Below are 262,112 nucleotides of genomic sequence, written 5' to 3'. Positions count from 1 at the left end.
ATCAAATAAAAGTCAAAGTAAATGTAAGGAACACTGCATTTTTATTTTATTTGTATTTTCCATGCTGTCCCAACTTTTTCTGATTTGGGGTTGTAACTTGGTTAGGTGTTGAAGGGACATTCTATCTCTGGGTTTTAACAAAGTGATAAAGGAGGGTTTCAACCTCTCATATGAACACAGGGTGCGGTGACAGTTGTCCATTGACAACTGTCCAGATGCACAAGTTCAGGAGCTTCTGTTGCTGAGACAAGAGTTGACGCTGCGTCTGGCCTCCGCTCCTGTGTACCTGTAGATAATCTCTCCAGTCAGATGGCACAGCTGAGACTTGAATTTAGGGCCTTTGTAGTGGTAAGATTAGTGCATTAGGCATCTGCACCTTCTGAGCACTCCAGATATGGCATTTTTATTTTGCTGTGTCATTACGTTGATGTGTGGCTGCAGAAATATGTAAACTCTGTTGAGAAGTGTACAGAACACTGTACACAACGACAAAGACTGAAAGGTATGTGTACTTTGCATATACTGAATAACTGTAACAAATAGCAATGCCATGAAGACACATAAATGGAGACACTCAAGTCACACACAAGTCTCAACAGTGCAGTTATGAATGAAAAATGAATGAATAAATGAATAGAAGAATGTGCAGGGAGGTGCTATGTCAAATACATATATATATATATACTGATCAGCCATAACATTAAAACCACCTTGTTTTTACACTCTGTCCATTTTTATAAGATCCACTGTAGTCCATCTGTTTCTCTACATACCTTTTTAGCCTGCTTTCACCCTGTTCTTCAATGGTCAGGACCCCCACAGAACCACCACAGAGTAGATATTATTTAGGTGGTGGATCATTCTCAGCACTGCAGTGACACTGACATGGTGGTGGTGTGTTAGTGTGTGTTGTACTGGTATGAGTGGATCAGACACAGCAATGCTGCTGGAGATTTTAAATACTGTGTCCACTCACTGTCCACTCTATTAGACACTCCTACCTAGTTGGTCCCCCTTGTAGATGTAAAGTCAGAGACAAATGCTCATCTAATGCTGCTGTTTGAGTTGGTCATCTTCTAGACTTCATCAGTGGTCACAGGACGCTGCCCATGGGGCGCTGTTGGCTGGATATTTTTGGTTGGTGAACTGTTCTCAGTCCAGCAGTGACAGTGAGGTGTTTTAAAACTCCATTAGCGCTGCTGTGTCTGATCCACTTATACCAGCACAACACACACTAACACACCACCACCATGTCAGTGTCACTGCAGTGCTCTGAATGATCCACCACCCAAATAATACCTGCTCTGTAGTGGTCCGGTGGGGGTCGTATTGCCTGTCTATTGCTGTGTAAATAAAAGCATATTAATTTAAATCTAGCTCTGTGCAGGTCTGTCCATCTGTACTTCATTCCAAACTACTTAGTTCACTCTTCACAATCTGGCATTTCATTACAGCCCATATGGACATGCAAACTTCTAAATGTCAGCTGTTTTTAAGCATGTGAATTTATAATGCAGTAGTATAAAAGGGATTAATGAGGCAATTTGTTCCAGGTCTGCATTTTAACACGCTCAACTGCCAGTTAAAAGTTTAATTTAATGTTAAAAACATGTTTTTTTTTTTTAATTCATGTGAATGTAAACATGAATGTTCATTTATTGATGACTTGAACTTGAACTTTAATTTGTTCAGGTCTGTGATGATGATTCTAAAACACACAAAATAGGAATACTCCCTGGACAGGCACCCACAGTACCTGGGAAAGACTACTACCATTAGTATCTTGAGTCAAGAATCAACCACATGTTCGTAAGATGCCTAGTGGGTAAGATGACCCTAAAACACTGGGCACAAAATAGGAATACTCCCTGGACAGGCACCCACAGTACCTGGGAAAGACTACTACCATTAGTATCTTGAGTCAAGAATCAACCACAGGTTTGTAAGACGCCTAGTGGGTAGAGCGTTGGGCTATCAACTGAATGGTTGAGAGTTCGTATCCCAGCTCTGCTATGCAGCCACTGTTGGGCACTTGAGCAAGGCCCTTAACCCTCTCTGCTCCAGGGGCGCCGTACAATGGCTGACTCTGCGCTCTGAGCCCAGCTTTCAAACAAGCTGGGATACACGAAGAAAGAATTACATTGTACTCTTCATCTGTATATGTATATATGACAAATAAAGGCTGTATGTCGGCTGCAATGTAGCCACATACATAGCAAGTTGCAATTCACTGTGTATTCTGACAGTGTTCTATCATAGACAGCATTAACATCTTCAGCAATTTGTGCTACTAAGTGGAGCTGATAAAATGAACAGTGAGGTGGTTTTAATGTTATGGCTGATCGGTGTATAATTTATTATTATTTTTTAAGTCATATGGCATTATTATTTATTATAATTTAAGTGAAATGTGAATGCAACATTTATTAAAATTTGTAAAGTAAAGCACCTTTGTAAAATTGACCAAGTCAATTATTTTGTATAAAATGTCAGATTTCCCTGAATCTCAGCCATTCTATTGAAGCTCATGCACAGACAACTCTTAGGATTTTATCAGAAACTTATTTAAGTTCATTTATAAGTTAATAAATTCAGTGCTTCGGATTAGCGAAACATTTCATACTAAGTAGCATTGTGACAGTAGTGAAAAATGGCATCAGAATTAAGTGAATGTATCAGAAGTCAAACAGTTCAACTTAGCATAGAGGGTCTTTCTCAGGGTCAAATCATGGCTAAACTAAAGAGTGTAATAAAGTGCCATGCACTACCCTCTAAATCTTCAGCTGGCAGTGCATAGCATTTTAAAATGTATTGCCAAAATCGGATCATTTGTATTCTAATCACAACTGGCTTACCAATGGTGACCTCACCATCCAAAGAACAATACATAAAGCTTTGTTCACTGAGAAAAGAACAGCAACTTCTATACAGATACAAATTGTGCCAAATAAAGAGCAAGTAACTACGTAGTAGTGGTCTCAAACAAGTTTTCTAAACCACTTCTTAGGAAGGTAAAAAAGCTTGGCATGGGCTAAGACATACAAACATTTTACAGCAGACTGAAAAGGTCTTATTTACTTATTAATCCAAGTTTGACATTTATGACAGTGACAGAAGGGATAGTGTAAGTAGACAGGCGAGGGATTAATATCACTGTGTATTAATACAGTAAAGATCAGTAGTAGGAATATTCAAGGCTGAGAGTTGGGGTTGGGCAACCTTAAGAAGTACCACTCCATTCTTTAGAGACATGCTGTACCCTCTAGTTTGTATCTGTGGAGAAGGATTCATATCTTCCAAGAGTGTTGACTGCCATGGCCTATCCTCCACAGTCTTCTACTTCTTTTGAGGGTTCCATTAGGGGTCGCCACAGTGGATCATTTATCTCAAACTCCATCTCCACTGATGTCCTGTCCTGAGCAACCTCCTTTCTCACCACATCCATAAGCCTCCCCTTTGGCTCTTTTCCATCCTCAGGACCCTTCACCTAATATAACTCTCACTGATAACTATCCTTATAGCCTCCCACACATCAGTGTGGCCATGACCACTTTTGGTAGGTAACTACTATATGCCAGAGACACCCAACAAGACCTGCTGTTTTGGAGATGCCCTGAACCAGTAATCTAGACATCCCAATAAAGCTTTTGTCAGTAAGGTCCTTACACTTGCTCATTTTTCCTGCTTCCAACACATTGCCTCAAAGAACTGACTGTTCAGTTGCTGACTAATACAGTTGCCACTGTAACAAGATACTGTTACATACGTACATTGTGACGGATTGGTGTATTTAATATGCCAAACCTAATTAAGAAGCAAATAAGGTCAAAGGGTGGTGACTGCCATGGCCTTTCCTCCACAGTCTTCTACTTCTTTTGAGTGTTTCCATTAGGGGTCGCCACAGTAGATCATTTATCTCGATCTCCATCTCCACTGATGTTCTGTCCTGAGCAACCTCTTCTCTCACCGCATCCATAAACCTCCCCTTCTTCTTTTTCTGACAGTTGGTTCCATCCTCAGAACCTTTACCCAATATAACTCTTGCTGATAACTCTCTTTATAGTCTCCCACACACATCAGTGTGACCATGACCACTTTTGGTAGGTAACCACTATATGCCAGAGACACACAACAAGACCTGCTGTTTTGAAGATGCCCTGAGCCAGTAATCTAGCCATCCCAATTAAGCTTTTGCCAGTAAGATCCTTACACTTGCTCATTTCTCCTGCTTCCAACACATTGCTGCAAAGAACTGACTGTTCACTTGATGCCTGATATAGCCTAATACTTGCTGCCTAATACAGTTGCCACTGTAACATTGCCACTGTACTGTTATATACATTGTGACTGGTGTATTTAATATGCCAAACCTAATTAAGAACCACAGAAGGTCAAAGGGTTCTGACTGTCATGGCCTTTCCTTCACAGTCTTCTACTTCTTTTGGATGTTTCTATTAGGGGTCGCAACAGTAGATCATTTATCTCGATCTTCATCTCCACTGATGTTCTGTCCTGAACAACCTCTTTTCTCACCACATCCATAAACATCCCCTTTGGCTCTCTTCTTCTTTTTCTGCCAGTTGGTTCCATCCTCAGGACCTTTACCCAACATAACTGTAATTGATATAACTGTCTTCATAGCTTCCCTCACTACTCCCTGGCTTACTATCTCTACATCATACAACCTTTATTTAATCACTTCTTGAAGTCTCTTTCCACCTTCTCAGTACACTCTCCTTATTTGTCAGCACCTTCCCTATCTGCTCTGTTCCTCCATCTGGCCAATCGGTACAAGTCATTGTCATATGCCTTTTCTTTTCTTTGACTTTGCCATGTCTTTCTTTGCATTATGCTGCATCTCCTCATACTTCTGTTTACTATCTTCATCTCTTTGGAGATCTGTTATTTTTGCTGATCTTTTCCTTCTTAAACTTTCCTGCTCTTTTTCATTCCACAACCAAGTCTCTTGTCCTTTTATCCTCTGTCCAGATGTCACTCCAAGTACCCTCCTAGCTAGTGTCTAGCGCCCCTTCACCACCACCCAGTGCCTGTCTCACATTTTCTCTGAATTTCACAATTTCTCCACTATCTAATCCTTGGTTCCACCCTCACTGTTTCTCATCATCACCTCCAAAGAGATTCTACAGATCATTCTCCGATGCTGTGTAACTACTCTTCCTTGTCACCACCTTACAGTCTCCAATCACTTTCAGGTTGTGTCTTTTGCATATAATATAGTCACCTTGGAGCCACCGTCCCCCACTCTTATGTGTCATCCTGTGTTCCTCTTTCCTCTTAAAATGTGTTCACAACATCTGCCTTTTATTATTTCTATCCTTAACACCATATCTATCCAACACCTCCTCACATCCTCTATTTCCTTTACAAACATGCCCACTGATGTCAGGTCCAACCATAACTCTCAGATCTTTGAGTACCATCTCCACCAGTTCATCCAACTTCAGAAATCTTCTTTCTCCTTCATCTAAAACCCATTTGTGGGACATATGAACATGACATTCAACAGCACTCCATCAATTTTCAGCTTAACACCTTTCACCTTCACTACATTCTTGATGTTCATGTCTGATGCTGCTAGCCTTATTCCTCTTCAGTATATCAACTTTTCTTCTTTCCATCATATCAGCTAGCTCTCTCTCTTTACCAGTCACAGTGCCCACATTCAGCTCTCAAGTTAGTCACCTTCCTATCCTTCTCTCTCTCTCTCTCTCTCTCTCTAGAACATTCTTTCCCCTGCTCCTTCTCCACCTTGGTCCAACAGCAGCATAATTTCCACCAGTGCGCTGCTGACCAGCAGTACTAGGGCATTCATTGTTACATTGTTAACCTGGGCCACAACTGATCCAGTATGTAAAGGACAATTCTCCACAGTCACCTGACCTAAACCTAATTTAGTTTTTAGGAGAGCACTCGAAGACAGAGACATGCAGTAACATAACAAGAAATCATTATGGATCATCAGATTACAACATGTAGACAGGTAGAGCTGTGTCTTACCAACTAGAAGGTTGTGGGTTCAAATTTCTGCCATGCAGCCACTGTTGGGCCCTTGAGCAAGACCCTTAAACCTCATGGCTCCAGGGACATGGAACTGTCCTGACCCTGTGCTCTGACACCAACTTTCAAAGAAGCTGGGATATGAGAATAAAGAATTTCATTTTACTGTACATGAAGATATAACAAAAGTAAAGGCATTCCATCTGCCCTAGATTATACTTATTCTATATCCACAAAGTTGAATCAGTTCATCTGGACACAAGTTTGTTGTAGCGATACGTTTCGCCACTCAATCCAAGTGACTTCTTCACTGGATTTGTGTACCTGGATTATTGAGCATGCATCAAGGAATACTTATTCTATACATACAGTCAAGCCGGAAAGTCTGCACACCCCTTTCACTTTCTCCACGTTTTATTACTCAAGTGAAAACAGAAATTAGAAAATATGCAATTTTATTTTACTGACAAAAATGGTTTATATAGGGTTTACATACCCTGTACACACCCTTAGCCTAATACTTGGTTAATGCTCCAAGTATTAGGCATCTTGGGAAAGAAGCTACGAGCTTGACACACTTGTTTCTGGTAATTTTTGCCCATTCCTCTTGACATATCCTTGAAAGCTCCGTCAGTTGGATGGGGAGCGTCGGTACACAGCCATTTTCAGCTCCTTCCACAGATGTTGGATTGGATTTAGGTCTGGGTTCTGGCTGGGCCACTCAAGGACATTCAGAGACTTTCTCTGAAGCCACTCCTTTGTTCTCTTGGCTGTGTGCTTCGGGTCACTGTCATGTTGGAAGGTAAACCTTCACCCCAGTCTGAGGTCCAAAGCGCTCTGGAGCAGGTTTTCTTCAAGGATCTCAGTGTACTTAGCTGCAGTCATCTTTCCCTCTATTAGGACTAGTCACCCTGGTCCTGCTGCTGAAAAACATCCCCACATCATGAAGCTACCACTGCCATGCTTCACTGTAGAGATGGCATTAGCCAGGTGATGAGCGGTGCCTGGTATTCAGGCCAAAAAGTTACATTTTGGTTTCATCAGACCAGAGAATCTTGTTTCTCATGGTTTGAGAGTCCTCTAGGTGCCTTTTGGCAAACTCCAAGTGGGCTGTCATGTGTCTTTTACTAAGGAGTGGCTTCCGTCTGGCCACTCTACCATAAAGGCGTGAATTGTGGAGTGCTGCCTGGATGGTTGATCTTCTGATAGGTTCTCCCATCTCCACAACGATACGCTGGAGCTCTGTCAGAGTGACCCTCGGGTTCCTGCTCACCTCCCTGTCCTCAGTTTGACCGGACGGCCAGGTCTAGGAAGATTTTTGGTGGTTCTAAACGTCTTCCATTTATGAATGATGGTGGCCACTGTGCTCTTTGGGACCTGTAAAGCTGCAGCAATTTTTCTGTACCCTTCTCCAGATCTATGCCTTGACACAATCCTGTATCTGAGGTCTGCAGATAATTCCTTTGACCCCATGGCTTGGAGTTTGCTCTGATATGCACTGTCAACTGTGGGAACTTATACTGTATAAGCACGTGTTGGCAATCCCCAATCATGTCCAATCAATTGAATTTATCACAGGTGGAATCCAATGAAATTGTAGAAACATCTAAAGCAGTATCAGTGAAAACAAAATGCACCTCAGCTGACTTTTGGGTGTCATATCAAATGGTGTGCACACTTGTGTACATATGATATTTTACATTTAGATTTTTAATAAATTAGCACAAATGTCTTAAAACCTGCTTTCACTTTGTCATTGTGGGCTATTTTGTGTAGAATTTCGTGACAAAAGAATGAACTCAATCTATTATAGAATGAGTCTGTAATGTAATAAAACGTGGAGAAGGTGACAGGGGTGTGCAGACTTTCTGGCTTGACTGTATGTTCCCATGGCCACGCAAGTTGCTGCTGCCTTTTTGTATTTACTAGCAACATCACTATTTTTTTACTCCTATTTTTACCCCCTGACCTCTGCACAAATGTGCCCTGGCAGGCAGAGGCAGAAGAGCATAATGCCACATTCTGTTCTGATCCTGGGTCTTTATCCCCATGCATCAAAACACACATACACACCCGTCAACCCACCTGACTTCCTTCCCAAATCTCTCTTGATCACACCAGCCATCACAACCATTTCGCCCCCTCCTACCACCACACCTGCTCAGCTCTGCATCCTGCTGCTGAGCACACACATCACCGCATCTGATTCCCTGTGTGGGATGATTATCAAGCCATCATGGCAAAATATTGTGTGCACAGGGAGTGTGCCAGCTCCCTGAGAAATGCCAACCAGACTGTATATGCCAAGCCCCCCAGGCAGAGCCATTAAGCGCAGGTGGATGGGAGCCTGGCTCACTTACTGACATTTTAGCTAGAAACCTCCAGCCTATATACACACAGACACAAAGACACGCTTTTTACTACCAACTTCATTGGCCATGCAGTAAGAATAGATGCTTTTTAGCCTCATCATTTTTTAAACTCTCTATTTTTAGAAACCTTCTATACCTTCTAACTCTGTTGCTTTGTTTAGTTTGTTTAAAAGGTCACTTTTGAGAGGTGAATTTTGGGTCTTGACTCCTGGTGGGAGTTCCTGAATCAAGTTGTTTAGAAATGTCTCTGCTAGCCTCTTTAAGAGTTACTTACACACATACAATTCCTCAAGAGATCTTTGCACACTGCTCATGGAAACACTTTACCTATCAAAAACACTTAAACACTTATCAAACACATCACTTTTTTAGATGCACTTCACTCATACAATTGAAACCCACAGGAACATGTTTAACTATTGTAACTATTAACTATTGTTCCCCAAATACTTTGACTTTTATTTGATTGCAGACAGTTTGAACCCAAGCTATTTCATGTTTTTTCTGCTCGACTTTATTTCATTTATCAATAAATCTCCATTCCTGCATTTCAGGCCTGCAACACATTCCAAAAAAAGTTGGGACGGGGGCAATTTAGGGCTAGTAATGAGGTGAAAAAACAAAATAATGATGTGATTCCAAACAGGTGATGTCAACAGGTGATTGTAATCATGGTTTGGTACCAGCATCCAGGAAAGGCTGAGTCTTTGATGAGCAAAGATGATCAGAGGATCTCCAGTTTGTCAACAAATGTGTGAGAAAATGATTGAAATGTTTAAAAACAATGTAACTTAAAGAAAGATTGGAAGGGATTTGCATATTTCTCCCTCTACAGTGCATAATATCATTAAACGATTCAAGAAATCTGGAGGAATTTCAGTGCATAAAGGCCAAGAGCGCAAGCTTAAGCTGAACGCCTGTGATCTTCGATCCCTCAGATGGCACTGCATCAAGAACCGCCACTCAACTATACCTGATATAACCACATGGGTGAGGGATTACTTTGGCAAACCTTTGTCAAGCACTACAATACAGAGTTACATGCACAAATGCCACTTAAAACTTTACTGTGCAAAAAAGAAGCTTTGTGTTAACCATGTCCAGAAGCGGTGTTGACTTCTCTGGGCTCGGAGGCATCTAGGATGGACCATCACACAGTGGAAACGTGTATTGTCGTTAGATGAATCAGCATTCAAGGTCTTTTTTGGAAAAGTCTCAGTGTACCAAAGAGGAAAAGGACCATCTAGACCATTATCAGCAACAAGTCCCAAAGCCAGGGTCTGTCATGTTATGGGGCTGTGTCAGTGCCCTTGGCAAAGGTCATTAGTTCATGCAAACTCCACACAGAATGGACCCGGACCACCCCGTCTGGGGATCGAACCCAGGACCTTCTTGCTGTGAGGCGACAGTGCTACACACCGAGCCACTGTGCCGCTGTAGTAAATACAAAATGAATTATTTAAATACTGTACAGAAAGCTTCTTACTACTCACAAATGAAATAATGGTGGACATTCATGCTAAATAGCTAGCATTTCAGAATACTGTGCTTGTCTGATATTAAAATTCACCTTGTAATCATTACACATCAAATTTGACTCCATGCATCTTTAATTAAATTATTCTATGATGGCAGTGGTACAGCTTGTACAGCAGGGCTGCATGGTAACTTGAGTCCTGGGCATCTGGGTTTCATTCTAGCCTTGGGAAGGAGTTTGGCTAGTTCTCTCTGTGTCTGTGTTTAGTCTTCTTTGAGCACTCCCACCTATGCAAACAATACAGAGGGTTCATTTGCTGCTCAAAATTGCCTTATTGCATGGGTGTGTAATGTCCTGTGATGAACTGCCATTCTTTTCCTGGGAGTTTTCTGACCCGCCACAACCCTGAACAAGACAAAACGATTAAGGGGAAAAAATGAATAAATGAATGCGTGTGTGTGAGCAGGAAAGTTAATCCGGATCCACAGCGCTGGAGACCGGAGAAATCCTGTGGTCCATACTCCAGTGTTGCTCAGCTTGCACTGCTCTCTGGCTGGGAACATTAGCATCTATTAATATTAATGCATTAAACAGCAGCCATGCAAAAGTACACACATTTACACATTTCTCTCTTGCTTTCTCTTTCACACTCAGTCACTCACACACACACACATGTGAAGGATTAAAATCTTTAACAACTTTAGTGGCACATCACTGTCCTGCAGAACAACACATTTACCATTCACATCAGCATTAACATTGCAGATGTTCTTACATGTGTCTATCAACACATTCTCCCACTGACACTGACCTGATAACTTTTGTCTCTTATAAAAACCCATTAAAGAGGTTTCCCTCCATCCCACACACACTTATTAATCCATTCAGCCACTTATTCTAATGCAGATCCAACTGAGTGAATTCCAATTAGAGACTTCCAGCCCTGAGTCCAAGAGAGACCAGCCGTTGCCAGGGTGACAGCTCGGAGACTGCTGCCTGTCAGTCAGCTGGTAGGACCCAGCTGGGCTTCTGGGGGATGCAATATGAAATATTAAGGAGTGCTTGCTACTCATTAGGGTATTGCTAACTAGGTGATGTACCGTTTTCTGCAATTATTGATGAGAGAGACAGCTGAGCAGGCAAATAATAATCTGTGCAGAAAACCTGAAATGTGGTCATTTACTTTCTAGAAATGTTAATCAAATGTTGAGGTTACACACTTTCCTGATCTTAACACTGAGGTCTGTTCTCTGCTTAACAAAGGGTGTCCCATTGAGCTATACAAATCTATTTAAAAATGCTCAGTATATTCTTACATTTATTTTGACTTTTATTTGATTGCAGACAGGATGAACCTGAGCTATTTCATGTTTTATCTGCTCAACTTCATTTCATTTATTAATAAACATCCATTCCTGCATTTCAGACCTGCAACACATTCCAAAAAAAGTTGGGACAGTAAAGCATTTACCACTTTGTAATGTTGCCATTCCTTTTCACCACACTTAAAAGACGTTTTGGCACCGAGTATTCAGCTTTTATTTTGTCCCATTCTTCCTGTAAACATGTCTTAAAATGTTATTTTTGTTTCAAAATTTTCCACACATTCTCTATTGGGGACAGGTCAGGACTGCAGGCAGGCCAGTTCAGTACCCGTACCCTCTTCTTCCGCAGCCATGCCTTTGTAATGTGTGCAGAATGTGGTTTTGCATTGTCTTGTTGAAAAATGCATGGACGTCCCTGGAAGAGATGACGTTCTGAAGGTAGCACATGTTGCTCTAAGATCTAAGATCTTTCTGCATTAATGCTGCCATCACAGAAGTGTAAATTACCTTTTCCAAGGGCACCGACACAACTTCATACCATGACAGACCCTGGCTTTTGGACTTGTTGCTGACAACAGTCTAAATGGTCATTTTCGTCTTTGGTTCAGAGCACACCGTGTTCATTTTATCCAAAAAAGATGTGGAATGCTGATTCATCTGACCACAATACACAATGTGTGATGGTCCATCCTAGATGCCTCAGAGCCCAGAGAAGTCGACGCCGCTTCTGGACATGGTTAACATAAGACTTCTTTTTTTGCACAGTAAAGTTTTAAGTGGCATTTGTGCATGTAACTCTGTATTGTAGTGCTTGACAAAGGTTTGCCAAAGTAATCCCTCACCCATGTGGTTATATCAGCTATTGTTGAGTGGCGGTTCTTGATGCAGTGTCGTCTGAGGGATCAAAGGTCATGGGCGTTCAGCTTTAGCTTGTTCCGTTGGCCTTTATGCACTGAAATTCCTCCAGATTCCTTGAATCGTTTAATGATATTATGCACTGTAGAGGGAGAAATATGCAAATCCCTTCCAATCTTTCTTTGAGGTACATTGTTTTTAAACATTTCAATCATCTTCTCATGCATTTGTTGACAAACTAGAGATCCTCTGATCATCTTTGCTCATCAAAGACTCAGCCTTTCCTGGATGCTGCTTTTGTACCAAACCATGATTACCATCACCTGTTTAAAATCACATCATTATTTAGTTTTTTCACCTTATTACTAGCCCTAAATTGCCCCCGTCCCAACAAGCAGGAATGGAGGTATATTAACAAATGAAATACTGTTTCTTGCATTGTTATTTTATTGGCATTTTCCATACTGTCCCAACTTTTTCTGATTGGGGGTTGTAATTAATATCTTACCATCCTTGTTTGCATCCATAACAATGCTGAGCAGGACAAAATTATAGACAGGGGTCTATAAAAATATCCATGTTTTTTTGCAAGTGCATCTGCAGAATACACCAAGAGAATGGTACAGGAGTAAATACTCTACTAAGATCAGAGGACTGATGAGTTTGTTATGCTTTGGGGGGCATTTTGCTGTCATGGTTTGGGTCTTTATAAAAAGAAGGGTCACTGCAAAATTACACTATAATAATTGATAAATAATTGATAAATATATAATAAAGCATTCCTTTAAGGGGTGGTCTCTTTTATCATGATTATGATCCAATCCAGAGGACAAAAGGTGTCAGTCTGTAGAGTATATAAATAATGTAAATCAGACATTTCCTAGTGGAAATCCATAACATATTTTATCACTAGGGCATAAATATTATAACACATTATATACCATTATTAGGACAGTTATTAGGAAGTGTAAAACATGAGCTCTAATAAAACATGACATTACTATTTTACAGATAATACAGTACAGTAGATAGACAAATAGATACAATTATTGCTAAGCACATACTATTGAGGACCTGCCTTCCTCTCTCTCTCTCTTTCTCTCTCACTTTTGCTCTCTCTCCTCAGTAGCTCTTTGAGGGCCGGAGACAAATACCGCTCTTTGATTAAGACTTTATTACTTTCTCGTAATTTCCTGGGTAAATGTCACAGCCGCCCCACGTAGGAGGATTACTGCCCACCCTGTAGAAGTGCTAAGGGACGGGGCCCCGGTGCTCAAGGGGAACTGTGGGATATTACACAATCAATGCAGGCGAGCCCTGGGGGCCTCAGGAGGCACAATGACATGAGCAAAAAAATGTGATAGCAGGAGTGTATACAAATTGTACTCCAGGTGCATATTGACCTGTCTTGGGACTCTTATATATGCCCTTGCCTGTATCGTCCAGTTCTGACTGGTAGTTTGTCTTATATATGCAGTGTTATCTATCTGTGGAACAGACACATTTTCAAAGTGGTTGTGGAAAAGGTCAGAGATCAGCAGCTCCAGGAAATTATCTGAAAACATGCATTAGATAATAATTACCTCTTGTGCTTTATCAAGCATTAGCACAGATCTGAGCAATACAAACAGGGTGGGAAAACCATTAAAACAGCATAACAAGCCTTAAATGTATTAGAGGATGTAATTTCCAGATGTTGCACTTATACTGCTCTGCTTTGAGAGCTGATTGCTGAACAGAATAATGCAGGATAAGAATATTGCCTTGAGATCTCGTAGCATTAATAATTTTGCAGACTGCCTGGAGCACATTTATTTGCTAAAGTTATGTAGTTGCTGGGTAAAGTAAAGCAGAATAAAGGTTTTTAGTGCACATGCTATGGTTTTTAAAAGGGCTGTTATTTAAAGTACTCACAAACTGGGCTTTTTAAGACATTAAATTAGGGCAGCACAGTGGCTAAGTGGGTAGCACTGTCGCCTCACAGCAATTAGGTCCTGGGTTCGATCCCCCGGTGGGGTGGTCCGGGTCCTTTCTGTGTGGAACTTGCATATTCTCCCCGTGTCTGCGTGGAGCTCTGGTTTCGTCCCACAGTCCACAGACATGCAAGTGAGGTGAATTGGAGATCCTAATCCTAATAAAACATAAAACATTAAAAGCACTAGTCTGCATGGAACTGAAACCCCTGTCTAGGGAGCATTTTTGCCTCCCACCCAGTGTTTCTGAATGCCAATGAAGCCCTCATAAGCTTGACCAAAATAAAACAGTTAGTAAAAATAAACAGATAAGTAAATCAAAAAAATTTTTTGTCATGCCCAAGAAAGTACTAAATATGCTAACTTAGGTGACTAGGAACATCTTGAACATCTTGACTTAGCTAAAATGACAGTAGCTATGAATATTTATGAATATGCAAATTGAGTGAGTAATCTTGGCATTACATAAGAGAAGGGCTAGTGTTAATATTAACCTACATTAGCTTGCATTTGCAATTTAAAGAGTACAAATGCACCTAAATGTGGAAGATAAGGGATTTTTTTTAAATGCTACCTGTTTTTAGCTGACACATTTTCTAACGAACAATAAAATTTAGACAATTTCTTTAGAGTGTTCTTCAAAGAATGTCCACAACACATGCATCTATACAGTGATGACTGGCAGGCAAGTAGAATGCCAGTGCTGATGGATTCAATATTGCATTGCATTGACACCCCCATTGTTTTTTTTTCTCTGGACCAGCCACAGAGGCCATTTTTACTAAACATGTATTTTCAGGAATGTAAAAACGACTACACCCAACAGTAATAAATTATTCACTCAGTAAACAAATAAATCAATAAACACTAAACAATTACATTTTAATAATTTAAACATTTAGTTTATTGATTGTGGTACCTAATTTAAAGAAAAAATACAAGAAATGCAAGAAAATAAAAATGCAGTGTTCCTTACATTTACTTTGACTTTTATTTGATTGCAGACAGTGTGAACCTGAGATATTTCATGTTTTATCTGCTCGATTTCATTTCATTTGTTAATATACCTTTATTCCTGCATTTCAGGCCTGCAACACATTCCAAAAAAAGTTGGGACGGGGGCAATTTAGGGCAAGGAATGAGGTGAAAAAACTAAATAATGATGTGATTCCAAACAGGTGATGTCAACAGGTGATTGTAATCATGATTTGGTACAAAAGCAGCATCCAGGAAAGCCTGAGTCTTTGATGAATTCAAGGAATCAGGAGGCATTTCAGGGTGTAAAGGTCAAAGGCGCAAGCTTAAGCTGAACGCCCGTGACATTCGGTCCCTCAGATGGCACTGCATCAAGAACCTCCACTCAACAATAGCTGATATAACCACATGGGTGAGGGATTACTTTGGAAAACCTTTGTCAAGCACTACAATACAGAGTTACATGCACAAATGCCACTTAAAACTTTACTGTGCAACAAAGAAGAAGAGGGTACGGGTACTGGACTGGCCTGCCTGCAGTCCTGACCTGTCCCCAACAGAGAATGTGTGGAGGATTTTAAAATGAAAAATGCGACGACGACCCCGTACTGTTGCACATCTTAAGACGTGTTTGCAGGAAGAATGGGACAAAATAAAAGCTGAAACACTAAATCACTTGGTCTCCTCAGTGCCAAAAAGTCTTTTAAGTGTGGTGAAAAGGAATGGCAACATTACAAAGTGGTAAATGCTTTACTGTCCCAACTTTTTTTGAAATGTGTTGCAGGCCTGAAATGCAGGAATGGATGTTTATTAATAAATGAAATGAAGTTGAGCAGATAAAACATTAAATATTTTAGGTTCATCCTGTCTGCAATCAAAAAAAAGTTTTTCATTATTTGCATTTTCCATGCTGTCCCAACTTTTTCTAAATTGGGGTTGTACAACTAAAATAAATGAATAAAAATTAGCCATGCAAGAGGTTATGTTTTATGTAAGTTCAGGAGCACTTTAAGTCGTGTGTGTACAGTCTTGAATGTCTTCACTTTTGTTTAACTGTTTTCAGTAAGGATAAAAACAAATTCATTATTACCTTCTTTTCGGTATGTGGGCGTAAAACTGTTAAATACGATTATTTACTGTGGTAATCAGATGCTGCATCGACAAGTTCCTCGATGTTATATTAGCCTTGCACTTAAATGTTAAGTCTCAAGTGTTGGTGGAACATCGTGCACTTTTTGTGTGACAGAACTGGAGTATGAATAAAAGTGCAGTTGTTGTTTGCATAGAAAAGTGCATATTTGAGTTGAAAAGCTGTCGTGTGTCGCCTCCTAGTGGCAATAATTACGTTTACATTTAATTATTAGGATTTTAACATCATGTTTTACACTTTGGTTACATTTATGACAGGAACAGTAATTACTCATTACACAAGATTCATCAGTTCACAAGTTTAATGTCAATCACAGTCATGGACAATTTTGTATCTCCAGTTCACCTCACTTGCATGTTTTTGGACTGTGGGAGGAAACCTGAGCTCCCAGAAAGGACCCAGACCGCCCCACCTTGGGATCAAACCCAGGACCTTCTTGCTGTGAGGCGAAAGTGCTACCCACTGAGCCACCGTAGAACCCAATGTGAAAGCATGATGGGGCTCAAACTCTAAACCATTTCATTCAGTTTCTAAGCTTTTGCTATATAACATTTAAACTAGCTTTTTTAAACATTTTAACTAACATTTACATTAACATTTGACTTTACATCTACAAGGTGAACCAACTAGGTAGGAGTGTCTAATAGAGTGGACAGTGAGTGGACACGGTATTTAAAAACTCCAGCACTTCTGTCTGATCCACTCATACCAGCACAACACACACTAACACACCACCACCATGTTAGTGTCACTGCAGTGCTGAGAATGATCCACCACCCAAATAATACCTACTCTGTAGTGGTCCTGGAAGAGTTCTGACCATTGAAGAACAGCATGAAAGGGGGCTAACAAAGCATGCAGAGAAACAGATGGACTACAGTCAGTAATTGTAGAACTACAAAGTGCTTCTATATGGTAAGTGGAGCTGATAAAATGGACAGTGAGTGTAAAAACAAGGAGGTGGTTTTATTGTTATGGCTGATCAGTGTAAATAATACATTCAAAATGTAGGTAACAACTACACTACCATATTTACTACTAATCACGCCTCACAGAAAGAAGGTCCTGGGTTTGATTTCCAAGTGTAGAGATCTGGGTTCCTTCTGTGTGGGTTTGCATGGTTGTCTGTGTGGGTTTGCTCCTTTCCACAGTTAAAAGAAGGGTGAGGTGAATTGGAGATACAAAATCGCATGTGATTTGTTTAACACTGAACTTGCAGTGATGAATCATGTGTAAACTGTCATGAACATAACCAATGTGTAAACATGATGTTAAAGTCCTCCATAGTATATAAATAAATAAGGGATGCTATATACATTATTTTATTTATAACCATTACTGGTAGGTGCATTAACAACAGGCAACAGCCATTCATCTCCATGGACAGATATAGGTAGTAGAATTGTTAATACTGCAGAGTTCAGTGATTTTTAACATGGCATTAAAATAAGGTGATACCTTTCCAATAAATCAGTTCATTAAATGTCCATCCTGCTATAGTTGCCCTGACTAAATATAAAAGTTTGACATAGAAGCTACACACATAAATATTAAGCTTAAAAACCTCACAGAACCGGACAGCTAAGTGCTGAAGGTTGTAAAAAATCTCCTCTGCTCATTTCCAGCACTCCCTACTGACCTCCAAACGTCCTCTGCAAAGTTAGCAAAAAACTTACCAAGTACAATGCCAAGCTTCTGCAGGAGAGGTATTTCAGCACACTTTTACTAGAATTTGGAGCAGTGGAAACACAAATTCTCCATAATGAATAGAAATAATAGTCTGGAATTGTTTTTCTTGATTCACAGTGGAATGCCTAAATCCAGCAATTTTACTGTAACAATGACATCTTAGAAAATCAGGTGCCTCCAACTTTGTTTCGTGTTTGAGCATGAAATTTCCCTGTTTAATAAGCAAGATAGATAAACAAATGGTTTGGTAAGTTTGCTTTCAACAAACTTACTTGGCCTTCACATAGCCTATTTGAGATGAACTGGAATACCTACTTATCACACCAACAGTCTGTGCACAATCCCATTAATGTTAATAAAGCTGAATGAAAGTATATTTTAGTAGTAATATTCCAAAAGGTAAAAAAAAAAAAAAAAAAAAGCAGAGTGAAGGCTTCATATTCATGAGTTAGAGTTCAGGTTGGTTTCCTCTTTGTGCTGGGCAGCCGAACCCCCAAAAAAGGTCCAGTTGAATTTGTACTGGCTGCTGGCAGTTAACTATCTGAGTTTAGCCCCAAATAAAGGCCTTGCTGTATGAGTCTTGACTGTGAATGGGTGGACTTAATAGCATTGTTGGGTTTATTTTGAGTCTGATTGTGAGCCTTTGGATACTTGCTGGTATTTGGAGTGCTGAAAGTGAGGTCATGTGGCAGGTAGCTAGTGAATGGGTGGTTAAGATGGTTGGTGAAGTCGGCTGATAGGGCAGAAATATTTACAGTTTTTCTCAATTGCTTTGGTGCATTTCTCTGATCAGAATTAAAATTCTCATAACTGTTAGTTCAACTTCCACAAGATTTAGTCATTTGTGCACATCATAGTCGCAGTTTCTCATTCCTTCCAACAAATTGCAAATGCTTTTGGACATGCATCAATTGCTTCCATACAATTCTCTGCTGTTTTATAACATTATCATTTCCTTATGTCATGTCAGTCAAAATGAACTATACTTATGAATGCTGAATAGTCATTCCCTATGAAACTAATAGTCCTTATTTCATTGCTTGAATCATTACATACAAAAATGTTGAACTAGTTGTCAAAATCAGTACGTTGTATGTTCCAATTCAGTTCCAATATGTACTGCAATATTGTTTACAGTTGTGCACAGCTCTACCCAAAGGGTGTTTCTTATGTTTGTTGTAAATAAGTTTGTACTTTGCTTTAGCACAATGCTGTGACCAAATTAGAATTGTAAAGAGCATATGCAGTAAAAATGTGAAACATACGTATTGAGTGTCTTGTACTCATTTACCTCACTAAATACAGTAATGTGTAACTTAACTGTAGATTTCAAATGGCATGCTAATAGTGTATAGTGCTGCCTTGAGCATTTTCAGGTAGTGTCACCATGATCTGACTTTTTTGCATTGGAAAACACTTACAGAGTGAACTGTCATAATGAAAACATGACAAAGCCATTTGACTATCTTGTTCATAAACAATGGTCAGGACTTTTTATTTTGATGACACTGACACTTTCATTCACATGAATACTTGCTTTTGAGGAATGAACTATCCATTTTGAGCAAGTGACACGCTTTTGCAGGATATCAACTAGGTTTTGCAGTTTGTATTAATTGTTTTGAGAAATGCACTTACTGTTGTGCAAATGTTAATAGTGATGTGAGAAATGCACCAAAGCGACTGAGAAAAACTGTATTTACAGTAGATTGCTCTTTAGATTGCCTTTTAGAGTTTTGCAGGGTGTTGAATGGCATGCATGAAGAAGTTTGTATAATAATGCAAAACATCTAGCATGATAGGAGTTATTGCATGTTGTGTAGTTACCTACAGGGGTTGGACAATGAAACTGAAACACCTGGTTTTAGACCACAATAATTTATTAGTATGGTGTAGGGCCTCCTTTTGCGGCCAATACAGCGTCAGTTCGTCTTGGAAATGACATATACAAGTCCTGCACAGTGGTCAGAGGGATTTTAAGCCATTCTTCTTGCAGGATAGTGGCCAGGTCACTACGTGATGCTGGTGGAGGAAAACGTTTCCTGACTCGCTTCTCCAAAACACCCCAAAGTGGCTCAATAATATTTAGATCTGGTGACTGTGCAGGCCATGGGAGATGTTCAACTTCACTTTCATGTTCATCAAACCAATCTTTCACCAGTCTTGCTGTGTGTATTGGTGCATTGTCATCCTGATACACGGCACCGCCTTCAGGATACAATGTTTGAACCATTGGATGCACATGGTCCTCCAGAATGGTTCGGTAGTCCTTGGCAGTGACGCGCCCATCTAGCACATGTATTGGGCCAAGGGAATGCCATGATATGGCAGCCCAAACCATCACTGATCCACCCCCATGCTTCACTCTGGGCATGCAACAGTCTGGGTGGTACGCTTCTTTGGGGCTTCTCCACACCGTAACTCTCCCGGATGTGGGGAAAACAGTAAAGGTGGACTCATCAGAGAACAATACATGTTTCACATTGTCCACAGCCCAAGATTTGCGCTCCTTGCACCATTGAAACCGACGTTTGGCATTGGCACGAGTGACCAAAGGTTTGGCTATAGCAGCCCGGCCGTGTATATCGACCCTGTGGAGCTCCCGACGGACAGTTCTGGTGGAAACAGGAGAGTTGAGGTGCACATTTAATTCTGCCGTGATTTGGGCAGCCGTGGTTTTATGTTTTTTGGATACAATCCGGGTTAGCACCCGAACATCCCTTTCAGACAGCTTCCTCTTGCGTCCACAGTTAATCCTGTTGGATGTGGTTTGTCCTTCTTGGTGGTATGCTGACATTACCCTGGATACCATGGCTCTTGATACATCACAAAGACTTGCTGTCTTGGTCACAGATGCGCCAGCAAGACATGCACCAACAATTTGTCCTCTTTTGAACTCTGGTATGTCACCCATAATGTTGTGTGCATTGCAATATTTTGAGCAAAACTGTGCTCTTACCCTGCTAATTGAACCTTCACACTCTGCTCTTACTGGTGCAATGTGCAATTAATAAAGATTGGCCACCAGACTGGTCCAATTTAGCCATGAAACCTCCCACACTAAAATGACAGGCGTTTCAGTTTCATTGGCCAACCCCTGTAGATGATAAAGTACTACTGTAGGTTCCAGGGTTAAAGCGAGATTGAAGAACTACATTACCCATAAGCGCGAGCATGACATGCGCGTTAACGTCACTCCTACGCTGTTCGAGGTTTGTAACGCCGGAAGAACGAAACTGCGAAGTTTCAGATAAAAACAAACAGTAACTCAGTTTCCTCTCCTCACTTTTTCATGTCAGCGCTGAGAAGTTAGTTATTGAAGTTTTATATAAACCGAGCGGTGCTGTTTGAAAAGATATGGAGGCAGTTCCGCGAATGCCGATGATATGGCTGGAAGTGAAGGAAGCTGGAGAGTTCCACTTCAGTTCTGGAGTTCGACAGGTGAGCGATAACATTTAATAAAACTTCGTGTTTTCACTGGTACTGCAGTGTGTTTTTGGTTATAAGCTGTGTTAACTTAAAATATAAACATTCATAACGGCTAAAGTAAAGAAAACTGCAAGTAATAAACACTTGACTGCCTGTATAAAGCTCACCTGGATTAACATAAAGCAAGGGCGTCTGCCTGCCATATTTAGTCTCATCCACAATGACAGAAGACCACTGTTCTGCATAGTATTTCTCTTGTTCTACTCCAAATACACCTGATCCCGCGTATGAAGTTTTGATAATCAGTTTATACATTAAATCAGGTGTGCTAAGACTAGTGGAAGCTTAAAAAACCCTGGCCGTATTACATAGTATGTAAAAATAGTGCGTCTGTACTGGTGACGCACTACTTTAATGGAACCTGAGTTAACTCACAATCCAGTGTCATTATGTCACTAAGGCGTGATTGACAGATAAGTAAAACATCCTGTTGTTCTTGTTGGTTCAATATTGCCAGCCACATTATAACAGAAGTTAATGATTTAAAATAGTGTTTGGTATACAGTAGTTATTTATAATTTATGTATAAAGAAAGGCACTCGGTTACTATATTAAAGCATATACACGTTTCACTGATCAGCCATAACATTAAAACCACCTCCTTGTTTCTACACTCACTGTCCATCTTATCTGCTCCACTTACCATATAGAAGCACTTTGTAGTTCTACAATTACTGACTGTAGTCCATCTGTTTCTCTGCAAGCTTTGTTAGCCCCCTTTCATGCTGTTTTTCAATGGTCAGGACTCTCCCAGGACCACTACAGACCAGGTATTATTTGGGTAATAGATCATTCCCAGCACTGCAGTGACACTGACATGGTGGTGTTGTGTTAGTGTGTGTTGTGCTGGTATGAGTGGATCAGACACAGCAGCACTGATGGAGTTTTTAAACACCTCACTGTCACTGCTGGACTGAGATTAGTCCACCAACCAAAAATATCGAGCCAACAGAGCCCCTTGGGCAGCGTCCCGTGACCACTGATGAAGGTCTAGAAGATGACCAACTCAAACAGCAGAAACAGATGAGCGATCATCTCTGACTTTACATCTACGAGGTGGACTAACTAGGTAGAAGTGTCTAATAGAGTGGACAGTGAGTGGACACGGTATTTAAAAACTCCAGCAGCACTACCAGCACAACATACACTAACACACCGCCACCATGTCAGTGTCACTGCAGTGCTGAGAATCATCCACCACCTAAATAATACCTGCTCTGTGGTGGTCCTATGGTCCTGACCACTGAAGAACAGGGTGAAAGCAGGCTAAAAAGGTATGTAGAGAAACAGATGGACTACAGTCAGTAATTGTAGAACTACAAAGTGCTTCTATATGGTAAGTGGAGCTGATAAAATGGACAGTGTGTGTAGAAACAAGGAGGTGGTTTTAATGTTATGGCTGATCAGTGTATATGTGAATTTTTCCACCCAAAAGGTAGTTTTAGATAGCAGTGTTGCACACAACATAAAATCTCAAAATGCACCCAAATTCAAAAAGGAATTGCCACTTGGTCTGAAAGCGGAAGGTTAATAGAACCACAACACTGTCGCCTCATAGCAAGAAGGTTCTGGGTTCGATCCCCAGGTGGAGCAGTTCGGGTCCTTTCTGTGTTGAGTTTTCATGTTCTCTCCGTGTCTGCGTGGGTTTTCTCTCACAGTCCAAAGACAAGCATGCAAGTGAGGTGAACTGGAGATACAAGATTGTCCATGACCGTGTTTGATATTAAACGAGTAACTACCTGTCCTGTCATGAATGTAACCAAAGTGTGTAAAACATTTAAAATCTTAATAAATGATGGAACCACAAATTATTACCGGACAGGTGCGCCATTCATACTTTTACAACATGCTCATATTTCAGATAAATAAAGGTACAGAAAAATAACTTTTTTTTCCTCTTTTGTGTCATTTAGGTTTATGTAGGTAAGGTCAAATTCCATAAATTGGAGCAAAGAGTGGATTTTTCATTAGCCATAATTTAGTGTATTTTGCACAAATATTCTATTACTAAAATTGAAGATGTTTACATACAGTTAGTCACTGGAAGCATACCCCTTTATGAAAAAAACACAGTAAAACAGGAATCTGTGATTTGTTCATTTTCATAAATCTTTATTTAACTGACAAAAGTACAAAGAAAAGATATTTTCAACAATTTCACTGTCCAGCTTAATTGTATTTTGTAAATATAGACATATTGAACATTTCATGCCTGCAACACACGCAATCATTTGGGAAAGAGGGATGTTTACCACTGTGCAAGTGAAATTTTTGCCAAATAAAAGACTTCAGCTGTTCAACAATCTGTGATTACCATTACCAACTTTTTTTACTCATATTGGTACCTGTGTGTGTGTGTGTGTGTGTGTGTGTGTGTGTGTGTGTGTGTGTGTGTGTGTGTGTGTGTGTGTGTGTGTGTGTGTGTGTGTGTGTGTGTGTGCGCGCGTGCGTGTACATGCTTTGTAGAGATGTTTTTAATCGTACCAATGTATAACGTTGATTATGAATTTTGTCTGTCCTCAGTACATTCATCTGCATTATGGTGAAAACCCAGAGAACTACAATGAAGCGTTGAAAAAACTGGAACAGCTCAGACAGGTGGGTTTGTAAATGTAAAATGTTTTGTTTTGTTTTTTGCTACATATGTTCAGAAGACCCACTAGAGTATTGTGGTTGAAAAAGCTTTAATAAAATACCTCAAATACTAAGAGTAAGTAAAGAGTTTTATTCTTGTCTGCAGAAAAGGATCACACAGAGTCTCACACAAAAACACACGTGAGAAGTGACGAGAAGTTTAATGATACCACGTCCAAAAATGCACGTCAACAAGTAGCGAGTGATCAAAGTGTTTGTGCGCTGATGTGATGAAATCAAGGAGGAAAAATAAATGAATCTGAGTGGATTTGGCAACACGAATAGCATGGATTGTTCTGTAGTGAGTTGGAGGTTAATAAATATTTTTGCAATGTTGGTGTTTTGTTGTTATGTTTTGTAGAGAACGATCAGGTCAGAAATACTGTAAAACGTGTGTGTGCCGGTGTATTCTGATATAAACTATATTAATTAAGCCCCTGTCCCACCTGTTTACACTCCTCTCCTGCGTTTCCCTTCACACCGTATCCTGTGTTCTCATTGGCTGTTCGACATGTCACTCATTCCCAGTCGCACATTTCACATCAGATATCTGACGCTCGGCGAGCCGGTCGGATCGAGTTGTTGGATAGTTCACACTTCGTGATCGAGAGCCTAGTTTTGATCGCCGAGTGAACGCCGAGTTGCTCCCGAGCTCGGCGCTAGATTTGCCGGCTCGGGAGCAACTCTGTGTTCGCTCGGCTCTCAAGAACGCAGGATACAGTGTGAGGGGAAACGCAGGAGAGGAGTGTAAACAGGTTGGACAGGGGCTTAATATAGTTTATATCAGAATACACCGGCACACACACGTTTCACAGTATTTCTGATCTGATCCTCTACAAAACATAACACCAACACTGCATTGCAAAATTATTTATTAACCTCCAACTCACTACAGAACATCCATACTGTTCGTGTTGCCAAATCCACTCAGCTTCATTTATTTTCCTCTTTGATTCGACGCTGCACTGATATCAGCGCACAAACACTTTGATCACTCGCTACTTGTTGACGTGCATTTTTGGACGTGGTATCATTAAACCCCTCGTCACTTCTCATGAATGTTTTTGTAAAAAAACAAAAAAAACAACATAGTTTGGGAGATCAGAGAAGCTCGCCTGAGATTTCAGTTGGTGATCGCCGATCAGTCGTGTAGTGTGAAATATACACCGACTGAAAGACTCCAGAGTGCAAAAGATTCAGTAGTATAGTGTGAACTGTACAGCGACCCGACAAATCAGAAAATCGTGTAGTGTGAACCAGGCATAACGCAGCAACGTGCACTAGGCACACAGTATCGGATGTTTAGTATCGGAGCCTCGTTTGCGAGTACGAGTACAAGTTAATGAGCGCGGTATCGGGCAAATACCCGATACCAGTATCGGTACTCATGCATCTCTACTATTTATACTAATGTTAGTGACCTTGTAGGACACTGGAAGATTCCACCGTTAACAGAGATTTCTTAGCTCGAATATAGGAACTGATCTAAACCAGCTAGAACTGGGTTTTGGAGGTCATACAATTCAATCGACACACTTCTTATTAAGTACACATTCAGTAACGTTCTACTGTAGCAGTATTCTTCTAATATTGCAATATGACTACTGGATCTACATTTTCTCTCACAGTATGATGAAAAGAAATATCTTTACAAAAGAATACATTTGTAGCTTTTGTAAATAGGCTAATATTTTTTGTCACAGATTTTCATTAACATGTATGCATGTTTTTATTGGTGGGGGGTGTCTATCTTCTTTCCCCTACTCACTCATTCATTCACTTACAGAGTGTTGTAAATTCCCCGAGGGATTATGAGGGCTGCAAAAGTCTCAGAAAATACTTGGGTCAGCTGCACTATCTGCAGAGTCGCATTCCCATGGCGAAAGGCCAGGAAGTAGCCACACCAGTCACATGGTGAGTATCATTACAATTGCAGTTCTTTACCTTCAATTAGAAATCTAAAGGCACTTTCTGATATGATACTTATTTTATTTATTTATTTTATTCTGTTTTTCCCTTCTGTTGTTGGTCATGCTGTTATTCATTACAGGATTGACATCCACTCAGGGAAGCATGTTACTCATGATGACATCAGCTTTGAGCAGGCCTGTGTCCTTTATAACTTGGGTGAGAGACCAACATATTAAATATTAATAAAAAAGTACAGTCAGCTTCTGAATTATTGCCATTCTTAGTAAAGATGGTTAAAACAAGATAATAAAAATGTGTTTTTGTGCTTAAAATCGATTGTTTTAACAAAACCATGTTAAATTTGTTAGCACCCCTATATTGAGTACTTATTTAGTATTTAGTGCTGCTATGTTGTCAAAGGAAGGATTAACTGTGTCTTCTCTAGTAACAGCTGATGGTATAGTATGGAATCTGAAAGCACACCTGAAAACAGAACCTTTGCAGAATATATTGGCTCTCATGTCCCACTCTGTGTACTGTTGAGTTCAGTTTTTCCCTCTGAGGTGTAGGTCAGGGGACTAGGATGCCCATGGCTAAAGCTTAGTTCAGTGTTTTTAAGTAGACGATTTTGCTGTATTTACTGCTTAAATGAGCAATGAGGGCAGTGATAGCTCAGTGGTTAAGTGAACAGGTAATCAGAAGGTTGCCGGTTCAAGCCCCACTACCGCCAAGTTGCCACTGTTGGCCCCCTGAGCTAGACCCTTAACCCTCAATTGCTCAAAATCGTGTTGTCATAACTAAGTTGCTTTGGATAAAAGTGTCTTCTAAATGCCGAAAATGTAAAGTTAATCCCGGTATTAACGGGCCGTCGTAGCCTAGTGGTTAAGGTACTGGTCCAGTAATCAGAAGATTGCCAGTTCAAGCCTCACCACTGCCAGGTTGCCACTGTTGGTCCCTTGAGCAAGGCCCTTAACCCTTAAATGCTTAGATTGTATACTGCCACAGTTCTGTAAGTTCTGTAAAAATCTATTTATGTAGCACTTCTATGTAACATTTTCAGTATCTATAAAATAAAACAAATGTTAATAATGCCTTTAAAAGATGGTGTTAACCTGTATTATTTATGGTGTTACCATATTATTTAACTGATCAGTTATTGATCAGAAGAGACAATTTTGTAATTCAAATATTAAAATAATTTTTAAAAAGTACATGCTTCACTTTGAAAATTTCACATGTAGGTGTTTTTAAATAATTTTGTTTCAGAATAAACATGCTGCAATTAAAGCTTAGATTAAAATTTTATGACAATTTATCACTAATACATTTTATAATGTCATTTTTTAACTGACTAACAAAAAGAGAATAGGCTTTTGTAAATTTTATTACAAGCTGTTATTTACTAAACTTACTTTTCTTATTTTTGCAGGTGCTTTACACTCTTACTTAGGAGCCATGGATAACAGAGTGTCTGAGGAGGTGAGAACACAGCTTATTCACACTTGGCTTGTTGCTTAGTCTACAGTCCTACGCAAAAGTGAAATTCCATTTTTATGATAAACAATGAAAACCACATGGAAATGGACCGGAGTGAAATGGACTGCATATTGCAAGGGTTTTAAGATGTGAATTCTTATTTTAAGTCTGCTTTTGGATCTTTCCAAGAGAATCTGTATGTGTAAATATAACTCTACAGATGAAATAGATAAAGCGACACAATTCCAGTCCTGATTTTAAGTCTGTGTGTTTTCTCCTGTGCTTGTGTGGATTTCTATGTGCATGTTTGTGTTTTGTAGGGGATGAAAACCTCCTGCACCCATTTCCAGAGCTCTGCTGGAGCATTTACATATATCAGAGATAACTACAACTGTAGCTACAGCTCAGACATAAGCCACCAGGCGCTCAGCATTAACATCAGTCTGATGATGGTGAGCAACACTTCTCCATAAAAAATCAAACTCTACTATGGAATGTACAAAAACATATCAATTTTGATATAAATATTTTATAGCCATCACACTGTCATTTACATTTACGGCATTTAGCAGACGCTTTTATCCAAAGCGACTTACACTTGCAAACAGATAATGTCTAAATACTGTTTAATTGCTCTAGGTGATTGTGGGACTTGAGCCAGCAACCTTCCTCTTGTTAATCCAGTACTTTATCTGCTTAACCACTGCCCCATTTTTGTTTGTTAAAATAAACATATGTTCTTTTGTGTGGATGAAAGCCTAATGCAATGAGTACAGAAGTCATAACTTTGCCTACTTCAAGTTCAAGTTATTGTCATTTTATCTATATACACGTGCAAACTATACAGTATACACAGTGCGGTAAATACAGAAGACAATAAATATGAGGGACAGAGCAAATGAACACACAGTATGTCCAGAATGGACCTAAAATAAGTAAAGGAACTGGGCTACAGGACAGTGTTGTGTTGTACATGGTACTGAGTCTATGTAAAGTGAGGTTGTGCTAAAACAAAAGCATGCTATGACATACAGCCCTGACATATTTTTATATACAAACATACTTTCATATATGAACAACAGCCTGCACATTGCCACTGGGCAGATTAACAGATGTTAAGAATGGTGCCACCAGCCTCATTTTGTGCCATGTTGGCAGTAAAACAAACGTTAACATTTCAGCTACACTTAATGATCCATAATGACGAATCAAGTTTAATTTAGTTTTTTTCAAAAAATATTTAGAAATCAACTGAAATCTCTTATTCAGACCCTTTATCCAATACTTTGTCAAAGTTTCTATGGTAAGTCTTCTTCAATATATCTCTGAAAACTTTGTACGTTTATCTCATTCTTCATGGAAGTTCCTCTCAAACTTCATCAGGTCTGAGAACTATCAGGTTTAGCTCTTTCCACAGATATTTGATGGGGTTAGTCTAGGCTTTGGCAGGGCCACTCAAGGACTTGCCTTAAAGCCACTGTACTGAAAATGTATCACTTTATTATGATTGATTGATTATGATTGATGGGCAAAAATTACATTTACATTTTTTGCATTTAGCAGATGCATTTATCCAAAGTGACCTACAGTCATGACAGTATATAATCTAAGCAATTGAGGGTTACAACAGTGGCAACCTGGCAGTGGTGGGGCTTGAACCAGCAACCTTCTGATTACTAATCCAGTACTTTAACCACTAGGCTACAGCTTCCCTAATGACAGTAATGACACTCAAACTCAAATCCACAACACAATAATTTGTGCAAATGGGTTCACTTTCTAAATCCACTGTACATACTTAGACGGTTGTAAAACTCTCAATACAAAATGCTCGGTTTATGTTATTATTAAATTGTACCATAATTTATGTCTGAATGTTTTTTTTTCCTGTTGTTTAGGCTCAGGCTCAGGAGTGCCTTCTAGAAAAAACTCTACTGGACAACCGGAAGAGCTCTTTGATTGCACGCATCTGTGCCCAAGTAAGGTATTTTTCTTAATACTGTATTACACACACAAACACACACATTGTTAATATAGGAACATTTTTCTGTTGTCAGGTGTGTGACTACTACAGGGACTGTGTAAGAGCACTGGATAGCTCAGAGTGGACATCAGGGAAAAAGGATTGGAGAAAACTCATTCAAATGAAGATTAGTTATTTCAGTGCAGTTAAACATGTAAGTGCTGAAAACAGATAAAACATCACAAAGTTATGCTGTTTCTTTTTATAAGAGATTGCCTGATCCGTTCATATCATTGTTTTAAAGTTACACATGGGCAAGCAGTCTGAGGAGCAGCAGAAGTTTGGAGAGGCTGTAAGTATCTATGATCACACCACACCTGAATACATAAGCTTATTTTTAATTGAGCTTGAGCACTAGTCAAATGTTTTGGGTGCTTTTGTGTATATACTGGATTTAATCTGGGTGCACGTATCCTCCCTGAATAGTTAAGATCTAAATGTGACAGGGTTTATTTTAAATATGGACCCATTATTCTCCAAGTGTTTATTAGCTATATCAATGTCTTGTTAAAATATTTTTGTCACAGGTTGCATACTTCCAGCACTCTCTCAACAGACTAAATGAGGCCATTAAGCTAAGCAAGGTACAATGCCATGATCGTACACATCTTAATATTCTGCACCGTAGTTATCAATCTGTTGAATACAACTGCTGTATGTTACATTCTACAGGGTCAACCTGACTCGGTACAAGATGCTCTCAGATTCACCATGGATGTCATCGGTGGAAAGTAAGTCCAGTGCATAAACGATTTGTCATAATGAAATTAATAATAAAGACTTAACCACTGAACTGCATGTGACATAATGGCCAGAATATATATGGACACCCCTCCTAACGATCGAGGTCACTTGTATGAAATAATTTATATAATGATATGCTTTCAACTTTGTGGCAACAGCTTGGAGAATGTGCCCCGTACACAAGGGAGTTCCATAAAGACATGGTTTGAATAGTTTAGTTTGGAAGAACTCCAGTGGTCTGGACAGATTCCTGACCTTAATCCCATTGAAACCTGTGGGGATTAATTAAAATGCTGGCTGTGTGCTAGACCATCTCGTCCAACTTCATTGCCTGACCTCACAAATGCCATTTTGACTAAATAAGCACGAACACCCACAGAGACACTTATTTTGGGGAAAAAGCATTTCCACAAGAGTGGAGACTATTATACTGGCAAGGTGGGGGTCAATTGTAATGACCATGGTTTAGGGGTAATGACATATTTAGGTGTGTACACGATTTTGCTTATATAATGTATGTTGCATTTCATTCTTTTGTTCTGGTTGTCATAGGTTTAACTCTGCTAAGAAGGACAATGACTTTATCTACCATGAGTCGGTTCCTGCTATAGACTCTCTGGCTGCAGTTAAAGGTAGGTTGTGTGTGTGTGTACTGTGTAAAAAAAATATGTCACATTTAACTCCTGTGTGAACATTTGACTAACACATTTGATGTGTAGGTGTCTCTCTGGTGAAGCCTGTCCCTGTCACTCTGACAGACCCCAGCATCACAGGTCCTGACCTGTTCTCCAAACTGGTTCCTATGGCATCTCATGAAGCTTCTTCACTCTACAGGTCAACTTTCTTAAAGCACCTTATCTGTTTAAAAAAACCCTTAAACTTTAAGTAAGTGGGTGTGCAACTGGAAAGTGTATGCTTTATTACACTGGAATTGTAAGTTCCCAACATTTTTAGAGCAGTAGTCCAAGTGAGCAAAATTGGACAAACTCTCTGGATAGAAGAAATGTCTTTCATATCAAGGCAAAATAAGCTCATCTTCGGCATCTATGAGCACTTGTTAGCACTTACGGGGGATGGCAGAATGTAATGTCCTGCGAGCTGATGTAATAATGTAATAATACGAGGGAGTGATTGACTATCAGAAGTAGCACATGCTAGTCCTTACACTTAGCACATAGTTGGTTCAGTAAAAACTGGTTATTAAATTGGGAGTGTGGACTTGTTAGATTTGTAAGGACTGCAGCTGTGTATTGGATGGAGTGTTATTTTAAATATCAGGATAAATATCAGGATTTGATCAAATAATTACTGCATACAATTTAAATATGGTGTTATTGCTTCAGATTGCAAGTAAGTTAACATACTCTCTTGACTTTATTGGGGTTTGGGTTATCATAAAATAACAAAAATGTATTTACATTTGTCTATCATTAAAAGTTATACCACATTAAATAGAGCTCTAAAACAGTTAGAATAATTAAAAGGTTCTTTTAATGCTTAATCTTGCATTTATGTATTGAAAACTGAGCAAAAATTAAATAAATGATTGCCCTAAAATGCAAGATTAATTTTCTTAATCAAGTCCTGAATCTGTTTAGTTTCTTGCTGAGTGCTGCTTAAATGACTGCTTCAAGCAGACTGACCATTGTCTTAAAACTCTTTTATTTTTTATTTTTATTTTTTTTTTTTTAGTGAAGAGAAAGCCAAGTTGCTCCGTGAAGTTATGGCAAAGAGTGATGACAAAAACCATATCCTAGAGTAAGACACACATACACACACACACAGTAACCCTACACCTTATGGCCTGATGTATGTGGACACTTGTTGGACATCCCATTCATTTCAAAGTGGTATTTATATTCTGATGTTGGATGAGAAGGCCTGACCCACAATCAACTTTTAAATTCACCCTAGCAGTCTTTAATGGGGGTGTTCGCCACTAGATTTTCACCAAACCAAACTAAGGAATCCATATTCTTATGAATCTTGCTTTGTGCACATAGGCACAGTCATGCTGAAGCCGAAAAGGGCCTTTCCCCAAACTCTTTCTATAAAGATGTTAGGATATTTTGTAATTGTCCATGTTTTTTCCTATACTGTAGTGTTAACATGGCCCTTTCCAGCAGCCCCAGATTTCAAAACATCACTGTTGGCTATATGGATTTTCTGGTATCTGCTAAACCAAGTTTTTAATCCATAGAGTAGATAGATAAAGTAGGATTTGTTACTCTGGAGAACATGTTTCCACTGCTCTGGAGACCAGTGGTGACGTGCTGTACACCACACAAGCCAATGCTTGCATTGTATGTAGTGATCCTAGGCTTGTGTAAAGCTGCTATTTAACTATGAAAACTAATTTAAAGACGTTTCTGAGACAAAGTTCTCTTGAGTGAGGGAGACAGCAAAAGGGATAGTCAGTTTCATCACACATGCATTGAAAGGCTTTGTAGCTGAGCCGTTGTTGCTTTTAGCTGCTTCCATTTTGCAATAATAGTGCTTACTGTTGACCAGAGCTTATTTAGAAGCTGACTTGTGGCAAATTTGTCGATCTGGGATAGTCACTGAGCTCTGTAGTATGACCCATTGTACTGCCAATCTGTGGCTTTGAAGATTGCATGGATATGTGATTGGTTTTACAACCTGAACACATAGAATTGATGTATCACTTTCTCTTTGTACAAAAGAGTTTCATTTGCAGGTTTTGCATTGTGTTCAATAATGGTTTTTGAAAGTACTATATTTGTCTGAAGTAGCATGACAATTTCTCCTGCTATGTCGTCTGAGGGCTCGAAGGCCATTTACACTTGCCCTACACAGACTGATATTTATCCAGATTCCCTGAATCTTTAGGCTATAACTAAATTCCAAACTTTGTTTTTGACTGTTGCAGGCATGAAATTCAAAATGTAATTAGCCAAAACATTAAATGTCATTTATTTGTACTTTTGTCAATTAAATAATGATTAAAGAGATTTTACAAACCATCCCAACGTTTCCAAAAATAGAGATTGTAATACAAATGCATAAAAACATTTTTCAGTTTGGGTTAAAACTGCAGCCCAAAATGCCTTTGTACACAGAACCATTGCATGCACACTGAGGGTGTGTGATTAAAATGCTTTTTTTGTTGTTTTTAGGAGGTTTATGGATTCTTTGAATTGTGATTCGGTGAATAGTTTGGACATGTTCAACACAATGCCTCCTGCACTGCTGGAAAAATGTGCAGCACTCAGCGTTCGACCAGATGCAGTGAAAAACTTGGCGCAAGCAATGCAGGGTGCGTTTTAAAACGTATCATGTATTTTGTACGTTCTTTGCTATAATGGGATTATACTCAGAAGTGCTTCTATTCAGGTCATGTGACCTTTCTGTGTTTGTTGCACAGCTCTGTCCGGTGTGTACACTGATGTAAGCTCTTATCTGGAGGACATCCGTAATGCTTTGGAGGAAGATGAGGCTGGGGAAAAGTCTTTGCTAAACGTGGTTGAACAGAAAGCATTGCCACCCAGAACTTCTGCCCTACAGGAGCTCCAGACAGAGTTTAAAAAATATATGACGGCCCATCAAGCAGCCAGCCAATCCAACACTGAGCTCCACAAAGCCATGAACCAGCACATTCCCAACCTGCGCCTGCTCCAAGGACCTCTGGAGGAACTCAGGAAGAGCCTCCCACGACCACAGCTGAGTGAAGGTGAGAATGTGTGTGTGCTTTCTTTGTTAAAGGTGTATTTATTTTATCAGCCATAGCAGGAAACTAAAAAGCTTATGAAGAAGTAATTGCCCCCTTAACTGATTGCACCACATTTAGCAACAATGACTACAACTGAACACAGTCTTTCACATATTTGCTGAGGACTTTCAGAAATAGTTCTTTGCATAATTGCTACAAGTTATTCCTGCGTTTTCAAACAGGAAATGCTACAGCATCTTTGTTGGCTTCAAGTGAGTTCTCTGACTAGGCCATGCTAACACATCTGATATTGCTGGTTTATTTTATTGCACCTCAGTGTAAGCTAATGGACAGATGACCTTACATTTACTCCATGAATTTATATACATTGTGTGAAATTTATAGTTTTAACAGTTAATTTTCTTTATTTAGCTCCTGATGCAGCAATCATCAAGCAATCACTACCAAGTTTTACTGTTGGTATAATGATCTTAATAACAAAACTTGCATTTGCTTTCCTTCCCACACAATGAAACCCTGGTTGTCTTAAGCACTATCCTTACATGCTGAGTATGATTCAGGTGCTTTTTTATTTATTTTAGTCTAACTGTGAGTTCTTACTTGCTTTACCTCCACAAATCCCATTTTGGCTCATCTTTTTTATTGTGGAGTCATAAAGCTGGGGTTACATTTTTCTGACATTTAGTTTTCACTGATCTCTTGGAAAAACAGTGGGCTTTTCATTCCTGGGTAGATTTACCACTGTTCACCATTTCATTCATTTAAGAGAATGGCTCTACTGCTTTTTGGTGCAGTTCTAGAGCATCAGACATGACTTGTTAACCCTTTACAGGCTGTTATATTTTACATCTCAGCTCTTCCGGAATTTCCTTTAATCAGTGTCCCTTGAACCTTTCCACATTTTGTAGTTTTACAACTTTAATTGAATTAAATTCAACTCCTGAGATTTTTACAGCATGACACAATATGTCTAACACTTTGAATGTGCCAAATATTTTTATTTTGATACATGTAACATAGTGCAGAAACGTGTCTTTTTGCTCTAAGTAGTTTTATGGTAATGCAGGAAGATACCAAATGTTTGTTTTTATTTATTTATTCTTCACATTTTGCAAACTGTACTGAGTGTCTTACTTTAATATTATTGACAGTTTGTATAGATTTATGACATATAATCTGATTTAAGTTCATTTTAAGTGGAAACAGGTGGAAATCTTAATGGGGTGGACTTAGGCATTGTATTTATGGGTGTTTATGAGACTTAATTATTGTCTGCATTTTTACCCCTTAGATGACATGGCATCGTTGCAGACCATGAAACGGCTTCTTGCTAAAGTTGATGACATGCGTAATCAGCGGATCTTGTTGGAGAAGCAGCTCCGTGATCTCATTCAAAAAGATGACATCACATCTGTTCTGGTGACCACTGAGCGTTTTGAGATAAAGGTGATCTACAGTACCTAGTACCCGAACACACATCACACACACTTTTATACTGCAGGGTTATATGTGCAGTAAACAGTGAACACATTAAGGTAGTGACATGAATAAACATGTTTAGCACTGTGGTCTTGCTCAAGTTCTCAACCTCCCACCCCAGTTCATTCATGTCCCCATCCCTGCCCCAGTAGTAATTACATTCCAGACCCATATTCTTCTTTTTCTCATACTTTTCAAACTCTTTTTAATAGGTACGTTATATGGCCAAAAGTATGTGAACACCCTTTATTATATGACAGTTTTCTTAGGTTTAGGTGTTTTGGGCCTGTCCATTGCTAACAGGTATATTAAATTAATTCTGTACAATGAATTTTATACTTCCAACTTAACAACTTTACCTTAACCATTTAAGGAAAGCTCTATTTCAGTATGACTGTGCCCTGTGTTCAATGCAATGTTTATAAAGGTATGGTTAGACAGACTAGACAGAGCCCTGATCTCAGCCCCATTGAACACCATTGGGATGAATAGAAATGATAATTGTGAGCCACACCACACCACCATGACTGCCTAACCTCTTAAAAACTCTTTTGTCTGAATGGTGTTTTGTTTTGCATACACTTTATATCTTGTGTACAGACTTTCCAGAAGAGTAGTAGCTGTTATAGCCACAAATCAGGCTGTACATTACAGCCTTTGCAGTTAATTTATTAAAGTGAGGTGTTTGTAAGATCAAACCCGGTTTGTTTTAGTGCCACACTATGTGAGCATCACTGAATGTTAATTGGTGCTATGTAGTACTGCTACCTTCACTATTAATCAAAACTCACTGTAATTTTAGGATAATTTTTACTGTAATTAAGAGCCAATAAAATATAAAAGTAGCCTTAACACAAATAGACAAAGTTGACTTTGATTTAAACAGTTTATCTGTACATGTATTTTCATCAAAAAGCACTAAATAAAAAAAAGTATAATTAAAAACAGTAATTGACCATTGATTTTTTTCTGTTCTCTTAGGCCTTGTTTGAGGAGCAGCTTAAAAAGTATGATCAGCTGAAGGGATACATTGATCAGAACTTGGCAGCCCAGGACAACATTCTCAAAGCTTTGACAGAAGCCAATGTGAAGTACGCCATCGTTCGCAAGACAGTCATTGATGCAGAGCAAAAGTAAGAGTTTGTGCTTTCAGTTTAACAGTCTCTGGCAAAAAATCCAGTGTTAGAAATTATTGTTATAATAATCTTATAGTTATTATACTCTTAAAAAAAATATTTACCCTATGATTTAATCACCTATGAAGACACGTAATTAAAGTCTAACTTCATTTCTTTTGGAATATGTGATTAGTCCTTATTCTCCAATTCGATATATTAAGATCTGGGTTGAATCCAACCTTTGTAGTAAAACCTAGGGTTGAGCAACATGTTAAATGCTAATAAAAAAAATTCTTGTTGATCTGTTTTAAATGAAAATTTAGTCATTTACACTCCAAATACAGTATAATGCTTGCAACATGTTTCCAAAAAGTTGTTAAAGAAGCATGTTTACCTGTCCTTTTAATGAACCTTACTAGATTGTTTGGGGGCGGAATGCAACCAACAGATCCAGGTTATATATCAAAATGTGTGTGTGCGTGCGCACATGAGAGAAAGAGTTTATGGTTGTAGAAGGAGATATTTTTACATATAAAGTGGTTTGGAACCGTGTGTTGGATCTCAGTATATCAGATTTTCTTGTGAGATTAATTTGGTGAGACGATTACTGTTGTATAAAGTTATTGACTGGTGTCTAGGTTAAGTCGTATTGAGAGTTTGTGTTTTTTAGTGAGATGGTAATATTTTTTTTTACTTCCAATTCATTAGTTGATAGTTAGAGCTGTGAGTAGTACAGTTGAGGTTTCCTTTGTCACATTGATTGCTGATGTGTCTCCTACCAAACAAATGGGGGAATAGTGATATTTAGGCTGATAATAGTGAGTACATATGGCATGTTTTATTCCACAGGTGGAACAGCTCTGTGCAGTCGTTTGTGGCTTCATATGAAGCAAATGAGGATTTGGTGAAAAAAGCTGAGGAAGGTAGAACCTTCTATCAGGATCTGGAGAAAAAGATCTGCAGTCTGCTGGACCAAGTTAAGACCATCTGCCAGAGCAGAGAGGAGGAAAGAAAAGCACTGTTGGACAGGTAAGAATAATGTGTTAATGGTCAAATAAAAATGTTAATGTTTTCAAATAACAAAGAAAGGCATGTGATAAGCAGAACAACTTGAGAAACCTGTTGCATATATTAAATGATCCTGGAACAAAGTTATTTTTACACAATTACCTATTGGTGGGGGAAAAGCTTTGTTTGAAAAGGTTGTTCAATTTAATTCAAATTAATAATAATATTGTATTTATTAATATTACATATGAATATACATTAATGAACCAAAACATTAGGACCCCCCCCTTCCTAAAAATGGGCAAGGGAGTGCCTATTGTGCTGTCATCGCCAGTTGGGCTTATGGTAGTTGCTTGTAGTTCACGTGTTAGATGCAGCAGGTATGATCAGCATAAATAACTGATTGGCCAAATGAATTGGTTAAACCATCTCCAAAACAGCTGCTCACAGACAATTGTGGTGAGTTCCTACCAACAGTGTTCCAAAGAGGAAAAGATCGTCATATGGCCAAGGCTTATTGATGCCAGAAGACATGAAGGCTAAATCATCTGGTACAGACCAAATAAAGAGCTATTGTGGCTCAGAATTGAAGATCATTTTAATACTGGTGGTGAGGTGAATGTGTCACAACACACAGTGCATCAAACACCTCTTTTGACAGGGCTTCATAGTTGCATGCCAAAGTGCCAATGCTAACCCCTGTCTGATGTCAAAAGCACCTACAATGGACACGCAGGCATCAGGACTGGACATCGGCACAATAGAAAAAGGCTGACTGGTGAATTTGAAACACATGCCAGTATTGGTATTGGTACCAAATACCACAGGACTCTTTCAGAAGTCTTGCAGAGTCTCATCGTGTCATTCTATTTTCCCATGTTCCTCCCAACCTACTTGTTTCCAGTTCCCAATTAACTTGCTGCAGACCCCTTAACCTGGCTGAGGACAGCCACAGACATGAGCTGACCGCTTGTGTTCACCTACCAGAGAAGGGTCTCACATAGAGCAGTATTGTGCCTGGAGAATCACTCTCCCACCTCTCTAAACAATGCTACCTGTGGCATTGATTTTACTTAATACTCTTCATTTGTGTATTTTTCAACAATTACATGATTTCTATGTTCGATGGTGACGTATTTTACATAATAATGTCATAATACATTAATGGGTTTAAATAATAAACCTTTATATTATTAAAGATTAGGGGTGGGTTTATAAAATCGATTTTTCGATTCGAATCGATCTTTATTTGAACGATCCGATATCGATTCATATAAACGCGAGATCGATCTTTTAAATACACCCCTTTTTACGGTGCACACGGAAATCTGTTACCTCCTTTAATTTCGCGTGACCAGCCAGTGTTTTTTCATGCAACGAGATCTGACCTGCACATCAGTTTAGCATGGCAGAAGCTCAAGTTATGACCACTACACAACTTCTTGCACTGATTTTCGCTCGGCGACGGGTCGGTGCTGGATTCGGGAGGAACTCTGTGTTCGCTCTGCAATCAAAACTCGGCTCTCAATCAATGTGTGAAACAGCGAGGGGAAACACAGGGGGGAGGTTGTAAACAGGTGGTACAGGGGCGTAATATAGTTTCTATCAGAATACATCAGCACACGAGTTTTACAGTATTTCTGACCTGATCGTTCTCTACAAAACAAAATATTTATTAACCTCCAACTCACTATAGAACAAGCCATGCTGCTCGTGTTGCCAAATCCACTCAGATTCATTTATTTCATCAGCGCACAAACTTTCATCTCTCGCTACTTGTTGATGTGCATGTTTGGACGTGGTATCATTAAACCTTTCATCACTTCTCACGTGTGTTTTCGTGACAAAACGTAGCTTTGGAGAGCAGAGAAGCTCGCCTGTGATTCCCCCTGGTGATGGATGGTGTAGATGTAAAACCCCCCATCGCCGATCAGTCGTGTAGTGTGAACATTACAGCGACCAGGTGTTAATCAGAGTGTCGTGTAGTGTAAACTTGGCATAAGCTGTTCAACAGCCAGGTGTATGTTTACATTACATTTACAATGTTGTAGCGTGTCAGACATATCAAATAATAATAAAAAATGAATGTTACTGTTTTCTGTTTTGGATTAATTATTTATGTAAACAAAATACACAAATATTTTTAATAATGAGTGTTCTTTGTACAATTATCACATTCGTTCTCTGAACATCTGTACATATTTAAACAAAACCTGTTAATGTAACTCAAATATGCCTAAATGTGTTGAATCGAAATTGAATCGAAAATCAAATCGAATCGGGACCTTGTGAATCGGAATCGAATCGATCCAGGAAATTAGTGGCGATACCCAGCCCTATTAAAGATGTTTAAAAAAAATTATAGATGTTGACACAAAATTGCATGTAACTGGCTGTTATAACTATTGACTGACTATGTTTCTGGCTTTTTCCTGTAGGGATGTAGCAAAAGGGCCTCCTCCCAGACCTACAGCCCAGAAGCCTGTGCTCGGAAATAAAGCATCAGCTCCTCCTGCTGCCTCCATTACATATAGAGAGGATCTACCACAGGAACTGCGCAGTCTTCCCCCAGACATGGCCCATGCTAGAGGTTCAACTTTTCCAAATATTACTCCCCATGGCACAGCCCCCCTCGCCTGGCCCCCAGGCACAGCCCCTACTCCATTTCCGAACCAGAGAATGCCACAGTTGGCACACTTACCAACTGCACCTCTACAGCCTCTTGTATCAGGTTTTGGTGTACCACAACAGTTTCAGTCTGCTCCACCCGGAAACATCACACCTGTTCCTCATCAAATGAATCCAAACAATCCTTCACAAATGACTCCCCAGACCTATATCCCAGCACCCTGGCAGGGCCCTCCGAGTGTGCCCTTTCCTGTTTCTGCAGGTTATCCTGTGCCACCACAGGTAGGACTCCAGTCTGCAACCAGACCTACTGTTCCTGGACAGCCCATTCCTGTACCTGGTGGACAATTTACTAATCAACATATTCCTCCGGGTACCCAGTACCAAAGTTTTCCACCACAGATTGGACAAGGCATGATGTTTCAGAGACCTGGGTTTCCATTTCCTGTGTCTAACCAGCCTGTTGTCCGTCCTGGACAGATCCAACCTCCAGTGTCACTTCAGAGCCAATTACTGCCAGGTCCACCTTTAGCTCAATACACTCAATCCCAGCCTGGCTTACCATCTCAACAAGTCCCCCTTCCAGGTCAAGAAAGGACACAACCTCCTCCAAACCAGTTCCATCCTGGACAGTTTCCACAGAACCTGCCTCATGCGTATATGGGACCTGTTCTTCCCTCAGTTCCATCCTCTCAGCCTCAACCAAAGCCACGATCCTCTTGGAATCAAACTACTCCTCAGGTATCTTTCAGCCAAAACCCCCAAGTGCCTTTAGCTCAGCACTCAACTAATTATCCTCAGATGCTACCAGGAGCTGCAGTTCCACAAGGTTCTATGTACTTTCAACCAGGAGCAGCTCAAACCCAGGTACTGCATCCCGCTACTCAAAATGGCATGGCTCAGCAACAAACTACTGCTCAGACCAATCCCATGATTCCACCAGGAAATCCACCTCAAAATATCCATTCCTCATCTTCTGGATTAGGGCATGTCCCAGTCATGGACAATCCAAATCCCCTCACACTTACTGGCATTCTTACACCTTCCCCTGCTGGTGATTTGCTAAAGTCTTCATCCACAGAGAATGCTCCTGGTGTTACACAATCTGAAGAAACACTGAAGCAGATGTCTCAGCAGGACGCCAGTCATCTGCTCCGTGATCAACTGGATCAACTCAGCATTGCTTCCAATGAGACACTGAAGTGTGAGAGTGGAGAGAAAAACAGCACCAAACAAAATGGTCAGGAGTCACAAACGGGAGATTCAGTGATCAGTGATTTTGACCCTTTTTGGACCTGAGATATGCTTAATCATTACTGTACATTCTCAGTAGAAGATGACAAGATACTGCTGTTGCTCCTGTTTTGTCTCAGTCAGGTTTATGGTGGGGGTGTCTGCTGTTGCTTATGACTATGTCACACTTCTCAATAGTATATGAATGTTTTGTTTCTTGCTAGTGTGAAGGTAAGGGCAGGGTGGTTAGATCACTAGTAGGGGGGCCCAAATGGAGCAGATCAAAGTTCCAGGCTTTTTTAGGAATTGTTCAGTAGGCTGATTTACTAAGGGCACCTAAAAACAAACCATTTCAGTGAATATTAAATATTCTTCATAAATATAATATATAGACATTCAACAAATAAGAAAAGAAAAAAGCAATATAACTGGGGTTTCCACACTTGCACATTTGTACCAAAGCACCAAAGCCAGATTGTGTTTGGTATGTTTGGGCATGTTTTTTTTTTTTCTATTTTAGTTATGCATTTTCTCCTTATTTCTCCCAATTTAGCATAGTCAATTTGTCTTCCACTGCTGGGGGATCCCTGACTGCAGCCGAGGTGGGTATATTGCTGCTCACGCCTTCTCAGACCCGCATGCAGCCCTTAGCGGAACCCTTTTTCACCCATGCATTTTGCACAGGCGCCTCTCTATCTGCCAATCAGGGTCCTTACACAGCATTTAAAGACCCCATCCACATAGTCCGGTCAACCCGCCCTAGCATAGACGTGTCTGCTGCAGGAACTGCCAACTATGCCTGCTAGATGGTGCCCAGCCAATCGGTGGCAAGGGCGAGTTTCGAACCGAGGAGTTCAGAATGTCGGCGCTGGTGTGCTAGCGGAATATCCCGCTGCGCCACCTGGGCGTGGACATGTTTTTAAAGTAGTTTCTAACCTCAGCTGCACTTCCACAAGTCTTGGGTTCACTTCACATTTGGTCAGGTACAGAGATGCTTATAGTATAGTATGCTACCCCACCACTAGTCAGACCAGGCAGCAGTGTCACTGGTCTGTTTGGTTACCAACAGACAAAATTGGCCATATCTGATCTAGAGAAGGTCAGATGGGAAATCACCTGTTGCTGCTGCTTCTAGTCAGTTTGAAGCATCTGCTACAGTGGTTGAAGCACTAATGTGGCCCTCTGTTGACCAGCAAAGATGTTGTGCAACAGGCAGAGGTCACCAGAGTTCGCAAAATGAATCAAAAATATTTGGGGAAAAAAGAAAGTTCAGAGTGTCCCAAAAGGTTGCAATCAGAACCTGTTTTCCAAAAGTAGATGATCCTTCAAGTTAGGTTCAACTTAGTCTGAAGTCTTACCACTTGCCTACATTGCCACACACCTCGTCGCCTCACATCAGTACCATACAGCAATCATCGTCAAACAGACTTTTATTTTCTTGTCATTATTATAAACAGTACAGTATACCAACTATTTATGTAGCATTTACATTTTATTATGTATTATAAGTAAAATAGAGATGATTTAAAGTCTGAGGACACACAAACTATGGCGTTCAAATAAGGGACCTCAGCATTAGAAGATTTTGCTATCCTCTGGGGGGTCTATTTTTATATATATATATATATATATATATATATATAATTTTTTTTTTTTTTTTTTTTTTTTTTTTTTTTTTAAATGCATTTTCTCCCCTTTTTCTCCCTTTCACCTACACTTTCGACAAGTGCAGTGCAGCTCAGCGTTGTGTACGGCGCCATCAATCAGCCAGCAGAGGTCCCGCCCGCCCATATCTGAACAACAGGCCAATCGTTGTTCATGTGGCCGCTCAGCCTTAGACGGTAGGCAGAGCTGAGATTCGATAAGATGTATTCGAGATCCCAGCTCTTGTTCCAGCGTGTGTTTTTACTGCTGCGCCACCTGAGCGGCCTCAGGGGGTTTCTTAGAACCATCCCTACAGATATAGAGGGACAATATTAACCAAATTGGCACGATATAAAAAGGGAAAATTAGTTTACTGTACTTTATTGATAAAAATGGATCAAGGAGAAAACACTACTAACATGTACAAGTGTTTAAATTGTTTTGTTTTTCAGGAAGCAGTTTTGACTAAGCAAACACATTAGTGCATTTACTGTTATGTGGGTTTGCTAATGGATTTATGATTCTTCCATCTTTGGTGTAGCTCTGGTTTAGGTGTATAATGTGAAGGTAAAGGTAAGGTAATAATCTAATCTAGGTAAAGTAGTACAGCAATACATATTTTATGCATTACTTTTTCAGGGCTTACAAATAATTACATTGACTCTATTAACTTATCATATTAGGAGAAGCTATTTCCGTACTGCAACTGTGCTTTCAGTTTTTTTCTGAACTTGTAAGATTACTCTGTATAATACTACTGATTATGCTAATTTTACAGTGCTAACATCATAGTAAGTAAACCAGGTTTATGAGATGCCTCACTGTTAAGCTGAGCATTGTTTGGTAGTTTCGAAACTAATATGTTAACTCTTCTCTGCCCTGTTATATTTTGACTTGTATTGTTTTTTTAAATTGTGTTAGCTACCATTTCATGTTATTAAAAAGTCAGACAATTTAATGAAAGATGGTAATCACACTTGTGTTTTTATTTTTGCAGAATTAGTCAAATGACCATGGATGTATTATTAAAACTGGAGTGATAGGTTAGCATTGGCATTGGGATAAGATGCCAGCCCACTACCATTGTGATCCGGGGCTTGACTTCCCAATTGTGCTATCAGCTGGTCGGGCTTCTACGTACAGACATGATTGATTATGTCTGAGGGTGGGAATGGTGTCCTGTTTAGGGTGTGTTACTACGTTGCGCCCAGTGATTCTGGGAAACCGTTTTTTCTAATGAATTGGCTTGACTGCTGTTATACTACATCTAAAATATGAAATATAATGTCTTTAGGAAGTTTAAATATTTAACTTAACTATTAATGTTGAACATGAGGAAGCAAGAAGATGAACCACCAGTTGAACTTACTCCCAGGGATCTGGGTCATTTTATCTCACAGCCACTATTTTGGAAAAACTGCTTAGTCTAGCAACCCATAGCAAAACTCTTGCTAATTCACTCAAGTGTTTTACAAAACAGTTCATGAAAATATACACCGATCAGCCATAACATTAAAACCATCTTCTTGTTTCTACACTCACTGTCCATTTTATCAGCTCCACTTACCATATAGAAGCACTTTGTAGTTGTGTTTCTCTGCATACCTTTTTAGTCTCCTTTTATGCTGTTCTTCAATGATCAGGACCACCACAGAGCAGGTATTATTTAGGTGGTGGATCATTCTCAGCACTGCAGTGACACTGACATGGTGGTGGTGTGTTAGTGTGTGTTCGCTGGTATGAATGGCTCAGACACAGCAGCGTGTGTGTGGTTGCCCAGATGCAAGTGGTGGGTGAACTTACCTACTGGTTTATCTTAACCCACTCTCTCCTACTTGAAGTTTGGTTAATGTGTGTAAATAGACACATACAAACCTGAATTTCAGAATTGTTGGGACAATGTTTAGTGTTAAAAAACATAAAGCAGTGACTTGTAGATTTTTTTATATGTAATTAATTGAAAACTACAAAGACATTTTACGTTTTGACATATATGACTAAGTTAAATATATTTGAGGTAATGTAACTCATATTTATCTGTTGTAAATTTGGGTTGCAATTGATGTCTTCAACAAAAACTAATCTGGGTCAGGATCATGTGTACCACACTTTTTCTTTTAACAATATAATTAAATGGGGACTGAAGAAACGATCTGATCTAGTTTTAAACTTGTGTTCGTACTGTGCAGACATATGTGGATTGTTGTATTGTGCTACTTTGCACTTCATAAAGCACACAGGTTTGCAGGCAGGCCAGTCTAGCACATGCACTTGTTACATAACCATGCTGTTGCAACACATGCAGAGTGTGGCATAACATGGTCATTTTAAAATTCACAGTGGAATCAATGAAAAAATATGTATACTCTATGATCATTTTATTAGGTGCATTCATCTGCTATGTTCTTGCATTGATTACTTAATAAGCTATACCTACCATACAGCTAAACTTTCTGCATATACAATTACTGACGAAGAACAGCACATTGGCTTTGTCAAGCCAACATAATTAGAGGCTAATGGGTGCTAAAACCATTAACATTTCACTTAGCTTTTAACGCTTTAGTGTATCAATTAATACACCATTTAAAATTTAGAGTGAATTATCATTTGAAGCTCTTTAGTCTCCCATTAGGTATAAATTGCTCCTAGCATCAAGGATTAACAACGCAACAATGCCATGCTTATTTATAATTGGTGGAGCAATTGGTGGAGGGTAAAAAGATGAGAAGCTTAATTTGGTTGTTGTATTACCTCATAAAGTCTTACCATTGTGGAATTTGTTACTCAAAGTTGTGTTGTCCAGGGTGTATTCTGATTAATAAATAATAAATGCTGATTTATAAAAGCTGATTGATACCAGGAAAAATAAAATACATTGCATTTTACATTGCAATTTTATTATTCTGTTTTTAATAACTGGTTCGTCTGATGTGTCACGATGTCTGCTGCCACCTGAGCGCAAAGGCAGGAATACATCCTGGAAAGGTCACAAATCTATTATAAGAAAACACACATTTATTCACTTACAGTTTGAGGGCTTACTGGGGGAAAACCTAGAAAATGTCAAGCAGTCATGCAAAACTGCTAACAAACGTATCAATGGCCCATTATTTTGCAGTATTTCATAAACAAATTAGTTTCAATTGACAAAATACATTTAACCTAATCTGCAAAACATACATATGCAAAGAGCTTGATTTATTTAAAAAGACTGAGCTGATGAGGACTAATGCTATAAAACAATTTTTGAATAAATAAATTAGTGTACAGTGGTAATGGCGTTAAATTTCCAGGTATTTTTTTCCATAAGGATGTATGGGGAAACCTGTTTATGCTTTCCATGGCCCCGTGGATCTTCATATATTTTAAGGTTGAAGTCAAAGTTGAATTGGCTGTGGGGTAGTTGAGGCTGAGGGGGTATTAAACTATGGGGGTAGTTTTGGTTAAAGGTTATTATGCGAATAAGGAAAGTTTTAGTTGAAAGTTATTAGGCTAATGGGGTAGCTGTGTGCAATTTAGCTGGTGGGGTAGTTGTTGAAGCTGAGCATATATTTGGTGGGGGGGGTGTATATTTTTATATGTGATTGTGCAAGCATGTATAAGGTGGGATTGTGAATACTTTTGCTCATACAGGTGGGCGGCACGGTGGCTCGGTGGGTAGCACTGTCGTCTCACAGCAAGAAGGTCCTGGGTTCTATCCCCAGGTGGGGAGGTCCAGGTCCTTTCTGTGTGGAGTTTGCATGTTCTCCCCGTGTCTGCGTGGGTTTCCTCCGAGAGCTCCGGTTTCCTCCCACAGTCCAAAAACATGCAGGTGAGGTGAATTAGAGATACTAAATTGTCCATGACTGTGTTCGATATAACCTTGTGTACTGAAGAACCTTGTGTGAAGATAAACTACCTTTTCTGTCATGAATGTAACCAAAGTGTAAAACATGACATTAAAATCCTAATAAACAAACAAACTCATACAGGTGATTGTGTGTGTGCAAGCATGTATAAGGTGGCATTGTGAGTACTTTTGCTCATACAGGTGATTGGATTGGGGTAGTTCAGACTGTGTTGGAGTAGTTTTGGTTGAAATGTATTAGGCAAATAGGGTGGTTGTTGTGAACAATTTAGCTAATTGCAAGGGGGTAATTTGGCCTGTGGGCTGGGGTTATTTTGATAATTAATAATTGTTTTTTGGGTAGTTGAGGATGAGGGCTTATTCATCTGTTGGGGTACCAGTTGTTGAAAATAGCTGGCTGTTGCATGGTTGAGGGTATTTAGCTAAATTTGCCCGGCAGTCCCGCAGAAACCAATTTTCCCAAAAGCACAAAAAGACAAACAGCATGTTGACTTTGTCAAGCCAGCATAATAATAATAATAATAATAATAATAATAATAATAATAATATTAATATTAATAAGAGGAGGAGAAAAACAAGAAGAACAACAAGAAGAGCATGTTCCCAATGATGAAGGTATGTGCGTACCAGGTAGATAGATGTATTCATTAGTCTTACTAGGGCCTTATAGATGTGCAAGTTACCTACATCTCCACATGGCGGCGCTGTTAGCGTAACAGGGTCACACATGCCCTTGTTTACTTATCCTGTCCGGATTAATTTGGTGTGTTTCTGACAAAGACCAAGATAACAAGTTTACATTTACACACAATGAGGCTCTCACACACTTACTCCCTAAAACCTGAAGTTTAGGGAGGTTCTGAGGTTACTGGGTACATGCAGCAGAGAGAACCATACACACCCACTGGCTCTTGCTTTCTGTAAAGAGGGATTTAGACTACACCCAGTGAAGTAAGACCCAAGGGTAATGAGGTAAAGTAAGATCAGTCAGTTGAGGTTCTAAACAAAAGCAGCATCATCACATTAGTATGTACCTAAATGTGCAGCTTTATGAGTAATTCTTACAAAGATGTAAACATAATCATGAAGCATGGCTGGATGTTTATACATGGGTATTGGTCAGTTTGTTTATTATAGCCAACTGTAGAAGTGGCTAAACTCTAGTAGGGAGACTACTGTATAATTATAATGGACACTGTGTCACTGTCAAAGTAAACATGCTGTTTTCCTTTTTTGTAATCCACTCACATCTCTGGTGCTTTTCTTGTATTATGATGGGCACAGTGGGAGAGTCAGTGACCCAGTTTTTCCTCATGAGAGATTTTAAGGTTTCCACTACACAACAACATGATGGAGCTGATGTTCATAATAATGACACAATGTCTTGAAAATGTATTCATTACCCAAAATGTTTTTATATTTAGTTTTAATTGCTTCAGAAAACACATATGAAATTTATTAAATCACACACACACACACACACACACACAGCCTCAGCTAATCTGCTTCTCTAAGCATAGCTTACAAACTAGATGAGTTGTTACAATGTATCACCAACTATCACTCTGAGCTTAACACTTATTAAATGTCATTTACATTTTCGTCATTTAGCAGTTGCTTTAGTCCACAGCGACTTACAGTCTAAGCAACTGAGGGTTAAGGGCCTTGCTCAAGGGCCCAGTGGCAACCTGGCAGTGGTGGGGTTTGAACCAGCGACCTTCTGCTTAATAGTCCAGTACATTTACATTTTCAGCATTTAGCAGACGCTTTAATCCAAAGCGACTTACACACAATGAGCGGAACACAATGAGCAATTGAGGGTTAAGGGCCTTGCTCAGGGACCCAACAGTGGCAACTTGGTGGTGGCGGGGCTTGAACCGGCAATCTTCTGTTTACTAGTCCAGTACCTTAACCACTGAGCCATCACTGTCCCAGCCATCCAGTACCTTAACCGTTAAGCCACAACTGCCCTACATCAGTGGCAAGACCTCGAAATAATTATAGATTTCCCAACTAACTAATTAGTTGAGGCCTGCTCATGTTGGCTTCTTGACCAAATAATAGACACACACCATTGCAGCAACAAAAAGTTTGACCTCAAATCTGAATCCCCTGCTCAAAAACTGCAAATTGTGTCTGTAAAGCTGTGGCAGCACAAAGACAAACTATGGTCTGTGTGGTAATGGTAAAAAACGCTAGCACACCAGAGCTGACATTTCGAAGTCATCGGTTCAAAACTCAGCTCTGCCATCAGGCTGGGCTGGGTGCCTACATGAACAACGATTGGCTGTTGTTCATACAGAGTGGGAGCTGAATAGGGACTCCCCATAACAGAGGCAATTATGACCTCTGCTGGCTGATTGATGGCATCTGCACAGAGTCGAGAAATAATGTGTTGATTAGGGTGTGGCTCTGTACACAAAGCTGCTCCACATATGAACTCGCCTCGTGCAGGTGAAAAGTTTTGCTCTCCTCAATCAGGGTGGGAATCGGTGTCAGTAGAGAGGAAGCATAATGCAATTGGGTAATTGGATGTGCTTAAAAGTTGGGAGAAAAATAGGGGAAAAATGCATAAACAAAAATATATATTAAACAAAACTGGTGTAAAAGCTGCCATATTTGGCTTTACCATTTGCAGTTTTGGGTGCAAAAGAATTTGAATACCAAATATTATGTATGTGCATCTTGAGCGCTAGTATTTATTTAGATAATTACACCTGGTATTGCTTTCTATGCTTTTTTTGAGTTTTTCCAGAATGTTGTTACAAATACCCACCCATTAAGGCTCAATTTCTACATTACAGCTTTTAGAGGGGAAGACTTAACATGCTTTTTGTGAGACATGAAGCCAGTTAAACAGCAGTTTAAATGTCATTGAAAAGGTTAGTGTGCTTGGAGTCTTGGCTCTTTCCATATATTTGAGTACAGAGATGTCCACAGATAAAGGTTGTCTAGAATGACTTTGGTTGACATGACACCCAGAGAGCAGGACCAGTTATACAGCATTGGACTCCAGGATTTCCTGATGATATAGTAAATTATTGTCTGTTGAATTATTTGGAAGCCCTGTATTTTTTCAACCGTAGACATCAACCAAAAAAACAGCCAGTCTTATTAGGTAATGAAGTAATTGTAATAGACTTTATTCTACATGAAGTATTAATCAAATTAAAAACATTAAAAGCACCTCATTACATAATTAGTCATCTTCATGAGTATTTGCTACCCTGAATTTTACACTCAGCCCTCTATGTCTTAATGCTTAACAGGCTCAGGTTCATAGAATGTCTCTTTAAAATAGACAGGTGACAAATTAAAGAAAACAACTTTGCAATTTAGTAAGACTGGGCCATCAAGAACTGCCTTGGCATGGATTTTACAAGTCATTGGAACTATACTAAAGAGATGGAACACCATTCTTCCCAAAAATATTTCATACACCAACTAGGCATAACATTATGACCACTGATAGGTGAAGTGAATAACACTGATTATCTCTTCATCACAACACCTGTTAGTGGGTGGGATATATTAGGCAGCAAGTGAACATTTTATCCTCAAAGTTGATGTGTTAGAAGCAGGAGAAATGTACAAGCATAAGGATTTGGGTCAGAGCATCTCCAAAACTGCAGCTCTTGTGGGATGTTCCCGGTCTGCAGTGGTCAGTATCTATCAAAAGTTGTCCAAGGAAGGAACAGTGGTAAACCGGTGACAGGGACAGGGGTGGCCAAAGCTCACTGATGCACGTGGGGAGCGAAGGCTGGCCCGTGTGGTCCTATCCAACAGACGAGCTAATGTAGCTACAATAGCTGAAGAAGTTAATGCTGGTTCTGATAGAAAGGTGTCAGATTACACAGTGCATCACAGTTTGTTGCGTATGGGGCTGCGTAGCCGCAGATCAATCAGGTTGCCCATGCTGACCCCTGTCCACCGCCAAAAGCGCCAACAATGGGCACGTGAGCATCGGAACTGGACAACAGAGCAATGGAAGAAGGTGGCCTGGTCTGATGAATCACGTTTTCTTTTACATCACGTGGATGGCCGGGTGCGTGTGTGTCACTTACCTAGGGAACACATGGCACCAGGATGCACTATGGGAAGAAGGCAAGCCGGCGCAGGCAGTGTAATGCTTTGGGCAATGTTCTGCTGGAAAACCCTGGGTCCTGCCATCCATGTGGATGTTACATTATCACATACCTAAGCATTTTATGGAAACAGTATTCCCTGATGGCTGTGGCCTCTTTCAGCAGGATAATGCTCCCTGCCACAAAGCAGAAATGGTTTAGGAATGGTTTGAGGAACACAACAATGAGTTTGAGGTGTTGACTTGGCCTCCAAATTCCCCAAATCTCAATCCAATCAAGCATCTGTGGGATGTGCCGGACAAACAAGTCCGATCCATAGAGGCCCCACATCACAACTTACAGGAGTTAAAGGATCTGCTGCTGACATCTTGGTGCCAGATACCACAGCACACCTTCAGGGGTCTAGTGGAGTCCATGCCTTGACGGGTCAGGGCTGTTTTGGCAGCAAAAGAGGGACCAACACAATATTAGGAAGGTGGAAACAATGTTATGCCTCATTCGTGTACACAGTATTTTGATTATGGTAGAGAGGAGTTTAACAATAGTACTAAATCTAACATGTGTGTTTAATAATGGTTGAGACTGTGTGACCTTAAAGGCCATATCTCATGATTTACATATTCTTCATAATAATAAACAATATTCTGTGGCCCATTAAGCCCTGTGGATGAGGGCATTGTCATCATGCTACAGGTACGTAACTGGAGTACCCTTGTATTTAATTATTGATTGACTCCATAGCAACCAGGGTTTTTTTCTTACATACTTCACTTATTAAATGTGCAAGTTTCACTTCAGTGTTCAGGGAAAATTGCTAGCTACTACACACCTCCTCCAGCATGCGTGTAGCCATAGAATACTATTTTCACCAGACAGTGGTGGATTTCCATAGAGGGCACTGAGAGCCACACACAATGCAGAACATGCTAGTATTACTATGCTCTTCTGTATTCCTTCTGTTGATGTTGGCTCCTTGACCAAATAAGTGACCCTAAATCTGGCCTCAAACACTGCAAATTGCATCTGTAGAGCCATGGCACTGCTACACATAAAGCCTCTTCAGAAGAGATTTTCATCTTTTCTATTGTAATCTTGTTCTAAAATCAAGATAATTTACTCATTAAGAATTTAGGACACATTTGTCACCCATCTATACTTTTACTGGATTACAGTTGGACTAATGTTGCAGGTTTGTTCATTCCAGTCATCCATATGTATTACATTACATATTGTGATATTGTACCACAAATAAAGTTCACATTAGCATTTCATAATCTTACAGATGTCTGTGGATAGAATTTCCAAACACTTTGTGTGCTGTGTTGCCCTGCAGCTACATATGCAATATGTACCTTAGTAGTAAAATATGAGTGATTGTAGAAAGTTGTTTGGCCAGATCACAGTGGACACAAGGGTCATTTTGGCAGCTGTCAGTTTGTGTTGTTCACAGAGGTTGAGGTGGCAGCATCATAACCACCGCTGAACTTCTACAAAGAGTTACGGCGTGCAGGCTTTGCCAACGCGGGGGTTTGGATTCCTGGAAGGCATTGGGGGAAGGGAGCGGGCACTGATGGGGCTGTAGCCAGGCTCGGAGCCTCGTCTAGGCCGCATCTGTTGGAAAGCATTCCCTTTTCCGTGTCGTCCTTGGGATATTTTGGGTGATTTAGGAAGCTTGTAAAGAAAAACATTATAGTGAAGTGGAGGGCTCGTCTCTGGATGCTCCTTCGCTTCCTTAGGGAGGAGCAGCTCCAGATCAATAGTCACACCATTCTAGATACACACACAAGGATGGATAGACATAGAGGTAGAGGCACAAGAACACCAAACATATACAGTTGAGGTCAATGTTATTGGTACCCCTTAATATTAAGTACACCATGTAAAATGTTTACTAAATAAAGTGTTTAAACAAACTGCTTAAAAAATGTGATGTAAAAAATCAGATCAAGATAAATTCTTTATGTGACCTATAATCTGTGCAATTCAAAATTCAATTGGGGGTAAAACACCTTCAATAATGTGGTTGCATAAATGTACACACTATGAAACTAATACTTTGTTGATCATAGTCCATCAGAATGGCACATCTTGGCAATCTTTGCCCACTCTTTCTTGCAAAAGTGCTTTGAATCTGTCAGATTATCTCCAGTGCACAGCCCTTTTCAGATCACCCCAAAGATTTACTATTGGTTTCAGGACTGGGCTCTGGCTAGGCCACTCCAAACATTTGATATTTTTCTGGTGAAGTCAGTCTTTTGTTGATGTGGAGGTATGCTTTGGGTTGTTTTGTGCTGAAATGTTTTTTTTTTTTTTTTTTATGCATTTTCTCCCCTTTTTTCTCCCTTTTTTAGCGCGTCCAATTGCCCGATTGCATCATGCTTCCTCTCCACCAATGCTGATCCCTGCTCTGATTGAGGAGAACGAAGCGAACCCACGCCCCCTCCGGCACGTGGGCAGCATGCCGTATACATCTCGTCACCTACACTTTGACGAGTGCAGTGCAGCTCAGTGTTGTGTACGGAGAGACACACCCTGACAGCACTCTTTCCTCATCTCTGTGCAGGCGCCATCAAGCAGCCAGCAGAGGTTGTAATTGCACCAGTCATGAGAGAGAGAGACCCCATCTGGCTTAGTCCCGCTCATTTCTGAACAACAGGCCAATCGTTGTTCATGTGGCCTTTCAGCCTTAGCCGGCAGGCAGAGCTGAGATTCGATACAATGTATTCGAGATCCCAGCTCTGGTTCCAGCGTGTGATTTAACCGCTGCACCACCTGAGCGGCTTTTTTTTCATAATTGATACTTAGAACTGTTCATAATTGCCTACACCTTAATAGTAGGTTCCAGTTCCAGTGGAGTATGTTTGCTCCAAACATACCTTTTGGAATTATGGCCAAAACAGCAGTCTACAAACAGTCTCCTAGAATACAGGAGATCATGTACACAACCAGTACTTGCCAGTAATTCCTGCAACTCCTTTGATTTAGCTGTTGTGCCATATTTTATTCAGTTGTTGATGACAGTATTCACTGTGTTTCATTGTGTATGTAATGCCTCAATGTTTTTTGCACCCTTTTCCTCACCGATTCCTTTCAACAACGAGATTCTTTTAATGCTTTGTAATCTCTTTGCGGACCATGGTTTTTGCTGTAAAATAGAACTAAGTAAATGTCAGGACCATCCTACTAGAAGAGCTGAACTTTATATGGGGCTAACCAGGGTCACTTTAATTGATGGCTGGTACTGACTACTGTTTAACATCAGTTTGAATGTGATTGGTTCCTTCTGAAAACAGCCACATCCCAAACTATACACATTTCTGCAACCATATTATTTTTGTGTTTCCCCTTTAAAAGATTTCAGTGGAATTTAACAGATTATAGGTCACATTAAAGGTGAAAATAAATCTAAAATGAAGTTTCTTGGTCTGATTAAAACAATATATAAAAACTGATTTCTACAAGAAAAGCAATTGAATGATCTAAATGAAATCCTATTAAAAATTTATATATAATTTAACAATGGCAAAACCTGTTTCTAAATACACCGACCAGGCATAACATTATGACCACTGACAGGTGAAGTGAATAACACTGATTATCTCTTCATCTATTCAGACCTGTCAATTTGTGGGATATATTAGGCAGCAAGTGAACATTTCATCCTCAAAGTTGATGTGTCAGAAGCAGGAAAAATGGGCAAGCATAAGGATTTGTGCAAGTTTGACAAGGGCCAAATTGTGAGGGCTAAACGACTGGGTCAGAGCATCTCCAAAACTGCAGCTCTTGTGGGGTGTTCTCAGTCTGCAGTGGTCAGTATCTATCAAAAGTGGTCCAAGGAAGTAACAGTGGTAAACCGGTGACAGGGTCATGGGCGGCCAAGGCTCACTGATGCACGTGGGGAACGAAGGCTGGCCCGTGTTGTCTGATCCAACAGACGAGCTACTGTAGCTCAAATTGCTGAAGAAGTTAATGATGGTTCTGATAGAAAGGTGTCAGAATACACAGTGCATCTCAGTTTGTTGCGTATGGGGCTGCATAGCTGCAGATCAGTCAGGGTGCCCATGCTGACCCCTGTCCACCACCGGAAGCGCCAACAATTGGCACGTGAGCATCAGAACTGGACCACGGAGCAATGGAAGAAGACACGTAGCATTGTTGCAGACCATGTACATCCTTCCATGGAAACGGTATTCCCTGATGGCTGTGGCCTCTTTCAGCAGGATAATGCGCCCTGCCACAAAGCAAAAATGGTTTAGGAATGGTTTGAGGAGCACAACAACAAGTTTGAGGTGTTGACTTGGTCTCCAAATTCCCCAGATCTCAATCCAATCAAGCATTTGTGGGATGTGCCGGACAAACAAGTCTGGTCCTTGGAGGCCCCACCTCACAACTTACAGGAGTTAAAAGATCTGCTGCTAACATCTTGGTGCCAGATACCACAGGACACCTTCAGGGGTCTAGTGGAGTCCATGCCTTGACGGGTCAGGGCTGTTTTGGCAGCAAAAGAGGGACCAACACAATATTAGGAAGGTGGTCATAATGTTATACCTTATACATTTTAATGTCAAAAGCATTTAATGTAAATGGTAATTGGGTATATGATATAATATAATAATATAATTATTATTATATTAAACAACAAAAACAAACATGGATTAGAACTTGTTTTTCTTAAATATACTTGGATATGTAAAATGGAAATTCTGCATGGCTTATCAGAAGGAAATGATTCACCTTTAAAATATGATGTTGCTCTTACATGAAGTTTGAAGGAGTCGTGGTTATAAAGCAATTGGTTAAATAATGTCTGCTTGCTTATGTTCACATCTTAACCCCCCCAGGATGGTTTAAACAGCTCAGGCATGTTTAAGCCATGCACAAGACCCAAGAAATGAATTGTATAGGTGAAGGTTAGATGGAATGAGAAGAACAAGCAAAAGAGCAGGAGGAGCGGAGTGCAGGAATACACTGGGACCAGCTCAGTCTGTCAAACTGTTTTTATTCCAACAAACTAAGATTTTATAATATACGTCACAGTCTGGGTTTAAAAAATCTCAAAATCTCAAGTACATTAAAATGATAAAAAAAAGATTTTACATTACATTAATGGAAAACAAACAATGTACTCTTATACTCAACACTGTATATTTAAATTGATCAAATATTCACTGAATTAGTACGAACATAATTAATCACTTTTATTTCAACATGAATCGTTTGTTTGTACATGAGAACACCAATGCATGCCAACTCCGAACAAAACACAGAGGAGGAAGAAGGGGATTCACAGCAGTCAGGGCTAAAGTTAAATTCAGAAGGTGAGAGGCTAAAGCATGGGCGGTGTTCTGGAAGCATGACACAGTGTGGAGTAGCACAGCTTAGCATGACATAGCAGGACAGTGGCAGCAAGCAAGAAGGAAAAAATCAGCAAAAGCACCAGTGTACATCTCTTGGGTTTTAATAGGTACAAGCTCATACTGAAATAGTCTGACACATTTGAAATATTAAAAAACTGAGTGGGATGTGTTTAAAATAATAATACATTCTGAGAGTGTACTTTAATACCTTCTTAGTTTTTAAAATCTACACAAGCCAGTAAAAGAAAATTCCAGGATGCTCGGTTTATACTACTGTGTGTTTGTATGTAAGCTCCTGTCACTTGCACAGATACAGTGTATCACAAAAGTGAGTACACCCCTCACATTTCTGCAAATATTTCATTATATCTTTTCATGGGACAACACTATAGACATGAAACTTGGATATAACTTAGAGTAGTCAGTGTACAGCTTGTATAGCAGTGTAGATTTACTGTCTTCTGAAAATAACTCAACACACAGCCATTAATGTCTAAATAGCTGGCAACATAAGTGAGTACACCCCACAGTGAACATGTCCAAATTGTGCCCAAATGTGTCGTTGTCCCTCCCTGGTGTCATGTGTCAAGGTCCCAGGTGTAAATGGGGAGCAGGGCTGTTAAATTTGGTGTTTTGGGTACAATTCTCTCATACTGGCCACTGGATATTCAACATGGCACCTCATGGCAAAGAACTCTCTGAGGATGTGAGAAATAGAATTGTTGCTCTCCACAAAGATGGCCTGGGCTATAAGAAGATTGCTAACACCCTGAAACTGAGCTACAGCATGGTGGCCAAGGTCATACAGCGGTTTTCCAGGACAGGTTCCACTCGGAACAGGCTTCGCCAGGGTCGACCAAAGAAGTTGAGTCCACGTGTTCGGCGTCATATCCAGAGGTTGGCTTTAAAAAATAGACACATGAGTGCTGCCAGCATTGCTGCAGAGGTTGAAGACGTGGGAGGTCAGCCTGTCAGTGCTCAGACCATACGCCGCACACTGCATCAACTCGGTCTGCATGGTCGTCATCCCAGAAGGAAGCTGACGCACAAGAAAGCCCGCAAACAGTTTGCTGAAGACAAGCAGTCCAAGAACATGGATTACTGGAATGTCCTCTGGTCTGACGAGACCAAGATAAACTTGTTTGGCTCAGATGGTGTCCAGCATGTGTGGCGGCGCCCTGGTGAGAAGTACCAAGACAACTGTATCTTGCCTACAGTCAAGCATGGTGGTGGTAGCATCATGGTCTTGGCTGCATGAGTGTTGCTGGCACTGGGGAGCTGCAGTTCATTGAGGGAAACATGAATTCCAACATGTACTGTGACATTCTGAAACAGAGCATGATCCCCTCCCTTCGGTGATGGACTAAACCCAATTGAGCACCTGTGGCGCATCCTCAAGTGGAAGGTGGAGGAGTTCAAGGTGTCTAACATCCACCAGCTCCGTGATGTCATCATGGAGGAGTGGAAGAGGATTCCAGTAGCAACCTGTGCAGCTCTGGTGAATTCCATGCCCAGGAGGGTTAAGGCAGTGCTGGATAATAATGGTGGTCACACAAAATATTGACACTTTGGGCACAATTTGGACATGTTCACTGTGGGGTGTACTCACTTATGTTGCCAGCCATTTAGACATTAATGGCTGTGTGTTGAGTTATTTTCAGAAGACAGTAAATCTACACTGCTATACAAGTTGTACACTGACTACTCTAAGTTATATCCAAGTTTTATTTCTATAGTGTTGTCCCATGAAAAGATATAATAAAATATTTGCAGAAATGTGAGGGGTGTACTCACTTTTGTGATACACTGTATATTGTACATATAAGAGACCTAAAATTGCTATACCAGTTATTAAGATCATTGCTAATCTAATTAAACTCACACAGATTTTTCACCTACACTAAATCAGGTCTAATGTCAAAGTCACCAACTAGTTAGATTAGTGGTTGTTTACTTACCTAAGCTGATTAGGTGGTGCTGTGGCAAGGTGCTAGTGTGAGTAAATGTTCATTAAAGCCCTGTTCAGAATTAGATTTACATGTCTTCTTTGTGGAGCAGTGGGTAGCCCTGTCACATCAGAGCAAGAAGGGCCTGGGTTTGATTTTCCGGATGAGAGGCTAGGGTTCTTTTTGTGTAGAGTTTGCATGTCCTTGTTTATTTAGTGGTCAAGTCAAGAACATTTTATCCTCAAAGTTGATGTGTTAGACACAGGAAAAATGCAAGTCTGACAAGGGCCAAATTGTGATGGTTAGACGACTGGATCTGAGCATCTCCAAAAATGCAGCTCTTGTGGGGTGTTCCCGGTCTGCAGTAGTCAGTATCTATCAAAAGTGGTCCAAGGAAGGAACAGTGGTAAACCGGCGACAGGGTCATGGGCGGCCAAGTCTCATTGATGCACGTGGGGACCGAAGGCTGGCGAGCTACTGTAGCTCAAATTGCTGAAGAAGTTAATGCTGGTTCTGATAGAAAGGTGTCAGAATACACAGTGCATTACAGTTTGTTGTGTATGGGGCTGCATAGCCGCAGACCAGCTGGGTGCCCATGCTGACCCCTGTCCACCTCCAAAAGCGCCAACAATGGGCACGTGAGCATCGGAACTGCAGGATGCACTATGGGAAGAAGGCAAATTGTCTGATGCTTTGGGCAATGTTCTGATGGAAAACCTTGGGTCCTGCCATCCACATGGATGTTACTTTGACACGTACCACCTACCTAAGCATTGTTGCAGACCATGTACACTCTTTCATGGAAACGGTATTCCCTGATGGCTGTGGCCTCTTTCAGCAGGATAATGCTCCCTGCCACAAAGCAGAAATGCTTCAGGAATGGTTTGAGGAGCACAACAACGAGTTTGAGGTGTTGACTTGGCCTCCAAATTCCCCAGATCTCAATCCAATCGAGCATCTGTGGGATGTGCTGGACAAACAAGTCCGATCCATGGAGGCCCCACCTCACAACTTACAGGAGTTAAAGGATCTGCTGCTAACATCTTGGTGCCAGATACCACAGTACACCTTCAGCGGTCTAGTGGAGTCCATGCCTTGACGGGTCAGGGCTGTTTTGGCAGCAAAAGGGGGACCAACACAGTATTAGGAAGGTGGTCATAATGTTATGCCTAATCTGTGTATATTTGCTTATATTTATAAATTACAAGTTGGTCAGTGAAATCAGATCCAAATCTTTTCTCTGTATTTGTCAGTTATATAAAGGTTCAACTGAACTAACAAATCACATATTTTTCTTTTTATGGCATTTTACAAATTGTTCCAACTGTTCTGGAGGAACGGTTTGTGCATAACTTCTATCTCAGTCTCTCCAGTGTATTGTTTGTCTGTCCTGGACTGTTTGTCTCTGCTCTAAACTTCAGTTTTTTTGTCAAACATTCATTACATTTATTACATTTTTCTTCATTGCTTTAGGGGTGACATTGACCATTACATTATATGCTTCAGTGTTGTGACCACAGCTAATTTACAAGTATATGAGAAACATGTCACAGTATATTATGATTTAGATTAACTAAAAATATTTTGTTTATTGTTGTATAAAGTCTGTAAATGACACTCTCCCTCAGGAAGAATGTCAAAGTGATGGCTATAGCTTAGTGCATCCTGTTAGGTCTCTTATATGTGCATCTATGGTTATTTAAATGACTTTTACTGTAATGAATAAAATCAGTTATGCTGTCAGCATGTGTTGTGTTTTCATCACAGTGACAGCATGTGACTGGAGGCTGCTACTACATCATGTTGCTCTTCACAGAGTTTACCTCTTCTGCGTTCTCCTCACCACTGGTCATGTTGTCCTCATGTTTGGTAGTATGGGAGTTCTGAATGTTCAAAGACTCATCTTCTTTAGTAGGGGTTTTGGCGGGCTCCTCGGGTTTGGAAGTGACATCCTGCCAGGACCACACACACATACGCACAGATGGGAATAAACACTGTCCTCAATCAAGTGATATACAGGTTACCCAGTCACATCCTATTATATATTATTATACAGTCAATCCAATTTACCAAAAGTTTCAAAGTATAAAAATATCAATTTATTCAGGAAACTCATTCATGGTCCACATATGACACGCATGTTCTGGTGGCAAGCTGCAGTTTATGATGTTTTGTAGAGGAGTTTAACATTACAGTTTGTATTAAAGTTATACAGCAATATCTGTATACAAATGTTGCTAGACTCTAAATGCATAGTGTTAAGATTCTTACGCGTATGAACCAAAAATTTCAGACTGAAGACTCAATTGTGTTCAGGAACTCATGTCAAACAGACCTTATTCATACAACTCTGAGGTGCTTTGCATTGATCACTACACTCACTGATATTGGTGTTTTAATGCCACATTAGAAGTTTCCATAAGCAGCCACTGAGGTGGTGCAGCGGTAAAATATACAAGCACACCAGAGCTGGGATTTTGAATACATCGTATTGAATCTCAGCTCTGCCATCTGGCTGGGATGGGCGGCTAAATGAACAACATTTGGCTGTTGTTCATCCAGGGAAGGGAGCCAGATAGGAACCTCATAACTGATGCAATTACAACCTCTGCTAGCTTAATGAAGGTGTCTGCACAAAGTAGAGGAATAATGCTGATCAGGGTGTGGCTCTCCGTACACAAGGTTGATCGCATATGAACTCGCCTCATGTGGGTGAAAAGATGGAGTTGGCTACTGCTCACATGCCGGAGGGGGCATGTGTCAGTTTGCTCTCCTCAATCGGGGCAGGGGTCAGCAGTAAGACAACTGGGTAAAAATTGGACGTGCTAAAAATAGGGAGAAAAAGGGAGAAAATGCATTAAAAAAAGTTCCATAAGGCAAATCATTAATAGCATGTGCTAAGCACAAATCAGCCATTGCCTATTTCGAAAATGTAACCAACCATGTAATGAATTTCATTTTGAATGTGCCTAGTCGAGTGGGAAAGGCCTAGTACACCTAGCTCTAAGTGTTAAAAAAGAGTTTTAGAACAAGAACTACAGTGTCAAAAAAAAGGATTTGCCCCTTCTTTTTTGCATATTTTAGCATTTGTCTCAAATCTTCCAGCCTACCAAAATTTGATATAATTAACTAATCCAGGTAGTCACAAAAGAACCCCAAAATATTTAGGGAACTAAAGGAAATTTAAAATAACACTGAAAATAGTCAAAAAATAGTCAAAAGTGTAACTTGGAAGAAATTGGTCCTATTACATCTAGCGTGAGGCTAACAAAGCAATTCACAATACTAACATTATTCTAACAGTTCAAAATAGTTGGGCTAGTGTGACAGTGAGCAGGTGCTTTGCAGCTTCAGAGCCTGTGACATAATTAGAGGAACAGTTTGTAATCTGAAGTTTAAGCATTATTGGGTTCTGCAACAAGGCAATAATCTGAAACAAGAACAAGTCCACTTTTAATTAGCACAAAATAAACTAAATTAAGGTGCTGGAGTGAGCAGGTCTTAAGACATGCTTCAAAATTCTGCAAAAAAATATTAAGCCCGAAATTTCTGCACAGCATTGTGAAAGACTGACCTCCAGTTAGTGAACGTTTTCAGTTGCAGTTCTTGTTTTTATAGGTGGCAACTAGTTATTGAGTTCATGGGGCAATTACATTTTTTTACATTGGTCATTTCAGGTGGTGTACAATTCTTAAATAAATGAAAGGCTTCCTGTCTTAAATGACATTTCGTATACAGGTTTAAAAAAATGTAGTTTGACAAATGCAAAAATAGAGGAAATCAGGAAGGGGCAAATACATTTTTACTGAGATACTGAGTAACTGAGTTTAAATGTTAGTGAGGTTATTGCAAAAAGGAAAATAGTTTTTTTCTATGTTAGATGGAGTGTTTCAGAAGGCTAGCAAGAGTCTAAGGCAAATTGCAGCTCATCTTACCTCACCGTAGGTCTCTTCAGTGGGTTTATACTCCCATGAGTATTTGCTCATAGTTTTCTATAGAGTAAGTTGGTAAGCATTGGTCAAACCATTTGGGTAATGCAATAAATTTAGTATTTTTATTCTAAACCCATGACATTTTACAAACAAAGCAACAGCAATGGAATTGCATCATGCAGCCTGCAGTACCTCACATATCCAGTTTTGCCCCCCTCTCTAATAACATGATATAAAAGTTGCAAGTTTTTATTACTTGTGTTGTATGGAACAGTACAAATGATGAAGTTTATGTTATGAACAGAGTTATAGGTCATAGCTATAATGACTTTATTTACAGTATATGGCCAAAATTATGTGGACCATGGCCAATAAAGTCCATACAAACATAGTTTGATGACTTTAGCATGGAGGAATTTCAGTGACCTGCATTTGCATTTACATTTTCAGCATTTAGCAGACACTTTTATCCAAAGCGACTTACAGTTGTGACAGTATACAATCTAAGCAATTGAGGATTAAGGGCCTTGCTCAAGGGCCCAACAGTGGCAACCTAGCAGTGGTGAGGCTTGAACCGGCAACCTTCTGATTACTGGACCAGTACCTTAACCAATAGGCTACAACTGAATTAACCTGCAGTTAACTTTGGGCTGAACTGGAATGTCAGTCGTGAGCCTTTTCGTCCAACCTAACTGAGTGACTTCACAAATGCTCTTTTGACTTGAGTGAGAACAAATTCTTCACAGACACACTGCAAAAATGTGTATAACAAGCTCATGGTCAGGTGTCCACATACTTTTGGCTATACAGTACATGTATTAATACAATGATTCTTAACATTTTCATAAATTATATTTGGTTGAGTTTCACAGAGGTACCCAGAGCATGCAGTCACATGTAAGACATGCAGAAATGAGCAGGTCAGAAGGAAGGGGGAAGGAGAAGATGTGAAGTGAAGGCAGAATGTCTATTTTATTTTTCTCATCATTATACAAAAAGAAAACAATTAATTTAATTTTTTACATTAATTTAATATGTAAATTAAAAGTAAAAAAAGTAAATAATAGAAGTAAAGTGATTAAGCAAAAAAGATCGATAGAGCATCCCTATCTAACAAATAGTAAGAACGGTCTGCATAAGAAATATCTATGGTCATGTGCATCTACTGCCACCTCATTATAGCACTACTGCTACCCAAATGCTAATAAACTATATTAGCTTGCATTTGTCACATATTGAAATGAGTTGGAGTTAAAATACCATTAATTTATTTAACCTGTCAAATATATTTACATTGAAACCATTTTTGAAAGCCACACTTATTTTTTTATATCTCAGTAAACATAAAATAATTATTAAATTCTTTTTTAAGAAAAACGTTAACAGAAGTTTCTTGAAGAATCAAGGTTAAGGTATCCTTTATTTGTCATATATACATATACAGATGTACAGTACAATGAAATTCTTTCTTCACATATCCCAGCTTGTTTGGAAGTTGGGGTCAGAGCGCAGGGTCAGCCGTCGTACGGCGCAGACAGGGTTAAGGGCCTTGCTCAAGGACCCAACAGTGGCTGCATAGCAGAGCCTGGATTTGAACCGTCAATCTTCCGGTTGATAGCCCAAAGCTCTACCCACTAGGCTACCACTGTCCCATTGTCAATTACAATCAGCCACACTGAATCTATTAGGACATAGCAGTGGTTTGATAACACCCCACAGCTTTAGAAGTGGCTTTGTAAGTCTTAGCAGGCTGATATTTTTATATTTTGTAAAATGTAATAAAAACAAGAATATGTCATTTGTCAATTCTCTTTAATTCACAAAAATGGAGAACAGATGGCCAATGTTTTACTAATCAACTTATTTGTTTTTGTAAATCTAAACTTTCAGAATTTAATTTCTGCAACCCATTGAAAACGTTGGAACAGAGGCATGTTAATTCCACTTTTTAACGGGAACGGATGATACTAGTTGTTGCTGTTCTGCAAGTGAAAATTTTTGCCCATTCTTGCTTGATACAAGACTTCAGCTGCTCAACAGTCCATGGTCCGTGTTGTCTGATTCTTTATGAGACAGATCTGGAGAGCAGGCAGGCCAATCAAGCACATGCACTCTGTGTATACAAAACCATTCTGTTGTAGCACATGCAGAATGAGTACTAGCAATGTCTTGCTGACTTCCCTGCCTCTGTCCTAGACTCGGACACAGTCTCAATGTTCAAGTCTAAATTGAAAACATATTTATTTACTCAGGCTTTTGATTAGTCTTTTCAAACTAAACAAGCAAACTTAGTTATGCTGTATTAATTAGTGGTGCTGGAGTCTAAAGCTACTCTCTGTAAAACTGACATTTTACTCTTAACGATTTCACATTGTAACTACATCTTCTGTTGTTTTACCCCGAGGTGGTTCTGACGGAAACCTGTTCACCCTCTCGAGGTTAAAGACTGCAAGTCGAGACTGCAGTGCCAACAATGCTGCTTCTACTAGATGTGACGGAAACCTGGCATGTTTGCACCAAAAATGTCCAGAACTTACAACGGACTTTATCACAGACTGGACTGAATAATGAAGAACTCCAATTATTTTTTTGCTAGTTATAACTTTCAGTTCAATTTAATTTTGTGTTTGTATGATTTGTGTAAATCCTATTTATTCAAAGTATCCTCCAGGCCACACAAGAAGGATGGGGGTCCCTGCTGAGTCTGGTTCCTCTCAAGGTTTCTTCCTGTAATTTTAAGGGAGTTTTTCCTTGCCACTGTCACCCTCGGCTTCTCATTAGGGGTTTTTGGTCTGTTGGTCCTGGATTCTGTAAAGTTGCTTTGAGACAATGTCCATTGTAAAAAGCGCTATATAAATAAATTTGACTTGACTTCTTAGGAAAATATGTCTAAGTTTCAAAGGAATTTAAGCCTCACAGATTCTTGTTACTATTGCATTTTAAAATAGGGTTTGTATTTAAGTGACGTTAGGTTTAACACGGTACTAATTCAGTATGTTAAAATAGTGCAGATGCAATGGGGTCTTCAGTATTCTAACACACTATTTATTAAAAATGACAAAGTATCATTTTTGTAAATACTGCTAAAAGTACCCAGTGTTATTACATTTAAAAATTACATTTTTCCACAAGATTCTAGTTTACAGTAAACCACAAAAAGGTTAAAGGGGAAAAGGCATTCTATGCCTGTGCAGGTGTCAGTTTGGCTGTTTTAATTTCTTTTTAATGTGGTACTCAAGTGGAATAAAAAGGGTTTCTAGTTACTAAAACTTTGCATTAAATAAAAAACGATAATTTTTATACCCAAAGAAGTGCACAATGTAGTCCTAGGGATTAACCCTGCCGTAAAAGTTACCTATCAATATACTTATCAATAACTAGTTACACCAAAGTTTATGTATTTGTTTATTCGTTTGTTTTTGTTGTTGGATTGCTGTTGGATTGAGTCCTAGCAGTGATGGTTGAGTTTCTTTGCTCAAGGGTACCTTAACAGATAGATGAAATGGAAATAAACAGAAAATGGCAATGGACAGTGATGAAGTAAGAGGAAAGAAGGAGAGGAAAAGTTACCTGACAAATAATGTTATCATAGTAAGCCAAAGTATGGGCATGGGGAAGGTTAGTCGGAGAGTCACACAGTTTCCTTACGTTTGCCTGTGAGCCTTCAGCGATGGTGGAGAGCGAGAAGTTATCATTGTGCAGCTCAGACTGAGGCCTGGACTTACTGAGGAGAGAGAAGGACAGAGTATATTACTAAATAAGGCTTGCAGAGAACATGAAGCTCATAGGTGCAGCAGATGGTGCTGACAGGTGATGAATATACTTATTTAAATGTGCAAACACACACAGAATAATAATGACCACATGGACGCTCAAGTGGTGCAGTGGTCTAGAGGACAAAAGTATTGGGGCACCTTTTCTAATGATTGAATTCATGTGTTTCAGCCATAACAATTGTTAACAGGTCAATTATGTAACTTTGCAGCAACAGTTTAGGGAAGGTCCTTTCCAGTTTTAGCATTACTGAGCCCCTGTGCACAAAGCAAGGTCTATAATGACATGAAAAAGCTGGGTTTAAAGAAACTCCAGTGGTCTGCACGAAGCCCTCACCTACATCTATTGAGGCTTTCTTGACCAACATCATTGCACTTCCAAACAGATGCTCTTTTGACTGAATAGACACAAATTCCCACAGACATACTAAAAGAAGACTTGTAAGAAGACTTCTAAGAAGAGTGGCTGCTGTTACAGCTGACAAGATAACGTACAGGTCACTCCATTTCAATATCATTTGTTTTTTAAATAGGATGTCCAACAAGCTCATGGTACGGTGTCCAAATACTTTTGGCCATATAGCGTATAAACATTATGTCATTCTCTTTTTGTCCTTATTGTGTCCGCCCCTCTCTTTCCCCTCCTCTCCTCTCCATCTGTTTCTCTGACTGTGCTTAAATGTTTCCGTCTGCACAGCTGTATGTAGGTCACCCTCTCCCTCCCGCTCTCTCTTTCTCACACACATACACACACACACACACACACACACACACTGATTTACTGCTCTGCTGCATTTGGCCTACTTTCAAAATATGAAGTGATGTACACTTATAAACAAATGCACATGTGTAAACATTCCTTCTGTGTGATCATAAGAATGTGTGTGTGTGTGTGCATTGCCAAAACTAAAAACTATAATTGTCATAGCAACTGTAATTGTCTACAAGCAAGTCGGCCCTCTCATATGGCAGTTGTAGACTAGTTGTTAAGGTACTAGACTAGTAATAGGAAGATCGGTGGTTCAAACCCCACCACTGCCAGGTTGCTGCTGCTGGGCCCCTGAACAAGGTCCTTACCCTCAAATGCTCAGACTGTATTCTGTCTCCTATGTATATAAACCAGTCATATCAGTACATTAATTTACCATGTTCTAAACAACGCACAAACTAACCTGCGTTTGCGTAGCTTCCTATTTTCAATCTTTAGGAGATGGAGTTGTTTGGAGAAGAACACAGTTACCATAAAGAGGATGAGCAACGTGATTGACACTCCGGCCACCACAATGCACATCACTTGGAACTCTGTAATGACAGACTCACATCTGGTACCTTTATTCCAGATGTAGTCCTGCATGTTACACCTACAAAAAAGAGCAGAGATATAATATATCAGTTTGTGATATAAAGCACTGCAAAGCATTGTATTACCTTTGTCTTATCCTGGTCAGGATCGCTGTGGCTCCAATTTATTGGTTGAAAGGCAAAGACATCACGAACAGCTCAACAGTTCATCACGTTGCAGACACACACACACTCACATTTAGTAGTGCCAATTAACTTGACTGCATGTCTTTGTATTTGTGGGAGTAAAGCGACACGGACACAGAGAGAACATGAAAACTCCACACATAAAGGACCCTGGCCACCCAGACGGGGAATCGAACACAGGCCCTTTTTGCTGTGAGGTGACAGAGCTACCCACTGCGCCAACTGTGCCGCCAAAAAATCTTTGATGCCAATACGGACAATAAAGATTTACCAAAGCTTTATCCTGGTCAGGGTCACTGTGGGTCTGGACTCCTTGGAATCACTGGGCACAATGCAGTAACACCCCCCAGACTGGACAACAATCTATCATGGGAACACATTTTCCCTTAGGCATAGCCAATCATGTTTGGATATAGACGCCGGACTGGCTGATAATACTGCTGGGGATTCGAACACTGGATCCCAGCAATAGTGGGTTTGTGTAATTCGCTGCTGCAACACAAATTTGTGCACATATACATACTTTACATTTTAATTATTTATCATGTTCTTTATATAACTCTTTTTGTTAGGATCCTTGTAGGTCACACACACACATATGTACATATGTGCAAAGACCTTAGGGGTTCCACTGACACACAATCTATTAAAGGTCGATCGATAGCTCACAGGAAATCATTGTTGACTCTGTTCAGGGACAGACCCAGACTGCTGGGTAAAAGCAGCAATCAATTTGTGGATTTGCTGTTAAGTGCTGAAATATATTTTAATACTCACAGTCACAGAAGCACACAGCATAAGCTATAACCATAGTTTGAATGTGTAAGTCACTGTTATTTGTCTGAATTAGTTCATGTTGTATGTAACCTTGCCATTAACAGAAAAAAAATATTTGTGTTTGCATTCATGTTTTACAGCACCACAATGTATCGTTGTCAAGAATTCAGCCTGTCTGTGCTCCTGGAGTGCTCATATGTGCCACGCCCCTCTCTCTGGGAGCACATGTTAGAGGAGTGTTTGCTCAAGCCAATGCCCCTTTTGTGATTGCTAATTGTCCACAGCTGCACCTTGTTGTAGATAATGCTAAGAGGATTTAAGCAAGCAGCTTGTTCTTTTGTGTTTAGATTAGTGTTAGCTTAGCGATTACCATTGGCATTTAGGTTAACGTTAGCATGTTTTGTTTCTTGTCTACTGTCTAAAATAAATCTTAGAAACATCTCTGCATGTGTGTCCGCCCCTCTTGTCACGTCTTTGCCCAATTTGTTACAATCATAACATTAATTCAAAATTGTTTACACCATGAAGCTTTAAAGCACCACTCAAAAATTTGAGGAATATACAGAATGTAAATAAAAATAGACGGCCTGTAATTTAATAAATAAAAAGAAACATTTTAAGACAATGTATTATATATTTTAACTAATCAACGTTATTGCGTTTGTACATATTGCTTCCCATTGCCTACATAGGCAGCTGCCTAAGTAGGGCAGATTCTAACAGACATCAAACTTTAAAAGGCAGATTATTTAGACACACTACCTAAACAGCGATTACGTCATCTGCTGGCCCCACATACCTCCACAGTGTTAGCTTACTAAGCTAACAGAGTTAGTTTCAGGCCATTCAATCCAGTAGGCTGAGGCGACACAACCCACTAGCATGACAGCCGACAACTCTCATTGTGTACCGAAAACTTGTCACTGACAAACCGAAATTTGCTAATAAATTACACCCGTACACATTTATGAAAATTTAAAATGATTAAGATTGTGAGAAAAGTAGTGCTGCACTGAATGCTGATATTGCCTTTGCAGGTAAGGAAGTGCATGAAGCTCCCTTTTTAAGATATCTAAGAATTCAGACAGCCTTTTTCTCTGGACCACATGTAGAATGACATAAAACATGCTGTCTATGTAGAGAGTTCACTAGGTTTCCAGACAAACCCACAATCTCATTTAAAATTTGGTTTCAAAAAAGTTGGGACAGGGGCATATTAACCACTGTGTTACACCACCTTTCTGTATTTGGTTATTGTAGTTGTGAAACTGAATTATTTTTCTTCATTCTTGTTTGATTTAAGACTTCAGCTGTTCAACAGCCCTGATTCACTGTCGTATATTGTTCTTTATAATGTGCAACATGTTTTTAATGACACAGTCTAGCACTTATTGCTGTTGGGACATGTGCAAAATGTGGATTGGTATTGTCTTGCTCATTTAAGCAGGGACTTCTTTAAAAAGATCTTTTTGATCTTGGCATTTGTAACATTTGTGATAGTCCTTTTTTCTCAATGGCCCAAAGAACAAAACATTGATTAATTATAAAAACAATTTGTACAGTACATGTTTTCACTTTGCATCAGTCCAGAGAAGTCCGCTGTGTCCACTTTGTGAACTTGAGTCCTAACTTGCATAAGCAGAAGCAGTAAAGTATTCCCAATTACAGAAGCATGTCGTTTTCAAGCAGAAGGTGACAGACACATAATATAGGTTTTTGGCCTTGCTTCTTATGCACACAGATTTTTCTGGATTCTCTGAATATTTGTAATTATGTTATGGACTGTAGATGGTAAAACCCCCAAATTACTTGCAATTTTGCATTAGGAATTGCTGTTCACAAACTGTCCATAAACTATATGCTTGCACAGTTTTTTCATCAATTGGCAAACTTTGACCCATCCACAACCGGGCCTTTTGTTTGTTTATTTTACAATGCACTGCATTCCTGCACCTAATATTCTCTTATCACACCATTTTAGAATGTATTTCAGGCATCACATTTGTAATTAGCATACATTTACAATAATCAATAAAGTTGATACGATAAACATTAAATATTTCATATTTTTTTAATTGTTTACCTTAAAAACAGCTTACAAAACACCACTTTCTGCTTTTTGGAATTAGGTTTGTAGCACTGATTTAATTTTGCTGCAAATGTTACATTTTTAGATTTTTTTAACTTAATTTCTAAATGAATTGATTATTGATTCTTTTTTTGGGTGTAACTACTAGTGGGGCAGCACACTAAGTTGGTAAACCATCCCTGTCAACACTTATTTTGTTCTTAAATAACTAGTAACACAATATTTGTGACTCTTCAAATCAGTACATGCATTTTTTAATTACAGTACTTTGGTCAGGTTTTGGCGTCTGTGCCCACCTCCTGATTACATAAGCAGGAGTCAAATGCCAAATCAAGTATAAAATACTAGGATTCTTTTGTATCTTCATTGGTTAGTAAAGGAAGCTAGAAAACATGCTTGTTTCATTCATCATTCACGCAAGGCAGAAAAAACAAGCCAAAAGAGTTTCTTCTCACCTGCAAAATGCTCCAATCCCATTCACCACATAGCACTGACCCCCATTAAAGCAGTAACTGGTGTAGATGTCACATACTGATTGGCATGTGCCATTTTTGTAAACAAATCCCAAAGGACAGAACATCTTCAGACCATCTACAGCTCCTCGAGGTCCTGCCTGAAACCCTCCAGAGGTATCATCATCAGGGATCGAAGTTTGTAATTTAGAGGGCACCGCTTTTGTAACCAGTCGCAAATCTTCATCCTCCATATCTACTGGCCCCCAGGAAGTTAAATCTCCACCCTGTAGCTCCTGAGGCTGATGTGATGATGTAGGTAAAATTTTGTCTGGTTCAGAGAAATCCACTTTTATAGCATGGCTGTCATCATCTGGCTCACTAAATGTTAGAGATAGATCATGTGAAGAACGGGTGATTGGGTCACGTCTGTCAAGACCAAGGACACTTCCGTCAGGCTGAAGAATCTCAATGTGTCTGAGGGGGGTCATTTCCTCAGAGCTTTCCTCTTTAAAATCCAGCTCGGTTCTGCCATGGGACAGAGTAGGAAGACCTGCACCCATACCACCTACAGCCATATCAATCGGGCGATCCTGTTCAGCCGAGTCAGAATTGATTGTAGAAGGCCAGTTTTCACTCAGTCCACTAATGCCAGGCTTGCCTGCTGAACGTGGTTTACGGGCCAAAGCAATGCGTGCAGTTTCACCAGAAACCACAGGTTTCAAACCTACCCCATAGGTGGCAGACTTAGTGGCATAAAACTCCAAAATACTGCCTGCAAAACACAGAGACAGAATTTGGTTAAATTAAGGTGATAGTGTCAATACACAAACTCCATTTCCAGAAAAGTTGGGACATTGTGTAAAAAGATTTGAATGCCTGTAACACACTCAAAAAGTTGGACAGAAGCAGAATAAAAGGAAAAAGTTAAAGTTAGTGTTTTAAATGATTGAGTATTAAATGAGGATCCACCAAAGGCTCAGCCGTTAAAAGCAATAATGGGTTGTGACTCACCACTTTGTGCCAAACGTAATGAAAGAAATTATCAATCAGTTCAAAAAGAACACGTCTTAATGCAAATTTTCTAATAATCAATTTTCAAATATTAATAAAAATATTCAGGGAATCCAGAAAAATCTCAGTCTGTGTAAGGCAATGCCAGAAACCACTGTAGAAAGTGTGTGCCTACTAAAACTCTAAACTGCCATGCTACTGTACTAAATATAGCCAGGAACACTTCAGAAAACTATTGTCACTCAACACAGTCTGCTGCTGCAACAAGAGAACATAAAGAAAAAAAGCCATTCTTCAATCCTATTCAGAAGCGCCTTCTGAGTTCTCTGGGCCTGGGCTCATTTCAGATGGACCGAAAGACAGTGGAAACGTGTGTTGTGGTCAAATGAGTCCCCATTTCAGCTTGTTTTTAGAAACAACACATATAGGGTGTGTTCGAAAACCTAGGGAGCTCTCTACATAAACAGCATTTTACGTCATCCTATGCACGCTCCAGAGGAGTAGGCTGTTCGAAATCCTAGGTGCATTAAAATGCTCCCTGGTAAGATATCTTAAAATTTCAACGGTATTTTGAGTGAATAATGAGGGAGCATCTGATGCTTCCTTAGTGGTAAAGGCAATCCCAGCATTCAGTGCGGCACGACTTTTCTCACAAAAAATTAACAAATATGGTGCGGAGCAACAAACTGAGTTATTTTCAAATGTGAATAAATTATCATTGGTTTTTAATTTGTATAAACATGTACAAGTGTCATTTATTTGCAGGAACAGTTTAACCGTTTTTGGTACACGGAGGGAGAGAGTGAGTTGTCCCTCTCCTCATCCTATTGGTTTGAATGGCATGATGCTAACTGTGTTAGCTTAGTAAGCGAAAACTGATGTAATCGCTGTCTAAGTAGTGCATTCAAATAACCTGCCTTATAAGTCAATGACGTAATAGAATCCTCTCTACTTAAAAAGCTCCCTGTGTAGACAGTAAGACAGCAAGGCAGCTCACTAGGTTTTCGAACACACCCATTGAGTTCTCTTTGCCAAAGACAAAAAGGACCATCCAGACTTTTATTAGAAAGATGCAAAAGCCAACATCTGTCACGGTATGGGGTTGTACCAGTGCCCACGGCATGAGTGACGTGCATATGTGTGACGGTACCATTGACGTGGAGGGGTACATTGAGATTTCAGAGAGGCAACGTGCTTCCATGAAGGTAACATATTGTTTGGGGAAGTTATTTTTTTGAGCAAGCACAAGCTGTAGCACAGGCTACAACAGCAGGCTGCCATAGACACAGTTTGTGTGTGCTTGTGTTTGTGTGGCCTGCCTGCAGTCCATATCTTTTTTGTATTAGAAATGTATATAGGATCATGAAAAACATTCCACTGCAAAACAGCAACAAGTGTCATTAACAGGAAAAGTGATGGTACACAGAGCTTACAATAATGCAATCAAGTTGAAGACTTGGGAACACTGGGAATACTTTCTTTGTACTTTCGTCAGTTAAATAAAAATTCAAGAGAATTAACAAACCACAGATTTTTCTTTTTACTGCATTTTACAAAATGTCCCAGCTTTTCTGGAAATGGGGTTTGTATAATCGTGATGCTCCACAGTCCCAACCAGTATCAAATTTAAATACTGTTGAAAATTATAGTCAAAATCATTTCATTTTTTTTTTGGTTGTACAGGGTGAGTCAAAAGTTTCAGGACACTCTTTTATTTCAGAAACGAAAGGGAAAATGACATATCTGAATACCCCAGCAAGTAATGGGTGAGGGGGCCTATCTTTTAGGCTAGGTCCGGAACATGGCCGCCATCTTGAAAGCCGCCATATTGGATCAAGGGCAAGTTTTTCAAATGGGAAGGTGGTCGTGTAGCATATCAAAGAAGACCAGAATTTACTCAGAAATCGATTGCCGCAATCAGATTTGCAATATCTCTTGTGGTTCAAAAGTTATCAACACAGAAATTTGCAACAACAATCGGGAACGTTCCCTGTGATGCACAGCTATTTGACATTGATCCAATATGCCGGCTTTCAAGATGGCGGCCATGTTCCGGACCTAGCCTAAAAGATAGGCCCCCTCACCCATTACTTGCTGGGGTATTCAGATATGTCATTTTCCCTTTCATTTCTGAAATAAAAGAGTGTCCTGAGACTTTTGACTCACCCTGTATTTATTTTTTTTCCCATTATTTTCTCCCAATGTAGTAGCCTCCAATCCCCCTCCCTTGGAATTCAGCCAAAAGTACCACTTACCCCATGCTGGCCAAGGAGGACTGAGACTATTGCACGTCCCCTCACAGTTGCATCTTTTCACACGCCCACAATGGAGTCCCACAGAGATTCAAACCCTAGATCCCCAGATCTCAGCAGTAGTGTGCTTTAAACTGACTTTCTGTGAGTTTATGTTAGCAATAAAAATAGATTGTTATGTAGCTAGAGTGAATTTGTCAGACATCATGCTCAGATTAACAAATGTTCAGTATTACACACTTCATAACAAAGCCTTCTGTCAGACAATCTGCCAGTGTAATATGTAAAATTTCCTTTTTTTATTTCTCCATCCTTTTTCATACTGGCTTAGGAAAACAATTTAGTCACATTTTAAAGTTAAATGCTGTCTGCTTTGAATGCAGTATACAAGACAACACAACACAACACAACATGTAGTTTTGAGTAGAAAGAACAATGGGATTGCGTTTGAGATAAATCCAGGTCATGTGAGTGCAATCCTCTATCCATCACTGATCTCATTACTATTACTGCACATTCAGCAAGTCTGCTGAAGCCCAGATAAAGCAACAAAGAAAACAAAAAATGAAGCTTATTTAAACACGCCTGCACGCCTGTTTTGTTTACCTTGCTTCTTTATGTCTTGATCTTTGACGTTTACACATACACCAATCAGCCCTAACATTAAAACCACCTCCTTGTTTCTACACTCACTGTCCATTTTATCAGCTCCACTTACCATATAGAAGCACTTTGTAGTTCTACAATTACTGACTGTAGTCCATCTGTTTCTCTGCATGCTTTGTTAGCCCCCTTTCATGCTGTTCTTCAATGGTTAGGACCCCCGCATGACCACTACAGAGTAGGTATTATTTGGGTGGTGGATGATTCTCAGCACTGCAGTGACACTGACATGGTGGTGGTGTGTTAGTGTGTGCTGTGCTGGTATGAGTGGATCAGACACAGCAGCGCAGATGGTCTGTCCTGCTGGACTGAAAATAGTCCACCAACCAAAAATATATCCAGCCAACAGCGCCCCATGGGCAGAGTCAGTGACCACTGATGAAGGTCTAGAAGATGACCAACTCAAACAGCAGCAATAGATGAGCGATCGTCTTTACTTCTACAAGGTGGACCAACTAGGTATGAGTGTCTAATAGAGTGGACAGTGAGTGGACACGATATTTAAAAACTCCAGCGGCGCTGCTGTGTCTGATCCACTCATACCAGCACAGCACACACTAACACACCACCACCATGTCAGTGTTACTGCAGTACTGAAAATGATCCACCACCCAAATAATACCTACTCTGTGGTGGTCCTGTGGCGGTCCTGATCATTGAAGAACAGAGTAAAAGCAGGCTAAAAAGGTATGTAGAGAAACAGATGGACGACAGTCAGTAATTGTAGAACTTTAAAGTGCTCCTATATGGTAAGTGGAGCTGATAAAATAGACAGTGATTGTAGAAACAAGGAGGCGGTTATAATGTTGGAAGCATACACACATTTACCCGTCCACCCACAAATCTGCTTAATTAAGGCTTGCTGGCTTGTGTGAAGTCCCTGCTATCTTTCTAAAGCGGCTTGTGCCAGTGTTATTAGGAGTTTTGATTTACTAATGTACTCTGCTAAGCTTTTGCTGGAATCAGAGTGGGATTATCGGCTCTAGTCCAAGATTTGAGATGGTCAATCTGGGAGAGACAAATAAGGGAATCCCTCAGTCACACAATGACCTGATTGTTTCTTTTCTCTGTGACCTGTCCTCTATTTTGGAGCTGGAGGACAGCTTCACATCAATGCCCTGTTGTGTTGTCTTACTTACAGATGCCATTTCATAACCACTATGATAACTATTTTCTGTTTTTTACACACATCACCTACAGAAAATGCCAAGGACCAACAAACCCCAACGTGTACAGTTTGCCAGACGGTACTGGGACTTTCTGTGGGACCATGTTTATGGTTAGATGGGAATAAAATAAAGCATTTTAGCAATAAGCACCCACTGTGAAGCACATGAGGGATCTGTGATATTAAGAGACCTGGACAACTTGTTCGAATACGTAATATCATGGACAAGTACCAGCAGATTAAATCAGAACCTGACTGCTTAAACCAGGGAGTTTAAACTGTGCCAAGGTTTATCCAGCATGAGAATGAATGAAAAGATTCATAATAAACTTTTTCACTAACGGCAGCTCTGGAACACTTTGTTTTACAACCCCAAATCAGAAAAAGTTGGAACAGTATGGAAAATGCAAATAATAAAAAAAAACACTGAGTTTCTTACATTTACTTTGACTTTTATTTGATTGCAGACAGGATGAACCTGAGATATTTCATGTTTTATCTGCTCAACTTCATTGCATTTATTAATAAACATCCATTCCTGCATTTCAGGCCTGCAACACATTCCAAGAAAGTTGGGACAGTAAAGCATTTACCACTTTGTAATGTTGCCATTCCTTTTCACCACACTTAAAAGATGTTTTGGCACCGAGGAGACCAAGTGATTTAGTGTTTTAGCTTTTATTTTGTTCCATTCTTCCTGCAAACACATCTTAAAATGTGCAACAGTACGGGGTTGTCGTTGTCTCATTTTTCCTTTCAAACTTCTCCACACATTCTCTATTGCAGACAGGCCAGTCCAGTACCCGTACCCTCTTCTTCCGCAGACATGCCTTTGTAATGTGTGCAGCATGTGGTTTTGCATTGTCTTGTTGAAAAATGCATGAACGTCCCTGGAAAAGATGACGTCTTGAAGGCAGCATATGTTGCTCTAAGATCTCAATGTACTTTTCTGCAATAATGTTGCATCACAGAAGTGTAAATGACCTTTGCCAAGGGCACTAACACAGCTCCATACCATGACAGACCCTGGCTTTTGGACTTGTTGCTGATAACAGTCTGGATGGTCCTTTTTGTCTTTGGTCCAGAGCACACGGAATCCATTTTTTCCAAAAAAAAAAGACCTGAAATGCTGATTCATCTGACCACAAAACACATTTCCACTGTGTGATGGTCCATCCTAGATGCCTCCGAGCCCAGAGAAGTCGACGCCGCTTCTGGACATGGTTAACATAAGGCTTCTTTTTTGCACAGTAAAGTTTAAAGTGGCATTTGTGCATGTAACTCTGTATTGTAGTGCTTGATAAAGGTTTGCCAAAGTAATCCCTTGCCCATGTGGTTATATCAGCTATTGTTGAGTGGCGGTTCTTGATGCAGTGCCGCCTGAAGGATCGAAGATCACAGGCGTTCAGCTTAAGCTTGCACCCTTGACCATTTATGCACTGAAATTCCTTATGATTCCCTGAATGGTTTAATGATATTATACACTGTAGAGGGAGAAATATGCAAATCCCTTCCAATCTTTCTTTGAGGTACAATGTTTTTAAACATTTTAATAATTTTCTCACGCATCTGTTGACAAACTGAAGATCCTCTGATCATCAGTCTTTCCTGTAAAGAAAATGTGTTTTCCATACTGTCCCAACTTTTTCTGATTTGGGGTTGTAGATGAAGGGTTTTCAACATTTAACAATTCTGTATGTTTTACCAATTAATAAAGTTAAGTTTGAGACAAAATGACACAGCTGAAACTCATCCTAAATCCCAACAGACTGCCTGTATATTTACCATCATTCTCTTCTCTCCTTCTTGATAATTCCCCATTCCCACTTCATCCCCATTTCCACCACATCTCCTCACATTTTTGTTCATCAAAATTTAAGCTAAATAGAAGGGGGGCTGGCCAGCACAAAAAGGAACCCCTCACATAGGAACCCCTCAGGGTTCTCCCTGCTTTCCTCACAGTCTCATAATCACTCTGCATTCACTAAGGTGTGGCCTGCATTCTTAAACTACTCCTTAATACATTCAAGCAGCCAGCTGGATCAGTTTTTGTCCACTGTTGCTGTCAACTGCCCAACAGTGTAAGAACCTCTGTTTTACACCATTACATTATATTCTGAATAAACAGTGCAACTTATACATTTTAATGAAGTGTATGTTTCAGTACCTTTCTTTTCATCAGTGTGACTGGCAGTTTGAAACACTGCTGCTGTAAAAAAAACGTGGTTTCATTCAGTCCTATTGTGAAATTAGATGTGAGAGTCTGCTGGCTAATCAGAGAAACACACACACACACACACACACACACACACACACACACACTGGTTGCCAAGGAGCCGTATAAAGTGGCTGCCATCTGAAAAGCCATGTGGAACAGAGCTTTCTCTGTCCTAACCTCTCGCTTCATGGCCTCTCTTTCACATGTCTGCTTCAGCATCTTGCCTTGGACTGCAATATGAATGTGGATAAGCATATCAAACATTTCTTTCAGTCATACAAATGTAAGCATTTTTAAGTAAAATTCCACAAAAATGTGACACAAAATGTAACTGGATCAAAGGAACGTTATGGGGGAGTGCCATTTGCCATAGCTAATAATAAAGCTTAGCTAAATACACACTATATGACCAATGGTACACTATAAAGTATTCGCTCGTCTGCTTTCACAACCATATGAACTTGAGTGACATCCCATTCTTAATCCATGGGGTTTAATATGATGTCGGCCCACCCTTAACTATGCTATAACAGCTTCAACTCTTCTGTGGAGGCTTTCCACAAGGTTTAAGAGTGTGTTTATGGGAATTCTTGAGGTCAGACACTGATGTTGGACTATCGGGTTGACATCAGGACTCTCAGGACCACAAAGTTGGGAGCATGAAGTTGTCCAAAATCTCTTGGTATGCTGAAGTATTAAGAGTTCCTTTCACTGGAACTAAGGGGCCGAGCCCAACTCCTGAAAAACAACCCCACACCATAATCCCCCCTCCACCAAACTTTACACTTGGCACAATGCAGTCAGACAAGTACCGTTCTCCTGGCAACCTCCAAACCCAGACTCGTCCATCGGATTGCCAGACGGAGAAGCGTGATTCGTCACTCCAGAGAACACATCTCCACTGCTCTAGAGTCCAGTGGCGGCATGCTTTACACCACTGCATCTGACACTTTGCATTGAACTTGATGATGTAAGGCTTGAATGCAGCTGCTCGGCCATGGAAACCCATTCCATGAAGCTCTCTACACACTGTTCTTGAGCTAATCTGAAGGCCAAATGAAGATTGGAGGTCTGTAGTGATTGACTCTGCAGAAAGTTGGCATCCGCTGACCCCGCTCTGTCATTTTACGTCAGTACCACTTTGTGGCCGAGTTGCAGTCGTTCCCAATCGCTTCCACTTTGTTATAATGCCACTGACAGTCAACTGTGGAATATTTAGTAGTGAGAAAACTTCACGACTGGACTTGTTGCACAGGTGGCATCCTATCATGGTACCACGTTGGAATTCACTGAGCTCCTGAGAGCGACCCATTCTTTCACAAATGTTTGTAGAAGCAGTCTGCATGCCTAGGTGCTTGGTTTTATACACCTATGGCCATGGAGGTGATTGGAACACCTGAATTCAATTATTTGGATGGGTGAGTGAATACTTTTGGCAATATAGTGTATGTGGCCAAACCTCCTGATTACTGAGTTCATGAGTCATAGCCCCACCTCTTGCTAACAGGTGTAGAAAATCTAATAAATAAAATACATTATACACGTCTGACTTGGGGCAACAGTTTTGGAAAAGGAACCCCCAGTGAACACTTTTGGGGCTCTGATTTGAGTAATTTGTGAACCAAAACTGAATGGACAAAATCCCACAGAAACACTAATATCTAGAAAATAAAGTTCCATAATAGTGAAGTATGTTAAGGCTGCAGGAAGGGGGACTTAATCCAAAATGCCAACCTAAAGTTTAGCACAGACTGATTAGTCAATTACCACTTAAATTTCCACTGTTCTATTAAAAATGCCCCAACATCCCATCACAAACATTTCAGAACATGTAATATACCACTGCAAAAAGGATTTTGCTGTCCTGGACCCCAAGAGGGACCCAATGTCTTCTATGTTTCTTTTGTATTACTTATGACAATTTTTTGTATTTTATATCTTATAAAAGCTGTAATAATTGTAACATATTTAGCACAGAAAATATATTAACCTGAAACACGTACTTTACATTTTACTTGTCTGTTTGTGTGTGTGTGTGGTGTGTGAGAAAGTGACTTGAGTGAATATTACACACACTTAAACTCTTTCCCTCAGGGAGTGATGGAGAAGAAGAGTGAGAAAGTGCACATCTCTGTTTTCACTTTTTACAAATCAAGGCCAAATACAAAGAGAGGGATTTTTCTTCCCTGTTTAGTAAGCATGTCATGATATTGAAGAAAAGAAAGCTGGGGAATGCTGGGAAGTAGCTGGGAGGTAGGGTTTTAGGCACAAGAGGAGAGTGAGAATGAGGGAAATACCATGTCAATGTTCTCTGAATATCTTATTAATTAAATATTGGTGATTTTTTATGCATACTGTATTTAAAAATCATAGAAATCCCAAGGCTGCCGGGACATACAAAATGGAACAGAGTCTTTTAGATTTCTAAAAACTACACCCAATATTTTTAATAAATTTTTAATTTAACATTTCCTCCCTTTTTTACTCAGTCCAGTCAAGCTTATTTCTCTCTTGTTGCTGCAACCACCCCCACCTCCGATCAAGTCATCAATCGCTTCTTTTCACTTTAGTCTCACAAACCACAGCATCGCCTGCATAGAGCCATGCGATTCGTGATCAGTGTAGGCACCCAGCCAGCTGATAGTAAAACTACTTTTATTAAACTATAAGAGACCAAAAGTTTTCAGCTAACTGTGCATTATATGGAAGAAAAGTATGTAGACAGCTGGTAACAGGTGTATACAATAAACTGAAATAAAAAAGATACTTCCAAATTAGCAACAGTCTGGGAAAAGGCCTTTTCTGTTCCAGCATGATCGTACTGCTGTGCTGTGCTGGACCTCAGTCCCACTGAAGACCTATAAAATGAACTGTTTTGTTAGTTGCAAGCCAGACCTCCTTATCCAACACAAGTGCCTGATCTCACAAATGCTCTATTCCCACACTTCAAAATGTGTTTTCACTAGAGTAGTGGAGGCTAGCTCAGTCCCCTCCACAATTACTGGCACTCCTTGTTATGATAAGTAAAAAATTAAACAAAATTCACCAATGGATTATATAACTTAATCTTACACTGAAAGAAAATTCACCCTTTAACTGGAGTAAATTAAATTAGAAAAAAAATCCATTATTAAGAAATAATTATTTTACCAAAACCACATGTGCTACACATATTGGCACCCTTGCATTCAATACTTTCTACAACCTCTATATGCCAGTAAAACAGCACTTAGTCTTTGTAACATTTAATATGGCTGGATGATACAGGATAGTAAATTTGAGACCATTTCTCTTTGACTGTAGCTGCCAAGAAGGAGCCACTTTTATAGCTAGAGGCCATTATTTCTATAAAATGTATAATGTAAATGTATAATATATACACTGATTAGCCATAACATTAAAACCACCTCCTTGTTTCTACACTCACTTTCTATTTTATCAGCTCCACTTACCATATAGGAGCACTTTGAAGTTCTACAGTTACTGACTGTAGTCCATCTGTTTCTCTACATACCTTTTTAGCCTGCTTTTACCCTGTTCCTCAATGGTCAGGACCCCCACAGGACCACCACAGAGCAGGTATTATTTAGGTGGTGGATCATTCTCAGCACTGCAGTGACAATGACATGGTGGTGGTGTGTTAGTGTGTGTTGTGCTGGTATGAGTGGATCAGACACAGCAGCGCTGCTGGAGTTTTTAAATACCGTGTCCACTCACAGTCCACTCTATTAGACACTCCTACCTAGTTGGTCCACCTTGTAATTGTAAAGTCAGAGACGATCGCTCATCTATTGCAGCTGTTTGAGTTGGTCATCTTCTAGACCTTCATCAGTGGTCACAGGACACTGCCCACGGGGCGCTGTTGGCTGGATATATTTTTGGTTGGTGGACTATTCTCAGTCCAGCAGTGACAGTGAGGTGTTTACAAACTCCATCAGCATTGCTGTGTTTTATCCACTCATACCAGCACAACACACACTAACACACCACCACCATGTCAGTGTCACTGCAGTGCTGAGCATGATCCACCACCCAAATAATACCTACTCTGTGGTGGTCCTGGGACAGTCCTGACCATTGAAGAACAGCATGAAAGGGGGCTAACAAAGCATGCAGAGAAACAGATGGACTACAGTCAGTAATTGTAAAACTACAAAGTGCTTCTATATGGTAAGTGGAGCTGGTAAAATGGACAGTGTGTGTAGAAACAAGGAGGTGGTTTTAACGTTATAGCTGATCGGTGTATATAATACAGTAACTATGATATGTGAAGTCTTCAACTCCAAACCAGTTTTAACAGCATGCATGCATTCAATCAAATCCTTTTCATTCTATGCTTAATGGTACAAATTCATAATTACATCTAACTTGCATCACTAAAGCTTTCTAACACTTTTACTGTGATACTCAACGATGCTTAAGAATGTCCACACAGTATATTCATGAGGTTTGTTATAAATAGAGTACTGAGAGTCCTAAGCAGGGGGCTGGCACAGCAATGTTCGGCATCACTGATGGCATGCAGATACTCAGTGGTACCAGAGTAAAGCCGGACAGACCTATTGTGATGCCAGACCTGCTGTTAAAATAGTGCCAAATTTTCTAATTCTTTTATTTAGAGTTTCTTCTGTGCTTAGCTAATTATTGTGCATTTTAATGATATTTTAAAATAGTACTTTTTTTCTATTTTTGCATATTTCCAACACCTTCTAGGTTTGAATCAACACTTTTAATATTAGACAAATAACCCAAGAACCACAATGTTACCCTGAACCCTAAAACACATAATGTTTTTTAACATTCTCATTTATTGATGGAAAATGCTGTTCAGCCCTACCTGACCCTATCTGAAAAAGTCATCTACTACATTAACCAATGAACCAAATTCAATTTATAAGTTTATTCAGTTTCCCCTAGCAACACCCAGGCATGATTACGGTCAGACCTGTTAAATCTAAACAATATTCAAATAGAACCTGGCAATGTGAAGCAGGCTAGAAGGTCTAAATAGATTCAAACATAGGTGCGAAAAGAAAAAAAAAACTCATTAAAATCTACCTTTATGTTAAGGGTTACAAAACCATCGCTAAGGCTCTGGGTCTACAGTGAACCACACGGAGATAACTAGATGATCCCAGGATCTTTGGGATAATAGTTCGTAGACTGATGAGTAAAGATGAAACTTTTTGGAAGACATGGGTTTCATTACATCTGGTGTAAATCTAACACTACTTTACACCATAAAGTGACATGGAAGTGTGATGGACCCAGGTGACATAAGTTATGAAACCATGAATTACAGTTTGTGACCTATGTAGCAGGACAAGGATCCGAAGCACACCAGCACAAAAGAAACAAAATTAAGGTTTTGAAGTGGCCACGTCCTGACTTGAATCAAATGAATAAGCTGTGGCCAAATTTTAAACATGCGGTTTAGGCTCAAAAACCCTCCAACTTAGCCAAATGAAAACAATTCTACAAAGAGGAGTGATTCAAAATTCTTTCACAATGATGTAAAAGACTTATTGCAAACGGCTGATTGCAGCTGTTACTCCCGAGGGTGAAACAATCAGTTTTTACTTTTGTGTAACATTTTGTGTTTTGTGTAAATACTTTTTCACAGCACTGTAAGTGTACTGATTAGTAAATGACACCAGATGTACAGTTCCTAAAGCATTTATGCAAAATTACAAAGGTAAATTACAAACCTAATTTCCAGAAAAATTGGGACATTTTGTGAAATGCAATAAAAATATGTATCTGTGATTTGTAAATTCTGTTAAATCTTTATTTAACTGACTAAAGCTGAAAGGAAAAATTTCCATGTTTTCCCTGATCAACTTTATTGTATTTTGTAAATATAAACACATTTAGGATTTAATGACTGCAACACACTCCAAAAAGTTGAGACAGAGGCATGATTACCCCTATGCTCCATCAGCTTTCCTATTAATACGATTTTTAATGGTTTGGGAACTTAGGACACTAATTCTTGAAGTTTTGCAATTGGAAATTTACTCCATTATTGCCTATGAGAATTCAGCTGCTTAATAGTCCATGGTCACGGTTATTTGATTCTTCTCTTCATGCTGCACAATACATTTTTAATAAAAGACAGATCTGGACAGCAGACAGGTCAGTCAAGCACACCGTTTCTGTGTCTGTGAAGCCACACTGTTGTAATGCATATAGAAGGAGGCCTGCCATCATCTTGCTAAAATAATCATGCTGAAATAGTGATGAACTAGGAGGAGAGGACGTTACCTTAATGGTAGCATGTGTCTTTCTAAAGTCTCAATATACACATCAGAGATATGGTATCTTCACACATATGCAATTTACCCATTCCATGGGCACTGATACACCGCCATACTATGACAGATTCTTGACAGTTGGCTTTTGCACCTTTCACTAATAACAGTCTGGATGGTCCTCTTCATTGTTGGAAAGAAAACTTTCTATTAACAAGCTGAACCGTGGATTTATCTGACCTCAGCACATGTTTCCACTGTCTTTCAGACCATCTTGGGCACAGAGGTGTTTCTAAATAAAATTGATGTATTGGCTTTCTCTTGGTGTAACAAAGTGTCAGGTTGCATTTCTTGATGCAGCGTTGACTGTGTAAAGTGACAATGGTTTTCTGAAGTACTCCTGAGCCCAGGTGGCTAAAATTATCACAGTAGCATGATGGTTTCTCATGCAATGTAGTCAGGGAGTTCAAAGAGTCACACACATTTAACACTGGTTTCTGGCTTTGCCTTACATGGACTGAGATCTCTCCAGATTCCCTGAATGTTTTCACAATATTATACGGTAAAAGACTAAATATTTGCAATATTGCATTGAAGATGTTCTTTTTGAACTGACTGGCATTTTATCTTTGCCACAAAGTAGTGAGCCATGATGTATGATTGCTTGTTAAGACTGATCCTTTGGTGGTTCCTTGTTTTACCTAATCATGATTCTCTCACCTGTTATCAATGTAGCTGCTTATTGTGGACTTCTATTTTGGAGAGGCATTACACAAGATTCTGGTGTGTTGCTATTTGTACTTTGTTTGATGCCCAGTATCTTCACATTTCACCAAACTCCAAGCTACATGTAACACTGAATTGTGTCTAACAGGTTGTGCAGCTCTAGTGTTAACATTCCATAAGATATTTTCACCCTATATTTACAGTTCCAGACGGCCAGGCTAGGCAGGGTGCTACCTCTAACGTTCTGACACTAATGCCCACTGACAACCTCTGCTGTCAGGAGACCTCAGTGGCAGATGGTTGTTTAAACCATGCCAGGCACATTCAGAGCCAGAATGTTGCAGTCTTGAGGCAAACCACAACCCACCTGCCACATTCAACTACCGTACACATGAACTTTGTGGGTATACAACTGACTGACAACTGACTAACTTTAGCCCACCTGATGCTCTCCACTCATTTTCACCCCTCACTCCCAAACCTCATTTATCAATTAAAATGGTTGAGGCTGTGCAGCAGGTAGCTAGTGATGAAATGATTGGAACAGCTAATGAGGTAAAGAGATGGGGCATTAATGTTGGTGGTGGAAGAAAACTTAAAGATCAGGCATTGTCAGATGGTACAGGTTGAAGTGTCTTAGCCAAGTAAAGCTGGTTGGTTGTAGGTAAGGTTGATATTTGGGTGGTTTGAATACTTGACTGGATTTGATCAAACTGAGAAGAATGAATAGTGGGGGTGTTGGATGAACGCAGTAGGGGTGGAATGTTAGCCTCTATGGCTATTTACATGACAGACACATGATTTCCTAAAAATCAAATGTTTCTTTTATAGTTATGGGCGTATGCACACTCTATGGGCAAAAGTATTGGGACATCCCTTCCAATTTTTGATTCATGTTTAAATGCTCAAAAGAGTGGCTGTTGTTTATACTTACTTAGTACTAAATAGTACTTTATACTATTAATTTGGCCATATAGGGTATCGCAGTTCATAGTGTGTTACTATTATATATCAGTGTGTTTTGGAAAGTGCCACTCTGGAGATTTGAGGACTGGTAGTTGTGGGTGGGATAAAATAGGCTCTCGGGAAAGGGATGGAGAGGGGGCTGGGGGGATGAGATGAAAAGGGGGCCAGGGTATGGGATAAGTGAGTCATTGCTAAGATGGCAAAATAATAAAAAGTGGCTTGCCTGGGTCATGCAGCACCCCAGAAAGACTACTGATGGCTGAAAGAAGTTGTTATGGAACAATGAATCAAAATGTGAAATCTTTGAGTAGGAAAAAGGATAAATCCTCAGTTTATCGGGTGTAGGAGTGTTGTTAGGATTTATACCTTATACAGTGTCAATGCTAGAAAGAGAATAGTGTTCCAAGCAAAAATATAAGACTTAAGGGAGGACTTAAGGAAGATTAACACACATCGTTCATGAATAAAACAAACTGCTCTAGTTCATGTCTATCACAAAATGAATGTGCTGGAACAAGTTAACCCAAGCAGAATTATTTTGCACACACTTCTCTGACAAATACAAAGAAAAGGAATACATTTTCATAAAACAAAGGGAAGAGGTATTGAAAATCTGTCCCATTAACTGACATATAAAACTGCTGCACCCAGAAGGCATATAATATTTAATAGTAATTCATTAATTAACTTTAGCCAGAATTCATTATTTTTGCATCACTGAAACAAAATTTGCAACATTATCTACATATTAACCCCAATTTTTACCTGTGTATTAGGGGTAAGCAATATACCCATAATCTTCTACCACAGTATATGTGTTTATATTTTGATTATGGTATATAATACAATATAGTACTATTTAATTAAAAATTTGAAAAATCATTTCTGAGGTACTGGATATATAACAAAAAACATACTCTTTTTCACCATGCTTACTCATTTGTCTCAATTGTAAATAGAGTAAATAATTTATCTTTAGATAAATTTGTTGTGTGACATGTCTGCAGTATAACACTGATGATGATAATAAACTGCCAAAACCAGTTATTTAAAAAAAAATGATATGCTCTAACACTGCCATCAATTTGTTTCAGCATGACTGTGCCTCCGTGCACAAAGCAAAGGGTTGATGAGTTTGCTGTGGATAAATTCCACTTGTCTGCACATCGCCCTGAAATGTTGATTATGAGACAGGCAGTCTTGTCCATTGTGAGTTCACAAATGCTTTTCTGACTTATCGGGTACATATTTTCATAAAATGTCAAAACATTCAGCCTGCACTGAAAAGTGAAGTGAGACAGTTAAAGCTGCAAATTGCAACTCTATTTAAATGTCCATGGTTTAATAATGAGATTTCCAACTCATACTTTTGGTCAAATACAGTATATTACAGGAAAAAATACTTCCAAATATCTTTAGTGAAAACCTTTATACAGTCAGATTGCAGATATGTATTATATTCTTTATATATAAAAATATATCATATTTTTTAATATTGTACCTGGTATGTGTGAAGTGTAAAAGCACGCCTAAGCCAACATACCATGCTGAGTAAACCGACAGTTAAGTTTAGCAACTCAATACCTAGCACAATGTGAAGAAACATTTAAGTCAACTTTTTAACAGATGTAAAAGTTTTATGGACGTGTCTGCTCTGAAACTGAATGTATGTCATGATAACAAAGCTGAAACTTATGGTTAATAATAAATGCACATAATATCTATAAGAAACTTCATGGACCTTTACATCTCCAGAGAGGGCCTACTTTAGGAGAAAACAGTAAACTAGACTGTTTTTGGTCTAATTCCCAGGTGGAGCGGTCTGGGTCTCTTCTTTGAGGAGTTTGCATTCAGGTTAATTGAAACTACTGAAAAGTGTCATTATGTATGTGAATGTGTGTGTGTGTGTGTGTGTGTGTTGCCCCGTGATGGACTGGCGACTTGTCTGGGGTGTTTCCTACCTTTTGCCCAGTGAATCAGACCCACCACGATCCTGAATAGGATAAAGGGTATAGTACAACAGGCAAAGAATGATAAATTAATTAATGTGTACCAGGTAAGTCTTATGTTAAAGGTTTTAACCTGGTAAGGTGGTATTTTGGAAACAGAATGTATGTAGTGTCATTACCCAGTATTTAGACTATTTTTAGTGTTTTAGTGTTAACAAGATTTTAGTGTGTATTTTCCCACCACTTTTGCTTTCCTGAAATATCACCTGACTCTCAAGAACGTATTTCTGACATTCCAGGAGCTAAAAGCAAAATCCAGTCACAAACCACTCTAATAGGTAAAGCCGCAATCAGAACTAGCAGTCTTGACTTTGTGGGACAGGGACATTTGTCAAGAGACCTAGATGTTTATGATGTCAACTTATGTTAGCAAAATTGATTAATCAATAAATATTTTTCTTGTTGTATATTTTCATTCAACTCTGTACACATCACCATAATATTTATTGAGGTTGAATTTTGCTTGCAGTCTTTGTTGTAGGCACATTCCTTGGACATTTTAGTAAAGTATACAATAGACACAATTTGTTTTTCTCTTGCATAGCTTGCATATTTTCACCCATGGGCTTTGCAAATCATTTAAATGTATGAATAATTTTAAAATGGCAAATCTATTTAAAAAAAAGGCCTGTTACCTTAGAAAACTAAAGATAATTAACCATAAGGATTTTAACGTCATGTTTTACACACTTTGGTTACATTCAAGACAGGAGAGGTATTTACTAGTTACACAGAACTCGTCAGTTCAATGTCAAACACAGTCATAGACAATTTTGTATCTCCAATTCACCTCACTTACATGTCTTTGGACTGTGGGAGGAAACTGGAGCTCTAGGAGGAAACCCACGCAAACTCCACACAAAAAGGACCCACATTGCCCCACCTGGGAATCAAACCCAGGACCTTCTTGCTGTGAGGCTGTGCTGTGTGTGCTGTGTGACTGTTAATGGGGGAATTATTTTTTTAACTGGACATTTAGTTGAGGTGGTGACAGAGAGTAAATGGAACATTTCTAGACTAAGACAAAAGATTGTTGTCAATCTAGTTTCAAAGCAAGATTAACTGTGAACACAATGTCAAATTCCACAATCTGTCAATGTGTATAGAAAATGCTTACATTAAGTGTTCTACTTTTTTCAGGTAAATATAGATTTATGAGAACTAACAAATCAGTTTCTTCTTTTTATTGCATTTTACAGCTTTCAATGGGCACAAGGCACACAGAAACACCCTGGACAGGGTGCCAGTCCAATACACACAAACACATTTACACACACCTAAAGGCAATTTTAGTATCTCCAATTAACCTGTATGTCTTTGAAGTGTTGGAGGAAACCCACGCCGACACGGGGAGAACATGCAAACTCCACACAGAAAGGACCGAGACAGCTCCACCTGGGAATCAAACCCAAGACCTTCTTGCTATGAGGTGACAGTGCAACCCACTGAGCCACCGTGTCGCCCCTGTTAATGGGGGGAAAATGTTTTTTTTTTAACTGGACATTGGTTTGAGGTGGTGACAAAGAGTGAATGGAACATTTCTAGACTAAGAAAAAAAATCTTTGTCAGTCTAGTTTCAAAGCAGGCTTAACTGTGAACACAACGTGAAATTCCAGAATGTCAATGTGTATAAAACGGCTTACAATTAGTGTTTAGAAAAAAAGATCAATAGGAAGCCAATCATTTTCAGTTTCTACCAGTTAAGCTGCTTATTATGGAATGCTGTAACTTAAATATTCTAGAAACTTTTCACTCTTATTTTGTCTCTGCCTCAACATTATGGAGTATGTTGCAGGCATTAAATTGTAAATGTGCTTGTATCTACAAAACACAATAATAAATGAAAACAGTGGAAACCTTTTTTTCTACTTTTGTCAGGTAAATAAAGATTTAAGAGAATTAATAAATCACGATTTCTTCTTTTTATTGCATTTTACAGCTTTCAATTGGGGTGTTAGTCCAATGCAGGGCAGATAATACACACAAACACATTCACACCTCAGCGCACACATCTGAAGGCAATATTAGTATCTCCAATTAACCTGCATGTCTTTGAACTGTTGGAGGAAACCGGATCTCTGGGTAGCACTGACGCCTCACAGCAAGAAGGTCCTGGGTTCGATCCCCAGGTGGAGCGGTCCGGTTCCTTTCCATGTGGAGTTTGCATGTTCTCCCCGGCAGTGGCGTTTCTAGACCATGTGAGGTGGGGGGTCCAGGCAGGGGCCAGAGGCTATGTTAGAGGGGCCAGTTACTTTCTGCCCAAATGTGCATTGTGGGCATTAAGTGGAAACAGTCGATATTCAATAGATTTTATTTATGCAGTTTTCAGTCTACATTTTCTTGAGTTTCTTTTTCATATTCAATTTGAGTTACATATACTATATTCCTAGGGGGGCCACCACTGTCTGCGTGGGTTTCCTCTGGGAGCTCCGGTTTCCTCCCACAGTCCAAAGACATGCAAGTGAGGTGAATTGGAGATTCAAAATTGTCCATGACTGTGTCTGACATTAAACTTAAACTGATCCTACTAAATAAAGGAAACCGGAGCTCCCAGTGGAAACCCACGCCACACGGGGAGAACATACAAACTCCACACAGTTGGGAATCGAACCCAGGACTTTTGCTATGAGGCGACAGTGCTACACACCGAACCATGCGATGCGTAGGCTGTGTCAGATAATGTAATGACAGCTGAATGTATGTTGTATCTTGTGACCTATTTAACATCACACATCATTTTAAAGTGACTATGTATAAAGAAATTATAGAAAGTGTGAGGTGAATAAACAATACTAATCATTTCTTACCGTGTGCACACAAAGGAACCGTGTACAGAAGAAGGATGCTGGACAGCAGGGTTGGAGTGAACAGCGTCCACCTGTAGTTCATTTTATAACAAATAAAACGAGTTCCAAAAGTGTGAAATGTAATTTATAAAATTCAAACCAAAATAAAATACAAAAAATCCTAATTTTAACCGAAGCTAATTTCCTCCCGTGTTGGTTCAGGTTTTTTCGTTTTTCCCCATGACATCTCCGGACGTTTGTTTGTCAGTCCTTCAGTTTTTCATCTGTTTGTTACTCCTACATTGACATTCTTCCCACATTACAAATTCCGCCCACTTTAAGGTAACAAAAACGCCTGAAGGACAGAAACGTCTCCGTTTGAACTGAGCTCACACTAACCCTGAACTAGGACTGAACGAGCTCTGCGTTTGAATATGTTAATCTAGTTCCAAAAGAATCCTAAATGGCTACCACTCACTATAGTGGCGCACTACATTGTGTACACAAATAACGGTGTGTACGGCCTATAATGTGCACTATTTAATCTGTTCACTATACAGTCACTAAATTAACCGCCTGAGCGCACTTGTTTTCACGCGTGTAAGAGTGGTGTAGGCAGTTCGGCTCTTTTTAGTGAATCATATCAACTGACTCAACTCAATAATGTAGGCAGTTCGGCTCTTTTTAGTGAATCATATCAACTAACTCAACTCAATACTAAGAGTCGACTCTTTGAAGCCGCAAACGACTTTTTATACAGTTTATTTATTTATTAGGATTTTAACATCATGTTTTACACACTTTGATTATATTCATGACCGGACAGGTAATTACTGGTTACACAAGATTTATCAGTTCAAATTTTAATATCAAACACAGTCATGGACAATTTAGTATCTCCAATTCACCTCACTTGCATGTCTTTGACCTGTGAGAGAAAACCGGAGCTCCCGGAGGACACCCACGCAGACACAGGGAGAACATGCCAGTGGCGGTTCTAGGGGGAAGCCAGCGGGGCCAGTTTGACAACCAGCTAGAATCAATGGAAGCTACAATACATAGCACAGCCTAACTTAACGGATAAGTAAATACTCCGTAAATCCGTGTTTTCACACCCCCCTTCTCTGCATCCACAGAATCAGTTGGGAGTTTTCCAAACTAAATTTCGTCTAACCGACTGCTCGTGTAACCAAGCGTCTTTAGAGTTTATAAAGAAAGAAAGAAACTGTACATAGACAAACTATCGGGAGCATAATACTTTACTGGCTTGCGTTTTGAGCACAGACTACGGAGAGATGATCATGTGTGTAGAGAAGCACACTTTTTCATTGACTGTGAAATCCTAAAAGGGACAGAATGCACTTAAAACATAAACAAATACATCAAACATTGTCAGCACACTACACATAAAAGTCTGTTACACTAACGTTATTATGATGCCATATAATGCCATATGATTGCTAGGACTGCCTCATTTCATACGCTACATGAATGAAAAATGTTAAATCGCTAAACACAAATCTTACATTTTGAATTTTACAGCAAATAGCATATTTGGGATTTTCACAGCCTATATTTTGGGGCAAATGTATAGCTCAAATTGTTAAACAACACATGTTAAATAACATGTTACATTGTGTGTGTTTTGGGCGGCACAGTGGGTAGCACTGTCGCCTCACAGTAAGAAGGTCCTGCGTTCAATCCCCAGGTGGGGCGGTCCGGGTCCTTGTGTGGAGTTTGCATGTTCTCCCCGTGTCTGCGTAAGTTTACTCCGGGTGCTCCAGTTTCCTCCCACAGTCCAAAGACACGCAAGTGAGGTAAATTGGAGATACTAAATTGTCCATGACTGTGTTCGATATAACCTTGTGAACTGATCCTAATAAACAAACAAACAAATACATTGTGTTTTATAGGCTATATAAAAAGAAATAAATTAGATCACAAGATGCGTTAGTACATACAACCCCTAACAATATATAACATTTAACATGGTTGGTCAGTTATTACACCATAGCACTTCAATGTGTATTGTTTATTACAAATTTAAGAATGTAAATGTTTGAATTGTTACTGAATGACATGCATTAGGATTTTTATTTTATTTATTAATTTGTTTTGCATCATAATGTGAGGTTAGAATATATTAAACTCAATTTTAGTTCATCAATAAATCTTTGATGCCATTGTCTTGCGATCTTTGACTTATAACGGCTCTTTAACGCGACTCAGCTTCTGATAGTGAATTAAGAGTCGACTCAAAGAATTCACTCGTTCGCGATCCGTTTAGCCTTTTGTGTTTGCGTGCAGTGCGCTTTCTCTCTGTTCAGCGCAAATATTAACGCTGTTACAAATTATAGATAAGCCTTGTATAGATAAGATCTTTAAGGACGAAAAAAAATCTGAATATGGTTTACAGTAGCTTTTAAGCCTCACAGACAAAAGAAGAAAGCAAAGCTTAAGCTTTAATTATAGACAATGTTAACAGCACAGCACTGAGGACCATGTTCAATAAGGTTTTATTCAGCACTATTTTTAGAACAAATGCTATCCCATTTTTGCTTCAAAAACGAACAGTTAGGTTTGACTCTTGTTTAAATGTGTAAATAAATTAAAAAATGCAAAATTCCTTAGTGTAGCTCCAAAATTAACACCAACTTTCTACACCAAATATGTTTTGGCTGATCAGATGTATTGGAATTTGGCAGAAAACAATGAAAACATGGGGAAAATATATCACCAGTATACAGCACCAGTGGAAGATAAGGTGCCCCCACTACTGTCACAAATTGGAAGTTAAATCTAAAATAATAGATTAATGAAACTGAGTTAATAGATAACAAAGTTAAGTTTATCTGCATGGCCAGGGTCAGCTCACTGATTAGTTCTGACTAGACTTGATGAATTCCACTGTAAATAAGAGATAAACACACAGTTTTCATCAAGGTTTAAAACTGAGGATGTTTTAATTGATCTTAAATAAAAAATAATCAGTTAGCCTATCAGCTACTAAATACTATCAGTAACACTATCACAGAATAAAGAATAGGACCACCCTTGTTTAAAAAGAAGGATCAGACCACCAGGCATAAAAGATCTTGGAATAAAAGACATATACATATATTTTTATATTTACTGTATGTTAACATAATAGACAATCTTTTATTCAAACTGGGATCATTACTGAACTATACTCAATAAAGTCACATAATCATGTAAAATCATCGGTACTGAACCATGACTCGCTGATGACATGTCCTCTGATGTGTAGAGTACACTGCGCTTGACTTTGAGTATAGTGTATAGTATAAAGTATAGTAATACTTGTCATTAAGTAAGCAATAACAAAGCCCATCCATTTAGAAGATATAATTGGTCAATTTTACTGCCATTTAAAATTGGTCTCTCATTGAATTTCTATTGCTTTCTATTGCTTGACCCTTGATTTATAGCTAGACCACCAATCAATCACTAATTCTATCTTTTGTTATAATTATTAAAGTGGATCAGAATACTTTAACACTGTTGATGGTGCTTACACTGACAGTTCTGTTTTACTGGGCAAAGGATCCTTCTTATATAAATACAACAAAAATACAGTGTTGTTAAAGCGCTCCCACTTGTGGAGAAACTTCTACCTGCTTAACAGCACGTTTGTGAGCAAGTATGTGTAATGAAAACCTTGAATTTTGAGTAAAGAGCAGGCACATGCACAAACACACACACTAAAATAAACTGAAACAAACTGCATAAACAGTCATCTTAAGGCAGCAAAGTTAGCAGCAACATATTTAATTAATTAACCTTCTGTTACAGCTGCTGGTCAGCAAGAAGGTCCTGGGTTCGATCCCCAGGTGGGATGGTTTCTGTGTGGAGTTTGCATGTTCTCCCCGTGTCTGTGTGGGTTTACGCCGGGTGCTCCGGTTTCCTCCCACAGTCCAAAGACATGCAAGTGAGGTAAATTGGAGATGCAAAATTGTCCATGACTGTGTTTGATATAAACTTGTGAACTGATGAACCTTGTGTAATGAGTAACTACCGTTCCTGTCATGAATGTAACCAAAGTGTAAAACACATGACGTTAAAATCCTAATAAACAAACAAACTAACAAACAGCTGCTGGTCAAACTTTTACTGCATGACAGGAGTGCTATCAGTAGTTACTGAGTTGTTCTGCTGTGTAAAGAAAGCTTCCAAAAGGGTTCTTTTATCTTTTGTAGAATGTTTAGGGTGCAATTGCATTACAGCTAGATGTGACAGCTAGAAGGTGTACCTTTTGGATGACTGTGCTTTACAACCATACAAATCACTGTATAAAGCTTAGCACAAGCAAGGTCTGAGCTGTGGATGCAACACTGTATTAATAACTGGCAACCATCTGGGCAATTTAAACATAATGTGCTTTTTTAACAAATACTTAATCAATACATAATAAAACCGCCAATAATAAAAACACTGACGCAAACAAAAAATACAGATTATAGGGAGATGTTGAAAAAAGAATACACAGTGCTGTGAAACAGTAATTGCCCTCTACACTTAATAACTTGTTGTAACAATTGCAATTAAACATTTTTGATAACCTGCAATGAGTCTTTTACATCACTGCAGAAGAATTTTGGCCCACTCATCTTTGCAGAATTGTTTATACCACTGGATGGTTTTTGAGCATAAACCTCCCAAATAAGTTTTTTCTCAACGGGATTCAAACTAGACTTTGACACTGCCACTACAAAACCTTACTTTTTCTGTTGAGCAGTTTAAAAAAAAGACTTGTGCATTGTCCTGCCGTATAACCCAACCAGGCTTGACCTTTACGTCACAAACTAACTGGCGGACATTTTCCAGGATCTATTGAAAGAGAGCAGAATTCATGGTTGCATCAATTATGACAAGTTCCACCTTTAAATCATTAGGCTACAGAATATAATAACACAGGTCTTAGAAGTAATCCAGATGTTTTTTCTTTGGCAAATAAGCCTTTTTTTTTTAATTAGCAGTGGTTTGCACTTTGCAATTCTCTTTGATGCTGTTTCTACCCAGTATCTTTTTTTATTGTAAAATTGTGATTATATCTAATGCAAGTGAGGTCTACACTTCATTAGATGTTCTTCTTTTGTGACCTCCTGGTGGAGTCGTCAATGCATTCCTGGTAAAATTCTGGTCAGCTGACCACTTTAGAACATGGCATAATGTACTACTCTGTGAGACCTTCTAGCCTGCCTTCTTTGCACCAAAAATGTCCAGAACTTACAATGGACTTTATCACAGACTGGACTGAATAATGAAGAACTCCAATTATTTTTTTGTTAGTTATAACTTTCAGTTCAATTTAATTTTGTTTGTGTATGATTTGTGTAAATTCTATTTATTCAAAGTATCCTCCAAGCCACCCAAGAAGGATGGGGGTCCCTGCTGAGTCTGGTTCCTCTCAAGGTTTCTTCCTGTAATTTTAAGGGAGTTTTTCCTTGCCACTGTTGCCCTCAATAGGGGTTTTTGGTATGTTGGTCCTGGATTCTGTAAAGTTGCTTTGAGACAATGTCCATTGACGATTATAATATCCTGTCATTCATTCACTGGCAGTGCCCCTCCTCCACAGGCAGGTTAAATCTAACAAAAGCGTAAGGTGAGGGGGTTTGATGTGCCAGGAAGATGCCAGACGGGCAACACACACATCACAGAAAATATTAGAGCTTATATTATTAGACTATGAAGTTATTATGTAAGTTATATGTAATATTTTGAAATAATAGTATTAGTAAAAAAAAACAATCCCTCAAAAAATTAAATCCCTCAATTGTGGCACCCCTATGGATGGACGTCAGGCCCTTGCATTTGCCTATACTGCCTATGCTACAAGTTTGTATCGACTAGATTAGTTTAGGAACTCTTTCCAGTTTTGTTGTAGTTAGCATTATCCATTAACATTAGTCGCAAGCATTAGCATAGGTTTATTTCACTATGCCCTTGTTCTTTTGTTTATCTGCCTTTCTTTATCTTTGTCTTCCTGCTTCTTGCCCCACATGTATATTGTTCTAGTAATCCAAGAAAAGGGTTCACCTTTGTCGTTTCAGGAATCATAGCACCAAAGAGTTGGTCTGGGTTGTCTTTGTAGTTCTAAGAATTATCTGATATATTTGCTATATGATATATTTGTTTGTCTAAGAAGTGTCTGAGTTTTTCTTTGCATTAGAGTTCTTCATATCTGTTACATGAGGACTGGTTACCATTCGTACAAAACTCATATTTGGACTAAATATGCAAAACTCTCTGTATTAGGCTGGACACTAAACAAAGGGAACACTGTTTAAGCCAGCAAGGCAAAAGTTTGGTTTCTTTTCCATAGCAACATGTTAACATGTTTTCCCTTTAAATAGATATAACTAATGTAAATACAGTTGTTAATCCGAAATAACTCCATATTTAAAAAGAAACAGCTTTGTTTTGTTTTCATTATTTAAAAAAAACAAAAACAAAAAACTTTTAATATAAAATCTGTCAATTTCCTTTTAAAAGTTTAGGAAAAAGACTCACCAAGAAACACAGAGGAGCACAAAACTGCACGTTGATGAAGCAGCAAGGGGGAACATGGCAGCACCAGAAAGAATCAGGCATTTGTACATGTTTCTGATTTGGATTTCATTACTGCGAGGAAATAATTTTATTAATATACTAATTGCATTTTCTCCCTTTTTCCTCCCAACTTTTAACATATTCAATTACCCAATGTATGGAGAGCCACACCCTGATCAACGCATTATCCTTCGACTCTGTGCAGGCACCATCAATTGGCCAGCAGAGGTCGTAATTGCCTCAGTTATGAGGAGTCCCTATCCGGCTCCCATCCTGTATGAACAACAGCCAATCGTTGTTCATGTAGGCGCCCAGCCCAGCTGGATGGCAGAGCTAAGTTTCGAAATGTCAGCTCTGGTGTGCTAGCGTGTTTTACTGCTGCGCCACCTGCGCCATTAATATACTAATTTTAACGCATCTTAAAATACATATACATTATAGCAAAGAGTGAATATATATATACTGTATATACGTATATACAGGTGACACGGCGGGAAGCACTGTCACTTCATAGCAAGCAGGTCCTGGGTTCGATACCCAGGTGTAGTGGTCTGGGTCCTTTCTGTGTGGAGTTTGCATGTTCTCCCCATGTTCACGTGGGTTTCCTCCCACAGTCCAAAGACATGCAGTCAAGTAAGTTGGAGATACTTGCTCTTAGATGTGTGTATTAGGATATGAATGTGTTTGTGTGTCTGCCCTGCAATGGACTGATGCCGTCCAGGGTGTTTCTGTGTCCCATTGAGAGCTGGGATAGAGTCCAACACCCCCCTGCAACCCTGATTAGGAAAAGCGGCTTAAAAAGTGAGTATATACAGTGCCTTGCAAAAGTATTCAGCCCCCTTGAACTTTTCAACCTTTTGCCACATTTCAGGCTTTAAACATAACGATATGAAATTGTAATTTTTTGTGAAGAATCAACAACAAGCGGGACACAATCATGAAGTGGAACGAAATTTATTGGATATTTTAAACTTTTTTTTGAAATAAAAAACTGAAAAGTGGGGCGTGCAATATTATTCAGCCCCCTTGCGTTAATACTTTGTAGCGCCACCTTTTGCTGCGATTACAGCTGCAAGTCGCTTGGGGTATGTCTCTATCAGTTTTGCACATCGAGATACTGAAATTTTTGCCCATTCTTCCTTGCAAAACAGCTCGAGCTCAGTGAGGTTGGATGGAGAGCGTTTGTGAACAGCAGTTTTCAGCTCTTTCCACAGATTCTCGATGGGATTCAGGTCTGGACTTTGACTTGGCCATTTTCACCTGGATACGTTTATTTGTGAACCATTCCATTGTAGATTTTGCTTTATGTTTTGGATCATTGTCTTGTTGGAAGATAAATCTCCGTCCCAGTCTCAGGTCTTTTGCAGACTGCAACAGGTTTTCTTCCAGAATGGTCCTGTATTTGGCTCCATCCATCTTCCCATCAATTTTAACCATCTTCCCTGTCCCTGCTGAAGAAAAGCAGGCCCAAACCATGATGCTGCCACCACCATGTTTGACAGTGGGGATGGTGTGTTCAGGGTGATGAGCTGTGTTGCTTTTATGCCAAACATAACGTTTTGCGTTGTGGCCAAAAAGTTCGATTTTGGTTTCATCTGACCAGAGCACCTTCTTCCACATGTTTGGTGTGTCTCCCAGGTGACTTTTTATAGATATCTTTGAGAAATGGCTTTCTTCTTGCCACTCTTCCATAAAGGCCAGATTTGTGCAGTGTACGACTGATTGTTGTCCTATGGACAGATTCTCCCACCTCAGCTGTAGATCTCTGCAGTTCATTCAGAGTGATCATGGGCCTCTTGGCTGCATCTCTGATCAGTCTTCTCCTTGTTTGAGCTGAAAGTTTAGAGGGACGGCCGGGTCTTGGTAGATTTGCAGTGGTCTGATACTCCCTTCATTTCAATATGATCGCTTGCACAGTGCTCCTTGAGATGTTTAAAGCTTGGGAAATCTTTTTGTATCCAAATTCGGCTTTAAACTTCTCCACAACAGTATCTCGGACCTGCCTGGTGTGTTTCTTGGTCTTCATGATGCTCTCTGCGCTTTAAACAGAACTCTGAGACTATCACAGAGCAGGTGCATTTATACGGAGACTTGATTACACACAGGTGGATTCTATTTATCACCATCAGTCATTTAGGTCAACATTGGATCATTCAGAGATCCTCACTGAACTTCTGGAGTGAGTTTGCTGCACTGAAAGTAAAGGGGCTGAATAATATTGCACGCCCCACTTTTCAGGTTTTTATTTCTAAAAAAAGTTTAAAATATCCAATACATTTCGTTCCACTTCACAATTGTGTCGCACTTGTTATTGATTCTTCACAAAAAATTACAATTTCATATCTTTATGTTTAAAGCCTGAAATGTGGCAAAAGGTTGAAAAGTTCAAGGGGGCTGAATACTTTTGCAAGGCACTGTATACTGTACATACATTGTGTTCAATGCTAATGTAAACCAGTCTTCATTATTTAGGGATATAATGTTAATTAATCTGTTGGCAGATTATTTACCAACACCTTCTAAATGCATACCCAAAATTTCCCAACTTTTTCAGAAATGGGGTTTGTATTTAATATGGGCCAAAGGCTTGTTGACATAAAGGAATTGATGTGTTTGATATTTTAAAGCGTTGCTGTAAACTTGTTAGTTATTGGTTAACCACTGACTAATGACTATCAGTTACAGGGTTCAAACAAAGGGGAAATTATTATTCATTAAAATATCATCAAATATCAATGATACTCACATGTGCACAGTAACCAAGCAAATTCTAAAGTTATGCAAAATAATAACAGATTAGGTGCTCTAATTTTGTGTCCTTTGAATGATTACTTTAGGCTGCTCCAATTAGGGGTCGCCACAGTGGATAATTTGATTGCATGTTTGATTTGGTGCAGTTTTTACATCAGATGCCCTTACTGATGCACCCTTACATCTGGGCTTGGAACCAGCAATAAGGGTTCACTGATACTCCGCCCACAGGATATGAACTCAGGCACTGCTGGTAGCTCTTATTATTATGCCACAAAAGTTCACTACATTTACATGTTTGGCATTTAGGAGACACTTTTATCCAAAGCAACTTACAGTACTGTGAGAGTATATTGTTTAAGCCAGGGTGCTCAATACGTCGATCGCGATCTACCAGTCGATCGCACAGTGCACGCTGGGAGATCACGCCTCATTTTAAAAGGTCAACGTGATCGACATGAAATGTGGCCACTGTTTCTCTAATTTGCGGTTTGCCTTCACCAAGTGGACATTGAGAAATGCAATTTATTACAGGTTAAAACGAACTGGTGCATGTATACTCCCCATGCCTGTGTGGCTTTTCTCCGGGTTTGAAAACGTGCCAGTAGGTGTAGTTGCTGCTCTAAATTGCACCTGTATGTCCAAGTGAGTGAATAAATGTGTGTGTGATGCTTTGCAATGGTTTGACGCGCCTTTTCCAGGGTGTATTTTTGTCTTGCACCCAGTGTTTGTGACACTGGAACCAGGCTTGCCCTGTAATGCTGAATATCAATATAGGCAACTGAAGTAAATTTTAAAAAGCTACAAAGCATTTTTGAAAAATGATGAGGCCAACCTTAAAAAGTAGATCGTGATGACCTGTCGACTGAAATAGCAGATCTCAAGCTACAAAAGTATGGGCACCCCTGGTCTAAGCAATTGAGGGTTAAGGGACTTGCTCAAGGGCAGCGATGGGGCTTGAACCAGTAACATTTAAATTACTAGTCCAATACCTTAACCACTAGGCTACAACTGCACTAATTTTGAGTCCCTTGTTCATGTGAATGATCTGTATCAGGTCAGGCAACATCAGATTAGTAAAATCTGTCATTAATCAAGGATGGACCCAACTGCAGCTTATTGTTTTGTAGATTTTCTCAAAAATCTTTTAGTATTGTGTATAAGCCTTTGTGTTCAGTGGAAGCAGCATTTCTTTAAACAAAGCATCAACTCTGATGACAGCAAACAACAAAAAATGAATCACAAATGTAATGGCATTTTCCTTCTAAATAAATGTGGCTTAAATAGGCTTAATTTTCTAGAAAGTTTATTCACTTATTTTCCTTATTGTTTCATGAGTGCTGGATTTCATTAATACAAAATTTAAGCTACAAACAAAGTGCAAACAAAAAATACCCCACAAATACAATCGATTAACATTGTAGCATAAAACATTTACAAATGTCACAAGTTTTGAAACATTTATTTATGAATTAGGCCATATGAAATGTGAATAAGAACCATAGTTGAAAAAAGCTGTAACGTTTGTGTAATTATATATAGCTGAAATATCCAGGAAGGTGACTGGTGAAGGGGTGAGATTTTAGCTCTCCACTGGGGGTCGAGAGATGGGTGCCCCTTCAGACTGCGAGGAAGGTGGAGTTGAGTCTACATACAAAAAAATAAATAAATAATTAGAAACCATGCATGAACCAAGCACACAAAACAATTAATCATCTATAGCAGTAACACAACGTGTGTGGGTGGTGCAGCAAACTAATAAGATAGTCCACCACCGCTGAAATCCAGGTTAAAATCTCAGCACTGCTGAGATAGAGGATTTTCGGGTGGTTAGAATGGCCCAAGGCTAAATTAGCACCATGTTCAGATTCATATTCCTGCCTCGCGAACAGTTTTTCTTGTGGAACCGGACCTGCACTGGACCTGACCAGGATGAAACAAATGCACATCTGTGAAAGACAGCTCCAGTCACACATCTAAAAAGTATTTCATTGGACATAAGTGTACCATCAAGTTCTACAATGCCATTACATTATACACCATGTAATGAGCATTTTACCTACAGTCAAGCCGGAAAGTCTGCACACTTCCGTCACCTTCTCCACATTTTATTACATTACAGACTCATTCTACAGGGTGGGCCATTTATATGAAAGAATAAAGTTACGTTAAAACCAAGCACACCATTGTTTTTCTTGTGAAATTCTCAATAAGTTTGATGTGTCACATGACCCTCTTCCCATTGAAAAAACTAAAGTTGGATCCAAAATGGCCGACTTCAAAATGGCCGCCATGGTCACCACCCATCTTGAAAAGTTTCCCCCCTCCCATATACTAATGTGCCACAAACAGGAAGTTAATATCACCAACCATTCCCATTTTATTTAGGTGTATCCATATAAATGGCCCACCCTGTATAATAGATTGAGTTAATTTTTTGTCACAAAATTTTACACAATGACAAAGTGAAAGCAGGTTTTTAGACATTTGTGCAAATTTATTAAAAATCAAAATGTACAATATCATATGTACACAAGTCTGCACACCCTCTGATATGACACCCAAAAGTGAGCTGAGGTGCATTTTGTTTTCACTGATACTGCTTGAGATGTTTCTACAATTTAATTGGAGTTCAATTGATTGGACATGATTGGGAATTGCCAACACCTGCCTATATAAGAGCCCACAGTTGACGGTGCATATCAGAGCAAACTCCAAGCCATGGGGTCAAAGGAATTATCTGCAGACCTCAGAAACAGAATAGTGTCAAGGCATAGATCTGGAGAAGGGTACAGAAAAATTGCTGCAGCTTTACAGGTCCCAAAGAGCACAGTGGCCACCATCATTCGTAAATGGCAGGAGTTCACCAAAAATCACCGAAAATCTTCCTAGACCTGGTCGCCCGGCCAAACTGAGCAATCAGGGACGATGGGCCTTGGCCAGGGAGGTGAGCAGGAACCCAAGGGTCACTCTGACAGAGCTCCAGTGTATCCTTGTGGAGATGGGAGAACCTATCAGAAGATCAACCATCCAGGCAGCACTCCACAAATCACACCTTTATGGTAGAGTGGCCAGACGGAAGCCACTCCTTAGTAAAAGGCACATGACAGCCTGTTGGAGTTTGCCAAAAGGCACCTAGAGGACTCTCAAACCATGAGAAACAAGATTCTCTGGTATGATTAGACCTAAATTGAACTTTTTGGCCTGAATACCAAGATGAATGCAGCTAAGTACACCGAGATCCTTGAAGAAAACCTGCTCCAGAGAGCTCTGGACCTCAGACTGTGGCGAAGGTTTAACATGACAAAGACCCGAAGCACACAGCCAAGAGAACAAAGGCGTGGCTTTAGAGAAAGTCTGTGAATGTCCCCGAGTGGCCCAGCCAGAGCCCAGACCTGAATCCAATTGTACATCTGTGGAAGGAGCTGAAAATGGCTGTGTATCGACGCTCCCCATCAAACCTGACGGAGCTTGCAAGGATATGCCAAGAGGAATGGGCAAAAATGTCCAGAAACAAGTGTGCCAAGCTTGTAGCTTCTTTCCCAAGATGCATTGAAGCTGTAATTGCTGCCAAAGGCACATCAACCAAGTATTACTTAATTTTCACTTAAAAAAGGAAAAGGAAAAGGCTGGCTCTTGTTACCTTACAGAAAATGTCTGCAACAAAAGCAAGCGCAGGACAAATTAGAGATATGCACACCTGCCCCTAATACGAAATGTTCACTACCACAACTGTAAGCAAAACAATAATGTTAATATGTAGCGCTCAAACCAACCTTTTGCTGCAGTTACACAGCTATGCAGACTTGCTTGTTATATCTGTTTTAAAAGTGGCGTGATGTCAACACAATTGTCCTATTTTCCATTCAAGTAATTCATTCAAAGGTACACAGGCTACGACTAATTTAGCAGCACACTTGTTTTGATTACGGGGCCAGTAAGGGGAATAGGGACAGAGTCTTTAAACAAATAAAAATGCATGGGTACAATTAAGATCATTTGCATGTGTTTAACTGGTTTAAATATAAGGGAACTGAGCATAAATTCCCAGATCCATAATCAAGAGGATCATAAAATACACAAATGAAACATGGCATGACTATTATCAAGAGTGTTAATCTCTAGCTATTTTTGGAGCCACTGTCTATTATCTAAACACATGAAAACGCCTTTATCCCACGTGGCAATTGTTATTAGACTTATTTTAAGGTCACCAAGGATCTTAATTTACAATTTGATGTCACATGCATGTCAACAAACTATTTGGAAAGTAAATAGAGTTTCAATAAACACCAATTGCAGGTATGGTGTTACAACAATAGGAGGATGTTAATACAGAAAAGAAACCAATTCCCAATGGTGGAGGATCCAACCTTAGACCTAGGAGCCTGAACAATCTGGTGGGATCTTGAGAGTGAATACTTACTGGGTGCCATCATTTTGAACCAGTCAAACACAACAAGCAAATCCATATTACATATTAATGATGCCTTTTAAGGGCTGCTATGCTAATTGTACTCTATGTTTAGGTTAACAACCGGTAGCTTGTAAACTGTGCACTTACAGTGGTGTTCAAAAAAATAGCAGTCCAACACCATTAACCTGATAAATCACTGTTTTTAGCAGAAATGATATTTCTACATAGCAAAAAATTTACTTGAAAGTGTAGTAGAGTAATGAAAACAAAACAAACCCAACAATTAGGACATGCATGCCACTCATTCTGAGTAATCGAAACATTGATTAAAAGGGGCTTGTTCAAAATAATAGCAGTGAGGAGTTTAATTGGTGAAGTCATTCATTCTGCAGAAGAACGGGTGTCAATTTTGGCCCTTATTTAAGGTAGTAAGGTGGCAAATGTTGCACAGGTTGGTCATAGCACATTTTCTTCTAAAATACTGGGTAAAATGGGTTGTTCCAGACATTGTTCTGATGAACAGCGTACTTTGATTAAAAAGTTGATTGTAGAGGGAAAAACATACAGAGAAGTGCAGCAGATTCTAGGCTGCTCAGCTAAAATGATCTCAAATGCCTTGAAGTGACAACTAAAACCTGAAAGATGCAGAAGGAAGCGTGGAACTACTGTTCGAAAGGATCGAAGAATAGCCAGAATGGCAAAGGTTCAGCCAGTGATCACCTCCAGATTGATCAAGGAACATCTGAAGTTACCAGTAAGTACAGAAGATGATTAAGTGAAGCCAATTTACCAGCTAAAACTCCTTGCAAAGTCCCGTTGTTAAGAAAAAGACGTGTCCTGAATGGGGTAAAATTTGCCAAGGATCACATTGACTGGTCCAAAGAGAAATGGCTCAACATTTTGTGGACTGGTGAAAGCAAAATTGTTCTTTTTGGGTCTAGTGGCCGTAGACAGTATGTCAGACGACCCCCGAACACTGAATTCAAGTCAAAGTTCACTGTGAAGGTGGTACAAAATAATGATATGGGGATGTTTTTCATACCATGGTGTTACGCCTATTTATCACATACGAGGGATCATGGATCAGTTTAAATATATCAGAATACTTGAGGAGATCATGTTGCCCTATGTCAAAGAAGAAATGTCCTTAAAATGGGTGTTTCAACATGACAGTGACCCAAAACATCTTGATTACAGACAAACAAGATTGAGGTAATAAGAGTGACCAGCCCAATCCCCTGACTTCAATCCCATAGAGAACTTGTGTTCTGATATCTGAAACATGTTTTTTTGAGGCAAAATCAAAATTGCAGAAGAACTGTGGAATGTAGTCTAATCATCCTGGACTGGAATACCTGTTCAGAGGTGCCAGAAGTTGGTGGACTCCATGCAACACAGATCTCGGAAACAATTGTTATGCCACTAAATATTAGTTCAGTAATTTAAAGTAAAGTGAAACCTCAAACATTTTCAGTTTATAGATACATTTTTTGAGTTTTTAAAGAAAAATGCTGTCACTGCTATTTTTTTGAACAGCCTAATATTCATGTTTCTTAACTTTCTGTAAAGGATTAACACAAACTGGCTACATTTTGTTAATGTTTTGATTTAGAATTAAAAGTGTAGTATTTTCAGTGCATTTGCATTTATGGAAATAAAAGTTATTAGAATGATTTTGTGCTTTATTCACTTTTTTAAAATCACTGCTATTTTTTTTAACACCACTGTACATAACCTACATAAAATCAAAGCTATTATGGTAACTTTTAAACTGTTTTGGTACCATTAGGTAGAACACTGGGACATACGTATATGATGTAACTAGCGACTCTAATGGTAAAACTGCACTTACAGTACCTTTACCTAGTCTGCATGCAAACGTAATTTAAAGGCTAAAGATGTACCATGTTGCAAACTAAGCACTAGATAGAAAGACGGCACTAACGACATCATTAGTAGTGCACTCTTTTGACAGACTATTTGTGGGCTTGTGCACAAACCAATAAGACATGATCAGTTTGGTGAAAAGCATCTGAAAATAACCTCAGTGAGTATCATTGGAACTTTGATTACCAGCCAAGACTTCTGTTCCATCAGTGATGCCTAACCTCACCAATTTTAACAGACATGCTCCAAAATCTTGTGGAAATGCTTCTCAGAAAAGTAGAGGCCTCTATAATAAAGCTATGGTTGTGGAATGGGATGTTTAACAAGCTCATAGTCAGGTGTTCACTTACTTTTGGTCATACAGTTTCCGATGTAGAACAGCTGTGTGTGATTTGGGACAGAGCCAAAAATGCTTTTAATAAAAACAGTCTACAAAGTTTTTTTTTAGGGTAATTGCTTCAGAAACATTTTTAGAAACACTTCTGAAAGTCAGTTTACTCATATCCGTCATTTAAACTGCCACAAGTTTGAATGTACATTGAACACTGACACTGTGGACTGATCATCATTACTCGATGTGTTTTAAAGTGGGTGTGTGTAAGAAACTGTACCGTGGTTGGAAGGGTCGAACACCGCTCCACCGCTCTGTGACGCTCCACCCTGTTGCTGCTGCTCTAGTTGCTGTCGAGCTTTTATCTCAGCATACTTCACCTGCTCTAGGTGGAAATTCTGCCTCTCTGACAGCAGCTGCTGCCTCTGCTGCTCCAGCTGCACAACACACACGCACACACAGGGTCCACACAGTGCTACTAGGAAAATTTATATTCAAGACTTTTATCTCTACCAAATTGTTAACACACACACACACACACACAATGAAATTGAGATTTTACAACTATGCATCTTCCCCTGTGGGGAATATACTCCACAACATGGGCTATGTGAACCTACTGCCTCTTTCTCTCTGTCCATGATGGTCTCCAGCTCCTCAAAGTGCCTCAGCTTAATCTCTAGCTTCTTCATCTGCGTCTCAACCAGTAGAGCCACAAGAGACTTGATCTTTCTCTCCTCCACTGCAGCCAAGTGCTTCACGGAGAAAGCAAAGGATCAATTCATGGTGAGGAAAGCAACATATCTATAACATACATTTGTTTTCAGATTACATAAACATGAATATATATATTTTTTCTATTTAATTTATGCAGTTTCTTCCATTTTCTCCCATTTTAGCATAGTCAATTTGTCTTCCGCTGCTGGGGGATCCCTGATTGCAGTCGAAGGTGGGTATATTGCTGCTCACACCTCCTCCGTCCCGCGTGCACCCCTTTGCTGAACACTTTTTCACCTATGCACTCGGCACAGGCGCCTCTTTATCTGCCAATCAAAGTCCTTACACAGCGTTTGAAGACCCCACCCCCATAGTCTGGTCATCCCGCCCGTGTCTGCTGCAGGCACTGTCAATTATGCCAGCTAGATGGCGGCCAGCCGACCGGTGGCAACGGCGAGTTTCGAACCGAGGAGCTTAGAATTTCGGCGCTGGTGTGCTAGCGGAATATCCCGCTGCACCACCTGGGCACCCAAACATGAATATTTTAGATACCTTGATTATTTTACTGACTGCTATTCTAAAGTTGCAAAAACTACCCGGGTGTATAATACAGAACACGACTACACTAAGCATCAGCACTGAAGGTTCGAATCATTCAAAATCCTAAACCTATCATTCAACTCTTTGTTGAAGCCATTTTCTCTACAAGCTATGCACACATGGAATAGAGCAGTTTATCTCAATCTTAATGGCTGTTCCAGCTACGTCATATTTGATGACGGGTATCTGTGAACTGCCATCGTCATGATTTCTCCACAGATGTTCAATAGGGTTTAAGTCTTAAGGTCTTTGGCTGGGCCACTCAGTGTCATCCAGAGATTTGCCCAGATGCCATTCCAGTGTTGTCTGGGCTGTTAAAAAGAGAATTGTCACCCCAGTCTGAGGAACAGGTGAATGTAGTCATATACATAAACTTCATTAAAAAAAATCTTGCTTATGTTTGTTTGCCAATAATAAACCACTGTTTAAAATATGAGACTTTGGAAGAGACAAATGCTAATTCAAGTTAAGTTTGTTTAATAAGCTCAAAGAACCTGGTTCTCTAATTTAATTCCTCCTCTTGTTCATAACACAGTTCACTGCCTCAACCGGAGATGTTAACTGAATCAGCTGAAAAAGTTGTTACTCACCTTGGCTTTAGTTGCAGCAGAAGCCAGTGCAGCAGCTGCAGCTGTGGCTATATTCGCTTCAACCAGCTCAAGCTCTGCTCTCCTTCTTCTATCCTCATTTTCTTGTTGGGTATGGACCACCTCCATTCCTTCCTCTTTACCACAGAGATGTTGTGTACATAGAAAGAAAGTGTTAAACCAATTAACCAGACTGCACTTAATACTCAGCAAAAAATTTCAATTCATCCCAGTGAAGTTCCCTACATTACATTGGTCAAACCATGTCTTTATGGACATTGCTTTATGTACAAGGAAATAGACATGCTGGATTAGAAAAGGACCTTGCTCGATGCATATCAATGATTTTACACGTTAGGTTGTACCTGAAAGACCTAAACTCAGAAGAGTGTCTGCATTTGTGTCCGTGTAGTTGCTGAAAAAAACAAACCTGCTTTGTTCTCCTCACATTTCTCTCCTTCCGTCTCATCTTTTTCCTCATTCTTGACCTGCTGTAACTCTCCTGTGTGGTTCTCTCCTGCAGGCTGAGATGCAGAGGTTTAAAAATAAGACAAAGAGAGACATTTAAGAGAGATTTAAGCTCTAAACTAAATCTTACGCTCACCTTTTCAGGTTGTTCAGAGTCAAACTCCAACTTTTCTAATCTGCTTCCATCTTCAAAAAAGGGAAAAATCATGACGTCAGTGTTTGCAGAGCAGTAAATCAGACTACAGATTCTAGTGGCAACATCAGTCAAACCTGTAAATAGCGTGTTCAGGAGTGCACTGTGTGTGAATATGTTAAGCAGTGGTAACTGTTAAAGCCCCACCACTGAAAGGTTGCCACTGTTGGGCCTTTGAGCAAAGTCATCCACCCATAATTTCTTGCATTGTATACGGTCAACGATTGTAGCTTTGTATAAAAGCGTTTGCTAAATGTTGTAAATGTGTGAAATTTACCTGTCTTTTCTAGTTGGTCTGACTCCAGTCCTGAGTTACTTGATTGTAGCCCAAAGATGGGATCCAGTGTTGCTAAACATTGCCCTTGTTCTTGCATTTTTTGATTAGAAGGGTTAAGCAGCTCTGGAGGGGCTTGTTCTCTTACACGGGAGAATTCCTCTGAAAATGATGGGAAGGAAAAACAGAAAAAAATATTTCAAAAAAGAAAGAACGACATGCAGATGTGACCAATGGACAGACTTTTCTTTTATGCCTGATTAAAAGAACGTGGACATTGCTAAGCGAGTTAAACATTTCACGCAGTACAATTCACTTGCCTCACTCTCTCTAAATAAGATGTTGGATGACCTTATTTTGAGATGAAAACTAATTACAAAGCAAGGTGGTGAGCACCTGAGAATACACACTACACAGAGTGGTCATATATTTTCTTTAATCATCTATATTATTATTATCATCAGACAAGCTGTCCTATTTATGTCTTTTCTTTTCCCTTCTTGCCTCAGTGCGAAGAATGGCATCATTAAGCAAGGCCTTAGCTATTAGTCAATTTATATGTACATAAACCCCCCCTCTGGTTACATCCCTTGTAAAAACAATAGTAATATATAATGAATAATGTGTATAAAAATGCATAATAACCCATCTATTTGTGGCTATGACATTAGGGATGTCATTAACCCAGAGATGGGGACTCGAGTCTGTGACTCGGACTTGACATAAGTTGCACACACAGCGACTTCAGACTCTACTCGGACTTGTTTCAGATGACTCGGACTCGACTCGTGACTCAGGAAAATTGACTTGTGGACAACAAAAGTCAGCAACAGCAACATTGGTTATGTGTGACAATTTTATATATAGATCCGACATCGTTCTGATAGTGTCATTTTCTGCTCTCTACTAACGCTCCGGCCGTTTTAACCTGCAACGCATGCAATGGGTAAATGTTCCCCATTCGTGTTCATGTTTTACTTCACAACCGGGAAAAGTTTGGAGGTTTTTAATTCTAAGCACATTTACAAAACAACGGATTATATTTCTAATGGGACACACGGTTATAAATTTGATAGCATCTGGAACAACATAAGGTAAGCAGTATTATGGATTTTTTGCTGTGTTTGGGATTTGGGCCGCTGTGTCGTGATTTATCACGCTTTTGTTTTGCAATGAAAACAAAACGCATCAGTTTAAGCTTTTAACTGGTACCTAGGAAAGTAAAGGCACTATGTAAAACGACAAAATACAGTCGCTAATCTGTTGTTGTTTTTATCTAAACTTACATATTATTTGTTTATTTCTACGCTACATTTCCAATATATGTTTTATGTATATTATATTGACTCGGACTCTAGCCTAAAGACTCGTGACTTGACTCAGACTCTAGCCTAAAGACTCGTGACTTGACTCAGACTCTAGCCTAAAGACTCGTGACTCGTATTTTGTGACTTGTGAACATCTCTGCATTAACCTATAACAGAAAAATGGATTTCTCATAACTGCTGCAATTACAACAACTGCTGGCTGGTCAATGGTGACGGCACAGAGACGATGGAGATCAATGCGTGACTCCATACGTGATACTGATCTCCATATACATATTGCTGTGCAGGTGAAAAGAAGCAGTCGGCTACTACACATGTTTGAGGGGGCATGTGTTTATCACAGCTCTCCTCTGTCAAAAATGACTAAATTGGGAGGTAAATTAGGGAAAATTCATAATTAAATAAGGAATCAAGAAAACAAGGTTATTAAGTTATGACCTCTACTTAAAAAGCAACTTTTATTTATTGGTGCTAGTTAAATAACATTTCTTTTATACAGCACTAATACACACAACATGCAAACTCACCCAGGGCTGCTTTGGCTGCCGCAGACGCCACTCTGGGGTCAACCACTGAAGCCAGGAAGGCCACTGTGCTCATGACAGGGTTTCCTGACTGGCTAAAAGGAACAGGCTGGTAGGCGAGAGGACCCATTGAAGCTTCAGAGTTCTCTAAGTAAGGGTCCTCTATGGGTAACCGCAAAAAGTGCAGGATACACTCATCCTGTGTGCGGCTACCCACGTGCTCGGAGACCTTGTTCCAGTCATCTTTATACATCTCTAATGCCTACGAAACACCAAACAATGACAAATTTACACCTGTAAAATACATTTGCACAAACCATGTATAGATATTTTTAAGGTGTCTGCTGCAAAACCAACCTCTAAGAGCAACAACGTCTCTTGTTCTGTCCACTCTCGTCCTGCATTTGCTCCTTTAGGCTACAGATTGGAGAAAACACTGCTTAGTAAAAAAATTTTAGCACCATGAACAGTTCTCAACAGCACATGTGGAAGACTGAATACGAATTCAGCATGTGACAAAACTAGCACAGGTAATAATTTAGCATTATTTAGGTGTGAGAGTGAGACCTTGGGATGTCTCTTGGCATAAATGTCAATGCGCAGACCAAAGTTCTGCAGGTCTGATGGCTTTTCTCTGCTCTTCTCAGGAAAATGAAGCATATGCTGTGACGCTGAAACCTACAGACACAAAAAGAAATTTATTATGCTATGTTCAATTCAGATTCTGGGACTGACACCTGGCTTTGTGACAGGAGTCCAGAATTGTATCCTCCCATTTGATTAAAAAAAACAAATATTCAACTCACCCCAAAGGAAATAAGGATGTATAGCTCTAAACATAGTAGAATTCCATTTTAGAATAGACTCTTTATTGTCACTATAAACAGATACAATGAAATTTTGCATGGCATCTCTCAAAGAGCAGCAGTAGAGAAAAATAGTAGCAGTACTCACAAAAATTTTTTACACTCTATTTACACTTACACTGATCAGCCATAACATTAAAACCAACTTCTTGTTTCTACACACATTGTCCATTTTATCGGCTCTCTCAGGACCACCACAGAGCAGGTATTATTTGGGTGGTGGGTCATTCTCAGCACTGCAGTGACAATGACATGGTAGTGTGTTATTGTGTGTTGTGCTGGTATGAGTGGATAAGACCCAGCAGCGCTGCTGGAGTTTTTAAATACCTCACTGTCACTGCTGGACTGAGAATTGTCCACCAACCAAAAATATCCAGCCAACAGCGTCCTGTGACCACTGATAAAGGTCTAGAAGATGACCAACTCAAACAGCAGCAATAGATGAGCGATCGTCTCTGACTTTACATCTACAAGGTGGACCAACTAGGTAGGAGTGTCTCATAGAGTGGACTGTGACTGGACACGGTATTTCAAAACTCCAGCAGCGCTGCTGTGTCTTATCCACTCATACTAGCACAACACACACTAACACACTGCCACCACGTCATTGTCACTGCAGTGCTGAGACTGATCCACCACCTAAATAATACCTGCTCTGTGGTGGTCCTGTGGGAGTACTGACCATTGAAAGCAGGCTAAAACAGTATGTAGAGAAACAGATGGACTACAGTCAGTAATTGTAGAACTACAAAGTTCTTCTATATAGTAAGCGGAACTGATATAATGGACAGTGAATGGAGAAACAAGGAGGTGGTTTTAATGTTATGGATGATCAGTGTATTTTATCAGTTGAATGATACAGAAAATGAACAAAGAAAATAAATCATGCATTTTATTGCCATGTCACAGTTACCCAACTCTTACATAATACTGCTGATCTTAAAACTTCAAGGCAGTTGTAGCATAGCGGTTAAGGTGCTGGATTAGTAATCTAAAGGCCACTGATTCAAGCCCCTGTCAGGTTGCTGCTGTTGGAAACTTACCATAACTTTAGTGTGTATGACTCAAAGTTAGGTTACAACATGACTAAACCATTGGAAACTCATGAAGCACCCGAAATATGCTTCAGCTGTGATGTGTTCAAGGCGTGTCGCAACTATGGTGAAAACTAAGGAGCGGAATATGATTGTCCCTTTTATATCTGAACTGTTTATGGATGTACAGGATTAAGCACTTCAGACAGGAAGGATAACTGTCCCTAACAAATGCATTAATGTTGCATTGGAAAGCAAGATAAGGTTACACATGCACAAATCCTGTTGCTGTGTTTACCTGTAATGGTCTGTGCTGAAGAGGGACCAGGGCTGACGGAGAATCTGTAAGAACATTGAAGTGAGGTGTTGGCGGAGGGCCCATAGGAAGGGGTCTACTCTCAGCATCCACTTGGTAATTTATAAGACCCCACTGCTCCAGGAATGCATGGACCCTGTATGAACACAAACGACCACAGACATTTAACTGGTTTTGATGCACAGATGGGAAATATATTGAGTTCAATATTGTGTTTGAAATGATCTGGATATTTGCATAAATTGAAATTCTTAACTGAACACCATAGTTAAACACCCTGCTCTACTAAGGATGTGTTTATTGAAACCACTCCATATTTAAAACAACTAATTCAATGAACCGAAAAAGGATTCAAATAAATTTTAATGGTTTAATCCAAAGTAGAGGAAATTTGGTAATCTTGTAGTATGCAAAGATCACATCAGAGGTATGACATGCAATGCTGAGAGTGAGTGGGATGAGGGAATGTCTAAATTGGGATGAAATCTGGATAAAAAACCAAGCAAAATAAATAAAAAATGAACTAGGAATTCCACAATGCTCCATAAATATATACTACAAAAATGTGCAATGCTGTGCTTTGTAGAAGGGAAAAATGCCCAATATGGGAACATCATGGTTCATGACCACTTAGCTACCTTAGTGTCTGTAATAATTAAGGACACAATTTTAAAATTGCATCATTGACAAAACAATGAGAAAGCTGTAAACACACCAAGCAAATCAAAACAACAACAGAATTGAACTGAAGAGGGCGCCCAGGTGGCGCAGCGGGATATTCCGCTTGCACACCAGGACCGAATTTCTGAACTCCCCGGTTCGAAACTCGGTGTTGCCACCGATCAACTGGGCACCATCTAGCGGGCATAATTGGCAGTGCCTGCAGCAGATACTAATTGGCCACCGTATCTGCAGGGTGGGGGCCGGAATGTGTGTGGGTGGGTCCTCATACGCTGTGTAAGGACCCTGATTGGCGGAAGAGACACCTGTGCAGAATGCATGGGTGTCGAAAGAGGAGTGTACATCGACGAGCTCTCCATGGAGGCAATCTGGTATCTCTCAGCAGCGGAAGACAAAATTGAGTGCGCTAAATCGGGAGGAAAATGGGGAGAAAATGCATTAAAAAAATTTTTTTTTTTTAATTAAAAAAAAGAATTGAACTGAGGGAGAATTAGAGTCCAGTCCAGAGCTTAAGTCAGAGTCCAGAGCTTAACCCAAATAAGATGCTTTACCTTGACCTACACAAGATTCCAGGTCTTGTGTTATAATGAATGTGTTTAATATTGCTGTTATAAATTAATATTCAAAAACTCTATTCTAACCTTACAAGAGCGCACACATCTCCAGTCAGGTTACGTCTGCTCGAGGTGGAGGTCAAGTACTCCTGAGGGTTCAGCCGGTATGTGTCAATCATGAAGTTCCGATACGCCAAATAGCTGCAGACATCAACACCACAAAAATGTATCAAGAGTAATTTAAAAATGTATTTAATGCTCAGGGAATATTGATTATTCATTTTAATGGCTCACATTTCTGGTGATTTAGACTTGTTCTTTCCATTAAAGAACTCAGGCAGTGCTCTCCTCTCGATTTGATGAACACTGGGGAAAAACAGAAATAAATAGTTTTTAGAACAGAGCCTCACGGCTCCGAGCCACAAAATCAGCATAATAAGCGCCTCAGTATGGTTAATAATTAGTAACCATGGCTGATAATTGGTTAACTCTTTGGAAACTCACCAATTATAGTCAAACCAAGAGGCAAAGCTGGGAATGATGATATGGTGAGTCTGCTCTGTGGCACTTTCTTCACCTTCCATCCCACGTCCAAACTCTCTGCCCTGATCCTCTTCATCCTGCAAACACACACACACACACCCACAATTATAGAAGTAAAAAGACTGTACACTTATCTCAATTGTTGATTACATTCCTGGTAAAAATTAGTACGGAGGTATGTGAAATATAATTGATAGATTGATAACTAAAGATACATTACTACATATGCCATGATTAATGGATGGAAAATGTTTTCATTTATACTGTAGATCAGTGTTCCATTTTTATTCTTTTAATGCATTTTTCCCTAACCTGACTGAGGAGGGCCGTACCTAACACATACCCACTCTGCCATGTGTGTAGTAGGCAACCGTATCTTTTTTACACAGGGATCAGTATTTTGTACGGAGAGTCATGTATTACTTCCCGTCTCTGTGCAAGCACCATTGACCAGTCAGTGGAAGCTGCAGTTGCAGCAGCGATGAGGGATCTCTTCTTCCAAACCACCCTCAGACATAGCCAATCATGTGTGTGTAGGTGCCCAGCTGGCCGATAGAGTTGATTTTTCGAACTTAAGAGCTAGAGATCTCAGCAGTGGTGGGATAGCGGTTTAGTACATTTTAGGCATTTAGCAGACGCTTTTATCCAAAGCAACTTACAATGCTGTTACAGTATATAGTCTAAGCAATTGAGGTGTAAGGGCGGCCCAACAGTGACAGCCTGGCAGTGGTGGGGCTTGAACTGGTGACCTTCTGATTACTTGTCTTTTTAGTTGGAGGATAACTACACAAAAAGGACCTAATGCCCACTGTTAAGTGTGGTGGAGGGTCTGAGGCTAGTCTTGTGCATGGAGAGTTATGCACTGATCTCCCCGTTCCTCCACTTTTGTACAGGCGCCTCGGGCTACTAACCAGGGTCCTTACACAGTGTTGAAGACCACACCCTTCTTTTAAGTCTGTTTTTTTTCCCTACCAATTCTGTCTGCTGTAGGCACTGCCAATTGTGCCTGCTAAGAAACGCCCAGTCGACCAGTGACGGAGCTGAGACTCAAACTCTGAGAGTAAACAAACACAGCGCTGGCGTGCTAGTGGAATATCCCACCTGGGCGCCTTTTAGTGTGATAGGATAAAAATAGGAACCCAACAGCAACCCAAGTTCAAAGCAGCAGTGTTTTTGCTTAAAGGTCTAAAAGGTTGCAGGCCCACGTTTACTGAAAACAGTGCTGCACAGACTAATAACATTGTGATCATTAACCATGATGCTGTACACTTACTCTGACACCTGATATAAGCTCGTCTTCCTGGTCATCTATTTAAAAAGAGTGAGAGAAAAAAAAACAAATGTCACAAAAATTCAACTTAAATTTGAAGCCGAACACTGACATAGCTGTATGTAAACAATCAAGCAGTTACACACACACTAGCTTACCTAGGTCAGCCATGATTCCTCCCTTTACCGGTGTGTTCTCACTGTCTTTCTTCAGGTTTACTAAACAAATGATAAAAATAAAATTATTGGCATTTGGGCATCAACAAAGAACCACAACTTAACAAAATTACCAAAAAAACATTGGGAACACACCATTTTTAGGCAATTGGACCTCCTCCATATTAGGGACAGGTGTTGGGTCCTCCATGTCCTTAGTCAGATCTTCTTCCGGATCCACTTCCTCCTGCTGGTCACGCCTCTTAAAAGAGCTGCAATTTAATACATAAGATCAAAAACTGTGCTGTAGCTGTTGCAACTGTTGAAAATAAATCTTGTATTTTTCAGTCTGTATCTCCGAATGTATTTATTTCCAATTCCTGATTATGACTCCTCTGCTACTTGCACAACCCCCGATCAGATTACGGAGAGTTGGATCAACATACACCACATGAAACGTGTCCAGTCTGTGGTCACCCGCCAGCGTTGGGTTCACACAATGAGCCATATTGCATATAGAGAGCCATCTGAGTGTCTTACTGTCTTTAAAAAACAATTTACCTCTTTACTAAGCACTTACGCTGAGCAATAAAATTCACTTACTAACCTTCTACAGCAACTTATTTAAAAAACATTTTGTTCAAACAGTGTCGGCAGAGTTGTATATTTGGACTGTTGTCTACTTAAACTAGAGTAAGATAATGTTTACTATGGAAGCACTTCTGTAAGTCGTTCTGAATAAGGGTGTCTGCTAAATGCCGAAAATGTAAATTAAAGCTATGCTAAGCTTTATGTGACCCTACCCCCGCTTGCGCAGTCACCTGGACCAGCAGCGGCAGCAAGAAGTGACCCTGCCTGACTGACCTTCAAGCCCTCAAACACGGCCAATTATTACATGTGTGGACGGTACCTCTGCTAAGATTCGAACTCACGAGTTTGAACACTCTCCAGTGTTGTTCTAGCACATTAAACCGCAATTCAAAAAAACATGTAACAGAAAATTTTACATTTTAATCAGATAAAATGCACTATCCATCCATTCTTCATACAATAAACTGTAACACTGTCCACATTATTATGCTCCTAAATGTATCATGTATTTGAGAAAATCTTTGTCAGGTGGATCTATTATTCACATGAGCAATCATTTTACCCATTTTTAACCCATCGAGTTCTCACAGAAAATTTTTGACCAAAATAAAAGGTAAAAGTATTTTCTGATGGGGTGCAAAGAATATATTCTGAAAACAAAAGATAAAATCTCAAAAGCAGTAGCAACAGGTTCAACGCACTTCCACTGCACACTCATGATTTCCACAAGTAAACTATTACTTGGACAGCTGTAGCCTAGTGGTTAAGTTACTGGTCCAGTAATCAGAAGATTGCTGGTTCAAGCCTCACCACTGTCAGGTTGCTAGTGTTGGGCCCTTGAGCAAGGCCCTTAATCCTCAATTGCTTGGAGTGTATACTGTCACAACTGTCGCTTTGGATAAAAGCTTCTGCTAAATGCTGAAAATGTAAATGTACAACCTGAATTATTTTTCCAACCACAACACAATCTATGCCATAAAGTCATTAACTAATTTTAAATCTGACATGCTTTCTCTTCAGGTGTTTGGTCTATATGACTCTATTGCTAACAGCAGCCAAGACGAATCGGAAAGAACTTCTCTTGGCTACATAGATCCCTACACAGTGTATAGAAGCAATAACTGTACACCAAGTTGTGCATGTCAGCACAAACTAGAAGGAAATTCAGGGTTCGTTTTTCACTAGTATGGTCAAGATGATACATTTTAGAGTGGAATAAGCTGTTGGATAGGCACTCGGATGGCACGGCGGTCTAACATGCTAGACCACTACTGCTCTTGAGTTCAAATCTAGTCTCTGCTATCGGCTGGACTGCTTCACAGACATGATCCTGAAAGAATTTCTCATTGCTACAAGAATGAGCATCTCAAAATAAAAACCATACTAATATTAAATAATGATTCATGTTAATACTAGTCTTTAGGACCAACACAAGTCACATACTGTACACTAATGACTACACAAGAGATCTGACAATTGAGATATATAAAAATATTGACTCCTTTTGGTTTAGCACTTGTCAGATGCTTAATCAAAAGTAGGCACATTTAAAACCTCACCCTTTTTTCCCTCCTTTTTTCCTAGACTCAGATGAAGATGGAGAGGGCGAGCGTCTCCTCTTCTTTCCTGACACCTTAGATTCCTTAGAGTACAAAAACAACTTCAGATAAGATACAAAGTTCTTTGAAACACAGGGAAACAATAAAGTGACGGTGAGCTACCTCCTCTTCATGTGGGTAAATACGCCGCCGATGGCTCATGCTCCTTTTGTTGTCATCCACCTCGTAGTCTTCCTCATTCATCCACTCATTAAATGTGTCTGTGTCCAGAACCCATTTAGCATGGACCTGTATGCAATTTGGAAGCAATATTTACAGTGACTTGTATGCCCAGCTCCCCACAATTGACACTTCAAGGAACATAACAAGAATATAATTAAATAATTATATAAGTCTTGCTTGCCATGATTTTTTACATTTATTATTACACTTTTTGATCATATTAAATTACTGCAACAAAGTCCCTATTAACGCAAGTAATAAAAACATAAGCTGACTAATAAAAACAAAGCAGTCAGGAATGACTTAAAAACAGCAGGACTTAACAGCAAGACTTACTTAACTGTGCACTATTAAAGTGCGTGCTGATCATCTTTATTTCAATAAATCACACAACACCACGGACATATTTTTAATAATGACTTAACTCATTGGCAATTATTTACTTGTCATGCTGATGATCTCAAGCACACCAAACCCCCTGTGAAGTACAGAGATTATATGCTTCTCTGTAAATTGAACTGGGGCATTATAGAAAGGAACTAAATCTGGAAGTTTCAACAAGAGAACAAACCCAAATATAACTTTATTCTGCTTTTTTTAATTAAAGATGTTTGTAGAACCTCACAAATCCCATTAAAATTTATATTATTTTAAAAGTTCCTCCTAACCCTGGGGAATTACAGACAATTTGCCATGAGAACAAAATTTCAACTGTAATTTGTGGTGTCTGCATAGTTTTTTTTTATACCAATTTATTTAAATTAAAGAAGTAATTTTTAAGTCTGGTTTAGAAGAACATTTTGACTTGTCATGTAATGTGCCACAACTAACAATATCTACATGATCATAATCAGTCAACCATGAGAACCATTTCAAAAATAAAGTTTTATAGTCTATGGGGAAATTAAAACATGCAATTTGTGCATGGAATTATATGCTTCACCTTCCATGGTAGATCTTCAGCAGGAGCTTCCTCTACATCTGCATCAACATCAGTGGCTGACAGGCATGCATCATAGCTAGAGATAATACCGAACACATACATATACATGTAGGTAATAGTACAAACCCTTAATTCCTTTAAATCCAGTGTGTGCATGTGTTCATGGGTAAAACGCTCACCTGTCTGGGTACATACCCCAGTGTACCATCACCTGTTGATCGAGCCGCAGAACAGGTCTGAACCAATCTTCTATAAAATAAAAACATATCATTAACACACACATTACCACCAGCAGCACACATTTCTACCATACCAACTACTGTATATTTACATCAAAGCAAGTGCACAGACTTCAAATACTACACACACCTTCATCTGCTGGTGTGGGGGTGGGATACATTTGATGAGTGGCCTGTAACCGGTCCTCTGTGACAGAACCCTGAAAGAAAAAATGTGTCACTTCCATAAGTCACTTCAAATAAAAGAGCAAGTTTGTTCCTCATACAAAAACGCTTCTTTACCTGATGTCTTGTGACGATGTCTTTCAGTTTGCTGGACTGCTTCTGATCCAGCTCAGGAGATAAGTATACCACAGGTCTGCTCAGCAGGTTATTCTACACACACACACACACACGATAATTACTATTTGTTGCTTGAAATTTCCTAAATAGCAACATCATTTAAAATAAAACCTTGTGCAATTTGAACACAAACATTTCTATTACTATATTTCATTTTATAATAACAGACTTAATTTATTTAAATAAAATGAGTTTATTCATACTCCTTTATTTGAAAAAGTATGTCATAGCATGTATATTTTTAAGTGGATATCTGCACTAAAAGTACATAGTCGAGTCACATTATTATGACTACCAGCCAATATCCAGAGTAATCACTGTGTGCAGCACAGACAGCAGCTAGACAGCAGCAGAGAAGTGTGTTCAGTAACAGATTACTGTCACAGAGCTGCTCTACAGACAGACTCAGAAAATCCTTTGTTCCCAGAGCCATTAGGTACTTTCACCCATGGGGGCAATGCAGGATATACAGTGTATCACAAAAGTGAGTACACCCCTCACATTTCTGCAGATATTTAAGTATATCTTTTCATGGGACAACACTGACAAAATGACACTTTGACACAATGAAAAGTAGTCTGTGTGCAGCTTATATAACAGTGTAAATTTATTCTTCCCTCAAAATAACTCAATATACAGCCATTAATGTCTAAACCACCGGCAACAAAAGTGAGTACACCCCTAAGAGACTACACCCCTAAATGTCCAAATTGAGCACTGCTTGTCATTTTCCCTCCAAAATGTCATGTGATTTGTTAGTGTTACTAGGTCTCAGGTGTGCATATGGAGCAGGTGTGTTCAATTTAGTAGTACAGCTCTCACACTCTCTCATACTGGTCACTGAAAGTTCCAACATGGCACCTCATGGCAAAGAACTCTCTGAGGATCTTAAAAGACGAATTGTTGCGCTACATGAAGATGGCCAAGGCTACAAGAAGATTGCCAACACCCTGAAACTAAGCTGCAGCACAGTGGCCAAGATCATCCAGCGTTTTAAAAGAGCAGGGTCCACTCAGAACAGACCTCGCGTTGGTCGTCCAAAGAAGCTGAGTGCACGTGCTCAGCGTCACATCCAACTGCTGTCTTTGAAAGATAGGCGCAGGAGTGCTGTCAGCATTGCTGCAGAGATTGAAAAGGTGGGGGGTCAGCCTGTCAGTGCTCAGACCATACGCCGCACACTACATCAAATTGGTCTGCATGGCTGTCACCCCAGAAGGAAGCCTCTTCTGAAGTCTCTACACAAGAAAGCCCGCAAACAGTTTGCTGAAGACATGTCAACAAAGGACATGGATTACTGGAACCATGTCCTATGGTCTGATGAGACCAAGATTAATTTGTTTGGTTCAGATGGTCTCAAGCATGTGTGGCGGCAATCAGGTGAGGAGTACAAAGATAAGTGTGTCATGCCTACAGTCAAGCATGGTGGTGGGAATGCCATGGTCTGGGGCTGCATGAGTGCAGCAGGTGTTGGGGAGTTACATTTCATTGAGGGACACATGAACTCCAATATGTACTGTGAAATACTGAAGCAGAGCATGATCCCCTCCCTCCGGAAACTGGGTCGCAGGGCAGTGTTCCAGCATGATAATGACCCCAAACACACCTCTAAGACGACCACTGCTTTATTGAAGAGGCTGAGGGTAAAGGTGATGGACTGGCCAAGCATGTCTCCAGACCTAAACCCAATAGAACATCTTTGGGGCATCCTCAAGCGGAAGGTGGAGGAGCGCAAAGTCTCGAATATCCGCCAGCTCCGTGATGTCGTCATGGAGGAGTGGAAAAGCATTCCAGTGGCAACCTGTGAAGCTCTGGTAAACTCCATGCCCAGGAGAGTTAGGGCAGTTCTGGGAAATAATGGTGGCCACACAAAATATTGACACTTCAGGAACTTTCACTAAGGGGTGTACTCACTTTTGTTGCCAGTGGTTTAGACATTAATGGCTGTATATTGAGTTATTTTGAGGGAAGAATAAATTTACACTGTTATATAAGCTGCACACAGACTACTTTTCATTGTGTCAAAGTGTCATTTTGTCAGTGTTGTCCCATGAAAAGATATACTTAAATATCTGCAGAAATGTGAGGGGTGTACTCACTTTTGTGATACACTGTATGTGCAGACAGCCTGTTGTACACCTTATATACCCACCAAGCCAGCTTACGAAACATGACTTCCTTCATGAACTATGTGCTGCAGCCATCAAAAGTACGAAGTGGCTATAATAATGTGACTAGACTGTGTATATGGGTAGTAGTAGTATTTGGGTATTATTGCCATATCAGCATCTATGGCTCTGATTATAATTTCATACCAAAACACAGTTATTTCAGAAGATAATAATGTCCATATTTATACAAAGCCTAGCATTTTTGGTGGTATTTCTTAAAAGTTTCTTAAGGTTTCCTTCTTAGTAATATTTTTCTTTGCGGTGTTGAGGTCCGGGCAGTCAAATAGGATATGTTTTACTGTCAGTGATGATTTGCATGGTTGGTGCTTGTGTGTGAGGTTAGTATATCCAATAAGGCATCAGGTGCAAATTATGTGGTCCTGCTGATTGAGATTGTGCATGATTTTTTTGACGATGGGGATGACTTAGTGAAGCTTGCTGTTTGTTTTGTTGTATGCTTTTAATATGCGGTTGATGTCTGATGGTGGAATGGAGAAGTTAGTTATTACTTTCCTGTTAGCGCTTTTGCCCTCCTGTCTGCATGTTCATTTCCTGTAAACACATAATGGCCTATCCAACAGAAGGTGATTTGATATTGTTACTCCGGTAGTGTGTTTGCTTTGTTGAGGATATATTGGATTTTTTCATGTTGTTCTTCTTGGATATATTGTAATGCAAGCAGCAGTACTCTGCCATAAAAACTGAGCTTTGGTCTGGTAGGTGGATACTGAGTTGGTATAGCTGCAACTACATGATTTTCTGTTTTGGATCTGTCCATGTATAATGCCCTGTGATTGGGGAGTTTGATTCTTATTCCTAGAAATTGTTGGTAGTGCAAAAGATGTATCCTTAATTTTAATTTTCAGCAAAGGTTCCATGCTGAGGGTGTGTGTGGAGGGGGATGTCTAGTTGGATGCTCAGATGTTATAAGTGGGGGCTTATTCATTCAACAAACACCATTTTTTTCTGTAGATGTGGGTTTAATTGGAAATAAAGACTGAGGAAAGAGCTTGATTATGTATTGTAGTGCTAATTTGTCCCGTCTAATGTTTAGAAATGGTTTATTTTCCTCCAAATATAAGCTTTAAAGCAGGGACGTTCTGAGTGCACCCTGGGCTAGTCTTAGACTCTGGCAGTGGGTGGCATCTAACATTTGTTTAGAAGACTTCATTGCTGCACCAACACTTATATAATCAAGGCAGGATCATTTCAATGTTCTGTAGAAATGTAGCATGTGGTCAGCTCCCCATTCTGTTTTCGTTAACACTTTAATAATGTTTAGTATTTTTTTGGCATCTGTTCTCGAGTTGCCTCGTGTGATATTGAGAACAGTTCGTTTTCTAGTATTAAGCCAAGAAATTTTGTCTCTTTTTCTACCCTAATGTTGTTCCCATCTATAAAGAGTTCTGGGTCTGGGTGTAGGGATCTTAGTTGGCAGAAGTGGTTGCATACTTTTCGTTTTGGAGAACTGCCCAGTCCTGGATGTAGTTTATAGTCAATTGTAGTTTTCTTTTTTTAATTGTTGGCATGTGTCTCCCCCTGCTGCATATGCAAAAATTGTCCACATATGGGCTGCATAATCACTTGGTTGATGCTGTTTAGCTTGATGGAGAAAAGGATTACAGAGAGGATGCAACCCTGAGGTTCCCCCACACATCCTAAACATGTGAATTTGAAAGGGCGTTGTTTATTTGTATTTAAAATTTCTGAGTTAAGTGGATATGTGTTTTAATAAACCCTCTTTTTTGTATTAAGTGCTTTTATAGCAGCTTTGCAGTCATCGTTGAACCATGGATTACGTTTCTTGTTTGTTTGGGTTGTCATTTGGTTCCTCTGCTGTTTCTGTTAGGATGTCTGTACACCATTTCATTGGGTTTGTGCTTCCCTCGTTTTGTGGGTAGAATTTTGTTGCTTTGTGTTGTTTGTTATGCCTCTGTTCCACCCAGGGTTTTACTTAACAGGAAGTGGTCACTCTCACATAAGTTGCCCCATACTTTCCATGTACTAGCCAGAAGTACTCCAGGTTCCCTTAGGGTGAGGCAAATTTTTTTTGCATTTTCCCGCCAATTTTCTTTCCAATATAGTCGTATCCAATTACCCGATTGCATTTCGCTTCCTCTCTACTCATGTTGACCTCCACCTCTGCCTGACCGAGGAGAGCTGTGACTAACACATGCCCCCTCTGACGTGTGCAGTAGCCTGCAGCATCTTTTCATCTGCACGAGGTAAGTTCATATGTGTATCAGCTTTGCGCATGGAGAGTCACACCCTGATCCTCATTATTCCCCACCTTTGTGCAGGCGCCATCAATTAGCCAGCATAGGTTGTAGTTGCATCTGTTATGAGGATTCCTCTCCGGCACCCTCCTTGCAAGCGAGCCAATCATTGTTTATGCAGGTGCATAGCCTGCCGGTAGCAGAGCTGAGATTTGGTGAGGGTATGTGTTTGAATTGAGATGTCATTTAGTAGACGTACATCTCTTTCGTTATCATACATATATAAAGTCAGTTTTTACCAAATTTGTTTGGTAAACATTTCCATTTTTCTCTCTAATTAGCCATGTTATCTGTGTATGCATCATTCTCTGGATCCAGCATATTTTGCAAGTCTTGATGCTTTAATTTCTCAGTACCTGTATGAGGGCTTTCTCCACACTGACGAACATCTCTACATTCCGGTCCACTCTGGATGGGTTTTGCAGGTCAAATCGGCGCCTAGAGCAAAGCATAAGATTTATTTATTTGATTGATTTTTTACGCTACTTTATACACTCATTTGTGTTATTTATGGAATGACTGATGTTCTGTTTAAGAAATTTTTCTTGTTTCTATTTGTCCATTCATATTTTTTTGTTTCTGCCAGGAAGTTCAGGATTGTTCTTGTGTTTTCTTGGTTGAGGGTTTCTTTAACAGTTCAAGGTATGTGTAGCTGTTGTCTCTCATTGGTGTATGTGGGGCATTCAATCAGAATATGTTTTATTGTAAGCTGTGTTTGGCATCTTTCACACGTTGGGGGATTGTCTCCTTTTTACTAAGTATTGGTGAGTGATTTTTGGATGACCTATTCTACATCGTGTATATAACTTGGTCCACTCGTCTTCCTTGGTGTATTCTTGGCTTATTGCTTATATTTGGATGTGTTTGGACGTAAGTGTGTCCCACTCAGTTTGCCATTTTTCCTTAATGTATTTATTTATTGATGGCTTGATATCTGTTGCAGAGATACTTGGTGGATTTTGCATTATCTTTCTGGCTAATTTATCCATCTTTTCATTTCCACTTATTCTACTGTGTCCCGGAACCCAGCACATTATGTTGTATGTGTTATGTTGTAATTTATTTAAGTTAGTCTATGGATCAATCTTCGTATACTGTTAATAATTGGATGGTCTGCTTTGCATGATTCAATTGCTTTAAGGCACGATTTTGAGTAAGTACATATTATTTTTTTCTTATTGGTCTCTTCGAGCAAAGCATAAGATGATAGAAATGTAGGAAATATGAACGTGTTTAGCTGAATATGAACACTAAAAATGAAGGAAGCACTAAAGTACAAGTGATTGCAGGGATTCGAGTTACTTTGTCTTTACAGGGTAAATCTGGGGAAGTGTTATTTAAGCGACTACTAGATACCTGTGACCATTAATCCTTTAGACAATGCTGTATTAAAACTAGCATGTTATTGTGTAGTTGCATTCATTTGAAGTCGTTTATGATTCGTCCTCGGACATGAATAGGTTATAGTGGGCTCTACTTTTCATTACATTAATATTTCTTTTTCATTGTGGACAAAGAATTTATTAGCCATTGTACCAACTTTAGACAGGGCGAACAGCACATATACAACCATGGCCAAAAATATTGGAAATGCCCCTTCTGCTAACTTCTCTGAGAAAATTGCAGCAAGTACAAATGCTTTAGTATTCACATGTTTATTTCTTTTATTGCATTGAAACAACAACAAATGGTGCCTTCTTAAATCATTTTGGGTGCTTTTGAAATATGTTTTGCATTATTGTCCTGCTGAAAAACCCATTACCAGTGACGGAAACACTGTTTTTGACAATGGGCCCTAAAACACGCTCACATCTTGCATGAAATCAAGGCATCCAGTGCCAGCAGTAGCAAAGCAACCCCAAAACCTCTGGGTATTTCTACCATATTTGACTGTAAGGATGTGTTCTTTTCTTTGAAGGCCTTGTTTAATTTTCTGTAAACTGTACAATGATGTGCTTTACCAAAATGTTGTTGGTCTCATCTGTCCACATGATGTTCTCCCAGAGAGACTGTGACCTCCTCACAAAAGCTCTGGCAAATTCCAGCCTGGCTTTTTAGCAGTGGGGTCTCCCTGGGTCACCTACCATAGCATGCTATTTCATGCAGATGATGATTAATAGTTTGAGCTGACACAGATCAGAGGTTTTTTGTTTAGAAGTTGTTCAGAGGTTGATTCAAACCAGTCAAATAATCCTCAGTTTCTCCTCTTCAGTCCATGTACAGAGAGGTCAGTTACAGTGCCATGGGCTTAAATTTTCTTAAAGAAGATGAACATTAAGTTCTCTGGAGATGTACTTGTAGCCTTGAGGTTGTTTATTCTTTTGCACTTTTGGTTTACATCCCCAGGCAATTCTTTACTCATTCTTCACACCCAGACACAAAGATTAAGTCACTTTCCTTCATTTAACCTGGTTGCAAATGTAATTTTTATATTTCCAGCACCTGCTGCCTACCTATTTGAGGTTAAATACAAATTTTAAAAAAATTACATAATTAAAATTCTATTATTTCTTATCATTTTGAAATGACAATTCTGTCTAGTCCATTTCTGAATGGAAGGATATTAGATTTGACTTTTTTTTCCTTCTGCTTTGTGTTGTTGCAATGTAAACAAATGAAAAAAAAACATGACTCCTAAAATATCATTTCCTGAGAGAAGTGGTGCCTTTTCTGAAACGGGTGCCAATATCTTTGGCCATAAATGTAAACAATACACCAGTTCATCATTCCTCTAAATCAACTTTCCTTTAAATTTTATTTCCTGCTGCTGCACGTTCATGCTCAAACATGCTTGAGTTGGTATTTACTTACATCACACCTGTAAATGTGCATTGATTCTCATTTAGGTGGTGAAGAACAAAAACACAAAACATTTGTTTGACAGATGACTTGTGTGTAGTCACTCAGTTCAGAGTTTTTCATATGTAGACTAAATGTTGAATTATTTAAACTAGTCCTTTAGGAGGGCATTAAGAGGGCATTGTACATGTATATTCTTAATTTATTAAGTGGGGGTAAAAAAATAATAATTATAATCAATGTATAATGAAAATAACAGTTGCTGTGTCATAGTTGTTCACATGTGTAAACATGTTAAAACAGTTAAATAGCATTAAATTAGTTTCATTTTCACAAATTTTTGTATTTTTTTTATTATGGGACAGCGGTAGCATAGTGGGTAGAGCAGTGGGTTTGTTTGTTTGTTTAATAGTATTTTAACGTCATGTTTTACACTTACATTCATGACAGGAAAAGTAGTTACTCATTACACACAAGATTCATCAGTTCACAAGGTTATATCGAACACAGTCATGGACATGGAGTGTCTCCAATTCAACTCACTTGCATGTCTTTGGACTGTGGGAGGAAACTGGAGCACCCAGAGGAAACCCACACGAACACAGGGAGAACATGCAAACTCCACACCGAAAGGACCTGGGGTTCGAACCCAGGACCTTCTTGCTGTGAGGCGACAGTGCTACCCACTTAGCCACCGTGCCGCCCGGTAGAGCTGTGGGTAACCAACTGGAAGGTTGTGGGTTTGAATCTCAGCTCTGCCATGCAGCCACTGTTAGGCCCTTGAACAACTCAGCTCCAGAGGCACCATTCAATGGCTGCCCCTGTGCTTTGACCTTACAAGCTTACAAAGAAGCTGGGATATATGCAGAAAGAATTTAATTGTGCTGTACACGTGTATTTGTATGTAAGAAAAATAACACATTCCATCTGCCCTAGATGATCATTCTGATTCATTTTCATGTGATAAGATTTTTAAGTTTTTATTAATGTAACGTTAGTTTTTATTTAATCAGGGGAGCAGCTGCTGTGTTCTTACAACATGCTCCAAATTGTTTTGACCATGTTGTTCCTGTAATATGCTTCAGTGAGTACCTGGATTCTACTATGCTGCTGTGAAATGTTAGGCTCAAGACCAGAGTTACTCTACTAAACTCAGTTTTTAACTTTTTAGACCCGTTAAATTGGTAAATTTTTTCCCCATGGTGCGATTTGTTTGGTCAGGTGTGAACAATGTAATCGCATTTGGGTGCAGACCAAAACAACTACACCGAGACCCTTGAGAGGAGGTTGTCTCTGTCCAGTGCCAAACTAACTCTGAAGCAAGTTATTTGTAGTGAGAACAGGGTCTTCCATCCGACACGTCATTTTATGTTCTCAATATCAGCTGCCTTCTTCTGCTGTCGTCTGAAGGCAGCACATCTTTTTTGCAAAGTAGTACAGCAAAACAGTACAGCATTTATTTATATACACCCAATGTATCCTCAAAGTGAAATATGCTGGCATACCTTGGTTTTTAGCTATTGCCGACACTATAAAACAAATGCCTCTGCCATTGCAGCATATTTAATTGCATAGAAATATGCACTAGACCAAAACTCAGGACACATTCTTGCTCCCAACTTAGACATAACTGACCAATAAGTGGAGTAAACACTCATATAGTTTGTAAAAAGAAACCAAACCAAGGGGAAACCGCTTCAAGTAACTAAACTCATGAACAGATTCGGGCTAAAGCAAAGAAACAATGGGTGTGGAGGCACCCTCAATTAGCAACACATCGATTTAACTAGCTAAAATCTCTCATATCGTTTTAAACATATTTTTAACGTTAAAGACAATTATAAATATCTCAACAACAAGGATTAAAAGGAATTTAAATTTAAGTGTATTTTATAGTGCCATGAAATCATAATTACAACATTGGTTCTGGTAGTGCTATGTTTGGGTAATTTGGTCGGCACACATTTCTTCCAGCCATACAAAAGAACACTCACCAGCCCTGCTCAGTCTTAAATTTATACACACATCCAAGAATGTGACATAGTGCACCACCAGGTTTCATGTCCAAAAAACATCTTGTCTGTAAAAGGAAAAAGCAAACATCAAGAGTATTAGGGTGCAGGCACGAGTGGAAAAAAGAGAGAGAATAAATATGAGGAAAAACAGCAAGAAGCAGTGACTCACAGGTAATTTGGTGAGGCCTGGGTTAGTTGCTTTTCGACCAAAGGCATCTTCCTGAAACTGCAGGAGCTGGATAATTAGTCCTGAGAGAGACTTGCTGGAAGGAGCATCAGCTTGCACATACTAGAAAAAAAATCATACACAAATTGACCATTGGCTGTGCAGTTGAATAAATTACTTGGACAGCAAGATTTATACACTAATGATATACCAAGTCAAATACTGGATATCAGAATACATACATAGCAGAAATAGCAGCCAGTTTGTCCTCTGCAGTATTTGGTCATAAAAGCACTAAATCAGTCATCGCAAACATGTCATGCAATGACATTCGAAACAACTGATCCAAAGAATTGTTGCACAATCTGGAATATTTGTAAAAAGGCAACAGTAAAACTGGAAAGGGACATTTTTTTCCCCCTTTTTCTCCCCCTTTAGCGCATCCAATTGTTCAATTTGCATCGTGCTTCCTCTCCGTCTATGCCGAACCCTGCCCTGACAGAGGAGATCGAAGCTAACCCATATCCCCTCCGAAACATGGGCAGCAGCCGGATGCATTTTTGCCACCCACACATTGATGAGTTTGGCGCCACCTAGCATTGCATGTGGAGAGACACACCCTAAGGGCACTCTCCCTCATCTCTTGTGCAAGCGCCTCTAATCAGCCAGCAGAGGTCGTAATCGCATTCTGACAGAGAGAGACCCACATCCGGTTCTTTGTCCCACCCCCCCCATATGAGCAACCGGCCAATCGTTGCTCATACAGCCACTCAGCTTCGACCCGGTGAAGCAAAGCTGGATTCGATACGACATACTCAGAATCCAGCTCTGGTTGCAGCACGTCTTTTTACCGGAAGCGGCTGGAAAGGGATTTTAATGACATGAGGTACCATAAGTGTTGACTGGTGTATTTTAACACTACAGGTGATTTAGTAGTATGTTTACATGCACAAACAATTACTGCAAGAATTCACATAATGACGATAATCCAATTACAGCATTTAACATGCACTTCAGTAGTCTGATTATGGAAAAACTGACTTTAAATAAACCTGTTTATGTAATAGTAATAGTAATGTTAACAACTACTTATTAAATCAAGTATTTTTTTCTTTTGACTGATTCGGTATTAGGGGTCACCACAGCAGATCTGCATACAAGACCTGGCACAGTTTTTAGGCTGCATGCACTGGAGTCCAGCACTGAGAGCACACTGACAAGTGCACATTCCAATGACAAGGCTGGTTTGGCAAGATCTGGTAGAAAGACATTACCAGAAAGTCCTACAGCGTGTGTATAACTGTGAAGTGGATCAACGTATAGTGCAATAATCTTTATTGCATTATATGCATGACCAACATGATCTTGGAGAAAACAGGATTTGTTGAATTAGTACTTTGGCCAGTGTACAGGTATTAATAATAATAATACCACATTTATTTTATAGAGTGCTTTCCAGAATACTCAGACGCTTTACCAAAGATACATGGTCAAAAACACAGCACAAAACTGTAGCAATAAATTACACTGGAATAAATAAGACAATTACAAATCACAGGCTAAAAGCAGTTTAGTTAGTTAAATTTCACAATATCAGAACAATCTCTGATATGGTTGGGAAGAGAAATCCAAATTCCATAATAACATGGGTACTATGATTGGCCTGGATACACAAAAGGAGTCGATGCACTGTGTTGTGACACATCCCCAGTATTACAATCAATTGCAATTTGAGCCACAGTAGCACTTTTGTTGGTCCGCTCCAGAGGCTACAATCATGTCCTCTGGCATTGAGTCCTGACTGCCCAACAACCCGTCAACAGTTTCTGACTTGTCCCAACTCAGATCACTGTCAGTGGGTACTCACTACAGCTGTCCGTGAGCACTTATTGCAGTTTTAGAGATGCTTTAACTCAATGATTTGGTTCTTACCAAAGTCATTTAAGTTTTTATACCTAAGCATATCTGCTGCATTCAACTTTCATCAGCCTGTTATTTAATATATTTCTCACCATGATCCATGACAAACACAACTGTTAGGAAATAGGCACTGCCGTGTGCATATTGGCTCATCGGTGTAACTACTAAAAGCTGATCAACAAAATAGTGATGTGCAGTAAGATGAACTGATGTAAATAAACCCCAGCCACAGCACGTGATCATGTTCAAGTGCATGATGGAACACTGTATGTATTACAGAATCTCTTCTATAAATCAACCATTCCATAAACTGTATAAAATATACCATTAGCTATTTTCCCTAAATCAGCTAGCATAAAGGACAAAGGTTAGATGTGTTTGTGAACTATAATGAGAAAGTGCGCTGAATGACCATGAATGAAGAGCAGTGTAAGTATCAGACATTATAAAACGGATAGTTCCGGTCCTAAAATCTGATTGGCTGAGCCGCGTTCGAAGCCGTTGTAAAATCCCCGATAAACGCACACCTATGACCACCTCACATCATTCCATATTAATACGCCACTGAATAGAAAAAGTTAATGTTATTTTCGCCCTCATGTTGCCTAGCAACACTGTTAATCTAACTATTTTGCGTCGCGGAAGAATGCTTTATTGTAAGTTTATACACAATAAATACATTTATGAATTAAACATTGTTGTATTTATTATATTTTATGTTGACCGCCGTTTTATAAAAGCAATAAGCCACTCGAGACCGTGCATTACTGTTATGATTTTAGCACGGGGAAAGAAGTTTTAGGCACTCCGCTTCGCGTCGTGCCAAAAACGTCATCCCCGTGCTAAAATCACAGTAATGCACGGCCTCTCGTGGCTTATTGCTTTAGTTCAACACTACAGCCGCTAGCAGCCTAGCTCATCTATAGCTTTTAGCTAACACTCTAAAATTCCGCAGCTTCTTCTAACCTTTTTATAATGCTTCCCAATCCAGCTGCGAACGCTTTCAAGCTGTGCAACAGTCTCTGCACTCTCCCAGTACTCAATACACGGGCCTCCATCTTTCTTACGGCTGAACGGGGAGTTGGTGCTGGATTTACTGCTAGCAGATCCTGCAACCGCAGCTCCCGCGGCTTGAGTCGCCATTGTTATTGAGCCCTACTACCGAAACCGATTAAGCCGCGGGAACACGTGATCTCGCGATACTTCCATTTTTCAAACGTTGCTACGTTTTAAACCCGTAGACTGAATCAAAGCCGTTTCTTATTCAGTCTTCTTGACTAACCGCATTGTACTGGTAAGGGCAGCTGTGGGTCCTGCGCTATCAAAATAGTGGCCGAAAAGCAGGAATACACACTAATAAAAAATACAAAGCGTCGCAGGGCAACACATACTAATAACCACTTATAGACAAATAAAGGTAATTTAAATAGAGTATCCAGTCCCCACCTGGTATGTTTTTGGGAGGTGGCAGGAAACCTCGTATAGATGGTAAGAACATGCCAAAGTCATCACAGAAGCCAGGTCATCAAATAAACCGTGTTACCATGCAGCACCCACACCTTTCAAAAGCCGTTTCAAGCCATGGCTTTTAAGAATGTAGGCTAATCCTAATAATTTGTGTTCTTTACAACAACTGCCCATTCTGACCTTAACTGAGGTTATAAAGAAATCTAATGTAGTTTAGATTTTAGCTAGCCCTCTGTAATGATACATACTTAACTAACTGTTAATGCCTTTAAAACATATGACATACCTTTTAGCACATTTAAGTGCATGTGTATTTGCCTTGGTCATGATTTGTGCATTGCTAATGATCATGGCTCAGTCTAACAGGTGTAGCCAAACTTGCCCTATTTAAGTAGGCAATAAGAGGTCACCAGCTGAAGTCAATCATAATCACTAATGAGGAATTAGTAAGACACAAATTCACAAAATGTGACTCAAAATCACAAAGTAAAAAGGAGTATTTGCACAATCATTTAGTCACAAAAACAGTGTCGTGCTAAACTGGAAAATAATTAAGAGAAAAGTTATGATGCTGTTTCATTGTACTGTGCATCTATGTTAACTTTCCATTGCTAATGATCATGCTCAGTCTAATAGGTGTAGCCAAACATATCCTATTTAAGTGAGCAATAAGAAGTCACCAGCTGAAGTCAATCATAATCACTAATGAGGAATTAGTAAGACACAAATTCACAAAATGTGACTCAAAATCACAAAGTAAAAAGAAGTATTTGCACAATCATTTAGTCACAAAAACAGTGTCGCGCTAAACTGGAATATAATTAAGAGAAAAGTTGCACACTGCAGCTTTAAGATAAATCTGCCCTTTTGTATAGTGCTTTAAAAAACAAAACATAAAATTTTTTGTGTTAAATGACACAGTTGTTTGTAATGTAAAACCAAAATAAATTAATTGGTAAATTTTTTTTACATTTTTCAGCATTTAGCAGACGCTTTTTATCCAAAGCGACTGAACACGATGAGCAATTGAGGGTTAAGGGCCTTGCTCAGGGACCCAACAGTGGCAACTTGGTGGTGGCGGGGCTTGAACCATCAACCTTCTGTTTACTAGTCCAGTATCTTAACCACTGAGCTATCACTGCCAAATTTATTCACGTCTCATTTTCTGGCTTACTTTACTTGACAAAGGCACAAAGAAAATATTTCCAGAGAAAAACAACGTTAGATGTAAACACAGTAAATACAGTTATAAAACTGTGTTTTAGTGTAACGACATAGCCATGACATACAAACGATATAACGACTTAAAATACCACGTTTTATGTTTTAAGAAAAGAGTGGGCAAAAAACGCATCATAAAGAAGAACCAAAAATTAAAAAGCAATAAAAATCAAGGCTGGTGAAGTTTTAAGATTGGTTAACCAGGTGTATTTATTGTAAATTGTTTAAGATACAAGAACTGAAAACATTAACAAACAGAAAAACCCAACAATTAAATAAAATAAAAAACGACTTGCGTGTATCCATTTGCAGAGCTAAGAGTTGATCCAAAAGACTCTTTGGTCGACATTTGGAGTCATTTCAAAACACAAGTGAACCGGCTAAAAAAAACTGCAATGGTGTTAATCCACACCAGTACAGAGAGGTTAAAGACAATGGGTAATTAATTATATTAATTATATTACATTAATTCACAAGGTGTAGACATGTATGATTTAAAGTTGAAATTTGGAACTGCATTCATAAGTAAGAATGTTAATTACTGCTTTTAATTAAGTTAAAACACAAAAGTCTAAGACGTGCAGTAGTTGTTTTGTTTTTGGAATGAGCATTTCAAAGGGCCCTTTGAAGTAAATGACTTTCTTTAGTTTGGAACGATCAGTGGGCAGCTTCACTTCAAAGTCCCCTTTGAAGGACGGAGGCCTTTATAATGGACCACAGCCACACTTTTGCAGTTTTTCCACTGATGGTCATCAGTTCCTCAAAAGGTACAGTGGCTGTGTCGAGATGGAGCAGGTGTTCACAGTAAAACAAAATGTGTGTCTAGGCTAGGGGGAATATGAAGGGGTGTTATGCATCCAGATTTTTAAATTTCAACTTTAATTCATCTATATCTACACTTAGACTCAGCTTTATTGTCATTCAACCACATACAGTGGGGCCAAAAAGTATTTAGTCAGCCACTGATTGTGCAAGTTCTCCTACTTAGAAAGATGAGAGAGGTCTGTAATTTTCATCATAGGTACACTTCAACTATGAGAGACAAAATGAAAAAAAAAATCCAGGAAATCACATTGTAGGATTTTTAAAGAATTTATTTGTAAATTATGGTGGAAAATAAGTATTTGGTCAATAACAAAAGTTCAACTCAATACTTTGTAACATAACCTTTGTTGGCAATGACAGAGGTCAAACGTTTCCTGTAAGTCTTCACCAGGTTTGCACACACTGTAGCTGGTATTTTGGCCCATTCCTCCATGCAGATCTCCTCTAGAGCAGTGATGTTTTGGGGCTGTCGCTGGGCAACACAGACTCCACAAATTTTCTATGGGGTTGAGGTCTGGAGACTGGCTAGGCCACTCCAGGACCTTGAAATGCTTTTTACGGAGCCACTCCTTCGTTGCCCGAGCGATGTGTTTGGGATCATTGTCATGCTGGAAGACCCAGCCACGTTAAATCTTCAATGCTCTCACTGATGGAAGGAGGTCTTGGCTTAAAATCTCACGATACATGGCCCCGTTCATTCTTCCATTAACACGGATCAGTTGTCCTGTCCCCTTTGCAGAAAAACTGCCCCAAAGCATGATGTTTCCACTCCCATGCTTCACAGTAGGTATGGTGTTCTTGGGTTCTTCTTCTTCCTCCAAACACGACAACATGAAACACAAAAAAGTTCCATTTTGGTTTCATCTGACCACATGATATTCTCCCAATCCTCTTCTGGATCATCCATATGCTCTCTGGCAAACTTTAGACGGGCCTGGACATGTACTGGCTTAAGCAGGGGGACACGCCTGGCACTGCAGGATTTGAGTCCCTTTTGGCGTAGTGTGTTACTGATGCTAGCCTTTTGTTACTTTGGTCCCAGCTCTCTGCAGGTCATTCATCAGGTCCCTCCGTGTAGTTCTGGGATTTTTGCTCACCGTTCTCATGATCATTTTGACCCCACGGGATGAGATCTTGACCCCAAGGGAGATTATCAATGGTCTTGTATGTCTTCCATTTTCTTACAATTGCTCCCACAGTTGATTTATTCACACCAACCTGCTTGCCTATTGTAGATTCACTCTTCCCAGCCTGGTGCAGGTCTACAATTTTCTTCCTGGTGTCCTTCGACAGCTCTTTGGTCTTGGCCATGGTTGAGTTTGGAGTCTGACTGTTTGAGGCTGTGGACAGGTGTCTTTAATACAGATAACGAGGTCAAACAGGTGCCATTAATACAGGTAACGAGTGGAGGACAGAAGAGCTTCTTAAAGAAGAAGTTACAGGTCTGTGAGAGCCAGAAATCTTGCCTGTTTGTTATTGACCAAATACTTATTTTCCACCATAATTTACAAAAAAATTCTTTAAAAATCTTACAATGTGATTTCCTGGATTTTGTTTTCTCATTTTGTCTCTCATAGTTGAAGTGTACCTATGATGAAAATTACAGACCTCTCTCATCTTTCTAAGTAGGAGAACTTGCACAATCAGTGGCTGACTAAATACTTTTTGACCCCACTGTACATGATAGAACGAAATACAGTTACCCAGGCCTCTGTGTGTGTGACATGAATAAGATAAGAATAAACTAAGATAAGTATAACAATAGAATAAACTAAGAAACTAAAAAGCACAAGTAAAAAGTAGTTACATTTTAAAGTATTGCACAAAAAACTGAACAGCTTATGTTGTCTAAAGTGAATAATTGCAAAAAGTATAGCAGCAAAACTAAGCAGCAACAAATCACGAGATGGTTAAGGTGACTGTGCCAGTTGTGTAGTGTTTATAAATGGTTGGTAAGGTGTTTAATAAATATGTAGGTTGTTAGGATGTATGTTTATATAAGGTGCATAGACAGTATATGGGGAGTGGAACAGTTTAGCAGTCTACTGCATCCGGATAAAAGCTGTTTTTCATTCTAGATGTTCACCTTGTGAATTAATGTAATATAATTAATATAATTACCAATTATCTTCAACCTCTCTGTACTGGTGTGGATTATCATGGTTGCAGTGTTGTGAGCCGCTTCACTTGTGTTCTGAAATGACTCCAAATGTTGAGAGTCGACCTTTATTTCTCAAATATCTAAATTGAAGAGTCGACTCCTTTGGATAGATAGATAGATGGATGGATACTTTTTTGATCCCAAAGAAAATTAAAGCCCCAGTAGCATAATACAACAAATAATTAACAGTACAAAACAAAACAAAAGCAAACAGAAAAACTAGAACTAAGTATTTCTTGTAATTTATATAAAATGAATAACTGGTAACTGTAATGATGCATGAGGGATGGTTTTAGTGTAAAGATTGAATAGTAATTAAATTATTAAATAGTAAAGAGACACGTGACAATATTGCACAATGAGGTCAATATAGCCATATATATATACATACACATATACATACACAGTCTTTAGCTACAGCCAGCCGTCCCTGCCTGGTGGAGTTGTACAGCCTAATGGCTCTGGGTACGAATGAGCAGTAGGTACATGCGAATCGTTTTTTTAATGTAATTGTTGCTTTTTTCTCTGTTAATCTTTTTAGTTTATTGATATCAAATTAGTACTATGATGTGAAAATTTGTTTATACCACCAAACTAAAAATTCAATACGCTGTTATTAAAAGTGCGAGCGCGTGCACGCGCTGATGTGCGTATACATGCATTTATACATTCATATAAAGTGTAAATCAGGTACAAGTGCTGAGAAGACGGAGCAAAAAGTCATAATAACGTTATACGCCGCGTCCCCTGTTCTGACTTTTGTGTCTGTCGTACTTTTTCCTGCCCTTGTAATTCACACAAGAACTGTTTATCCTAAAAAAAATAGGGGCTATTCTAAGAAAAAAGAATGCTGCATTATTTTTTACATTATTATTATTATTATTATTACCGTATAGGATCCAGTTCTGTAATATAGGCATAACTAATCGTACATGTCACATAGTGGTGGTAAATTCGGTTCATTTTATGGACTCGGGTTAGTCTGAGTCACTCAGTGATGTGATTCGGTTCACTTGAGTCACTTGTACTGACATCTTGATTGCGATTGATTTACTGCATGAAAATACATCCAAATATCACTTATTTTCCGTGCACTCAGAGCCAGTGCGAATCAGAGGACTCATAGGATCCGGGTTAATTGAGATCTCGGACTCGTGATTCCTGATTCAGTACGAAGATTCGAATCCTTAACCGAGGCGATTCAATTATTCTTGTTCTCGGCCAGTAAACATCCAAAAATTAATAAAATTGCACGAACTAACTCTGCAGTAAACAAGGAGCAACAACAATCAAATATATTTGTAATAGTTTCACCGTGACATGTACGATTAGTTCTTATTACAGAATCGAGTTCTATACGGTAATAGAACAGGGGACGCGGCGTAACGTTATTATGACTTTCTGCTCCGTCTTCTCAGCACTTGTATCTGATTTACACTTTATATGAATGTATAAATGCATGTATACGCACATCAGCGCGTGCACGCGCTCGCACTTTTATTTCTGGTTGAACTGATAAAAAATGTTGATTTTGGAAAATTAAAATACGACCCGTTTTTCAATTTCTGCTTATTTGTTATTTGATTTTTGATCTTAAAACGAAAAACGAATAACGCTCCGTTTTCCAGTGTTGGTTTTTGAAACGAAAAACGAAAAACGACCCGTTTTCTAACTTTGGGATTTAAAGTGAAAAACGAATTACCAAAGGTACACGGACCCATACTGCATCTTTAAGGTAAATCTCCTGCCAAGATCAGCTTTTGTACTCAACATTCCTCCTATTCCTTTTGAAGGCTGGGCTAACGAACTGCGCATGCGCGCTGCTAACAGGGAGTGCTGGACGCGGCCAACAGTGCAGAGGAGAGACGGGCTGATCCGAAGACCCGTCTTTCTTTCGAAAAGAAAGAAAATAGCTGGAACAAAACGCCGTGTCTTTGCGCATCCCGGTCGACCATGCTGGCGATCCGACGATGTATTACTACTGCAATCGGAGTAAAATGAGCGCAGCCGGGCCCGCGGCGGAGGGTCCGCAGAGCTGCTGCGGCGGCGGCGGCGGAGGAGGAGCAGTGGAAGGAGCAGAAGAAGGAGGAGGAGGAGGCTGCGGCGAGCTGGTGAACGGAAAGGGCGACCGAGAGATCCGCCAGACCAGCAAGAAGGCCCGATCAGTCAGCCAGCGGGAGAGCGCCACCTGTAATGCCGCACATGCGACACGGAAATCGCGCGCAGAAGACGGCTCGTTGTTGAACGGCGTGAAGTCCGGGAAATGCGCAGCGCACGGACAAGAGGATCATGGATATACCGTCATTAATCCTGAGAGAAACGGGGGGTTACGGGGTTCGAACCTGATGGAAGCGGGTAGGACGACGACGCGCACCGGGATGCGGGCGTTTCAGAAAGCGGACGCCGCGGTTAGCAAGCGTCGGGGCTGCAGTTTCAGCCGGGCCTCCAAGAGGGCGTGTTTCTCCGGAAATCTAGCAGGAAATGGACCGAACCTTGCGGAGACGTTTAGAGACAGTCGAGAAGAGGGTTCAGATAAAAACGACCGTGTGGAAAGAGCTGAAATGAACGCATGCGCATGCAGCACGACCAAAGGGCGCGTCAGGCTGTACCGGGTCCGCTCCTTTCTGACCGGACTCAATGGAAACTCATCCCAGCTGACTAACCACGAACCGTGCGAGTTAAAGCAACCACAGCGACCTAAAAGCATGCACAAATCCTCATCCGACAGCCTCCCTCTTTCCCCCAGTGAAGCCCCAGATGGAGGATCTAGCAGCCCGGTAATGAATGGTACAACGTGCACCAGAGTTGAAGCAGGTGCAACAGAGTTAGGCAGCATAAAGCAACTCGAAGAGGCCCACGGACAGGCCAAAAAGCGGCAGTTGCAGCTCGAGGAGCGGACCGACACCTTATGGAGGCGACTCCATGCAGTCCAGGTACAGCAGGTAGAACGGCATGTCGGTCAGCAGCTGGGTGACCTGCGCAAGGCCATCGTGGCCCCGAGATCCACAGAGCTGAGCAGACTAGCGCGCAGCTGCAATGAAGCGCTCCGACCAGCAGAGGTCGCACTGGACTCTGATCACACCGCCAGCAGCTCTGGGGGTAGCAGTGGCAGTGAGGAGGAGGAGGAGGAGAATGATGAAGAATCAGGGAGGCATGGCTTACCATCACATGTCAAATCAGGGTGAGAATACATACAGGGGTTAGTAGGTACTCGTATCTTGTGCACATAGTGGTCACTGTATGAGGTGCACCTGCAGTCAATGATTGTTTTAAACTTTTACATTAGTGGGATGTAGCAAGAAGGTCTTGGGTTCGATTCCCAGTCTCGGTCTTTTCTGTGTGGAGTTTGCATGTTCTCCCCGTGTCTGTGTGGGTTTCCTTCGGGAGCTCTGGTTTCCTCCCACAGTCCACAGACATGCAAGTGAGGTGAATTGGAGATACAAAATTGTCCATGACTGTGTTTGATATTAAACTTGAGCTGATGAACCTTGTGTAATGAGTAACTACCGTTTGTGTCATGAATGTAACCAAAGTGTAAAACATGACTTAAAATCCTAATAAATAAATAAATATATAATATTAGTGGGATGGGATCACCCTAGAAGATGCCTACTAATACTCACTGGCCATTTAATCAGCTCATGACACATCACTATGCCATCATGACTTTGCGATTATTGGTTTTAATACTCACTGTTCACTTTATTACATCATGTTACATCACTATGCAGTCATGGCTTTGCAATGGTTGGCTGCACAAATGGATAAGCTCTGTCTTGTGTTGCTTGTAGCAGATTAGCCCATGATGATGCAGTCTATGTGGGGATTCTTGGTCTGATTCCTTCCACAAGTCCTATCCTAACATCGTCTTCAATGTTGTCATGAGGTTGTCATCACATGCCCAGATTAACATAACTTGCGTGACTTAATGTGGTTCAGTAGCTCATTTTCTCTTACACTTGTCATATAGGTGCAGCCACTGATTCTCAGCCCTGTCAAGCACTTCTAACATCCTGACAAATCATATGTTATTTGGTCGATGAACCAGTTACAGCCCAACAGTGACACTGACATGTTAGTGTGTGCATGTCTATGTGGTGCCAATATAAATCTATTAAGCATTTAGACTTATCCATAAGCCAGCAGCAGGCTTTTTGTCAGAAACTGCTCACGATAAAGTACAAAAGACTAATTTACAACAGCATGTACCAAAAATGTAGTAATCATAGCAGCTGTTCTGCAACTGGGCTCCAACAGTAAAGCAATGTCTTAAATTGGACAAAAAGTGAACAGTGGTATGGTTCTGTTCCATTGGTCATATGGTGGCCCTTTTCCATTAATGTGTAATGTGATCCATTTATTCTGTTAACTGCATTATATATATATATATATATATATAGTTGCAGTCACCTATTGTCATATCTTTCAGTGTGCAGAGACCACAAATGATGGAGACTGTTAGGGTGGTGGGTCATTTAAGCACACAGTAACAGATTTGTAGTAGTGGTAATGTTTTTGGTGCCGGAATCAGTGACATTAAGTAGACTCCACCAGCCAAGATAGTCCTTCGGTCAGAAACTGGCCACTGATGAAGGACTGTTAAATCTTTTGTCATGGGTGGCACGGTGGCTAAGTGGGTAGCACTGTCGCCTCACAGCAAGAAGGTCCTGGGTTCGATCCCCCGGTGGGTAGCACTGTCGCCTCACAGCAAGAAGGTCCTGGGTTTGATCCCCAGGTGGGGAGGTCCGGGTCCTTTCTGTGTGGAGCTTGCATGTTCTCCACGTGGGTTTCCTCCGGGTGCTCCGGTTTCCTCCCACAGTCCAAAGACATGATTTGGTGAATTGGAGACACTAAATTGTCCAAGACTATAACCCTGTGAACTGATGAATCTTGTGTAATGAGTAACTACCGTTTCTGTCATGAACGTAACACATGACATTAAAATCCTAATAAACAGACAAACAAATATTTTGTCATCAATGTAGGTGTTTCCAAAAACTGAGCTTCACTGTTGCACTTCTGTGTTGGAATCAATGCTCAGCTGTCAAAAATGTGGTCAGTGGTAATCCTTTTTTTATTTCTTGTTATATGACTATTAGATTTTAAATAACAACGTATAATATACAATTTTATCAATGGCACATGTCTCAATCACTATCCCTTTCTGTTTGGATTGGTAGAGGATGGTATGACATGTATGGTATGTGACCCTGCTATGAGTGTATTTGGCACCAGAAGTAGTCTGCTGAACAAAAACGTTCAGCTAACAGTGTCCTCTGGTAAGAAACTACCCCCACACTTTGTGCCAGGAAATATATGAATGCTCTCTAGTTGTACACCTACAATATTTCCAATAAAGTGGCCAGTTGAAAAAAAAAACGAACTGTGCTGTACTTTAGACAATCATTAGCACAATGGCAATGAGTGACCATTTATTTCTCACAGAAGGTTGTGACATGGAGGAGACAAGAAGTGACATTCACATTCAGACTAATAAAAATAATAAATCCTGAAAGAAATCCAACAGTTTAAGTGATCCAATGTTTCCCTTTAATTCTTAAATACACTTGATTCCTTTTAAACAGTCTTTGACAGTTAAAGGGACACTTATTACTACTCCCAGGTGGAAGTTAGTGGAGTTTGCATGTTCTCCACATGTCTGTGAGGGTTTCCTCCTGGTACTCCGGTTTCTTTCCACAGTCCAAAGACATGCAAGTGAGGTTAATTGGAGATACTTAATTGTCCATCACTGTGTTTGACATTAAATTTGTGAACTGATGAATCTCGTGTAACCAGTAATTACCTGTTCTGTCATGAATGTAACCAAAGTGTGTAAACATGACGTTCATAAATAAATACTTACTGGAGAGTAGATTAAACACGGGTTAAATAGCATATCATGATAATGACATCGTCATGATGTTGTAATTGCTGTGAATCGTCCTCTCTTTTTTGTCTTATGGGGGTTCCTTTCCACTGATGGATGGTTTAGTGCATCTGTCGACAAGTAAATGTGCAACATAATGACAGTACATGGTGTCATTTTTGCAGTATGGCTAATATGATGCCATGTTTGTTGACCCATATCAAGCAAACATTAAGCTTATTGCCCATCAAATGTTATCACACTGAATAGTGTGCCAAAATGGTACGACCTGTTTATCCTGTTTGCTTACTTTGTTTAGAGATTTGCTGTTTTGTTGCATCAGCCTGTTTTGATGTACTTTTTGGTACAGTAACATACTCTTAAGGGCTCAGGTGGCACAACAGAAAGCATTTGCTGTCATCAGGACATTGCAGGTTTAATCTGTGATTATTCCATGCCCCTCTATGACAGGAAATGCAGTGTAATTGTTCCTGTTGTCTGGTTGAGAGGACAGACATTCCTGTCTCCCCTTTCAGCTGAAGTGACTGAACAGTCTGAGACATCTGTGAGCCTGAGCACAAAAGTGTGCAGTTAACACCCTTAACATCCCCATGTGCTTTGATCTGTAGTGTTTGGCTTCATGTGTTTGAAAAGAAGCCCCTTGCCAGCTTTAACCCTCCATGTTGGTAGACATTGTCTTATACAGGGAGAGTAAGCAAGTGGAAACTGACAGATAATACTTGTTTTTTTTTTCCTTTTCAGTCACATAAACAAAGAATGGCAGTGGATGAAGGAGAGGGCGTGGCTTGGGAGTCGATGGGTGTGGTTACAGGCTCAGGTGTCTGAGCTGGAGTATCGAATTCGTGCTCTTACTGCGCTCTACACGCACCTCAGACAGGGCAAGGTACCATGTCGCTCTAACCCTTGGTTTATCTACTTTTACTATTATTTTACCTAAAAATGTATGTACAGTTTACACAAATGTTTTAATCTGAGTCATGACAAGCAGTTTCATGATTTGATTTAGCAGCGGGATATTCCACCAGCACACCAGCGCTGGGATTCTGAACTGCTCGAGTTCGAATCTCAGCTCTGCTGGGTGCCCCCTAGTAGGCACAATTAGCAGGGCCTGCAGACAAAATTGGCCACTAAAAGTCTGCTGGGTGGGAAAAGACCAGACTGGAAAGGGGGTGGGTTTTTCGCTGCTGTGTTAGGACCCTGGTTAATAGCTCGAGGCACCTGTACAGATGTGGAGGGATGCAAAGATCAATGCTAACTCTCTGTGAAACTAACCTCATGCGCGAATCCACGGAAGTATGGGCGAATAACCATAACGTCAGAAGGAGTGTGATCCGACGAGGTCAGGGTCTCCAGCAGTGGAGAACACATTGGCTATGCTAAATTGGGAGAAAAGGGGAGAAAATGCATAAATAAACTAGCAAAAAATCCTGGAAACTGCTTGTTAAAAGACATATTAATTCAGCAGATGTCTGTTTTTGGGCTTTCACAGCTGAGAGCTGCTCACTCTGTGCCTGAAACGCCCCTCAGAGCACCGAGACCCTCGCCTGCATCCAATGACTGCAGGTCAGGGAACACGCAGTTGCACATGCACGAACGCACATAGCCCCACTGCAAAAGATCTGTGTCCTGATGTTAGATATTGTTCTGTAGGTCATTATCTGCTGGAGATCCTCTCAGGAAGAGGCTAACAGAAGAGTCTGCCATCTCATCTCAAACCCTGCCCAACCCCAACTCATCTGCTGCACGGGTTCGTCCGCTGCTGCGCCAACGTCGTCACAGGCTTATCCGGCTGGAGCAATGTACCGAGCTCAGGTCAAAGGTAAGTAGAACCTTACAGGTTGCTTTATATCTTTCCTAAACATTAGTATCCAGTTTGGGTGACTCATTCTAATCATGAGTAAATTTTAATGTGTGTGTTTTTTTGGGTCAAATTTCTGGCTAGTGGACATTCATTTATCATTTATTCTTTCTGCTCTTTATTTTGCTTTATACAACAGTTAGTTCTGACCTTACAATCTGATTGGTTGAGAAGCGTTCTAACTGTGCTGATATTCATGATAACAGCACGGCCTTTTCACACCACAACTGTATTACTCCGCTGACGCGTTGCCAGTAACGACAAGCTTCATGCACACAAACGCGCACGCAGGCGACACCGACCTTATTCCCGATCGCGTTTTAAATCCGTTATCTGATATACAATCTAGCGCACTGTGTAGGGAACATAAACCAATTGTCTAATTCACTATCTAGTGCACTATGTAGGGAACATAAATCCGCGATCTGATACACAATCTAGTGCACTATGTAGGGAACAGAAATCCGCGATCTGATACACAATCTAGTGCACTATGTAGGGAACAGAAATCCGCGATCTGATACACAATCTAGTGCACTATGTAGGGAACATAAATCCGCGATCTGATACACAATCTAGTGCACTATGTAGGAAACTTTAATGTGTTTGTAACGCGAACAGTTAGCTTAATAGCCCAGTTAGCAGCTCCTAAAAGTTCTGTTATCACCCATATCCTTTGGTGTGTGAGAGAGGTTTTTTATTTCCTTTTCTTGCCTTTTTCTTCTTGTTCTTCTTACCTCCCTGAAATGAGTTTTTGCAACTTGGGATGTCTGCATTGTAGTGTTAAACTTTATATTTGTTGTGGAACTACTTTTTGGCGGAAGGTATTGTCAATATTAAAGCATATTTATTATGAAATTCAGGGCTTCTTTGATTTATTTTCTTCCTTTATTTTGTAAAAACTGTTGTATAAAAGCAATATTCGCGATAACACACTCCCTCTCGTGTTCTATTGCTTAATAATCACAGCATATTTATAGGCTACATGTGTACACTGACCAGAAAAAATTCACAAACATAGTCACTGTGCAGCTAAGATCTGGACAAAGCTGATTCAGACTTGGCACAAGCAATTGGCTAACTTTTTACATACAATTTGGGGAAACTGTTTTGCAATGCAGTTTAATAAAAAAAATATAGCGTTTTAAAATATTGAGTAAAATTGGGCACTTGGGTGGCGCAGCTGTTAAAACGCTAACTTATTTAAAAATTAGTAGTAGTGCTTTTTACACTGGAATAGATTTCAGGACTAAAAACCTCTCATGAGCAAGCCGAGGTCAACAGTGGCAACGACCCCAGGAGCCATCCTCAACAGGGACCCAATCTTACCTTGGTGGCCTAGAGGATTACTGGGTTAATTAGAATTTGATGTAATAGAATTGATGTACAATGCAAATACAATTATTTAGCAAGTGAACTGCATAAAGAATTGAATTAGACTTCCTTGTCATTCAGTTCAGTCTGTAGTAGAATGACCTCTGTTGGTGAGTTTTGAATATTAGTTAGTTATTAGTGCAGTCACTACAGATTCCCAACACATCAAGCAGTCCAGCAGGAAAGGCATTGTTGGCATGGCAGCCTTAAATCTACAGGCTTCAGCCTCAGGTCAGTGAAAGGCTTTACATCAGAGCCATCTTGGAGTATAAAACACAGAAGAAGAGGTTAAAGTTTGATCTAAACAAAATTGTCAATAATAGGCACCCAGGTGGCGCAGCGGGATATTCCGCTAGCACACCAGCGCTGAAGTTCTGAGCTCCTCGGGTTCGAAAATTCGGCGTCGCCACCAGTCGGCTGGGCGCCATCTAGCAGGCATAATTGGCAGTGTCTGCAGCAGACACGGTTCTGCTAGGGGCGGGGTGACCGGATTATGTGGGTGGGGTCTTCAAATGCTGTGTAAGGACCCTGATTGGCAGATAGAGAGGCTCCTGTGCAGAGTGCATGGGTGAAAAAGAGTTCCGCAAAGGGCTGTGCGAGGGTCGGAGGAGGCGTGAGCAGCAATATACCCACCTCGACTGCAACCGGGGATCCCCCCAGCAGCGGAAGACGAACTGACTATGCTAATTTAGGAGAAAAATTGGATGTCAGCAGTGCAGATAATAGCACAAGACTCCGTCCCCCTAATTACGGCAGCTTAACTACGAGAACATACCTGGTTTGCAAAGACAGACAATTAGAAGTTGGAGTCACTTAATGTCTTTTGTTGATATACATTAATTCCTGCATATTAGGCCTGAAATGAATTTAACCAGGCGAAACATAATATATCTTGGGTTTATACTGTCTACATACTGTTACTGTAAGAGACACTGCAGTTTTTTTTATTTGCACCTTTCCAACTTTTTCTGTTTTGTAGTTGTATATGGGCACAGAGAAATCACCAGCTATTGCCTGTCATCATTTTTAACAGGAAAATAGAAGGCAATACCACATAATCAGTTTCACAGATTTGAAAAACTTTGACCGTAACAGTTTAACAGCTTAAAAGTTTTTTTAGTACTGATTCCCAGTTATTTTAATGAGCTTTGATACAAGTGTCTCAGTATTTATGAAGCTGTGAAAATAGGGATGATGTGCAGAGCAGGGCTTCTTTAGCGTCATAACGCAACACCTAAATGTTACTAACGCTTGTTACTGTATTGTTTACTCCTTTCTCTTCTTCAGGCGGTGACGTTACCATGTGCTTGCGAGCTTCCTGCTGTGTGCGTGTTGTGTGCTCCTTCTCGCCACCCAGCTGAAAAGGAGAATTGTGAGACAGGGCTGGATCAGTTTGTTCACCCTGTCCTCTCCATGCCCTCGGGTATAGTAATCTCACGTTATCACACACATCCCGCGCAGTGTTATTTAGAGTTAAACCACATTTGTACCTTTTAAATGTTGTTCATCTTAATATTTGCCTAGATAATCTGTACTTAGTACACAGAGTAGCTGGATTTTAACTGGTTTAGCTGGATGTAATTGTTAAAGATTCCTCATGATACCAGACTTGTTTGTTCTTTAAAGCTTTTTTAGACAGATTGCTATCATAACAAATCCATAACCTCAAACCTCCTGGAGAACACTTGTTTGGGGTTAACAAGATTAGATAAAGGATATAGAAGCATTATCCTCTTCTTAGCATAGGTTCTCCATTTCGTATTGAGCACACCACTGAAGTAGAGACATTAATAAGAATATATGAGTTTACTTGGACTAAATTAGATCATATTTCATCAAACATGGTGTATGGTGGAGACAGTTTTTTGTTTTTGCATTAAAGATATGTTAAGAAATAGACAGGAAAAAGGATGAAATACGTACATATAATAAATAGACTCACTGAGCACTTTATTAGGAATGTCTTGAATGTACATTTGTTGGCCATTTAATGAGCTACACATACCATACAGATGCACTGTGTGGGTACACAATTACTGCCTGTAATCTATCTGTTGCTTGTTACTTCTTTCTACCCGATTCGTCATTGGAAAAGGGTCTCTGCAGTACCCCCACTGATGAGATATTATGGTGGTGGATTATTAGTACCCCATTTCCCCCTATGACAACACCTGTTTCGTCAGGGATGTATCAACAATTGGGCTGATGCTGGTGACTTGTACTTCAATGTACCTACAATGGGCAAACAGGCATCGGGACTGGACATCAGAGCAGTGGAGGAAGGTTGACTGGACAGACGAATCCTGTTTTCTCTAAGGTCACTCGAAGCTCTAGAAACCGACCACCCAACTGTCACAGAAATTCTTCAGAAAGTATACTGCCTAGAACAACACAGTTATAATGTTTTCTTATGCTGGATACCAGGACACTGCAGGCTCCTGGGCAATGAGAGAGAGCAAAAAAAGCCACATGCATACCGGATTCAACATACCAGATCCCACCAGTGGACATCAAACCTATAATAAACTCATATATCAAGGACAAATGGCAAAACGACTGGAACACACACCAGAATAATAAACTATACAAAGCTAATCCCACTATTGGGGGAAAAAATGCAGAAAGAACATGGCCCAAAGGGCAGACATGGCGTTAAAGTTCTCTAAGGTCATGTGGATGGCTATTGATGAACTGTATGAAGATTCATGTAGCAATGTACAGTTGCTGATTATGTCCCGGTACCAGATACCACATGACCTTGTCAGATGTCTCATCACAGCTATAAGCTTGTGGTCCTAATTGGTTTGATTAATCACTTGCTAATAGTTTATTTTTTTTACCTTGACTCCCTGTCCCCAGGTGTGGTTGGCTCAGTGTCCAGCCCACAGCATTATTGAATAAGTCGAATGCAGACCACCAACTCTTCTACCCTTCCACATTAAGAAGCAGGGAAAGAACTTAGATGATTGTTGGCGAAAGTCCTACAGAACATGCATTCATTTTATTCTTTTATTTATATTTAGCAACTTCATCCTATGTAGGGTTACTCAGGATCAGGAGCATCACACAGGCATCACACACACTCACTCGTTTACTCACTCACTACTAGAGGATATTTAAAGCAGCCAATTCATTTTCTCTTGTGAAAGGAAAACAGACCACCACATGAACATGGAAAGAACATGCTAATGTGTTTGTTTGACCTAATGAATGTCCTGAAAAGATATTTTCTTTTTGACAGATTGTGGTATGCCCCTGCTGTCCGGTACTCAATCCTGCAGTGCCATGCGGTGGATGAGTGAGACAGCATCCTCATCATGGCTGAGAAGACGGAGCCAGGGATCACAAAAGGTGGGACGAGCAAGGAGAAGGCTTATATGTCCCCGACCACCAAGCACACTTCCTCCTCTGTTCAACAGCTCTGGTAAATAAAAAACATATTTTTATATATAAATATATATTCATATAGATACCATGCTTTTTCCATTTTTTTCATTTGTGGTACATACGAGGCATAACATTATGACCACTGTCAGGTGAAGTGAATAACACTGATTATCTCTTCATCACGGCATCTGTTAGTAGGTGGGATATATTAGGCAGCAAGTGAACATTTTATCCTCAAAGTTGATGTGTTAGAAGCAGGAAAAATTGGTCCAAGGTGGTCCAAGGAAGGAACAGTGGTAAACCAGTGACAGGGTCATGGGCGGCCAAGGCTCATTGATGCACGTGGGGAGCGAAGGCTGGCCACCAGGCCAACAAACGAGCTACCGTTTGCGTCGCTAACCTGGGGAACACAAGGCACCAGGATGCACTATGGGAAGAAGGCAAGCCGGCGGAGGCAGTGTGATGCTTTGGGCAATGTTCTGCTGGGAAACCTTGGGTCCTGCCATCCATGTGGATGTTACTTTGACACGTACTACATACCTAAGCATTGTTGCAGACCGTGTACACCCTTTCATGGAAACAGTATTCCCTGATGGCTGTGGCCTCTTTCAGCAGGATAATGTGCCCTGCCACAAAACAGAAATGCTTCAGGAATGGTTTGAGGAACACAACAATGAGTTTGAGGTGTTGACTTGGCCTCCAAAATCCCCAGATCTCAATCCAATCGAGCATCTGTGGGATGTGCTGGACAAGCAAGTCTGATCCATGAAGGCCCCACCTCACAACTTACAGGAGTTAAAGGATCTGCTGCTAACATCTTGGTGCCAGATACCACAGCACACCTTCAGGGGTCTAGTGGAGTCCATGCCTCGACGGGTCTTTCAATATTAGAAAGGTGGTCATAATGTTATGTCTGATCGGTGTATATGAATTATACATAATTAGACCTGATCTTACATCAACAGTTCCTTGCATTAGTATTTACCTCAGACTTTATGCTTGTAGTGTTATAACTTGTAATTTAAATGGATTTCATTGGGGTTTTTAAAATTTGACAGAAAGGCCAATAAAACAAAAAAACAGACACCCCCCAGTCTTTTTGCATGTGCCTCAATCAGCATAGTTTTCATAGCATTCATAGCTCCAGCTTAAATTCAAGTTTTGCTACAGATTATCCTTAAGATTTTAGTCTGTGCTGTTTTAGTCTCTGATATTCAAACACATTGAGGTTCTTGGTATTGAACCACTCCAGTGTAGCTTTGGCAGCAGATTAAGGGTTGTTGCCCTGTTGGAAGGTGAACCTCCACCCCAGTGACAGGTCTCTTGCAGACTGGAACAGGTTTTCTTCAGGGTTTGCCCTATACATGGTGATATGTTGAGTTTTTGCCAGCTTTCTTTTCACACTGTAAAGCCCAGGTGTGTGGAATGCCCAGGCTATGGTTGTGAACAGCTTCTCCTATCTGAGCTTGAGTTTAGGGAATTTTTGTTGTAACCAAATCCTGATTCTTTGATTCAGAGTTCTTTTTTCTAGACTTGTTTTGACCGCTCCTTGGTGGTGTTATTTGTTTAGGAATGTTCTTGAATAATAAATTCAGAGGGCGTTCAGGACCAGGTGTATTTATGAAGATCATGTGGCATCTTAATTTCATACAGTTAGGCCTCATGCAACTTGGGGTCATTTGGTTTTGTAGCAGAGAGGTAAACGCTACTGCAATCACAACTTAACATGTAATCATAATTCACAAACCTAGTTTATAGAAAGGTTAGAATGTTTTGTAAAGCGCAATAATAACATGGATCTGTGATTTGTCAGTTCTCTTGAATCTTTATCTAACTAACAAAAGTAGAGAGAAAAGAACTACACTGTACTTTGTAAATAGAAACAGGTTTTAAATTTAATGCTTGCAACATGCTCCAAAAAAGCTGGTACAGAGGTGTGTTTACCCCCGTGTTCACCTTTCCTATTAGTGAGACTTTTTAATGGCTTGGGAATTGAGAAGTGGATTTTTAATTAATCCTTGCTTGATACGAGACTTCAGCTGCTCACCAGTCTGTGGTCTGATTCTCCTCTTTATGCTAAATCATACATTTTTAATAGGAGGCAGATCTGGACCACTCAGACAGGCCACTCAAGCACACACACTTTGTGTCTATGAAGCCACGCTGTTGTAGCATGTGCAGAATAAGACCTGGCATTGAATTCATCCTGACATAAATAATCATGGACTTTCTGGGAAAAGATGTCACTTTGATGGAAGCATGTGTTTCTCTAAAATCACAATATACACATCTGCGTCAATGGTACCTTCACACATGTGCAAGTCACCCATGCCATTGGCACTGATGCACCTCCATACCATGACATTTGGCTTTTGCATCTTTCACTGATAACACTCTGGATGGTTCTTTTTATGAGCTTAGGCCCAGTTATAGAACTGATGTTTGGCTTTTTCTTTGTGTAATAGAGTTTAAGGTTGCATTTACTGATGCAGCGGTAGACTGTGTTAACTGATAATGGTTTTCTGAAGTACTCCTAAGCTCATGTGGCTATATGTATCACAGTAGCATGATGTTTTTTCATACAATGCCACCCGAGGACTCAAAAGTCCTCAGATTTTCATTAGTTGGGGAGAGATTAAATCATTTGCAGCACTGCATTGAGAAATGTTCTTTTTGAACTGACTGTTAATTCTATTCAGTCATGATCTCCTCACCTGTTACCAATTCAGCTGCTTATTGTGGAACATTGTAACTTGAATATTCTAAAAACCTTTCACTCTTATTTTGTCCCATCCCAGTTTTTTGCAGTGTGTTGCAGGCATCAAATTCTAAATGTGTCTCTATTTCAAAAATACAATGAAGCTGATCAGTTAACGCATTTAACATCTTTTCTTTCTTTTTTTCAGTTAAATAAAGATTTAAGAGACTTGACACATTACAGATTCTTCTTTTACTGCATTTTACAAAACGCCCCAACTTTTTTGGAATGGGATTTGTAGTTCATTTCACTTTCAGGTTGTAACATAAATGTTGGGACACATAGTAGCAATAATTTCAGTTTGCTTTAAACATGTTTAAAATGAGTGGCTGTTAAGGGTAAATATATTTGTTATATTAGCTATGAAAATAACATATTGACAAATTTACTTGACTGTAGCTGTATAAGTTATCTGATTATTAAAATGAAAATACTGTTTGTGAAACATTTTGATGCTTTATTTTTATTCTAGTAAATAAAAAAAGGACAATCACATTATTTTTAACAGCGCAAGTAGTACCACTAGGTCTGTAATAAGCCAGAGATTATTATAAGAAAAAAACAAGCAATTTTTTTTTACCAATCAGTGTATTTCCAAGAAAAGAAGGCAAAGAAACCAGTCATCAAATCATGTCTTTCATGCTTATTACAAACACAGCCTTCCAGTACGTCTTGTGGTAGCATAAGCAACATACTAACCTTAGGTGGAAAAACAGGGTTGAGAAGCTGTGCTATATAAAATTGTGCTCTGTATTATAATTGAAAACACACAAGACAATTGTGAATAAGCCTTTTAAAAACAACCCACATAAATCTTAAGCTAGAATACTTTTAATACAGATCAAAGATAATTTAATAGGTACTGGCTTCTGTTTTTAATTTGCATTTCACAACCTGTCCCAACTTCTCTTAAATTAAGATTTGCAGCATTTTAGCACAGCCAAACTTGATCTCTATAATATTAGAATTGGCAGTAGATGATACAAACTTGTGTTTAACTTGTGCAGTAGTTTCAGTATTAGAAATAATGACTTTCTTTACATCCACACTTGCACAGTGTAACATAATAATGGTGTTTTTATTTTTTAGGTGGGTCCAATTGCAGGAATCAAAGACGCCTGCTTTCTCATCGAGCGGCTGATCTTTCACCTCTTCCTGTCCTACCCCCAGCTACAGACACACCCATACAGGTAAATCCAGGAAGGAATGAGCAAAAGTAAACCAACTGTGCAAGAAATCCATCTAAATCAAAACTGAGACTATGCAGAATGTAACTTGAGGTGTATGTTACACTTCAACATGAAACAAATTAGCATGATATACAAAACACAAGGTACTTTACTACGACAATGGAATTGTGCTGTGCTGCTTGTGTCTAAAACCCACACACTTTATATACTGAGACACTATCTATTAAATATTATGTACTGTACCAGTAGTGTGACCGTATGGCCAATATCCCTTAGTAAGAGTTTGAGAAGGAACATAGATAGACGGACGGACGGACGGACAGACAGACAGATAGATGCACTACAGTATGTAGTCTGTTCATACACCCCACGCTAAGCACATAGATTTGTACACACACATTTAGACATATCAGAATACTTGAAACAATGTACTCAGGTCAAATGAAACAGCTGTTTGGCAGTAATTCAGCTCTTCATCTTTAGAGAGAAAGTGTTACCCATGATCCCAAGAAAACCAGTTAAGTATGGAGGTGGGAGCATTAGGAAATCTTGCTTCACTGCAAATTGTACTGTGGCATTACATAAATGAGGTGATGTACCAGGACATATAAAAGTAACGTTTAATCATATCTGACAACCATATCTAAACAAGGAGGTGAAGATGCTTGCATAACGTAGCCAATTTCAGAAACCTTTTTAGTGCTGTGGTATTGAAGAAGACAAAAGCAATGGGCCAAAGTTTAACCATAGTGTTGCGAAGCTAATTATTATTTTCTACCATAGACTTCTCAGACTGTAACCAACAACAATGGCTTTGCCGTTTGTGCTAATAATTTGTGATATTCAAGCACTCACTGCCTTTTGGTTTTGCTTTATAAAACCATTGTTTTTTATGCTTAGAAATACAATACGCACAGGTCCCAAATCAAAAGAAAGTGTTTGGGTGTAAAGTAGATATGCTAGTATGTTAAAATACAAAAAAGTGCTCAAACAGTTGTTTTGTAATTTAAATTGTTATATTTATTGTTGTTCAATATACTAAATGTATTTATTTTTCTCTTTCCCTGCAGCGGCGGCGAAGAGGTGAGAGCTCATTTGATATTGATAACTTGGTAATGCCTTTGGGCCTGGCTGGACTAGGAGCACGAGTGCAGAAGTTGCAGTACAAAGAGATCATCACCCCCAGGTAACACAAATCCTTGTCAGGGATTTTTTTGTCTCCCAGTTACATACTGGTAGAGGGATTGTGCTGATATTGTGTTTGTGTATCATTCTAGTCCAACTTGTTTGACATAAATTCAGCTTTCAGAGGGAAACTTTACCTCAGTTAAGTCACTCCGCAGCCCAGCCCATTTTTGTCATTAAAATCCACTTTAAGAATAATAAGTTTCATTTGTCTCAACCTGTTTCCAGAGAATGAGAGAAGTATGGTGTCAGCTGAACAATGTGGATACTGATTGGTTACTGCCATGCACATGAAATACAATACTTGCCAGAAAATATGAAACCCTCTATTCTATTAACTACTGTCTCTGGCTATTTTAGCCACATCTTTTGCTAGTTGATGCAGAAAATCAAACGGCCATTCACCTTCCTAGACTGGTGTAAATCACACCTCCACTGGAATCTGAGGTAGTGGAGATTCCTCTGGATTACATTTCATGATCTGGCGGTCTGACAGATGGATTTGGAATTTGATGAATGACAGGAAAACAAAAGTCGTCTACCAAAGTAGAAATTATGTTTTGGAGATGTCTGTCATGGTTTTGGAAAATCCTAAAGAGGTAAATGATTGAGTGCTTTCAGGTTTTTTGGCAGCTGTTTAGGGAAAATGTTTTCTTACTGTTTTAATTCATCTTGGTCTTTTTATTTTAGTGTCTGTTTTTTTAAACCAAAAAACTGTAAGTCAGGGGTTCCAAAAGTATGTGTGTGTGTGGGGGTGGGGGGATGAATATAAAACATGCGGCATTAATTACTTGAATTGAGACTGTTAATTGACAGTTTTATGATGCCATTTCACTCCACCTAATTGAATTAAATGAATTAATAGTTATAATTAACAACAGCGGTACATTTTCTGTGCTCATTTAGTCCAGTCAAGTCCAGTTTGACAGCACCAGCATGATGATGGGAAAGCCTGAAAAGCTCTATATAGATTGTAAAACATGGTTAATTGATTTACAGGCATCAGGAATGTCAGACCCAAGGTCATCTGTGCCGACATTCCTCTGTAGGTACACAGTATGTAGAATAGTAAAAGACCCAAACTGTCCTCTTATGCTAGAATGAAATGTGTGTTTAAGTGGTATCACAGTGTGTTTAAGTAGCCCCTGCTCCAAAATTAGCACCTTTAATCTGAAAACATTAGTTTGTTAATCACATGGTCAAAATAGTGGCTTATTTGGCCACTATTATCAGAATTATAATGTAAAGACAAAGGGTGAGCCAGACAAACCTAACTACACTGTAACTACCTTCAAGTATGCTGGGGCTGTTTTTCTGTACATTCTGTAACTGGTACATGCCAAAGAGTGGGCAGAATAAAGAAGAAAGATTAGATCCAACTAGAATGTGCCAGAAGCTTTCACGGCTATCGGAAGTGACTGATTAAACTGAAAAGAGCTGAAGGAGACATTGAAGAATATAGGTTTGCTGTTAGTACCTGTTGACCCAACAAAAGCTTCCATATTTTCAGAAAACCCACAATGAATTTAGTGTTTTTAATCACTAAAAACACAACAGCTGCAAAAAAAGAATGAAATATGGGGTCTGACCCAACTTCCAAACAACCTGGGATATGCAAATGTCATTATACTGTACATGTGTACCTGCATGTAAGATTAATAAAGGCATTTAATTCATACTATAAAGTGTATTTAACTGTTTTTGGCTTTGGTTTTTATGTATTGTTTTAAGATATAAAGTAAATCATCATTTGTCCACCTTTTAGTTTGAAATGCTTGTTTTATTGCATTGTTTTAGCTTGTTGTCCTACATACTTTTGCTTTTGTTTACCTGTATGTAGCTGGAGAGAGCTGGACTCTGTCTGTGGGGCCGCAGAGAAGCTCGAGGGTTCAGATGTTCAGGGGCCGAACCAAGTGAATACACCACACCAGCCCAACGGAGGAGCACTAGAAGATGAAGACGAGGTGAATGTGCATTTTGAAATTGTATCTTGCATTATGTCTCGTAGGGACTGTGGTGGCACATTTAATCAAATGTGGTTTTTTTTTTTACATTCCTTACCTACTGCATTATTGGTGAGGTTAAATATTATGTTGTGATTACTTTGTGCTGCTTTTCATTCTGCCCGTACAGATGATTAAAAAGCTGATTTTTAGAGTTGAAAAATGAATCACGTCCTCTGCAGCACAATTAAAGACTTTTTTTTCTTACGTTACTGCACAGTTACTTGTCATGTATTATTAATTATTTTAATAACCTATAAAAGTGTAATTATGGCAAGTGCAAAAGTTTGGACATCCTACTAAGCGAGTACAGTTACATCATTTTGGCAGTTATTACAGCATGCAAGAGCTTTTAATTGCTAGATATGATTCTTCCCTTGATTTGTTTTATGAATTTTCACCGAGCTTTGAGAGATGCTTTTCATGCTTGTTTTAGTGATGTAAGGGTTGTTTCAAAACCTTCAGCTTGCACATGTGGATACTGAAGCCTGTTTTAGGTAACTTTTCTGACATAGAAGCCAGCCTCTTTTCAGCTTCAGTTTCTAAACTGACTGTACCACTTTGCTTCTATTTGGTGGAACCCATTTCACCATCTATCTGTTTAATGTAGCCTCCTGTTGCCACACAACCCCAACGCATAAATGAATGAGGCAGAAGTTGTAATGGACATTGTTTCATGTTTTCTTTTAAGTAGTTCCATAAACATCTATTTAGGGTCGCCAGCAGTACATTAGGTACTTTTTCTACCTATATAAGCAAGTAGAGTAGCATCTCCAGGTTTGTGGCTGGATAGTTTTTTTGGTAAACATGCTCTTGAGGGAACGTCATGTGCTCAGATACAAGGAGTGTTTTTTATTTTTTCTTGTGGGCTTTGATACATCTAAATCATGTCTGCTGGATCAAAAGACTTAAAGAAGAGGTCATTTTATTAAGAACAACCTGAAACTAGCTAAATCTTAAGACTTTGCTGGTAAGACTGTTATCGTTGGAAAACCTGCTGAAGCAAAATGCTGTAATCTGCTTACTATTGTACTGGAGTGGTATCAGCTTTTGGCTAGTGTATGTATATATGGAAATACCAGTGTCTGGGTTATTACTGTCTTACTGTGTTTTCTTTCGTTCATGTACATTCGTACAGTTAGGCTTTGTGGACATTCAGGAGGTGCAGAGAAACCCTCCTTTGACCTAAATGATGAACCTCTTTTATCTAAATGAGAATATATATTGGTTCCAAGGTGAACAGCAGCAGTCAGTGGTTTCCACTGCAACCTTAATCATGCTAGCTATTTAGTAAAGGAGTCTGTCATGTTTCTTTTTTTCAGCACTAAAAATATGAAGTAAAACATAGGACACTTAGGGGTGTGTCTGTGACCTGTCTTCAGATGCTGTTTCGTATTATACACTTGCTTTGATCACATTGTTCGAAGAGTTCATTTTTATCATGTTTTCCTGTTATTTTACACCCCGCAAAGGCACAGATGAGATTCGAACCCGGATCTCAAGGGTAGTGGGCTAGCATACTGTACTGCAACGCATAATAACAATACAATATTCACTCATTCACATTCAATACCATAATTTTACCTTAAAACCTGTATGTGACAAACACAAAAGTAACTTAAAGATTAAGAAAAGACTTTGGCCGTCCTTTGAAAACCATTAGAACAATTACTACAATGTGAAGTGATGCAGTGATGCTGTGACCCAAACACCAACTGCAACAGATCAATTCTGTTTACCCGGTCATTTAAAAGCAGACGTACCACAATGATCAACAACAGGTCCCGGTTAAGATTGGACAATATTCCATAAACCCATAACTCATAACTCAATAGGGCCTTTAAAGTATAAATAATAAAACATGTTCACTCCAATGCTATAAGTGCTTATATCAATTCATCATACTGTATTAACTGTCAATTCATTTTTAAGTGTTTAGCTCTGTGCAGGAGCAGAAATCCTTCCTTTATCAGTGGTTACTGATGGTTACTGATGAACTATAAATTGTTTAGTGTGCAGCCTAACAGAATCTGTCCTGTGTTCGTGGCTGTGTAGGTGGAGGATCTCTCTGATGCTGTATTTCTAAAGCGGCATGCTGTGTGGGAGAGCAGAGAGAGGAGTCGCTGGGGAAGCTGGGCTCGCAGGCGTCGTCGGGGCAGGTGAGGTGAAATAGAACTAGATATGTATTCAGAAGATAAATAAATAAATACGTACAAATCAGAAAGTTCCAGAAAGAGACATTTTGTAAAATGCGATAAAAAAGAGGAATCTATTATTTGGTTCTTCTGAATCTTTATTTTATTGACAAAAGTACAAGAAAAGATTTCCAGTGTTTTTACTCCTCAATTTCATTGTTTTTTTTTATGAATAAAAACACATTTAGAATTTGAAGCCAAAAATGTTGGGACGGACGCATGTTTCATCACCTTTCCTATTAATGGGACTTCCTAGTTGTTGAAATGGAATGTTTTCCATTCTTAATTGATGCACAACTTTGGCTGCTCAACAGTCTGTGATCATTGTTGTCTGATTCTCCTTTTCATGCTGCACCATATATTTTAAATAGGAGACAGATCTGCACTGCAGACAGGCCAGTCTAGCATACACGCTCTGTGACTATGAAGCCATGCTTTTGTAGCGCATACTACTTAATGGCAGTATGTGTCTCTATAAAATCCCAATATTCCACCCAAGGAGGATGGGGGTCCCTGCTGATTTTTTGAGGGATTTTCCTTGCCACTGTCACCCTTGGCTTGCTCAACAGGGGTTTTTGGTCTGTTGGTCCCAGATTCTGTAAAGTTGCTTTGAGTTGTTAGTGGTAACTTCACACACATGCAAGTATGCTGTGGGCACCACTTCACCCCCATAACATGACAGACATTGGCTTTGCATCTTTCACTGATAACAGTCTGAAAGGTCCTTTTCATCTTTGGCATGGATAACTCTGTCTGTAGTTTCTGAAAACAAGGTGAAAAGTGGACTTATCTGACAATGTGGACTTTTGACTTTGGAAGACTTTCTTGTGGTCTGTTGAGTCCCAAGTGAAACCTTGTTTTTGGTTAAAATCTAAATGAAAGAACCTGCTCCACTCCACTGCTTGATAACTGTAGAAATTGATGTCCCGGAGTGGCCTAGTCAAAGGCTTGATCTGACCCCAGTTTTTTTTTGCTGTACTTGGCTCAGCTGAGAACTTAACAAGTACTATATAAATACATAGTCATTAAATACATAGTCATTAAGTACATAGTCATTAAATACAGCATACATATAGTCAGTATTAATCCGACATGGCATATTTAGTCAATTTTATATCATTATTAGACTGTACAGAATTTAACAGTGGGCACATGGGTTTATTATACACCGATCAGCCATAACATTAAAACCACCTCCTTGTTTCTACACTCATTGTCCATTTTATCAGCTCCACCATATAGAAGCACTTTGTAGTTCTACAATTACTGACTGTAGTCCATCTGTTTCTCTGCATGCTTTGTTAGCCCCCTTTCATGCTGTTCTTCAATGGTCAGGACCCCCACAAGGACCACCACAGAGCAGGTATTATTTGGGTGGTGGATGATTCTCAGCCCTGCAGTGACACTGACATGGTGGTGGTGTGTTAGTGTGTGTTGTGCTGGTATGAGTGGATAAGTCACAGCAGTGCTGATGGAGTTTTTAAACACCTCACTGTCACTGCTGGACTGAGAATTGTCCACCAACCAAAAATATCCAGCCAACAGCGCCACGTGGGCAGTGTCCTGTGACCACTGATGAAGGTCTAGAAGATGACCAACTCAAACAGCAGCAATAGATGAGCGATCGTCTCTGACTTTACATCTACAAGGTGAACCAACTAGGTAGGAGTGTCTAATAGAGTGGACAGTGAGTGGACACAGTATTTCAAAACTCCAGCAGCGCTGCTGTGTCTGATCCACTCATACCAGCACAACACACACTAACACACCACCACCATGTCATTGTCACTGCAGTGCTGAGAATGATCCACCACCTAAATAATACCTGCTCTGTGGTGGTCCTGTGGGGGTCCTGACCATTGAAGAACAGCATGAAAGCAGGCTAAAAAAGTATTTAGAGAAATAGATGGACTACAGTCAGTAATTGTAGAACTACATAGTGCTTCTATATGGTAAGTGAAGCTGATAAAATGGACAGTGAGTGTAGAAACAAGGAGGGTGGTTGAAAAGCGCTATATAAATAAAATGTATTATTATTATTATTAATGTTATGGCTGATCAGTGTATGCTATTCATTTTCTAAGTTCATTACCCATAACATACAAAATACCCTCCTTTATGTGGCAGGACCTCCTCCTGTTACGGTGACGGTAAGAGCTGTCGAGGTTTGGAGCAGACGTCGTGCTCTCCAGAACGCGATTTGGAAAAGGGCTCACCATGTAGCCCCCTCTTCTCTGGTGCAGATGATCCATTCTACCAGATGGAGGATGAACAGCAGGTATGTGTTAGTCTGCATGCTTAAATGTGTTCATGCCTGCCTGGGTACTCGATGTTCCATTCACCTTTCTCGGTATAGCTGTTTCCATGGTGATTAAACTCCAAAAAGACTAGATGTTTTGATGCACTGATTTGGGCATAATTTTTCTCTTCAGTTTTAATTAGCCTGATTGTCAGCAATGATTAAACCTAGAAAATCTATTAGAAATATTTCCTCATGCACTCTGTATAGAGGCAGATGTCTGCGGAAGGCTTTTGTAGTTTATAAATAAGATGTAGTGAAATTCTGTTAGCTAAACTTTAGTACAGTTTAAAGGTCTCTCATGGTGTGTTCACACCTTATTTCTTTTTTATTAAAACATTTAGATTTTTTAAAAATATACTACATCTGCAATTTCCTTCAGGATCAATAAAGTGTTATCTTATCTTACATATGAACCCGTTTTCCTAATATTGTGTTGGTCCCCTTTTTGCTGCCAAAACAGCCCTGCAACTGTGATGCACTGTGTATTCTGACATCTTTCTACCAGAAACAACATTAACGTCTTCAGTATAGATGTAACGATACACTCTACCCTTGATGCGATACTTTTTATGATACTGGGTTCACGATACGATTTTTTTCCTTTTTTTTAACGAAATGAAATTAAAGACAAATTAGGATAATAAGTTTCCTTTTATTATTTCTTTTTTTTTTTAATTAAATAAAATACTGCATTTGTGCTTATCTTTTATTTATCTAAATAATGAATGCCCTTTTATTTCTGAGGTAGGTACAAACGATGCCAAATAATGCTTATTAAACTGAAATAAAATTTAAAAACAAATCCAACATTATATGTATGTATGTATGTATGTATATATATATACAGTGTATCACAAAAGTGAGTACACCCCTCACATTTCTGCAGATATTTAAGTATATCTTTTCATGGGACAACACTGACAAAATGACACTTTGACACAATGAAAAGTAGTCTGTGTGCAGCTTATATAACAGTGTAAATTTATTCTTCCCTCAAAATAACTCAATATACAGCCGTTAATGTCTAAACCACCGGCAACAAAAGTGAGTACACCCCTTAGTGAAAGTTCTTGAAGTGTCAATATTTTGTGTGGCCATCATTATTTCCCAGAACTGCCTTAACTCTCCTGGGCATGGAGTTTACCAGAGCTTCACAGGTTGCCACTGGAATGCTTTTCCACTCCTCCATGACGACATCACGGAGCTGGCGGATATTCGAGACTTTGCGCTCCTCCACCTTCCGCTTGAGGATGCCCCAAAGATGTTCTATTGGGTTTAGGTCTGGAGACATGCTTGGCCAGTCCATCACCTTTACCCTCAGCCTCTTCAATAAAGCAGTGGTCGTCTTAGAGGTGTGTTTGGGGTCATTATCATGCTGGAACACTGCCCTGCGACCCAGTTTCCGGAGGGAGGGGATCATGCTCTGCTTCAGTATTTCACAGTACATATTGGAGTTCATGTGTCCCTCAATGAAATGTAACTCCCCAACACCTGCTGCACTCATGCAGCCCCAGACCATGGCATTCCCACCACCATGCTTGACTGTAGGCATGACACACTTATCTTTGTACTCCTCACCTGATTGCCGCCACACATGCTTGAGACCATCTGAACCAAACAAATGAATCTTGGTCTCATCAGACCATAGGACATGGTTCCAGTAATCCATGTCCTTTGTTGACATGTCTTCAGCAAACTGTTTGCGGGCTTTCTTGTGTAGAGACTTCAGAAGAGGCTTCCTTCTGGGGTGACAGCCATGAAGACCAATTTGATGTAGTGTGCGGCGTATGGTCTGAGCACTGACAGGCTGACCCCCCACCTTTTCAATCTCTGCAGCAATGCTGACAGCACTCCTGCGCCCATCTTTTAAAGACAGCAGTTGGATGTGACGCTGAGCACGTGCACTCAGCTTCTTTGGACGACCAACACGAGGTCTGTTCTGAGTGGACCCTGCTCTTTTAAAACGCTGGATGATCTTGGCCACTGTGCTGCAGCCCAGTTTCAGGGTGTTGGCAATCTTCTTGTAGCCTTGGCCATCTTCATGTAGCGCAACAATTCGTCTTTTAGGATCCTCAGAGAGTTCTTTGCCATGAGGTGCCATGTTGGAACTTTCAGTGACCAGTATGAGAGAGTGTGAGAGCTGTACTACTAAATTGAACACACCTGCTCCCTATGCACACCTGAGACCTAGTAACACTAACAAATCACATGACATTTTGGAGGGAAAATGACAAGCAGTGCTCAATTTGGACATTTAGGGGTGTAGTCTCTTAGGGGTGTACTCACTTTTGTTGCCGGTGGTTTAGACATTAATGGCTGTATATTGAGTTATTTTGAGGGAAGAATAAATTTACACTGTTATATAAGCTGCACACAGACTACTTTTCATTGTGTCAAAGTGTCATTTTGTCAGTGTTGTCCCATGAAAAGATATACTTAAATATCTGCAGAAATGTGAGGGGTGTACTCACTTTTGTGATACACTGTATATATATACTGTATGTACAGTGTATCACAAAAGTGAGTACACCCCTCACATTTCTGCAGATATTGAAGTATATCTTTTCAGCTCACCCTGAAACTGAGCTGCAGCACAGTGGCCAAGATCATCCAGCTTTTTAAAAGAGCAGGGTCCACTCAGAACAGACCTCGCGTCGGTCGTCCAAAGAAGCTGAGTGCACGTGCTCAGCGTCACATCCAACTGCTGTCTTTGAAAGATAGGCGCAGGAGTGCTGTCAGCATTGCTGCAGAGATTGAAAAGGTGGGGGGTCAGCCTGTCAGTGCTCAGACCATACGCCGCACACTACATCAAATTGGTCTGCATGGCTGTCACCCCAGAAGGAAGCCTCTTCTGAAGTCTCTACACAAGAAAGCCCGCAAATAGTTTGCTGAAGACATGTCAACAAAGGACATGGATTACTAGAACCATGTCCTATGGTCTGATGAGACCAAGATTAATTTGTTTGGTTCAGATGGTCTCAAGCATGTGTGGCGGCAATCAGGTGAGGAGTACAAAGATAAGTGTGTCATGCCTACAGTCAAGCATGGTGGTGGGAATGCCATGGTCTGGGGCTGCATGAGTGCAGCAGGTGTTGGGGAGTTACATTTCATTGAGGGACACATGAACTCCAATATGTACTGTGAAATACTGAAGCAGAGCATGATCCCCTCCCTCCGGAAACTGGGTCGCAGGGCAGTGTTCCAGCATGATAATGACCCCAAACACACCTCTAAGACGACCACTGCTTTATTGAAGAGGCTGAGGGTAAAGGTGATGGACTGGCCAAGCATGTCTCCAGACCTAAACCCAATAGAACATCTTTGGGGCATCCTCAAGCGGAAGGTGGAGGAGCGCAAAGTCTCGAATATCCGCCAGCTCCGTGATGTCGTCATGGAGGAGTGGAAAAGCATTCCAGTGGCAACCTGTGAAGCTCTGGTAAACTCCATGCCCAGGAGAGTTAAGGCAGTTCTGGGAAATAATGGTGGCCACACAAAATATTGACACTTCAGGAACTTTCACTAAGGGGTGTACTCACTTTTGTTGCCGGTGGTTTAGACATTAATGGCTGTATATTGAGTTATTTTGAGGGAAGAATAAATTTACACTGTTATATAAGCTGCACACAGACTACTTTTCATTGTGTCAAAGTGTCATTTTGTCAGTGTTGTCCCATGAAAAGATATACTTAAATATCTGCAGAAATGTGAGGGGTGTACTCACTTTTGTGATACACTGTATATGTATAAATAATACAAATAAAGGAAGTATCCTCACATAAATAAATTTGGCTGGAAAATCCCCTACTTGGCAACTTTGTGAAGTGCCGTCAACCAGACGAGGTGAATAGCACCAGTGCCCTCTGCTGTTTAAAGTAAATACCGATTCATCTTAAATGAATGACCAATTCGAATCGTGGCACCGATTTTTAACTGTCTTGTGGTGCATCGTTACATCCCTAATCTTTAGCAATTTGAGCTACAGTAGCTCGTCTGTTGGATCGTGGATCGGACCACACGGGCCAGCCTTTGCTCCCCACATGCATCAGTGAGCCTTGGCCGCCCATGACCCTGTCACCAGTTTACCACTGTTCCTTCCTTAGACTACTTTTGATAGATACTGACCACTGCAGACTGGGAACACCCCACAAGAGCTGCAGTTTTGGAGATGCTCTGACCCAGTCGTCTAGCCGTCACAATTTGTCCCTAAAATATCTGAATTCAATGATTATGGATTATGGACCCCTCCTATAGTGTAGTAAAAGTTGCAAGATTTGTTTTTTACTTTACTTGGATTAAGGCATTGATTACTAAGTGGTGCCCAGAGTTCAGAATCCCAGCGCTGGTGTGCTAGCGGAATATCCGGCTGCACCACCTGGGCACCAACATTTATAAAAAAAAAAAAAAAATTATTCCCTGGACAGGGCGCCAATCCATCGAGGCCTTTCACAGCCACTTCCCCAGCCATAGCCAATTATGTCTGTTTAGACTCCCACCTGGCCAGTAGCAATGTTGAGATTGGAACCCAAACCTCAGTGGTGGGCTAGCTTGATGGCTTTAGTGCTTCGAAACAATAATGTTGGAAAGACACTATAAGGAAAATCACTGCTTTACAAAAACTGGTGACTGGAGTTGAACCCTAAGTGGTCTCCTTCTGCTGAAGCCCATGTATTAAGACTAAGATCCAGTCTCAAGTGCTGTATGTTCTAAGATGCTTTTCAGCTCACTCCAGTTGTAAAGAGTGGATATTTGAGTTACTGTAGGCTTCCAGTAAGATTGAACCAAAAAATTGAACACACTAGCCCACTACTGCTAAGAGTTCAAGCTACTGCTGGGCACCTACACAGACATGATTAGCTATGTCTGAGGGAGGATGGGCTAGAGAGATTCCTCATTACTGCTGTATTCAGTGGCGTTTGCACAGAGACGGGGGGTAATGGAGAGCAGTGCATGACTTTCAGTATGCAATACTGATCCCAGTGTGAACCCATGTCATGAAGGCTAATACAAGCAGATAGGGGTCTGCAGCAATACAGGATGTGACTAGATTTGGATATACAAGAGAATAGACTTTTTTTAAAGCATTTAATGGCACACTGGCACAAATATTCCTGCTTATTAGAATTTGGACAGAGGTTGGAAATCAGTATACTTTGTATATGCATAGTACTAAAATATGAGCTCTCACACAATCATTTTTGGATGTTTCAGTCCACACAGCCGTGGGAGCGCAGGTCGTTTCCTCTGCTAGATCCAGAGCTTCGTTGGCTGCAGGAAGACGAGGAGCCGGAGGAGGACCCCTGCGCTGCCAGCGGCCGCAGCCAGAGCACGGACTCGGGCATCTCGGTGGGCAGCCTAGAGCTCTCACCGGGGACCCCCCTGCCGCATCAGCAGCACTCAGGCGGCCGCAAACCAGCTGCCTCCACAACTCAGGATTCTGACTCACAACCTCTTTCCATAACCTCACCCACTTTACTTTCTTTCCAACTGCCCTCTCTTTCCTCACACAGCGCTCATAAAATTCCATCCACTCACAGAATCAGCAGGAGTGACTCCACTCTTTTGTGAACCAGTTTGGAAAAGCCACTCTCAGTCCACTTTTGTCCTCTAGTGTTCTGTATCGTCCTAATCTCAAGCCGTCTGTTTTTTTGTAGCCGTTTAACCATACTAATCACTACAGCCTGCAAACCTTCACCATTCCTGCTGGCTTGGTCCTTCTACTAATACTTGTCCATAACCATGTACATTTTACACCAAGTAAAAAGAGGATTTGTGGGGGCTTATGTGGCAGTAGGGGGAAGAATTGGAAATAGGTTGGGGGTGAAGGAGGGTGGTGAATGTCAAGAAGCTGTGTGGCTGTGTTTTGTGCTTTGCTCTCTGCAAGCTAAGCAGTACTTTGTCATCAACACACGCTTACTGGAGATGAGTCCAAATTAGAAACCCATCCATCAAATACAGTTCAGATTATTCAGTATAGGTGTCAGATCTTTCTCCTGCTTTCATGTTGTTAACACGTTAGTTTGTTTTAGCTACATCTCATACTGTAGGTTCATTTTACTGTCTGCTCTTTCAAAGAAAGGTTCAGTGTTAATTTAAGTTCCACTTAAATTTGATTACATAAACACACACACACACACACACACACACACACACACAGGAAAATATGTGTGGTGCCTGACGGCCTAGTTAAAGCAGTGCCGCTCTACTGAGGGTAAACTGAGAGGTTGAGGTTGACTGCTGGCAGATTTAGCAAACTGTAGAGGCAATTAAATCAGCCATCTAACCTAAAGTAGGTTAACTCACTGCCTCACAGGGATTGTATTTTTCGTTTGTGTTTAGCATGCTGGACACTCACATGCACTGCATGGTTTTTGAAGACAGTAAGATAAAGGTAGTACAACAGAACACAAGGCTGCCCATATTATGTTTAAAACCACAGGGGAAACTTGGTTAAAGCTATCATAACCATCAAAAAATTCAGACCAGTGGTCGTTTTCTCTCAGTAATTCCAGTCACCTCACAATGTGGATTTTTGTACATTCGATAACATAACATGCACACGTCCAGACTTCCATCTCTTTCACCATTCTTACTGTAATTTTTCCAGTTTGTAGGACACAGATGGGCTGACTGGTTCTCCTGTATGTGGCTGGTGAAAGTTTTCTGTTTATTCATTATCCGGACCTGTCTAAAGCATTTTTCCCTCACTGTTGAGTTGATCTAAATGAGTTCACATGTTCGTTATCAGTACCTCAGCTGGTTTTATTTTGTAAGTCAAGCACTACTTAAGGCTCCTGGAGGACAAACTCGTCCAGAAAGCTCAGCAATATATACAGTGTATCTTTATATAAAAGCACTACTCATTACCCCTCTTATTTTGTGATTTTATTTTTCTTGACGGATCATTTTTGCGCTTTGTTTATTACTTATAAATATATGCATTATGGTTATTCATTTCTTTACATGTATATAAACGTGTGTAAGTATCTCCACTTATTCTGCGCTTTGGTAGTCCCATTTGAATCAGCTCAACACCGGGTGGTTGGTTATGTAAAGCAAAGCCATTTGTGCATACAAATGCAAGTGTTGCATATACGTGTGTGAATGTGTTTTGGACAGGTCCACTAGTAAATGAAGGTTGGAGTTAATAAAAATAGACATTTTGTAGAAAAGAATACACATGAAAAAAGGCTATTTGAAGCAATGCTCTCAGTGCGAAGATCAAATAAAATTTAAAAATAAGAACCACTTGCTTTGTTTCTTCATGCAATTCAAGCTCAGTTTAACGTACACTTTAAATGGACACGTCTGTCTTACATGTCTTAAGATCTCAATGACTTTTTTTATTTATTTATTTATTTTTTTTTATGCATTTTCTCCCCATTTTCCTCCCGATTTAGTGCACTTAATTTGTCTTCCGCTGCTGAGGGATACCAGATTGCATCAGAGGAGAGCACGTCGCTGTACACGCCTCTTCCGACATGTGCACAGCCCTCCTCTTCTCGCCCCTGCACTCTGCACAGGCTTCTCTTCCGCCAATCAGGGTCCTTACACAGTGTATGAAGACCCACACAAACACACACACACACACACACACAGTCCGGCCCCCACCCTGCAGATATGGTGGCCAATTAGTATCTGCTGCAGGGGCGGCACGGTGGCTAAGTGGGTAGCACTGTTGCCTCACAGCAAAAAGGTCCTGGGTTCGATCCCCAGGTGGGACGGTCCGGGTCCTTTCTGTGTGAAGTTTGCATGTTCTCCCCGTGTCCGTGTGGGTTTCCTCCGTGTGCTCCGGTTTCCTCCCAGAGTCCAAAGACATGCAAGTGACACTAAACTGTCCATGACTGTGTTTGATATAACCTTGTGAACTGATGAATCTTGTGTAATGAGGAACTACTGTTCCTGTCATGAATGTAACCAAAGTGTAAAACATGACGTTAAAATCCTAATAAACAAACAAACATATCTGCTGCAGGCACTGCCAATTATGCCCGCTAGATGGCATCCAGCCAACCGGAGGCAAGTTTCGAACCAAGGAGTTCAGACTCCCTGCGTGGGTGTGCTAGCGGAATATCCCGCTGTGCCACCTGGGTGACTAGAAACTATGCAGTCAAAACAACACAGCAACATTTATTCTGCGATTAAGTTATCATTTTTAACCTCGTAGCATGAGTTCCTAATTCTTTGTTAGTAATTGATTATAGCTGGTGACTTCTCTGTGTTTATTTAATTAAAGTTAGGTTCACTGCACCTGTTAAAAAAGTACACGGAGACCGGTCGGCTGGGCACCATATGGCGGGCATAATTGGCAGTGCCTGCAGCAGATACTAATTGGCCACCGTATCTGCTAAGGCGGGACTGTGTGTGGGTGGGATCTCCATACGCTGTGTAAGGACCCTGATTGGCGCAAGAATGGCCTGTGCAGAATGCAGGGGTGAGAAGAGGAGGGCTGTGCACGTGTCGGAAGAAGCGTGGGCAGCGAAATCCTTCCTCGGATGCAATCGGGTATCCCTCAGCAGCGGAGGACAAATTGAGTGTGCTAAATCGGGAGGAAAATGCATTAAAAAATACATGGAATATTAGTCTCTTTGCCAAGGACAGAAAGAAAAATGTAACTGCCATCTTATTATGTCATTCATTTTTACTAACTTCAAACTGGTCATGCTGGGCGGAAACACACCCTGTATTGGGTACCAGTCTATCGAAGAGTAATAGACTCACTGTCACTCACACACTTGTTCCTACCTAGAAGCAATTTAAAGCAGGGTAATGTTTTTTTACCCAGTTGAAACCATTGACAGTGATTTTAAGAATTTAAATGAAGCAAGAATCAAACAAAGAACCTTAGAAACCATAATGCTGTGTGGCACCCACTTTACCAGCTGCACCATTATTCTGCCCTGTTACCCTAATCAGAGGGCAAACAATTGTTTGTAATTCAAGAACCTGTCATTTCAAAATTTCTATTCACTAACTTATTTTAGACTGTGAACATGGAATGTTGACAGACGATTTATATAACATTTGCTGATTTTTACTTACTGGGTCAATGTGGTTCAGGTGCAACCAGGCAAAACTGGCAGCAATTCATCACAGGACAATGCCCACTCAGATTCACTCACCAACTCAAACCTAGGGTCAGTTTAGAGCAGCCAATCCTGCACTGAAAAAGAAAATGCCTTACTTCTCACTGACACTGACAGGTGGTAAGTATTGAACCCATCTCTGCAGAACCACTCTATCAGCTGTGCCACTAAGTTCAATTTGATTCAGATTAACTGCGTCAGTGAGCAATGTCTGCACAAGAACCGTCATGGAAATGGTTTCCATGCGATAGCAGCTATCCACAGGATCACACAATGTCCAGTGCTACGCATGAACTGGACTGTTGTAACCCTCACCATTATTAAGCTTTAGTGACTTTTACCACCTGGCGTTCTGACAAATCATTTGTGTGTATGACTGAAGAACACTACCTGTTCAAATACATTGAGCTAACTGTTTACATTTGATGGGGGAGGGATTATAGTCTGGTATTGTTTTTTTCTGCATTCGGGTGGACGTTCAGTGGGGGGGCCTCTGAAGCTACAGCATACAACAACATTTTAGACAATTGCAAAGGTCTGTACATAAAGTCTGAGCCCCCTTTGTTAGTGTCCCAGCCTACGGTCTTCGTGGAAGGTTTTCCAGTGGATTTTGAATATTACTGCAGGGATTTGTTTGCATTTAGTCAAAAAAATTAGTAAGGTCAGGGACTATTGTTGGATGTTTGATTTGCAGTGAGCATTCCAATTAATTCCATAGGGTTTTGCTGGGGTTGTGGTAAGGAATATGATTGTTTATTAGGACATTAACGTCATGTTTTACACTTTAGGTAAATCATGACAGAACAGGTAGTTACAAGTTACACATGATTCATCAGTTCAAGTTTAATGTCAAACACAGTCACGGGCAATTTTGTATCTTCAATTCACCTCACTTGCATGTCTTTGGACTGTGGGAGGAAATCCTAGCTTCTGGAGGAAACCCAAGCAGACACAGGGAGAACATGCAAACTCCATACAGAAAGGACCCGGATCGCTTCACCTGAAAATCAAACCCAGGACCTTTGTGCTGTAAGGTGACAGTCAGACCCCATAAGCAATATGTGCAAGCACAATGCTCCATGAAAGAACTTTACTGTAATATTGTTACACTAGTTTTGTTTGGGTTGTTTGTGTACATGTGGGGTGGGGGTTGTGAAGCAGCAGGTTAGAGAGAGAGTTGGAGAGGTTTTGCATGTTCCCCATAGGTAAGCCAGGGAGCCAGGGTGTATTTCTGCCTTGCTCCCAGTGTTCCTGGATGACACTTAGTGTTACCCTCAAAACATTAACACATCGCTTGAGCTTTATTCTGGTTTCGGCCACACAGGTGGGGTGGTCCAGGTCCTTTCTGTGTCGAGTTTGCATGTTCTCCCCGTGTCTGTGTGTCCTCCCACAGTCCAAAGACATGCAAGTGAGCTGAATTGGAGATACAAAATTGTCCATGACTGTGTTTGACATTAAAATCCTAATAAATAATACATGAATTATTCTGGTTTCACACCAACCTCTCATAAAATGCAAAAGCTGAATTAGTTGCTCTAAATTTGTTGTAGTTAAATATTAGTACATGTGATAGTAAGTGTTGCATTTAGATAGATCAGCGCCCTGTCCCGCCTTGCACCCTGTATTACATGCTGGTGCCGAATGAAGTTTTTTTTTAAAGCTTTGCTTTATTTCTCTCACAATACCGCTCTTGTCTGTCTGATGAGTTTTTATTTAAACCATCAGCCATAACATTGGCCATAACCGTGGGCAGCGTCCTGTGACCACTGATGAAGGTCTAGAAGATGACCAACTCAAACAGCAGGTGGACCAACTAGGTAGGAGTGTCTAACAGAGTGGACAGTGAGTGGAGACGGTATTTAAAAACTCCAGCAGCGCTGCTGTGTCTGATCCACTCATACCGGCACAACACACACTAACACACCACCATCATGTCATTGTCACTGCAGTGCTGAGAATGATCCACCACCTAAATAATACCTGCTCTATGGTGGTCCTGACCATTGAAGAACAGGGTGAAAGCAGGTTAAAGAAGTATGTAGAGAAACAGATGGACTACAGTCAGTAGTTGTAGAACTACAAAGTGCTTCTATATGGTAAGTGGAGCTGATAAAATGGACAGTGAGTGTAGAAATGTTATGCCTTATCGGTGTACAACTCTGTCCGGTTCCTGTGTTAGGATCCAGCAGATGTCACTACAGCTGCACATGCTTAGCTTCACTACGTACCACCAAAGGAAACGTGCAGGAACTCGAGGTAGGTAGCGGTATGTTTTTATTATTGTAAATTAATGTAAAATTCTGTTATGTAAGTAACGGGTTTTAGCTTTTAGTTTTATAATGTCTAAAACACAGTGTTTTGGGCAAACGCATTGTTTAGAAAACGATGACGTCAGCAAACCATCTCGCGCGTATGTAATCAGATGCAGTAAAAATAACAAAATAGGTCATATTTGTTTGATTCTATTTTTAAGAACTCTCACATTAGGCATGTATTAAAGCATTGCAAGACAGATTGAAGCTGTTTAGGAGGCAAAAGCTGTTAGTTGGTTCCACTTTTTATTACTGATAATGCAAAAAACTTTCGTTTATTTAGGAATAGTGGTCAGATGAAACCATTTATTATTACATAATTGTGTGTACCTTTTTAAATCATAATATAGTATTGACTGAATAACACTTATGGTTCTAATCAAGTCAAGTCAAATGTATTTGTGTAGCACTTTTACCACAGACATTGTCTTAAAGCAACTTTACAGCATCCAAAAAACCCTGTTGTGGCAACTGTTGTGTGGCAACTGTTGTAAGGAACAACTCCATTAAAATTTCAACATTTCGAGGACAAAACCCTAAGAGGAACTAGATTCAACATGACCCATGCCCTTAAGTGTCCTGGAGAATATTTGAATGAATTAGATCTTATCCTGAGCGACTTAAGAAGTGCTTCCACACTAAACAAGGTGTAAGGTATAACTTGTGTTAACTATCTTCTGTTGGGCCAGTGATAGCTCAGTGGTTAAGATACTGGACTAGTAAACAGAAGGTTGCCGGTTCAAGCCCCGCCACCACCAAGTTGCCACTGTTGGGTCCCTGAGCAAGGCCCTTAACCCTCAATTGCTCATTTTGTTCTGCTCATTGTGTAAGTCGCTTTGGATAAAAGCATCTGCTAAATGCTGAAAATGTAAATGTATAACAGCCGCTCAGGTGGTGCAGTGGTAAAGTACGCAATCGCACCAGAGTTGGGGTTTCGAATACATCGTATCGAATCTCAGGCGGCGGCATGAACAACGATTGGCTGTTGTTCAGGGTTAGAGGGTAAGAAAGTCGGTAAGAAACTGGTGCAACTGCGGCCCCTGCTGGCTGACTGATGGCACCTGCACACAGTGTTGCCAACTCCTCAGTAAGGAAAGTAGCTATTGGCTGTCCTAGAAGTCGCTAAATGACGTCATCGCCTAATTTGCATATGAACCATTTGCATGTAATTGACGCTGTAGAAGAGAGGAATAACATCGTGGGAGAGACAAAAAGTGGGTAAAAACACCCTAAATATGTTTAGAACTACAAATGAACATTCTTCTGTTAATTCGTGATTTGTTTTAGTTTTTTAAGAAAACACTGAGCTACTCTGGGCAGGGTTGCCAGATTGCGACAGTAATTTTCAGCCAAAATGCATGAAAAAACGCCCAAAACACAGGATAAGCAGATGATGTTTAGCATTTCACAAATAATAAACCAGTTAAACCATCATGACCTACAAATTAATATCTTAAAATGTACAGATCAGTAATTATACATTATAAAGGACAAATTATTTTTGCTTGCATGTCTTTAAAGTAGCCTACCAAGTTTGTAAAATGCATTATTTGTTAGGACACAACCCTTTGCAAGTAAATAAAATAAACTTGCAAGCAATGAAAGTTTGCCCTCTCGTACATATGAGAGGTTGTATGTACGAGACTTGCTTACCTTCATATTCAACTCAAATCACTTGTCTAACATATGAATCAGTGTATTGATGGGCGTGGCAACAGTGTCTTGGACTGGAAAGAATAACCTGTCAGTCAAACTTTTGACAGCGGGTTGGATGTGGTGGGAGAAGGTAGGGAGAAGGGAGACTTATTTATATTCCACCTGCTTTAGCAATAGCTTTTTTTATTTATATTTTAAGCTGCCAAAATAATTACAAACCAGCCCAAATTTTGTCCACCTGCCAAAGTGTGTTTTTCCCTGCCAATTTCCAACAAAATCCGCTCATTTTGGTGGAAACCCACCCAATCTGGCAACACTGACTGTGATACTGACCGCCCGTGCTTTGGGATGGGGGAGGGGCTCACGGCAGGACCCGCTGCTCGTTAAGGACAGTAACTGCAGAACAATATGTGTTTTCACGTTCGAGTCTCCAAAAGTCTCCAATAACACCAGAAAAAGTCGCTAGATTTGTCGCTAGTCGCTTTTTTGAAAAAAAGTCGCTAGAGGGGTCTGAAAAGTCGCTAAATATAGCGACAAAGTCGCTAAGTTGGCAACACTGCCTGCACAGGGCTGAGGAATAATGCTGATGGGGGTGTGGCCCTCCATACACAGTGCCCGTCAAGTGTATGAACTCGACTCGAGCAGGTGAAAAATGCAGTCTGTACTGACTGTACGTGCCGGAGGGGGCGTATGTCAGTTGAGAGGCGTCCTCAGTCAGCGGTGAAGGGTCGAATCAGTATAGAGGACGCATTCAGGGTAACTGGACACGACTAGATTAGGGGGGGGAAATTGGGGGAAAAAAAAAACACAAGGTATAACTAGTGAAAAGCAGAAGGAATTTGAGTTCTTCCTCTTTCAGTCCAGTCTGTGGTAAATTCTAAATGTAAGTTCTGGAAATTTTCAGTGCAGAAAAGGCATATTCGCATCATATCTATCAAGAGTGGCATTGTAGGCATGGCCGCCTCAAACTTGCAGGCTTCAACCTTAGTTGGGTAAAAAGGTTCCCATCAGAAAGCACCTTGGGGTAAAAACAGAAGATGTAGTTAATATGTAATGTCAGTTTTGTAGTAAGTGCGGCACGGTGGGTAGCACGGTCGCCTCACACCAAGAAGGTCCCGGATGTTACTGTGTGCCTTGCGCCCATTGAAAAGCTGGGATAGGCTCCAGCATCCCCCCGCAACCCTAATTGGATAAGCGGTTAAGAAAATGAGTGAGTTTTGTAGTGAGTAGCATAAGACTCAGACATATTAAATTATTACAGCATAAGGGCTTACACGGGACATTAGTGCCCACAACAGCAGAACGACAGCAACCCAACACCTTTGTCAATAGTTGGGGTGGGCATTACTGGTTCCAGGGGTAGAAACCAGGCGCAGCCAGATGAGCCAACAATTCTAACCGGGCCAGCGTAGAGACAGAACATAAGATACTGCTTAGACGCCCAGGATAAGGTACACACATCCAATAAATAAGTACACACATCAAATAAATAAGTATCTTTTCTAAGTTATTCTGCAAAAAAATCATGTGGCTGTTTCAAGATGCACAAGGACAAATAAAGATGCATGGTCAATCCAGAAAAAAAACTGCTTACAATATGGCAAGCAGCACTTAGGCAAGCCTTGAAACCTCTGAAACAAGTTGCTTGGAGTTGAAGGCTTAAGGCTTTTTGCCAGGAATAATGTTTAATGTTCTTTAAACAAATGTATTGTTTTGTCCAATCAGATTGTATTCTGTACATACAGTTAGGCCCAGAAATATTTGGACAGTGACACAAGTTTTGGCATTTTAGCTGTTTACCAAAACATATTCAAGATACAGTTATGTAATCAATATGGGCTTAAAGTGCAGACTCTCAGCTTTAATTTGAGATATTCACATCCTAATTGGAGGAAGGGTTTAGGAATTACAGCTCTTTAATATGTAGCTGCTTCTTTTTCAAGGGACCAAAAGTAATTGGACAATTATCTCAAAAGCTATTTCATGGGCTGCATGGGATATTCCCTCGTTAACTTATAATCAGTTAAGCAGGTAAAAGGTCTGGAGTTGATTCCAGGTGTGGCATTTGCATTTGGAAGCTGTTGCTGTGAACCCACAACATGCGGTCAAAGGAGCTCTCAATGGAAGTGAAACAGACCATCATTAGGCTGAAAAAAAAGAAGAAATCCATCAGAGAGCTAGCGGAAATGTTAGGAGTGGCGAAATCAACAGTTTGGTACATTCTGGGGGAAAAAGAGCACACTGGTGAGCTCGGGAACTCAAAAAGGCCTGGACGTCCGTGGAAGACAACAGTGGTGGATGATCGCAGAATTCCTGCTTCCATGAATTCTGAAGTATACAGGGATATACTTTCTGCTCAGATTCAACCAAATGCAGCAAGGTTGATTGGACGACGCTTCACAGTACAGATGGACAATGACCCAAAATATACTGCAAAAGTAACCCAGGAGGCAAAGAAGTGGAATATTCTGCAATGGTTAGTCAATCACCAGATCTCAACCCGATAGAGCATGCATTTCACTTGCTTAAGACAAAACTTAAGGCAGAAAGACCCACAAACAAGCAACAACTGAAGACAGCTGCAGTAAAGGCCTGGCAAAGCACCACAAAGGAGGAAACCCAGCGTTTGGTGATGTCCATGGGTTCCAGACTTCAGGCAGTCATTGCCTGCAAAAGATTCTCAACAAAGTATTAAAAATGAACATTCTATTTATGGTGAAGTTAATTTGTCCAATTACTTTTGAGCCCCTGAAATGAGGAGGCTTTGTAGAAAAATGGTTGCAATACCTAAACATTTCATAGGATATTTTTGTTCAACCTCTTGAATTAAACATGAAAGTCTACACTTCAATTGCATCTCAGTTGTTTCATTTCAAATCCAATGTGGTGGCATGCAGAGCCCAAATCATAAAGATTGTGTCATTGTCCAAATATTTCTGGGCCTACCTGTATAAACAAATGCTGGTGAATTTGTAACAGGAACATTAGTAGGAACGTTAGAAGGTGAATATATATATTTTTAATGCATTTTCTCCCTTTTTTCTCCCAATTTTTACCCAGCTGCGTTATGCTTCCTCTCTACTGGTGCTGACCCCCGCCCCAATTGATGAGAGCGAACTGACACACGCCCCCTCCGACACGTAGAAGTAGCCAACTGCATCTTTTCACCTGCACGAGGCGAGTTCATATGCGATCAGCCTTGTGCACGGAGGCACACACCCTGATCAGTATTATTCCTCTACTATGTGTAGACGCCATCTATTAGCCAGAAGAGGTTGTAATTGCATCAGTTATGAGATCCCTATCCGGCTCCCTTCCCTGGATGAACAACAGCCCCACGTTGTTCATATAGCCGCACAGCCCAGCCAGATGGCAGAGCTGAGATTTGATACGATGTATTCGAAATCCCAGCTCTGGTGTGCTAGTGTAAGCAGGTGAATTTTTAACAGGTAAGAGTAGCATAATTAGGTAAAAAAGATGGATCCACCAAAGGCTCAGTCTTTGCAGGCAAAGATGGGTCATGACTCGCCACTTTGTATAAAATTTGACAATTAGGAAATTGTTATCAATCCTGGACCATTTCTGTATTATTAATGTACCCCATTTGAGTTTGCTTGATTAACTGTTTTTGTAGTACATGTACTTCTTTTCAGACCATTCTGGACCATGGGGGTGTACGGCCTCACAAGTTACGTGGAAGGAAATCGGCAGTTCTTCACTGACCTGAAGCTGAGAAACACCAACCTTGTGATTGATGGCTGCAGCCTGTATTTCCGTCTGTACTTTTCCTCTGGTTTGGACCAGATAAGGGGTGGAGACTATGATGCATTTGCTTCTCTTGTGCGCAGCTTTTTTGGTGCCCTTGAGTCATGCAACATTCAACCGTTTGTAGTTGTTGATGGAGGAATGGACCAGACAGACAAGAAGTTTAAGACTTTGCGTGACCGTGCTGAGAGTAAGATCCGTGAAGCCCATTCCCTGTCCCGGGGATCGCGTGGCAATGTTCTGCCCCTTATTTCACGCGAAGTCTTTAAACAGGTTGTTCGTGAGCTCGGTGTACCCTTGGTGCAGTGTATCTCTGAAGCTGATTTTGAAATCGCCTCTCTAGCCCATCAGTGGAAATGCCCAGTCCTGACCAATGACAGTGACTTTTACATCTTTGATTTGCCTGGTGGTTACCTGCCAATGGCATTTTTTGAGTGGGACAATGTTTGTCGCCAGGACTCAGGGTGTTACATTCCAGCACGCCGATTCACTGTTAACCGCTTTTGCTCTCATTTCAAACACATGAACAAGCAGCTGCTGCCTCTGTTTGCCGTAATCACGGGTAATGACTACACTCCTCCCAATATTACAGAGACGTTCTTTAGTCGAGTGGAATTACAAAGAACACCAAGAGGCAGGGGAAGTCATTCTAACCCTCGGATAGACGGCCTGTTGCTTTGGCTGTCAATGTTTACCAGTCCTGTTGAAGCTCTGGAGGAAGTGCTGGAGATTCTGGGAGGCAAGCAGAAAGGCAACATACGAAAGCAGCTCACAGCGGGTGTACAGGACTATCAGCTACCCCCTACCAGTTGTCTGGCTCAGATTTTTTTAAGCAGTCAATCAGGGCCGCTTAATCTCCCAAAGCTTCCAGCTGCACTGGAATCCCAACCAGAGTGGCTCCTGAGGCAGTTCACATTCAGCAGTCTGCCCCCTTTGGTGTTTGATGTTCTTGTTCTCCAGAAAGCTATTCTGATAGCCCAGGTGGAGAATAGTCAACTGCCCAGCAGCCACGAAGCTTCACTGAGCATTCGCCAAGTCATCTATGGCTTGCTCCTTTCTAAGAAGGCAGTTCAGAGTAATGTTGGTCATGGACAAAGAGGTAGAGGAAGAGGAGGAATGGGCAGAGGTGGGCTAAGTGGACAATCTCAGATGTCCAGCTCCCCCTGTTTGGTAGAGGAGTATGATAGGCTTAATCTTAATCTCAGGAGAACCACAGTAGAGGCTCAGCTGCCCGACTCTCTACCTCAGCTGAACCTGAGCACTTTGGACAAGGTAATAATAAATAAATAAAAATGAGGACTTGTATGACTTATCCTTTTGTTTGTCTTGTTTTCTAAAGTGTTTTCTCTACTCTCACTTAGGTGGCCATTCCTGTAAGACTCAAAGTGTTGTTAGGAACTCTGGGTGTGATGGAACATGTGCTGGAGCCCTTACCTCCACACCTATGTCTGCCTGTTTGTGTCACGTACTTTTGGGTTCATTCGTGTAAACCAAAGCCTAGTCACACAACACTTCAGACCCTTCTACTCGGGCTAGTTTATGGTGAACTCTGCAGACGCTGGGCCATGCCTGGAGGTAAGGAGAGACATAGATATGTAGATCAATATTCAGAGGGCCTTGCTTCAAGAGGTTTTGGATTTTAGAACATCTGTGCCTAGTTTTACTGACCCATATTAGTATTAATCCTAGTCTAATATGTTCTATTGTTCTATTCTCTGCAGATCCATTGTATTCATGTGCTTTAACTGCCTCTGTCTGCCAGCGATTGAACCAACTGAGAATTAACTCCGGTCAGAGGAGAGGCCTTGATCTTGGTGTGGCTCATTCTCTCAGCCAATGGCAGTCTTGTTTGTGGGCAGGGATCTATCTGAATCAGCTTCTGTGCTTCCCACTTCCTGAGCCTCAATGTGCCTGGTACTGTTGTTGCACTAGTCACATACAATTAATTATTATTTTATTATAATCGTAAAATTTTTGTCTTTTGCAACAATTATTGGGTGCTATGAGCAGAGTTGTTGCTTGTGCTGGAACTGCTGAGGCACTGACCCTTGCTACTGAATGTTGCATGGTTGGTTGCATGGAATCTTCCATGGTTTCCCAAGCAATGTATACACCAATTAGGCATAACATTAAAACCACATCCTTGTTTCTACACTCACTGTCCATTTTATCAGCTCCACTTACCATATAGAAGCACTTTGTAGTTCTACAATTACTGACTGTAGTCCATCTGTTACTTTGCATGCATTTTTAGCCTGCTTTCAGCCTGTTCTTCAATTGTCAGGACCACCACAATGTAGGTATTATTTGGGTGGTGGATCATTCTCAGCACTGCAGTGACACTGACATGGTGGTGGTGTGTTAGTGTGTGTTGTGCTGGTATGAGTGGATAAGACACAGCAATGCTGCTGGAGTTTTTAGACACCTCACTGTCACTGCTGGACTGAGAATAGTTCACCAACCAAAAAATATCCAGCCAACACCAACAGTAGTAATGTCTAATAGAGTGGACAGTGAGTGGACATGGTATTTAAAAACTCCAGCAGCGCTGCTGTGTCTGATCCACTCATACCAGCACAACACACACTAACACACCACCACCATGTCATTGTCACTGCAGTGCTGAGAATGATCCACCACCTAAATAATACCTGCTCTGTAGTGGTCCTGATCATTGAAGAACAGCATGAAAGGGGGCTAACAAAGCATGCAGAGAAACGGATGGACTACAGTCAGTAATTGTAGAACTACAAAGTGCTTCTATATAGTAAATGGAGCTGATAAAATGGGCAGTGAGTGTAGAAACAAGGAGGTGGTTTTAATGTTATGGTTGATCGGTCTATACCACATTTAATTTCTGCCAGATTATTTTGTTCTGTTGTGGTGCTTATATGGTCATGTTCAAATGTCCAAGAGGACTTTAAAATTATAGATAATTAACTATTTTATTATGATATCCTATTATAATTAGATTCTAACCAAAGCATTCTATCCTCTCTTTCTCAGGCTGTTCAGTGGTACTTTACTGCATGGATTGGAGCCTGTACTGAGGGGAGGTAAACACGCTGAGGCGCTGCTGGCTGATTCTCCTGTTGCTGTGCAGCTCTACTCCATCCTCTTTGGGGCCGTAATGGGCTCTGCTGTCCAACATCATGCTGCTCCACACATTGCAACAGGATGCAGCAGGCAGAGAGGGCAGGGTAAAAGGCAGCAGGGCGGTAGAGGCAAAGGGAGGGGAAACAGACGTACAAAGGGCGTGTCTGCCGTCAGTGATTTAAGCAACAGGTTCGGTATGCTTACCTGTGAGTCCGATGAGGACTGATTGGATGAAAGGGGTGGAAATTTGCAATAATCAGCTGTACTTCTGCCATCATGTGGTGTGGTATTGCTGTAAAATAATAACAATAACAGTAATAATAATAATAATAATTCTGTTTTAATTGTATGAGGTTGTAGAAGAATAAGTCAAAATCAGTATGCAATCAGAAACAAAAGATTGAGACCTTGTTGATTTAAAGAGGGACCTTTTTAAAAAAAAGGACCTGAAAGATATTCCAGCTTTTACGTAAAGCACTTGGCTGGATTGACTGCTTACATATTAGGTGCCTTTCTGAAAGTCACTTTTTAACAATACTTTTTAATAGCAGCTAAAACAAAATTATTTACCAAAGAGCCTGAGTTGCAATAAATCTTGCATAGATACTTTGTCATTCCATGAACTATCTTTGTATTTGAGCTTTTATGGGTGTTAATAGCACTTTATAATATAGCAGCGTAGAACATTTAACAAAGAAAATCATCTGATACTGAAATAGAAAAAAGGTAAAATATTTTACTTTGCTGTTTGCTTCATGTAATGTTTATTGTCTAATGTCTTAATAACTTAAATGTTGGTACATTTTGTGCCTTTTTGTTGCCTTGCCAATTTTAAACACACTTGCTCAGCAGATTTTCACATCTTGTTTTGAAACTCCTTTTAATTAATTGGAATAATATATTTTTTAATGTACAGCATTAGTAAAAGCTTTTGTGATGTACAGAAATGTGTTTTTATACACGTCATTGTTTGGATCATGAAATTAAATTAGGATAACTCTTTTAACAGCTGTGTTTTATGTACCTGTACAAACATTAAATAAATTTTTATCAGATGTCATGCACCCATCAGTTATTTAATTAAAATAATAATTAAACTCCTGTTTGAACAGTGTTCTGTATTCTTCACATTTATCGCAGATGTTGTGTTCTGGCCTTTGGCTTTTTTTTTGAGCAGCTAGCAGAGGGGAACTGTCATGGCCCTCTAGGCTTAAGGTGTATTAAGGTACAGGGGTTGGACAAAATAACTGAAACACCTGTCATTTTAGTGTGGGAGGTTTCATGGCTAAATTGGACCAGTCTGGTGGCCAATCTTCATTAATTGCACATTGCACCAGTAAGAGCAGAGTGTGAAGGTTCAATTAGCAGGGTAAGAGCACAGTTTTGCTCAAAATATTGCAATGCACACAACATTATGGGTGACATACCAGAGTTCAAAAGAGGACAAATTGTTGGTGCACGTCTTGCTGGCGCATCTGTGACCAAGACAGCAAGTCTTTGTGATGTATCAAGAGCCACGGTATCCAGGGTAATGTCAGCATACCACCAAGAAGGACAAACCACATCCAACAGGATTAACTGTGGACGCAAGAGGAAGCTGTCTGAAAGGGACGTTCGGGTGCTAACCCGGATTGTATCCAAAAAACATAAAACCACGGCTGCCCAAATCACGGCAGAATTAAATGTGCACCTCAACTCTCCTGTTTCCACCAGAACTGTCCGTCGGGAGCTCCACAGGGTCAATATACACGGCCGGGCTGCTATAGCCAAACCTTTGGTCACTCGTGCCAATGCCAAACGTCGGTTTCAATGGTGCAAGGAGCGCAAATCTTGGGCTGTGGACAATGTGAAACATGTATTGTTCTCTGATGAGTCCACCTTTACTGTTTTCCCCACATCCGGGAGAGTTACGGTGTGGAGAAGCCCCAAAGAAGCGTACCACCCAGACTGTTGCATGCCCAGAGTGAAAGCATGGGGGTGGATCAGTGATGGTTTGGGCTGCCATATCATGGCATTCCCTTGGCCCAATACTTGTGCTAGATGGGCACGTCACTGCCAAGGACTACCGAACCATTCTGGAGGACCATGTGCATCCAATGGCGGTGCCGTGTATCAGGATGACAATGCACCAATACACACAGCAAGACTGGTGAAAGATTGGTTTGATGAACATGAAAGTGAAGTTGAACATCTCCCATGGCCTGCACAGTCACCAGATCTAAATATTATTGAGCCACTTTGGGGTGTTTTGGAGAAGCGAGTCAGGAAACGTTTTCCTCCACCAGCATCACGTAGTGACCTGGCCACTATCCTGCAAGAAGAATGGCTTAAAATCCCTCTGACCACTGTGCAGGACTTGTATATGTCATTTCCAAAACGAATTGACGCTGTATTGGCCGCAAAAGGAGGCACCATACTAATAAATTATTGTGGTCTAAAACCAGGTGTTTCAGTTATTTTGTCCAACCCCTGTATGTTAAATATTGTAAACTTGAGCAGTTATATTTTATCTACTCATAATTTAACAATCAACATTTAAACAAATCTAAATAAATAAACCATTCATACCTGCCTATTCAATATGTGTTGCAATGTTGAGGGTTAAATTAAAGAAGCCCCTTTGTCTCCCTGATAAATTCTTGCCACCTTTGTTGCTGAAAAAATGTTGGTTATTGGTGGGACAGCTAGAAATGTACAGACATGCTGGTGCCGCTGGTTGAGTGGGTACTAGTGCACTAAAATGAAACAAGCTGTGTTCTACATCCTCTGCTGGCCAGGGTGGTCTGCTTTAGAAGGAGAAGAAGGAGTCTTGAATGCTAGTCCAAAACAACACCAGCATTACTGAGAGACCAGTTATGACCAGGGAATGGGATAGTGAAATTTTCCTTGTTTAAGATCACTTATTTTATACTCACATTTTACTGTCAAAGCAGGTGATGGGAACCATATCTAGCATCAGTCTTTATATATTATAAGAAAAAATACACATCAACATTAGAATTTCATTAGGCTTTCACATTTTTATCTGATTGTCCTGTAAATTTTACATATAGGTCAACAAACATTAACCTTTTTCTTATCATCTAAATATGAACAAAAGCCTTTTAAATAACATACTTATGCATACTTAAATGACAATTTTTTTTTTATGACAGATGTCTTTCCTGAAGCAACACTACTTATTTTATCTGTCTTGGGACTGGCACTGAGAGCACACTGACAATCGCACCTTGACATACACTCAAGGTAGCTTTTTCATCTAATCTAAAGTAACCCCATGCAACTGACCATGAACACCCAGATTGGGGTGTCTTTGCATATTGATTATTAGGACTTTGTGAAGGGGTGCCAATATTCCTAAACTTTGCCTTTTGTTAACATTCAGCTTTGTCACTTGACTTCCTTTTTTCTGGGTCACTTCTTGCCCTGTATTGTCTTTTCCTCTTTGATGCTGTTTTTGCCATTGTGATTTTTGAAAAGATTAAATGTAAAATGTAAAGTTATTGCAGATAGTTCACATAAAGGTCTACAGTTGAGTCAACCACTAAGAACCACTAAGTGTCAAACAATCAACCCTCACAGCAATTTTGGTTAAAGTTTTTGGCTAATAGTAGCCATAACGCTGTATTTAGCTAAGACAGTAGTGCCACATGGTGTTTATTATCTCATAAAATTCTAATATATTTCAGCACTATTGTTTAGTATTTCCTAAACAATTGTTTACTTTCATTCTTTTATACAACAGAGTTAAAATGTTAAGACTGACAATCTAAATCTGACCATGAAACAGGTAAGAAAACATACTTACACTTCATTTAAAATATGATTTTCAAAAGACTTGTCTGGTGACACAGGGACTGTATGGCATGACTGGGTTGAAAAACTGTGAGACATATGTCAATATTGCAGTTCCATAGATAACTTAAGTAAGTTTAGTAAATGTAAAGGGTTTCCGATGTAGAGACTCACCTATTTTAAATTAATTAATACTTAATAAATGATTTAATAAAAAAAAAAAGATGGCTGTTCTAGAGTTTAAGGAATTATTTGACTTTTTAACCCTTGTGCTAGCATTCAGCAACTATTGGTTGGTATAAGCAGCTATTTAAGGATGTAAATAATAAACTGATGCCTACAAAGCAGGGTAAGGCTAAAAAATAAGCCCTTTCAGATCCCATTTTCACTGTCCGAAATATAGTAAAAATGGCAGTTTAGCAAAACTGCTGAAATATATAATTTAACCAAGAGTGGCCAACGTTTGCGTACAACTATGTTTTAGGGTTTCTTGTCAGTTTTAATCAGAATTTATAAAATATTATGTTGTTGGAGTGTAACCGACCCTGGATTACTTTGATAAAACAAACTTCATCCCTAGCTCCTCATGCGCGCTCTAGTTTAGCTCTAAGCTCTACCGTCAACGCTGTTACTTGTTTTGCGTGAACGCGCGTTGTGTGCCCGCGCCAACCAGGACGAGTCCTTTCCCCAGTATGTAGGGGAGCGTGTGTTATAAACAGCGTGTGCTGCGTGTTTTCACAATATGTTTCATAACCCCGACGTACACAATGCATTCAGTTGTGTTCAGTATTCTGACAAATCCCAGAAAATGTTACTCTATTAGAGACCGGAAGAAAATCATGTTTAGACTGTACCACTGTGTGCAGTATTACGTATGGTTTATGGTTTTAAGTGCAGGGGTCTGCTGTAGTAAACGGATCTAATATTGGCAGTGCGTCTGTGTCCTGTATTAGTGCTGTAAATAACGGCTGTTCATTTCTCACTCCTAACAGAAATTTTACCCTTAATAAACAGCAGAAAAAATCGAGAGGTGAGGTGAAGGAGAGAGCTTTTTGACAGAACAAGTGTGATGGGAGAGAGCAGAAGTGCTGGAGGGTAACTCAGTAAAGCAGAAATATGGCTTTGGTCAGTATTGGACTACAGCTGCAGCTCCTGATCTTTTCTATTTCAGCCTTCTCACATAACTATTTGGATAACAGTCTCTCTATTCCTACTGGTAAGATCTGTGCTATATGCTCCCATTTCCCTTTGATTTCAGTAGTTTCAGTATCATTGTGTTTAACAAGTGGATTGTGCTATTTTAGTCATACCCATTGTAAACCCATTGTCAGACTTGGCTCAGGTCACTGTAATGTAATCCATATAGAAAAGGAACTTTGGTCCTGCTGAAAAAATGTATGCATTTTTAATGTTGCAATCTAATGGGATGGCACCTTTCAAACAGTTCAGTTCAAACAACGCTTGCCTTTGGTCACTGTCTGTTGCATGTATATAACTATGCAATTCCCATAGACAGACATTGGAGAATGGGTCTAATAAACTGTCAACATTGCATAGCCACTATTTCATAATAGTATTTCATGTATTATGGGTCCTGTACAGCTTCAGGGTCCATGGGACATAAGTTTGAGCCTTGCCTCTGGCCACTGGTGCATAAAATAAAAGACTTATTGGCAATGCATACAGCCATGCAGACACTGTCTAGTGCATGAATTAATGTATACATCCATTGTAATATTCATAGACAAACAATAGCAGGAGAATAGGTCATACTACATAGCACCTTAACCTTTAATCATACACTGTCACAAATTGACACCTTTTGAATAATTCGGTTTAAACAAGTAGTATGAGTGCCATAAAACCCCAGGTTACTGGGAAACTGGGTTTAAACTTTGCCTTAAATCACAGTATAAACACTCATATAATCTCCACAGACAAATGTTGGCAGAGAAATGGGTTTTAATAAAGGTTACACTGTCATATTATTCCACTTTTTAAACAAGTCAATTTGTCCAGCCATGCTAGAGCTTCTACATTCAATTGTTAAGGCTTTTTGTCCACCAAATCTAGGAGCAACAACAGATCTGCCTTAAAAGCTTAGAGCTGAGGTGCATACATTGCCTGTCCTTAGACCCTACTAGGATTTAAACAGTCTTTGGAATGAATAACTGTTTGTCAAAAGCTTTATTGATTGGGTTTACTTGTGTTTAAATGGCTACACACAAGCCCAAGTTTATTTTGTCTACTGGAGTGGTGTATTGCATCACAGTTGGAATCTGGAACAGCATCTAGCAGTCTGTTGGCCAATTCTGGATCTGAGAAGTACTGCACTGGGGATATTTGAAATGATTTTTGCTGAGCCCCTTGCCCCATTGAAGGTGATTCCTAATTTTAAATTCTACATTCTACATTTTAATGCTAAAACATACAGTGAATTACATTCTACAGTTAAGTTTTTTTTTAACTTAACAGGTGAAAGGGGAAACTGGGGAAAGTCATTTTCTGTTTTACTATGACATGTGGTGTGGCAGGAATGGTCTGGCCTGTACAGAGCCCTGACCTCAGCATATGACAATGTATTGCTGTCTGACAATGTTAATGCTCCTAAGGCTAAATAAAAACAAATACTCAAAGTCATGTTTCGAAACAAGTGAAGTCTGTTATTATTGGTGACAACCGTATAAGATATCCTTTATTTGTCATATATACATATACAGATGTACAGTACAATAAAATTCTTTCTTCGCATATCCCAGCTGGTGTTGGAAGCTGGGGTCAGAGTGCAGGGTCAGCCAACTTACGGCGCCCCTGGAGCAGACAGGGTTAAGGGCCTTGCTCAAGGACCCAACAGTGGCTACATAGCAGTCTATGATGTTGTTATGAGGTATTTAATAAGCTTGTGGCTGTGATGTAAGGGTATACAACATTTATGGTCGTTTAGCATTTTGTTTATAATTTTGGTACTAGAGAAAAATAATAAAACACTATTGTCTGCAATCATAAGCTCTCACAATATATGTTGCCTCAAATGTGTAGCAACCCAAATCAAATAAGTGCACAAACAATATTTTGCAGCAATGTTACCAACAAAACCTTTTTCCTGGATGCTGTTACAGGTGCTGAACAATCAAACCTTCACTGCATGACAACAGTGTTATCAGTAATCTGATGTCCTACCTGCATTTTGACGTTCTGCTATGATGAAGTCTTCAAAAATGGATTTTGTATCCAATACATGCAGAATGTTTATGATGCACACAAATTACAGTTAAGTGTGAAGATCTTTTAGATTGTAGTGCTTTTATGTCGCAGTCTGTACCCTGGATGCAAGACACTGTTAGAAATCTGGCAACCTTGCAGGTAGTGTTAATGCTCAAAATTGACCAAGCTGCTATTTAAATAATATCGACTTAAACATATATTTAATTAATGCATAATAGAAATTGATAATTGATCATGATAAGAAGAAAAAAATAATGCAAATGAAATAAATAATCAACAAATAAACTGTCAACAAAAAATCTAAATTAAATCCTTAAACAATGAGAACAAATTACAGAATGCATACTGTTACAATCTGAAATGTTATGTTGATATAATATGCATAACATCTGCCCAGGGTGTATTCCTGTCATCAGGGTTCAGAACCACAATGGCTCTGATAAGAAAAAAGTGGTTACTGAAAATGAATGAACAAATCAATTATAGATTTTGATAGAGTTGTTGGCTATTTAACCTACCCCTATCTAAACTGTGGACCTGAAGAGCTTTTACAAATGCACTGCTTTAGATTTTTGAATCACAGTGGGGAGGCACGGTGGCTCGGTGGGTAGCACTGTTGCCTTGTGTGTATGTGTGTCTGCCCTGCGATGGACTACGCCCAATCCAGGGTGTTATTGTGTGCCTTGCGCCCATTGAAAAGCTGGGATAGGCTCCAGCAGCCCCCCCCGCGCGACCCTGATTGGATAAGCGGTTAAGAAAGTAAGTGAGTGAGTGTATCACAGTGGCACAGCTAGTAGTGGCGGTGCAGCACAGCAACACGGGATCTGGGTTTCTGTTCTGTCCTTGTCCTCTCAAATTTTAGCCCTCATTTAATCCTATGCAGCATGTTTAATTTTACCTTACTGTCTTTTTGTCTTAGCAGTGGCGCCAGAGGAGGTCCTGAACAGATTTGACCCATGTTGCCTACAGACACCACCTCCTCCACCCCTGTTCCCACCCCCTCCCAGTGTATGGAGACGCCATGTGAGTAACTTTTCCAGTGACGTCTTTCTATGATATTTAAGAGTATGTGGTAATATTTAAATATATGTATATACAGTGTATCACAAAAGTGAGTACACCCCTCACATTTCTGCAGATATTTAAGTATATCTTTTCATGGGACAACACTGACAAAATGACACTTTGACACAATGAAAAGTAGTCTGTGTGCAGCTTATATAACAGTGTAAATTTATTCTTCCCTCAAAATAACTCAATATACAGCCATTAATGTCTAAACCACCGGCAACAAAAGTGAGTACACCCCTAAGAGACTACACCCCTAAATGTCCAAATTGAGCACTGCTTGTCATTTTTCCTCCAAAATGTCATGTGACTCGTTAGTGTTACTAGGTCTCAGGTGTGCATAGGGAGCAGGTGTGTTCAATTTAGTAGTACAGCTCTCACACTCTTTCATACTGGTCACTGAAAGTTCCAACATGGCACCTCATGGCAAAGAACTGTCTGAGGATCTTAAAAGACGAATTGTTGCGCTACATGAAGATGGCCAAGGCTACAAGAAGATTGCCAACACCCTGAAACTGAGCTGCAGCACAGTGGCCAAGATCATCCAGCGTTTTAAAAGAGCAGGGTCCACTCAGAACAGACCTCGCGTTGGTCGTCCAAAGAAGCTGAGTGCACGTGCTCAGCGTCACATCCAACTGCTGTCTTTGAAAGATAGGTGCAGGAGTGCTGTCAGCATTGCTGCAGAGATTGAAAAGGTGGGGGGTCAGCCTGTCAGTGCTCAGACCATACGCCGCACACTACATCAAATTGGTCTGCATGGCTGTCACCCCAGAAGGAAGCCTCTTCTGAAGTCTCTACACAAGAAAGCCCCCAAACAGTTTGCTGAAGACATGTCAACAAAGGACATGGATTACTGGAACCATGTCCTATGGTCTGATGAGACCAAGATTAATTTGTTTGGTTCAGATGGTCTTAAGCATGTGTGGCGGCAATCAGGTGAGGATTACAAAGATAAGTGTGTCATGCCTACAGTCAAGCATGGTGGTGGGAATGCCATGGTCTGGGGCTGCATGAGTGCAGCAGGTGTTGGGGAGTTACATTTCATTGAGGGACACATGAACTCCAATATTTACTGTGAAATACTGAAGCAGAGCATGATCCCCTCCCTCCGGAAACTGGGTCGCAGGGCAGTGTTCCAGCATGATAATGACCCCAAACACACCTCTAAGACGACCACTGCTTTATTGAAGAGGCTGAGGGTAAAGGTGATGGACTGGCCAAGCATGTCTCCAGACCTAAACCCAATAGAACATCTTTGGGGCATCCTCAAGCGGAAGGTGGAGGAGCGCAAAGTCTCGAATATCCGCCAGCTCCGTGATGTCATCATGGAGGAGTGGAAAAGCATTCCAGTGGCAACCTGTGAAGCTCTGGTAAACTCCATGCCCAGGAGAGTTAAGGCAGTTCTGGGAAATAATGGTGGCCACACAAAATATTGACACTTCAGGAACTTTCACTAAGGGGTGTACTCACTTTTGTTGCCGGTGGTTTAGACATTAATGGCTGTATATTGAGTTATTTTGAGGGAAGAATAAATTTACACTGTTATATAAGCTGCACACAGACTACTTTTCATTGTGTCAAAGTGTCATTTTGTCAGTGTTGTCCCATGAAAAGATATACTTAAATATCTGCAGAAATGTGAGGGGTGTACTCACTTTTGTGATACACTGTACATGTGTTATAATCCTGTAAATTGTGTTAATTATGTGGTTTGTACAGTGCTGTAAAAAGTCTTTGCCCACAAGTAAACACAAAATGCTGCTTTTACATAAGATGAAGGTAAAGATTTATTTAAAACCTAAATCTCCCATGTGAAAAAGTAATTTCCCACAAACGTCTTAACCGTCTGTGCCACTCTTGGCAGTAACGACTGTGGAGGAATTCTGGCCCACTGTGCTCTAATTCTGCTGCATTGGAGGTGTGCCCATTTACAGTCCTGCCACAGCATCCCTATGAGATTCAGTCCAGACCACTTAGAACCTTAATTTTGTTTATATTAAGCCATTTGAGAGACTTGCTTGCTTGTTTCAGATCAATGTCTTTCTGCATAACCCAACTGCACCTGAACTTTACATCACAAGCTGACATTGTCCATCAAGATTTTGTGGTTTCATCATGACAAGTGTTCCAGAAGCAAAGCAGCCCCAGGCCATCACACTACCACCACCATGTTTGACTGTTGGTATGATGTTCTAATGGTGGAATTTTGTGGTAGCTTTACACGATGTTCTGAGTTTTTTATAGTTGTAGCTATGTCTCTCAATGTCTCTCACATTGGTTTGCTGAAGTCCTGGAGCTTCAGCAGTGGCTTTGTAACCCTTTCCAGACTGGTAGATATCAGTGACTTTGTTTAGCATATTTGAATATCGTTAAAACATGGAAAACATGGCATCACATGCTGCTTTTTTCCCTACTTATTTATGCATTTTCTCCCATTTTCCCCCTGATTTAGCGTAGTCAATTCCGCTGCTGGGGATCCCTGATTGCGTTCGAGGAAGGTATATTTCCTGCTCACGCCTCCTCCGACCCATGCGCAGTCCTTAGCCGACCCTTTCATTTTCACCCATGCACTCTGCACAGGCACCTCTATCTGCTAATCAGGGTCCTTGCACAGCGTTAGAAGACCCCACCTGCCTTAGCAGACACGGTAGCCAATTAGAGTCTGCTGCAGGCACTGCCAGTTATTCCCGCTTGATGGCGCCCAGCCGACTGGTGGCAACGCTGAGGTCAAACTGAGTAGTTCAGAATCTTGGCCCTGGTGTGCTAGCAGAACATCCCGCTGTGCCACTTTGGCGCCACATGCTACTTTTTAAGACCCTCTGGCCTGCTTCACATTGCCCAACAGGTTCTATTTTAATGATGTTTAGATTCAGCAGTTCTGGCAGTAATCATGGGTAGCATTGTCGCCTCACACCAAGGAGCGGTCCAGGTCCTTTCTGTTTGGAGTTTGCATGTTCTCTGCGTGTTTGCATGGGTTTCCTCCAGTAACTTCGGTTTGCTCCCACAGTCCAAAGACATGCAAGTGAAGTGAATTAAAGATACAAAATTGTCTGTGATTTTGTTTGACATTAAAGACTTGAAGTGATGAATCTTGTGTAACCTGTAACAACCTGTCCTGTCATTAATGTAACCAAAGTGTGTAAAACGACGTTAAAATCCTAATAAGTAAATAAATTAAACAATTAAATTTGGTTAACTAGTTGATTTAGTGGGCAATTGCTTTTTACAAGGTAATATAATTTTTGGATGAGTCTTTATCTTCATTTAATAAAATTTTGTTTAACTGCATTTTGTGTTTATACATTTCTTTATTTTATATTATAATTAGCTGGAAGATCTGAAACATTTAAATGTGACAAATTAGCCAAAATAGAAGAAATTGGGAAGGGAGCAAATACTTGTTCACAGCACTGTATAGCCTATAAATACACAGGTAGTGTAACCTCTGAGCTGTGAAATAATGACTATGATTTGAAGCCCATCAAATAAGCAATAATAATGCATTTCCCTTAGAGAACCATAATAATAAACAAACCTCTCTGCAATAGATTGCTGCCCTGTCCAGGGTGGATTCCTGCCTTGCGCCCAGTCTTTCCGGGTGGCGCCGGACCCACAGCAACCCTGATGAGGATGAAGCGGTTAGTGGAAATTGTGCCCCCTAAATTTATATTTACAAAATGCAATCAAGTTGGTCAACCAAAACAGCAAAAAATCACCTGTTTGCAAAATTTTAATTGTAATTTACAAAATTATACTTTAGAAGAAAGCCATATAGATAATAATTTTGATTGCATCTGTCTGTGGTTTGTGATCAGTAAATTGCTATAATAGTGTATATGTGTTTAATAACCTTTTTTAAGGAGTTCCCAGAATCTGTTGTGGCTGAACGAGGTGAAGGACAAGATGAAGACCAAAAGATAAACTGTCCTCCAGGACCTCCAGGACCACCTGGACCTCCTGGTTCACAGGTATGATACAAATACATTACAGTTGAAATAATTATCATTTTACGTTTATAGTTTCTGAATTATAATGCACTTCATTTCAGGGTCTTCCAGGAGTGAAGGGTCCTAAGGGAGATAAGGTCAGTGTAACAAGTAAACTACAGTAAATGTATTTTTAAGCATTTTCAGTGTTTAGTAGTGTTGAACTATTTAAAGATTTCCCATCTTTATTCTCTTTAGGGTGATATTGGTCGACCAGGATCAAAGGTAAGACTTACGTAACTAATGTTACCCTTTAAGATAATACAGTTTTAGGAATAAGTTTGTAGACCTTTTTGGATGTACCTAGTTTTCTGCAGTAAACACTTATGTTAATAGACAAACAATCTGAAACAAATAACACACAAACCCTTGTACTTCCAAGTCTCAGTAGCTCAATGTCCAATCTCTATATTAAACAGAGTATGTGAACAGAGAAAGGACCTAAGAGATTTGCTTGTTGGGTGGCACGGTGGCTCGATGGGTAGCACTGTCGTGTCACAGCAAGAGGGTCCAGGGTTCGATCCCCAGGCGGGCGGTCCGGGTCCTTTCTGTGCAGAGTTTGCATGTTCTCCCCGTGTCTGAGGAGCTCCGGTTTCCTCCCACAGTCCAAAAACATGCAGCCAGGTTAATTGGAGACACTGAATTGCCCTATAAGTGAATGGGTGTGTGTATGTGTGTCTGCCCTGCGATGGACTGGTGCCCCGTCCAGGGTGTTACTGTGTGCCTTGCGCCCATTGAAAAGCTGGGATAGGCTCCAGCGCGACCCTAATTGGATAAGCGGTTAAGAAAGTGAGTGAGTGTTTGCTTTTTGCTTTTCAAAACCCTGACCTACGTACAGTGTATCACAAAAGTGAGTACACCCCTCACATTTCTGCAGATATTTAAGTATATCTTTTCATGGGACAACACTGACAAAATGACACTTTGACACAATGAAAAGTAGTCTGTGTGCAGCTTATATAACAGTGTAAATTTATTCTTCCCTCAAAATAACTCAATATACAGCCATTAATGTCTTAACCACCGGCAACAAAAGTGAGTACACCCCTAAGAGACTACACCCCTAAATGTCCAAATTGAGCACTGTTTGTCATTTTCCCTCCAAAATGTCATGTGATTTGTTAGTGTTACTAGGTCTCAGGTGTGCATAGGGAGCAGGTGTGTTCAATTTAGTAGTACAGCTCTCACACTCTCTCATACTGGTCACTGAAAGTTCCAACATGGCACCTCATGGCAAAGAACTCTCTGAGGATCTTAAAAGACGAATTGTTGCGCTACATGAAGATGGCCAAGGCTACAAGAAGATTGCCAACACCCTGAAACTGAGCTGCAGCACAGTGGCCAAGATCATCCAGCGTTTTAAAAGAGCAGGGTCCACTCAGAACAGACCTCGCGTTGGTCGTCCAAAGAAGCTGAGTGCACGTGCTCAGCGTCACATCCAACTGCTGTCTTTAAAAGATAGGCGCAGGAGTGCTGTCAGCATTGCTGCAGAGATTGAAAAGGTGGGGGGTCAGCCTGTCAGTGCTCAGACCATACGCCGCACACTACATCAAATTGGTCTGCATGGCTGTCACCCCAGAAGGAAGCCTCTTCTGAAGTCTCTACACAAGAAAGCCCGCAAACAGTTTGCTGAAGACATGTCAACAAAGGACATGGATTACTGGAACCATGTCCTATGGTCTGATGAGACCAAGATTAATTTGTTTGGTTCAGATGGTCTCAAGCATGTGTGGCGGCAATCAGGTGAGGAGTACAAAGATAAGTGTGTCATGCCTACAGTCAAGCATGGTGGTGGGAATGCCATGGTCTGGGGCTGCATGAGTGCAGCAGGTGTTGGGGAGTTACATTTCATTGAGGGACACATGAACTCCAATATGTACTGTGAAATACTGAAGCAGAGCATGATCCCCTCCCTCCGGAAACTGGGTCGCAGGGCAGTGTTCCAGCATGATAATGACCCCAAACACACCTATAAGACGACCACTGCTTTATTGAAGAGGCTGAGGGTAAAGGTGATGGACTGGCCAAGCATGTCTCCAGACCTAAACCCAATAGAACATCTATGGGGCATCCTCAAGCGGAAGGTGGAGGAGCGCAAAGTCTCGAATATCCGCCAGCTCCGTGATGTCGTCATGGAGGAGTGGAAAAGCATTCCAGTGGCAACCTGTGAAGCTCTGGTAAACTCCATGCCCAGGAGAGTTAAGGCAGTTCTGGGAAATAATGGTGGCCACACAAAATATTGACACTTCAGGAACTTTCACTAAGGGGTGTACTCACTTTTGTTGCTGGTGGTTTAGACATTAATGGCTGTATATTGAGTTATTTTGAGGGAAGAATAAATTTACACTGTTATATAAGCTGCACACAGACTACTTTTCATTGTGTCAAAGTGTCATTTTGTCAGTGTTGTCCCATGAAAATATATACTTAAATATCTGCAGAAATGTGAGGGGTGTACTCACTTTTGTGATACACTGTATGTCTCTCCTTTTTGTTTATTGCTTTTTGCAGTACTTTAGGAGATGCTATGACAGTGTTTTAGGGCCACTGTTATTTTTTTTATATTTATCTTTGAGAATAATGTTTCCAGAATAAAATCAAAATATTATAGCCAAAGGGTGTGCAATAAAACCTTGTTATGTTAAGATGTTGAGATTAAGATTGTACTATTAGTTTCACAAATGAAAAATACTAAATTTCCCGGCACATCAGCATCAGTTTACTATTAGTATAATGGATTAAAGGCTGAGGTTTAAGCTAAGAGCTGCTGACTTATTTAAAGTAAGATGTATTAATTAATGAGACAATCTAAGAGAAAACCATTAAACGAGTTCATTACCTCAGGTTCATTACCCTAAGCTTAATATAAATTTAATGATGGAACAACACGTAAACAAGAGAATGTTTTAAAAGAGGGACATATGTGTTTTGGAAAAGCCAAGTCAGATACTAGCATCACCTGATAAAGGCTTGTTCATTTAGAAAATTCCAGAAGGATTTAAAAATGTAATTGCTATTAGGGTAGATTTTTGCCCCGTGTCACTAATAATTTAGCCAGCATGTGTACTGTTTAGTAACTGTCCCCGGCAATGACTGAGAGAGTGCAGCTGAGTAGCATCTGGTGCTTAGAATGATCAGTAACGTATTATATTACTGTATTTCATCTGTTTTACTCCATGTCCTGTCGGTACTGCATAGCTTTACTGTGATCCGGAGTGAACACTTGGTTTAATTGCTCTCCAGTGTATTAGGACCTGGCTTTGATCCACTGCAGCGCTGTCTGGCAATCACTTAATGCTGAACTCAGACGTAGATCTCCTCACCGAACTGCAACACCAAGCTATTTCATTACACTGAGAGAGAGAGAGGTAGAGAGAGAGAGACTTCATGAAGATTCTTACATTTACATTTACATTTTCAGCATTTAGCAGACGCTTTTATCCAAAGCGACTTACACAATGAGCGGAACATGATGAGCAATTGAGGGTTAAGGGCCTTGCTCAGGGACCCAACAGTGGCAACTTGGTGGTGGCGGGGCTTGAACCGGCAACCTTCTGTTTACTAGTCCAGTACCTTAACCACTGAGCTATCGCTGACCGCCTTCTTATTCTAGATACACAGTAAAAGATTTACTGTAAAAAACTGTAAATAATCTACTGTAAAATGTTGTTAAATATTAAAAATGAAAATATTTTCCTCTAAATAATTGTACCATAAAATTAGAAAATATACAAAATTTAACCCAGCAGACTTACCACCACTGAGCCTTGACTTTCTGCGATGTCACCGGCTAGGCTGGGAACTCATAACATTAAAACCACCTCCTTGTTTCTACAATCACTGTTCATTTTATCAGCTCCACTTACCATATAGAAGCACTTTGTAGCTCTACAATTACTGACTGTAGTCCATCTGTTTCTCTGCATGCTTTGTTAGCCCCTTTCATGCTGTCCTTCAATGGTCAGGACCCAGGACCACCACAGAATAGGTATTATTTAGGTGGTGGATGATTCTCAGCACTGCAGTGACACTGACATGGTGGTGGTGTGTTAGTGTGTGTTGTGCTGGTATGAGTGGATCAGACACAGCAATGCTGATGGAGTTTTTGAACACCTCACTGTCACTGCTGTACTGAGAATAGTCCATCAACCAAAAATATATCCAGCCAACAGCGCCTCGTGGGCAGCATCCTGTGACCACTGATAAAGGTCTAGAAGATGACTAACTCAAACAGCAGCAATAGATGAGCAATCGTCTCACAGCAACTAGGTAGGAGTGTCTAATAGAGTGGACACAGTATTTAAAAACTCCAGCGGTGCAGCACCACCACCATGTCAGTATCATTGCAGTGCTGAGTATAATATACCCTCTAAATAATACCTGCTCTGTGGTGGTCCTGACCATTGAAGAACAGCATGAAAGGGGGCTAACAAAGCATGCAGAGAAACAGATGGACTACAGTCAGCAATTGTAGAACTACACTAAAAGTGCTTCTATATGGTAAATGGAGCTGATAAAATGGACAGTGAGTGTAGAAACAAGGAGGTGGTTTTAATGTTATGGCTGATTGGTATACTTTGTGCACAGGGGCACAGCCATCATGGAACAGAAAATGTTTTTTCTAAACTGTTGCCACAATGTTGGAAGCACATAATTGATTTTATATTGTTCATTTTATAGACCTGTTACCAATCGCCTGAAAACACCTCAACAATTGGGAGGTGTCTACATACTTTAAGCCATATTGTCACAGTATGATTCAAGTCAATTACTAAGCAATTATTTTCATTTTTGATATCCTTGGGAAAAATAGAAGAGAAATGTATGTGAAACAAGTATTTAATGAATGTAACTACATTGTACTATATATATTTTAACTATATATTTCACACTATTGTAGTTGTTTAAATATACTACTGTAACATTTTATTTAAAGTGTGATCAATGTATAATTTTTCCTTTCCCACTTTTACTTCCCATTTGTAATCCCTGAACAGCTCTCACCACCCCTGCCCTGCCCGTGTAGAGCCGCATGCTATTACGCACCCCTTTCCAACCCACTTGTAGTCACCAGATGCTTCTTTACACCTTTCTCACAGAGAGCCATATTGCATACGAGGTGACACACTATACTGCTCCCTGATTTCCTAACCCCATATGCATGCATTCTGCCAGCAAGGGTCGTATTAACAACAGCAAAGAGGAACCCAGTCAAATATTAATCTTTATACACAGCCAACTGTATCTGTTGTGTCTGTTGTCCAGAACAGGTCAATAGCACAGGTAAGGTTTAAACTCGAGAACTCAAAATCTCCAATCTCGAGTTTATTTTTAAGCATTTCGTAAAAACATTCATTGAAATTGAACATGCATTTGCTAGTATATTTTCAACATACTGAGATAAAGTTTCTATTTTAAATACATTTGGGCAGTAAGACATTTCTTTGCAATGTGTTGTTTAATTCATTTAATAAATGGACGCCCTTGCTTCCCTGCAGTATCCCAAGATCCTCTTATTACATTTGATCTTATGCCAACTCTGCACGTCAGTTAAGAGCAAGTACTTCTATTCATCAATGCTAGTATCAACACTGAGCTAATTTGTAGTTACTGTATTCAAGTTAAAATAGGAACATAGGAACAACATAAGCTCATACTAATCTACATCTAATGCACCTGTGCTATTGCTGTAGGGTCGCACTGGTCGACCTGGTTATCCTGGAAAGCCGGGACCTGGAGGATTGCCTGGGCCTGAGGGACCCAAAGTAAGTTTAAACTACTTAACAGACACTAACACACCAGAATGTACAACTCTGTTTCCAAAGAAATTGGGACACTAGAAGAAACATAAATAAAAACTACAAAGACAAGAAGTTTATAATAATAATTTTGTATACATACACTTATTCTATATTTGATGGCTGCAACAGATCCAGGTAAAGCTGGGATAGGGGCACGTTTACCACTATGTGTTTTAACAACATTGTGTAATTATTTGGGAACCAACGAAAGTGTTTTTTTTTCTATTCTTGCTTGATTTAACACACAATTCATAATGGTGCACATATTTTTAATGTGAAACAGAACAGGACTGACTAACATTTGGAACAGCCCTTTTTTATATGTGCTGCTGAACCTGATTTTGAATGTAAAAGGACTTAGATAACAGCACACATTTCCACTTTGTGTCAGTTCATCTCAGATGAGATTGAGGCCAGACCAGTTGGGTGCATTTTTGGATGCTGTTGATATACTGTTTTTGCTTAACATAGTAAAGCCCTAAACTGCATTTGTATATGTAGCTATGACCTGTATTTTTGAAAGGGGTTTTTAAAAGCATCCCTATGCCCATGTGGTTATATTTATTAAAAAAGCTTTTAATGCAGCGCTCAGGGATCAGGGATCAAAGGTCAGAGTCATTTCATATTGGTTTTCTGCTTTGCCCTTTACATGCAGAGAATTCTCTGGATTCTCTGAATTTTTTTTATAATGTTATGGATTGTAGAATTTAAAAATCACTAAATTATTTGGAATTGTACATGGAAGTTTGTTTTTAATCTGTTGGACTATTCACTTACACAGTTTTTGCAAATTTTTAACTTTGACCCAACCTTGGTTGTACATAACTCAGTCTTATGTTAATGATTCTTTCAGACTCAATCATAATAGCATCATTTGGTTTAGTTTTTACAGCATTCCTGGTCATTATTTGCTTCTGTCTCAACCTTTTTATAATCTGTTTGTAACGCAGCTCAGTTGCTGAAGGAGTTTAGAAGTGATCCATGTTGGAGTCGTGTACTTCTGTGTTGCCATTTTTAGCCAGGAGAGGGGACAAGGAGGTGCAGATTAATGTGTCGGTTCCTTTTAATTGAAATTAATCTGTGCCTCTCTGAGTGTTAATTTGCTTCAGGTGGGAGAGTTTGGCGGTGTCATATTTGATAGTGTGGGCTTACCGCTCGGGTTTTGCCATCCCTGGCTTGTGTTTAGGGTTCCTTAGTGTTTAGGGTTCCCTAACTGTCCATTTCTCTGAGAACTGGGTTGTCACCTGAGCAGCCTTTCATATTGTGATAACCGGTTGTCAGTTCTGTGCTATTCCAGTTCCATCCCCTTTCTCTATTGCAGGTTGCGGATGTTTTGTGTCCTTCATTTTAGGACACTTTATTTATTTGTGATTGTCCCCTTTTGTTTGTGACCAGTATTGCTCTACCATGGTCTGGCTTCTTGCACTTGGCCTCGATGCAGTAGCGAGGCACGACCTGCCCTTTTACATTGTTGCAGTCATCCAGTTAGGAAATAGTGTATACAGTATTTACAAAAATCAATACACTGATTTAAAACATACTTACTCTTTTACCTACTCTTTCAACATCTGCAGTGCCCAAATCTGCACTTTTGTACATGTCCTGTTTTTATACTGAACAGGGGCATAAAGGAGATGTTGGATTGATGGGAATGCCTGGGCCGAGAGGACCGCCAGGAATTAAGGTAAAGGACAGAGATTGAACTATTTCAAGGTGAATTACCACAGCATTAGCAGTATATGCATAGCAGTAGCCAACTAATGTTATAATATACAACTATACTTCTACAAGGAACACTTGTACACCTGCTTATTTATGTAATAATTAACCAGTCATATGACAGCAGTGCAATGCATTTAATCAGGCACTGGTCAAAAGGTTCATATCAATGTTTGTCAACGTTCACATTAAACAATAGGGTTGTTCATGTAAGACATTTGTGTGCATCATTCATATCATTATGTAGCCTTTACACAGTGCTGAACATCAAGTGAATGGCAATTCTGAGGGCAGAAATACAGTGTATCACAAAAGTGAGTACACCCCTCACATTTCTGCAGATATTTAAGTATATCTTTTCATGGGACAACACTGACAAAATGACACTTTGACACAATGAAAAGTAGTCTGTGTGCAGCTTATATAACAGTGTAAATTTATTCTTCCCTCAAAATAACTCAAAATACAGCCATTAATGTCTAAACCATCGGCAACAAAAGTGAGTACACCCCTAAGAGACTACACCCCTAAATGTCCAAATTGAGCACTGCTTGTCATTTTCCCTCCAAAATGTCATGTGATTTGTTAGTGTTACTAGGTCTCAGGTGTGCATAGGGAGCAGGTGTGTTCAATTTAGTAGTACAGCTCTCACACTCTCTCATACTGGTCACTGAAAGTTCCAACATGGCACCTCATGGCAAAGAACTCTCTGAGGATCTTAAAAGACGAATTGTTGCGCTACATGAAGATGGCCAAGGCTACAAGAAGATTGCCAACACCCTGAAACTGAGCTGCAGCACAGTGGCCAAGATCATCCAGCGTTTTAAAAGAGCAGGGTCCACTCAGAACAGACCTCGTGTTGGTCGTCCAAAGAAGCTGAGTGCACGTGCTCAGCGTCACATCCAGCTGCTGTCTTTGAAAGACAGGCGCAGGAGTGCTGTCAGCATTGCTGCAGAGATTGAAAAGGTGGGGGGTCAGCCTGTCAGTGCTCAGACCATACGCCGCACACTACATCAAATTGGTCTGCATGGCTGTCACCCCAGAAGGAAGCCTCTTCTGAAGTCTCTACACAAGAAAGCTCGCAAACAGTTTGCTGAAGACATGTCAACAAAGGACATGGATTACTGGAACCATGTCCTATGGTCTGATGAGACCAAGATTAATTTGTTTGGTTCAGATGGTCTCAAGCATGTGTGGCGGCAATCAGGTGAGGAGTACAAAGATAAGTGTGTCATGCCTACAGTCAAGCATGGTGGTGGGAATGCCATGGTCTGGGGCTGCATGAGTGCAGCAGGTGTTGGGGAGTTACATTTCATTGAGGGACACATGAACTCCAATATGTACTGTGAAATACTGAGAAGAGCATGATCCCCTCCCTCCGGAAACTGGGTCGCAGGGCAGTGTTCCAGCATGATAATGACCCCAAACACACCTCTAAGACGACCACTGCTTTATTGAAGAGGCTGAGGGTAAAGGTGATGGACTGGCCAAGCATGTTTCCAGACCTAAACCCAATAGAACATCTTTGGGGCATCCTCAAGCGGAAGGTGGAGGAACGCAAAGTCTCGAATATCCGCCGGCTCCGTGATGTCGTCATGGAGGAGTGGAAAAGCATTCCAGTGGCAACCTGTGAAGCTCTGGTAAACTCCATGCCCAGGAGAGTTAAGGCAGTTCTGGGAAATAATGGTGGCCACACAAAATATTGACACTTCAGGAACTTTCACTAAGGGGTGTACTCACTTTTGTTGCCGGTGGTTTAGACATTAATGGCTGTATATTGAGTTATTTTGAGAGAAGAATAAATTTACACTGTTATATAAGCTGCACACAGACTACTTTTCATTGTGTCAAAGTGTCATTTTGTCAGTGTTGTCCCATGAAAAGATATACTTAAATATCTGCAAAAATGTGAGAGGTGTACTCACTTTTGTGATACACTGTATTTTGAAGATCGGAAAGGTTAAAAAATAGATTTAAGGGTTTGAAATGAATACATGGCTGTGTTAACTTAAATAACCACTCATTACAACTGGGATGAGTGGAAAAGCATCTCAAAATGCTTAACATGTATCTTCAGGTGGATTGGCTCCAACAGCAGAATACTTCAGGTTCCAATCCAGTCATACAAGAACATGCATGAGAGATCCCAGTGAGGAAATGCGTATCGAATCCGTACAGTTAAATTTGGGAAAAAACAATGCCTGATCTGATCAATGTTGGTTTGACCTATTCTGACTTGTTATTGATATTGTAGAATATCCCGCTGCTGTGCCTGGGCGCCCGTTAAGGCTAATGTTAGTTAGCTAATGTAGTGGAATGTGGAATTTTTTGGCTTACAATGGGCCCCCAATAGCAATCAAGCATTGTTTAAATGCCACAGTCTAGACAACAATTTTCCAATCATTAACTGTACAGTTCCAGCCAGCCTGTTCCCACTGTAGCCTTATATTGATAGGCATGAAACCAAAATTGGTTTATATTTGGTCCTATCTGCTTCAGGGTTTCAGATTGTGTGTTCAGGCCATTCTCTTGTCTTTTCTCATTGGTATCTGATGGATACTCATAAGGTTCTACTCTTACATTTATTTTTAAAACGTTCAAATCTGATACTTAAAAGTACTAATAATTATATAGTATGTTTTTGAAGGAAGAATATTGAACATATTTTATGACTAAAAATCTTAATTTCTTTACTTTTGTTTTTTAAGCAGGGCCTGACAGGATACAAAGGAGAGAAGGTTTACATCTAACACAGAAACATCTAACACTAAGGGTATATGTTAGAACAACTTGTTTGATTTCTCACAGGGCTTATTTGTCTTTGTGTCTGATTTGGATTTTAGGGTTCACATGGGGAACCAGGACTTCCAGCTCTGAAGGGAGAAAAGGTGTGAGAAACCATGTCTGTTAATAACATTGAATTGTATATAGAGTTAAAGATGCTTTGTTCTGGATTAACATGATTGTATTCTCCCAAACTCTGTGTGTAGGGAATAGATGGACATTCTGGGTATCTGGGACCGAAGGTAAAATCATAAAATCATATGAAACGTTATTCATCTCTCACATTGTATTTTTTTATTGTTTGCTTGATATTTAGCAGTGCATTACAATGGTTGAGCCTTTCTTTTTTTATATATTTTGTCTTGTATCAGACTGTCCCAACAAAAAGTGGATTTGTAAACAGTGTGCTGTGAACTCAAAAGAAAAAAAGCCAAAGCCATTAATAATTTAATAATAACAATTCTGATTGTAATTTAAAGATAATCAGTAATCTCATACAACACTTCTTGCCATGTGTAAGAATTATGTGGATCAGCTGTTTTTAATTACTTAAAAAAAGGTATAGTAGATACTGTCCTTACAACAAATTAAAATAAAGTAAAATTAGTATTTAGAACAAAACAGTGATCTAATTTTTTGACTGCTTGTAATATGTGCTTACTATCTGTAAAGTGCTGTCCCAAAGTGCTTAGGAATCATCCATGTGCCATTTTTTCCCAAATTTTAGACGAGCACTGGTGTTTTTTTTGGTTAACATCATTCTTATCTGTGCTACTCTACTATTGATTATTTTTAAATCTCCTTTGTCTAGTCTAGTATTTAAATTCCTAAAGGCTCCAAAACATATCTTACAACTCTGTGAGTCTTAAATTAAGTGAGTCGTGATGAAGTATACAATTTTTTTTTTTCAATTATCAATTACAACCACAATACCTGGATAAGGTCACCCCTTTCAATTTAGTGAACAAGCTAGAATGGTGTAAGATAAAATAGCTGCTGTTACACCAACTGTCACATTGGCCATCCAGTAAGTAGTGGTTCTGTGGGCAGAAATGCACTATTCCCCTAAATATCTTGAGCATCGTGCCCCGTGCAGTGTTATCACGTTGACTCTCAGCTTTTTTAAAAGTTGGGACAGGCATGTTTAGCATGGTGTTCCATCTGCTTTTCTATTAATGACACTTGTAATGGTTTGGGAACTGAACTAGTAGTGGAATTTTTCTCCATTCCTTGCTGGATACGAGACTTCAGCTGCTCAAAGGTCCGTGGTCACCATTGTCTGATTTATGATGTCTATGTATGATGCTGTATACATTTTCAGTAGGAGACAGATCTGGACTGTGGGCAGGCCAGTCAAGCACACATGCTTTGTCTACAAATTCCCACTGTTGTAGAGTGTGCAGAACAAAGCCTGGCGTTGTCTTACTGAAATAAACATAAACTTCCTGGGAAAAGATGTCACCTTGATGATGTATCTCTAAAATACTAATATACACCTCCATCTTTTGCTGATAACAGTCTGGATGGTCCTTTTCATCTTTGGCATGGAGAAACAAGCTGACCATGCACACATTTCCGGCCTTGCCCTACACAGACTGAGATTTTTCTGGATTTCCCGTAGATGGTGAAAAATCTCAATTATTTGCAAACTTGCATTATAACTTTTTTTTAACAGATTGACAATTCTCTCATAAAGTTTTGTACAAACTTGTAAGCCACAACCCATCATTGCTTGTAAAGACTGATCCTTTGGTGGATCCTCCTTTTATACACAGTTATGATTCCCTCACCTGTTAGCAATTCATCTGCTTATAGTGAAATGTTTCAAAACACTGTCACTTCACTTTTATTGCGCCTCCGTCCCAACTTTTTTGAGTGTTTTACAGGCATCAAATTCTAAATGTGTTTGTATTTACAAAATAGAATGAAGTTAATCTGTAAAAACATTAGAAATCATTTTACTTCTACATTTGTCAGTTAATTCAATTTAATAGATTCAGAGAATTAACGAATTACAGATTCTTCTTTTTATTGCATTTTGCAAAGTGTCTCAACTTTTTTGAAAATGGGGGTTGTAACTACATGTTTACCTGTATGTATGTTTAAGGGTGAAATGGGACCAAAGGGTGAGCGTGGCGTGTCAGGAAAGCGGGGTCCTACAGGACGGCCTGGCAAAAGAGGCAAGCAGGTGAGGATATACAAATCCATAAAAATATAATAATATATAAATCCAAATAATAGATTTTAACCTCTCCCGTAAACATGAATCCGCTACACAATGCAATTATTTTATTCTCATTAGTTGCTAAAAGATACAATTAAGTATACAATCAGACAGTTTTTGCAGAAGATTGCAGTCTCTGTACATTGAGAGGTATAATTGCTGTTATAGTGAAAAGGAAAGTCTGGGAGTCACAATAGCTCGGCCATAAACCAGTAATTGTTCCTGGTTAAAACACCACTTAGTTTTAAACTGCATCTGCATATTATTCAGCAAAACACTGTCAAGAGCTTTATAGATTCAGTTTCCATAACTAGGACACCACACACAAAACTAAGGTCACAATGCACAAAGCTAAGCGCTGACTTTAGTGGTGTAAAGCACAGCACCACTGGACTGGAGCAGTGGAAACATATTATCTGAATTAATACATCGTGCTTCATCAAGAAGTCTAACAGGAGAATTCAAGTACATAGTGCCAGCTGTAAAGTTTGGTGAAGAAGTAAAAATACAACAAGCTGTTTTGGATGAATGGGGCTGAACATAATAGGTTCAGTTTCAGTTCAGAAAAATATGTAGGCTACAGCATATACTGGTATTCCAGAGAACAGAGTGCTGTGTAGCAAATTTGTAGCAGCTAGTATTGGCCTGGCCTACAAATAAGGCCTGTAAAAGTGTGACTGAATAGAAGTGAATCCCTGCAGACATGCTTTAAAATGTAGTGAAAAGTCTTTCCAGAAGCCTAAAGACTGTTATAAAATCAATGAGGAATCAAATAATTAAATCTATCACATCAGGATGGGATGTTGAGGTGTCCCAATACTTTTTTTGCAGCTTTACCAAAGTCAAATTTACAGAGTCTGTAAATACAGTCTATGGTCAGAAGTATTTGGACACTGGTGCTCAGCTGGCGCAGCGTTATAACACACTAGCACACCAGACCTGACATTTCGAACTAGTCGGTTCGAAACTCAGCTCTGCGTCCATCCGGCAGGCTGGATGCCTACGTGAACAACGATTGGCGGTTGTTCCTTGGTGCCGTACAGGACCTCATAACTGATGCAATTACGACCTCTGCTGGCTGATTGATGGTGCCTGCACAGGTGGTGCCTGTCGAAGGATAATGAGGATCAGGGTGTGGCTCTCATACACAAAGCTGATCCGCATAAGAACTCGCCTTGTGCAGGTAAAAAAAGGTGCAGTCGGCTACTGCACACGTGTCAGAGGGGGAGCGTGTCAGTCTCAGCTCTCCTCAACCAGGGTGGAGATCAACATTAGTAGAGAGGAAGTGTAATGCAATTGGGTAATTAGATACGACTAGTTTGGGAGGAAAATTGGAAAATAAAGTATTTGGACTCCTGTGCATGTGAGTGACCTCTTTTGAGAAGGCTTCTAACAAGACTTTGAAGTATTTCTTTGAAAATTTGTATGGCTGGTCAAGAAAGCCTCAACTGATGTTCCAGTCCATTCCAAAGCCGTTCAGAGCTGAGGTCAGGGCTCTGTGCAGCCCCTGGAACAGGAATGCTGAAACAGGAAGGGCCTTCCCTAAACTGTTGCTGTGAAGTTGGAAGCATATAATGTCCTTTATATAATTGATTCATTACACCTGTTAGCAATTGTTGTGGTTGAAACACATGAATTTAAAAATTAAAATGGGTGTCCCAATACTTTGTCCATAGTCTATGTGAGTGGCAAACGATTTACTTTCACTGGACACCCATCACATTTTGGCACATACATACACACCGTGCTAGCCTGCACACACCCAGTTACATGATCTGACAGGGTTCTATTTGCACTAAATCAATCAGGTCAGCTTCAGTGTTCTGGTCAGTGTGTATGTGACAGTGTAAGCACGTGCACAGCAGCACAGCAGAACCTTTATTTTTGTCGTGAGGGAGTATTTATCTGCACGTATCACTTTCAATCTGCAGCAGAGTAACCAGTCTTAGGTCCAGGGGTTATGCAGTCTAGAAGCAGTGCTAGTAGGAGTTCATGAGTGGTTTTATATCACTGCTCAAATTACTGAATGAATATGGCTTCAGTTACTTCCCCTGCTGTAGGGATTCAATGACTGCTGGGTTCCTGCTATGTAGTGTCACTTTATAGAACTGGAAGTGTTGCACTCTTTTAAAGGACCATAGCCCCTGTTTACATGTCATTTCATGTATCAGCCTAATAAGAATGCAGGTGTAAATATAAACAAGCTATATTGAAAATAGATTAATTGCTTTAATGACTTTTGGAAGATCTGAAACAACGATATGGACAAATTATCTTGTGATCAATTGCTAACCAAACTAAAATATTCAAATGTGCAGTAGTTTAAACAGTAGAGGTGGATACTACAATATATTTTTATACAATTATCAGGCTGCTTTTTATTTGCCATGCAGTTTTTGTGAGTCTTCTGCTTGGCAAATTTTTAGTAAATGGTTTTAAAAATAAATACTTTACAAACTGCAATATAGCCACTCAGGTGGCACAACGGTAAAACACGCTAGCACACCAGAGCTGGGATTTCGAATACATCGTATCGAACCTCAGCTCTGCCATCCGGCTGGGCTGGGCGGCTACATGAACAACAATTGGCTGTTGTTCATAGGGTAGGATGAAGCCGGATAGGGACTCCTCCCAACTGAGCGAATTACGACCTCTGCTGGCTGGTTGGTGGCGTCTGCATAGAGTCAAGGAATAATGCACACAAAGCTGATTGGCATATGATCTCGCCTCGTGCAGGTGAAAAGATGCAGTCGGCTACTGCACACGTGTCGGAGGGGGTGTGTGACTGTCTCGCTCTCCTCAGTCGGGGTGGGGTCAGCTTCAGTAGAGAGGAAGCATAATGCAATTGGGCAAAATTGGACGTGCTAAAATCTGGAGAAAAATGGAGAAAATGCATTAAAAAAACGTAACTTTATTCATTTAAAACAATAATATAGGCCGCTCAGGTGGCGCAGTGGTAAAGTACGCTAGCGCACCAGAGTTGGGGTTTCGAAATACATCCTATTGAATCTCAGCTCTGCCTTCCGTCTGGGTTGGGCGGCCGCATGAACAACGATTGGCTGTTGTTCAGGGTTAGGGGTAAAAAGTCGGATCATAGGTCCTCATAACTGGTGCAAATGCAGCCCCTGCTGGCTGACTGATGACGCCTGTACAGGGCTGAGGAATAATGCTGATGGGGGTGTGGCCCTCCGTACACAGTGCTCCGTTGGTGTATGAACTCGACTTGTGCAGGTGAAAAATGCAGTCTGTACTGACTGTACGTGCCGGAGGGGGCGTATGTCAGTTGAGGCGTCCTCAGTCAGCAGTGAAGGGTCAAATCAGTATAGAGGACGCAATCAGGGTAATTGGACACGACTAGATTAGGGGGGGGGGGAATTTGGGGGGGGGAGTGGGAAAAATAATAAATAAAAAAAAACAATAATATAATTATTTGCTTAAAAAAATCATTAAAAAATTATTTTTGCACTGCAGTAGTTTGTAGCAAATTTTTCGAATAATTTTTAAACATGATAAAAAAAATTTAAAAAGTATGACTTAAATGATTTAATGATTTAAATAATTAAATCTTTTACCTGAAACAGAAAGTAAAGTAATATTTGTTTTATCTCTGTTTGGTAAAGGGACCTAAAGGAGAGACTGGTACAATAGGACTCATGGGGCCGCCTGGCCCTCCGGGGCCCACTGGACACCCAGGACCTCCTGGAGTTCCTGCTTCAGGTAACCAGAAATAAGAAATAGTTCATAAGAGACCCAGCCACTATAACTTAAACTGTAATACACCACCTGTATTTTGTACCTTTTGGAAACTGTGTTAGAAAGCTAAGCCTTTAGCAACCATAGTGAAGTCAACCTGTTTGTCAAGACAACTGATTGTTAGTGTAACTGCCTCTGAAAGCGCCTAGTACCAACATATTACCAACTAACCAGTATGTTTAATTAGTAAATAGAATTTTGCGAAACATGGAAAACATGGATTTAAACAAATAAATTCATATTATCCTAAGTGCTAATTACATTTGAGTACTACGGTGCCGTAAAAAAAAAAAAAAAAAAAAGAACAAATTGCCCCTGGATTCCTCAGCCAATAGATTGACCTAGTTTGCTAAATAAGTAAATGTAATAATTGAACACAGTCAAGCTAAAATTAAGTCCTATCAGCTGGAGAATGGTGAATAAGCCAAGTCAAGTCAAATTTATTTGTATAGCTCTTTTTACAATGGACATTGTCTCAAAGCAACCTTACTGAATCCAGGACCAACAGACCAAAAACATCTTTTGAGCAAGCAGAGGGCGACAGTGGCAAGGACAAACTCCCTTAAAATTACAGGTAGAAACCTTAAGAGGGACCAGACAACAAGCTTTGTGTAAGGCTCAAGAACTCCACTAAATAACATTGTTATAATTTTTTCTTTCTAGTGTATGGTAATAACTCATTTTAAACCTTTTTCACATAATGTTTTATAGACAGATAAATCAAAATGTATACTTTTTGAACAACCAGGATCAAGGTGTTGTTTTGATGATTGTGTCAAAGTGTAATGAATTGGGCTAGACGTGACAAGAGGGGGCGGACACACACGCAGAGATGTTTAATAAAACACTTAATAATAACAAAACAAGACAGGATAGCACAAGACAAGACACACTAATACATGATCCAAGCTAAATGCTAATCTAACTGCTAACTGCTAAACACACATGAAACCTGACTTAACTATGCTAGACCCTAAGCTAACTAACACCACCCATGGCAATCATGACAAAACCAATCCTGACCAAAGCATGAGCATGAAAACCAAACCGCCGTGACAAAGTCAAAGACAAAATAGTCTCCGCTGAAAGAGCCACAGCCGCTCCCTTAAATGCCCTGAGCATTACCTGCAACAAGGAGCGGCTGTGGATCGTTAGCATCATTGACCAATCAGAATGAGGAGGCGTAGGCTTGACAACATAAGCCAAAACCTCCTCAACCACGTGCTCCCAGAGACCGGGGCGTGGCACATACACAAACTCTGGGAGCACAGAGAGGCTGCATTCGTGACACAAAGTATTGACCTGAACCCCATAAAGATGCTGCAGCTGTTATGTTAAAACTCCTCTGTAGTGATGTGAGCCTGATGTGAGCCTAATATCAAATTATACAAAAATGTGTAGTTCCAGTCATTGGTGCAACCAGTTGGTACGGGGCAATTACATTTTGAAAGGTGATGGGTGACCTGGTTGTTTATTCCTTAAATAAAAGACAATTTATGTTTTACCTACATTTACTTTGTATAATGTCATGTTTTATGATCTTAAATCATTAAGTGTGACCAATCAGAAATCGTCAATTTTTTTCTCATTACTGTAGATCCTTCATTTGAATTTAGGTAATAATAATAGACTGCATTGTGACTATGTGAATCTGTGTGTGTAAAGGTCTGTATCTGGTGGGAGAGAAGGGTGAAAAGGGGATGCAAGGTCCCCCTGGAGAGTGTGACTGCAATGCATTTGATACGAATGGCCCCAGTAGTGCTGCTCTACAACGTCGGGATAAAAATAGAGTTTCAGCGGTCAGTTTACTACCCATAATCACTCTGACACCATTCTGCACTGTCTGTGTATTGGATATGTTTGTACTCCTATCTCTCACATGTATAGTGAGGGGAAATAAGTATTCAACCACCTTAGGTTTTGTTGTCATTGTCTGTATCTAGTACACTATACACTGAACAGCCATAACATTAAAACCACCTCCTTGTTTCTACACTCACTGTCCATTGTATCAGCTCCACTTACCATATAGAAGCACTTTATAGTTCTACAATTACTGACTGTAGTCCATCTGTTTCTCTGCATGCTTTGTTAGCCCCCTTTCACCCTGTTCTTCAATGGTCAGGACTCTCCCAGGAGCACTACAGAGCAGGTATTATTTGGGTGGTGGATAATTCTCAGCACTGCAGTGACACTGACATGGTGGTGGTGTGTTAGTGTGTGTTGTGCTGGTATGAGTGGATCAGACACAACAGTGCTGCTGGAGTTTCTAAACACCTCACTGTCACTGCTGAACTGAGAATAGTCCACCAACCAAAAATATTCAGCCAAAAGCGCCCCGTGGGCAGTGTCCTGTGACCACTGATGAAGGTCTAGAAGATGACCAACTCAAACAGCAGCAATAGATGAGTGATCGTCTCTGACTTTACATCTACAAGGTGGATCAACTAGGTAGGAGTGTCTAATAGAGTGGACATTGAGTGGACACTGTATTTAAAAACTCCAGCAGCGCTGCTGTGTTTTATCCACTCATACCAGCACAACACACTAACACACCACCACCATGTTAGTGTCACTGCAGTGCTGAGAATGATCCACCACCTAAATAATACCTGCTCTAGGGTGGTCCTGTGAGGGTCCTGACCATTGAAGAACTGTAGAACTACAAAGTGCTTCTATATGGTAAGTGGAGCTGATAAAATGGACAGTGAGTGTAGAAGGTGGTTTTAATGTTATGGCTGATCAGTGTATAAATACAATGTTATCTACACAAAGATGGAATGTACTTATACTGTAAATATAAACAAAAAGTAAGAACAAAGATATTTATAATGAATATAATTGACAGAGAAAAAAAAGACTTTTCAGTCTCCTTGACTTTTTATTTACATTTTATTGTTTGTGGATTTGATTTTGAATGGATATATACATTTTTACCCTTCAATATAAACTTTCTCACTTATATTGACAAAAATTAAAATAAAAAAGACTTGTCAGTTCATTAATTCATTCATTGTTTTACCACCGCTTCATCCAATTTCGGCTCACAGTGGGCACAATTTACTGGGCGAAAGGTAGGAAAGGTAGTCCATCACAGGAAAACACACACACACACACACACAGCAATTTTAGCATCATTAATTAACCTGTCTGCATGTCTTTGGATTGTGGGAGGAAACCCACACAGACACAGGGAGAACATGCAAACTCTATACAGAAAGGACCCGGACCACTCCACCTGGAAAACGAACCCAGGACCTTCTTGCTGTGAGGCAAGCCACTGTGCCGTGTCACTGAAGTGGCAAAATGAATGGGCCAGATCAAACTACCAAACCACAATGCTGAAAAAAAGTTATTTTTAACTGCAAATATCTTAAAGCTGTAACTGCAAACAATGACTTTACAACAGAGTAACAATGTTATTCATTTTGTTGCTTTTTACATATAAGGATCATTAATTCAGAATTGTTGTTCATGTTTTTCTGGAGCTACATTAGCTGAAGACACCCTCCAACCAAACAAAAACAACAAACTGTAGCCACTGTATTAAGTGTTGCATCTCATTTCTTTATCGGTAGATATTTGTGGTGAGCAGTGAAAAGGAACTGAGCAACCTCCATATGGACAACGCTATCGCCTTCCGCAAGGATCAGAAATCTCTTTACTTTAAAGATGCAGATGGATGGCAACCCATTCAGGTGCAGTGTTTCATTACTTTACCTGCATCATAAGAGTTTGTGATTTGGGAAACTTTGAGAGATTTGTCAACTTTTTGTTGCTTTTAACAGCTGCTGCCACTTAAGGTGAAAGAGAGGGGGACAAGAGAAGCAGGACTGTGTGGGGATGGAGTGCTGCAGCCTCTGAACAAAGAGGAGTGTGATGATGGCAACCTAGTGGTAACAGATGACTGTGTGGGTAAGTTATGTTGAAGCCTACGGGCATGATAATAACTTAACTGCTTATATATTAATGACATTTCCTTAAGTATATCACTCTCTGGTGGCGCGAGGTAAATTACACCACTGCAATAGATTAGGGCTCTGTTCTCTTTAGATAAAAAATGATTATCGTTCAGAAGTCAGACATAAACTCATACTAGAATTTAATATTGGTGAATACAAACATGTTTACAATTCTATTTTCTTTAATGTGTTTAAAGTTATCGTTTTGTATTATTGTAGAATGCATTATCATTATTGTTGTTGTTGAGCTGATTTCTTTCTACCTTTTTTTTACTCTGTAGGTTGTAAGAAGGCTTATTGTGGAGATGGATATCGACATGACAGAGTTGAAGAGTGTGATGGGAAGGACTTTGGCTATCAGACCTGCAAGTCATATTTGCCAGGGTATGTACCGTGTGGTTTTACACACACACACACACACACACATACACACACACACACACGCACGCACAAGAAGTTTACACACAGTAGCCTCTCCATCTTCATTAATCCAAAATCATCAAGGCATGTCTGGATAGTTATATGCAGCATGCAGTTATACCCGAGGTACCAACTGAAAGCTCATACACTCTACTTTTAATCCTATAAACAGTAGTAGTGTCAAAGTACGTTTTTGGGTTTTTTTAATTTAAATTTCATCAGCCGCATTATTCTGGTCAGGGCCGCAGCAGGTCCAGTTCAATCAGGAAACAATTAGCACAAGGCAGGACACCCTAGACATTTTTTATGAGGTCGTGTTGGTCAGTGTGTTCAAACCTTACTGTATACTAAAAACATTTGACTCTCTGGATTATGCTTCTTTATTTATCATTACTCCTTTGTTAATCTCTTATTTTTTTCTGATAAACTGTAATGATGAGCCAATGGCCTACATTTTCAAACAATATTTTAATCAGGTCTAAACATTTTTCAAACAAAGAGAAATGACACCTTATTATGGGAAATGGCATACAGTGGGGCCATAAAGTATTTAGTCAGCCACTGATTGTGCAGGTTCTCCTACTTAGAAAGATGAGAGAGGTCTGTAATTTTCATCATAGGTACACTTCAACTATGAGAGACAAAATGAGAAAAAAAAAATCCAGTAAATCACATTGTAGGATTTTTTAAGAATTTATTTGTAAATTATGGTGGAAAATAAGTATTTGGTCAATAACAAAAGTTAAACTCAATACTTTGTAACATAACCTTTGTTGGCAATGACAGAGGTCAAACGTTTCCTGTAAGTCTTCACCAGGTTTGCACACACTGTAGCTGGTATTTTGGCCCATTCCTCCATGCAGATCTCCTCTAGAGCAGTGATGTTTTGGGGCTGTCGCTGGGCAACACGGACTACACAAATTTTCTATGGGGTTGAGGTCTGGAGACTGGCTAGGCCACTCCAGGATCTTGAAATTCTTTTTACGGAGCCACTCCTTCGTTGCCCAAGCGGTGTGTTTGGGATCATTGTCATGCTGGAAGACCCAGCCACGTTCCATCTTCAATGCTCTCACTGATGGAAGGAGGTTTAGGCTTAAAATCTCACGATACATGGCCCCGTTCATTCTTCCCTTAACACGGATCAGTCGTCCTGTCCCCTTTGCAGAAAAACAGCCCCAAAGCATGATGTTTCCACCCCCATGCTTCACAGTAGGTATGGTGTGCAACTCAGCAGTCTTCTTCCTCCAAACACGACGAGTTGAGTTTTTACCAAAAAGTTCCATTTTGGTTTCATTTGTCCACATGATATTCTCCCAATCCTCTTCTGGATCATCCATATGCTCTCTGGCAAACTTCAGACGGGCCTTAAGGCCTTAAGCAGGGGGACACGCCTGGCACTGCAGGATTTGAGTCCCTCTCGGTGTAGTGTGTTACTGATGGTAGCCTTTGTTACTTTGGTCCCAGCTCTCTGCAGGTCATTCATCAGGTCCCTCCGTGTAGTTCTGGGATTTTTGCTCACCATTCTCATGATCATTTTGACCCCACGGGATGAGATCTTGACCCCAAGGGAGATTATCAATGGTCTTGTATGTCTTCCATTTTCTTACAATTGCTCCCACAGTTGATTTATTCACACCAACCTGCTTGCCTATTGTAGATTTACTCTTCCCAGCCTGGTGCAGGTCTACAATTTTCTTCCTGGTGTCCTTCGACAGCTCTTTGGTCTTGGCCATGGTTGAGTTTGGAGTCTGACTGTTTGAGGCTGTGGACAGGTGTCTTTTATACAGATAACGAGGTCAAACAGGTGCCATTAATACAGGTAACGAGTGGAGGACAGAAGAGCTTCTTAAAGAAGAAGTTACAGGTCTGTGAGAGCCAGAAATCTTGCTTGTTTGTTATTGACCAAATACTTATTTTCCACCATAATTTACAAATAAATTCTTTAAAAATCCTACAATGTGATTTCCTGGATTTTTTTTCTCATCTTGTTTCTCATAGTTGAAGTGTACCTATGATGAAAATTACAGACCTCTCTCATCTTTCTAAGTAGGAGAACCTGCACAATCAGTGGCTGACTAAATACTTTTTGACCCCACTGTATATATATATATATACTGACTAGACATAACATTATGACCACTGACAGGTGAAGTGATTAACACTGATAATCTCTTCATCTCTAATCTCTTCATGGGGAGCGAAGGCTGGCCTGTGTGGTCCGATTCAACAGTTGAGCTCCTGTAGCTCAGATTGGTGAAGAAGTTAAAGCTGGTTCTGATAAAAAGGTGTCAGAATACACAGTGCATCGCAGTTGCAGGCCTGTTTAGGCCGCAAAAGGGGGACCAACACAATATTAGGAAGGTGGTCATAATGTTATGCCTCATCTGTGTATATATACAGTATATTTCTAGGAGGAGAGAAATTTTACAAACTGACTTGCTGTGGTGGCATACTATTAGAGTACCACGCTTGAATTCATTAGAATGAACCATTCTTTCACTAATGTTTGTAAAGGCAGATTGAATGTCTATATACTGTACATATATGTATATAAACATGACCTTTGCTCCATTTTCTCTCTGTATGTTTAAACAGGACATTTGGGCAGCTCAGGTGCACCACCTCCTGCACTATCGACTCGACTGGGTGCAAGCACGTCACCTAAAGTCCACTCACATACAGGAGCGTACATAAACTCATGCATGAATACAGGATGGCCCTGTCGAACATGTAGTACTTTAACATGTTTCACTGTGAAGCTCATTTAGATTAGTTGCCGATTTTTTGATATGTATTTATTTGTTGTATTTTTTTCTATGAACAAACTTAGAATATAATTTATTGGTACAAATATGCATGTAGTTATGTGTCTGAATGCAACAGAAATTATTGTAGTTTTTGGTAGTCACATGGAATTAAATAAATATGAGCATTCAATGAGGTCATTGAGGACTAAAACGGAGCTGCATGGAAACCAGGACAATGTGTACAAATGTACAGTATACAACAGCTAAAACATTAAACATTTGGTTCTGCAAGTGAAATAAATGAATAAACATGATGTTTGGATATATTTATTGTACATTAGTATTATTGCGATTGTGTATTTTTATACAGATGTGTTCCAGTTGGTGGCACTGTTTCCCAGAGTGTGTATTTACTATGTGCCTCAATGCCATATCTGTCCTAAAGTGGCACAGATGAAATCTGGCAAACCAGTTTGTAAGATAAGTATTACAGCTTTTAACTTATTAAAAGCAAAGCAGTGCGATTTAACCCAATTAGAATAATAGCTAACACATACAGCTGCCAGAAAGAAATTGTATACCTGTATTTCTGCAATAATTACCTATAAAATCTCAAAACTGGTCAGTTTATTTGTACACTTTGGTAGGACACAATGGTATTGACACATGTCAATCACTGCAGTTGTAGCTTTATTGATCTTTAATTCTATGTGACAGAAATCCACTTCACATATTTGGCTCTATGTTGATGTTTTTTATATTAAAGCAGTGCAGTCCACACATTTTCTGGTACCTCAGAGTTTCATGGTGGTGGACCTCTTTCTCTGTTGGTAATCATCCTGTCTCCTGCCTGGGGGGACGCAAGGCACTGAGGTGACAGTGCTACCCACCAAGCCACCGTGCTACTCTAAACCGAAGTCAGTTCGGTTTAATCTTCTCCTTGATGGTTTGATAAATGAATTGTTGTTTTCAATTTAATACAATTTGTTTTATTATTGACTAAACACTGTATATGTCCTAAAAATGCAAGGCAGACCAAACCATAATGTTCCCACCTCAATTTTTTATGAATATTTTTTAATCTAATATTGTCCAACTTGGATTGTGTCCTGGATGAAGATCAGACTGCATTTTATGAGTAATTAATGGAGAAATCCAAAGGGCTTACAAAGTTGTTTTTGCAACTGCACATACACAGACTTACTCAAAGGTTGCACTTAGTATGTCGCCAAGCCTTTTATTAGTTATACTGTATATGTTATGCTTTTACCTAAGACAATGTGGACCTGTGACAGTAGTTCTTAACCCTGAGGATGCATTCTTGCAAGATGTTCATTTGCCTGTTAAAAATGTTAATATGTGGGTGTATGTCAGTGTTTTAGGGCCACTGTTTAAAAGAAACTGTAGACTTTGCAACTAAAGTCATAATATTTTAACAATAAAAGTTAATAAAAGTAGACTACATTTGTAATATTTCACAAATAAAGTTCGTGAAAAAGCTGTAATATTTTATATTTTAAAGTTATTTAAGTAATAATATTTTGATTGTTAAGTTGTAATATTATAACATTATTGTTGCATTATTAACAGAAAAAGTGCAAAATTATGGCCCAAGTGCGTGCAAAATGAAGACGGCAACCTTTTCATGTTAAAATGAGAGACATTGAGAAATTAGTTTAATGATTAACGCTAGCATAACATAAGTGCAGCTTTATACTTGTCATTCTGCAACTTCATTCTCAAAATATTAAAATTTTACTCTAAAAAGACTATTATCGAAATATTATGACTTTCTACAAAGTCTACAAAACTTTTTAAAATTTTAAGTACAGTGGTACCTTGTAACTTAACGTCTCCTAAATCTTTGAAACTCAACACCCTTCGTCAAGAAATTTGTACCCTTAAGCTTTGTTCAGCGCTTGGCTTGCGGTGCGGTAAAACATCATGTGAACACGAGACAAATCTGCATTTGTGTGGAATAACCATCAAATCCACTCTGAAAGCTCCACATGTATCTGTGTTCAGCTGTGTTTTTCCTGTTTCACTTTTAAACTTGTGTTATAGCTCGGGGTTCTGAGAAACTGTAAGAATCAGCTTTTCCGAGAGCCTCTAAAACACTTATCAATAAAAAAAAAAATTTTACTTAATGTTTTAAAAGAACGACATAAAAACACTATCTTAACTTACATAAATTATTACTGCTTATAAGTTCTCTCCACTAATTAAAAAGCATAAGAAAACAACAAAGAAGTAAAGTGCAGGTTTTATTGTATTTTTGATTGATTTTTAACTGTTTAATTGTATTTCAGTGTTTTTATATTACATTTGTGTTATTTTTATTGTATAAATGTCAAAAACAACCTCATTATTTTACATTAGCTTAAATATGTGCAGTTTCACGGGACCATGGAATACATTAACAGGTTTCTCATACATCCTTATAGGAAAAAAAACCCTTAAAACTCAATGCCTTTTAAACTTAACGCCACTCCTAGAACCAATTAATGTTGAGTTTCAAGGTACCACTGTAGTGATTAAAATTATTTAAAAAATCATAAGCCCACCAACAAGAGAGTACAAGCCCCTGATCTCAGGATATTTTAGTAGAATATGGTAAGGTAAGGCACGACAACATACCGGATTCTTTCCATACTGTAGGAAATATTATCTCTTTTTGCTCATGTATTTCTCCTTCGTCCATTCACTTACACATGCTTATGCCTCTAGTGCTGCTATTAATGTTTGGATTAGCCTGCATGAGAAATATTTAGTTAGTTATAGTATTATAGTAAGTGTTGATTTTTATGCTGGTATCAAACTCACACAAACAAGAGGAAAAACATTTAAACTCCTCACAGACAGTGACCAGAGAACAGCCTTGAAGCCAGTTCCCAAAGACCCTGGTGCTGTGTGGCCCATCACCTGAGATTTGTACTGAACAATTTGAGGATGTGTGTTGTTCTAATATGGTTGCATTGTTCTTTGATCAGTAATATGTGGTTGGACATTAGTTCAACTCATTGACCACAAAGAGGATTCTAGTGAAATAAATGTGGTCAGATGAAGCTCAGCACCAAACACTGGATACTTCTTTTTTCATCTAGGATAGGTCCTCAGGCCTGGCGGTTGTAAAGACACTGCAAGGAGAAGAGAAAGCATAAACACATTATTAAGTTTAGGATTTACATATAGATATTAAGCAACAACTATGAGTAATTAATATTGGTACCTAGCAAACTGAATACTTGCTGACTTTTTTTTGCACTTTCCCCAGTTTTCCTCTAAATCTGGTCACGTTTAATTACCCAATTGCATTTCACTACCTCTACTGCTGCTGATCTTCACAACAGGTTTACTGCAGACAGCTGAACACTTTATTAGTTACACCTATCAGGTACGTGCATTCAATTATTGTTTTATCAGCTAAACCTACCATACAGATGTGTATACAATTACTGACTGTGGCCACCTGTTTCTCTGAACACCCCCTCTACCAGCTCTGCACACCTAGACTGGAGAATATTTGCCAGTTCTTCCTTGAACACAATGTCAGTGTGATGCCCATTGGCTGGTGATTAGAAAAGTGATAGGTTGTACCTGGGCAGGTTTATATAAGTTACTTTAAGGGACTAATCACTCCAGTGTAAAAGGGCAGATCGCTCCTTGCCACTGAAGCGCCAGGTGTAGCCCAGCACCTGCAAGAATTAAAAATGAACCCAAGTTGTAGAATGCTTAATAAAGGTAGAACAATACTGTGGCTAAAAAGTCACTAACGATTAAAGGGAACAGAAAAACCATCTGTAGCCTGCAACATAAATAGTGCAGAAATAAAAATTGGCTTCACAATATGGCAAGCTACTCAGAGCACCTGCAACAACCAAGCTCTCAGGAAAAAAGGGAACCCAAACAAACCAGGGATGGCAACAAATAATCTAGCAAAAGCTAATGCTCAGCATGGGTCCAAACATGGGGTCCACTCTCGTTCAGGGCGGGTTTTTTTTGTGTGCATTTTTCCCAATTTTCCTCCCAATCTAGTCGTGTCCACTTACCCAATTGCATTATGCTTCCTCTCTACTCATGTTGATCTCCACCCTAATTAAAGAAAGCTGAGACTGACACACGCCCCCTCTGACACATGTGCAGTAGCTGACTGCATCTTTTCATCTGCATGAAGCGAGTTCATATGCGGATCAGCTTTGTGTATGGAGAGCCACGTCCTGATCAACGCACTATCCCTCATCTCTGTGCATGCGCCATTAATCAGCCTGAGTTTCGAACCAATGAGTTTGAAATGTCAGTTCTGATGTGCTAGTGTGTTTTACTGCTGTGCCACCTAAGCACCATCCAGGGCGGTTCTGTTGTGACAGCTGAAAAGAACAGTGACACTGACTGGGTTCGCAGGAAAAGATAAAGAAAGCCAGCATCTGCGTAGGCAGAAAATTGGGCCGGAGCAAGTCTGGCATCACAGTTTCATAAGAAAAGCAGGCTGCCAACAAAGGAGTTGGCAAAACTGTGAGAAAAAAACATGATAAATAGAAACACTTTCACTTGGAATTAAAAGGCATTAAGAGTAGTTAAGAGAGTTAGGAGAAACTGACATATTAATTATCTGAGTCTCTGTGCCAACTCTGACATAAATGACAAGACAGGAGGACATGACTTTGTAATCATTCCTAGTTGCCAATCTCCACAGCAGGTGGGCCTGTTACATCCAAGGTATTTTTATATTTTCATTTTAAAAATGGTCTACATTTTTTTAAAACTTTGTTTAGGGTTATAATGTGTAAGAATAGCTGAAAAAGTAAGCTTTCATTTGTTAAATTGAAAAAAAAACATAGAATGATGATTTTCTATAAGCACTGTAACTTGTGCACTGATTATCCAAAAGACTTAGGTGTACTGGCAATATGTTCAGGCTCCTGGCTGTCAGGTCTGTTCAACAAATCAGGTGTAAGGTTGTGTCAAAAACAAGGTGTGTTAAGGGAAAAGAAATAAGAGCCACAACCTGTTTGTCCTCTTTATATACAGTATATACGCACAGAGAGACTGTTATACCTTGATTTTCTTTGCTCGGGTATATTCTTGGAAAAGGCCTGAACTCCTCAGGCGGTGGAAAATCCTCAACTGGGTGGAACTGAAACTTCGATTCAAAGTCATCTAAAAACAGAAGCAAAAACAATGACTACTGTTAAAACAAATCAGTCAGCAGTGAATAGACTTTCCCACAAACAGTATATGGCCAGAAGTATGTGGACATGTAACCCTGAGCTTGTATGGGCACGTCACAGTCTGTTCTGTGTGGTCAGGTTGGTGGTTCTGCTGAGATTTAAACATAGGAGATTGAACACTCTATTGGTGTGCTAGAGAGTTAGACTGGTACACCACCTGAGTGCAAGCAGTAGATGGATGGATGGATGGATGGATGGATGGATGGATAGATAGATAGATAGATAGATAGATAGATAGATAGATAGATAGATAGATAGATAGATAGATAGATAGATAGATAGATAGACAGACAGTCAGACAGACAGACAGACAGACAGACAGACAAATAGATAGATGATAGATAGATAGATAGATAGATGATAGATAGATAGATAGATAGATAGATAGATAGATAGATAGATAGATAGATAGATAGATAGATAGATAGATAGATGGGTAGCACTGTCGCCTCACAGCAGGAAGGTCCTGGGTTCGATTCTCAGGTGGAGCAGTCTGAGTTCTTTGTGTGGGAAGCATGCATTTTGTCACAGTGTCTGCATGGGTTTCCTCCGATAGCTCCGGTTTCCTCCCACAGTCCAAAGACGTGCAAGTGAGGTGAATTGGAGATACACTGACTGTGTTTGATATTAATCATGTGAACTGATGAATCTTGTGTAACGAGTAACTACCTGTTCTGTCATGAATGTGACCAAAGTAAAAACATGTAAAACATGATGTTAAAATCCTAATAAATAAATTCATTTACCGAAGATGTGCAGGTCTCCATTCCTCACTGTGTTGGGTGGAGCTGGAGGTAGAGGTGGGGGAGGTGGTGGGATTCTGCTGGACAGCTCAGTAGTAGAAGAACGAGCAGGAGGAGTAGGGGGAGGAGCCAAACGGCCAGCACCTGCCAATCAAACACAGGTGAACTTTGACTTGCATGATGACTGGTAAATCCATCAAAAGCTGTTTCAGCATTAGTGTTAAGTAAAAACCACTTCACTGACAGGTTGCTGCTACACCCATACTTATCTGATAGACATTATCCAGAAATAAATAACCTGAATGACAGACAACTCCAGTTTCTCCAGCTTGTGTTTAAAGTGGTAACAAGAGTACGCAAATGAGATGAATCACCTTTGCATTTTTTTTACATTTACATTTAAATTTTCGGCATTTAGCAGACGCTTTTATCCAAAGCGGCTTACAATTATGACTGAACACAATTTTGAGCAATTGAGGGTTGAGGGCCTTGCTCAGGGGCCCAACAGTGGCAACTTGGTGGTGGTGAGGCTCGAACCGGCAACCTTTTGATTACTAGTCCAGTACCTTAACCACTGAGCTATCACTTTACGTCATAATGCATTCAGAATTGATACAGAAACTGTAACACATACAAACACACAATGACGCTCACACAGATTTACTGTGTAGAATAAAGAATGAACTCTGCTACCCTTCAAAAACGAATTCTATGTTGAAGTATTCAGATAATGTAACAAAATTCACAGTGGGGGGAGGGGTGTTGTCTAACTTGTCAGTGTTCTCTCAGTGCCGGTCCCAAGCCGGAATAAAAATAGGACAGTTGCCTCAGGAACAGAATCCTCCATAAAACCAGTGCCAAGTCTGATACACCGATCAGCCATAACATTAAAACCACCTCCTTGTTTCTACACTCACTATCCATCTTATCAGCTCCACTTACCATATAGAAGCACTTTGTAGTTCTACAATTACTGACTATAGTCCATCTTTTTCTCCGCATGCTTTGTTAGCCCCCTTTGTAAGGACTCTCCCAGGACCACTACAGAGTAGATATTATTTGGGTGGTGCAGTGACACTGACATGGTGGTGGTGTGTTAGTGTGTGTTGTGCTGGTATGAGTGGATAAGACATAGAAGTGCTGCTGGAGTTTTTAAACACCTCACTGTCACTACTAGAATGAGAATAGTCCACCAACCAAAAATATCCAGCCAACAGCGCCCCGTGGGCAGTGTCCTGTGACCACTGATGAAGGTCTAGAAGATGACCAACTCAAACAGCAGCAATAGATGAGCAGCAATAGATGAGCGATCGTCTCTGACATCTACATCTACATCTACCAGGTAGGAGTGTCTAATAGAGTGGACACAGTATTTAAAAACTCCAGCAGCGCTGCTGTGTCTGATCCACTCGTACCAGCACAGCACACACTAACACACCACCACCATGTCACTGTCACTGCAGTGCTGAGAATGATCCACCACCTAAATAATACCTGCTCTGTGGTGGTCCTGTGGGGGTCCTGACCATTGAAGAACAGGGTGAACTCAGGCTAAAAAAAAGCATGCAGAGCAACAGATGGACTACAGTCAGTAATTGTATAACTACAAAGTGCTTCTATATGGTAAGTGGACGTGATTAAATGGACAATGAGTGTAGAAACAAGGAGGTGGTTTTAATGTTATGGCTGATCAGTGTGTGTATATAAACAAGTTAGTTTAGCTATGGTGATCCAGCCTGTGCACAAAGGTCTATTAATTCTAAACAGCACGTCATCTTTAATATGCTTTGCCAATCACCATTTGACAGAAAGCCCTTAAGGTAATTCCATGACAAAAACACTCCCTTAATAGAACATTCTGGGTCCTCTACTTATGGCATAGGGTTCTTTTAGAGAACTTTAAACCAAGCTGCTACTATGACATTAAACAGAAGAAAGAACTGAATAAATCTTTAATTTATCCAGTTCAGAATAAACATTAATATTTTTGCTAGATTTGCTCAATCCCTTGTTTTTTAGAAGCTAGCAGAATTTCAGCTAGGTGCTGGCTGAGGTAATTAAAATAATTAAACACATTAGTAAGTAATTAGAGTAATTACAAATAAACCACCTTAACTCACAGAAAAAAACAGATCCACTCAGAGCTGGGCTGACTTGTCTAACAGGCCATGTAAGTCACCACAGCCATGTTTTTTATTTATTCATGTTTTAATCCTGTGCAGTAAGTTTATTGTTAGTTATGTAACATTTTTCGAAGGTTTTTGAGGTAAACACTAATAACTAGTAGACTGAGTGCCACACAGCATTATGGATCCTGGAAGCAGGTCCGTCAAGACTGTGTGAGGTCCATAAAGACATGGTTTAACAAGTCTGGTGAGAGGAAATTCCAATTATCTTTACTGAACAGGCCTTTGGCAACTTTATATAAATAGCCATGGTTTTAAATATTCAAAAGAATATCCAGCAAGCTCATGGATGATCCTTGTTTTTTTGGCCATACAGTGTTTTTACTATTATTGTTACTTGTCGCACAAACAAGTTTATTGCATAAAGAAAAAAAATGTAATCTCCAAAAGTTTGTATTGATTTCATTTACAGTGGTATCATTTACAGTGGACGTGGACCTAAACTCAAAATCCCTGCATCGAGAAATGTGTACCCTTAAACTCAACGTTTACCTTAAACTCAACGTGTGTGACTGCCATTTTGTTTAGCACTTGTGCAAATATGAGATGAATCTGCATTTGTGTGGAATAACCATCAAATCCACTCTGAAAGCTCCACATGTATCTGTGTTTAGCTTGATTTTACCCGTTTCACTTTTAAAATTGTGTTACAGCTCACGGTGCAGAGAAATCAGCTTTTCCGAGAGAAAAAGCTTAGTGTGACTTACTGCATGAAAGGAACAACACAGGAACACTAAACTTCTCTTAATTATTACTGCTAATAAATTCTCTCCACTAATTAAATTCCTCGATCGTTTTAGCACAATAAGTCATGTTAAGTTTTGTGCACCGACACACTCCATAGGAAATGACGGCACAGCAGCGCAAACACGATTTTGCAGCTTCTCATGTGAACGCGCCTTTACTGAACGGAATACGGTATTCCAAGATCAAGCATCTCCACGATTAAGAAACATAAGGAAACAATAAAGATGTAAATCTAAAGTGCAGGTTTTTTTGTATTTATTGTTTTCAATTACATTTTAGTGTTTTTATATTATATTTGTGTTATTTAAGTGTCGAACACAACCCCATTATTTTACATTAGCCTAAAATATATGCAGTTAAACAGGACCATGGAACACATTAACATGTTTCCCATATATCCTTATAGGATAAAAGACCTTGAAACTCAACGCATTTAAAACTCGACGCCACTCCCAGAACCAATTAACGTCTAGTATCAAGGTACCACTGTATTTCATTTTCATTTTTTTACCACTGTTTTGTCCTGATTGCGGTGGGTCGAGTACCCCCCAAAATTTCCCAAACATTTGCCTAATTGCAGTCTGGTACATTCTGTAGGATGTCACTACTTTTATAAGCAGAGGCTTTTCCTTCTAAATGAACAACACGCTTTTCATTGAATCAAAAACAAGGCAGAAATAACAAGAAAATATAGTAAAATACAGTAAACACATAGATATTTTTCAATTGCAATTTGTTTGTGTGACAAGTACTTTTCATGCCAGTAAACAATGTTAATAATGCACAGCTCCATGGACCAAGGTTTAAACTTCGCCTCCTTCTTTAAAAAGCAGTAATGGAAAGTGGATGAATTTATTTACTTATTTTATTTAAATTACACATTTTTCTTTTTCTCCAAATCCAGTTGTATCCAATAGCCCAGTTGCATCTTTCCTCTACTGCTGCAGACCCCTACCCTGACCGAAGGACATTGTTTAAGAGTTTGGTTTTGGAGCACACTATACCAAATCAACCCAAACAACACTGTCTTTCGGTACCAGAAAATTATTTAAAGTATACCACTGGGTTTCACACAAATATACTTAAATAAAGATTCTTTCGCTGTTCATGTGTGGGGTTGTACCTGCACTCCTGGGCACCGCTGGGGGTCTCCGGCAAGGTGCTGTGCAAGGATAGGAAGGTGGAAGCTGGGGCACAGCAGGTCTGTACGCAGGCACTTTAGGCGGAGGTGGTGGTGGAGGTGGCAGAGACGAGGGAAGGCTGGGTGGAAAATAAGCAGGTAAAGGAGGAGGAGGCAGAGGAGGACTATCTCTGATGTTACAAAACCTAGTATCTGCTAGGATGGGTGAGGGAGGTGGGAGAAAGAAGAACCCAGACGACCTCTCAGGAAGTGCTGAAGACAGGGTCGAGGGGGGTGGGGGTGGTGGTGGAGGTGATGTAGGTGCAGGAATAGAGTTAGACTGCACTGGTAACCATGTGGGTTTGGTGATGTGAGGGGGAGGTGGTGGAGGAAGACAGGTAGGGAGAGGAGGTGGCTTGTTACTGGCTCGCTCTGGATGCAGATGCAACGGCGGTGGTAGAGGAGGTGGTGTTAAAGTGGGAGGAGAGGTTAGGAGCTTAGAATTTGGCGGTGTGAGCTGGCTGGGTGAGGGTGGGGCGGTATATGAAGAGACCGGTCGGGTTTTATTCAGAGAGGAGGTCCTTTCCAAGGTTCTGTGAGAAGCAGAGAGATTTGGAGTGCTAGCCCTGAAATTCTCTTCCTGAGATGGCAAATTCCACACAGGCTGCTTCAGGCTGGCGGTAGAGCCGGACCGCGTCACTGAAAAAAAATAGAGTAGTCAAAATCTTTACTCAAGTAAAAGTACATTTATTCATTATTTAGGACTTAAATACAATTAGACACCCAATGAGCAAGAAAGTAGGAATGTTTATACCCAGAACAGAATCAGATTTACTCTTCAGAACAAGATTAAGGTCTAGATTAGGAATACTGCCACAATGTGGACACTTAACCATGTGCAGGGGCTTTTTGAAACAGTAATGGTCATTCACCAAGCTGTTTCCTTAAAGTTGGATATACACCGATCAGGCATAACATTATGACCACCTTCCTAATATTGTGTTGGTCCCCCTTTTGCTGCCAAAACAGCCCTGACCCGTCAAGGCTTGGACTTCACTAGACCCCTGAAGGTGAGATGTTAGCAGCAGATCCTTTAACTCCTGTAAGTTGTGAGGTGGGGCCTCCATGGATCAGACTTGTTTGTCCAGCACATCTCACAGATGCTCGATTGGATTGAGATCTGGGAAATTTGGAGGCCAAGTCAACACCTCAAACTCATTGTTGTGTTCCTCAAACCATTCCTGAACCATTCCATTATCCTGCCGAAAGAGGCCACAGCCATCAGGGAATACTGTTTCAGTGAAAGGGTGTACATGGTCTGCAACAATGCTTAGGTAGGTGGTACGTGTCAAAGTAACATTCACATGGATGGCAGGACCCAAGGTTTCCCAGCAGAACATTGCCCAAAGCATCACACTGCCTCCGCCAGCTTGCCTTCTTCTCATAGTGCATCCTGGTGCCATGTGTTCCCCAGGTAAGTGACGCACACGCACCCGGTCATCCATGTGATGTAAAACAAAACATGATTCATCAGACCAGGCCCCTTCTTTCATTGCTCCGGGGTCCAGTTCCGATGCTCACGTGCCCATTGTTGGTGCTTTTGGCGGTGGACAGGGGTCAGCATGGGCACCCTGACCAGTCTGCTGCTATGCAGCCCCATACACAACAAACTGAGATGCACCATGTATTCTGACACCTTTCTATCAGAACCAGCATTCACTTCTTAGGCAATTCGAGCTACAGTAGCTCGTCTGTTGAATCGGACCACACGGGCCAGCCTTCGCTCCCCACGTGCATCAATGAGCCCTGGCCGTCACTGTTATTCACTTCACATGTCAGTGGTCATAATGTTATGCCTGGTGTATATAGTCCTTTATATAACATTTTTTTTTGTTTTTTTTTACATTTGTTAGCAATTTTTGTGGCTGAAAAACATAAATTCGAAACTTGGGGTGTCCCAATATTTTTGTCTATACAGTGTAGCAATAAGTAGATGAATTTCGTAACTAGCTGGTGTACCTGGTCGGCTGGGTAAGGTTTTCTCTCTCTGTCCAACTGGCTTAAGGACTGGAAATCCTCCAGCAAAAAGTCCACTCAGACTGGGTCTCAGTGCAGGTTGGACACCAGAACCTCCACTTGCTTTAGCATTGTCACTGCCGTCAGCAGGATTCACTCTGGGCTCTACATATAGATGGATATATACATACAACAAATCAGTGGTTTAGAAGAGTCAGGTCTAGGTTACCAATGTGATCTAGCACCGATGTGATCTGCCCTACCATGTTCACACAATGGGTAGCTAACGATTAAGTGTAGAAGATTTTGTTGCTTGTAAGCTAAAAGGCTGTGTCTCAAAGTGCACTTTAATGCTGTACTATTTAGTACATTGTGTGATATTTGGCACAATTTAAAAAAGTATCTATAGAATTTTAAAGTATCTATCTATCTATCTATCTATCTATCTATCTATCTATCTATCTATCAAAACAAATGTACTCTCTTTGTGTTTCGTAGTAGTGCTTTAAGTTTAGGATATTTAAAATGCAATATTAATCCCCTAATGCACTTCCTAAAACTACATTTAGGGCCAAAAGATAGAGATTACTATTATAATGCTTTTGCTAATAGAATGTTTTACATTATACATTATAAACCCTGTTTTCATAAAATGCAATACAATAAGAATATGTGATTTGTTAATTCTCTTGAACCTTTACTTTTACTGTAGTGGCAGCAGTCTAAGGGCTACTCCATGTTAGGACTTGTGTCCCTATGCTTAGCCAAAGCCCTGCAATGTATTAGCGCCCTGTCCAGGGTATTCATACCAGAAAGAAGTGGTTAATGAAACTAAAATGAAATGAAAGGAGGATCCATCCGAGGTTTAGAATTTGACAGTAAAAATTGGTCAGAACTCAAAGATGCTGAAGAATAAATTAGGATTATAGAGAGACATATGCTGCCATCAAGATGGCGACTTTTAATGTTAAGTATCCTCATTTTACCATGACATGCTGTTGTAGGCATGCATACAATGTGGCTTCATAGAGTGTGTGTGCTTGACCGGCCTGCCTGCAGATCTAGTTGAAAATGTACAGCACATCATGAAGAGGATAATCAGGCATGGCCAACCATGGACTCTTGTATCAAAGTCTTGTATCAAGCAAGAATGGGCATTCCAAATTAATATACTCAGTTCCCAAAAAAATTAAACAGTGTAATTAATAGGATAGGTGATTATAGTGTTTATATGTAAAAAACATAACAATTTTAGTAGAATTTTTAAAAAATACATACATTTCTAAATTCTTAGTATTTAATATGTATTTGACATGTCAGCAATGGCTTTAAATGTATTACCCTAAATGAAGGTTCTGAGGAGTAGATTAAATCCACATGCTCAAAGATGTCTGACCATGTGCTTAAAAAGACCTTTTGACAGAGGAATTGACATGACCAATTGAACTGAACTGAGCTCACTTACTTTTCAGTAGTGCAGAATACCAAGAAGTTCTTTAATATATGCATTTTTAACTCTTTACTTTTGTTTAGTTTTATTTTCATCAATCGCATTGTCATGTATGTGGTGGTGGCAGAAACATTGGACACAAGGCAGGAACACCCTTTGGCCATTCCCCACTCCAGACAAAGCCAATCATGTTTGTGTAGACCTTTGGTCGGCCAATAGCACTGCAAACCAAGATCTCAGTGGCATTGCAATAGTGTAACAGGCCACTGCATTTTATATATGGCATTTAAGAGAAGGCAACCTAGAGTGTAAAAAACACAACAAAAATGAATAAACCTAGTTGTTAAACAAGACAGCATTACCAAGCAGTTTCTGAGTAGCCTGTGACATGCATTAACATTGGCAATACAGATGTATGCGTCCCTTACAAACTGAGAATGAAGTTTAAGTGTCTTAATTTTTGCGACTCATACAGTATGACCCTGTTTTTGCTAGCTGAGGAGCCTCATTATTTCATTGTTATGCTTTGTCTCAATACTACCCTCTGTGGCTGCTCTACACACTACCATTTTCTTAAAATAAACACAACACACAAAAGAGTATGAGAAGCATTGGTAGACTTTGGTATTAAATTTAGCTCTGTCACAGATTAGCATGCCCTTACTGGCTATTTGGACCTACTTTGTGTTGTGCATCATGGACTGACTGACTTACTGGCTTACACATTTTCATGGGAGCGTAGTTGGCAGCTGACACAGAATCCTTAAGTCTGACACAGGAATGTTTAAGTACAAACAAAAACTCACAGGCTAACACTGGTTACAAGGAAACATCAACTGTATCAACTCTTTGTGTTGCAGATATGATTTGGAATAAATGTAACTACCATTTCTACCCATCAAACCACACTTAATCACCCATAATGACTAAATTAACTACAAATGTATTTAGACCCTTTGTTCATTACTTTGTAGAAGCCCCTTTGCCTACTCTGCCATAAAAGCCTGATTTAGGGAGAGTTGTCCGTCCCATCAGTTCTCCATCTCTGTACGTGAGTTTTGTAGCTTCTATTTGAATTGACCATTGGGTTCTTACCTCCTTGACCAAGGCCCTTTTCCAGGAAAGGTTCAAGATTGTGCCAAGCTTTTTTCCATTTTAAAATTATTAAGAGCCATGTGGTCCTGGAAAGCAAGCCTAAGGATTGTTTCATCTTTCAATTTTATTGAGATCCACATACAAAACTCATTTGATTTTGACTATCCACTCCTAACAGATTTAGGCTGATTTTGTTGAATCTAGATAATCACAGATTTATTAGCTGCACTAATAATATTTTTATCATTATTAGTAAATTAATTAGTAAATTAATATTAGTATTAATTCTTGAACTGAATTTAACTGGCAGATTAAATATTAATGAATGTGGTGTGAACTCACTGTCGATCACTGGTGCACTGCGGTCATTGACCTGTGTAACATTTTTCAGTCGGGTTCCCCTCTGAATGTCTGCCAGAAGTGCATTGCGGCCTCCCCCTTTAGAGTGCGCTATTTTAGGAGGCTCTGCCTGGGACTGGATGAGAAAGATGAATCAATAGAGAGAGAGAGAGAGAGAGAGAGAGAGAGAGAGAGAGAGAGAGAGAGAGAGAGAGAGAGAGAGAGAGAGAGAGAGAGAGAGAGAGAGAGAGAGAGAGAGAGAGAGAGAGAGAGAGAGAGAGAGAGAGAGAGAGAGAGAGAGAGAGAGAGAGAGAGAGAGAGAGAGAGAGAGAGAGAGAGAGAGAGAGAGAGAGAGAGAGAGAGAGAGAGTGGTGTATTAAAGCAATCTTTCATAAATACACTATAGGCCAAAAGTATGTAAACACCTGACTATGAGCTAGTTGCATAATACACTTTAAAACAATAATAATTAGTATTGAGTGACAGGCAGTGTTAATTTTGACAGCAAATTTTGATTTAGTTTTAGTCAGTCTTTTGACTAAAATGTAATTTAGTTTTAGTCATAATTTAGTCATCTGAATTGTTTTAGTTTTAGTCTAGTTTTAGTCGACTAATTATCATAAGAATATAGTCGACTAAATCTACAGTCAATTCAGTCGACTAAAATACATATTTGTTTGTTTATTAGGATTTTAACGTCATGTTTTTACACATTGGTTACATTCATGACAGGAACGGTAGTTATTCATTACACAAGGTTATATCGAACACAGTCATGGACAAATTTAGTATCTTCAATTCACCTCACTTGCACGTCTTTGGACTGTGGGAGGAAACTCACGCAGACACGGGGAGAACATGCAAACCCCACACAGAAAGGACCCGGACCGCCCCACCTGGGGTTCGAACCCAGGACCTTCTAGCTGTGAGGCGACAGTGTTACCCACTTAGCCACCGTGCCGCCCTAAAATACATATAAAGAGTGTAAAATGTAAATGCTTTTTCATCAGTTCCCTTAAATTATTCATTATATACACTTACACAAAATGAAACATTTTTAACCAGTTATGGAATATTATTAATGTTTGAATGTGCAATACACACAAAAACAGATTTAACTTATTTCAAACAACATCTTTATTTACATGACCTTGCTTATTGAGCATAACAATAACAAAATATTAATGACCAGTAGGCCTGCTCTGCCTGAAAAATATATGCATTGTTTATAACAAATTGCATATTACATTCTTTATAAAACTGGGTACCATAAAAGCAGCAGTGCCATTATGTTGCCATTATACTGCCAGCGGTGCCAGATGTTTCAGATTTGTTGTGTTTTTACTCGTCGCCCCACATGGTTTACACATCGTCTTGTTTTTCACAACGTCAAATGAGAAATGTGTCCATATATCGGCTCTCCTCTTTCTCCCTGTTGACATTGTGGAGTTAATCTAGTTCCATGAGTAAAGACAGTTTACAGGCTTGTCTGGTCTTCCCGGGTTTAGATCAAACTTGTGCGAGTGTGCTCTTACCGCGGTACAGAGCTAGCTCTATCTACGGCTCTGCCGCGGTACTGCAAAAGATTAGTACTGATTGGATAGCTACCCGGCTTGTCCCGCCCCTCCACATACGCTAAAGTAGTTATGATTGGATCTCTTTCTAACTTGTCCCTACCTTCCACAAAACTAAATCAGTTCTGATTGGATGTCGTCCCTGCCAAAAATTTTCGTCTCGTTTTTATTCGTTGACGAAAGTGTCGATTCATTTCGTCATAGTTTTTATCTTTTTTTGTAGTTTTTATTTAGTCATCGTCTCGTTTTCGTCATGAAAAAAAGGTTCATTGACGAAAACTATGACGAAAATCATTCGTCAACGAAATTAACACTGGTGACAGGATAATGACAATAACAGCCTCCACTTTTCAGGGAAAGCTTTTCACCAAATTATGGAGCTTACCTGTGTGCATTTGTAAGGTCAAGCAGCAATAGGCATGAAGGCCTATTTAATAAGGTTGAGGTCAGGCCTTGGTGCTGGCCACTGGATTTAATCCGCACCAAACTTGGCAAAGCATGTCTATATGGATTTTGCAATGAATTTACATTGTACTTTTAATTAAACACCTGTAAGCAGTGGGTGCGGGAGACACCTAAACTCTATAATTAGAAAAGGGTGCCCACATACAGTGGATATACAGTATAAAGTCTATATATAACTTTATATAACTTTATATGGGGTTAATCAGGGTCGACTATTACTGGCGGTCAACTATAACTATTTAACATTAGTCTGAATGCTTCTGTGAAGCGACCTTGAGTATGAGAAAGGCGCTATATACAGGGGTTGGACAATGAAACTGAAACACCTGTCATTTTAGTGTGAGAGGTTTCATGGCTAAATTGGACCAGTCTGGTGGCCAATCTTCATTAATTGCACATTGCACCAGTAAGAGCAGAGTGTGAAGGTTCAATTAGCAGGGTAAGAGCACAGTTTTGCTCAAAATATTGCAATGCACACAACATTATGGGTGACATACCAGAGTTCAAAAGAGGACAAATTGTTGGTGCACGTCTTGCTGGCGCATCTGTGACCAAGACAGCAAGTCTTTGTGATGTATCAAGAGCCACGGTATCCAGGGTAATGTCAGCATACCACCAAGAAGGACAAACCACATCCAACAGGATTAACTGTGGACGCAAGAGGAAGCTGTCTGAAAGGGATGTTCGGGTGCTAACCCGGATTGTATCCAAAAAACATAAAACCACGGCTGCCCAAATCACGGCAGAATTAAATGTGCACCTCAACTCTCCTGTTTCCACCAGAACTGTCCGTCGGGAGCTCCACAGGGTCAATATACACGGCCGGGCTGCTATAGCCAAACCTTTGGTCACTCGTGCCAATGCCAAACGTCGGTTTCAATGGTGCAAGGAGCGCAAATCTTGGGCTGTGGACAATGTGAAACATGTATTGTTCTCTGATGAGTCCACCTTTACTGTTTTCCCCACATCCGGGAGAGTTACGGTGTGGAGAAGCCCCAAAGAAGCGTACCACCCAGACTGTTGCATGCCCAGAGTGAAGCATGGGGGTGGATCAGTGATGGTTTGGGCTGCCATATCATGGCATTCCCTTGGCCCAATACTTGTGCTAGATGGGCGCGTCACTGCCAAGGACTACCGAACCATTCTGGAGGACCATGTGCATCCAATGGTTCAAACATTGTATCCTGAAGGCGGTGCCGTGTATCAGGATGACAATGCACCAATACACACAGCAAGACTGGTGAAAGATTGGTTTGATGAACATGAAAGGGAAGTTGAACATCTCCCAGGCCATCTGCACAGTCACCAGATCTAAATATTATTGAGCCACTTTGGGGTGTTTTGGAGAAGCGAGTCAGGAAACGTTTTCCTCCACCAGCATTACGTAGTGACCTGGCCACTATCCTGCAAGAAGAATGGCTTAAAATCCCTCTGACCACTGTGCAGGACTTGTATATGTCATTTCCAAGCCGAATTGACGCTGTATTGGCCGCAAAATGAGGCCCTACACCATACTAATAAATTATTGTGGTCTAAAACCAGGTGTTTCAGTTTCATTGTCCAACCCCTGTAAGTCTAACTTATTGTTATTATTATTATGAACACCCAATTGTAAGAGGGTGTGCACACTTATGTAATCACATTATTTTATTTTATGTAACCACATAGTTTTATTTAAAATTACAAATACCTGGCATTTTAACAGGTGTGTGTAGACTTTTTAAATCCACTGTGCATGTGTATATAAAAGATAGAAATGCTGAAAACACGTACATTGTGCTAAAGACTGTAGTATATACAAAACAGTAGATGTGGCAGAGCAACAAAACATAACTTGACCATAAAACTTGTACAGTCAGCTCTAAAAATGTGACACTACTGAGTTTCATCTGTGCCTATGTGTGTGTTTACGTGTGAGCATGTAATTTTAGCTCTAATTAATAATGCAAACTGGGCAGATGGTTCACATGGTGAATGTGCTAATAAGGACACTTATACATAACCAGTGTTAGGCAGGAGCTACAAGTAATGAAGCTACATTTCATAGCAACATGTTGGTAGCATCACTACTTTAACAAACAAAGGAAAACCCCATTTTTTGAAAAGTTATGACATTTTGCAACTGAGAATGTGTGATTTGTCAGTTCTCCTAAACATTATTTAACTGACAAAATGTTGACATGATTGCACAATGTAATCACATTCATGCTGTAAATCTTCTTCTAACACATCCCAGAGGTGCTCTTTTAAGTACAGATCTGGTGACTAAAGAGGCCAATGTAATACAGTGAACTCATTGTAATGTTCACAGAAGCAGTTTGACATAAAGTTACATGATGCATTATCATGCTGAAAGTAGTGATTATAAGACAGCAAAATGTGGTCCAGTAACAATACTTACATAGGTCACGTTAATTAAAAATGCTTGATTGGTATTAGAACGCCCAATGTGTGCCAGGAAAACATTCCCACATCATTACCCAAGCACCACCAGCCTGAACTGGTGCCACAATGCAGATTGTATATTTATGTTTTTGTTTTACATTCTGACTGGTGATCAGGGATGTTGGGTTGCTGTCGTTCTGCCTCTCCTGTCCGATCACTCTGGTTTGGGTAGGGGAGGTGGGCGCTGATGTCCTGTGAAAGCCTTCATGACCTTGTTACCTGCTTGCTCTCCCTTTTAGTTATGCTGTAATAATTAGGGCTGCCGGAGTCTAAAACTCTCTGTAAAACTGTTTTACTCAACTAGCATTGTACATTATTAACTACATTCTCTATTGTTTTACTCCAAAGGCATTCTGATGGAAACCTGTTTACCCGCCGAGGTTAAGGATTAAAGTCGAGACTGCAGTGCCAACGATGCTGCTCCTGCCGGATGTGACAGGTCTGGAGTAATTGCACCAAGAATGACAAGAACTCACTACAGAGTTTATTAAAGATTAGACCGAATAATAACTCTATTATTATTATTTATTTATTTCTTTATTTATTGCCAATTATAACTTTTAGTTCATTTAATTGTGTGTTTGTATGATTTGTGTAAATCCTATTTATTTAAAGTATCCTCCAGACCACCCAAGAAGGATGGGCCCTGCTGAGTCTGGTTCCTCTCAAGGTTTCTTCCTGTAATTTTCAGGGAGTTTTTCCTTGCCACAGTCGCCCTCGACTTGCTCAACAGGGGTTTTTGTATCTGTTGGTCCTGGATTTTGTAAAGTTGCTTTGAGACAATGTCTATTGTAAAAAGCGCTATATAAAGAAAGTTGACTTGACTTGACTTGACTGACACTCAGACCATAGCCTTCCTATCAACATGACGTTAAAATCCAAATAAACAAACAAACAAACAGTCTTCCTATCAGCTTGATAAAGTCTGACCATTTTCCTCTGTCCTTTTTTATTAACAATGCATTTCAGCCTAATAAAAAAGGAACTTAATTGGCCGAGATTCCAACCCTTAGAGGTGCTAACCACTGGTCGGGTGCCTACACAGACATGTCTGATGGCCGAACAGCCTAGCCATAACAAAGTGCACATTCTCAGTGCCAGGATTCCTGGTGTAAAAACTGTGGTAAATCAGATACTGGACTCAGTGGACTACAGTGATCCACTGTGACAACCCCTAAATATGGAAGCAGTTGAAAGAAAAAAAAATTCAACCAATTTAATTTAATTTAATTTAGTAATTTCAGTACTTTGAGCCAATAGCATTTAACAAAAATAATAAGGAGCTAACATTTAATATAACCAGGAATATAAAAAGATGTACATTTATATGCTTGTGTGTGCATGTTACCTGTAGGGGAGCTGGTGGGGGTGGGGGTGGTGGTGCTGGGGGAGGAGGAGGAGGGACAGGCATGGATGCCCTTGAAAATCTGCAAGAATTGACACACTACATTATTTTTTACAAACCACAACACCCAAACTATATGTTATCTGTATAAAATTTTCTCCTAATAAGCTGAAACTAACAGAAATGTACTGTATCCATTATTATTTTTTTCCACATTGAATAGAACACAAACTGTAAAAATACTTGTACCCTTTCCTTACATTTCCTTACATTCCTTACAATGTTTTTCAATTGAATTTTACAGACTACAGGTCACATTAAAGGTGGAAAAAGTTCTGATATAATTCATCTTGGTCTAATTTTTTGACATCACAAAACCTGGCTTGTGTCCAATTCTCATAAAATTCATGTTTTATGCCTAAACATACACTATATTGCCAAAGTATTCACTCACCCATCCAGATCATTGAATTCAGGTGTTCCAATCACCTCCATGGCCATATGTGTATAAAACCAAACACCTAGGCATGCAGACTGCTTCTACAAACATTAGTGAAAGAATGGGTTGCTCTCAGGAGCTCAGTGAATTCCAGCGTGGTACCGTGATAGGATGCCACCTGTGCAACAAGTCCAGTCGTGAAATTTCCTTGCTACTAAATATTCCACAGTCGACTGTAAGTGGTATTATAACAAAGTGGAAGCGATTGGGAACGACAGCAACTCGGCCACAAAGTGGTCGGCCACGTAAAATGATAGGGCGTGGTCAGCGGATGCTGAGGCACATAGTGCTCAGAGGTCGCCAACTTTCTGCAGAGTCAATCGCTACAGACCTCCAAACTTCATTTGGCCTTCAGATTAGCTCAAGAACAGTGTGTAGAGAGCTTCATGGAATGGGTTTCCATGGTCGAGCAGCTGCATTCAAGCCTTACATCACCAAGCCCAATGGAAAGCGTCGGATGTAGTGGTGTAAAGCACGCCGCCACTGGACTCTAGAGCAGTGGAGACGTGTTCTCTGGAGTGACGAATCACACTTCTCCATCTGGCAATCCAATGGACGAGTCTGGGTTTGGTGGTTGCCAGGAGAACGGTACTTGTCTGACTGCATTGTGCCGAGTGTAAAGTTTGGTGTGGGGTTGTTTTTCAGGAGTTGGGCTTGGCCCCTTAGTTCCAGTGAAAGGAACTCTTAATGCTTTAGCATACCAATTTCATGCTCCCAACTTTGTGGGAACAGTTTAGGGATGGCCCCTCCTTGTTCCAACATGACTGCGCACCAGTGCACAAAGCAAGGTTCATAAAGACATGGATGAGTGAGTTTGGTGTGGAAGAACTTGACTGGCCTGCACAGAGTCCTGACCTTAACCCGATAGAACACCTTTGGGATGTATTAGAGCGGAGACTGCGACTTCTCGTCCAACCTCAGTGTCTGACCTCACAAATGAACTTCTGGAAGAATGGTCAAAAATTCCCATAAACACACTCCTAAACCTTGTGGAAAGCCTTCCCAGAAGAGTTGAAGCTGTTATAGCTGCAAAGGGTGGGCCGACATCATATTAAACCCTATGGATTAAGAATGGGACGTTACTCAAGTTCATATGTGTGTGAAGGCAGACGAGCGAATACTTTTGGCAATATAGTGTACATTTATATTAAAGTTGTAATTAAATGTCTGAAACATTCAGTATTTTACTCATGATTGTTTTTGTCCTTTTGTTGCTAAATAAAATAAATATTTCTATTTTTGTTTTGTTTTTTATTACTCTAATTAAGCAAAAATACATTTTGTCTCATTGTGTGTCTTATATGCACTATTGTTCAGTGTCACATGTTTACCACTCAAGATACATTGGGAAAACTGTGCACATGTTTAGAATTCCTGCATATCGGAATACACACTTGACCTATTTACTTTTATTTTTCTCCTCTGTGATTCTCTGTTATATATATTGTTGTTTGTCATTTTAGGTTTTTTTCTTTATGCTGATACACATCTTTAACTTCAGCCAGACCATTCTGAGGTTTATTGTTTCTTCAGGCCACCCCATTCTTCCTCCTACAGACAGAATGTGTGCCTAGCAAAAATCCAGCATTTAACAGCAATAATTTAGTTTCATTTCCAAGGTAAATATGATCCACTTCTACCACAATGGCAAACAGAAAGCTACCAGTGAGATCAGGAAAGAAACTGCCCTTTTACATGATAGCTCTCTTCATTCACTTTGTAACCTTAGTCTTTAGTGACACTGATAAGGACTGATCTGAGTCCAGCGTTAACGAGGAACTTCTTCGAAAAAGCCAGTGAGAACAGGAATTAACAATGGAGTCGTTGTGGAGCTGTTTGGGAAGTGAAACTGATTAAACTCCAGCAAGCCCACTCTCACAAAGGAGGAAAACACCCATGCTAGGAGTAAATACATACTTTAGTTATGTGCTAGTAATGCCATTAGCAGACCGTTGTTTATCTAGATTCGTCATGAAAATATTAAACTTACTAAATGTGCTACAGTTATAATGGATGGTGATATTAAAAGAATGCTGTACAACAAAGAAGTACAGACAATGTTCTGTTTGTTATTAAAACCTGGCTGAGAAATGATTTTCAGTTTGATCACACAACCTGATTAAAAGGTGAACTGCACATAATTAAATACAGGATATCCTGTGGTTGTTTCTGCATTCTTGGAATCTTGCTGGAACATTGGCTGAACCGGAACTTTGAATGTATTATTTAAGAACACACAAAGAAGTTGCACGAGGAAAACAGGCTGCTTATTGAAAACAACGAAGCGACTCCCCTGAGACTCATTAGAAGCAGACCCATGGAGATACTGATGCACAGGGTTCTGCTGAAGGATCCTTGTGGAAAATTACACGTGTTTGTTCATAACACACAAAAAATATACAGTGGTACAAAAATAACTCCAATAGTGACGTGTTTCATTAACAAGCACAGAACATCAGGGTAACCAAAAATACACAATGTGGCCAAAAGTATATGGTCACCTCTCTTAAATACTAGGTTCCAATGTTAATGCCATAACCATTGCTATTTACTGTTATTGCTAAAATAAAAATGTATTCATTTCTCTAATCTAGTAATTTTCTAGTCCTGGTTGCAATTTTTCTGCTGCTGGCACCACCAACATGTGAAGTCATCAGCCACTTCTTTCCACCTGCATGTGGTGGATCCTTATACTGCATATGGAGAATTATGCTATGTTTTATGTGAATCATTCCACCACTAGTGCAGGCACCTTGACCAGACAACATAAGTCGCATTTGTGCAACAAAGAAAAAAGTTAACCCTCCCTCCTTCAGACATGGCCAGTTGTGTCATTTGTCTCTAACTCCAATAAACACCTTTGGAATAAATTAGGATGTCAGTTGGTGTACCGTGTTGTACTCCAGGGTACTCCAATGTTTCAGGCCAAAACGCTCAGAACAAACCCTTACAGCAAAAGAAGTGATATGCAGTAGGCCATGCAAAAAACCCATAATTAAAGCTGATTCTTAAGCTAAGCTACAAGCATTGGAACTGAAACGTTACCATAGTACAAGGTTTGATTGAGGCACATTAATTCCACGTGTCATTTTACTGCTGTAGCACTGTAGTCTGCATTTTTTTCAAAATTTAGAAATAACATCCTATCTATTTTGTTTGGAAAATCTATTATATGCACCTCTAAAGCAGACAAGTACTGGTGTTTATTATTGATAGTGTCACTTACTGGTGGTTTTGCTTCTTTTGTTTACTTCAGTATATATTGTAGTACTTTAAATAACTATGTTTTTTTTTTTAGATATTTTAACATTATTTGTAATAATAAGACTAATTAAAATTTCAACCAAGTTGTAACAGTGACCTGAGGACCTGAGGACTAACAATGTGTTTAGTACCAGTCACTCAGTAGTTGTAAAAAGGACAGTAGGTAGCCTAGTGGTTAAGGTACTGGACTAGTAATTAAAAGGTTGCCGGTTCAAGCCTTGCCACCACCAGGTTGCCACTGTTGGGTCCCTGAGCAATTAACCTTCAATTGCTCATTGTTCAGTCATAATTGTAAGTCGCTTTGGATAAAAGCGTCTGCTAAATGCTAAAAATGTAAATGTAAAATTAATGTAGGCCCATTTAAAGAAAGTAATGGTAAATATTTTATTGCACGTTTTGCACATTTTATTGCATGTGTTTTATTGCCCTTTTTAAAATTAGAGCAGTGTATTTAATGCAAGAGTATTATATGTCTTATAAACAGGTCCAGATGCCTAAAACAGGTCCAGGTTTAAGAGCTGCTTTTCCAAAACTAAAGATAACAAAAAGGAAGGTAGGTCAAATAAGCCAAACTGGGTAACATATTTGTGTGAACCTCTTTGTAAACACTATGCAAATTCCAGCCACTGCACCTTTGAAACAGACTAATATTGGTGGTTTGTGGTTGTTTTAAAAAGGAACAGTCATGTTAGGCTATTTTAATAGCTTTAGATTTAAAAACTGTACCAATGATTTCATTGTGACTAACACATAAGTGAAGAAATCAACGGGTGATTCTTCAATTGGGGGAACTTTTACGTCCCTAGGTTATAAATTTGTGTTAAAAATAATTTATTACAAAGCAAATATTTTAGGTATTAAAAAGATCATTCATTACATCACTAAAAAAATTACATACCAAAATAATTATGATTTCCATTTTTTATGATGATTTAAACATCAATATTTTGCTACTTTGGCCTTGTCCCCAACCCAGACTTTAAAACTTCTCTGCTCTAATAAAATGCTAAAAAGTGATCAATTCATTATAAAAATCACAATATGAGTTTTATAATAACTTAAAAAGAAACAATATGTAATTTTTTTTTTCATATTTGTACAACCTATGCATATTTTTGAGCAATATATTACTGTCCCCAGCATTATCGTCATTACCGCAACAGTGTATGGTTTCTGTAGGGAATCATTTGAAGGTAACACTTGTTTATGTTGTAACCATGGAAACAAAGACTAGCAAGGAAGCACATGCCAGCCATGAGAGAAGATTAACATTTTAATGTCTGGAAATGTGAGTAATTTAATCGTGTATTCCTCCTGATCATAGAGTATATTTATTCAGCGTCATTACCATTTACATCAATATGGCAGTACTTTACCAAAAAAAAAGAAAAGAAATGTACACATTATTTATATGTATTTAAAGTGCATCTAGTACTAGCTGTTGACTAGCTTTAGCAAATCCATGGCCTAGCTAGTTTTTTTCTTAAAAAAAGTAAAAATTGTCATTACCAACACATGATGACATTTTGCTATGCCACTTCGCAGATAAATATGAAATATTAAAATTCAATTGTGGCCATCATTAAGTCTTTGCTCTAAAGCATGTAAGCATTATCTTGACATAATTAAAACTAAATTATTACTAATTTAATTTTTCAAAAGTTAAGATGGTAAAAAGAGCCCGCAATTGAAGAATCACCCCAACTCTCAATAATGAGACAGCACAGACTAGAAGGTGACTGATATATTATTAAAAACAATGACATAACTGGTCCAGTTTCTTCTTCCCATACATGTTTTGAGAAAATATTTTTTAATTTATTTGAAATTCTGTATTTTGCTTTATTTGTATTCTGTAGTAAAATATCCAACATGACTATCCCTATTTGTATTGCTTTTGACAGCCTCACTTGTATATTATATATTTATTACCAACACTGTAGTAATACATTAATAATGTGTCATGTAAAAGTTTATAAAATATAAGTGTATTTACCTTAGTTTAAAGCTGTTTAGGCCTTATTTATTTATCTGTCAGTCTGAGAGAGATAGAGAGAAAGAGAGAGCACCACTAACCCGTCAGATCCTGTTTCTCTCTTTCAGCTCAGCTCAGGTTATAATTAGACAAACGAGGAATACACAGCCATCTTTTCAAAACTTTTGCATTTCCCTTTTACAGCACGAATTAATCCTCATATTCCTAAAGTTGCAAAAAAAACTGTCTAAACTCAAAGTGCATAAAAATAACCACAGAGCACAGTGTAAATACATGTCATGGGCTGACCTTCAGTCAGAGAGACTGCCCACAGCTCTCCTCATAGTGTTTCACTACTGCACGCTATAACGGACTCACCCGCTGTACTCTGGTTGCCCTGCTGGTGTGTCGTTCTCCAGCGAGTTAACTCCTTGAATCGAATCTTTAGTCTGAACGTTGGGAACCGACTCAGAGTCGAGAGTCGGTTCTCATGTATAATTGCTGTAGATGCAATTCACTGGGCGAAATGTGGGAAACACCCTGGACAGGTCGCCACCCCTTCACAGAGCACACACACAAACACACAGAATGCACCCAATATACTGATGTGAAAAATATAAATAAATATTCCATTTACTTGCTTGCTTGATGTTATAATCCGGCGGTGTTACCATCAGTTGTTGGTGGGACATTTACTACTGTAACACCGTACCACCAGCACTACACTGAACATCATGGTAAGAAATAACAGTTGTTTACTGATAATATTTCCTTCACGTTTACTCTGGTGCGTTCAGAGAACAGAGAGAGGGAAAGAGTATGATGATACTGACAGGGCAGTGGCATGGAGGTAAGTGAGAGAAAAAGCAAATATTAAAGAGGAGAGACCTGGGGAAGAGGTAAGAAGACAGCAGTTAAAGGAAAAAAGAGGAAGGGAAGAGAGGAAGAGATTGGGCTGAAGAAGAGAAGATAGGTCAAGAGAAAAGCAGAACAAAGCAGATGTCCCTGTGTTATGAGAGCCCCTACCAGGGGGCCCTAGAGAAGAGCAGGGCATACCATTAGAGGGCCCTTGATCACGAGGGCCCCTGCTATGGGGCCCTTGACTTCCATAGAAGTCATTTACCATGGCTCCTTGACTTTCTAGGGACCTACAAATTGCCAGGCAAGCTACCATATTTAATATTTCATTCAGGATTAGGATGCGCCAAAACCGCCTGAACTCACTGTCACTTCTGGCCATTGAATCAGATTTGGTCAGACATCTTAATTTTGATGAATTAGTGGATGACTTTGCAAGAAAGAAGAGTAGAAAGAAACTTATATAAAATAGATTCTTGTGTTAGGGTTAGTTATTGACAGGTTGTTTAATGTATTAATTATTAATTTATTTATGTTTTTGGAGGGGGGGGGGCCTGGGGCCCAGACTATCCTTAATCCGTCCTTGCCTACACCTTTACACATTAAACAGTAGCACATATGTGTTGTTATGTCAGTGCTTTCTTTTCAGAGCACATCAAACTCATATGCATAAATGAATGGCCTTTATTGAAATTTTTTTTTTATTGTACAGTATTCAAATACAGAGATGTCCTGCGTTCAAAGGTCAAAATTACTGATACAGTTTATATGTTGCAAAAACATAATCATAGCAAGTGAAAACATCTGGAATATGGATGTCCTTAACCGTCTTTAAAAAAAATACAGTTCTAATATCAGAGCTGCATATACTGTATCTATAATGATTTAATATGACCATGCTTGATATCTGAAAGCATTTGGGTTGTTTCAGTTAACATCAACTGCAATCACAACGTAAAATGTATACATTGTTCTGATCTTAATAAATAAAAATCTCATTTGATATCAAGCCCTCATTTTAGGGTACTGGCTCACTATTTATATATATATCTTGAATTATAAAATTCTATACAAATCTTATAATGATTTATTTAAAATAAATTTGCACATATTACAGATTTAAATAATTTGATATGCTTTGTAACAAAATTGTGCAGATTAAAGCTTAACATATGCACGTTTTTATTTTCAGATTTTTAGCTGTTTTGCATGGTGAGTCAGCAGACGTTCATACTATTAAATTTAAATAAAAAAAACATGGTACAGTTGTCAGATCTGATATCTTCTCTGATTTCATTTAATTCATATTTCTGCATTGTTCTGCGTTCTTAGAAAGCACTTCTTCATATATTTAATAATCATTTAATTATCAATAGGCTTGCTATTTGGATGAACAATTCTGTGCAGTGTACCCTGTTTTGTATAACAGGGTAAATATATTTGCATTTGAAACATCTGGAGAGATTAAAACCCTTTCATTGCATTTCAATCGCTTTTGTAGTCTTGTCAGTATTTTAACAATCAAATTGATATAAAATTGCTTATAGGCAGCAGGTACTTCTCACTTTTCTTCCTTTTTACTATCCAGCCTTTCATTCTTCATAATGCATATACATTATACAAAATCCTTCATAAAACTTAATATCAAAACATAAGTGAACTGTACAACTATGACATCATATACATTTGTGTGTCACAATCAAGTGTTTGTTTTTCCCTTGCAGTTACCCATGCCAGCACCTTTTCTTTTAAGAAAGAAATATGCAAACTTCATTTTCATCGCTATTACATCTTCATCTATGAACAGGCCTAAGGCCTGTCATTGCACCCCCAAGAAATAAAAATATTAGTGCAATTTTGTCCTTCAGAGGACTAAAATCTAAAGAAATATGTAAAAAAAAACATAACAAAGGACGTGGCTTATTGTAATTGCTTGTGTTCCCGCGATCATCTTAGAAAGAATGATTAAAAGTGCACATCCCATGTAAAACCCTTGTGTTGTGTATTCTTGTTTGACTATTTTGCCACCTGGCAAATCAAAAAAGACAAAGTATGTTGTTTAACTTGATCTTTCAAACAATTAACATCCCCACTCATGACAAAAGCTTGATTCATTTGCATGTTCTGGCAGTAAAGAGAGTTCTGCATGTCCAGATTCAGCAATCAATTGCAGTGGTCATCTTGAAAACGACCAATACTTCTTTAGTCTTTGCTTGCGCCCTCGCCATCCTCATTATCCTGTGGCAAGCCCGCGCGCATGCGCCGTTTCTCCTTGAAGCGTCCCGAGCGGGAAACACGTAAGGCACGTCGGTTGGCGCTCTCGCTGAAAGTCGGTTGCACAGCAGAGTCATCGTAAGTGTCATCTCCATGCACAGAATTCCCTTCATCTGATTGGGAATTGGTTGTGGATGCATTTCTGAGCTGTGGATTGGTGGTGGATCGCTGGTTAGCTTCGTTGGCCGCATGTGCTGCAAATTCCTGCTCTAGAATGGACGCAGATTCTCTGGCCGCCTTCCGCCTCTTTCCCGCGAAGGATCTCCACCAAGGAGCTGTCTTTTCAGTCATATTCAAAATCCTGGATAAAAACATGATAAAGTGTCACTGATTTTGCATTGTCTTACATAATCTTTAATCAAGTTCATTCATTGTCTTTTTCACCAGTGCTTTATCCTGGTCAGGGTCACAATACGGTTGATTCATTGGGCAAAAGGCAGGATACACCCTGGACAGGGCAGACACACACACACACACACACACATTTGGCTGGACCTTACTGCAGGTCTTTGGACTTGCAAAACCCTCATGGACACAGGAAGGCACTGCCTGTCCAACCAGGGAATCAAACCCAGGGCCTTCTTGCTGTGAGATGACAGAGCTACCCAGTGCTCCATCATGCCCTAATCAAATTCAGCAATACTAGTAGTTATCTAAAGCATCTTAAAGTTGCCGGGTAACTTAAATGGCATGTCTTACAAGTTCAGTTGAAATATTCCATCCTTTTTAATCTAATCTGTTATATGTGGATCTTATGACCAATTATAATTTTAACCTTGGTATTCCTACTTTTGGGCAAAATAAGAATCAAAACCTGATGAAGCTTTTGACATTCTGACCACCAACACTTGCTCTTAGGTTTACTATACAAGTGAGTTTGGAAAAAAGTTCCCCACCCGCCATACTGAATAAAATGTGATTAAATTGTTTGTTTTTTTGTAGTTATCACCCATAATCTACATCTGCAGTTGCCAAAATAAACTTATAGCCTATTGGTTAGAAAAAAATTAAGACCACCACACATTTACAGACTTTGGTTACATGCAAGTATAACATTATTATTATTGGTAATTAGTAAATCTTATGTACAGCTATTGTACTTAAGTACCATTGTTAACGTGAGCTGACATCAAAAGACCAAGGGCTAGAGTTAGATTACAGTGTCCAGTTGCAAATGAAGAACAATGGTACACAATTAGTAAGGGGAGGGAAATGGAGTAAACAGGATGCCAAAAAGAGATCCTCCACTTGTTAATTTAATTGCCATACTGATCTTATCGCAATTATTATGTCAATCATAATCAACTGAGACACCATAATTCAATACAATACAATAGATCACCTAAATTAGTTTTATATAAATACTGTATATGCAGTTGGTCCTGAACACATCAGCAATCACTTCATTATCAAGGACATTATTCGTATGATTTAATCACTCTGCCATCAGATTTTAGCCATGATTAACATTTCAGAGAGGGAGAATGAGCCTGATCTGCATGCAAAAGAATGAAAACCATTTGTTTTAATGAAACCTGTCTCATAAATTACTTGATTAACTCAGTTCTTTCAGATTACATGTAGCAACAATCTATACCAATGAAACAATGTAGCACATTGCAACATGCTCCACTACCAGTACTTTTAGGTCAAAGGTGGTGGCAGTTTTGTCAGGTGGCTTATAATTTAATGTGAAGCCTCACCCTGCTTATTTCTTCTTGACAACGACACTCTATTGTGTTCCACAGAATGGATTCCTCCCAAACACAGTTAATATATACAGGCCTGGTTTTGGTTAAACCCAATTTATTTTATTTTCTACCTATTCAACCCTGAAATTAAAAACAAAAATGATGAATTATGCAAAAACCAAAGAAATTGAAATATAAAGAAATCTTAAGACATGATTTCAGGTATTCAGGTGTTCATTCAAATTAAATCAAATCAAAGTTTGTCACATACATAATCATACACAGTTCAACTAGTATAAAAATGCTTTGGACCAGCGTAGTAGTAGTCCAAGTGAAAAAAAATCAGTGGCCCTGTGCTGCTATACATAAAAATGTCCTTTAAAAGCAGTGTTTTTAATCATAGTAAAGTGTTAAACTAGCAGCTTCTGTGTATGGTGTAAATGGGAGATTTTGTTGATATATATTTTAATCCTATTTAATCCTATGGAATTGGTTTTAAATTATTTTACAAATGAATGGATTAAGTGGCGGCCAGGTGAAAAGTTAATAGAGACTTATTAAAATAGATTTTAATAAAATATACTTTTTAGCAGCATATGTTCTACCTAAATCCAACTCTCCAACTCTTAGAAATGACTTTCTAATAAATAATCCCCATCACAGTTAAAGTACAAATAAGTTACTTTTTAAGTCCTAAATATATGTCAAAATCTATGTATACTGTAAAACAGAGCCTTTACCTTCAAGTATGATAGTTTACCTTTTAAATAGTAAAGGTTAGAAACAATTCTGCACAAATTAAGGGATTAAGGATTTTTAAGAAATAAAAACAGTAATTTTCAATATAGGTATATTCTTACAGCCATTTTAATGGCTGTTAGTGGAAACAATAAAATGTTTTACTTTAAAAAGTATTTTTAAAGATTACATAAATTACAAAAAAAGACCAAAAAAAAAACAAACAAACATATGAAACAGACATGGGATCTAAAACAGCAAGGTGTGACTATAAGAATGGCATTCTTTTTCATAGTTCTTGATTTAAAATACTTCAAGTAGCATACTTAATTAACTACATTAATGAAATAAACAATTAGGTTATACAATTAAAAATAGAAATGACTATGTGCTAAAAAGATAATAAGAAAAAGAAGTCATTAATATTAATGATCTCACTTTCTGTCATCTGACACAAGAAGCCTTTAATTTTACACCTTATAGTATGCTAAAAAGAAAGAGTTTGTGCATAAATAAATTTTTGATGAACACATGGATCATATCTTTAAAAAAAATGTTATTTATATAAAAAAAGTGTTATTTATAAAGAATAATAAATAAATTACCATGTCAGACAGTTCAAGTGAAAATAAAGAATTCTGTTTCTAGGTTAACTAGAACCTAGAATCTTAAGGTAGCTCAGGTGGACTAGGTTAGCTAATTAACATTAAGGGATTGAGCATAATTTAGGATAATTACAGTATATTTAAGGTCATATAGGCTAATGGTTTGGGATTGTTTATTTTGTGTGGGGATTTATACAACTAGGGGTCCTTAGTGGTACTACAAGGAGGATTTAGAAAATCATATCATAATTTCAATTGTAATTGTAATTAAAACTACAAGTAGAACAAAACAGATTTAACTTAAATAAACAAATAAACACAAAACTGTGAATCTCTGTTCACTTTTTTCTAATGATATAAATTAAAAAGCATTAATTATTTTTATTATAATAATATGATTACTAAATTCAATGTTAAAATCATAAGTTATGCATTATGCAGATAAACAGTATCAGTGTTTTGATAGTTACAATAAATCTCTATGTTGTATGTCTTAATTACATACATATACAGCCTTAGATTACATGTAAGTATACTGTAGTATGTTAGTTTACTATAAAGTACAATGGAAGTATATTAAATGTACTATACAGTACATGTGATTTAGTGAATTGTATTATATGCATATACAGCACACATGAGTATACTCTGATTTAACAGAATTTTATGCACTACATGAAATACACTGTACTAAAGCTGTTTATTGCACAGTACATGAACATATATTTCAGGTAAGTTAACTGCATGTAAATAACATTTTTGTGTATTATACAGTGTATGTGAGTTTCCTATAACGTAGTATATAATGCATTGGGAGTCATTGATTATATTGTGTTTATGAGTATTGTACTTTATAAAACAATGTTAACGGCTATACTGCGGTTGATTGTACTGTGTGACTACACTTTTATACTACAGTACATATGAGTGTATTGTGGTTCATTACACAATACCTGTAAAAATGCTTACGCGTTATTTACATAGCAAGTTTACTTTAGAGTCGGAAGCAGTAACTTACTGGGTTTGTTGCCAGCCAGTTACTCAATGAATTTCGATGTAATGTGTTAATGTGGGTATCATACACGTTAAAAACAGGAACTTTAAAGCAGCCAGTAATGGATGGAATGTAGAATAAATTAGGAATTAATTTTAATTGGATAGAAACACTTTAATAAAAAATACATGTAAAAACGTAGTACACACTTAAATCATGACAGTTAAAAAAGTTGGAACACAAAAGAAGCATCCTGGAAAGCTTTGACATGAATGTATTTGTAAACCTCCTGAGAAACATGTTTGCTGGATCTCCCAGGGGGTTTTGATTTCTTGGTAGCTGATCGCCTGCCTGCCTGAGTAACTCACCTGGATGATCGGCTAACAGTAGAAGAGCTGAGATGAACAGCTGAGAGCTGGGATCACAATGACAGGCACCAGCACAGTCTCCCACATCTGCTCTGATAATCACTCCACTCACTTTTTACCCTTCTCTTCTCCAAAATCCACAGATCTGAGCAAGACACATTGTACTTCTTCCAAATAATAAAATCTGAATCAGAATAACGTCAGTAGTGGATTATTAATTCCTCTGCGGTCTGAGATCGCACAAAACTGCAACAGGAGTTTTACTCGCACCTTTCTGATTCCGCCTCCGAAACCTGCCGAAGAGCACCTGTCCCTTCGCTCTGATTGGTCGAGCCGCGCTGAGCTCGGTCACGTGCACTAAACGCAGGTAAGCTCAGGCTAGGCAGTGGGTGGAACTTCAGGTTGCTAAGCAACGCGCCGCCAGTCTCTCTCCGCTTTTGTAGGTCGAGTGGTTGTTAACTGGCTGTACAAGGTGGAGAGCATTCTTCAGTTCTGAGCCCAACCCTGCTCTACAATGCTACTGCTATTCATAGCCACCATGCAGGAGTTTACAGAAGCGCCATGCCATGTCACGTTTGTCTTGTTTGACGCACTTTTTTAGGAGCAAAGCGCGTCGGAAGTCATATTGTTAGGCTTGCAAAAGCCGTTGGTTTGATGACGTCACTGGACAGTTATAGAGTATAGAGAGAGAGTATGAATGCTTACAGGGCAGAGTGGGCACAACGGCTTTACTATGTTTGGCTGTCAGTGTTGGAAGCCTACGCTAATACAGAATGCAGAAGTGGGCTGGAATTACAGCACTCCATAAGTGACACACTACCAGACATCCCAAGTTGCAAAAACTCATTTCAGGGAGGTACCCCCTGACCCGGACCTCGACCCCGACCCCCCAAGCCCAAAAAAAAAAAAAAAAAAAAAACTGAGCTACTAAGCTAACTGTTCGCATCACAAACACATTAATGTGTACTACATAGTGCACTAGATAGTGTGAAACATAATAGATTTATGTTTTCTACATAATGCTTTAGGTAGCGTATTAGTTAACGGATTTAGGTTCCCTACATAGTGCACTAAATTGTATTTTAGATATGAATTTATGTTCCCTACGTAGTGCACTAGATAGTGAATTAGACAATTGGTTTATGTTCCCTACACAGTGCACTAGAAATTATAACTAGATGATGATTTGTGTCCCTTACATAGTGCACTAGATAGTGTATTACATAATTAATTATGTTCCCTACATAGTGCACTAAATTGTATATCAGATAACTGATTTATGTTCCCTACATAGTGCACTAGACAGTATATTAGACAATTGATTTATGTTCCCTACACAGTGCACTAGATTGTATATCAGATCACGGATTTATGTTCCCTACATAGTGCACTAGAAAGTATAACTAGATGATGATTTGTGTCCCTTACATAGTGCACTAGATAGTGTATTACATAATTAATTATGTTCCCTACATAGTGCACTAAACTGTATATCAGATAACGGATTTATGTTCCCTACATAGTGCACTAGACAGTATATTATACAATTGATTTATGTTCCCTACACAGTGCACTAGATTGTATATCAGGTAACGGATTTAATACGCGATCGGGAAAAAAAGTCTGTCGCCTGCGTGCGCGTGTGTGTCGCTGTTGGCCGCTCGTTCTAGATTCCGGGAGATTTTATCTGACTTGCGGGCATCAGGGAGCCGCTATGTATATGCGGGAGACTCCAGGAACTTCCGGGACACTTGGGAAGTCTGCACTACTGGTCAGACAAAACTACAGTAGCCCATGGACTACATGGTTAAACCACGACCCTGACCAGTATAGGGGGGTTACTGAAGGTTAGTAAGTAAGTAAGTAAGTAAATAAATAAATATATTTTGATAGCAGCATGTAGCTTTCCCCCCCTTCCCCATAGGGCAGTTGTAGCTTAGTTGTTAAGGTTCAAGACTAGTAATCAGAAGGTTGTCGGTTCAAGTCCCACCATCGCCAGGTTGCTACTGTTGGGCCCTTGAGCAAGACCCTTAACCCTCAATTGCTTAAATTGTATACTGTTACAACTGTCACTTTGGATAAAAGCGTCTGCTAAATGCCAAAAATGTAAATGTAGTGTTGGTATACCATACGGGTGGCACGGTGGCTAAGTGGGTAGCACTGTCGCCTCACAGCGAGAAGGTCCTGGGTTCGATCCCCGGGTGGCGCGGTCCGGGTCCTTTCCATGCAGAGTTTGCATGTTCTCCCCGTGTCTGCGTGGGTTTCCTCCGGGTGCTCTGGTTTCCTCCCACAGTCCAAAAACATGCCGCCAGGCTAATTGGAGACACTGAATTGTCCCATAGTTACCTAGCCGCTGGGATGCACAGACCAGTGCATTGTAGTGCCCGTCCCAAGCCCGGATAAATAGGGAGGGTTGTGTCAGGAAGGGCATCCGGCGTAAAACTGTGCCAAATCCCACCGGCAACCCCTAATGGGAAGAAGCCGGAAATGCTGACCCCGTAACCAAAAAACGGGACAAAGGCTGAGGAACAAGAAGTGTTGGTATACCACACAGCTCCAGAGTTCCAGGTTTAGGCCCGTTTTCTCTGGGTCTGTGTGGGTTTTGGGGTCCTCCAGTATCCTCTTACACCAAGATTACATTCCAGTATGCAATTGCCCTTATGAATGAGTTAGTAAGTAATGGATTGGTACACTGTCCAGGGTATATTCCTGTCTTGCTTTCAGTGTTTCTGGGTAGTGCTGGACCCACTGTGACACTGATCTGGGTAAAGTGGTTATTAAAATGACTAAATAAATGCGTATCCACTTTACCAATACCTTAAATTTGTTAATGTTGTAAAAGATGCCACCAGTCATGCCACTTGATTTATAATAATAATAATAATGTAATATACACTGACCATGCATAACATTATGAGCACTGACAGGTGGGATATATTAGGTAGCAAGTGAACATTTAATCCCCAGAGTTGATGTGTTAGAAGCAGGAAAAATGGGCAAGCATAAGGATTTGAGCGAGTTTGACAAGAGCCAAATTGTAATGACTATGACTGGGTCAGAGCATCTAGCTCTTGTAGGGTGTTCACGGTCTGCAGTGGTCAGTATCTATCAAAAGTGGTCCAAAGAAGGAAGAGTGGTAAACCGGTGACAGGGTCATGGGCGGCCAAGGCTCATTGATGCATGTGAGGAGTGAAAACTGGCCCGTGTGGATTTTGTGTTGTACCCTGCCCAGTGTGTATTCCTGCCCTGCAATTAGTGTTTCTGGGTGGCACTGGACCCTGATCAAGATGAAGCATTTGTTGAAGATTAAATCTTTGCTAAATCTTAATTAGTCAACCCAAATTTTCAATCTGTAATTACTTGTTACTCCTTGGGTTGGAGCTATGACGGCCTAATTTGTATAATCATGTCCTTCCTTGTACTGCCCTATTTTTAACAACAGGCCCATGCTGTGAATGAGATTTTCCAGTGTAAAACAAGTTCAGCCTGTTCAATTAACTACACAACTAGTACACATATGTAACTTGTGCTGAAGAAGTGAGGAGTGGTGAGGAGTGTCACCAATGATGAAGTGTTATTCCTGAATTTCATGCATTTAAGTATCAAAAATACACAGTTCAAGTAAAAAATTATTCGTTCACATCTTTGAACAGATAAGAATGATATTTGATTGTTCAGTCAAAAACAACAAAAAAATGTCATAGTTTCATAGTTCATCTTATTATGTTTGGCTTTTTTATAGTAAAATAAGCCCAGTAAACAACCTATACTCCAATAGTAGATAGACCAGGTGTGGATCATTTTAAAACCAAGCATAATAGCAACAAAAGTCAGCAATGGCTAGGTTAAGTTTAGTTTAGTTAAACACAATCTGTACGTAAACAACTTACAGCAAAAATCATTTATGGACTACAGAAACACACGCTATTATAATAAAGTCAACAAGATTTTTAGGTCATCATAAGACCCCACTGTTTTACTTGAACTTCACCACTGATAGCCCCACTCACCCCCTTTCCAATCTGCACCCCTGTATAGATAGATAGATACTTTGTTAATCCTGATTGAAATTATATGTTACAGCAAGAACTTTTAAAGGCTTCAATATATCATTACCCACTTAACACTGTTTCCTTTCAGGTCCACATATCAAACACAGTGCTGTTTGTTTATCGGTTATGTGTCCATGGTTATGTGTTTTATTAATTCAAGTACCTGGCCTGTGAAGCTAAACCCAGCAACTGGGTAGTAAATACACAGTTAGAAGTGGCTAGAAGTAAAAACTGGAAAGCAACATGTACTAACATGTACACTAAGCAGGTACTTAGGGAGTAAATGTGTATGTTGGTTTGTGATAAATCAAAGCCCAGTTACAGACAGCTTTTCTGGTTGGCCTCAAAACCAATGCGACCCTAATCAGTTTGAAGCAGATTAATGAAAAAAATATATTTACAATGTACACAGTAGGTTACACAGGAACAAAAAACAAGTACTTAACCACCAACAATCACGTAAATGCTGTAAAGATTGTATGTAATAAGAAACAATTACGGTAAAGATAAAGTAGCTTTAAAAAGTTCTCAGGGGTAAATGGAAAAATGTACGGGGTCATAGCAACACCACTATCAGTCCAACTGTTTTTATAATCTGCTAGTGGAAAGTTCATTGAACCACAAATCGTCCTTAAATGTGGGCTATGGAAGATTTTACAACATGCTCTTAGACTAGAAATGAGGAAGGTATGAGAGAAGCCAGAGGTCACTTGTAAAAAATTGTAGAATCATCAAAAAGCGGCAGGAGCATTTACATTGTAAACATAATCAGTAACGTTGTGAACTGCATCACAATCATACAATCACCATCTCCATTTCTACACCACAGGAATAAGGTTTACACAAATATTAAACAAAGGTTTACAAATCTTAAATATCATCATCACTTTCATGTATATGTATACAGGGGTTGGACAAAATAACTGAAACACCTGTCATTTTAGTGTGGGAGGTTTCATGGCTAAATTGGACCAGTCTGGTGGCCAATCTTCATTAATTGCACATTGCACCAGTAAAAGCAGAGTGTGAAGGTTCAATTAGCAGGGTAAGAGCACAGTTTTGCTCAAAATATTGCAATGCACACAACATTATGGGTGACATACCAGAGTTCAAAAGAGGACAAATTGTTGGTGCACGTCTTGCTGGCGCATCTGTGACCAAGACAGCAAGTCTTTGTGATGTATCAAGAGCCACGGTATCCAGGGTAATGTCAGCATACCACCAAGAAGGACAAACCACATCCAACAGGATTAACTGTGGACGCAAGAGGAAGCTGTCTGAAAGGGATGTTCGGGTGCTAACCCGGATTGTATCCAAAAAACATAAAACCACGGCTGCCCAAATCACGGCAGAATTAAATGTGCACCTCAACTCTCCTGTTTCCACCAGAACTGTCCGTCGGGAGCTCCACAGGGTCAATATACACGGCCGGGCTGCTATAGCCAAACCTTTGGTCACTCGTGCCAATGCCAAACGTCGGTTTCAATGGTGCAAGGAGCGCAAATCTTGGGCTGTGGACAATGTGAAACATGTATTGTTCTCTGATGAGTCCACCTTTACTGTTTTCCCCACATCCGGGAGAGTTACGGTGTGGAGAAGCCCCAAAGAAGCGTACCACCCAGACTGTTGCATGCCCAAAGTGAAGCATGGGGGTGGATCAGGGATGGTTTGGGCTGCCATATCATGGCATTCCCTTGGCCCAATACTTGTGCTAGATGGGCGCGTCACTGCCAAGGACTACCGAACCATTCTGGAGGACCATGTGCATCCAATGGCGGTGCCGTGTATCAGGATGACAATGCACCAATACACACAGCAAGACTGGTGAAAGATTGGTTTGATGAACATGAAAGTGAAGTTGAACATCTCCCATGGCCTGCACAGTCACCAGATCTAAATATTATTGAGCCACTTTGGGGTGTTTTGGAGAAGCGAGTCAGGAAACGTTTTCCTCCACCAGCATCACATAGTGACCTGGCCACTATCCTGCAAGAAGAATGGCTTAAAATCCCTCTGACCACTGTGCAGGACTTGTATATGTCATTTCCAAGACGAATTGACGCTGTATTGGCCGCAAAAGGAGGCCCTACACCATACTAATAAATTATTGTGGTCTAAAACCAGGTGTTTCAGTTATTTTGTCCAACCCCTGTATGTGTATACAGTATGTGTATGTATATGTGTACAGTGGGGCCAAAAAGTATTTAGTCAGCCACTGATTGTGCAAGTTCTCCTACTTAGAAAGATGAGAGAGGTCTGTAATTTTCATCATAGGTACACTTCAACTATGAGAGACAAAATGAGAAAAAAAAATCCAGGAAATCACATTGTAAGGATTTTTAAAGAATTGATTTGTAAATTATGGTGGAAAATAAGTATTTGGTCACCCACAAACAAGCAAGATTTCTGTCTCTCACAGACCTGTAACTTCTTCTTTAAGAAGCACTTCTGTCCTCCACTCGTTACCTGTATTAATGGCACCTGTTTGACCTCGTTATCTGTATAAAAGACACCTGTCCACAGCCTCAAACAGTCAGACTCCAAAGTCAATCATGGCCAAGACCAAAGAGCTGTCGAAGGACACCAGGAAGAAAATTGTAGACCTGCACCAGGCTGGGAAGAGTGAATCTACAATAGGCAAGCAAGTTGGTGTGAATAAATCAACTGTGGGAGCAATTGTAAGAAAATGGAAGACATACAAGACCATTGATAATCTCCCTTGATCCCGTGGGGTCAAAATGATAATGAGAACGGTGAGCAAAAATCCCAGAACTACACGGAGGGACCTGATGAATGACCTGCAGAGAGCTGGGACCAAAGTAACAAAGGCTACCATCAGTAACACACTACGCCGAGAGGGACTCAAATCCTGCAGTGCCAGGCGTGTCCCCCTGCTTAAGCCAGTACATGTCCAGGCCTGTCTGAAGTTTGCCAGAGAGCATATGGATGATCCAGAAGAGGATTGGGAGAATATCATGTGGTCAGATGAAACCAAAATGGAACTTTTTGGTAAAAACTCAACTCGTCGTGTTTGGAGGAAGAAGAATGCTGAGTTGCATCCCAAGAACACCATACCTACTGTGAAGCATGGGAAACATCATGCTTTGGGGCTGTTTTTCTGCAAAGGGGACAGGACGACTGATCCGTGTTAAGGGAAGAATGAACGGGGCCATGTATCGTGAGATTTTAAGCCAAGACCTCCTTCCATCAATGAGAGCATTGAAGATGGAACGTAGCTGGGTCTTGCAGCATGACAATGATCCCAAACACACCGCTCGGGCAACGAAGGAGTGGCTCCGTAAAAAGCATTTCAAGGTCCTGGAGTGGCCTAGCCAGTCTCCAGACCTCAACCCCATAGAAAATTTGTGGAGGGAGTTGAAAGTCCGTGTTGCCCAGCGACAGCCCCAAAACATCACTGCTCTAGAGGAGATCTGCATGGAGGAATGGGCCAAAATACCAGCTACAGTGTGTGCAAACCTGGTGAAGACTTAACATTTAGACTTCGTAGGGTGGAATATTTCATAATTTGGGAGCTATCCCACCAAATAATTGATCACCCATAGTGTTGATTTACATTTACATTTGCAGGACTTAGCAGATGCCTTAGCAGAAAAGTGACTTATAATTATGACTGATACAATTTGAGCAATTGAGGGGAATAGAGCCTTGCTCAGGGGCCCAACAGTGGCAACTTGGCGGTGGTGAGGCTTGAACCAGCAACCTTCAGATTACTAGTTTAGTACCTCAACTGTACCTCAACTTGAGCTACCATTGTCCATTATAAATTTAATTTAAGCCTTGGAACATCAAAAAGGTCTAAAGTTTGTGATCCTAAGGTATTAGCTGGAACGTATGAATGTAGACGCTCAAGTCAGGCCACTCAGAGCTTTATTTGTAATAAGAAGAACCCTGTACTAGGAAATGTAAGAGGTACCCAGTGAAAGCACAGAGTTTGTTCTTAATGTTACTTTCACAGGGCTTAAACAGGAGGGCCAGACAGGGAAGTATGTAGGTCAGAGCATCATGAAATGCTGGTTTTCTGCAAACACTATTAAGGCATTACATGTCATTAAAAACGTCAGTACATGTTATTAAGGCATAAATGGAGTGATCTGCCAGGACATATTAGAAGAACATGTAATATTATCAGCAGTGAAGCTAAAGTTTCTAGCCAAACAGCTTTAAGCTGGTTTTAGATAAAAAGGTGAATGTGTTATATCTCATGATGTAATCGCCAGTTGAACTATATAAAGAAATGTTAAAATTGTCTATCAAAGGTACCCTCAAAACCTTGGGTAATCAGATAGGCGTAGACACAATACTTAGATGTCTCAAATTTATAACTGACAACAATAGCTTTGGAACTACTCATGTTAATACAACCCCAAATCAATAAAAGTTGGGAGAGTATAAAAAAGGAAATAAAAATGCAATTTCTTACAATACTTTGACTTTTATTCTATTGAAGACCCAAGATATTTTTTTGTACTGCTTGGTTAACTTTGTTTCATTTGTAAACATACCTCCATTCCTGCTTTTCAGGCCTGCAACAGTCGAGACAAAATCAGTGTAAGGCTAGTAATAAGGTAAAATAAATACATAAATAATGATGTGATTTCAAGTGATTAAAATCATGATTTGGTAAAAAGCATTATCCACGAAATGTCTTTAAATCTTTTAGGAGCAAAGATGGGCAGCTGACTTCTCTGGGCTCAAGCACATCTAGAATGTTACCAGCCAGACTGCATTGTGCCTAAAGTAAGCTAAACCATAAAGTTCGGTGAAGGATGATTAATGCTATGGGGTTGTTTTTCAGGGGTTGGCCTAGGCCACTTAGCTCTAGTGAAGGTAAATCTTAGCGTTCAGTGACCACCGATGAACGTCTAGAAGATGACCAACTCAAACAGCAGCAATAGATGAGCGATCATCTCTGTCTTTACATCTACAAGGTGGACCAACTAGGTAGGAGTGTCCAATAGAGTGGACAGTGAGTGGACACGGTATTTAAAAACTCCAGTAGCGCTGCTGTGTCTGATCCACTCATACCAGCACAACACACTCTAACACACCACCACCATGTCACTGCAGTGCTGAGAATGACCCACCACCTAAATAATACCTGCTCTGTGGTGGTCCTGTGGGGGTCCTGACCATTAAAGAACAGAGTGAATGCAGGCTAAAAAGATATGTAGAGAAATAGATAGACTACAGTCAGTAATTGTAGAACTTCAAAGTGCTTCTATATGGTAAGTGGGGCTGATAAAATGGACAGTGAGTGTAGAAACAAGGAGGTGGTTTTAATGTTATGGCTGATTTAACATTAGAATTCTAACTGACTTGTTAAAATATGTATTTACTAAATCACTAGGGTAACTACACAGCTACATAACAGTTTCATACAATGATATTTAGTGTAAGCATTTAAGTAAGTTACTCTCTTTTGACATACTTTCACTTATGGCTGCTCCTGGTGCAAGCAATCTATTAACCAGATATTTGGATTATTGCCAGTTTCAGTGGTTTTGTTGCCTTTTTTCTATCTTTCTTTTGTCTTTCCTGCTTTCCTGCCTATTCACATTCCACACATACACTCCTACAGGCATGCACACTTATACTTAAGTATCTGATCTGTGAAATTGTTTCTGTGGGTTAGGCCTGCAGGTTGTATCTTTACTGCTATCATGTCTGTTTCTTGTGAAACTTTAAATCAACAGTCCCATAGGCACGTCTGAAATTGGGCTTGTGCAACAAATGGTATACACACATCTCAAACTTATCAAAGTGTAAAATAGAAGGAACACAATTTAGCAAATGTTAACACTAATGTTTACCAGTATGTATAAATGATTGTACAAACCCCATTTTCAGAAAGATTGGGAGTTTTTGTAAAAGGCAATAAAGACATATGAGATTTGTTAATTATATTGAACTTTATTTAATTGACAAAAGTACAAAGAGAAGATTTCCAATGTTTTTACTGATCAAATTGATTGCATTTTGTAATTTCAAACACATTTAGGATTTGATGCCTCAACACACTCCAAAAAATAGGCAGGGGAATGTTTAACACTATATTTCATCACCTGTCCTAACAAGTACAATTTTCTATTGTTTAATAACTTATTATTGAAGTTTTACAGGTTTTTTGCCCATTTATGTTTATTACAAGACTTCAGCTGCTTAACAGTCTGTGGTCGCCATTGTCTGATTCTCCTCTTCATGATGCACAATACATCCCTTCCCCCTTTTTCTCCCACTATAGCGCATCCAATTTCCTCCGACACGTGCACAGCAATTGAACATCTTATCACCTACACTTGACTAGTGCAGTGCAGTACAGCGCTGTGTACTGAGAGCCACACCCTCTACCGCACTCCTTTCACATCTCCGTCACCAACCAGCCGGCAGAGGTCGTAATCGCACTAGTCTGAGAGAGAGTCCCCATCCGGCTTAATCCCGCCCCTATCTGAACAACAGGCCAAGCGTTGTTCATGTGGCCGCTCAGCCTCAGCCGGCAGACAGAGTCGAGATTCGATACGATGTATTCGAGATCTCAGCTCTGGTGAACAGCGTGTGTTTTTACTGCTGCCCCACCTGAGCAGCCACTATACATTTTTAAAAGGAAACAGATCTGGTCTGTAGGCAGGCCAGTCAAACACACACACACTCTGTGTCTATGAAGTTTATTCAGGTTGTCTCAAAAGTGAAAATACACACAGATAAATGAAAATAGTTTGAAAGACGGTGATCCAGTTTTAGACACAAACTGTGGAGGAAGGGGAAAACCTGTTAGCCCATGTCACAAATATGGC

At 39.8% G+C, this 262,112-nt stretch overlaps 8 protein-coding genes across 14 annotated transcripts; 4 read left to right on the top strand and 4 right to left on the bottom strand.

Annotated features, from left to right (window-relative positions):
• The first annotated feature begins 21,209 nt into the window (after positions 1-21,209).
• Positions 21,210-41,397, top strand: ptpn23b (protein tyrosine phosphatase, non-receptor type 23, b). Its single transcript, XM_062985726.1, has 20 exons — positions 21,210-21,275; positions 23,847-23,921; positions 25,744-25,871; positions 26,008-26,084; positions 27,298-27,347; positions 27,665-27,796; positions 29,243-29,323; positions 29,402-29,521; positions 29,612-29,659; positions 29,895-29,951; positions 30,040-30,098; positions 30,664-30,743; positions 30,831-30,945; positions 31,804-31,869; positions 33,249-33,388; positions 33,497-33,802; positions 35,094-35,248; positions 36,263-36,414; positions 37,249-37,428; positions 39,846-41,397. Exons 1-20 carry the CDS (start codon positions 21,210-21,212, stop codon positions 41,332-41,334), a joined length of 3,576 nt encoding a protein of 1,191 aa, XP_062841796.1. The 3' UTR covers positions 41,335-41,397.
• Positions 41,398-49,884: 8,487 nt separating this feature from the next.
• cspg5b (chondroitin sulfate proteoglycan 5b) lies at positions 49,885-91,228 on the bottom strand. 3 transcript variants are annotated; one of them, XM_063011907.1, is made up of 7 exons: positions 90,736-91,228; positions 70,665-71,436; positions 67,028-67,216; positions 65,731-65,806; positions 62,086-62,142; positions 59,974-60,102; positions 49,885-52,617 (listed from the first exon to the last, which is right to left on the bottom strand). In XM_063011907.1, exons 1-7 carry the CDS (start codon positions 90,815-90,817, stop codon positions 52,345-52,347), a joined length of 1,578 nt encoding a protein of 525 aa, XP_062867977.1. In that variant the 5' UTR covers positions 90,818-91,228; the 3' UTR covers positions 49,885-52,344. The 3 variants fall into 3 exon arrangements, with proteins under 3 accessions (XP_062867977.1, XP_062867985.1, XP_062867994.1); XM_063011924.1 differs by lacking the exon at positions 49,885-52,617 and adding an exon at positions 55,275-55,335; XM_063011915.1 differs by lacking the exon at positions 62,086-62,142.
• Positions 91,229-101,481: 10,253 nt separating this feature from the next.
• Positions 101,482-133,169, bottom strand: smarcc1b (SWI/SNF related, matrix associated, actin dependent regulator of chromatin, subfamily c, member 1b). The gene is made up of 27 exons (XM_063011896.1): positions 132,987-133,169; positions 130,104-130,223; positions 129,914-129,999; positions 125,477-125,558; positions 120,617-120,709; positions 120,465-120,534; positions 120,275-120,344; positions 120,096-120,171; positions 119,093-119,218; positions 118,931-119,013; positions 116,937-117,052; positions 116,784-116,843; positions 116,629-116,663; positions 115,317-115,432; positions 115,107-115,178; positions 114,900-115,013; positions 113,560-113,713; positions 111,929-112,039; positions 111,719-111,778; positions 111,365-111,623; positions 109,513-109,671; positions 109,179-109,228; positions 109,005-109,098; positions 108,578-108,711; positions 107,291-107,425; positions 106,951-107,107; positions 101,482-101,682 (listed from the first exon to the last, which is right to left on the bottom strand). Exons 1-27 carry the CDS (start codon positions 133,161-133,163, stop codon positions 101,618-101,620), a joined length of 2,874 nt encoding a protein of 957 aa, XP_062867966.1. The 5' UTR covers positions 133,164-133,169; the 3' UTR covers positions 101,482-101,617.
• Positions 133,170-139,543: 6,374 nt separating this feature from the next.
• On the top strand, positions 139,544-169,075 carry LOC134330662 (KAT8 regulatory NSL complex subunit 1). The gene is made up of 12 exons (XM_063011886.1): positions 139,544-140,875; positions 144,323-144,464; positions 145,071-145,144; positions 145,232-145,400; positions 148,101-148,236; positions 150,055-150,237; positions 154,048-154,148; positions 155,219-155,334; positions 157,174-157,297; positions 159,392-159,495; positions 161,659-161,809; positions 167,042-169,075. The coding sequence occupies exons 1-12, from the start codon at positions 139,665-139,667 to the stop codon at positions 167,396-167,398; spliced, it is 2,868 nt and encodes a 955-aa protein (XP_062867956.1). The 5' UTR covers positions 139,544-139,664; the 3' UTR covers positions 167,399-169,075.
• A 4,072-nt stretch (positions 169,076-173,147) lies between these two features.
• Positions 173,148-182,810, top strand: aste1b (asteroid homolog 1b). 3 transcript variants are annotated; one of them, XM_062990197.1, is made up of 5 exons: positions 173,148-173,172; positions 177,945-179,921; positions 180,011-180,224; positions 180,371-180,563; positions 181,656-182,810. In XM_062990197.1, exons 2-5 carry the CDS (start codon positions 178,551-178,553, stop codon positions 181,969-181,971), a joined length of 2,094 nt encoding a protein of 697 aa, XP_062846267.1. In that variant the 5' UTR covers positions 173,148-173,172; positions 177,945-178,550; the 3' UTR covers positions 181,972-182,810. The 3 variants fall into 3 exon arrangements, with proteins under 3 accessions (XP_062846267.1, XP_062846278.1, XP_062846270.1); XM_062990208.1 differs by having other exon boundaries at positions 173,150-173,172; positions 178,519-179,921; XM_062990200.1 differs by lacking the exon at positions 173,148-173,172 and adding an exon at positions 173,706-173,882 and having other exon boundaries at positions 178,519-179,921.
• A 3,695-nt stretch (positions 182,811-186,505) lies between these two features.
• Positions 186,506-217,555, top strand: wu:fc38h03 (acetylcholinesterase collagenic tail peptide). Of its 3 annotated transcripts, none has more exons than XM_063011861.1 (17): positions 186,506-186,756; positions 189,688-189,788; positions 193,694-193,801; positions 193,882-193,917; positions 194,018-194,044; positions 199,513-199,584; positions 201,242-201,304; positions 204,048-204,077; positions 204,183-204,227; positions 204,330-204,365; positions 206,231-206,311; positions 209,968-210,064; positions 211,766-211,899; positions 213,679-213,798; positions 213,889-214,015; positions 214,344-214,446; positions 217,078-217,555. In XM_063011861.1, the coding sequence occupies exons 1-17, from the start codon at positions 186,657-186,659 to the stop codon at positions 217,145-217,147; spliced, it is 1,350 nt and encodes a 449-aa protein (XP_062867931.1). In that variant the 5' UTR covers positions 186,506-186,656; the 3' UTR covers positions 217,148-217,555. The 3 variants fall into 3 exon arrangements, with proteins under 3 accessions (XP_062867931.1, XP_062867921.1, XP_062867914.1); XM_063011851.1 differs by having other exon boundaries at positions 189,685-189,788; positions 204,051-204,077; XM_063011844.1 differs by having other exon boundaries at positions 189,685-189,788.
• wipf3 (WAS/WASL interacting protein family member 3) lies at positions 217,541-243,887 on the bottom strand. The gene is made up of 8 exons (XM_063011873.1): positions 243,742-243,887; positions 237,986-238,064; positions 232,157-232,289; positions 229,273-229,434; positions 227,257-227,952; positions 223,204-223,344; positions 222,285-222,386; positions 217,541-220,366 (listed from the first exon to the last, which is right to left on the bottom strand). Exons 2-8 carry the CDS (start codon positions 238,046-238,048, stop codon positions 220,326-220,328), a joined length of 1,338 nt encoding a protein of 445 aa, XP_062867943.1. The 5' UTR covers positions 238,049-238,064; positions 243,742-243,887; the 3' UTR covers positions 217,541-220,325.
• A 2,893-nt stretch (positions 243,888-246,780) lies between these two features.
• LOC134301138 (proline-rich protein 15) lies at positions 246,781-251,275 on the bottom strand. The gene is made up of 2 exons (XM_062985714.1): positions 251,249-251,275; positions 246,781-247,153 (listed from the first exon to the last, which is right to left on the bottom strand). Exon 2 carries the CDS (start codon positions 247,141-247,143, stop codon positions 246,781-246,783), a length of 363 nt encoding a protein of 120 aa, XP_062841784.1. The 5' UTR covers positions 247,144-247,153; positions 251,249-251,275.
• Between the last annotated feature and the right edge of the window lie 10,837 nt (positions 251,276-262,112).

This window comes from Trichomycterus rosablanca, chromosome 2, assembly GCF_030014385.1.
Source record: "Trichomycterus rosablanca isolate fTriRos1 chromosome 2, fTriRos1.hap1, whole genome shotgun sequence".
Taxonomy (NCBI): Eukaryota; Metazoa; Chordata; class Actinopteri; order Siluriformes; family Trichomycteridae; genus Trichomycterus; species Trichomycterus rosablanca.
Note: the sequence above shows the minus strand (reverse complement) of the source record. Positions and strands in the feature narration are given on the sequence as shown.

What these genes read in the sequence shown, in the direction of transcription:
- ptpn23b (XM_062985726.1), top strand. Translation starts at nt 21,210, where the DNA reads ATGCCGATGATATGGCTGGAAGTGAAGGAAGCTGGAGAGTTCCACTTC. An exon ending in CTCTCTGGCTGCAGTTAAAG is followed by an intron (nt 30,744 to 30,830) that starts GTAGGTTGTGTG and finishes TTTGATGTGTAG; the next exon opens with GTGTCTCTCTGGTGAAGCCT. An exon ending in AGAAAAGCACTGTTGGACAG is followed by an intron (nt 37,429 to 39,845) that starts GTAAGAATAATG and finishes TTTTTCCTGTAG; the next exon opens with GGATGTAGCAAAAGGGCCTC.
- cspg5b (XM_063011907.1), bottom strand. Translation starts at nt 90,817, where the DNA reads ATGAACTACAGGTGGACGCTGTTCACTCCAACCCTGCTGTCCAGCATC. An exon ending in GGTTCCTTTGTGTGCACACG is followed by an intron (nt 71,437 to 90,735) that starts GTAAGAAATGAT and finishes TGTGTTTTGCAG; the next exon opens with GCAGTATTTTGGAGTTTTAT. An exon ending in GTGAGGAGAACGCAGAAGAG is followed by an intron (nt 52,618 to 59,973) that starts GTAAACTCTGTG and finishes GTGTGTATCTAG; the next exon opens with AATGGTGTGACTATTGATCT.
- smarcc1b (XM_063011896.1), bottom strand. Translation starts at nt 133,163, where the DNA reads ATGGCGACTCAAGCCGCGGGAGCTGCGGTTGCAGGATCTGCTAGCAGT. An exon ending in TTTAAGACTGAGCAGGGCTG is followed by an intron (nt 125,559 to 129,913) that starts GTGAGTGTTCTT and finishes GCTTTGCTCTAG; the next exon opens with GCGCCGATTTGACCTGCAAA. An exon ending in ATGCCAAGAGACATCCCAAG is followed by an intron (nt 111,779 to 111,928) that starts GTCTCACTCTCA and finishes TCCAATCTGTAG; the next exon opens with CCTAAAGGAGCAAATGCAGG.
- LOC134330662 (XM_063011886.1), top strand. Translation starts at nt 139,665, where the DNA reads ATGTATTACTACTGCAATCGGAGTAAAATGAGCGCAGCCGGGCCCGCG. An exon ending in CACTAGAAGATGAAGACGAG is followed by an intron (nt 157,298 to 159,391) that starts GTGAATGTGCAT and finishes GTGGCTGTGTAG; the next exon opens with GTGGAGGATCTCTCTGATGC. An exon ending in CGCAGGCGTCGTCGGGGCAG is followed by an intron (nt 159,496 to 161,658) that starts GTGAGGTGAAAT and finishes TTTATGTGGCAG; the next exon opens with GACCTCCTCCTGTTACGGTG.
- aste1b (XM_062990197.1), top strand. Translation starts at nt 178,551, where the DNA reads ATGGGGGTGTACGGCCTCACAAGTTACGTGGAAGGAAATCGGCAGTTC. An exon ending in ACCTGAGCACTTTGGACAAG is followed by an intron (nt 179,922 to 180,010) that starts GTAATAATAAAT and finishes ACTCTCACTTAG; the next exon opens with GTGGCCATTCCTGTAAGACT. An exon ending in ACGCTGGGCCATGCCTGGAG is followed by an intron (nt 180,225 to 180,370) that starts GTAAGGAGAGAC and finishes TATTCTCTGCAG; the next exon opens with ATCCATTGTATTCATGTGCT.
- wu:fc38h03 (XM_063011844.1), top strand. Translation starts at nt 186,657, where the DNA reads ATGGCTTTGGTCAGTATTGGACTACAGCTGCAGCTCCTGATCTTTTCT. An exon ending in CTGGACCTCCTGGTTCACAG is followed by an intron (nt 193,802 to 193,881) that starts GTATGATACAAA and finishes ACTTCATTTCAG; the next exon opens with GGTCTTCCAGGAGTGAAGGG. An exon ending in ATGGATGGCAACCCATTCAG is followed by an intron (nt 213,799 to 213,888) that starts GTGCAGTGTTTC and finishes TGCTTTTAACAG; the next exon opens with CTGCTGCCACTTAAGGTGAA.
- wipf3 (XM_063011873.1), bottom strand. Translation starts at nt 238,048, where the DNA reads ATGCCTGTCCCTCCTCCTCCTCCCCCAGCACCACCACCCCCACCCCCA. An exon ending in CCCCACCAGCTCCCCTACAG is followed by an intron (nt 232,290 to 237,985) that starts GTAACATGCACA and finishes TTTCTCATCCAG; the next exon opens with TCCCAGGCAGAGCCTCCTAA. An exon ending in AACCTTACCCAGCCGACCAG is followed by an intron (nt 227,953 to 229,272) that starts GTACACCAGCTA and finishes ATTTTTTTTCAG; the next exon opens with TGACGCGGTCCGGCTCTACC.
- LOC134301138 (XM_062985714.1), bottom strand. Translation starts at nt 247,143, where the DNA reads ATGACTGAAAAGACAGCTCCTTGGTGGAGATCCTTCGCGGGAAAGAGG.